Source organism: Periophthalmus magnuspinnatus, chromosome 11 (genome assembly GCF_009829125.3).
Source record: "Periophthalmus magnuspinnatus isolate fPerMag1 chromosome 11, fPerMag1.2.pri, whole genome shotgun sequence".
Classification (NCBI taxonomy): domain Eukaryota; kingdom Metazoa; phylum Chordata; class Actinopteri; order Gobiiformes; family Gobiidae; genus Periophthalmus; species Periophthalmus magnuspinnatus.
In genome coordinates this window covers 6,520,685-6,793,455 of record NC_047136.2, presented here as the reverse complement: position 1 = coordinate 6,793,455, position 272,771 = coordinate 6,520,685, and the positions used below count along the sequence as shown (strand labels likewise).

The window sequence follows — 272,771 nt, the reverse complement described above, 5'->3', positions numbered from 1 at the left end:
GGCAGTGTCTGGGTTAGTGGCCGGGCTGTTGCTAGGCGAAAGACAGAGGGAGAGAGGGAGGAAAGAGAGAGAGAGGGAGAAAGAGGAGGGGATGGAGCACAATGTCAAATAACAGTTCAGATTAAAATAAAAATCCATGGGTTGATTGTGCTCTAAGTATATTTTAAGTTTTAAAATATAGTAAACTTCTACTTTAAGTGGGTCGATCACCAGTTAGGATTCATAATGCAGTGTGGTTTTTGCACATGGCCTGACCTAAGCACACACAAATCTCTCCCCCAGAGTTTTTATGCTCTGAGTATTTATACCAAAGTGACAAAATGAAAATAGGGTCATATTTGTTCAGTCATATGTCAGTCAATTTTTACACTTGAAGACTTGAGCACTTGTGTTCAGATCAGTTTGTTCTTGTAATGCTGTTTTAGCATGATGGTGGCGCTGTGCAGCTGAACCCTTCCTATCTGATCCACTTGCCTGTCTTCTGTCCTCTGTCCTTTTGTCCTCCCTTTGACCACACATGGCTGTAGTCTCCGTCCGCATGCAGCTTGGTCTCTTTGTGGGTCACAGCTCATCTCTGGAGTCATCTTTGACCCATGTGTCCATCTTCAGGGCTGTGTTTGGGGGCACAAGGAACAGGTCGAGGGTCTTCTAGGTCTGTTCTGCATCAAGCCACACACTTACACTACACTACATTATCTCTGCCTGTGTGCTGTTTTCAAAAACACTTATTTTACAGGAGGAGCTGTAGGTTTTCTTTCCTTAGTTGCACTTTTTGTATATAAAAAAAGAAGTGAATGGCTGGGCTTTCCTCCAAACAGATAGTTTTAAGATGCACGCCTGGACTGTGATCCTTCTCAGATGCTTTTGGTTTGGTCCAGGTGGAAACTTATCTTCAGACCTTTCACCGTTGTGTTTGGTTCTCGTCTTTGTCAGGTTGATGTGTTCCCTGGACAGCACTCTACAGTCACTCTCAGGCTGAGCTTCACCGACATGAGCGTTGCTTTAACTGTTTTTTTTACACCGTTGGATCTTGTAATTAATGGAAACCATTTTCTAAAAGATAACACCAACTCACAATCCAATTTTGTAAAACTAAAACTAATTTTCTAATATTTCCCCAGTTTCGTCCTGAGCAGACATCTGTGCTGGCTTAGGTGTCTTATGCTGTAAAAGAACACTATGGTTAAATTGCAGTTCTGTATAGCAAACATTTTCTTATTGGAGTCTGGACCCTTGTGATCACAACCAGCTTTGACAAGTCCTTCATTTTATTTATCGAGAGCCAAAATTTAGGGAATCTTTGGAAGGACTTGATTTCTTCCTCCCTGTTACAATTGAGGAGGGTTTCTGGTACCAGCTGGACTTTTCTTAGGACATGCATGTCATTAAAGTTACTGCAGTGATGAGACAAAAACACTAAACAAAACAAAATGAAAAGGGCAGAATTAGTCATCTTCTTGTTGACTGCTGTTTACGAAAGGCTCAAAACACATTTTTTCTGATAGTGCACATCCCAGGACACACATGTAGAGCTGACTTCTGTGGTTTCACACACTGCACCTAAGCAGTACTTAAGCAATTTTCTTATTTTTTGCAAATCAGAAAAAACTTTTTTTTTTACACCTTCTTAATACCTAAATTTTTCCTCTTTTGAATTTACTCTCTATCAAGAGACAGTTTCAGGCCAGCTTTACACAACTACACCCATTTGTCTGTTTACAGTTTGTTATATAACTAGAGGTGAATTTCACTCAGTGAATAGAAGTTAGCTGTAGTAGGACTGAAGCGCAGTCAGCACAGCTGGGGACATCACAGAGAAGGGAAAGGGTGTTGTTATTTTGTAGTTTCATAATGGCTTTCAACTGCTTTACTCTTCCTCTGATGATTGGCTCTTCAGTTAGAATCCATTTCTCTCCAGAACCCCTCCAACCGTTGTCAGTCTGATGTGTCCCAGAAGATGGTGTAAATGTAGATGGCTCATGGCGTAGAGAGCTCTCCCATCTCCAATGTTTCCTGTTCTCCATGTTCTCCTATTCGATTGGGTCTCCTCCCATGTTTACTCATTTCATTTCTATCAAGTATGTCCCAAAGGAGAGGAAATTATGAGTGGGGGACGAGCATTATTGATGGCATTGTATGTTTCAGCATGTGTTAGAGTGGCATGGTGCGGCACATATCAGATTTTGATGCAATTTTGTAATTAATAGGCCATTAGGCATGTATAGAGACCTCCATTCAAACTTTAGTGTTTGCTAAATAACACTAAGACCAATAGTAGGCACATTGCCCTTTGAGCATTTACAAGTCTTTTTAAATATATGTTTGATTGTTTTTTATGAACTCAAATGAAACAAAGTATGTGCTGAAAAAACAGGCATGTTTCAAAGTGAAAGTAAAAGTGAGTACCGGTATGTTGACTTCAAGTGTCGGTAGATCCAGAAACCAGCTCACCCTTCTGACAAAAGCATTGTCCAGAAAGACCCCTTAGGGGCCTAAATAATTATGCACAATATAACTCACAATATAACGCACAGTTCACACAGTGTAGTTCAGTAGACGTAGCCAACAAACAGAATCTAACAACATGTTTGTTAGTTTCAGTGTAGTTATATGGGTCCTTCCTTCAGACAGACATATGGCAGTGTCCACCAGTAAGCCGACCAGAACTGAAGCTGCTTGGATGAGCAGCAAAATGTCTTCACTCCAAAACGTTTTGTCCAGTTGACAAAATGTAATTTTTATTACCTATTTCTGGAAATAGTCGTATTTGTCCTGGATGAAATCCAAATTGAAGGTCCTCTGAGACCATTATTGTTGTGTATCTACATATCTTGATGATAAGAATAATCCATCGGTGAAGCTTGGTGAGCTATGAAAAGGTTACCTGGCTATTGACTGGCAGTCTCACAGCTCGCTACTCAAGTCTCTGCTCTAGTATTTATCTAGTATTTATACCAGAATGACAGAACATCTTACATTACAAAAGTAAATATAAACGTAGGTTCTGTTGTCATATAAAAGTAGGGTCTGTCATGTTTTACACCTGAGGACAGGTAAAACTACACAGTGTTTCCTGGAGACTGGGCACAGTTGTGTGCAGAGTTTCACATATGTTAATGACTGGTTTGGGTCTCACATTCATTTACACAGAGACAGACTATGACAGAACTCTTTCCTTCATAAACATTATAACAGCATAAATACTCACACATTCCCATCACACACATCCTCTGCACAGTATGAGAATATGTCAGATTGAACTGATTTGTCTGTAGCAGGTTTTATACTGCCGCTCATAAAAACACTTTCTGTCTGTGGCTGACCCGAGCCACAAGTTGCCTGTGGCTTCTGTGCCGGAGTCTGGATGTGTTTGAACAATTCAAGGATAAGTGACTTCCACGCCCTTCATCTAAAATTACTAAATGCCAACTGAAAGGAATTCACAGCATACTTTTTCTGTGTCTTTATGAAGTATTCCTATGGCCACAAAACCTCTCTGTTTGAAAGTAATTGAATGTTTTTCCTCAGACAGCTCCAGAGTTTTTGCTGTAACACTGTAGCTGCAGCAGTTGTTGTCATCTCTGCCATAATAAGCAGTAGCTAAATGCAGATTCTATGAAGCCTCTGATCTGCTACAAACTGCATAAGCAACAGGGACATATTTCTGTTTAGTTTATGTGGTCTCAGGCCAATAGATTATCAAGATGATAGTCTCTGTTAGTACAGAAGATCATCACTGTCACCTATCTTATGATCATATGAAGTGGTTGCCATATTGATGTAATGGCAACTCCGAATGCAAAGTATTTTTTGGTTTGTTTTGATAAACGCTGTTTCAGTCGGTAATTTTATGTAATATAATTACACAGGAATGGAACAGAGCTGACCCTCAATCAAACATTCAAGTTATTTATCTATAAATATTTTGTATTTGCACAAGGCCCTTCATTAATCAAGGGCAAACAATGATAAGAGCAGAAAAGTATTCTTGTTTCATTTGTTCCAGTCTGTTGAAATAAATAAAACCAAGGCTTAGTGGATTATAAGTGTCCGAAGGAAAGAATTACTCATGCTAATGACATACCAAACATCACACTGAACCTCAGGGGTTACCAAAGAGAAAATTAAAGTGTATGTGATGCCTCTTTAATGGCCTAACGTCATATCAGGTTAAACCTTTATTTGTAAAAAACAAAAAAAACAAAAAAACAAAATGAATCTTTGTCTTTTTATTTTATGTCTTCTTTTTGGTTAATATGATCAATTCTAGTCATAACTCTAACCCTAACCTATTATGAAGACCATAATAATGTGGAAACTGGGATGTAAAATGCATTATCTTCATCTCCATGCAATTTCCACCCTATTAAATAGAATACTTATTCTATCTTCTGTTACTGTGGTACTGTCAAAAACTACTGGAGCACTTTTTTAATACAATGTAATTTCATGTTTTACATTGTTTGTAAAGGGACAATATATATTAATGAACTTAATGGAATGGTATATGTGAGATTACAGCCACCTGAGACATCCACTGGATTAAAAACTGTACATAGTATTAATAATAATCCCTGCTCAGCACTAGTGAAAGTGTCTGGCCAATATCATTAGTCCAGGAGGGCCACACTACCTGCCCATGCACACACACGCACACTCACATACACACACACACACACACACACAAGAGATAATGTCAACCTTCACATTCAGGGCAGGGTAACTATCATTTGTGTTGCCAGGCGGTCCTGCCAAGCCCATAATGACAGTGGATCCAGTGGCTCTCCTCAGAGATCCAGATGGCCTTTCAACTCTATCAGTGAGTCATCAGTTATTACTCATTAATTACCGGCCACTGAGCTATTTTGAAGATGCATGTTTTTCACCGTTGGCCTGTAAAACCCCCACATGTCTTTTTAAGTCCCCCTATGTGAACTAAGCCTATGTGTGCAAGCATATGTTTTGTGACTGCTGATAAGTAGTGTGTGCTTGTGGTATGTAATAAGACAATGCACTATGCTGACACATCTCACCTTATGTGAACAGCAGGTTGTAGTGGTTTGTAGCATACACCCACATAAACAGTTATGGGAACGAAAATCTGTTTAGTTATAGTTAACACTTGCATTTGTAATAAGATCTCTTTTCTAAAGAACAAATTTTCTTAAAGGTTTAGGCCTGGATAATTTACTGCAATGAAGCATGAAGGATAGACTAACATATTCTCTCATGATCCAAAAAATATCCACTGAATTCCTGGTTTCCCAATCTAAACACATCTTCTTCCTTGGAACACTTCTCGCTAACGATCTGGTCAGAAAAGTATTGCTGTTATTTGCACTCTGCAGTCATTAAGTTCAGTGAAGTCTGTGCCTTATGAGGGACATGTTGGGGTGGTCACCCAACCATGTGATTCCTATCATTTTCCTCGTTCCTCAAATGTTTCTAACTGTGGAATTTACCTTGTCATCCTCGTCTGGTATGAGGCCACAATGAACCATTTACATTTCATCATCAGAATGATGGCCAAATATACAACTCTCGGGATGACCAGTCTACTTCTCTCAAGTCAAGGTTATACTGATAATAAAAGTTGAAGACAGGCAGGAGTTTCCTTTACTGCCTGGAACCGGATTAAATAGGAAAGATATGATCTTTTAGCAGCTTGAACCTGACACAGGGTTAATAATAGTCATACTGGAGCATTTTACACGTCCATTTGTGTTATGTTCTGTATGTCATATTTAATTTGATCATATAATGTATCAGCAGTTTCAAGCCGACATAGTTTTCCAGTCGATAAAAATACGACAGATTGTAGACAATATGATTGGCTGGGATGGATCCATGTTAGGAGTTCATGACTCAGTCCAGTTTACTGATGGACCTACTATCAACCGAAAGCAATGTGTTTGTTATTTCTAGGCCCAGATTCAATCAAAATGATGGAATTAGACAAAAGATTAGAAATGATTCCTTGTTTTTGAAAATTAATCTCTGATAATGTTAATATTTCTCAGTGCAGTTGTTGTCAATGTGCTTGTTTTGGTGAGAGCTGTGCATTGCTATGACATTTTTCATGATTGTGCGACAGATGAGATCATAAGATTAGTTCAAGCTTTAAAAATGACTTGCAGAAAGATCAGATAAGGCAGCAGGAATTACCTTCCATATTCATGGTGTTAAGCCCTGTCACTCAGAATTTGGGTCTGGCGGGAGTAGCATAAATGCATTGTGAAGTCTAAAAGGCCTGTCCCTCACTATCCTTAAGTCACACAGCACCTCATGTTGATTCTTGGCTGCACACGGACACACATATCCTCAGCCGGGGACGTTTGAGATAGCAGGTCAGCCAGGATAAACAGACAGACAAAGCATTCCTACACTGGGCTGGGAGGCAATCAAGACCCGCCTGGACCTCAACAAGTCATCCATTCATATACAGAGACTTTCCAAAACAAGAATTGGGTCTCAGTCAGGAAATCGATATATTTGACAATGTTACAGACTTTGACATTATTGTATGCATGTAATTTAAAGAATGTTTTTACAGCTGTATGGAAAAAAATTTATCAATTCATCAAACATGACTGCTACCAATTTCTTAAACTGGTTTACAAAGTGTGTAGAGAGGAATGATATTTTAATAAAGCAAGTAATGCAATGTAATGCTGTGTAAAGAAGTGATACACTACTGGAACACAGAATGGAGGAACACACAATTTATCAGTGCCACACACATTAGGGTTAATAGCTGGAGCTTTTGCAGCATCATTTAAAAGGAGTCATTCTTTTTCCAGGTTCCAGGTCCTGTGTCCAAACTCCAAACAAACGGGCCTAATCTTAGCCATCACTTCACACATACCCACATGAGGTTACACAACAGTGTGGTCGACTGGCACGGTACCAGCACGTACAAGCCCCGGCCCGGACATGAGCAGGTTGATGTGAGGTGAGGAATTTCTGCTTAGTTACAATCACTGACTTTTACCAAGATATCACAAGAGTACACCATTGTTGTTTGAATTCTGTAATCATCATTATATACTTTCACTTAAAGGTCAACTGTTCCAGCTGTGGATTGAACCCAGAACATTTTTGGTAAGGAAGTGGGGCTAATCTCTCAGCGATGAAAACCATTTAGTGCTTCAAGCTATAAAACTAGATTTGACTTTAGATATCTCTATATACAGAACTAATCTGCAATACAGATGCAATTCATATAGAACTACATTGACTTGGGTGTCTTCAAAGACACATTTCAAAAAAATATGTTGTTGTTCCCAAAAGGTGGGATTTCTGAGGAGAAAAGCAGTACTTTTTATATGTTTTTTAACTCACTCAAAGAAAGGAAATGTGTGTTCACTCATTAGTTGTTGTGTTTTCCTCAGTCTCATACTGACCTGGAGGAAAAGTAAAAGTTAGTTCTGGCATGGCACTGTTAGTTTGTAATGTTTGTACAGCATGTTCGGATTAACCACGGGACAACTACACTTAATCCATAAAAGAAGAACCATGTGTGTTAATAAAATAAGGAGATTATTGAAATGCAGTTTGCTGTGAAATAATGTAAACGGCTCATAAAGTATGTGTAAATATACTTATGTTCAAAAAACATTTGGACAGTCTTTCAAATGGTACAGTAAGCAGACTGCTAAGTATTTTGGCGTAGTCCAGGATCCTGGTATTTTCAGTCTGCAGCAGATGTTTTCTCCAATCCTCGAGACTCAGACCACAGCTATAGATAGAGTGTAATTACTGCTCTGAGCAGAACCTGCCATGCCCTCCTTATGTCGACACACATTCACAATTCACCAAAGTAAAGCTGCACTTTCAGTTGGATTTTCTTCTCTCTATATTTTCTCCAAAAATACTAGTTTTGGCAACTGTACAGAAGAATCACTTCTCATAACCCTCCCACTGTCAGTTATAGTATGACTATCATTACTAAAACAGCTTAACATTGAACCGTTTATCTAAAGGCAACAGTTTTGTACTTTTTGCAATGATAATAATTACCTGTCTTATAATGTACATATATTTACTTAATTGGATGGTGAATATGGGTGACGTAATTTGACCAGCACTCCAGCTTTGGGCTCACAGTAAATCAGATTTAGGACTTTTAGGTAATACTACTAACACTATACACTTGGCTTTACTGGTGACATCACCTTTCCTTGAAGCTTTTGAACTGTAAGTACAAAAACACTTCTCCAAGTGGGATTTTAGAAACCAGCGACTGGCTGACTAATCCTTTTCCTTTTATCTACAATCTGAATCATTTAACACCCTGGCTTTGAGTCAGCTGACAAACTTGATCCACTCCATGTGAAAAGTGCACTGGTGCCGCAGAGCTGGCTTCCATTGTACCAGACATATCCTTCAAAGGTAATAATAATGTAAGAACAACATAAAATGTGCAGCACTGACTACCGTTCACATATCAAAGCTCAATAGAAGACAGATGCAGACGGATGTAGCATGAATAATCCCATGTGTGGTCTGTTTCTGTTGGCAGAAAAGACTGGAAGAAATGTGAGAGATTAAGTTGAAATGAGACAAAATCTAAAATTATGTTGATTCAACATCATGCGTCTTCATTTTTCTCATACCAAAATGCCTTGGGTTTGCTTTTAAATTTAGATGTCGTCTCTACGTATCACACCCTTATTTAGGCATTTCAGCACCTGTGCCTCATTTGGTTGTCCTGCACAGTCATTTCCCATTTCCCTCATCCCTGTTACTTAGAGAATGTCTCACGTTTTATTGATGCCACATTTACAATTTTATGGAAAGTACAACTGAGCTTTTGTCTCGCAATGAAATCAATATCTTTTGGGTGTAATTGCCTTCAGGGTTGTAATATGTTGGCACTTGTTACTACTCTCTGTGTCCCTGTGTTATGATGGAGAAAAACTGAAAATCATGTGGTGTTTTTGTTAATATAAAGCTAGTGGATTACAAATAAGAGCATTTTTTTTGCATTTCTCACTGTCTCCTCTGCAACCTAAACATGTATACAAGGTGAAAGTCTAAAGGAGTCGATTACATATGTCACAAACTAGTAAAAGTACAACTGATACTTCTATTCTAGTATACATTTAGGTATAAGGAACAGGAACAGAGTGCATTGGGTTGACTCATCCCAGTGTCAGTGCAGGAGGAAGCAGCTCAGATCTCCTGTTGACGTTGACAGCTCTGTGACATGGATTAAAGGGCCACTGTAAATAATATGGCTCAGAATTTCTCCTCTGTCTTTCTTTCCAGACATATTTGCGCAAGTGGACCTGTGAGAATAGAGCCACACAAAGCTGTTTTTCCTTTTTTTTCCCCAATGGAACAGAATTAAGAGCAATTCTTTTGGAAGGAGCAGGTCTCATTACAAAGCATTTCTCATTTTATTTCTGGGTAAATTAAAAGAAAGCCAAGCAGCAGGTTTTTTTTTTTTTTTTATTTATTTCTCTAAAGTGAATAGCTGTGGTAAAGACTATAGGCGCAATCTGTCTACAGGCTACCAATATGAATAAAGTGAATTCATGTAGACCACGTTTGTGACATTTGAAGTACATGTTTTTGTCGTTCTGCGCACAACATCCCCTGGACAAACTAAAACCTCTAAATTCAGATGATGCACCAACAGACCTTACATCATGTGTTTCAAAACTTTCCGAGCAGGTCTAGTGACATGAACTCAAAGAGGCATGTGCACAGTTTTTGGGTTTCCAGACACGCCCTGCCCTAACTATCAGTGCACCAAAAGGAGAGAAGAAAAAAACGTATAAAGCCATCCCTTCAGTGTTAGTAGAAATATGCGAAGCTCGTCCTTTTCAGGCTTTACGTCAGCCAGTGCGCAGGCTAAAGCGGGCCGCTGGATCACTGAGAGGGGCACACGCTGCGGGGAGAGGATGTAGTACACCTGCGTAAAAGCGGCGGGACGCGCGACTATCGGCACAGACGTGTTGGACTTTATTCTGGACTCAATGCATTTGCACCTCCGCACCAGGGATGAGTTGGCTCCTGTGGTGGACCCTAACACTTGCTGTGATTCAACAGGTGTGTGGAGATGCTTTCATAGTTTTTGGTTATTTGTGTTTAAGTCTACAAATTAGCACAGTTATTCTGATCATCCTGTTGGATTTTAGCTGTATGGTAATTGCATTTAATTATCTTATAATAGGACTATATAGGCGCATAACAGGTTTATCCTCCGTGTTCATTCTCACCAGAATGGATACACTACTGTCAATTAACGTTGACACAGTGATGGGCTCAGAGCGCAGGGGGGACGCAGGCGGGACGGGCTGCTCAGGCGCCCGATGAGCTGGAGTCAGTTCAAATGTTAATTGGTCTGTGTAACTAATAATGCGCAGTCACAAACTTTTTAGTCTGAAGTATGGCTAAGTGTAATGTTAGCTCTGCAGACTTATTTTCATTCTTGGAGTCGTTGCGTCATTACTGTTACTGTCACAGTCGTTATCCTCAGTGGCCCTGGCTCTGGGTTTACGTAACATCTGCTAAAACTTTTATCACACAGACCACACGGTGGCAGGATTGCACTACAAAAATGTGGTAAGTGCGCTGTATTTCAAAAGAACCTGGATAATCCTGTCTAAAGCTTTTTGAAAACGCGCTTTCCGATCAATGTGTTTGGTATTTTCACTCTAATGTTTAATCACTTTGAATTAGTATATTTGGATTCCATCAGACTAAAATCTGTCTGCCAACAGCACAATTTCTATAGCGTTTTGACTGCATTTAAAATGATCACATTTTCGTCCTAATCACTCACATTCAATATATTTGCATCTATTGTATCTTTTTACTCCTTTATTTCATAATGTCATGTGATCCCAGCTGAGTCTCACAAATGTAATAGCAGCTGAAGGCATGTTCAAAAGAGCAGTAGTTTGTAGCATTAGTGCCATTTGATACCACAGTAAAATGGAATAAAGATATGGAAGTTCCATTAGCTGCTGTTGTTACCAACCTTTGTGTTTGGTGAGAAGGATGGACAGCTTGTGTATACAATGTTTTTGTCTATTGGCCTGGGACCCCTCTTATCAGCACTGTATCAAAAACAAAAGGGCTGCATTGATCATATTTATATTTAAAGATATACTATTCCCTGTTATAAAAGTAAGCCTAGGCTATTACAAAATGTGCAGTCTGCTTATTTTACAGTAGTCCGTCTGTGTTGGAAAAAAATCTTTTGTTATCACTTATTTTCATCATTTTGGCAAACTACAATAATAAAAATGCTTCTCTGCTGCCATCTCCAGGTCTACACACAGAACTCCACTGCCATGCCACCCACCACTGCTGCTGTGGACTCTTTTAACCGCACACAGTACTGTAAGTGGCCCTGTGAGTGTCCCCAGGAGACCCCACACTGCCCACCCGGGGTCAGTCTGCTGATGGACGGCTGTGACTGCTGCAAGGCCTGTGCCAGACAGGTGGGCGAGGAGTGCAACGAGGCCGACACCTGTGACTACCATAAGGGGCTGTACTGTGACTACAGCGGAGACAAGCCTAGGTACGAAAAGGGAGTGTGTGCATGTAAGTGTCTCACAGTTAAACAACAAATACGCATACATACATATATTGTTGAGTAATATTTAAAATGGAAATAAGATGCTTGTTTTAATGATTAATGTACCAATAATGCGGTCTCTTCAGTTACAACTGTCTTTCATTCAAGCAGTTTGTCCAGTCATAAGTACTTGAATAAACCAGGGTAGACAATTAGAAAAACAATGATTATACCAGTATTTTCTGGTAAATTTAAAGGGCCCATATTACACTCTTTCCTGATCAATGTTGTAATTCTGTTTCATTATCGAAAACAGACCTGGAGTTGGGTTTTGTTTCATTCACATATGTTTAACACACAAACCCTGCATATTTAGGCTGAGTCCTTCCCTCAGTCTCCTTGTGCTGTCATGTGGTAATACAAGAAATTCTCCACTGTGTTTTTAAACTCCATACACCTTCATTAGAATCATTTTGATGATTTCAGCTCTAGAATTGTCCATCTCTACTGAACTAAAGGCAAAAAGGTAGCTGTTACCTTGAAAACTCCCACTTCATGACATCACAATGTGGAACAGAGCATTTTGAGCTTTGAAGATGTAGACAGACTAATAATAAGGGGTTACTCAAACAAGTGTGAATGAAGCAAAACACAACTCTGGATATGTTTTTGAGGAAGTAACAACACACTAATGTGGCTAAAAGCTAACAAGAGTCTTTTTTTATATACATGACCTTTAATTATAACCACAAATGTGTTTATTATACAATTTATGTACGCTGAATACTGTGTGTCTTGCCTAAGTCTCTACCCTTTGCTCCCTTATTTCTGTTAGATATGGTGGGAACAGGCTGTGAGCATGATGGTGTGATCTATCGTAACGGACAGAGCTTCAAGCCCAGTTGTAAATACCAGTGTGTGTGTGTGAATGGAGCGATTGGCTGCGTGTCGCTGTGCACAGAGTCTCAGCCTCCACGGGTTTGGTGCCAGAGTCCCAGACGGGTCAAAGTCCGGGGACAGTGCTGTGAGCAGTGGATCTGCGATGAACCCAAGAGAGGGCGCAAAACAGCCCCGAGACATGCAATAGATGGTAAGCTCCATATATGGTGATACATCCTCCATTGGTCACACTAATAAACTTCCCTTGTGAGGAATTAAAATGATATGAGTGAGTTCAGCAAGTTGAGTTATAGATTCAAAGTTAACATTAATTGTGTCAGTTCACAGCACAGGATGGGCTTATCTTTTCCTGTCACATGGCTTCCATGCAGCTTTTGGATCAGTTCCCTGTTGTTGCTTTACTATTGGCAATGAAAATAGAAAAGCAAATGAACAATTAACATATTACAAAGTAATCACTCAGTATAATCAGTAAAATAATACTTACAGCTCTTCCAGTTGGGACTCAAAGCTGGCACAAAAACTGCATCACCCAAACTACCTCCTGGAGCCCCTGTTCTAAGACATGTGGGCGTGGTGTTTCCTTGAGGATTTCAAATGACAACGACCAGTGTGAGCTGGTGAAAGAATCCCGACTGTGCAACCTGCGTCCCTGTGAGGTGGACATCACCAAACACATCAAGGTACCAAATACTAGATGTAATTATTCATGTGATAGTTTTGTTGTTTATGATTAATATCAAACTTTCTTCCTCTCAGCCAGGTAAAAAGTGTCTGAACATCTACAGGGATGAGCAGCCCTTCAACTTCACTATCTCGGGATGCACCAGTAAGAAGCAGTACAGGCCTAAGTACTGTGGCGTGTGCACAGATGAGCGCTGCTGCATCCCGTATAAGTCCAAGACCATTGATGTGGAGTTTGAATGTCCCAATGGGGCTGGCTTCATCTGGAAAATGTTGTGGGTCCAAGCTTGTTTTTGTAACCTCAGTTGCAAAAACCCAAATGACATCTTCCAAGACCTCGAGAGCTACTACAGCTACCCAGAAGTCATGGACTAAAAGGTGTCACTTGCATGATTATCTTGTAATGTTTTTTCCTATTGGAAAATCTGTAAATAAGAAATGTGTTCATGTATTTAGAATGAATTACTTAAGCATGGTGAGCATTGTACTTGTATTTAATATGCAGTACTGTTAAAATATGCAAACAAAAAAAGTTTAATTTATATTGCATTATATATTTGTTTAATTTATATTGCCTTTTGATAATATACACAAGAACAGACTTATATATTTTGATCACAGGGATTCAGTTGGTAATGTTAAACTGATGCACCAAATATTTCAGTAATAAACCACACAACCAGGAAACATGTTATACAGTTTTATTGTATTTTTTAATAAATACAAACTTGTGTCATTGTAATGCATTTCTACAGCATTAGGCAGATGAATATTGCATCTTTACAAAGCCTTTTTTTGTTGTTTTCTACAAAGCAAATGTTGCTTTAGTGCAAGTAATACATGTGGGAGTACAAGATGTTGGGCAAGTTCTACTGCTATGTTCTTAAACATGTGGACATATCAAGTCCCACGCCCAGAAATCCACAACCAGATCAGAGCAACTCACCTAAAAGTCAACATATCATGGCACATCTTTGTTCCTTTGTGCTTAATTGCATAGAGACAGAGAGAGAGAGATCACCACAAAAGTGAGGAATGTCTGAACCATAATTATCAAAATAATATACTGTTTAATGCAAACGTTTTCTCTAAGAACCTGTAGATTTCTGAAATCATTAAATGTCATCAGGTACAGGATTCATTAAAATAACAGGTGTAGGATGAAATTTGCTGTATACACAAGATATTAGTTTTATCCCTTCAAAAGATATATCTTTAGTATTAATCCATGTGCCTCCAATTCAGTCTCCACATCTATACATCTGCTTCTACATACAAACAATTTAACCTTAGACTTAAAAGTAAAAGATTGGGTAATCAATAGCAAACAGAACAGGACATTTACAGTCATGTGTGGCTGAGAAAGCTGTGCCATTTAAACACATTATGTCAAATGAATATTAGAACTCCAGCCACAGCTTTCTCTGACATTCACTGCTTCAGTTCTGTGTCCCCACATGCCAAGATGCCGCTAACTGCACTGGATCTCAAGAATCACTGATTTAAACTTGTTTTGCCAACAAAATCCCTCTTCTGGAAAATGGCAACTCAAAAAACAGGTATCCAAGGGCAAATCACTTTATATGAGGACAGTTGTGCGTATTAACAGAACTAATCTCTGAAACTCCACGTCTTGTGAACCATTGTGAATGACGATGTGCAGTTAGGGGCAGCGCAGCACCACCTTGGGGAACTTGGGAGAGGTTTCTGAACTTGTCTGGGGAGCGTATGGTTTAACAGGACACTTCGGTGGACTTGGGCACAGATTGGTCCACGCCGTCCACGGCACCGTCTGTTTGAGAACGCCCCCTCTCGGTCGTCTGACTGCGACTGCGGCCCTCGTTGGTGTGAGAACGTGAGCGGTTACCATCATGTGTGTGAGACCGGGACCGGTTTCCTTCCATAGAGGCAACACTTGAGCCCGAGGCAGTGCGGGAGCGGACCAGACGGGTCATACTGGCAGAGGGCACTGTAGGGAGAGAAAAACAATTTATCAGGTCACAAAATGATGGTGAAAGAACTTTAATGCAATAAATAAATCAACAAATATAAAAAATAAAAAAAAATCTAAAATGCTTTAAAGTGGTCACTCGATATTGAAATTGCCCTTTGGTATAAGGAATTATAAACAATTCGTTTTATGTACATGTCCTTGAAGACTTTTCACCATGTTACCTAGTATGACCTTGAAGTTGAACTGCAATGATTATAGGAGTTACTCAACAATTAAAAAAAAAAAAAAAAAAAAAAATTTTACCACAAGGGGGCAAAAATTCCCTTTTTGTCCCATTCATCAAGCTTTTCCTCTCTTCATTTAGTAAATATAACAATACTCACTGTATCCCATTCCTTGGATAAAGTACTTGAATGCTTCAGTCAGCTTGGCAGGCTGCAACAAAGTACAGACAATTATTAGCTGGACTGACATAAATTAAAACCATGTGTGTGCACAACAGTGACCGTTCCCCAGTCTCATCCAAAGTGTATTGCTCAGGTTTGTGATATGACAGCTGTCATGAACAGGTGTGAAGTGCAGAACAGAGGATTACAACTACTTGTTAATGCTCTTAACAAGTAGTTGTAATCCTGCAACCTCTTTACACTATCCATCCCTTTAGTGATTACACAGGTCTAGCTCAATGTCTTGAAAATAAAATGCCTTGAGATTTGTTCATACACACCTGATCAACCTGGGGCATGCCTCCACAGTCGGCCATCTGGGTTAAAAGGGAGAAAAATGGTTGTCATTAGGATTAGTCCAGTTTTACATTTATGCGACAGCAGACACATCATTACATTCAACCAGTCTCCCTGAACATGCCAAACACCTTCTCCCGCTTAGCTCCAATCAGTGTTCATCTACAACATTGACTGTTAACCCCAATAAAGCACGCCCGCCGAGCACAAACTGCTACTTGGACGAAGATGTGCATCATAAAAGGCAGCCATAGGGCAACACAAGTAGGTCACTTGCAACAGATTGTGTCCCGAACAGCAACATGCATACGCACACTGCCTCTGAGGACACATCAACGGTCCTATCTGTGGTTAATTAGTGACCAGGTAAATGCTGAGCCATTGGAAACTTATCAATGCGTGCTTTTCCACCAAGGCCATTTTAAAATAAATGAGAATATGAGACAAATGGGAGTGAAGGGGGCTCACCTTAAGCAAGGTAGTCTTGGTAGGGTCCAGCTTGGTGTTACACTCAACCTGTAGTTACAAATGCCCATTACAAAATGTTCAAAAGTTTATTTTGTAACAGATGTATCGGGGTTATGTGAATATCAAATCATTTGTGGTACTGGAAATAAGATACACAATAATTTAATTCATTGTAGCTAATTAGGTTAGACTGCCTTGATGTAAGGGTTTGTGTTTGTTTAACAATTTGATTTTCCTTATCCTTGAAAAGGTTTCAATGAAAAATGTGCTCAACCAAAAAAAAGTATTTTTTACTTACAACAGCCTCAACAGCAGGAGAGTTATCACCAACCACCAGAAGAGAAGGACATCTGGAAAACACACAACATTAATCTTCATGTAAATGTATCAGCAAACTGCTCTCCTCAAACTGCTTTTTGTCAGTGAAAACTTACTTGAGAGTTCTAAAATTGATTCCAGGGACAGGTCTCTCAATTTCCAGATCTCTACGACTGTAAACAAACAGATTTTGCTCACAAATTGAGCTATTTTTACAGTCAAACTTGTTTGTGACTCACCTTTCGTATGACTTGACAAAAAGATGTAGGTTAAACTGGTTCATGTCATTGAGAATATGGTGGCGGTACGTAGCAATCAGATCCTGGTTGTTATGGATCTCCTCCTATGGTGACAATTATAATCAGCACTTTTGACCAAAACACTGGGAATATATTTACAAATGTAGAAAAGCACTATGTAATACGAGGCAGATCAGCTGACCTTTCCAAAGAGATGGGTGATGATCATGTCAGGCTCAGCATGAGTCCAGCCACTGATCTAAATATAGTTACACAAATTAGATGCATCATAAATATTTATCTGTGAAGACAATTGTTACAGTTGACAGACCTTGTGGGCAGCCCAGTCCATCCAACCCTCAGCACATGGGTTGATGTTGATGAGCAACAAACCCTCCACCATATTTGGATAGTCAAGCTAAAAAAACAAAGCAAAGGTTTGAATGTGTTATGGAAATCTTTACCTACAGTGTCTTTCTTAATTTGACCAGTTTGTACATTTGAGATTTTGTAATAGGTTACATTTCACTAATGACTATAAATAGTTTTGTGTTAATAGTATTTTTTGGCTTCATCAACAAAAGGGACTCCCTATAGATCACAATGTTAGTCCTGCATTGGGACATTCCTCAGCAGGCAAAAGCAATAGGAAGTGCAACTTCGCCAAGATCCACAGTAACAGCAATGCATTAGGTGCCTGTGCTAATCCCAAATTGATTAAACCCAAAGACGAATTATGAAGTCTGGCTAAAATGTCAAGTGTGGAGGCAACTTACAGCAAATCGAGTCAAAATGTAGGCCCCTGCTCCAATGCCCATTCCAATGACAGTCTTGAGCCTAGAGTGCACAGACATACAAGGATACTGTTAGAAAACGGATTAGAAGACATCTTTAACAGTGAAAAGAACAAGTGGACACTAAAAAGTCAAGTTACCCAAAATGCTTGAGCACCAGGGGGAGGGTCTCTGCCAGCTGGTCCATTGAGGGGTACTCATATCTGTTGGTAATTTCAATAAGTTATTGAATGACAGTAAATATTGTGAGTATCACTCTAAGTGGGTCCAGGTTCAGTGACATGAAGCAATGGAGAGATTAGAGTCAACAGGACAAACACCACAAGTGCCCTTGATAAATTAAGTCGCCTTAAGTATATCCGCTGTGATCTTCAAGCTTTAGGTCAAAAGCCAGGGACTACCTGACACACATCAGGTTTGTGCGTTTGTGTGAGTCTGGCTCACCCAGTGGAAAAGGTGTTTGCTCCTTCATGTTGCCCAGGAGCATCCACGTGACACACAGCGAAGTGCTGCATAATCTCTGACATGTCCTCATGGTTAAAAAGTGTGTCCCAGCAGGTTTTGTCTGGGAAACAAAACACAATTGTTCATGAATAAAAAAAGATACTCACTATGTAGATTAACAGTGTGAATAGAGAGGAACCAGAAAAGGCTGTTTTCCTTTCTCTTGTTTCAGGTTTTGCACGTCATAAAATCTGCCCTAGCCCCTGTTTTACATATTGAGCATTTCAACTAGAAAACATTAGCTGTGGTATCTAAGATACCAATTTGCTTGGATTTAGTAAAACCTGGGGGGAAATGAGTAGAATAAAAAGCTGGACTTACGGTTGAGTCCAACATCATGGTAGGTGAGAATAATTGGCCTGTCACCCTTGGGAACCCCCTTCATTGTACAATGAATCCTTCCATATGGAGTCTCCACATCATGCTCCTGTTGGAAAACACAGTTTCATGTGAATAGTAATTAAATGCAATAATCAAACCATATGAAATGTAGCTTTTTTGTTGTTTTGATTAACACATTTTATTTCTTGTTAACAGAAAAGTATCCCACACAACTTTCTTTTGGTGCATCATCAAGCAGACATTCATCTCTGAACCACAATAATTTACTCACAGACACTTCAATTTCTGCCACAATCATCTCCACATCAGAATCCTCCAGAACCATGTTTGCGGCTATCAATCCCAACAAAAAATGACAGAAACACAAATTCAAGTAGCCGTTAAGCCTATAAAGTTACTGAGCCCAACTGTGAGAGCTGCATTTTATACCCCTGTTGCTTACCAGGTGGCCTAAGCTCTTTGCCTCCCATGGTGCATTGCAGGCTGGTCAAAACAAGCTAATTCTGGATGAATAGATCCTTAAATTGGATCAGCCAATGTCAGACAGAGATGCACTGCCTAACGAGCGGACAACATAAGCGCAAATAATAATTATTCAGCTATATATAACAGCTATAACAGTCATTAGAATAATGAGTATAATATAATTTATGTTTATGATGTAGAAAACTGTATTTGAACAAAATTATGAATGTATTAATAATAATCTTCAATAATTAATAATAAAGGATTGCCTAATGCATATTTTTCACCACTATGTTAAATTAATATGTTAAATTTCATAAACGCTGTTTTGTTGACAGCGCTGCAAAACTTTGGCCTTCTCTCAATGAGCTTCATTTTAGTTTCCTGAAATGGTTTTCACTTCACAGCTGTGCCGCATCAGGATCAAGAAATTAGTGCAAAGCAGTGACAAAAGCAAAGAGGGGTGACTCTGAAGAAGAAAAACAAAGACCTATTTTTAGGGGTTTTTTTGTTTGTCACATTCTGCATGTGTAATTCATAGCTTTGATGCTTTCAGTGATAATCTACAATGGAAATACAGAAGAAACAAATAAAGTGTATATTTTAACTGGCAGTATATGCATTTTAATTAGCTGCAATGGTGAAAATCCTATTTGATCTGAATCAGATCATCACAGATTATGACAATAATGAGATTAGTAGCTAGTCAAAATATGACTAAACCAAGACAAACAAGTCATGGGTCAAGAGTGACATGACCTGTTGGGCGTTTCCTAAACCAATTTCAATGGAAAGGGATCATCACTAGGGACAACCTAGAAGTTCATTTCCAGGACACACAAACAACTTTCCACTGCTGCTGTGATTCAAAACAAACATTGTAAAAATACACTGGCACGTGTTCAGTCATACAACTCAAAAAAGTAGTGTTTTTATAATATATACAGGCTTTGTTAGCAGTTTGTCTGCTGGTATATGGTCAGTTGGCACTGGCAGCAGATCAGCTCAAGGGCACATAAGGCGACTTGATGACACTGTGATGCCAAACTGGCAGACAGTGCAAGACATCCTGCAGAGACTGTGACTGCGCAAACTGTCCTTAAAATGCAATCACCAAACAAACATGTTAATACTTGTGTTCAAAAGTACTCTGTCCAAGGTACTGATATGTCCTAATCAAACACAGAACAAATCATACTGAGAAATTTAAGTTTGACAGAGTATTTCATCACTTTTAACTGAATTAGCATGATCCAATTTAGATCATTGCTTTTATGACATCAGTGACACGGCCATCAGTGTGATACATGAGCCTCAGCTCCTAGTGCATGGATCAGTGTGTTAGCATCGACCACTAGGTGGTACTAAAAATTAACTTTGACTGGATAAACGTTTTCAGACTAAACCAAAATCTTAGCAGTTTAATTGTAGCTTATAGAGACTCACCTTAATAACTAGCTGCATTACAGCCTCTCTCAGGCCCTGTGAAAGGAAGAACAGTGATGAAAACACAAATCTAATGCAATTGTAACATGCTCTAATCCAATAACCAACAGGCTTCATCCTGTCCACATCTACTGAATGACCAAACATGTCTTGTACAGTTAAATAATGCACAAATACTAGAAATATAGTTAACAAACAGAAAAATGTACTACAAATATACATAAAATAATATTTTGATCTGTTATTACTAATAAACTCATTTTCAAATTCACCTTTTATTATTTAAGGCAGCACTTACCGGGAGCTCCCTGTCGACCAGGAGAGGTTTAGACTCAACAGTCTGAATATCATCCATGTTTGTTGATGAGAATCTGTGGAAATAAAGTAAGCAACGATTACTTTGACTTGACAAAGTTTAAATATGCACTTGAGGTTGGCTGAATGAAAAGAAAATGACGAATGCCTTCAAGCTGGGTGTGTGTCTTATCTAACAAAGTGTGTTAAATTTACGGCATGGGAGCATGTAGCAACTGGCACAGTTACCTGCAGTTACAGGAGAAAAACACACCCCAACATGGAAAACTTCACTTGCCCCACCCCATCTCTTACACACTCAAACTTATCCAGGGGCCAGAGCATAAAACAAGATAATGTGAAAACACTGCTGCAACAAAAATGCCTGCAAAAAAAAACTTTGACATAATAAAGAATGATTTCAATGGGTTTCTTTTCTGGGAAAGTGAACTAGTAAATACAGGGGACACAAATACAAAAGGGACGCCAAGGGGCTAAGAGTAAAAGAAAAATGGTCTTGTGTGGAGATGCCAGGCATTAGTTTGTTCTGCTGATCCTGATGCTAAGTTGGAAGAGTGTGAGCTAGCAGTGGCTATGCATGTAAATGGAACCAGCCAGTCAACAGAGGTCTTTGTACTATGGTCCCTGCACCATCCTGAGAGCCAGAAGCGGGTTTAGGTTCTAGACTGACCAATAGAAATACAAAGTGCACTTCCCCATCAATACACCCAAACATCTTTTCAATACCCCTCTAGATTAGCACCTATAGCTTTTCACAGTTTGTCCCTTCTTACTGCTTAGTTGCAGTGTTGCCATGTTTGCCGTTGCCCCATTTCAAGCTTTCTATTCATGCTTTGCACATAGGACCAAGCCAAACCTGTCAGGATTGCAAGGTATTTAAAGGCCAAAGATTTGTAACTTGTTCAAATTTGTGCCCATATGACAGAAGGGTGGAGTATACGCCCTAGACACACATTGGCCCTGTATGCACATGCTTGTAGACAGCACAGACCAGATTAAGCTGGCTCTGACAATAGCACAGGGAAGAGGAGTATCACACAAGTTCATTTTTCTGCAGAGATCTCCAAATGCATGGTCATTTCAGCACTGTGGGATCTTTGTTAGAGAACAAGGGATCAGCCCCCACACAGATTCCAAAGACATGTGATCACTTTATGACAACCAACATAAAAGGACGACATATTGAGGGAAATGCCTGTTACTAAATAAAAAAAAGTCCCAAAGCAAATGTCACAAGAGAGATGCAAACTAGGGATGGGATGATAAACAATAATATCATTTATTGTGATAAAAGTGAGATTTTATATAATTGTAATCATTGTCAACAAACATAAATCAGCATTGTATCACCACAATGTGCAGAAAAAAGCAACTTAACCACAGGGGAGTCGCCGTGGGGGCACAGGGTCTTAGGGGCCCAGAGTTGTGAGGCTTCTAGACCCGGGCCACCAAATTTCTGTCGAGGGCCCTGCTTATCTATAATGTTCTCCACTAGATCGTAGTTGTTGTCATCGATAACAAAGTACAATTAAATAAAGGCTGTTTAAACATGGAACTTATTCATAACAAAATTTAAATTAAAATTATTAATATCTATACAATTCAAGATATAATCATTAATCACTCTTATTCTGGCCGTGATAATTGCAACACAAAATGTCAATATCGTCCCATGCCATGTGCAGACTAGTAAAGTTATAATATATTTGACATCCACTTGGCCTCCATGGTGTACTAGCACAGTGCCAGATAGGCTCTCCACAAACTAGGTCACATGATAACCTAGAGATGTTCCTGAGCTAATGTTTAACTTGTGTGAAGTTCAGTGGAGGTGGAATCAACAGGTGATCAGCCAAACCTTATGACCCCTGTTTCCCCTGAGTGTTTCTGCCACTGTCTAGTCATTACGGGTGAAAGTGCACAGGTGCAGAGATGTTTGGGTTGCTTTTTTTTTACTTGAAACCAGTCCAAATGGTGTTATAAACATTGTCAAAAACGAGTCTTCTGAGTTTTCTATGAACTAGCACCAATCACACTTCAAATCGATATCACTGCGCTCACAGATGCAGGTCCAACCACTTTTAGCATGATCAGGATAACAATTTGTTGTTTAGTATAAATTTAAAAAATGAAAAAAGTAGGCAAAAGAGGCAGTAGCTGAACATTTTGACCCAGGCAGAAATGAAACTATGTTGTGCAATGATTAACAGGAAATAGTGGGAGGATATCTGGGATCATCCAAAAAGAATGACTGAGAATTAACTGGAATTTTTAAACCAAATTAGCAATCACATTCATATATTAATACTACAAATGCCAATAGTACATGTAGCAAATACGAATACAATACTTGCCTTATTTACTCAACTTTTGTGCACAATTCCTCAAATGCAAAAGGGTTTGTTTACACTATGCAGAATCCTAATATGATTTAAGCCATGGACCACTGGCTGATGCTTTGCTCATGTGTTTTGCATGAGCCCTTGTTTTTCACACTAAGCCCTGACACACTGCTTTAAGCCAGAGCATCACAGTTACAAAAGAGTGAGGAGAAAACTGTGAGAGTGAAGAGAAAACTGTGTGAGAGTAGGTTGGCATACTGTGAGATTAGATTTGTAAAGCAACTCAACTATTTTAGGGGAGGGGTAGAATCAAGTCCAGGCCATGCACATGGTGTCTATACAGTTTTAAATCCACAAGCCTGCATCCATCTGTAAAAACAATGATTGCTTCCCTAATCTTTGGGAACTTGTTTAATCTGTCAAATCAGCGTGGCAGCAGCAGCAGAGCAAGCTCGCTGCAGTAAGCCGGCCTACATTTGGAACTGAAAAACATATCAAAATGTTGTAGAGCTCTGTAACACAGTCTCACTCAGAGGGGGGGTCTGTCTGTCGGATAAAAAAAACAAACACTTTCAAACAACATCCATGCTGCCGGTGTTCCCACTCAACCTGGCTCTTCTAGTCTAGTCAGGTTTTACAGCAGGCTATAATGTTTACAGGACTTGGGGTTTAGGGCATGTCTGAACACTTTCTGTAGTTGAACAGAATATGCAAGTGCAATAAATAATGTAAAATGCATTTCACTCATTAAATGTATGAATGTATTTATTCAGTGTGTTTATGTTGCACTTTTTCACCGAAGCAAGTTCCTAGTTTGTGAACTGTGTTCACAGACTATGGCAATAAAAGTCTTCTGATTCTGAAATAGATAGGCCTACATAATACAACCTACAACTTGCTGAATTAATTTGTTCGAGTCAATTCCCAACTTAAAAAGTCAGTGTATGATGCTCTGTTCTGAGTGTATATGTGTCTGAGTGTATATGTGAGTGTATATGTGAGTATATGTACACCCATACACATATGTGTCTGAGTGTATATGTGAGTGTATAGGCACATATAGACTCATACACACATATATGTGCCTGAGTGTACATGTATCTGAGTGTACATGTATCTGAGTGTACATGTATCTGAGTGTACATGTATCCGAGTGTATATGTGTCTGAGTGTATATATACACTTATCCATATGCATGTCGTCCTGATCTGATAAAATGTGATGCGCGTGCCCTACAATAACATGCACGTAATGCAGCTTGTAAAATGTGTTTTGATCACATGCAAACTACACTAGGTTTAAAGAACACAGTATTTCCTTAAAAGTCCAATTTAGATGATTGAAATGGAAACGTACCTGTGAAACTTGATTGTCCTGAGTAAACACTTCCTCAAACAGCCTCGAACTAAACTTTCCCTTGTGTCAGATCGCACACTCTGAAAACGCCTTACTTTGTTTATAAGGTGAAATGCGGATGTATGGGGGGAATTTTATAAAGCTTGGGGGCGTATGGCCACGCCCACTCTCCTCTCCATTGGCCCGCTGCTCGACCCGGGACTGGGTACGCCCGCAGGACGAGGACACTCTGGGACTTGTACTTCTCCAATCTTGAACAGTTTAACTAACAATCATTTGTTTGATATTAGCAACAAGATAAGACTGAGAGAGAAAAATCACGTTAAACCCTAAAAATATCCTCTGGCAATTACAAACTCTCTTTTCCACACAGATGATGTCAGTTCTGTGGTTCTAGGCGCATATTCTCGTAGGCTCTGTTTAGGTGTGGAGCGCATTTTTTGCCTTTGTTGCAAGTTGTTGCTCTGCAAGACATAAGGGGACTGGAACGCTGCCAGGTTTGTAACCTTGATTTTAGGCCAAGTGAAGATAAGTATGTACAAAGGGTAGCCCTTCCCTGCTCTGTAAATCATACTATTCCCCCAATAACACAGTAGTGTTTCATCAGAGTTACTTTGACCATAGATTCTTCATTATGAACTTCGTTTCAGAATAGTGATGGGCAAGTACTTTTACCAATCTCACAGACAGAATGTACCTTTAACATCTCATCAGAAATACTGTATTCAGTAAAATGCAGAATGAAAACTAGGCCAGTAGTGTTTAGTTTCAATCAAGAGCTAAGGATGTGAGATTCATTGTTTCATTTGAACTGAAATGTATTTCCCCAAAAAGCTCCCCATTAGTACAGAAGGGACTTTAAATCAAGATTGGGCCATTACGGTTCACTAACAGGACAAAGTGACACGCACCAGAGTTTGGATCAACTTGTTCTTTTGCAAGTCCCACATAAGTCTCAAGTCTTTGGCCTCAAGTCAAATCCCAAGTCAACGTCCTAGTTGAGTCCACGTTCATTGCTTTGAGCTTCAAGTCATTTTAAGTCTTTCAAAAAACCAAAGTACTGAATACAGCTTGTATTTTTCCAATACATAAGCTTTTTAGACTAAATTGTGCTACTTTTTAAAAGTCATGGTAACAGTATCCAATGCTGCTTTTTCCTTTTTCCTTTTTAAATGAAAGGAAAAGTATTCAGATTTCCCAAGTATTCGGATTTAATTTAAAAGATCTTAATAACAGTTATTTCTTCATGTAGTGTCAGTGAAATGGAGTGAAGGATCATGGTCTATAGGAGCTTGTAATGCAATTTATTGTGATATATCCAAATGTTATTATGAGATATTTGATGATATAATATCACAATATTTTAGCTACTGTCATATCCTTAGTAATAAACAGATAAGGGGAGAGGGGCATGTTCCAGTTTCTTCAAGTTATAAGTCTTAGTCCATTTTATCAAGTCAAATCTCAAGTCCTCAAAACAGTGACTCAAATCTAACTCGAGTCTGCCCCTCTGACATGCACACATCTGTGTGTTGTTCATAGAACAGTTCTTTTGCTCATACTTTATAATACAAATTTCTCAATGGAATTTTCCAACATGCTGCTGCCTGGCTCAAACAGCGTGAATCTGACCAGAAGTGCCAGAGCATGGTGAGTGAAGACCTTGTCCGGATACAATAGACACTCTGTGAAAGCGTAATGTGAAGCCGTCAAAAGGAACCCGCTACAGACAATAGTCTCATTTGAGGGGAAATACAAAAATTGAATGTCACTTGAGCTCCCTATAATAAAATAATTCATGATATCTTAAATAATACTTCACAAAGGGAATGTAAACTCTTAAAGGTGCATTTATCAAGTATTTATTCAACTACAGGTGTTTCTATCACTAAAAACCCTTTGAAAAACATTTTGAATTGAACAAGATTGCCTCGCCACAGATCAGACCTGTAACATGGCCTATTGGTGCCACCTACTTATTTCCATGTAAATATTCAGGAAAATCTCCATGGATACAAACATGGCTGATACTCCAACAAAAAAGTTACATATAGTATAAGATTTCATTTTAAAGTTCAGATTTGCTTTTATTTATTCTAATCAACTTAATTCATTCTTCTCATTGTAATATGATCACTGATTGAGTTTTTTTTTTTTTTTTTTTTTTTTTTTACATGTTATTCTGACTAAATGTTATAATTACTTTCATTATGTCCGTTTTTTTTGCTCTATAGTATTACTCAGGACACACTCACATCTCCGATTTCTTGTTAGCTGAAGCGTGACACAGCTGGATAAAACCAGTACTCACCACACATAATAGTGTTGTAACGGTGTATGGTGATTCATACACACATGACATGGAGTGTATCTGTATGGTCACGTAGCTGGATGTGAGTAGTAAATCTGTTACTACTGTCACAACAAGTCAAAACAAATATCAGGTAATGACAGACAGCTGACACCGTGTAACAACATAAGTTAAGTTTGTGTTATTTGGTGTGCAAAGCAGGGGCGGCGCCAGACATTTTTGTTTGGAGGAGCTATGGGGGTACTAAGTTCTTTAATGAGGTGCTCACTTAACATGTCGATTTAGAACCTTTTATCGTTGTGAGCACACATTTTTAGTCAAGATTTAATGTGATATGAAAATGGAGCAAAAATCTTTGGGGGAGCTATGGAGGTGCATTGACCATTCTAGGGGAGACTAGTGTCCCCCTCAAGATCCAGCCTGGTGCAAAGGCAATGAAGGCAGGATTAATTTCTTTTTTAATTATTGCATAGGCCTGTCATGATCATACGTTTGAAGTGTGATGTATTGCTACTAAAAATATGACAATAAACAAAATAAAAATGAACCTACTTTATGCCACTAATATAAAGACCCCAAAGCCAGATATATGGAACAGTACTTAGTATCTATAATTAGCCAGTGAATTTACTTATTGGAATTTACAGCTAAAACGTATGATACTACAAACATAACATACATTTCCCCACTATAGTTCAAAGAAAAGGCAGACACAATAAATACTATGACCTCCAATATATAGTTTCAGCTATAATTTATTAAACACTGATATAGTTATTATAGCTTATGTTTTTATAGCACAATAAGAAGAATCATTATATTTAATTAGCTATAACATGTTTATTGCAGTTGTTTGAGTGTAACATTTTCATGTCTGACCTCTATTATCGCACTGCTATGATAAGGGCGCTCTATTTACCTTGATGTTGATAAGGTTAGTTATAGAGTGACCAACTAGGCTAAGCAAATAGTTAATGATAAAATACAAGAGAGTGGCTAAATGAAGATTCCTTGCTTGTTGTAACACAGGTCAAAGGTTAAACTATTTGGGCAACCTACATCCCCTCTAATTTAAAGCCCCACTGTATAACTTTTTAGACACTTTTTTTAAAACCATTTTTGAATTTTGTAAACGTTTTTTATTGCACAGAAAAACATTTAAAAACATGTGTCTGTAAGCAGACTTACATCTCCACAAATGTTTCTCCTGCTCGTTCAAGGTTTTGTCTGTTTCCACAGAATCATTCAGGTGATGTGGCAGCTTCAGAAAGTTACATGATGTCACTTTAATAAAGATTACTTGGAAATTGAGAATAGATACAGTAAATAAGACCATGGGTTAAATCCAACTATCTGTCACAAGGTTTCTTATAAAAATGATGAAAGTCAAAACCACACTAAACATCAGCTGACATTTTATCAAAAGAAAGGAAAAAAAAGATTCTCAAATTATTGAGTGCAATATAAAGCTTTTTTTTGGTTCAAAGCAACAAATCGTATTAAGACATAGATGGAGCATACAGCCATGGCTGTGTGCACCAGATTCTGACTGTTACATAAGTTTACAGGGTAAACAGACACAAGCTTACCTAATCCTCTCAGATCCATGGCCACTGTTCATGAGGTTAATCACAGAACTAATATGGGAGGCCTCTCAGTAATGCAACACTCATGTGAAACAAATTATTATCTCACTAAATTCTCTCTTTTTTTTTTTTTTTTTTTTACCCAGCAGCAGGTATATTTCATTCCAGCAGCAATTGTCCCTGCACACACAAGGTCAGGATGATATGATGATGGACAAGACAGCTCAACACATTAAGCCTTTTTATGTCATTGTTTTATAGGGCTATTGTAATCATTTTTCCCCCTGATCTATTTCCTATTTAAGATAAATGTATTTAGTGTCCTTATTGCTTATATTTCCTTTTGTCATTCAATTCAAAACCATGTATTTCTTTCAAAGGGGCCATTTTCCACTCATTGTACAATGTTTTATTTTGGAGTAGAGACATTTTTCCCCTATCATTCTATTTTTCTGTGGCTTATAGTAATATGTACTACTGTATTTCAACTCTGGCTGTGCTGCAGGAAGGCCCTTGTTTTCACTCGTTCTTATTCAGGAACAAATTGCACTAAAAACAACAAACGCCTCAAACAGGGGAAACAGCTGTTGAGTGCTTGGGATGGGGAGTCCCAATAGAAAAAAAATATTCCAAAGTTAACTGAGAATAAAAATAGGAGTGAGGTAAACACCTTATATAAACATAAAACTGCTTTGAAGAATGGCAGATTTCTGGAAAATGTTTTGACCACACAGTGTAACATATTAAAATCAATTATTGAAAGTCTGTGTGAAAAGTGGGACATAAAAATAGTACCCCGTGATAGTGACCGGTTAATTTATAGGGTGGCTGTTAATGATCAATAGACCAGGCCTATTGGTGGTGGCCTGGATATTGCTTCAGTTAATAACCTCCTTTGTGAAGCAGACAAACAAACTTATCGAGCAATAAAATGCAATAACACTACTATGAAAAGCAAAGGTCATTTACACAGTGTAGATTAAGGAAGCTTTTTTGTCTATTTGTTTTTTAATCAACCTCACTTATCTTTTCAATACTGAGAAATGCGTGTTGAATCCAAAATAATAAGTCAAATATACGAAAAGAATAATAAATAAATAAATATATAAGGTTGAACTCTGAGGATGATCTAAACATGGGTGGGCGTGGTCACGACGCAGCGGACGAGCGAGACGTGACTAGCGTACACCGGAAGTAAACATGACAACGCAAACAACACGTAGGCCACACCTTTAGGACGCGCGTGAGACCACATGCAGCTTACACATCTAAACTGACACTACTGAAAAATGCCTCTAGGTAGTTGGGTTGGGTTTTTCTGCCTTTGTGGCGCAGGTATATTAGGATCAGGGTGTGCCTTAACCGTATGGGCGTCTGAATTGCTAGCTGCACTGTACAAAGTATCTCCCAAGTGTCTCTTAACCTCGAATAAACACGTGTCTGGGGATTTGACTGCCACAAGTTCAATAGTGAAAGTGTTCCCAAGTTGTTAAAGATAAAACGGGGGAATGTGGGCCATCTGTAGGCTATTTCTGAACCAGATACTAGAGTACACACAAAAGTTTGACTGTTGTGTCTGGAGAATACACTGTGTGTGACTCAAAGATTATGAACTTCCTTAGTGACTTGGCCATTACAGCCCTACTAATCCCGTCTTGCATTATCATCTCCCAACAAAAGTCAATGGAGCTACTATGCAACTAGAGAAGCACAGAATCAAGGGGGTACTGTAACACACAGGAATCTAAGAAACAAGCGATAAATGCTTTTGTGTCTTCCCCCAGTGTGTCACATGCTCTGCAGCTGTGTGGCCGTTTGCTCAGTGTGTAATCTGTTGACTATCTGATAGAGGGAGGGGACCAGAGGGAAAAATACAGGGCAGGAGGGCTGGAATAGCAATCTAGGTCGTCCAGCAGTAATCCCACACAGGGAGAGAGTGGGCATCTGATGTCAAAGGCTCAACAGCTCATTTTAGTTTGGAGTCTACAAAGGAAGACACAAATCACTTGAAAGAGTCACATATGAAAACAGTGAGACAGTTGGCTTGTTAACTGCAATTCTGGCAGTAAGTGTGCTCATAATTATTGATCAAGTAGGACGTGCATTGCAAAACTGCTAATTTATGCAGTAATCTGAGTCTGGGGTGAAGGTGAAGGCAGTGGACATTGTAGCTCTGGAGAAGAGTCAACATATGTAATCTGCTACAGTGGTCAGTGAACTCTGCAGTCTGGATTTAGGTGTTTTACAAAAAGAGCATGGATACCATACATTGCATCATTTCACACTTTTATGCTAGTCTTTGAACTCACAGATTGTCTAAAAACAACTGAAACTAAAAATATGTAAGACAAATACAATGCAAAAAACATATATAAATGCTACTGCCCTAGACCTATGGCCCACAACAAGCAGGGTTCAAACAAACAAAAATAAAAACTATTTTGGGAGTGGCCTTTTTGAGGCTTGATTATCTCTTGATTATCTCACTTGCATTCCCAATCACCAGTTGGGCCAGTTCCACACAAAAAACTGGTGAGACAGTCTAAATTATAGACTAAAATGCTGCTTGGCGTTTTAAGTACTGTCATAGTCTGTATCGGTGGGCATCGTGACACAGAACTGGTGCAGAGTAAGTGTTGTAACTGCTCTGTGGGCTGCTGAAACAGGGTCCAGAGCTGGATCTGCTGGTGTTCATGGGGAATGAGGGCTCACTGCTCACGCGCTTTTGCTGCTCCAGGTAAACAGAGTCCGTGGTGTGTGCTGCCCTCTACCGGCCACATGGGGGACGGGTCAAATGAACTGTCAGGCTCCTCTGTGTCCCAGTTGAAGGTACTTTTTACCCTCCCGTGAGAGAATCCAGACTGCTGCTCTGCTCTGATCAGGACAGTGGATAGGGGAGAGGGTGTGGGGGTATAGATTCAATTGGAAAATAACTGCTACTTAACTTAACTTCACATTTGACTTTGCAGGCAGCTTCAGGTGAACAGATAGAATTCCTCTTCACTGATGGTCGAAATCGAGTTTGGTGTTTTGGGGCCAACTCAGGGAAGAACTCCAGGATCCTTTTGAAGTGGAACCGCACCATCTTCTCTGTGATCTGCTGTATGTCCAGTTTCCAGTAGTTCTTTTTACTGTTCTGGGACCCAGGGATGAGTGGAACCTGTACAACAAAACACATATGACTCCCTCTGTCCACAAGTCACTATAGTGTACAAATGATTACCTTAAAAACACACTTGTTGCTGGAGAGACAGACTCTGATGTTGCCTTCAACAAATTTTCTATCTTCAGTGGTCAATCAGTGGTCAAATCTGTAACTCAACTGACCACATAAAACATGTTTTATCTAAATGTAAATGCAAAGAGACACTTATTTAATGTGAAAGTTCACCAAATCATTACCTGACTAAATGTGAGCATTTTGTCTGGGGCATCTTGCAGAGTGACTGTGATCTTTGCCAGATAAGTTGTGCATTTTGAAAACAGAACATGTTGAATGTGAGAAACCGAGAAACCAGCTTCACTGCTCTCCATCTCACACCTTTGTTTCTTAAAGGGGTCAAATAGTCCTGTGTGAAGGCCTGAATAACAGAATGTTAAGAGATATTAGATTTCCATATAAATGAACATGAATTCTGTCATGTTTTAATGTACCAAAGTTTCTTTAGTACAATAAGCCATATGCCAATGCCCCCGTCATGTCAGAAACAGACCATCATGATTCAATTTGTGGTTTAGCTGAAAACATTTAACAATATATATGAAAGTTGTTAGTAGGTACATTTTAAGTAAGGTAATCTGAGGCTGACTGCAACAAAATAAGTCTAACGAGATCAATCACATTCCAACAGTTAACACCTACTCAGTACTCACCTATTTGAATTGTAATTGCCTTTGCTGTACAGTTCCCACTGCATACATTTACATGTTGAATTCAGAATCCACGTCACTGTGATTGAGGGAGTGCCCTTCACTTTTGGCCTGTCTGTGTTGTTAAAGTGACAATAATGTGCACATATAAATAGTTTTGTTTGTGTAATTCCTCAGTCTTCCAGGTTTGATCCATAGCAAAGGTCAATTTTTCATTTCGCTTCTTTTGTCCAGTTGAGAGAATAACATTTTTTCTTTGCTGTATCTATAGTTTTATTCTTCTCTTGGTTTGCATACGTTGACTCTGTTGAGTTAAAATAATAACAACTCTCTAATGCAAACTGGGTAATTACGCTTATGATTTTGTGAAAAACTTATAGTATTTGTGTAGAGTAAAATGTTATGAAAAATGTTACTTTGAAGCAAAGGCTTGAATTCGGTTAAAAGGAGCTAATATGTTGTCTGTATTCGTGGTTACAATGTTTAGTTTAAAATGCAAAATAATTCACTGCTAAAATTTGAATCATTTGTTTTGATCAAATACATTAGAAAATAAAATAATATCCTGAAAAAACTTTATGTTTGCCTTCATTATCCTGTTTGGTCCAGGGCTTTATATACACGATCAAACTGTATTGTGTGTATTGTTGTAAAATCTACACTTATACAAATAACCAAGGAAAATACCTTAGCCTATAATTCAAGTAACTTCTCTTTGGTGAAGTTTGTTTGCCTGTATTGAAGGGAATCCTTATTTACAGGGTTAAGTTAAACCTAATGATCCTGCTAATCTAATGCAAATGGATCTGACTGCTCAAACCACTGACCCCACCTTTGCATTTATGGCCCATCAACTTCTGAAGAGAGTGCTATTACACAGATAAACACACCCCAAAATCTATTGTCCCGACCAGGTATAAGAGCAGAGCGGTCTTAGGGTACACAGGACTCAGACCCCATCAGCCTTCATTCTACAAACAACAAGCAGGAAGATGGTGAACTTGGGATGCCAGCTGCCCATCCTTGTCCCACCTGGTGGCACTGAACACCAAGGTTTTCTAAAAAGCACGACTTACCTGGCGAAGATTGCTCTTATTCTTCAAGGCGCTCCAGACAAAATGCTTACTTTCAACCAGGTAAGAGAATGAGAAAGGAACGTTTACATATTTATTGTTTAATTACTTGTATAATACTAACTTGACTGTTTCAGTTGATGTACAGGCTGGCCCCACTGATCCCTGATAGAAAATCTGTGGAGGTCAACATCAGAGTCTGTCTCTCCAGCAGCAAGTGCTTTGTTAAGGTAATGTATTTTTCTAATAATTTTGTGCTATTGTAGCCTTGTGCTTGTAGACAGAGGGAGTCATATGTGTTTTGTTGTACAGGTTCCACTCATCCCTGGGTCCCAGAACAGTAAAAAAAACTACTGGAAACTGGACACGCAGCAGATCACAGAGAAGATGGTGCGGCGCCACTTCAGAGGGATCCTGGAGTTCTTCCCTGAGTTGGCCCCAAAACTCCAAACTCAAATTCAACCACCAGAGCAGAGGAATTCTGTCTGCTCACCTGAAGCTGCCTGCAAAGTCAAATGTGAAGTTAAATTTAGCAGTCCTTTTTCAATTGAATCTATTCTAAGGAGGGACAGTCCATGTGTCAGGACCCCCACACCCTCTACTCTGTCCACTGTCCTGATCAGAGCAGAGCAGCAGTCTGGATTCTCTCACGGGAGGGTAAAAAGGACCTTCAACTGGGACACAGAGGAGCCTGACAGTTCATTTGAACCGTCCCCCATGTGGCCGGTAGAGGGCAGCACACACCACGGACTCTGTTCACCTGGAGCAGCAAAAGTCATCAAGAGGAAGCGCGTGAGCAGTGAGCCCTCATTCCCCATGAACACCAGCAGATCCAGCTCTGGACCCTGTTTCAGCAGCCCACAGAGCAGTTACAACACTTACTCTGCACCAGTTCTGTGCCATAGCATTTTTAGATCTTGGGTGTAAAATTAATTGCAAAATTTCTGCAGCACTTTTTTTTGAATAAAATGTTTCAAAAAGCGTTACAGCCTATTGTTACTGTACATTTCTAATGTTAGCCTCAACTGTACGTAGCTAAAGCTAAATAAATAGCCAATGCAAGTAAATCCAGATGTCACAGATTTACAGCCTGTATCCCAGCCTAAATCCTCCCCAAATAACTTAAATCTACTGTTTACACTGTTTCACATTATAGTGACAAACATCATACATTAGAGTTGGAATAAAAGTTGAGACAATTGAAATAAAATGCCTTTTTATTATTCAGCCGTGTCATAACCTCGTCTCCAGAACAATCACAGCAGGACTACAACTGGTTCATCAACCTAGCTATCCTCAATAGCACATAAAACTGTTTTATTTGACCACCAGTGATAGCATTTAAGATTTTTCTATCAGACATCCAATGAGCATACAAAATAGTTAACCTACAAGTGATACTGTATATAAAACACTTGTCTCTAGATTTATCCCTGACCCACCCCCAATTTCACCCGCATCCCCTTTAGAACATTTGTGACACTGACATTTTTATGCTTAAACAAGCACATATTAAGAATGCATAATTCTCCATTTTCAGGATTATAAAAAAACTACACAATGTTACACTTTAAGTCAAGAGTACATTTAACTGATTATTAGTGTTCTACACATTCTGCCATAGACCAAAAGAACTGTATAATATCACTATAACTTAATACTAAATGCCATCTACGTAAAAAAAAAAAAAAAAAAAAAATACAAATGTTTTTGATTAAAAAGATAAAATGAAGATGGCGAGAGCAAAGGCAAGCTGGGTCGGTACCAAAACAAAGTGAGTAATACAAAAAGAAATAAAAAAGTATAAGAAACAAAAACTGATAATACAGGCAAGGCTAAACGTATGTATGTTTCCAACTTAAAACCACCTTGTGTGCATCAAATTTGAACCTGCTTTAAGCCTTCTACAGCAATTCCTCTTCTTGGTACTCTTTTCTTGTACAATAATACAACTTCCTTAAACATTCCAGTGGCAACCATCTTTGTCATGTTTCAGGCACTTTCCAAGACCCCTCATCTCTTCATACCTTCAACAACTCTTCAGGCCATTTCTAATGCTCTTTTAGATAATATGGGCCAACCACAATGCAGGTTTTACTGAATAAAACTGAAAGAAAGGATAAAAGATTTGATTAGTATAATATAACTAAAGGATGATTTGAAGAGTCACTGGTGTAAGTTTTACCAATTCTACAGGTCGGTGTCAAACCAGGCCAGCTGGTTGCTGTCCATTAGGTCCTGGGTGTGTCCCAGATCTGGCAATGGATCAGTGTGGTGGCCCAGGTCTGGCAGAGTCTCAGCGTGATAGTCCGCACCTTCCATCATAGGGTCCAACAGGGCGTCCTGACCATAGGGGGCTGGATAGGCCCGGTATGCACCATCTAACACAACAATTAATGGTCAGCATGATAAACAGTAAAGACAATGTTGGGTATAAATAAACTGATGCGTACCATCTTGTCTGTAGGCCAGTGGATCTCCTTGAGCTCCAATGTCCAGTCCCAAGTCTCCAGTCTGCCAAAATGTCTCAATGTTAGCATGACGTGTACACAATGGCTTAATACTAATAAAGGCCCTGTACCCATAAGACTGTAATAAGTTTTATTTTGAGGGGAAAGAACATGAAGACATTTCTTGGTAATTGATAAGCCAATTAGGGAACTGGAATGAGAAGAGAAATTCACAATAGCAATAATAATGCAGACCCATTTTTACCACAAACCCAGAATGGAGTTGTTGTGCTGTGTTGATGACGAAGGTTAACCCTACTTGTCAGGTCACAGTGAATAGTATGCCTTTTAAGTCACACTGTGATGTTGAAGGACATGCTGTGATTTACTTTTCTCTTTTCAGAGCTGTAATCCCCCCCTGCCTGAAAGCTGTAAAATGTGCAAATTAATTTATGCACTTAAAGAATCAGGTTGTGTGAAAGGACTTGTGGCAGCAGCTGTCACCATATTTGATTAGTTTATCGAGGTAAAGTTATTAAAAACTTAAAATTAAACATACCTCATTCCACGCCATTGGTTCGGTTCTGAACAAAGAGCTTGTCAGTTCAACTGACAGTCGTTTCTTATAATCCTGTGGCTTGTCTTCAGACATACGGAATAGGACAGCTGCAGCATATGTTGCTAAAAGGAAAAAAAACAAAACTACTTTATAGCTGCAATTGAATAAAAATTAAATTGTCAGTGATATACAGTACATGAACTTACCAACACCCTCGTTTCTTGAGTGAAGCAGCTCGGTAAGTGGAGCAGTCGCTCCTTCAGCTTCTATCGCCTCTGCTGCTTCTTTGTCCTGAGCCAGTTCACAGAGCACACCTGCCGCCACACGCTGAATGTTCTCCACTGGAGAGTAGAGCAGCTTCAGAGGGAAAACAGGTCAGAAAATTAACTTTTATAAAAGATGTAACCCTTAAGCATTAAAACCAAACTGCTCACCTGGACAAAGAGTGGAATGGTGTTAAGTCCTCTGATGACAATTCTGTTATGGACATCCCGAGCCAGAATGTGCAGGGCACCTGTGCACCCCTCCACTATTTCCTCCATACGCACTCCCTCCTGTGTAGGAACAAAAAAATAAGCAAAAGCACATGCACATAGATCAGAGGTACAAAACCTTGAGACATTGAAGTTTAGAAACAGACCACAAACTGCTGTTGGTTGCCTCCCATGCTTGTGCGCCTCTGGGTGTCCTGGTGTGCCCTCACCAGCAGCTGCACGAGTCTGGGGATTGCTCCCTGCTCACGCAGTGCACTGTGATTGGCGGGACAAAGAGCGAGATTGCGAATAAGTCCAACAGTGGCCTACAAGGAAAGAGTGAATGTTTTGTTAGAAGTACAAATTAAAACTCAAGATTAATTATAGTTGCATACATGACTGTGACAGTGACCTTGATGAGAGGCCAATGGGATGGAGGGTGCAGTAGTTTGACCACAACTGGCAGCCCATAGTGAAGGCGTACAGCGTTCTGGGCCATTTCAGCGTCCTGGTGGCGTGAAGTGAGGTGGCGCAGGGCACACACAGCAGGCTCTGTTATGTCCTCCCTGTCACCAGCACGAAGCACTGTTCTCACCAGGGCCTCAATACCTCCAACCTTTACATTACAAGAGAAGTTTCAACTACAAATCTGAAATTCACATCTTCATACATTTTTTGTGTTTTCCAAAGCCTACCTGGCACACCATGAGTTTGTTGCTGTAGTTGTTGCATGTGAGGTTAGACAGGATGCCCGCAGCACAAGTCACAACATTGATGTCATCGCTGCCCAAAAGCTGTACCAGCGTTCCCAAGAGACCTTCCATTCCCTCCTGTGCATAAAGGGATTAAATCAAGAATGGAATATTGTGTATTCACTACATGCCATCAGCACACTGCCTGTACCTGTTTAGTGGCAGCATCAGAGAGATTCCTCAGAGTCCAGAGGCAGTTCTGAACTAAACGCTGACTGGGATCTGTCAGGTGGAGCCCCAAGGCCTGCATACCCCCTACACAACAAAACATCAAATAGTAAAATATACAGTATGCATAAGAAACATTTTAAAGGGATGGGTACAGAATCCTAGAATCATTGTGGCTACTGAATTGACAATCTCTATTCGGTGCGGAGAACTCACAAAATGTCACACATTTCTGCACTTTAGCTGATGTGCCTTAAACCTAGTGTAAAAGCTTTTAAACTCAATTTCAATAAGTGAAAAGGCTTCAAAACAGGCCCATTTTCATTAAAAAAGTGGGAATAAATTCCATCTAAAAGTATCAGAAATTTAATTATAATTGTAAACGTTTACATTTTATAAATGTTTTGGTTTACGTACTGATAAAAGTACTATTAAAAGACTGGATAATCAATACAGAATATGAGTAAGACTAGTACAATCAATATAACCTTGTTACCCACCCCTAATTAATTCATATTAAATATGCCATTGTACATACCAGCCTCTACGATAGCAGGCTTGTTGCTGGAGCATACAGACAACACTTTGAGCACTCGACTGGTGGTCCACAGCAGTTTCTCATATGTAAATGTCCTCATGATGTTGACCAGAGCCTGAGGCCCACCACTGGCCAGAATGATCAGCTAAAGTTAAATCAGATTTTATAATAAGTTTCTTGAATCATTTATGAAAGTCATAACCAAAACAAAAAAATAACGTGGGTAGGGTACCTTGCTTTCCTGATTGCCATAAGCCAGAATCTGGAGGCAGTCAGTGGTAATAGCCAGGAATTTGACATTTGTATTGGACAATAATGCAACCATTTTCTGCAGTCCTCCAGCCAAACGAACTGCCATTTTTGCTCCTTCTTGGTGCAGTAACAGGTTGTGAAGGGTGGTGATAGCATAGAAAAGCACACTGTCTACAGGAGAACTGAACACATGGTAAATGCATTAGAGATCAAGTTGTCAAGCTGTCATTGCTAATTGAGGACATAATCACTTACCCGAGCATCTTGACTAAGGCCGGAATGCCTCCAGATTTGAAGATCGCCAGCAGCCCCTCGCGATGATGAGAGAGATTGTGCAGGGTTCCAGCCGAGCAGCGAGCGGTCTCCACATCACCAGTGTTTTGCATGGCACGGACCACCGCAGACACCATCTGTGGAGAGCGCATCAGGGCATGGCGGGATGCCTCCTTCTTTGATAACTGGTGTACCATCACAGCCGCTTTGTTCACAACCACCTGTAATACATAACATTTTAGGGATTCTATATATGGCAAATGGTTAGAGACAACTCTGTTACCAAAACATTTTATGATTTTCACCTGATCTTCGTCATTGAGGAGTTTAGTGAGCTCAGGTATGGCACGAGTTGCCAGTTCTGCATCATCTTGGTAGTTAATGAGATTGACAACAGCATGTTTTAACATCTGTGAAGGCTCAGCCAAGCGCTGCACTGCAGTGGGGTGGGCAGCATCCAGCTGAGTAGGAGGGATCTGAAGGCCCTCCTCCAGAGTCTCTGGGAACATGGCGGCCCTCACACGCTGAGCCCGAGTCATGGCGAAACCCTCAATATCTGAAAATGCAGAAGAGCTTTAATTGTGAGTCCCTCAGATCTCCTCTCAGTCTGTGAAGCACCCACCTGTGGCCTCTGGGGTGAAAGGCTGATTAAACTCCCAGTCGTACAAAGTTGGGTCGTCCTCTTCAGCATCTGGGTTCCCCTTCCCACTCAGAGAGGGGGCCGTGGTCGTCACCCCAGACTGGATGCCTGAGTCCAGATAGGACTGCTGCTGCCACTGGCTCACAGCCACCTTACTGTCTCCCATGGCCATGTCCAACTCCATCAAATCAGCTGGAGTAAAGTCAAAAGATTATGGGAACATTATTAATACAAGTACTTCAACAGTGTATTTGTAAATGTAATAGCTGAATTTCAAGTATCACACTAAACAATCAAAGAGTAAGTATAGTAGTGTAGAAATATCACTTTAAACTACGCCCGTGTAATCAACTTATAATAATTCAATCAAGATCATTAATTGTCAATCATCGGCCCGGGACTTTTAATCTGAGAGATCTACAGTCAAATCTTGTAAGCAGTGTAAGCAGTCGGGAGCAGGGGGATGTGACTTTTTTTTTTAAGTTAACTAGCATTGATTAAAGGCCTTTGTTTACATTGATTAAATTGTTATTTTTTCATATTGCCCAGCCCACCTTTATCCCCTCCAAAGAATTTTTCTTTCTTTATTTAATCAATTTTTATTACTGCCCTTTATAATAGATGATAAAATACATAAAAGCCAGATTATCACATTTTCACTAGATATTTCCCACCCCTATCCATGTCTGTCATGATCTATGTCACTACCAGATAAAGTGCTTTTATTGTGGATTCAATCAAACCTCAAAGTTGCAATATAATCTCCTTGGATAATGAAGCGCTAACTTACACTGGGTAGCCATTGTTCTTGCTGACCCTCAGCCCGTACAGCAGATTAAACTGGAAAAAGAAACAAAGAGAAAAGTTGAACACTTTTTTTTCTCCAATGATTGATTTGCATTTGAAAACTGTCAAGTGTCTCCACCACTACCTGGCTTGCAAACGTACAAGTGAGGGGAAATGCCACCACCTCCAGTCGAGAGCAAAGCAGTGGGTATTTCCAGGCCAGCATGAACACAATTCACCATTCAGCAGCAACCAACATCAAAGGCATATTTCTGTCCCTCCCCCCACACGGCCAAGGCCCGACCTCAAAGATTGGGTTTCCAATGAGAGAAACTACTTTCTTCGCCTAAATCTTTTCTCATCAGAAGGAGTCCATCGTTTCACAACATCAGTGAAGACGACAACTACTTACTTTAGTCATATAACTGTAATTAAACATTAGCTCCATATGAATTATGTGATCATTATTTCACAGACTGCTGCTATATGAATGCTCAAACTGCGATACATTTATCAAATTTATGTCTGTATGTTTGTTTAGTAAAGCTTTTCTATTTATTTAAGTACATTACTTAAGAAACTCCTGTTTTTATATTAAATTATTGTTTAAAAAAAATGCACATTAAAGCCATTTGAATATTTTATAACTACTTTTAACAGTACTAACAAGTGTTATGATTTTTACTAAATTTGACTAAGGTGAAGCTAAAGTGATGCCCCCTTGAGGACATTTCTTGAGTGCAAGAAATAATTTACAAAACACCACATTTAGCCATGGTTCCTGCCTCATACTGATGTAATTTCTTTATATTACTAAATAATTGTAAGCTTATTTTACTAATCAATTTGTTACGATGAATTTGAATAGTTACCACTCAAGAACTGTAAGTTACTCATATTTGTTTTATTCTACAGCTGCTGTTTTTTGTCAGTTTACTGTTGCAACACTGAAATGTCACAATTGAGGTACAAAGGTTCTCTCATCATACAAAAAGTTACTTTTTAAGGCTAAGTGGAAAGTCCCCACTTCCCACTATATTCCATCTTAATCATGTCACCGTTGTATTATTATTTTTATAAGATTTGTTCTTGTAAGTCGAGCACTTGGATACACTTTTATGTTTAGTATTGTTATTGTGGCATAAATTCAAGGGACACAAGTAGTACAATACACGTATACAGATGTCATCTATCGATGTGTAAATGTGGAAGAAATAGTTCAACTGAGCTATATTATTCGTTTTGCCGTGGGTTTTGTTAAGGACTCCAGGAGTAAAGGCATGCCATGTTAAAAAACGGGATCTTATTGGGTAGCTAGGTGTTCTCACATAACATGAATGTTACTTCTTGCCATGCATTCATCGTGGGATTATCAGGGATGTGAAGCTACACTTATGAAGCTACACTTATTCTCAGCTACTTCAACTTCAATTAACGGGACTGTGCTTTAGCCTTCAGCCTACCTTCTTCAACGTAAGCTAACCTTGCGTGCGTAGCTAAGCACTAGCTTTAAGTTGCTAACTAGCTAACATAAACAAACCTAGATTCGAGGTTCGTAAACACTACAAAAGCAGGACGACATTTGTCATATGACTTAGTGTAAAGTATAGCGTTTAAATGATGCATGCAAAGGAAAGACAGTGACGATACATCCACATTTACACTGACTCGGTTAGCTTAGCCAGGACGTATGAAAAGTAGATCCAACAAGCCACCAGCCAAATCAGAAAACCCCACCGGAGCCCACTCCCTCGCCAAAGATGATTTTCCTTCGTGAACCAGACATTGACGTGTTCCAAGCACAATCGAGCGTTAGTTTAAAACACCGTATCTTTACCAGTATTGAGTGGTTCCTCCGTGGCTCTTGCTGGGATTTTTTCCTCTTTTACTCGACTGAAATGGAAAAGGACTGCTGTGAGGTGAACCACCCGTGTCGAGTCCTAACCACACCCGCCGTAGCTCCACCGAAGATGCTGCTTCCGCCTGTAAAATCTAACGACAAGATGGCGGAAGGAGACATTACAATATTCCGCCGCACTTGATAAAATAGGGCTATATTTTAAACTAGTTGTTTAACTATTGAATGAACTAAGACACAATAAAAGAATAATCTGAAACATTTAGGATTAGGAGTAATAACAACAATCTAATCAGAGGACAAAGGATAGTGTGGTAGTTTACTGTAGTGTATGCAAAAGTACACTGGATTCATTAGTGAGGAATGTGCTTCATGAGCTGGTACAGTAATGGGAATTTGGGGGTGGGGGATTTGAGAAAAAATAAGGTACAGTTGACTCCGAACCACAGATGCTCATATTCTGACGTAACAATGGACACATAGTTATTCTCTTGATCTAACTTGATAATTATAATACAATAAATATAATTGCACAGTAAAGGAAGTAAAAGGTCTCAAAGGATATCAGGTTGTGAACAATGTAGGTACCACTGCCTTTTGCAAAAAAAAACATAAGTCCGACCCCTCATCATTCTTGTTAGCTACAATATAATGGCAACTATTTGTATGTGTTTTGCAATGGCACAAATAATGGTCATTACTTTAAATAAAGTCTAGAAGATACAGAAAAGCACTTCAAGGCTGGCTTTTAAGGCAACCGCTTTTAATAATAAAAGCAAAAATTGGAAGGTGGGTTGATTAAACAAAAGTCAGGCAAAGCAATCCGAATAAATACACCTTTTATTTGACTGATTAACAGATTTGATTATACAAACGCCAACACAGAGCTCTGAAATAACAGGACCAATCAGCATGACAATGACTGTACATTCTTGAGGTGACACTCCCATATTCTGAACCCCTAAACGCCGGTATTTACTACAGAATCACTAGTGTGTCTTTCTGTACAAATAAAGCTTAGCTATTCAGATGCAGCACAACCGTTGCAGTGCATTGTCTGTTTTTACCAGTATGGATAATAATGGATACAAGTGGTGGTTTGCCCAATATAAAACAACATTGTAAGGGGTGTTCTGCATGGATTAGTGTATGAATACATTTATTGGCTTTTGTAGTCAAACAGGCAACCTGTTACAATTAGTGTATTGGCTCCAGTAATGTTCTGTAATTTGGTTACAACTGAAAATCTCATATCAACATATTAGGTCTACAATGAATCAATTCCTTCATATTATCTACATGTGCCACATTCTCTCTTGGACTCACACAAAAGAACACACACACACACATACACACATAAAATACTGGTTTGCTTGTCCCTTTATCTTGCATTTCCAATTACAAACATTTAAAGTCTGTAAGCAATTTAGTTGTAGGCATTTTTGTTCTGTTTATCCAAAGAATACTGACCAAATGTGACCCATTTCATACGTAACATATACATTCACACAACCTGGTCCTATAGTACCTAAGTGCATTTTTTTCAACATGCGCACTTAAACCCTAGAGTAAAAAACAGTAACAAGTCCATCACGATGATGGATCTCTCCACTCCAATCAAGTTCAGATATAATCTATCCAAAGAGGCTTCACACTCCAACATTTCCCTCTACAATGGCCCCAAATGCTTGTTTTTGAGAAACAGACAGCCTTGAATGTAACAGTGGCAAATCACCATCCTCCGCATAACAGACAGGAAGATAAAATGGAGCAAGAAGAATGTTTCTGTAAGGTTTTAAAGGAGGACATCAACTTCTTCTCATTTAGGACAAAGTGAAAAATGTTGTGAATAAATCTGTCCACTCTGACCCCATTTCCTTGCCCATATTTCTCTATTCTCACATCTTTACAATGAACAGAGGAAAATGGGAGGTGAGGTTGAAGAGCCAGGAGGTGACTCAGAGGGAAGGAGTGACAAAGAGGGAGGAGTTTGATGTGTGTTGGTCTTCATGTGTCTTGTCCGTCATTGGCGGGGGTTTCGTTGGCATTGGACAAGTCTACTTCAGTGTCGCGACTGGATATGCGGTCCAATTCTGCCTGTACATCACTAATTCCAAGCTTTGAACCTGTATCAAAACATATCAATTTACAAACATTAGACCAAATGCTTTTTTTTATTTGCATGATTGGAAAAAAAATATATATATATTTTTTTTGTGAATTTAATATGGTGCAAAAATGCAACTTGCAAACAAGCATGGTTTTAATTAAGGCTGAACTCAAAAGAAGTATAAGCTTATGCATAAGATGCACTTTTGTCACTGTAGTGAATATAACAAATGTACAACTGTGTAGTGTTTGATAAGAGATAAAGCAATATCTCAAGCAGATTTTTGGAGCTTAAATGTCCAGCCTAGGCTGATACTTTGTTTTGGCCGACCACCGGACAAAGTAAAATACAAGTTTGCTTGAGGAACACCAGTTGATCAAAAACCGGCGCTGAACTTGTACACTTCTGTGGTAGAGGTTTATAGGGGCAGTAGTGGATAGAATACAGATATTATTCCTTATTGTATTTTTCTTAGCATTGCAAGTAAAGACAGTAATTTAGTCCATAGTGATAATTTGGCTAAAATTGTGAAAATAAAATACAAAAAAAAATTATAAAAAGAGAATGACGCCTTCTCCTGGTCCACGTTCTCAAAATGAATACAATCCATCAGAATATATAAAGCCTCTCCCTCATCTGCCCATCACCAAAACAAAGCAGGAGTTGGTTGTTGACCATTAAAGTTAAGAATAAAAACAATCCCAAAAAGTACCATGTATGCAAATGATCTTCAAAATACTAAATATTGCAAGTTTACAAGTGTATACTACAATATTCAGCCTTATTTAGACCCACATGCTGTGTGTTGATTGCGGGCTTTAGCCATTGCAGATGTAAATAACATGCAAAAAAAAAATAAAAATAAAAAATAAAAAACAGGGCAAATTAACAGTAGTGGGTGGGCCAAAGTGTCTTGCCAGATTTTTCCCATGTTGGCACAATAACTAATCCAGTTGACTAAATTCATATTAGCTAGTACTTATGCTTCAAGCATTCTTTATTGCCTCAAAGCAAACAAAAAATACATAGAAAACATTGTTTTGCAATGCAAGAATATTAACAGCTTGTACAAAGGGTAAACAGAAGGGTGATAAAATGATGGATGCTTCTGATTCAAGACTCAAGTAGCAGTGACTGTGATGTTACTCTCACACACCTCAACGTGGCCAGCATCCTCTGGCTAGTGCATACACATACACACACATGTGAACGGTGGTTATAGTGAGACTGTACAACAAATGTTATGAGTGTTATGAAGAAAAAGTGTGACACATTTTACAACACAAGCACTGGTGTGTATGAGGGGGAAGAAAATAAGCTAAAATCTGACTTTCTATTCCTAGGTTCTCTGTGGTTTATTTTACAGTAGAATTTGGAATGTGGTAAAAATATTAAAGTGTTGGCAAATATACTGAGCATATTCATGTTTTATGTAAAACAATAAATCAGAGGAACTGAAGGTCCACCCTCGGAAAAACTAAACATAACAGATATAATTCCAATCTACTATATTTTAGATCATCAGTCCGTTTCCTCCAATCTTTCATAATACAAACAGCAATAAACATAGGAACATGCATTATGCACTATATATTTATAATGTAATTTTACTTTTCTCCAAGATTCAATGATCAAGATTAAGCCATTGTTCATATATTTTTATTGTCCTGTTAAATAGTGGCATGGCATTAATATAAATGGGTATATTCTGAGTTCAACTATTGTCAGTGGTTGCCAGTGGAACCCCAGCCTTGAGCTGCCTCCCTGGGCTCCACCCCTGCTGTCCAGCTCCAGTTCACATTGGAGCGGGTGATTGGAAGTTTCTGTCCACAATCCATAGAACACTTGACAGGAAATCTGATCTAGAATTTAATGTTGATCAATGGTAACAAAAATCAGCAGACATTTTGTGCTAAATACAGAATGCAAATTAGAGTTTTTTTCTTTTTAATGGAAATGATTAAAGGTGTAGAACACTTTTATAAATTGTTTCTACATTCATTCCATTAAATTCCTTGATTTCCTACTTTTATTGTCCACGCTCATTAAGCATGCATCATATGCATCATTTGCACCGCATCGTAGATGGGTACACATTGTGCTGCATTGCACAGGAAACCTCCCATCTGGACACTAGTTTCTTGCAGATCATCACTAACAAATAACTGTTTGTTAGTGGTGTTAATTAGCTGTGTCTATGGACACAAAATCCAACCTTTTTGAAAGCTGTAGGTACCCTGTAAGCCAAACATCTGTTGTTTGTTTTTACATTACATTACATGGCAAAATGTTTTCTGGGTTGCACAGAATTTTTTCCAATGGACTGGCAACTAGTCCAACTTCTGACAAGTTTAAGCTTAAAAAAAATAACCAGATATTTTAAAACATCCATGAGTAAGGGTTAAGTTAAATGTTATTACAATGTTGTTACATTGTACTTAGTGAGCTATGTGCACGGTATTACGGATATTGAGGAACAACACTGTTACAGAAAATGATTATATCGTTAGCTATCCAGCGTCATTGAAGTAGAATGGAAACACTTTATTATTACCAAAATAAATGTGTTGAAGAACTACACAAACCTGATTTCCGTACTGTTCCAGGAGTATTGTTGCCACCTGTCCCAGGAGGCCCACTTCCAGCTTTTTTTGTCAGTAGACTGTTAAAGAAGTTTGCCAAAACACCCTCACTAGTCTGACCTGAAGCATAAAGTGAAAGTTAAACATATAAGTCTTTTCAGTAAAATTAATTATTTTGAAATGGCGTACAAATAAAAACTTTTTACCTGCTTGAGGCATGGCATTAGCAACATTGGCTGCTGCTGAGCGGTTACTCGTCCTTGGAGAACCTGTGGGTGCTCTGCTGGTTGTGTCCTATAAACATACACAGTATATTTTAAGGTCTTTGAAATTGAAGATAAGACATTTAAACAGGTCACATCCAACATAAAAAAGTCACTTACCACTGGCCGCCCTGTGGTCACAGCAGGTTGCTTGGCTAATAGTGACTGCAGATTTCAGAATAAGATACATTACAAACAAACTGGTACATAATAAAACCAAAGCCTAAACATTTAGTAAAAATAGTTGCCAGACCTGAAGTTTTACCAGAAAGACCTGGTCATCTTCAGCTTGGATCTCCTTTTCATGGACGATCTGGTTGGGAAAATACAATTACATAAATACAGTTAATTCATTTAAAAATAAGGTAATGTAAAACAAAGCCATGTTAGATTTAATGTAAATTTAAAGTCTAGCACATATTTTATATAAGACTGACGCAATACCTTTCTGACAGGAGGCTTAACTATTACATCTTCAAAGCTGTCATCTGCTTTTACTGTCTGAAAATTCTCATGGAGGATTGCAATCTTTTTCTCATTGTCCCAACCTGAAGGACTAAAGTTGGCAAAAAATTATTAGATTCATTAGCATAATTCACTCAAAGCTATTTTCTTAAACTTACATGAAAACAGCATCTCTTTCCACCACCTGAGCAGGACAGTGGAAAGGAAAGCCATAAAGACGGTGAACCAAGTATTTATAAAGCACATCCAAATTCTTCATCTCCTTTACTGATGTATACACAAGAGAAGCCCCATCTGATAGGCAGTCAAAGATAAGTATATCCAACCACTTCATAGAAACTGAAGCATTTATGTACTCAGTTTACACTAGTATCAAGAAAAATATATTTTCACAATGAAAAAAATAGAGTAGAATATTACTCTAAATACATTTAGAAAATAAAGTTTTGTGCTGTTAAACACATTTAACAGAAAAGTATTTCCAGTGAAGGATACACTGTAGACAGAAGTGTCTGACATGGGACTGAATAAAGTCAAGGTGTTCGTCTCTGTAGTCGTGCTCTTTCTCCAATGTGCTGATGGCATCACACTGGGGAAGGACAAGACACAGTCAGAGATAATTGATTGTGAATGCAAATAGCACTCATATTTCTCATCTTATCGTATAGTACACAGCTTCCTAAACAATAATATAAACTAATAAAATGCTACCAATGTAAAACAAACCTTGGTGCAGACCACCATTACTGGTATTCCCAGGTTATGTGTGAGTGTGTTGTCCCCCAAGGGTAGAAGAATACTTTCTTCATCTTCATTCCTTCTTTGTGGTGTACCATCCTCTCCACTGCCTGGTTCTGTGTATTCCTGAAACTGCTTAACAACTATCATAGGAAAAAAAAAAGTTTTGTAAAATGTACTGCTAGCTAGTATAAACTTAGTTGTGAAAAGTATTAAGAGGCACATTCTTATAAATTAGTCTACCCACTTTTGTGTTCTAGCTCTCTTAGTGTTTCTGGGGGGACCCGTAGTTTGTCAATGTGTTCCCTTGCAACAGCCGCCCATTTCTGCAAAGAGTCCAAAGCATTCCACGGCCGTGACATGTCAACTGTTATCAGCAACAGTGTGTCACTAAGCGCATCCACAGGTATTGCTACTCCCTGCAGACCTTTGTGATAGAGGTCTCCATCTAGAACCCAAGCATTACATCTTGTGTGGTCTGAAGACAAACAAAATAAAATTAGAACATATTCAGGTGTCTCATCAGCATAACAATATAATTTTACCATCGATGTCGTCGTCATGAACACTGAAGTAGAGGTATTCAAGGCCACGCCCCTTCATATACTCTTCAACTCCTTGCAGCTTGGCAACTAAGGTGGTTTTTCCTGAGCCCACCTCACCTAAAAGATTAAATATAATTTAAGTCCTTGGCTTGAACATAACAAACAAGTGCATCTCATTAATGAAGAATATCCCCACCCACCCACCCACACCCACACCAACACACACACCCACTTCATTAATGAACAATACAAACACAAAATGTTACAGGTGCTTTTAAAGGTATAAAATTGTATCATTCAATGAGTTTTTAAACACAGTGAAACATTACCCTACATAATTTTTCAAAAGAATCATTCTGTCCTATCTTATGTAATCCATGTGAGTTTGTTGAACTTGAATATAAAATTATATATTTTATGTATATATGCCATATTAGACCATGCCGACAGGGGGACTCGTCGCATTAAAAACAAAGCTGTGTGGATGTTGTGTATCCACTACAACTCAGCTGGTGTGGTATCCACGGTTTTGCCATGTACACGAACAGGATGTACAATGTGTTTTATTCTGGGCCAAGCGAGACAGGGGGCATCACTCTGCATTATAAAACAACCTGTGCCCGTTTACACACCCTGATGAGTCGGCATCAGCATCCTTCTGTCGCTGCTGCTAGCATCCCTCAAAGCTAGAATGACTTGCACTGCATTGTATCGTGTGGCGACGCGTGCCTATATGCCAAAGTAAAACACCATGCATCATAACATAACTAGATCTGCCTATTCTTATGAAGAAACGAGTAAACATGTGCCAATATAGCGCATCATTAAGCCATGCTGCATTACAAGACTAAAGATGCTGCAGATTCTTGACTCCTCAAGCTAACGATGTCCATTGGTTAGCTAGAGCATGCAGACACAACACAGATACCCACCCATGACCAGGACATTTTTGCCAGCCGGTAGTTTAGATCTTGAATGGGTTGACACTTCACTCAGGATAGTGGACCTAAAACACACACCATACGTGAAATTTAATCCCTAATTAGCCCGTTTTGTAAACAAAAAGTAACGACTGACAGCGTGAGGCTAATACAAGCTAGTGCTGCTGTATCTATTGGCCAGTGCCTGGTCCTGATGCTAGCTAGCTTTATTAGCAGGCTAGCTGTCAAACCAGCATCATCTTTGTAACAATGGCCACTCCATCTCCGTTAACTCAAATTACAAGATCCAATCTTGGGTATTCCCACGCTCACCATAGATTTTGTCCATCATCCTCCTCTGGGTTGGAGTTTTCCAATGTAGTCTTAGGTCCAGTGGATGAGGAGGATAATAATGCACTCCTCCCTGAAGTCGCCATCTTCGCAGGGTTGATAAACCGAGCAGGTCGCCCGGATGTAGCAGCGCTGCGCTAAACCAAAGCTAGCCCCGTGTGTGTGTTTGTGTGTGTGTGTGTGTGTGTGTGTGTGTGTGTGTGTGTGTGTGTGTGTGTCTGTATGTGTGTGTGCTCCACGGGCCGGGGCGTGGTCCACCGGGTCCATCGCACACACCACTGTCTCTGCGTCCAGTTCACGCTCAGTTAAGTAGCACAACAACTGTTCATTTGATTTGTCCCGAATCAAACCCACTTAATGTTTTTTTATTGCAATGTATCGCAAGAAACATTTAGGGTTTAAGACCTCTGGGGTGATGACAATAACGCTGTAATTGTCTGATAATTAGGTGAAGAGGAGAGGCCTACATGGGACTAAAGTGGTTAATTAGCTAGTTAATTCTCTAGCTAATTAATTGTAGTCCCCACAGTTATTTCCAATTTCTCCCAATCAGCTGATCGATATGTCTAATGTGATGTGCAAAGTTAGTTTTAAATAGGATAATGAAGTCTAAGCAAATTGGCTAGTTTGTGGCATGAATTGTCTCTGGTGAATCTTGTTGACTCTGACTGGCACAGCGTGAACTTTAAATTAACTGCTGTTTGGTCTCAGGTGTGCGGTCAGCGCTTATTATAAAACAACTGAAGCGTATCTTGGCCAATCAACATCGAGAAGCGGGTAAATAACTGTGAGCTCTGTTCACAGGTGCGGACACAAGATGGCGCTGACACACTGTGCGCACTGGACACTGGTCCCTCGGCTCGGCGCGCTCTCAGCGGCCCCCGATGGAGCGAGAGGATTACAAACTCCTGTTAAGTGGTGCACCGTCTTCCTCCTCCCCATCTTTTATCCAGAGTAGCCAAGCGCACGGAGCTCATCCTGATCGTAGGAACTAGATCCAGCTGGAGACAGCGCGCAAGCAAGCTGCCATCTGCAGTGTTGTAGATTAGGAAAAACAGTTAGACAAAGAGAGTGAGGGAAGGGAGATGGGTCCGGAGGCGGTGAGGTATCCGTGATTTTCAAGTAGCCTATACCGGCGGTGAAGTTCTTTGCGCTGCTTGTCTTCAGGTCGTTGAGGTGAGTTTTTTCCCCTAAGGGTTAAGGAGCCTCCAAAGCATGCACACCTTTTATCATGGTCTTAACTGACTGTGGTATTGCAATATTTTGCCAATTCAGGAGCTTTACATTTTGTCTTGGGTTGTTAAGGACCTATAGATCTAATGCAAGGGGGAAATGTGCTATTTAAAACAAATTGACAGGAGTTTTCATTCTTTTTTTTAAAATACCAGACCATGTGTGATAATTTCACATGTTCATAAATTTTCACTCACCTTTTCCTCCAACACCATCTCCCACAACCTCTAATTCCTTTTCTATAATAATCAGACTGTTTCACATCTCCCTTCTCTTCCAACCCAACTGCCTTTCTGTGTCCACCCGTTTAGCTCAACATGCCACTGTCACCTGTCATTAATACTACCTTGTTTGGTGTTGTGTGTACTGTACCATGCATGACCAAACATACCTTTACCTGCCTCCTTTACTGTTTTTCTGATAATCAATATGTGAATGGCAATTACAGTAGGGGTACTTGTAGACATCATTAATGTCACACCTGGCTGTGTCAATTTACATCTCCAAATGTAGGAGAAATTCATGATACACTCTATAAGGTACTACTGTGGATTTGCTCTTTGAGGGGTGATTTATTCCCTGTTTATATAAACTGAACTGTTGACAACTAGAAGCCCTGGAGTGGGCTAGATATGTCTGACATTGCCCCCAATCAATCACTGGAATTGTGGGGTTATGTTGGTACATTATTTTGATTTACACAACAATTTCAGAGCAAAGCGCCTGTTTAGTTTAAAAGCAATCGGCTTGTTGTTCAGTTGTTAATCTTCTCTTAGCTTTGCCATCTAAATTATCCATAAATGTTTAAGGAAAACGTGCATATCCATCATATCCAAATTGATATGAACTCAATTTGTGTTTGACAGTAGCACAGATTTTACATACAATATGTATGCAATGTTAAAAAGGGCCATCAACTGTTACAAGTGATTGCCATGGAAGTTGCAAAAATCACAAAAATATATTTTTATTTTCACACGACAGCATAATTGGTAATAGGTATGTCAGCACAACAGTTCCTTTGAGACTGCAAACCTTGGTAAAATACTGCAACACAAGGCCTGGGGGCATTTAAATTTGCAGCTCAGATCATTATAACATATAACTATTTTTGCTAACCATAATTATTTTTAATGAAGACGTGGCCTGTTTGATCTAAGTTAGTCTAGAAATAAGGCATGGCAACACCCTGTGACAAGGTGTAATCTGAAATGTCATCGTTAACAAAGTGCGACCCACGTGCCGTCTGATCTGATCTTAAGTTCCAAGATGGATTCTGCAACAGCTCTCATACAGTTGCTCAGGCCGTAGAAATCTTCCATAGCCCCCGTCACTACCACTGTCATCTGCTGTCAACCGGAACAGACAGGCATCTGCGGCTGCTTGCACACACACGCAGTCATACACAGGAACAGGGCAACAGAATCTCTACACCTCCAAACAGGCTCATTGTATGTTGCACACCTGCTCTGTGTTCACCAGTCAGCTCTACAATCATTCAGGGTACTTCTCTAAAAATAATCACCGTGAAGCAACACACACACACGTTGGGCATGAATTATGGAAGAAAGAGGAGAGAGAGAGACATTCAGGTCAGAGTCAGACCCAGTTCTAAGAGCTCTGTTCCCTAAGGATGATACTACTAGACCGCTGCATTAATATTCAGTTTGTACCATCCAGCACATCAGACCTGTGGTTATCCATTAGTTTGAATTTACTGAACTTGAGGATTCCCAACCAATTGTTATGATACTGTGTTATAGAAAATGAAAGAAAGGATAAAGATTAAAGAATGTATTTTCATATTACACTTGTTTGGCTTGACAGTGTCTCTGAGCGAAATAGCAGTTGTTAAAGAAATGATACTGATAAATATTGCAATCTGTTATTGTTTTACTAATGGTAGGATCTGCATACACATCTCTATGATTTATGACATTTTATAGTTTTCAGGGTTCGCTCAGCAGTCACAGGCTAAGCCTTGCATGGTAATAACAACAACAACAACGTTCTGGCAACAAACAAAAAAAAGCGTGCAACATTCTCTGAGGCAATTAATTAGGCAAAATAATTATAATGGACCTTTGTGGGCAGATGACGGTGACATTTACATATTTTGCTCGCTTTTTGTCCAGAAGTAATATGAGTGTAATGTGATGAGTTACAGGGACTATAAATATAATCAGGGAAAGTTACATAAGTAGATAGGGTTTCTTTTGAACAGTCTCTTTCTTTTTGTGACCATTCTGTAAAACAATCTGTTCTGTGGAAACCTGAGCAGAAAGACTGCGATTTGTTCATTACTCAGCACAGTACACTTGGCCTCTGTGGATACGCCTGTTTGTTTCTTGTGTACAAACATGCATGCGTGCACAGATTACGAATTTGATCGTTAATCCTAAAATCCATATTTGTGCACATAATAGAGTATAGTGTTTTGTTGCTATGTATTTGTGCGTATGTGAGGACCTTCTCCAATATTCCCTGGCTCCAGAGACCTGACCTTGGAGTGTTGTCTGCTTAGTCAGGGCCACTGCATCTGCCCAAGTCTGTGCAAGTCACTGCAGTGCTCTCTGCTCTTACCTGGGCATTGCAAGGTACATGATCCAGCAGCACAACCTATATATAACCCTGTGTTTCATGTCTTTCGTTCTTTCAGTGGTGATTGTGTGTTCAGCATGAGTAACATCTACGAGTCGGCAGAGGCCACGCTGGGCTTCATCAGCTCGCCGTGTCTGACCAAAGTCGAGCTCAGAGTGGCATGCCGGGGAATCTCGGACCGCGATGCCCTCTCCAAACCAGACCCCTGTGTAGTGCTAAAGATGCAGTCACACGGCCAGTGGTTTGAGGTACGATAATGCTAATGGTTTTACATAAGGGCACAGTGTGCTCTTCACAGGTCACACAAGCAGAAAGGAAGATCCAATTACACGTGAGTGGGAGTGTTAATTGTGTGGAAATATCCCGCTGACCCTCATGAAATTGAGTGAATTTATTTTAACAACTGAAATAAACCATGTTCTACTACAATATTATATTTCAAGTCAAATCTACCCACTGGACACTAATGGTTTCTCATTTCTGGCATTTTACAGTTTATTTTAAATAGCACTGTATTGCAAGCAGGCTGTTCGGTTCAGCCGTCATTGTTTAGTTTTGCATCAATTATTACATATTTTTAAGTGCTGGTCTATATAAATGACAGCTTGTAGATTGTATTTGATTTCCCTCTGAGTCTGTCCATGACCCAATAATATACTTGTCACACTGGAAAGGTTGCTGCATTGACTTTTACAACCCAGTTTCAAATGATATTCTCAAAGACAAGCTCTTACACATTTCCCTGCTGAGAGCGCCCAAAATGATTCAAGAACATAACTTCATTCACGTCTAACGCAACAGTGAGCGACTGTAATCAACGACCTGTTGTCATGCAGAGGTGTGATTGTGTCATTTCTCACCTGCGCCCCTTTTCTCTGTTTACATAATGGATGCTCATTGTTTTAATTGGAAAAGCAGACTGATTTTTGAAATTAGATTTTTCAAATGCATATTGAAGCCTGTCCTTTTGCTCTCCAATCCAACAATCCAAAGTATATTTAAGTGAGAAATTTACTATGTGGAACAATTACTCTGCATGGTTTGTTACTGTAACCTCTGCAGAGTACTCAGAAAACTGCAGGATTATTCACTCTTTGAACAACTCTAAACTCCTGAACTGTGCTGATCTAGGCTCTGTGGGCATGTTGATGATAAGCCTTTGTACGAATGTGGAGAGGGATAAATGCTATCAATGTTCATCAGATTGTGATACTTTTAATGGGATAATTGTTGTGTGTTTGTGTGTGCTTCTTTGTGTGTTTAATGAGGAGAGATGTGTGTTATTGATGTGACTGGCTTGTGGAGTTATGTGGCACTTGCTGGTGTCTTAGAGTGAACGGCTTATCAACAATGAACTCGGACTGTTGTTTGTGTTGGATTTGTTTTGATGGCGCCGCTGACAAAGACATTTTTGTAGCCTGGATTTTCTGTGAAGCAGTTAGCAAAATCTGAATCAATGTTGCAATTATAGTTTCTTTTTGTGTAGTCAAACAGCTTATGCGATTTTTGCCATCAAGGAAAATCTATATTCTCGATACTCAGATTGAGAAGTGTAAACAATGTGGTAATGCCATTTAGGGTAATTGCGCCGATGCTATTGAGATCTGCAATCAATGCACACTGGCAGTGAGTGAGATGTTTATACTTTATTATTCCACTTTTGAAGAATTGAACAATTGATTGAAAGTCAAACTGTGAAAATAACAACCACTTTGGCTGTGAAATTGTTTGTGAAATGTATTTTTGTTTTGTAGGTGGACCGAACAGAGGTGATCCGCAGCAGCAGTGGTCCTGTCTTTTCCAAAATCTTTCTTGTGGATTATTACTTTGAGGAAGTCCAGCGCCTTCGGTTTGAACTTCACGACATCAGTTCTGGAAACAATGGCCTTCGTGATGCTGACTTCCTGGGATCCATGGAGTGCACACTGGGACAGGTTAGTGCTCTCCGGAAACAGTCAGCACTTGGCCTGATGGGAAAATGTATGTGATGGAGCCTGCTGGAAATAGCTTCTCCATTTGGTGTTACTCAATCCGTTCAAGGTAACCGTGTGTAAGTGGTGCATGCAAGTACATCTGTACTTCCTATTTATATGCTATATATAATTTAGAGAATAGAGAAGTGAAATGTTTACGTTTCATGTCCATCATATTTAGTTGTCTCTGCTGGGGGTTAGACATGACTGAGTTCTCCTTCTCACCATAGAAAATAGAAATCTGATCATAGCAAAAGCATTAACCAAAGTGCTGGATCCATTTTATGTTCATTATGTTCTTGTAGTTCCTATAATGGGTTTAATGTAAACAATTGGATTACAGGTGCATTATGTTGCTTTTCTGGCACAGGATACAACAGCTGTTTATCTCCATGGATATGTTATTGGTGTGGTCCTGGAGTGTCCCACACTATAGCATTAAACTTACAAACAGGTGACCACCAGGCCAATATACACATCAGATCAGTGAAGGCATGCCCACTAGCCATAAGAATGCATGTTAATTGAATAAATGCATAATAGCTCAGTTTAATGCCATACTTTTGAACTTCCATGCAAATCAATTGCATCTCAATTGATGTAAGCCGGTAGAGGACGCTACACCAGAAATGTTACATAGTACATACCTTTAGAATAATCTATATAGGATATAAAAATGTCTTGGGTTCTAGGTGTTGAGAGCAGTACAAAATCTACCCAGACCATCAAAAGGGCTTTGAAAAGTAAGTATATTTAATCAGTTGTAGAAATATAGGCAGAGGGTTCATCCAGAGGGGTGGTTTGACATTTTGACAGCAAAGGACAACTTCACATGGAATGCTTATTTGATCAAATATCATCTGCTTTGAGTTCCGTAGCTGCTTTATATTCAGTGTTGAGATAACTCAGACAAATAACCTTAATGAGCACCACATTAAAATGCAAGTGTGACTTGTTAATTAGCATATAGTCATAAAAATCACATTTCAATTCACAACTAATCATTTCAGTGGATCATTTTTACACAGAAAAACAAACATATTTGACCCAGTGCTATCTTTACATAAAAATAAAATTATCTTTTTATCCTACATCTGCGTTATTACTCACAAATCACAGTTTCTTCAGTGCTCCCATTTCATTTATTTTAAGACTGAGACAAAAGATAGGTGTAAAGTCAAACAACCAAAACAAGTGACTCACAGTATCTCAGATTCTTTGTTCATTTGCTGACATTTCTAAGATTGAGTTTTCAGTTTGTCAATACAACAGAACTAAAGACCAAAAAACAATTACTGCATGCTCCAAACCATTCCCCTCTCCAGGAAGATGACTGAAAAAGGGCTCGATGTTTTAGAGGCTGACAGGATGTACTTGTGATGAAAGGAAATAAGAATAAAATTTGACAGGTGCTGAGAAAGGTGATTGCATGGTTTAGTTTTTTTCTGTTTTATGTCAGGTGTTGGGCGAGGAAAAGAGCTGTTATACCAGTTATTTTCTTGTCTTTTCTTGTTTTTTTTTTGTTTTAGATTGTCTCGCAACGGAAACTGACCAAAGCCCTACTCAAACAAGGCAACACAACCGGAAAGTCTTCCATAACGGTAACATTCTGACGCCCCCTGGCACTTCATAATTATTTGACGGTGTTGCCTGTTCAATTTGCTCTGTTCCTAATTTCCATCTCATTTTCTTCTTCCTTCCTTTTGACTTCTGCCACACTGTGCCCCACCTCCACCTTTCCCTCTGTGAAGGTGACAGCCGAAGAGTTGTCTGGTAACGATGATTATGTTGAGCTCTCCTTCAGCGCTCGCAAGCTAGATGACAAGGTCTGTGCGCTTATGAATGAGCGGGAGCTGTAGTTCCTGGTTTAGACACAAAAGACAAATTAATATTTAGAGATAGGCGTTTTATGTGCGTCCCATGAGTGTCCGTCAAAGAGCGGGGGTGGAGGGCTTTGGGATTTAGTGATGAAGTAACTTGCACACTATTCTCCAGTACAAGGTTGCTTATAGAGATAGGTGGGCACTCCCTGTCTCCCATTTCTAAGTCCTATCACAGACCCCTCGACCCCCCCCCGGCCCACCCCCACACAGATAACTTTATTAATTTTCTTCCTCCATGCACACACACATGCACACACGCAGCTACGGATGACTAATCTCAACACAATGTGCCGTCGGGGGGAAAGATGGTAGAGAGAAAGACAGCAAAAGTGGAGTGGAGCATGTGGAGAGGTGGAAATAGAAGAATAGAGGAGGGACGTAATAATTTTGTTAGTGCATGAATGATTTATCGCCATCAAAGAAAGTTCTGAGGCACTGGGTTACTTGCATGTTTCTCCTCCTCCAAAGGACTTCTTCAGCAAGTCAGACCCCTTCCTGGAGATTTTTAGAATAAACAATGACGGCACAGAGTCACTTGTACACAGAACTGAGGTAATCCAGAGTAAATTCACTAACTATTAGACACTGCTTTGTATGTACTTTACTTATGTGTGTTGTATATGTGCACAGACGGTGATGAACAACTTGAGTCCAGTCTGGAAATCCTTCAAAGTTTCCTTGAACACATTGTGCAGTGGAGACCAAGAAAGAGCACTAAAGGTGAGTGAAAATAGCATCTTATTACTGATTACACAGTCATTTTAAAATTTTGTCTAAGAACAGTTTGTTAACTTCTCTCTGTGGAAATCCTGCGTCATAATTTCGTTTTTTCTCAGAGATGTACGTCTTCAAAAGAGGGTGAAAGCAGTACACTACTACTGACGTGTGTTTGGGTTTGATCCAGAATATAACGTAGAGAAATGACATAACAGCACTTACTCTCAAACTATGTTATGGTCCTTTTGCGGTCCGTGTTGGTCACCTATTTGGGTTATTTCTAGTTTAATTTGATTTAGCTCTAGTTGAGACCTGGCATAGTCCTCTTGAAGACCTAGTTTAGATATGGTGGTACTCGGAAAGCCAAATATCTTCTTACATACCAACTTGGGGTGAAAAAGTTTAAGAACCACTGAGTCAGCGAGTGCATTGCATGTGCACTTTGTGTATGCATATAACATGAGCTTAAATGGTAAGCTTTGCCTACTCACAGTTGATCTGAGGTCAGGCGCTGCTCTATCGGAAGACAGTGTGATATTTAAAGAGCCAAGCACACGTGAAAGGGCTCAGTGGTTGTCCTAAAGGCCCACCTTTACTCTGCAGAAAAGATTTGTGTGTAACGCGTTAAAGCTGTGACCGCACGTCAGATCTCGACAGTTATTCTTTTCATGAATAAACATGAGCTTGTTCATTAAATATTCAGAGGCGTCTTAACTCGGCATGGCTCCTGACAGCAGGAGAAAGGGCTCACACACACACACACACTCATGCCAGTGGCTATGGTTTCCAGGGCTACCTGTTTGAAGGATCAGAGCTATAGTGTGAAATGGCAGAGCTGAGATTTCTATTCAGACCAGAGCTTCCTCTTCACCAGGCTCTTAGCTGGCCAATGCATAAATGCATTACCCCTTTCTGCTGTGTCTGGCTGTCTCTCCTTTGTATCGCCCTTATCAGTATCAACCCTTCACTACTTTTCTCTTCGGCCACGTGTCCATCTGTCCATCTACTCCAGCTCTTAGTATTCAATGAATGAAAGCTTCTTCATTAGACTCACTCACCCTGCTACTTGGAGTGTGCAGGGCTGTGAGAGGGGGACTGCCCTTCACTCGGCAGCTGAAATTACTGTCCAGAAACAAAGCCCAAGTGATGAGAATGTGTACACTTCAGGTGAAGCCTCTTGGAGCCTGAAGAGGAAGTAGCAGGATTACAGTCTATTGAGATTTTTAATCAAGGCCCAGTTCAGATCATTGGTCCCTGCCATGACCTCATAAGAGAAGGTCACAGAGCTCTACAGTGTAATGACTCATTGACTGCCATTAAAACCTCAGTTCCAGAGCATTTTTCTATTTATTCATGTGTTTCTCAAGATGACATTATTGACTAGTATTGATTGTAGAGGCTCTGTGGAGCCGCTTTCAATATTTGTGCCTTGTGTCACTTTTTGAAATTTATAGTTTTTATGCTCCCATCAGCCTTGGCCTTTTGACCAGTGAATTTTATCAATGATTGAGACAATTTATCTTGTTTGTTGCTCTCAGAGGAGATACCAAACTATTGTACATAAACTGGGACCGCCTCCTCCTTCACACACAAAGCTGTCGCTTAAGCTGCGTTTCACTCAGCATCCTCAGATTAATATTTCACCGCTCTATTGCCCCCCCACTAACACCTCTTTATCAATCATTCAGCATGGCATTTCCCTGCATGCCTTCAAGTTCATGTATGTGTGTCGAGGTGACAGTGTTGTAGCTGCTCTAACTCTAATAATGGTTGGAATATGCACATGTATAACTCTTGTTCCAGTGCACCGTGTGGGACTGGGATTCAAATGGGAAACATGATTTTATAGGTGAATTTCAGACCACTTTCAAAGAAATGAGGGCAGAACAGGAGGGCAAACAGGCAAGTAGACCAGTGCTGGACACAGGAATGACTCAAATGCATATTTACATTTTTAAAAACATCTAATCTAATAGATCCAATGGGAGTGCATCAATCCAAAGTACCAGGTGAAGAAGAAGAATTACAGAAACTCTGGCATGGTCATCCTCAATCACTGTAAGGTAAAAAAACCAGATCATCTTTTCTTTCAAGAACACTCCACAAGAAGAAGCTACTATGAATTTAAAATCATGCTTAGATAGATAGATAGATAGATAGATAGATGGATAGATATTAATGATGTGTTTATCTCATAGACTTCAGAATAAATCGTCTTTACATCTGCATATTTAGGTAGTATTAGTCTGTCAGGGAGTAGGGCTATGCAGCTCAGCTCCTCTTTTCTCCGCTCATGTTAAGCAGCAGTTCACCTTCACTATGTGCGTCCTATGGGATCTTCTACACACATGAAACATTTCTTACTCATCAAAGGTGGAATAACAGTTAAATGACACACTGTGAATAATGCATGAATGTATTGGAGTGCATTTTGATTTCACCTGCATTAATTGTTCACTGATTTGTGAGCCCTATGTATGCACCTTTATTGCCCCATGTTAAATTTAAGATTTGATTCTAAATAATCCATGTGCTATTTGGATATTATTTTGACAGCAAAGCTCCAAAGAACAAAGACAATGTTATGTTTTGCCTTTGGGATTATGAGTGACTAATTAAAGCATATAATGGATCTCATAATTTTCACTGTTATACATGACTGCACATTGTTTAACTATGACACATTTCTGATTTCCATGCTTCTCCCAACAGATCATCAAAATGTACTCTTTCCTGGATTATATCATGGGAGGCTGTCAAATTCAGTTCACGGTATGTTCCCTCCAATGCAATCCCAGCACATGTACATGTTTTTTTCTATGCTCACCCATGCTGCGTGACTACATGTGTGTGTGCGGCTATGTGCTCTCCATCCCAGGTGGCCATAGACTTTACAGCGTCCAATGGGGATCCCAGAAACAGCTGCTCCCTCCACTACATCCACCCATACCAGCCCAACGAATACCTCAAAGCGTTGGTGGCTGTAGGGGAGATCTGCCAAGACTATGACAGGTTTGAAAGTGCTCCCATCAATCATAATCCACATTCACACATTTCCAACCTAGATATCCTCAGAAGAGTGTCCCTTTGATGGAAAGTCGTGATAAATCACTCAGTTTATCTAATAAAGTCATAAATATTGCAACTTTGGTTTAGCCCTCCTTTTGTGTCTTTCCAGTGATAAAATGTTCCCAGCATTTGGTTTTGGAGCGCTGATTCCACCTGACTTCAAGGTAGGACATTGGCAGTATGACAGGCTGTCCACTTGTTTGTGAAGTAACCGCAAGAGCTTGAGCTGGAGTGTAATTCAATATTTTAAGTTTTATTTTGAATGAAGCCACAGCTTGCTTTTGATCCAGATGAAAGGCAAATGCATCTGTCTACCTGTAAATTGGACTGAATGTGTTCTTGATGTATTGTAGGTTTCGCATGACTTTGCTGTGAACTTTGACGAGGACAATCCCGAATGTGCTGGTAAGGTCCACGCACATTCATTCATTTTCACTATTGTAGACAGCCGCCTGTGCCATTTTTCTCCTTCTATACATCTTCCCCCACTCACAGTTTGTTGCTGTCTGGCTTCCAATCCACACATACAAACACGCTGCTCTGTGATCGTCACTAAGCTGCAGGAGGCATTTGGGGCGGCTCTGAGATACACTGAAACATAACACTAATCTCTATGTGTGAAATGGGCTTCTATGCTCTTTTCCCAACATAGCTGCATAGTGTGTTTTTTTTGTAACTGCCCAGTCACCTTGGAGTAACATCACATGCAGCAGATGCTATTTATTTTTGCATGTAGTTTTGCACGTACAGGAGCCTTGACAGTGCGAGGTCAGCATTTCGGTTGTACAGTACATAAACAAATGACTCACAAATAAAGCTTACTGTGTCTTCTCATAGGAATCCAGGGCGTCGTGGAGGCCTATCAGAATTGCCTTCCTAAGATCCAACTGTATGGACCCACCAATATTGCCCCAATCATACAGAAAGTGGCCTCTTCTGCCTCTGAGGAGATGCACACCAAGGAGGCTATGGTAAAGCAGACATAGGGAATACAGGAAAAATCACATGGCATCATTATTGAAGGCTTTCAACTGACACAGAATATAATTGCTACGCTCAATGAATACAATGCCACCAAAATAAAATGTTATACAATGGAAGCTATTGGATGCGACAGAAAAGATTGTTCGCCAATAGATATTAATTAAATTTCAGTCACCAAATTTGTCTGTCTCTTTTAATACCTTCCGCTTCCCCCCAGTTCTCCAGTGGATTAGAATGAGTTTTATTCAAATTAGCTTCTCATAGTCGCTCAAAAAAATCGAACCCCATCAAAAATCCAACAAGTTTCCTTTTCCCTCCTCTCCCTCCAGGAATACTTTATCCTATTGATCCTGACAGACGGAGTGATCACAGATATGGCGGATACACGGGAAGCCATTGTGCATGCCTCCCACCTGCCCATGTCCGTCATCATTGTGGGTGTGGGCAACGCGGACTTCACCGACATGCAAATCCTGGACGGAGACGACGGCATCCTGCGCTCACCCAAAGGAGAGCCGGTCCTGAGAGACATCGTCCAGTTTGTCCCCTTTAAAGACTTCAAACATGTGGGTGTTAGCAATATGACTGGGTTCTATGGGAGATTTTGTGTGGAGCTAATTTCACAAGGAAATAATGTTGAGAAATAGGACAAGCTAAAAATACTGGCAATTTAGCAAAATGTGTCAGCGCTGTAGAGGATTTTTGTATGTAGCTATTTTTCACTGTCGACATGCACAACAAGTGTACCAACTATAAGCAAAACACTAGATTTATCACTTTTACTCCATGAACTGGAGTATGAGAGATATATTCTGTAAAATGTACCTAAAGTAGGTCACAAGTTTTGTTTTGTTTTTTACTAAATCGTTTACGGCTCTCACAACTATTACACATTGATGACTAAATGAGGCTAAACACTAAAATGTTGTATTTGCTGTAGTGTTTCACATAGCCATGACTGTAGTATGTACTGACATAACATTAACGTTGCTTTCTCTTATTATATTAGACAAAAGATATTTTCTTTTGCCTCATGAAATATGTAACACCATGAAGGAATTTGGAGAGCTATATTCACTTTCAAATTTGTGTGAAGTTACTGGCACAGACAAACTAGCCCAAAATACGGACAGGCTACCAGCTTTAGAAGTGCTTCCGCTGTGGATTTGAGCTGGTGTGTGGGCGTATGTAGGTGTCTGAGACATATTTTGTCTTTAAGGAGCGAGTATGTGGGTGTAATATGTTGGATGTGCTCATCAAAAGAGATCAACTATCAGGCAGATGCCTGCGTGTGTCATTATGTGTGTCGCATGGCTTTAATTCAGTCTGTATTTGACAGCCTGTTTGGCTGAATTTGTTATGGTGCGTTTGGTTTGTGACAAGTTGAGAAATCAACCAATTACAGCGGGGCTAAACAGGACGCAAGTGTGAATTTCCTAACTAAATGTCATCTAAAGTACAAGCAGGGTGTAGTGAACAAAAAGGATGAGTTCAGGAAGACAGAATAGAGCCTGTGTGTGGCTTGGAGTGGTCAACAAGAGAGCTGAGCTAAAGACAAAAGGGAGAGGGGGAGTGTGTGACAGAGGTGGAGAGGTGATTTTCTGCTCTGTCGTTTCTTTTCAGAAGGGATTAGCAGGACGACGCTACTGTGTGACAGGCAGAGAGGGGGATAACAGGTAGATTGAACTGAAGAAGGAAAGGAAAGAAGACTAGGAGAGAGGAGAGGGGGGCTGAGGGGGCACACGATGCATTGTTTCTGAGAATAAGTAGAAGAGTACAACAGGCTGTGGCTATTTTAATATTCATTTGTAGCCTACATTTATGTAGTTGGGGTTGTACATAATGTTATAGAATATTATTGCCAGTGTAGGACATATGTTGGATAGGTAACTTGCATTTACTACCAACTTTATATATCAAAGGTTCAAGCAAGCAAGATGTTACTTTGTAAAGCAAAGAGTCTCCAATTTCAGGCACTTTAAATGTTGCTTAAAGGAGTTAACTTGTTAGTTCATTAAATCTCATCAAAGTTGATGTGATGCATGACAAATGCATAGTAGTAGTGCAACTCTCCGTAATCAGAATGATGTTCCAATCACATTTTGTCATTTGATAAGCACCTATAGGAACCAGCCATGCTTCTAGAGGACAAAAGGGTGAAAGAAGGGATGTTCTTAGGATTTATCAAATAAGTGTGTCCAATTACATCACTCTGGTCCCATCGCATCAGAGGATGAGGCTCAACAGATGTGTTATGAAGCTCTGTGTGACCCCAGTCTTTCTCACCATGTCTTTCTCTGTCTAGGCCTCCCCGGCTGCTCTGGCTAAAAGTGTTCTGGCAGAAGTCCCAAACCAGGTGGTGGATTACTACAATGCTAAGGGCATCAAACCCAAGTGTGTCTCAGACTATGAGACTACAAGAACCTTCAGCCCATGACAATGGACTGCTTTCACACACACAAATATAATATCATATATATACTGTACATTGATGTACTGTATAAGGAATATACAAAGCACAAACATACTACATACAGTAGTCTAGCTCAGAGATTAGTTTGTTCTGGTGAAACAGTTTGAATTATTCCATTGATGACTATTGCATGCTTGGCCTCAATGGCATCACATGGGAAATATTAAATACTAATTACTGTTTATCTGAGAAATGTTTATAGAACCAGGGGCAGTATCCTGGACCAGCATGCACTCAGACTATTAGCCCACCCAAAGAAATGACGCTGCTACCTTATTTAGATAACTAGCAAGTACATAGAGCTAAAGTTGTGTAAGTAGGCAAACCCAAATAACTGCATCCAGACTGCTTGGAATTAGCATTGCAAATGTTATTTATGGGAATAGTAGTGTTCCTAATAGTGTACTGCATAACTGCATGCATAATTTAGTTTGGCTAATATCCAATCTCCTGTTGCAGCTTGCTAGTTATAAAATAAAGTAATGCTGTCATTCGACATTCAAGATTGTCTTGGATGTTTGGGTTCTTTTCTACAGATCCAGTTCAGATGAATTATAATCTGAGCAACATGATAATTGTAATAATTTCTTAATCTTCTTATATTGTAAAGAGTTTTGAGAGGTTAGATATGCGTGTGTGGTAGACACTCAAAAGTGAGCTGAAAACTGTTTTATGTATTATGCATGTTTATTATAATAAAGGCTACTTGATTTTCACATCTGGTGTTGTATGTATTTTGATGTATATTTATTGAAAAATATGTAAATTGCTTCAAATTTCATTTGACACATAAAGCTACTGCAAATATTTGTTTGCATATTGCTTTATGGAGATGAGCACATGGATAAAGAAAATGGAGGAGGCAGGTGGCAGCCTTACAACTAGATTTATTTCTCTCTGAGCCCCAATGGATACAATTTGTACATGCAGATCCCCACTGAGGACAAATCCAGGCAATCTCTGACTCGCATGGACGGCTTTCTTATTTAAAAACAAAAAACAAAAAAAACGCTAAGAAAACATTTCCTTGGTGTGGTTTGTGGTTGTGCACTTGGTTACATCATCATAATAATTGTATTTAAAAAGTGTTTTTTGGCAAATTGAATAATTGCAATGCCAACATTAAGCTTTTGTCTTTTTAGTTATAGTTTTCAGACTTTTAGCTGATCACGTTTTAAGGATGTTTGGCCATTGAAAAGATGCTATCTTTCTTGCATTTGTGTTACTGCTGAAAAGCAAAATTGCATTCTTGATGTGGCCGACGTGGCCTCTCCACAGGCCTCCCCACAGGCCTCCTGCTTGTCCCCATGTCCGGAGATAGATATGCTATAGTTTAATGCCATACCGTGGAACATTCCAGGCAAAGCAACAGCACTACCCCTGAGAAAGCATGCCAAATGATTTTTTTAAAAAGTACATTTTATTGAAAAAGTTACCCAAGAAGGCTTGACTGTAGAAATGATATTACCCACCTCTAAAATGTCTAATCGCCAGGGTTAAAATTTACTAATACAGTTTGTGAAACAAGTCCAGGTCTTATATGGTATTTCTTTGTGCGGAACCTTAGGAGGCAAGCTCTGAAACAGTGCGGACATTATTTTAATACGTACCGGAAATAGCCAATGTGACATTTGTAAACGAAGGCATGGGTATCAGAGGTTGTTTATATTTTGTTTAATTTGTGTGAAGATTTCTGACCACAATGGCTGGATGGACCTGTCGCTTTCTTCTTCAGAGAGGAGCTCGACTTCTTTCTCCCAGAACTGAAAGGTGCTAATGCTACACACAGCTAGCCCTGATTCCCCTTAATAGCTAAGCGCGATGAGGCTCGTTTTTGTATTTGACAAGTTGTATTTGATTATAATAATTTTGCTTGCACGTAGACTTGATATTAAACAATTAAACATGTAGTCCGTACTAAGCTTTACAACACAGCCAGCATACAAACATGTGTCGTGTAACTACAGACAGGAAAAAACATGAGTTGTCCTATGTGTTGTTTATTTCATGTCAACATGTCTTTTATTCGCCCATACAAAATTATAGCATAGTATATATTAGTAACTGTTCAAGTGTTAGTAGCCTATATTCAGTCATTTTCAAATACTAAAATCTATCCTTGCTTTTCAGTTCCTTGTTTATAGCTTGTAGACGGACAGTAAAAACTACAACATGGTTTGAAGAGCACCTCACAGAGGATAATCAAGAATATATGAGAAAGATTGTTGGAGAAGATTATAGAAAACTGACCGCTGAAAGGCTCAATCCTCTCAAAGATGAACCTTGGCCTCGACATGAGTGGACAGAAGGTAGAGGTCGTCCTAAATTCACTTCACTATTACATGCAGTGGCTTGACTTTTTTATCTGTGTCTGGCTCAGGAAGCAGAAGAGTTGGTCTTATTGCTGTGAAGTTGGGCATGATTCCTGTTTGGACAAAAACAGGAGAAAGACATGTGGCCACAATGTTACAGGTAACTAGTGTATTTTATTTTGTATTGCTTAAGTTTAGCTAGGGGATAAACGTATTAAATGCTGAAGTAGAAAAAGGCTATTTTAATTGCAAATCAAGTCTTAAAGTAAAATTAACGGTATATAAAACCACATTTATAGTGGAAAGCAAGCTAAATGACCACATATCAAACTCAGTGTTTTTGTTTATTTCTTTTTTAGTCAAGACAAGGCTCAACGTCTTTCTTGTGTTCTATTTGTGCCACTCCAGCTTCAGGTGTTCCCTAGAAATGCCAGTGTGTATCTACCATCAATATTGCAGATAAAATATGCAGTTTGCAAAATTAGATCGTTCTATGGTGCATGTGCTGAGAATAATAAATATTAAACACTTAATAATGGCTTACACTTGTAATGCGCTTTACAGCCTCTCAAAGCTACACTATAGTCATTATTCAATCATTTCCACACTTGGTGATGGTAAGCTGTTATTGTAGCCACAGCTGCCCTGAGACAGACTGACGGAAGCGAGACTGCCAATCTGCACCAATCTGCACCTCGGACCACCACCAATCATTCGCACACACACACCACTTTCATAGTAGGCAATGTGGGTGAAGTGTCTTGCCTAAGGACACAACAATAGAGCTCGATCCTCTGACCTTCGGGTTGGGGGACCAATACTCTAACCACTGAGCCACCTTAAAGTCTCCCTTCACAGGTAATTCGCTTATTGCTCAGCCCCAAGGCAAGGTGCAAACAGAAGATACCTCAGTAGTTGTGATTTAATCTCTGTCTAATCTCCCCATGAATAATTTGTAACCAGACAGTGTTCACCAAGTATTCGCTCTCCTCTTATTGATGGTGACATAATGTGGTGGATAGAATAATAAATGTTAGGGTAAGATGTGCTAAAAACCCAGGCAGTTTGTCAATGGGTGTCATCTTGTGATAAGATTCAAGGCCAGACTAAATGTGTTTAGAAAGTCATATCAACTCCTCGTTAATCAATTCCACTTTTCCCTTCAGGTCCAAGACTGTCATGTATTAAAGTACCTCACCAAAGACGAATATGACGGACGCACAGCTGCCTTGTTGGTTGGTGGAAAAAATGTATCACCCTTCCATGTAAGAGTCTTTTTTTATTTTGATGTCCTAAATATACTTTTCAGAAAGATTTGTTATAAAGTTCAAAAGGAAATTATAAGTAAGTGAGTAATTAACCTGAGGTCGTGTTGTGTACCTTCTGAATCTTGATGAGGACACAAGCCAAAATATCTCGGCCTCTGCAGTGCCAACTTATCGCCTCTGAGTGCCCTGGTGTTATGCAAAAACTGCACTGAATCACCAGAATACTAATTGATGAATAAATGTTTTGCCTCAGGTCTAAGTTTAAAAAGAAATGAAGAAATCCACAGTAGCAGAAATACTTGCAAACAGCTAACTGTTGCTCTGTTTGTTTCTAGATCTCTGGATGCATGCCCTCAATTACTAAATGTTAAATCGTTTGCACTCCCTTTCTTTAAACTCTACAAGTATCTGGAGTCTGAAAACCACCAATAGCAAACAGTTATGTGAAAAAAGAAAAAAGACAGCATTTTGTAAAATCTTTCAATTGTTTGTGAATGTTTGGATTTTTTGTTTAATTTGAGTTGAACATTATTATGATGTAGTGTAGTGGTCCTTATAAAGTAGTAGGTTAGTCTTGTAAACTATGCCTTACAACCAATACCCACTCAGACAGCTTTCATACAATTACTTAAATTGTTTGCACCCCCTTTCTTTGAGCTCTATAAATATCTGGGGTCTGGAAAATAATATGATGTGGTTTAGTCGTCCTGATCAAGTCGTTAGTCTTGTAAAGTACGATTTACAACCTGCCCCAGATTAGAGCAAGTAAACAAATACTAACAGCAATCACACAAAACTTTTTAAAGTCGTCATACAAAACAACTTTTCCATTTTACATGACTAATTTCATTTATATTATAATTTTGTAATCGTAGCTACAAATCATAGATGTGCCCATCCGCCTGTGCATGATTAGATTTACATTACTTCTACTCATCAGGAAATGATGCTTGCCCACAAACCTCCAGTGACTTTTATTTTCTCTCTGCTGTCTAAACAAATGCATCAATGAGATCTTTATTGCTGCTGTGTTTCTCTAGCGGTGACAACCCCACTTCATCTGAAAGTAACTGTGATGGCCGTAATCAACTCGAGCTCCCTATTCCTGACTACACTGTCTATTGGTGGAGACAGGGAATGCATCAGCTTGTTTAGTCACTCTATCAGCAGAAGACAATACACTTTTGCTATTCATCTCCAACCATCAATTGTTATAGATTAAGGTTTGATTTATTCATTAGTACTGGACAGATATTTAATGCCTGTGTTGAGATTTCACCCTGAATGCCTCTCAAAGCGCACTTCAGTGGGAGTTTGTCAGAGTGAGGCTCTTTGGCAGGCAGCGTTACAGTCAGCAGAAGGGGGAGAGAGAAGAGTTGGAGGGGGCTGAGATGAGAAGGAGCTGAGTGAAGGCAAATGTCAGACGTTAGCTGCCAAGTGTGCGTGCGCACTGTTCTAGCGTGTGTGCTCCTAACAGACCTTTGGCAAATTTTAAAATGGTTTAGTCCTAGTGGTGCCAGATGCTTGCTTGTGTGTTTTTAAATTCCCATCCATAACTTGCCTTTATTGCTTTTGACTGACAGAGGTCGGAGTCGGAAATGGAGATGTTTAGGAATGCAGGAGTGCCGCCAAAACAAAAAGTCAGCACCTTTAAAGTCTCTGATAATGCCATCATCAAGCCAGGTATTTACACAACCTGACAGCATCAAGCATGGCTGTCCAATGTCAAACAGTGACTTACAATGCCCTTTATGTACACAGGCACCCCTCTGTATGCAGCACACTTTCGTCCAGGCCAATATGTGGATGTTACAGCAAAAACGTAAGTAAGTGGCCTTGTGCCAGCTTGCCTTCTGGGCTGTCAGATTTTCTTAGTGTTCTTTGACATTATAATGGGACTTCACTGTGTTCGTGCAGACCTCTGTAACTTAATGAAAAACTAGACAGTTTCGCCTAGACCACCATAAAGGTGATTTTTCTTTTGTTCAACTCAGTTCTTATTTAGTTCACTTAAAACCATATTTCAATAATCAATCACAATAATCCATTGAGGTAATTATTGGTTATGGCAACCCATTATGTCCGAAGTTGGTATTGTTGACCTATCCTGCAATCATAAATTTTATTTCCATAATATAATATAATATTACAGCTTACTTAAATTATGCCCACAAACAAGCGATGCAGAACCAATTATGAAGTATTTTGTGTCTAGGATTGGCAAAGGTTTTCAAGGTGTGATGAAAAGATGGGGGTTCAAAGGCCAGCCTGCGACCCACGGACAAACCAAGACTCACCGAAGGCCGGGAGCATCAGGACCAGGAGGGGTGAGACACACACATATTTGTTCATGTTCTTGTAAAGAGCTTATCCCAGCCTGATATGAACAGTTGGCTTCCACTAATCCACAAATTTGTGTGTTCGTCATCTGTGTCCAGGATCCAGCCAGAGTTTGGAAAGGGAAAAAGATGCCTGGGAAGATGGGCAACATCATTAGAACAGCCCACGGGCTGAAGGTACGTGCGCCTGTGCTTTTGAACTTGTGGTGTCCTTGATTGTAATTACTATTCAATATTCCCACATGTGTCTTCTTTTAACTCTCCCTACAGATATGGAGGGTCAATACCAAGTATAATGTGCTTTATGTAAACGGCTCCGTCCCTGGACACAGAAATTGCTTAGTGAAGGTAAAACAATAATTATGCAAACTCCAATTGAAGTTAAATGTCGAAGGCCAATCCATGTGCTTAGTGTTACAGTGGAGACAGGTGACCTTGCACCCCTTTAGTGCCATCCCACCTAAGGCAGTGTGATCCATCTTTATCTGCACTGTGCTGGATCAGCAGCGTGTGTGGACAGTAATGATCTCAGTAATATCCCAGCATCCATCTCCATACTTCCCATGTGGGCCTGGACCTTTATGCACGTGCCAACAAAGTTACTCCAACTATGATTTGTTTTCTGGACAACTGATAATGAATACAAATGTGTATTGCCTTTCACCCACTCGGCTTTTCTAAACATGTCATTTTAGTTTTGTCAGTGTGCGGGACTTCAACCTTGATATTGTATTAAATTTTGTTGAGTCACCCCTAGCCACAAATGACTAACCTTAGCGTAACCTCGAAACTCTTAACGCTCAAATTGAATGATTTATTACATGAGGACGTACCATTGTTCCCATAAGAGAGTCCAGCTCCAGAAGTCATCAATAAATAAACACTGCTTCAACATATGTGCTATGTATGACCAGTACCCATTATCCATGCATTTGTATAAAAATATATATTTTTTATGTTTGTATGTAATGCATTTTTTATGTGTAGCCCATATTATTTAAGTGTATTTGAAATAATAGGTTTGGTAAAACTATTTTCCTTTTTTTAAGGCTCAAAATCTTTCTTCTTCTGCTCCTACGTTTTTCTATGGTGTGCTTCAGTTAACTGTGTTATGTGTAGTTACGTGCAAGAAAATCACATTTGCGCCCTTCCGCTCAGAATTGCTTCATAAATCATCATTTTAAAGTTGAGTTGTATATTTATATGGTATATGTGAAAATATGACTAGTGCAGGCTCTAATGGGTTTTTATTTGCTTCCACAACTTGGTTTCAGCAGTCTTGCATTCTATCACATACAGTCATGCTACATTAGTAAAGCAGTGGAAGGGTTATAAGCATTTTGCAGATGAGTGCCATTAAAATAGTAATTTAATTTTGAACATTTGTGTTTCAGATACGGGACACGACTTTACCACTCCGCAGTGCCAGTATTCTGAACCCACCATTCCCCACATACTTCACAGAGGAGGAAGAGGATCTCGCCGAAGACCTGTATGATGAAAGCTTGTTCGTTCACACAGAGCCATCGTTAGCGCTCACATAGCCACACACACACACTGGCCATCTGTTTTATAGCTCCAAGTGTCTCTGTCTCATGTAATTAAAGTAGTAAAGTAAGTCTTTGTCACGTTTTGACTCTTCTCTGTGTGTGATGAAACGGTGCCGCTTCTCTCATCCAAGTGGTTATCCAGTTATTATAGCCCCCACTTTTGCCGAAACCATGGTAACTGAAGGAGTGATGATGTCACTAGAGGATCCCCAAGCACAAAGAGAAAGGCAGAAAGACATTGAATCAAAACAAGGGAGTGCCTGATGTGTTGTAAAAATGTGCAATATCTATGCAGGACACAGGCTTGGAGTTGGTTGCAGGGAGTTGTAGTGCGCTGTGTAAAAAAGCTGTGAAGGTTGGGGTGCGGTCATGAAGGACCAGGGGGTACAGGGCATGAAAGCAAAAAAGAGCTTGTGAAGGTTAGGGGGGCAACTAAAGGGGAAAGGAAGGATGGAGGCAGACAAAAGGTTGACATTTGTGCATAAGAGGATGAATAAGGACATTAAAGTTGCAGCAGGAACCACTGGGCCGCTAAGTCTGTTTGTGTTGAGCAGTTGCATGGAAAAAAAATCTGTCTCTAGGGTGGGAGTAGAGAGAAATGGCAATAATGTTAATATTAATGGGCAGCGCTTAATCAAAGTTGAATCGTGTACAACTTGGCTATAGATATGCCAAGTAACTGACAGAGAAAACAGGAGTACCGTTTGAGACAAGCTGTGCGGATGCCTCACAGCAAATCCACCCCACCAACACGCGCACACATCGATGCCTTTTCACTAATTACAACAACACAGCACAGGAGGAGATGCTCATAATGTAGTTTTGTGGTTTAGATAAAGATACATAAGATAATGCACTTTGCCTCATTCATACATGCCACAGCTCAGGGGTCCATGAGGCAGGAGCAGCTTGTTTGAAATGGTAATGATATCTTTTGAAAGTCCTGCTCGCCGGAGTCTGTACATCATCAGGCAGTTGGGGGGGGGGGTGGGCGAGGGGAGAGCAGAGAGCCAAGAAGAGGGGGGTAAGGGTGGACGCCGCCTGTTAAAGCAGCAGAGCAAAAATACAAGACGATGAGGGCAGCCTGTTCCTCATAGTACTACTTTTATTAGACTCACACTTCAGATGGGAGTCTAATGGTGTGAAGAGAGAACAGTGGACTGCTTATGCAAAGAGACACACCCAGAGATTGAACCAGTTTTATGGAACACATAAAAAACAAAATATAAAATAATATATAATATTAACTGGCCTATTGTGTCTTGGTCAACGAAAATGTTAGTCGACAAATTGTTTTGGGGGAGGGGTTTAATGTATTTATATTCACAACAGCAGAAGGGAGAGAAGAGAGTTGTCTTGAGATTTGAAAGTGAATTATGAATTTAATTTGCTTTTGTACACAGCTTTCTAGTTAGTTTTTGTGAATTTTTCATAGAGATGCTTAATAAGTTTGAGTGCTTTTGCCAGCACCAGCCACACCCCCTTTTAGTCAATGCAAGGCAAGTTTATTTGTATTGCACAATTCGTACACAAAGTAATTCAAAGTGTTTTATAGAATAAGATAGACATTAAAATCACAATATAAACAAATCAAAACGTAAGTAATCATCATTAAATGAACACTAAAAGAGAAGAGTGCAGAATAAAAATCTTTCAGTCATATGTACAGGTAAACAATACTGTTTGGGCCTGGATTTAAATATTGTCAAAGTAGAGGCCTGTCTCACATCTTCAGGAACACTGTTCCAGGTTTTAGCTGCATAAAATTGAAACGCTGATTCCTCCTGTTTATTCCTGACTCTGGGCACCAGCAGGAGGCCGGTCCTCAAATTGTGAGATGGTTCATATGGCACTAATATGTCGGAGATGTACTTTGGTGCTAGGCCATGGAGAGTTGTACACAAGCAGAGCTGCTTTAAAGTCAGCTGATCAATTGACAGTATTTAGTCCTACTCATCATAGTATTTAACATTGACAAATAAGCTTAAGTGATATGCTGAAATAAACAACACCAGTATTTCATGATTTCATATTTTTTTTATCACAGTTCATGCTAGATAGTATTTATGCCATTAGTAAGTAACTTAAGCCATCTGCTGTTTCTGAGAGGTCTTACCTCACTGTGATTAATTAAATTCACCTGTCACTCACTCAAATCAAGAGGTTGACCAATAGAAAAAGTGGGGAAAAGGCTGTGTTTGAGCATAGAGCTGCATTAAACAGAACCACCGTGATCATCAAATCAATTAGACAACTTGATTTCATTTGGATGGGTTCATGAGATTGGCATAAAATCATTTTGTTTTCTTGGGGCTGACAAAACAAATAAGTGCCTAAAATACAACATGCGTAAACATAGGCTACTTCTATACTGAGTGTGATTATTCCTATAGCAAGACGGGGTTAGTTTCTTCTTGATAAAATGATAAAATGATGACCTTGGATGTTGAGTCACAGCTTGCATTTGATGAAAGAACTCACTGTTGGTACAGACAAATAATCTATAGCCATTGAGGCTGGATATATGAAAGATGTGCTCAGATAACAGAGCCGGTTTAGTGAGTGATTTTAATGAGCTCTGTCTTCAAACAAAGTTCTGATTCATTCACAGCATTTCAAACTGATGCCATATGCGCAAAAAAAATTCAATATGGGTTACTTATCGCCTCAATAGTGTCAGCCTTCGCTGATATTCTGTGTCCACACTGTCAGGTCCTTTTGCTCAACAGGGAATAAGACACTATTGCCTTTGGCTTTATTTATAATGTCTATAATGTAAACTGTACCCTGCAAGAGTTAAAGGTCCTACATTACACAAAATGAACACTTGCATGCCTTAAGCCATGTTATAATGTTTTTACCTCCTCAGAAACATATCTGGAGTTGTATTTTTTTTTATTAGTCTGTCTACATCTCCAAAGCTCATAATGCTCTGTTCCAACGTGTGATGTCATCAAGTGGTAGTTTTCAAGTTAACAGCTACTTTTTACCTTTAGTTCAGTAAAGATTGGAAATTCCAGGGCTGAAATCATCCATTTTATTCTAGTGAAGGTGTATGGAGTTTAAAAACACAGTGGAGCACTTCCTGTCTTACCACATGACATCACAAGGTGGAACAGAGTGTTTTTCTGTTTGAGAGAACGACACAGCCTAAATATGCAGGATTTGTGTGTTAAGTGTGTGTGAATGAAACAAAACACAACTCTAGATATGTTTGTGATGAGGAAACAACATTATAACTTAGATCAGAAAATGGTGTAATATGAGCCTTTTAAAAGAGAATGTAAGTGTGGAACTTATTCATAACGTTGAAATTATAATTATCCACATGATTATTCATATAGGAAATGTCTGAGGCGAGTGAAGTCTGTGAATCCCTGCTTAGACAGCTAATCGTGACACCAAATTTCAACATCTTCTTATGCCTGCAGCATAGTAAAAAACCCTGCTTCATCCTATGCACAGTATAAATTAGGTGGTTTATAGCTAGCCAATGTTCTGGTGGTGTGTTCTTGTGGTCAGGAGGCTTTAAGTCTTCTTGTCGTATACTGTTGTTACTCTTGATTAGTGGTCTATCTGCTTTCCCTAGTGAATTACTGACCTAATTTTAATTAGCAAAAAACTCAAAAGAACTTCCACCCACATTTGTGTTCCATTCTTGGCGAATTGTCCTTTTGCTGATCATCACACGCTTTGCATTTCTGATTAAAGAGCTGGCTACGGTTCAGCTGAATCTAAACATTTGAAAGAGAAAATTACTTAAGGACCCCGCGTTCGTGCGAAGTTGGGCCTTCTCCACTGACCCCGGACTTGACATGATGGATCTACTGCAATTCAACTTCTGCTGGCTCAACACACAGAGATCTGATTTCCATTAGTGGAGAGGACACACGTAAAGCTATATTGGCTTCCACATACACATGCACACACATACAAACACACTTCTTTGATACAACTATAGCAAGCAATCACTCTACTCCTGGCTGGCTCTATTTTGTTGTTACTTACTTGTCAAGTTTACACACAAAAAGCTGTTGCCCTGACCTCCATAGAAGCACACATAGATGAGAATGTGCGTGTGTGTGTGTTGTGTTATGAATTATTGAGTGTGTTATTTGAGGGACAGCTGGCTCTTGAGCACATTAACTGCTTCAGTCAGACTTGTAGTTATAAGTGTGTAATGAAAGTGTGTAGTAAAGAAATCTAACATTGATTCATTTGACTAGATAGAGCTATTTCCAAACAGCTCATTGGTTCTAATCGTAGACAATATAAAGAAGTAGAAGAACAAAACTGTAAAAGAAGAAGACTGTGTAAAGATTCATATATACAGTCCATGCTTCTATTAAATAAATTACTGCATTTTGCATTGGAACAGATATAATTCACAAACAGAAGAACTAGGATTGACACTTGTCATTTCAGCATCTTCAGTAAACTAAATAACCTTGAAACAGACTGAATTTGAGTCTTTAAAAAAATCTTAACCAGGACTAAACAACAAAACCAGATTAACTATGAGGCCCAAAAATAAGTTTAAAATGCTATATAAAATGTTAAAACACACACACACAAAGTCTCAAAACCAAGAAGAATGAACCATGTGTCACAACTAAGCAAAGTAACAATCAAAAAGAACATTTCAAGAACGAAACCTGGGATTAAATTTGCTCTGTTTATGTTAAATCGGAAGTTGATCTGCTAAACTAGTATATGTTCCACAAATGACTTCAACAGCTCCACCAGTTAGCCCTTCAGTCAGTGCAGAGTGATCTTTGAATGTGCTCCTGTTGGATCACAGCACAAATCTCTAAGCCATGCTGCCGGTGGTCCTGCCGCGGTGAGCCCCTCCCGGCCTTGAGCACCTGCGTCTCCCGAGTGTCTATTTTCATATGTGATGCCCCCCACCCCCAGATATGCACACACACCACACTAGGGTAAATTTGGGCTCCTTCCTCCCAGCACCACTGAGTGAGAGCAGGGTGCAACGTTAGGCCCCTACCTCCCTCTCCACATGTGGCCCTATGCCCTCTGCCAATGCCACTCTTTTTAACTGACTATTCTGACATTATAAAGACCCCATTCCTGCAGGTTATTTTTCACCTTTTTCATGAATGGACAGCATTTCTGGGCACCTTCTGCTACAACCTGGTGCTGTGTATTTTTCCTTTTGTTCAGTGTTTAGTGTACACTGTGCCTGTATAAATAAAAAAAAAAAAAAACATGCCATACCATTCCAAGGGGACTTCGAATCCTGCTTCTATCTTTATCTGTACCTGGAACCTATTCTCACTGAAATGCAGACTTCTGATGAGAGGTGAGGTGATGTAAATGTACAAAATAACAAAAGTTCAGGTTAAAAATAGACAGTAAAGGTGCACTGTAACTTTTCTGGTGGAATTTACGTCACTTACTCTCCATGGAGATGTGAATGCTTGCTCTAGACTTTTCCAGTGGAGACAAACATGTGGTGCCATCAGGCCAAGTCACAGGTCAGATCTGCTGAGAGGTGACCCATCTCACATTAAAAACCTACGCTTTTCAAGACATTTTTGGTACATTAAAAACATACGACGGATACTGCAGTCACCCAACCGCTGCCTCTGATGCAGTTCATCACCTTACCAGTGAATACCCAGTGCTTTTTTGTAAAGTTTAAATGAAGCAGTGATAACTAGGGGGTAAATGTCAGTGGTTTTTCAAGCCGGAAACCTTCGCCACAAGAATGTGACCGCAGGATATCGAGTAAATCAATATGGAAGCAGAGGGAGGATGAGAGGTGGGTGGTGGGCGAGAGGGAGAGCAGGGAACCAAACTGAGACTCTAGAGGTGAAAAACTAAATTGGCAAAGTGTGGCTATGAGCATGAAAGAATGACAAAGACAGCTGGGTGAATGAATGAAATGAAGTCATCTTTCGACCTTTTACTTTAACAAGACAATAACACTGTGAAAAGCATGAGTCAATATTTTTACATAATCAATTTACTCTGAATGAATGAGGTTACTATGGTGGCAACTATTAAGAGAAAATAAATTAGGCCTAGTGCTCTGTGCAGAACTAGAAATGGAATAATGGGCTTCAAATGGTTGAGGTTTTGACCCTAATGCCTTTTCCTGTACAAAAACACAAAACATGGTGACATTTCTCACTTGTGAATTGACGGCAATGTGAGGAGCAGACACAAAGGCAACAAGAGGAGAGAGAGAGAGATGGAAAGATGCTTTTTATGAAATTGTGAAGAATAATGCGCAACATTTTAAACCTTTCCCCAAAAAACTCAAATAAATAGTTGAATTATGTATGGGAGCTTTTATTCTGCATCAGAGGTAAATCTAATACTTTCGATCTATTATCAGATTTATAGCAGTAAACAAACCTGAATCACATTTGTCACAAATGACTTGAAGTTAAATTGAGTTCTGTGTGAAAAGAGACAGTCACTTGCCTGCACTGTGTGGGTATGGCACTAATTATAAAAACCTTCATAAGCGAAGAAGGCATCTCTAGAGAGGAGGTGTTGGAGGGGTTGGGGAGGGGGTGTTGTGTGGGCATATTAGACACAGAAGGAGGGAGAGAGTGCAGGGGAAACAAGCAGAGAATTACATCTGTTTTGGGTCAGCAAAAATCCTTGAACATCTTCACAAAAAACAGAAATAAAAGATTTTTCTGTACTGTGGAACTAGCAAGTTAACTGTATAACCCGTGTTTTAGCTTCCTTAGCTCATCTTGGTCTCATATCAACCAAGACAAGCTCTTGGATCTGGAAATGGATATACAGTACATAGCTTAACCCTGGCTTGTACCTAAACACTATATAAAGAATATCATGTTCACATAGCTGTATTTTTATTAATTATCAAAACACAATCCCATATCAGCACATGTTTCTGTGGATCTTCTGTGGATCTTCTGTGGATCTTCCCTGACTGAATGCAAATGCACACTCCGATCAGCATTTTAAGTGAACTGTCTTCTGTACACCAGTATACAGCAGGGTAAGTCTAGTGCTGCTGCCTTTTAGACTGTGGAGCAACACTGACACACTGTGGTAAACTGTGCTATGACTGATTAGTACTCACTTGAAAGAGGGTTGAACAAGGTAATGTCTCAAAGGATTACAGGGGGAGCCGACTGTGAAATTACTGTCTTACAAACAAAACACGTGCAACAACAATAATGTGGACTGTAATGGCAACTTCTCTGTTTCCCTCCCCTAAACTTTGACCAGTATGAACTAATGAACTGTTGAAACTCTTACATAGGCCTAACTGAGGCTGTGACTGACCATTTCTTCTTGGCCATGTCGAAAATGCAATATGCTCTGTCTATTAACTGGAATTTAATCTATAATCAGACTGTACGCAGACGTTTTTTCTTCTAATAATGGTTTCAATAGTGCAATGGCCTTCATGAATGCTCAATAACATCACAGGAGTCGTGACTACATCTAAAACTTCTTCACCAAAGTCTCACTGTGTTTTATCAGATTCATTTAGTGACAACAGAAACCTTTTTTTGAATTCCCTTTGAAAACAACCAAACCCACTCACCCCCATTTTACGTTCCTGTCTGCCTATTTTGTTGCATAATCAGTGAATAAAAACATTTCACTGTAGTGTTCAAAAAGCCTTTTACATTATTGTCTGTTATGGGGGCTCTGTAAAATATGAATGTTTTTAGTTAAAGAGAATAAAATGGAAGCATGTTTAACTGAATGTTATGTTCAGTGGCAAAGAATGTCGCCCTTTCAGTGGCATTTTATGTTTCTGTCTTGCATAATTTGATTATTCATCCTAAAAGCAGCTGTTGTTTTAAAATGCAATATGTAGCTTTTCTGGTGGCGGGTTTGGCACTAGCTTTTTCTCTATTGACATGCTGTCTGCAATGTTCTACAGTGTGGAAATAAACATATTGTAGTCTGTTGTTAGGAAACATGTAGAATTTCTTGTTTTTGTTTATTTTTTAAATCTGAACATAAGGGCTACTGTGGGCCTTAACCTACACCAAAACAAGAGCAAAACAACAGCAGTCTCAATCCCTCAGGGGATTGAGAGGGGTCTGAGCAGAGGAACGTGCATTATTAGAGGGAGGGGCAACGTTGTAACTACAGGTGTTCACAGCATTAAGTGGGGTGGGGTCAGAGACAGTGGGTGAGGTTCTCACACCCTTGTAAGGGGCCAGTCTGTCACAGTGCAGTGCCATTTAGCACCTCTAGGTTGCAACTGTACCCTGTACACAACCTTTCCCAGTCTCTCCAAGATTATGCAAGGTCCAACTCAGTTACTGTCCAGTTTGGGTCATCTGCAGCGTCTGGTGGTCTTCCCATCATTTTCTCAGCTCCTTCTCAAGCATGAGGAGAGCAGGGCAGCAGATCTGTAAGCCATGAGGACAAAGGGCAGATGCGTAAGTCTTGTTGGTGGTTGCTTGTGACAATAGCAAGCTGTTGGGCCAGGGTGTGGCTGAATCTTTTGATGATCGCATCACTTTGTGGGTGTAGAGAGGTTGTGCAGGTCTTGTTGGAGCCTAGCTTTTCACACGTAAGATAAGATAAGATAAGATATGCCTTTATTAGTCCCACAGTGGGGAAATTCCAGTATTGCACTGCACAGATTCAAGAACAGCAGGAAAATGGTAACATGCAATAAAACAAGATAATAGATAATAGCTTAAAATAATTTAAAAATAGGCTTAAAAATAAACTAAAAATAGACTCTAATGTAACAATAAACTAAAAATAGACATAACTGCAAGAATGCATGGCTAAAATACTGGCCTTGATCCGTATGTAATTGCCTGTGGGACTCCAAACCTATTGAACATACCTTCCACTAAAGCATTCACCATAGTCTCTGCTTCCTTATCGTGAAGGCTGTATGCTTCTGTTGGAGGAGGGCACAAGACCTGTCTGTGAGCTCTTGTGAGATGTGTATCGGTCACAGTAGTGGAAATCATCCTCCACATTCCTCCTCTGTTAGCTCCAGTAAAATCCTTGCTGTAAATGCAGGAGTGTCTTTATCACCCCAAAATCTTCTGTGCCCACAGCTCCATAGCAGACAGCGAGCACAGTCTCTCGTGGTGACCACAGAACTGCAATCTCACCTCCCTTGTTCTTGGGTCTTTCCATCTTCTTTGTAACACCCCATCACATAAGCATAAGGCTTCCTACATTGACCAAAGTCCCTTAGTAGCTCTGTAGGGGGCAGCAATGTCAGTCCAACTGTGCTGCTGCTAGTTTGTGATCCATGTGAGTACTGAGCTGCACCAAAATCTTAAAATGCACACAAAAAAAAGAACAGGGAGCTAATATGAGCTCTCCTGCTGGTGCAGGTCAGAAGCCTTGTCTCAGAGTTTTGCAGCATCTGCAGCTGGGTAACTTCTTTCTTACTCAGTCAAGAAAACAAACTGTTACAAGTATTCTACTTGAAAAGGCATATAGAACTGACCACAGCCAGGAACGCATGTCTGGTGACACAGTAGTGGAGTCCCGTTCACTCTGCTCTCTTGTGGCCCAAGAAAGATACCTTGTATCTCATAAAACAGAATTTCTGGGGTTGGACTTTGAGTCCAGCTGCCCTAATCCACTAATCCACTCCAGGACCCATTTGAGGGTGTGCCCAGCTCATTACCCTGGGCTGGTCTGACCCTGGAGCAGGCCCGAGTGTTGTGTCCTGGCTGTCAAGCTCCAACAGATCAGATGACATCGTGGCCTGGGTCTTGGTTTCTTCTCTGTGTGACTTCACACACCAGCTGAATAAGCTCACTCCACTCACAGTTCTCTGATAGTTTGGCCTCTGGAACAATTGCCATATTCACCTGCACATTGTCACAGCAGCATCGAGGTGTTCAGCAGCTCCCTCTCTGTAGCCAGGTTCAATGCTTCTTGTGGTCATTGAGGGTGAGCCAGAAGTGTCTGTATCCACAGGTCAGACAGGGGCCTGTAGAAAATGGTCACAGGCCAGCTCAGACTGTATAGCAGGTGGCATGTGATCATATGTGTAATGAACCAGTCCTTCAATGTCATTTACAAATGCCCTGAACTCCTCACCAGATCAATGGCTTCACATGGTTAATTGGAAGGCTCTCTCTTCCATGGACCATCTCACAGCCTGGGCCAATTTTACCAAGGAGGTTTGGCTCGTCAATTCTGGCACCAATGCCTTCTGAATTTCTTCTGGTTGTTTATTTTCTGAACACAAGCGCAACTGTAGGCCGTAACCATAGACTGCATAAAGAAGTGGACTAAGGGAGTGTGTCATCACCCATAGCGATACAGCTAAATGAAGCTCATTGAGGCAGGAGTGACCTCCGGGAAAGAAGGTGCTTGATTCATCTGCTTAATCTTCATATCTTGATTTACGGACACAATAGTGAAATAAAAATTCCAGGATCATGTGGAGAGGATTAATATGAACATTTTAACACCAAAATGACGAGGCTCATTGTAAAAGTTACAGAGGGAGGGGTTACAATTTCTCAAGGTAAAATGAATTGGAGGCCAGAGCCGATGGAGTTGGAAGTGCTCCCATGATCACTTACTACTTGGAATCCAGCTGCTAGCAGGTTAGCTATGTCCATTTATATATACAGTCTATGGCCATAACCCACACGAAAACAAGAGCAAAACAACAACTGACTCCTGACAAACAAAATCTTCACACAAACTTGTCAGCATAGTGTCACATACAAAAGCGGTTAATTAAAAAAGACACATTGTGCTTGTGTCTGCTCTATAGCTACAATCTATGACACCTGTGGATCATTATGTTATGATTTACACATTTTAAATCACAATATTCATCTAAAACATCTCCCCAATAGCAGCTGATGTGGCCGTGAACGTCATCAAAACAAAGAGACAGCAACTTCAATGGATAGCTGCAGATTACACTAGCAAGCAGCAGATTGTTTTTTTCATTTGTACCAAAACGACTAAGCAACGCTGCCGTATCCTGCTTGCATCACTGATTAAGAAAAGAAATTGGAGAACAAAGCTAGTATAGAGCAGTGGACGTATGCTGGTGGCGATGAAAACAGGGATTGATTGGCAATATGGCGTCTTGAAAATAAGCAATAGCTCTAAATACAACTTCGGGTGAGTAAATGGTAAGAGAAAACAACTATAACATGGTTAAAAGCTCTGAAATTTAGATTTTGAAAAATAGGTGTGCTTTAACAGCAACACATTAAGAGTTACAAGAAAAACAAAGCATTACATAATATATATCCTGCCTTTATTAAATTACAGGTGTTTTTACTGCTAAAATATACTCTGAAAAACATGCACTCTTACTATGAGTGGTGTCACATCTCCACAAATTTGACCAGTAACTTGGCCTGGTGGCCACCTCCTTGTTTCCTTGGAAATAGATTGGGTTAATACCTTCCTGTGGAACATTACAGACAAACCAATAACATCTCCATGGAGACAAAAAAGTTACATAGTGCATCTCAAATATTATGTAGAGGATACATAATACATGTAAATTATATGAGCAAAAACATCACAAATGATACAGAATCTCTGACATTTAATTAATTTACACATCACTCATATCCAAGCCAAAAACATACAGGCTATTTTAGTTCTATATCAAAGATATAGAACTAAAAGTTCAATACGAACCCAGTTAACTATGCCTATTATATTGCATATTGAACTCTAACCAATGTTACCGTCAGTCAAATATAGGCATATTTAATTTACCTGGTTCATGTCCCACTTTGGCCGTGTTTTCTTTTCATTTTTAGTCCAATAACTTCCTGTTAACTCTTACATGATGTGCCTCTTACCGACAATCTTCTAGTACCACTCCCTATCAAGGAGAAAAAAACAGCTGGGAGTAAAGTAAGTAATAATGATGTGAAGGTGAATGTTGATTAAGTCCATGGTGTGATGTCCTTGTAGCAGGTAGAGGACAGTGTAGAGGAGTCGTATTCCAGAGAAGAGCCCTACATTTGCACTCAAACTCACTGGAGTGCAGGCACTACTCTAAAAAAGGTACTCTCTGTCCTTTCATGTCGATGCATCCACTTCCACTATACTGAAGAGAAGAGGGACTTAAGCTTCATCTCACCTAGAAAAGGACAAACTTTCAGTATTCTTAAGAAAGGGAGTGAAGAAAAAAATCCATCATCTTAGCTAAAATAATAAGCTGAATATCAAAATCTCAATATAATTGCAGACAGTAAACCTCGCTCTAAGTAAGCAAGAAGTGAAATGTATGATCTTGTTTCACTGACCTTTGTATTGTACACCAGCTGATGCCAGCAGGGATAGGTGTTTATTTTATGAAGAATATGAAGGGCCAAAGCTTGCTAGTTTCCAATTAAAATTAAAAGAAAAGTGAGCCCCAATGTTGGCATTTAAGTTTAGGGGGATGTGATTTGTGATGCAATTTCTTGTTGTAACTGCCTAGATTGCAAATAGCTAATAAGCTCTTTAATAGGTATGCAATTTCATTTTGACTTATCTTATATCATCTTTTTAACACAATGCTAAAAGTGAAAAGCTAATTGAAATGTCATTTGCAAAATGGGATTTTCAAAATTTATGTTGAACATTTTGTCAATTACATTGGATTGCCAAAGTGGTATTATTGACCTACTAACCACAAAAAGTAGCCTACTTTTGTTGGATTATATATTTATTGAGGGTTATAGACACAAAAAATACCCAAAATTCATAAACAGCACAACTACTCAAATTAGAAAACAAAACAAAGTGCAAAACAAAATGCATTTTATCATTTATATAATATATAGTTAAAACTACATTTAAACCTTTTCTGAACATGTAAAGTGACACCTGTGAGTTTGTGCTTATGCCATGTTTTAACTTGTGCTTTCATTTGGGGCAGCAGTAGCTCAGTTGGTAGAGTGGTCGTCCTCTGATCAAAAGGTTGGAAAGCTTGAATCCCACTCTTAACATAAAACATCATTGGTAGAGTGGTCAGATCCACAGACATGCAGGTTGGCAGTGCAGTTCCATCCCTGTTATTGTGTCCTTGGGCAAGACCCTGCTCAACCCCCCTCGCTCCCAGTGTCGGTGTACACTGGTGTATGAATATGTGTGTGAATGGGTAAGTGGTTTCTTGATGTAAAGCGCATTGAGTATATTTAAAGGTAGAAAAGTGCTATATAAATGTGACCATTTACTATTTGTGACATTTACTATTTTAATTTACATTACACCATTTACCACATGTCTGTAGTGCTCTGTCTTATGTCTGCATTTGGAGCATCCTCTTGTGAGCAAATGTTGTGTTTGAGCTGTCCCAGATCCATTTCTGTGGTTCCGTGGGAGACCAGGTGCCATGCAGTCCTCTGGGTACAAGTATCTGGAGGTTGAGAGTAAGCATGAATGTATATAGAGTGACACTGGATTAATGTAAACGTACAGTATATTGTATAAAGATGAGAGGGAAGTGGTGAAATTGTAATGGATGTTTGTGTAGGATACTTCTAAAGGCAGACCAAAATCAAGAGAGTGGAGGCAGGGACCTGGTGCTGACTGGGCTGTACTTGACCCGCGTCGGTGATGGAGGAGGCTGGGTAAGGTGAGGAGATGATGGAGATGGGTGAATGTGTCTTCCCTGCGGGTACTGGGCATCGTGGGCTGAGTGCAGAGATCCAGTCGCCTGGGAACGCCCTCTGGGCCGGCGCAGTTGAGGGGGTGTGGTGGGTGAGGAGCTGGTCATGCATTTGTGCTGTGAAGGTGAGTGGTGGGTCTGATGGCCGGAGGGGAAGGAGCAGCACCCGGGCGCTGAATGACGAGCACTTGGTGATGGGTGCCCAGAGGACAAGTGTTGCTGACCAGGAGACGAATGCCTCTCAATGAGAGGTTCTTTGGAATGAGCAGATTTGTCACTGGGGCGTTTAGGGGACTTGGGAGATTTGTGCTTGTGAGACTTGGAAGACCTTGGAGTTTTGGGTGACTTTGAATTAGGATGGGTAGACCCATAAGCTTCAGTTTGGACAGAGTCTCCGTTGTTGGCAACTTTGTAGAGAAAGACATCATATTGAAGTGGGTTACTGTCCGAATGCCGCTTGGCTTCTTTGGGGAGGAGAACCTCCAGGCCAATAGTGACTCCATCCTGATGTGAAAGGGGAGGTAGGAGTAGGCATGATTGTAAATAAAATGTAAACACAGTTCCTGATAATAATCTATACAGAAGTTGGTCAAGTTGTGTACATGTAAATGGCTGCATATCAAGCCTGCACTGTATCCCTATCTACCACTAGATGGAGATAGAAACAGACTACAAGAGCAATGCAAATAGGCCTTTTAGGTAGTTTATTGTCCTTAGAGAAGTTTGTCCTCTGCATTTGCATATCTTGGGTACCTAGCAGCAGGATTAGTGTGTATGTTTTTGTGTTACTGTGGGAAACAGGAGTGCCCAGAGGAAATAGACCCAGACACAGAAAAGAACATGCAAACCCAAACCTGGAATCTTCTTGTTGTGAGGCGAGACTGCTTATATGGACAGTTTTGACATTGTACTCAGCAACAATCTATTTTTGTTTTATTCTCTTTTATGATTGCACCTATACAGGTCTACTAATATAAAGTCCCTTTTTTACTGTTTCACTTACTGTACTGTACTGTATTACAGACATGAAGGTCTAAGGAAATGCATGGTATGTTGTTTAAATTGGTTGTAGCCTTTCTTATATATTTTATCATGTTGTTTTGCCTATCTATCCATTCCTGGAACTAGTAACAACATAATGGAGCTGTCCATGGTGCTGAACTGGCCTTCATTCAAGTCTATGTAGTGTACCCTGTGTCATGAGAGCAGTCTGTTGTAGCAGGGTTAGCCATGCAGCAAGTTATTATTAGCACAGGAGCATTTTGGCATTAGTAAGCTTCATAAGCAGACATGCAGAGAGTGAGTGAAAGACTGCTAAAAGGAAAGAACAATATAGTATAGCAACACGCAGGAAAAGGCTGGGTAAAATGAAAAAGATTTATTCCAACAACTATGAACTATAAGTCTTCATGTATACCCAAAAGTACAAAAGAACCTCAAGTACATGAAAGTATTATAAATCACATTGAAAACCAAGACACAGCGTGTAATATGTTGATAGATTCAAATATCAATTCCAAGCAATACTTTCACCTCATGAACTCTAGATATATCCACATTAGCAATGTCAAACATGAATATTTTGCAAATACAGACTCACTTGATTTCCACTTAACTTCTTTTGCAATTATCAGGTATTCAGACACTTTTTTGTCGATAACATCAATGCATGCGGGCTGAAATAGACAGTAAGGCGGGGCAAGCAGAGGAGGAAGAACAGGGAATAGGTAGAATAGGAGACAATGAAGGAGCAAGAGTTCATTGGTCAGAGACCAAGGCAGGGCATCAGTATAGAAGAAAGTCTGTCATTTGTGGTCCAAACCAGAGACACAAGTCACGCAGAGAAGAAGAGGACACAGGGCGCCATTGTGCAAAACTTGTTGCTTTGACAGCCTTGTAAACAGGACAGTTGTGCTTCCTATGTTGCATCATAAAATGTGCTTACATATATTTGAAAAAGTTGGCCGAATGTAAAATCTATACATTTGCACTTAAAGGTGTAAACAATCATAACCTTGAATAGACCTGTTTTGTGCACCTAAAGCTCCAGATGTTGGTATTATACCAGGTTGTTCTGGAGCATGTTTACCTCTGTGTTGTCCTCTGCAGTGTGAGGGGCGTGCTCTGGATCCATCGAGGTGGGACGGTTGTTCTCATGTTTCGGAGAGTGAGAGTTGAGGATGTTCATAGAGCCATCTTCCTTGGATTGTGGGGACTTGAGGTCATTGTGCTTCTGGGGCTCATCCTGTAAACAAAGGTTAGTGCACTTAAATGTGAAGCGCTTACACACTGCCCCACAAAAAGGGTTTATGTAAGATCATGCAGCCAACATTAAAATGTGACCCTTACTAGCCTGTCAGACCTCATAATCACGCCTCGGTGTACAAAATGACCAGCATAGACCTGTGGCATTTGGAGCACAGCTCTGCAGACTCTGCACCTGCAGGGGCTTTTAGCCTCCAGCCCTGACATTTACACAAACTCATCCAGCTGCACTGCCGGAAATGCCACAAGCACTCACTGTTATTCACCAAATGACTCTCTTTATTTGCACTTCGTTTGTCAGTGTAAATGTGCTTTTTCATTTTTAAGTTTGTTTTTTAGCATTTAAAAACTTGCATGTGGTGTTGTGATTATTGTCTTTGATCAGTCGATTAGCTCAAAACAAATTCAGGTCAAAGGATTTGCAGATGGTATGTAGGCCAGTATTGATTAGAGAAAATAACCACTGCAGGACACACTATCAGAAACAATAGAGGCCATGAGAGCGTGTTGTAGTTTCATATCCTTAAAAGGATTAAACTCTTGAGCTCAATTAGACTAACTAATCCACTAATATTTTGTTTTTAATTGTTGACATAATTTTTTTTTTACATCAAGACATGCTAATGGCTGATTGTGGGCCTGTGTGTCGGGGAGAGTAAATATAAAATGGAAATTAAGTCTCAACAGCATCTAGTTTCATTTCCAGTACTGTATATGTGTAGTATTTCACAGGTAGATAGAGATATAATATTTCATCACACCAAAAAAGGCATCAACTTTGCTCAAGATTGTAGAACTCATGATGTGGGACATGCACAGGATTTTTTGGCACAACAAATCATCCTAAAACTGGGATTGTATGAAAGTATTCTTGGAGACATTAAATATACATTTGTATTGGCACACAAACTGATACAACAGGTTCAGTCATATGTTAGGGGTTTAACAGAAAAGAACTTTTCAAATAAAGTATTTGATTCAAATTTTCTTGCTAGGCATCACACACGGTATAAAGAGGAACCCTTTATACCCTACACACACACACACACACACACACACACACCCACCCCCCACCCCCCCCCCCCCCACACACACACCCCACACACACACACACACACACACTGACAGACACTGATAAATGACATCATCACACCAAAGCATTGTGGGACAAACATTTATATTCACAGCCTCACTCACACACATGCTGCTAATGATGAACTGTATCTGAGGACAGCTCTACATGCACTTCAGAAATAGTGGATTTTAAATGGACTTAAAATGGCTTCTGTTGGAGCAAAGCAAGCAGAAACAAAATGGAGGCTTCATTTATCAGAGTCTGAGAGAGCGCAGGTATGGGAGCTGGCAATGTGTGATGTTACTAGTATCACCACAGTAGTGAGAGGGGAGCGGATAGGAAGCCTTGCAGGGATGATTAATCACTTTATCTACAACTGTGCACCAGCAAGGAGTAAATGAAGACTCAATATCTGCTATCTACAAGTGTAAAGCAAAGCTGGAGAGAGGGGAGCAGGCAAAGTTCACATTCCCACTGTGCTGCTTACCTGGAAGTGGTTATAAGGATTTCTGGGTTTATATTCCCATGTATAGCTTGTTGTTGCTGGCCTCTAAAGGATTGCGAAAAGCGTTAAACAAAGATAAGGTCCACGTTCTACCAAGGTGAGTTTGCTGGCTTCAGATGTAAATTAGTCTAAAGCAGCTGTTGTTGGCACATTACTGACAGCCATGCACTCAAACAGCAAACAAACTAACTTAGACACCACTTAAGGACACCAAGGAAAAATCATAGAGTATAGAACAAAATTTGACAGAGCAGAGGTTTAAATGAGTGGACAGACAGGTAAAAACAGTAGGAGAGGCAGGGCATACCTGACAGATAATGTTGTCATAGTAAGCCAGGTTGTGGGTGTGAGCTTGGGGAACAGGCGGAGGGGTGTCACACAGTTTCCTTACATTGGGCTGGGAGCCGTCTGCAGTCGTTGAAAGGGAGAGGCCGTCAGTCTGTGGCTCGGTGCTTTGAGGACGGTATTTACTGGAAAAGCAACATTTGAAATATAAGCCTTAAAATTGCTATCGATACGGTCACAATTAGCAAATCATAAATGAAGTAACAAAAGTCTGTATTTTAAACCCCCAAAACATAACATAACAATAATTTAATCATAATATCTAAAAAAAAATCTAAATTTGATTTTCTTCCAAATTTGTAAACTCAGTGGCTATATCACTGGCAATAGTTCACAGACATTCACACTCTTTGCGTTTTCATACATCCACTACGTCCTGTAAGCTCAGACAGAGACACTAGTGTGCACCTGCGTTTGCGAAGGCGCCTGTTCTCACTCTTGAGGCGGTGCAGTCTTTTGCCAAAACATACGATGATCATGAAAAGGAGGAGGAGCACACAGGAGGACACGCCCACAACCACACACATCACTTGAAACTCGGTCACCATTTGGTCACAACGTGTGCCTTTGTTCCAGATGTAGTTTTGCATATTGCACCTGGGTAAAAAAATAAAAATAAAATATAATAACAATATAATAACAATACAATAAATAGATTTCATAGCAAAACTTGATTTTTATTCTGAAGCCAATTAAGACAAACTTGCTTTAAAGAAATACTAAAATTTACTTTAGAAATTGAAGTTGAAGCTAGAGGTAGTTGTACCAAGTAGGATGACATATTACCCTGGATTCAGGCTGCAGCACAGCCCTTAATGAGATCAAAGGATCAGAACATGTGCTCTGTGGGTGAAACTGTGTGTGCTGCATGTGCTATTACTCAGCAGGTACTACAAACTGAGCAACACTTTACAAAGCTCACAGAGCTGCCGGGCTGGACAGATGGTACTATCATGGCCTAGCATATGTGGAGATACTCTCATTCATGTGTTTTAATATTACCATTGAATGCCATATTTGCATCTAAAAGCTGGCACAAGGTTTTGATGGTAATTCTCATTACCACTGGCTTCAAAATGGAGTTAATCCTTGAGCGACCCTGCTGTGATCTTGACAACCCCTCATGACACATTAAGCCAGCCGTCTGTCTTCGCCTGCATGTGTTTGTGCGTGAAATTCTGCGTCAAGTGCCCTCAATCTTGCTTTTGTGTTGAATAGAAAACTTGTAGTGAAAACAAACCACCCCCTGCTGTTTTCCACAAATGCAACTGTGCTGAAGTGGTACATATGTAACCCTGTAGTCACAGTCAATGTGAAACAAAGTGATCTCAGACCACATAAAAAATGAAGAAAATATATTAAACTCAAAAATGTGTATTTCCTGGCTTTTAGTTAGTTGTGAATATTGCATAATTACACAATAATGTAATTGCTATTGCAACGGTTGGAAAAATATTATTCTTACTAAAATTGAATCATTAAAACCAATCTCACCTGCAAAAGGCGCCCATTCCCGGCACCACAGTGCAGACTCCATCATTCAAACAGAAATTTGGTTCCAATTCACATTGGGACACACACACGCCTGTCCCAGAGCGCACAAAGCCCAGGCTGCAGCTGTCTGCTCCAACAGCATTCACCTCCTTTCCTGGTGGGGCAGGAGGCGACGGGGTGGGCTCGGGCTCAGGAGTGGGGTCTGCTGCAGAGAGGTCAGTGTCGGTGTATTCGTAAAAGTCATTAATTGACCATGATCCTTGTTTACTGTCTGTTTTTTGCTTTTGAGCCTGTGGAGCTTTGGCCCAAGCCACATCTTCATCAGTTGGCACTGTGTCAGGTGCTGGGCTGTGAAAGGCTACAACGACATCATCCACCATGGGGTTCCCGGGCTGGTCTGGGCCCGCACCCCCAGCAGTGAACTCCTCTCCCATAGGGGGCTCTTCTTCAATGAAGTCTAGGTATTTGTGCTTGTGAGAGTGGTGGCGTTTGGAGCTGAGTGGTAGTGACGCCCCAAGGCCAATCAGGTGGTCTCTCTCTGCAGAGTCATCACTTATAACCATCTTGGGGGTCAAGGCCTCTTTATGGACTGATGACTGGTTATGGTGACGATGGTGCCTGCCCAGTGCATGCCTCCCTGTTGTTGGACACAAATGAAAATTTGATCTTTAACAAGAAATGAAGGACTTACACAAGCAAGTCATGTTTTGACTGGTATGGTGCTCTACAATGTCCCAAAAACAGCTGATTAGCTAAATATGAAACCTACATGAGACGTGTGATGTGTGTGTTGATTATATTCATGTAATTGACCTTGCCTAAAATATAAAAAAACACTGATATGATTAAAACAATAATAATAATAAGTCTTCTCAGAAAGAGACAAAAACATGGTTAAATATATTTTAGTGTTTTCGGTAAAATGGTGTTAATAATCATTACCAAAAAAGTACATCTTCACAAATCCCAGTGCACTAGTAAAGGTTAAGTAATTGTAATAAGAAATCAGACCAAGAGATGTGTAATCAGACTAGTGAAGCAGGATTAGGCGCACTGACGGACTGCTCTGGTGACCATGACTGGATGAGGATTAGTTCAGTATTTAGAGTTAAAGCAGAGGGGGCTTGGGGGCTCGGGGGCTCGGGGGGGGCTCTGGGGACTCGGGGGCATAGCATGGTCAACCACTTGTTGTGTTGTGGGCAGGAAGTCTCATAGACATACAGGTCACAGGACAAGTAAATCAATACTTCATGCTGCACACAGAGACATAAAATAAGAATCACTCGTAGTAAAATAGGAAAAGCTTTATGAGTGCAATGGTCCTAGTTCACAATATTTGACACTGCAACTGAACCATCCATTTTCCAAAAATGGGTCATTGTTATGTTTTTTAGCCTAAATCCCACCTACCTCACTCACAAAGAGACTAAAACACACACACACAAACACAAACACACACCATTTATTTCTTCTTTAGTCCATTATCAATCTTTATATTACAAATCCGTATTTTAATTCATCTATACTCTGTCAAACAAACAGCTAAATAATAAGCTACAAAGTAATTTATAAGTAACTGCACTGTAGGTTTGATTACAGTATTTCTGTCCCATGAGAAATATTCTCAACTTTTCATGATGATGAACATCTGGAGTGAAGCAAAAGCCAAACCATTCTGACCATTTTCCCAGAGTTTGCTGCAGACTTTCCACTGGCCTAGTAATGTCATTTTGGCCAAACTTTCCTAAATATTGAGCTGCTTCTCATCTCTCCTCCACTGCCACCCAAACGTCACGCTGTCCAATGAGCACACTGCCTTGGATGTCTGGCTCTTCATTCAGGGCTTAACAGAAAAAACATCTGAACGTGCCTCGAGTCACGAAGACTTTTTGGTGTCGGCTCAGGAACCGGGATGCTACCTCTTTGCAGTTGCCATGGTGAGATGTAAAGAGCGGCCATGTTGAAAGGAGCAGCAGAGTCAGGCAACAGAGAATGTAGTGTTCCTACTCCCTCTCTCTTGTTTTTCAATCAGCCAGTCACTCACAGTTACACGCCAAGACTGTCTGGGAAAGCTAAGGGTGGAATCCACTTGGAATGTGAAAGAAAGCAGCTATATTCGCCTTGCTAAAATGATTAGGACCTCTATTGCCTTAAAATGTGAAACAAATAATAATTCTGCTGGTCAATCTTTTAATAAGATGTCAGCCAAAATCTTATAGTTTTTCTGTCTCCAGAGCTTCTAGTATTTCAGAATGGTCTCCAGCTGGTTTTCAGCAACAATAGGAAGGTGTAAAAGATTAAAGCTGAGATACTCAAGCTCTACTGAGGATGATTTCTCTGTAAAAACAGCAAGGTTGTGCCAAATACTCCAGTGCTTCACCTCTGGCATCACACTGAAGAGGTTGCCATGGGAACACATTTTACCTGCAGGTCATTGTGGCCGACTCTAGTCCATATTCCTCCAGCAGCAGCCTCTGGTTTTGCCTCTCTGATGGCATGCAGTGATTAAATATTTTCTGTGTGTTTTTGTAATTGGTGAATCATTGCTTTTCTTTAGAGAGCCTTTACACAGACTGGTCTGGAGAGAGCTCATGAGCTGATTGGTTATGACAGTGTTGGAGCTACAGTGCACACACAGTGGACATGCTGCAGTGCACTCTGGATAGGCGTATCCCAGTGGGATAGATGCATCTCTATGTGTCTGACGGACAGCACTGTTTGAAACATTATTTATTTTTATTTTTAGGATCTGTACACAATTGAACCATTTGCGCCGCGAGCAGCAGCCTTTAGTGACATGGCTGACCTATGAAGTCAAACTGATGAAAAGCTTGTAATATCTTCATTTGCCACAGATTCGAACATGTAAAATTCACTTTGGGGCTCCTCAGCTTCAGCCACGTGGAAGCTTGACAGACAGGACGCGGCTTCACATAGTGCGGTCAATATGTCACAGTGTTCACGGCTGGACAGACATTGAGGGCGGGATGTGGGCCTCGTGTGTGGCGCGGGTCCACGTGAACCTCCGCGACCCTGAACGTGCACGCGCCACCCTGTTGCTGGGCAGCAGCTCTATTCTATTTTCATTTTACGTTTTTCTCTGCAGATGTAGCCAAACGCGCAGAAAATGATGGCTCAAATAAATGTCTTTTCATAGCCTATTGGAATGTCTTTATCATGGGAAGTAGGGGTGATTGTGAAGCGTCCCTTTAACCCATGAAGCCGTGAATAGACCTTCTGCAGCCGAACCATGGTCCACCTTATCCCGCTTTTGTCAGACACGCAGACAGGCTGCCGCAGGAGCCACATGCAGTCTAGTGTAGAAATGTCAAATGACTCGCCTCTGGCCAATGCAAACCTACATACATGTATTGATACATGCAGCAGCCCTAATGGCTGAAATGTGGGGTGACCCTCCTCTGGAACTTTGCATGACTGTGGGATTGACTGGACCTTGGCCTGGATTTAGTGAAAATGGTCACACATGTTAACATAGGCTATACAAATCAGAAAAAAACATTCTGCTTTTAAGGGAATAAAATAATGAACCAAATGTAAGCTTTATGCACAGCAGTAAAGGATTAGGACATTCTGCACCAACAACTTTGTAAAGGCTCGTAGTAATTTCTTTGCGTTGATCTTCATAAGCAGAGCTGCAGGTGCACAGAGCCTCAGGTGTGTGTGCACTCGTTCATGTGCGCGTACAGGTCAGGGTGCGACACGGGCTCTTCAAATAACCATTAAAAGCCTTACCGTGGACGGTCAAAGGGAGGATGAAGATGGAGATGGTCAGCAGCACCTGCCAGGTCCCCAGCCGGCCGTGAACGCGCGCCATTCTACCTTCCGCAGGCGTTTCCTTTTGACTAAGTGTGATAGAAACTGTGCTCTCAGACAGCGGCTGTCTCTGGAAATCCCTCTCGCGGATCCGCTGCACCTCAAACGTCGACCCTTCTCGCCATGTCTTCTCCACGAGCACCGTTAAAGGCTCTGGTTCAGTCTCATTGTCCTCCCGCGGATTTGGCGCGCTCGTTTGTCACTGTGCGCACGGGGACCGTCGGCAGTGCTCGTGGTAGTAATGCGCGTCACCGATGGAGGGTCTGCAGACGTGTTTTAATGAGCCGGTTTTGCCACTGCCTTCTTGCTGCATGCGATCCTATAAGCTATTGCCAATACAAAGCACGGCACGGCACGGCACGGCAGCGCGCACAGTCAAGGTGCAGCACACAGTGACCACCACGCTGTGAATACTGAGGGATTTAGCCAGCGTATGTTGTCACCGCCAATATGCTCCATTTCACAGTCTATGAGCCAATGTGCCAATACTCTGTCCTGTGTGTTTGTGTGTGTCATGTAGCTTGTATCTGACAGAGCTCAATGCATTTCTCCTGTGAAATGTAGGCTCTTTGTACATCTGCTGTACACTATCAACTAACAGCTGATAGTGCTCCAGAAGCTTCCATACAAACAGAGTAGCAGGGGTGACCATAATGTGATGATAAAATGCATTTCTTGGGTGTTTGTTGTTGGGGTTTTTTCCCCAGTAGGCACAGAACTGATTTGGTATTTGAAGAGGTCATAGGGTGTGTTCAACTATTGTGTGAATGTATTCATTATATACCACAGGTTTTATAACTAGTTTTACTTTCAGTTTTTGGTTATTTACTGTAAATCTGTGCCCTTCCAGTCACGACATGTATTCATAAGCAGTGTACACAGGCAGGTAATGTGTCTTGCCCAAGGACACAGTAATAACCTGATGAGAAAGGGTTGAACCGGCAACTTTCAGGTCAGTGGGAGGCCTACTAATGAGCTACTGCTGTCTATGAACAAAATGTGTTTATAGTTAAGTTAACACAGATCATCACAAGCAGATAGTGTAGCATATTTCATAAAGCAAACTGTATAATACCCCATGCAGTAAAGCACCTGACGTTTGTATATTCATAAAAAACAAGTTCATTCTCAGAAAAAAAGAGAAAGAAACGCATTAGAGACTAAGAAATAGGCTAGTAAGGGTAAATTGTTCACTGGTGTGCGACTAACCAGAGCAGAAAAAATAATTACAGCAGCCCTAGTAGCCCCCATAAACAACAACACATCAATCATAAAAATCACTGCAATAACAAACACAATTACATATCTGCCTTTTCCTCACATGGAATTGATTGAGTTACATCCAGTAAAGTACAAGGAGACTGGCTGAAGCAGGGCGGACAGATGGATCTCACTGAGAATGGAAGAATGGTTGTAGTCAATGCCAAAGTTCTGTTGTGTTCAGGCCATGTTTTTCTTTTTTCACATCCTGTTCCCATGTAGAGCAGTGAGAGGTGGCCAGGATGTCCAACTCTCTTCAGGGCATCCCACCTGTGCGACACTGCGTGAGATTTAAATGAAACTGTGCTTATCTTGTCATTTCAATAGCCTATATGTCATAATACTAACAATTTTGAGTTTGATTGTTGTTTGGAGCTGTAAGATTGGTTAGGGTTAGGCATGTATAGCTTAATATCAGTGGGGTAGTAATTTCATAAATATTTAAGAATATGTGATATGGCACATTAAGATTATTATTGTTTTTCTTGTTGCTGTTGTCAAAATGAAAGTGAAAATAAACTTACATAAAACAAGCAGGTGATTCATTCATTATATTCAATTGTTCATATGTCATAGAAAGAATGTTGCCCATAGAAAGAATGTAGTCAGTACAGACTACAGAGGTTTGAGATTTGGGGAGAAGAAATTTTAGGTTGAGCCTTAAAGCAGAAAAGACACAGACACAACCAATTGCTGACTAAAATATGGTAATGCCTTATTGCAAAAGTATGTTAAAGCACTCAACGTTTTTGTTATTCTGGTTTTTGTTATAAAGTTTTTCTGAAGTGTATATCCTTCAAGTGCCTAGAGGTAGTTCATTGTTATAAAAAGAGGGAGGAGCTTAAAGTTATATATATAATGGCTGAAAACCTTCACTTACAAACCTTCACTTCACTTCGCTACTTAAGATTTTCTACTGATTCAAGATGTCCTCTATGTATGTATCTTGATAACATATTTGCTTTATCTCAATCGCTTAAAAATACTGTATTTTCAGAGGGTCAGGTTCACTGGACCTGAAATATGAGAAGACGTCAGTTCATGCTGAAGTCAAAAATGTGTCCGTTAGTGACTTTGCTGTGGGATGTGCAACAGCTGCAATGGTGGCTTATACTGTAAGTGATATTTATTTCTATATCTTTTTAATCTATAAAAGGGCACATTTATAAACACATTTATACTGATGTTATAACTTGTATTTTACATAGGCCTCAAAGATCTGGGGTGGACAACAATCAAACAAGAAGTAAAGTATCACCCAAACTGAGGCTATACATCAGCATGTTTATGCAATGTCCTCATCAATAAAATAAACATGCATTATATGTTGTGTTGTCTGTTTATGCTACCTCTTTACATGTTCTCTAAACTGGATTATATTTAAGCAGGTTCCAGAGGCCTTAAGTGAAATAACTAAAAATAACTACTAAATAATTTGCCATAATATTCAAATGCCTTCAGAAAATGAACCTTCACGTGACAGGACAAGTAGCTGCAGATTGTCATTAATTAATTATACATTAAAAGACAAAACCTGAACCATTTATGATAGACGCTAAATAACTATTAAAATAAACAATGTCAAATATTGCTCTTTCGTCTCGGCCATTTTAGTCACATAGTGTAAACCGACCTGTGCTGTAGCTACGGTCTGATTTTAATGTATGTATTTGTCTGCAGTTTAACAATTATTACGAGGAAGGAAACCAATATTTTCTTGTGCTTTAAAAGTTAAGAGATGGGATACTGGTGGTTTAATCTTAAATAGGTTAAAATAAATAAATCACAACAGAAGCACCATGATTAATATAAAAAACAATTTAATCAGTTGAGAGCACTTTTTTTCACATTCCTCAATTGAGCACAACGCTTACACAGCTTGAAATCTGTGACTGATCCAAACGTATATGACAACTTGTTTTACATTTGATGATCCTTGTAAATTCTATGTGAAGTCTTTTTCCACTTTTGCTAATTTTGATTATTCAGCTTCAAAGTAAAACTCGTAACATACAGGCATTTTCGTAATTACAGACATGTTAAGGAAATGTAACTGATGTGTTGATACATTTAGTTCTGGGTGGATACCGGAGGAGCTATTCCATCTGTCTGTGTAGATGGATCTGAGAGACAAAAAATAATAAATGTTTAAAAAGTAACAGGTATTTAAGATTATTATAATATAAGAACACTCACACATGCCATTCGGAGCCCCAGTGTGTCGAGAGGCCATCCCCTGGGCTGTTCCTCCTCCTGGTATTATCCGGTTTGGCACAGACTGGCCTACAGAAGGTACATTAGTACCTTTAATAAAAGATGTACAATAGCTGTAATGTGATGCAACTATGCTTTTTATAAATAGCTTATACAAACAATGGGTGCTTCAATTCCGTTTATGAGAAATGTCATACCTGAGAGCTGCATTGTGAAACCAGGCTGCCCCTGCTGCTCCCTTTGCTGCCGAACTTTTATTTCTGCTTGCTTTAATTGTTCAGTGTGAAAAGTTTGCCTCTCAGACAGAAGCTGCTGCCGTTGCTGCTCCAACTGAAAAAGTGACAGTTGTAAAACAAATTAGTTGCATTGGGATAAATATTATATGGTTTAGGCAAGGAAATGTATGTGTAAATAAACCAAACAAGGACTAGCACTGACCGCCTCTTTCTCTCGGTCCATGATAGTCTCCAGCTCCTCAAAATGTCTTAACTTGATTTCTAACTTTTTCATCTGGGTCTCCACCAGCAAAGCCACGAGAGACTTAATTTTTCTCTCTTCTACAGCTGCCAAGTGCTACAAATACAATTGAATTAATTAAGAGCACAAACAACTGTATTATTACTGGTGAGTGCATTGTGTGTAAAAGTGTAGTAATCATCACCTTGGCCTTGGTGGCAGCAGAGGATAGAGCTGCAGCCGCTGCAGTAGGTACAGCAACCTCCACCAGATCCTGCTCCATCACTGCTCTGCTAAGCTCACCCTCACCCTCTCGTTGCTCAAAACTGTCATCATCATCTATTCTTCCTGTAAGATAGATATATTTTCAGAGAAACTGAACAACCAAATGGGTAAATAAGGAAATGTACAAATGTAAGCACCATCTCTGTCCTCTGCAAGTAGATTTTCAGCATTTTCACTTTTAACTCTTTCTTCCACAGTTTGGGCTCCACTAGGTTCCATGTTGACACCATCCACCCGTAAAGAAATCTTGATACAAAAACAGCCACCATTAACAACCAGGGAAATACAACAGAAAAAAGATCACAATTTTGTGAGTGTTTTCGTCACCTGGTTTGTGGGATTTGTTTCCATTTTCTCTGCATCTATAGGCTCTGAAAGAGTGAGAAAAGCATCAAGCCGGATTTGAACACGGTCATTAGAAGAATGTATACAACTTATTTTTGGTCTAACCTTTTTTTTCAGTTTGGATGGCCATTTCAGAGATTTTGTCAATAGATTCCTCGTGTGCTCTGGAAAACTCCTCTGATGACAAAAAACAAAGCAAAACTTGTACACAGCCTGAGGACAGATTATAATTGTTAATATTCAGTTTACTAACCAAGTGCTGCTTTGGCGGCTGCAGATGCCACTCGGGGGTCCACTACTGATGCTAGGAAGGCCACAGTGCTCATTACAGGGTTCTCAGATTGGCTGAAAGGAACAGGCTGGTATGCAAGAGGACCAAGAGAGGCCGAGGAGTCTTCAAGATAAGGGTCTTCAATGGGCAAACGAAGAAAGTGCAGAATACAGTCGTCCTGCGTCCTAGATCCAACATGCTCAGAAACCTTATTCCAGTCATCGTTGTACACTTCTAGAGCCTGAAATGGAGACATAGCATGGTGGTTTATGATGCCAAGCAATAACAAAAATCATAGGAACCACCTTACCTCCAGTAATAAAAGTGTCTCTTGTTCAGTCCATTCCCTTCCAGCGCTTGCTCCTTTAGTCTGAAAAATAGATAAATAAATAATGAATAAATAAGGGTTAATACATATTTAAATTAAAATGTATATTATTTAAGGGTTAGGACAGACCTTAGGATGTTTCCTGGCATAAACATCTGTTCGCAAACCAAAGTTTTGGCAATCTGAAGGCTTCTCTCTCCCCCTGTCTGGGAAATACAGCATGTGTTGCGAGGCTGAAACCTAAAGGAATAAGAAGCTTGATTTGATTACATGATTCTAAAAAAATAGCAGAAAGAAATGTAGGTTCTCTAGGCATTACCTGCAAGGGTTTGTGTTGCAGTGGGGCCAGCCCAGAGGGAGTGTCAGCCAGGACATTAAAATGAGGAGTAGGAGGGGGTCCCATGGGAAGGGGTCTGCTTTCTGCATCAACCTGGTAGTTAATCAACCCCCATTGCTCCAAAAATGCATGGACCCTATAACACAAGTTTTATATTACAAATGTAAGTCATTTTGAAGCAGAAACATTAAATCAATTAAAGCCATGAAGGAATATTCATACCTCATGACAGCACAGACATCTCCGGTGAGGTTGCGCCTACAGGAGGTTGAGCTTAGAAATTCTTGAGGGTTCAATCGATATGTGTCAATCATAAAGTTGCGATAAGCAAGGTAGCTGCATTCAGAGGAAATAAACATGTAATGAGTCAGTACTTATTCTGTCATGTTTGGTTTGAGAAAATATCGTCACCACTCACATTTCCGGTGATTTAGATTTATTTTTGCCGTTGAAAAATTCTGGTAGTGAACGTTTCTCAATAGAATGTATGCTAGAAATAAAAAGACAATAGTACTAAATGTATTAATTACTGGTTATTATTCTGGTGTGTATTTTTATTACCTGTTATTATTGAACCAAGATGTATAGCTTGGTATAATAACATGATGAGTTTGTTCTGTAATGTTTTCCTCTCCCTCTAGAAAGCGAGACATTTCAACCCTGCCCTCCTCGTCCTCCTGTGGGCAGATGCATACATGCAAAATAAAGTAAAAGGCTGTTTACGGTTAGCTACTACAAACGGAATTACCCTTCCTGGATAGTCTTCCTCTTGATCATCTAGGAAAAACAAACAAAATGTTTTTAAAGTCACCAAAAATGTGCTTGGTATAAAACTTTCGCTAAAATCATGCATATACATACCAAGATCAGCCATGATGCCTCCTTTAACAGGAGTGTTTTCACTGTCCTTTTTCAAGTTCACTGATTAAAATAATGAATAACATAAATGACTCTGCAGCACAAGTTTGATTACATGCATCGTTCAGAGAATGTGTCTCACCAATCTTGGGTAATATGACCTCTTCCATATTTGGAACAGGGGTTGGATCCTCCATGTCTTTGGTCAAATCCTCCTCCAGCTCTTCTTCCTGTTGTCCACGCTTTCGTCTGTGATACAAGAATTACACATTACATACAATACATTTATAGTGAATCACGTACATTATTACATGCATATTTGGTAGGTAATAAAACACCTCACCCTTTCTTGCCTTTCTTTCGTCCTTCAGAGGATGGAGGAGAGGTTGACCGCCTTCTTTTTTTGGAAGGAGTAGATTGTGAGTCCTGCAAGATGTTCACAGTTAATATGTACTACTTTATTCAACGGTAACAGCAATTAAATAATATAAATTATTGTAGGTATTTTCTAGAAGTATAAATAATAAAAACCTCATTGCGAAGAGGAAGTCGATGCCGAAAGATCACTGGGACATTTCTTTCATCAACACAATAATCTTCTTCATTCATCCATTCGTTGAAACTGTCTGTGTCCAGAACCCAAGTAGCATGGACCTGTGTATTTACAACCAGAAATAAAGGGTATGAGGACACTGTTTGATAGGATGCCAAGTACAGCTCTAATTTATATCATAAAAATGTGCAAACCTTGCAGGGCCTCTCAAGATGAGGTGGTTCTTCAACTGCTCCTTCAACTTCAAGAGATGACAACCAGCTGTCATAGCTATTGATGATAGAACAGAAACCTCTTTTATAGTCAACATATTTGTTTGTCATGAAAATGAATCATGGGACATTTATGAAGCGTATAAAAATGTTAAAAGGTTTAATAATGAATAAGAGGACAAATAATTTGGATTGCCAAGAAACTTTATGTTTAAATTAGGAATTATTTAGGATAAAATAATCATAATGCAGGAATGTTTGTTTTTGTTCATATGCACTTACCTGTCAGGGTGCATGCCCCAGTGCACTAAAACTTGCTTATCTCTCTGCATTACAGGGCGCATCCATTCATCTAAGGAAATATATTACAATATTGTAAAAGATATTACTATAAGACATTTAAATGAGAAGTACAAACAAACAGACCTTCTTCTGGGGACGCAAGTGACGGATATATATGATGGCTAGCAAGTATTCTGTCGTGGGTAAGAGAACCCTGAGAATGGAAAATATTTACAGATGAAAACTAAACGTTAACACTTGGGCACTTTCATCTTCAGTTCAGTTACGTATTTACTTGGTGTTTTGTGACAATGCCAGTCAGTCTTTCAGCCAGATCCTGATCTACCGTGGGGTCCATGTATACAACAGGAAAAGACAGACAGTTGTTCTGAGGACAAAGAATATACACAGGTTTTTAAATATGGTTAAAAAGTGATGTACAGGGAATAAGTATGTAGCTTTTTACCTGGACCAGTGCTCTCTCTATACTGTGAAACATCTCAATATTTCTTTCAGTTCTTGACGGATTTTGTAAGTCAAACCTCCGCCTGAAGAGTAATGTAAGACATACTTATGTGTAACAAAAACACTAAGAATAAACAATAAATAACTTTTAAAACATACCATCCTTGCTCCATCTTGAACTTATATGCTATCCCAAGAATGTGGCATAGTCCTCCCCCTGGACGTAGGTCCATAAAGCACTGGGCCTATAAGTAAGACATATTATTGTATTTCGGTCTTAAAACAGCATCATAATTGATAAGGGCTCATTTCATTCTCCAGTTCTAATAATTTCCTATTAATTTATTAATAGAAGATTTTAAAGAATCCACATTACAATAACAAAAATAACAAATTACAGGGAGCACGTCTGAGGTGTCTGACTGGTCTCTCTGGATTTTGAAAATGACTGCTTACATCCCCGTTTACACCACAGGCCTCCACATATACAAAAGCATTGGCAAATCCATCAATTATTTATTTTTTTAGGAGTGAAAAAAGACTCACTGGGAGTTTGGTGAGGGCTGGATTGGCGGCTTGTTTGCCAAAAACATCCTCTTGAAATTGCAGAAGCTGAAGGGTCACCATAGACAGAGTCTGACATGAAGGAGCATCCACCAACACATACTGAAAGGAACAAAATACACACATTGTACTTGTAATGTTTCATCATTTTAGTAGGCGCGGAAGGACTTCACTGTTGTTGTTTGTTAGCTTATTAGCCAGACCGCTACCTTTTTGTAATGCTTTCCGATCCATTGGCGCACCACTTCCAGCTGCGCTAGAGTCTCCGGACTCTCCCAGAAACATGCAGACGGACTACTTTCTTTTTTCTTGTGTGAGGATATTACTGTGCAGGACGGATTAACCCCCAAAAATGTGGGGTTCGCCCCGCCAGACATTGTGATCAATAATTATTATCAATCTGCACAACAAAACTGGCTAGCCACTCGGCTAGGTGTTGTGTTCCCGATTTGTATCGCGAGATAGCTCATGAATATAGCTTTTCAATTTAAAATATTTTAGGAAAATGCTTTGCTTCTGTGCAAGAACAACATGTATTTATGTTTTTTGACTGTATGAGCCAATATTGTATTAGTATACACTTTTAGCTGACACATTAAATGTTACAGAAATCATCTTCTGATGATTATTATGATTTTATTTTGAAATGTGTTAACAATAAGGAAGTAAAGATGAGGGAATTAGGAGAACTCAACACAAGTGAAAGTAACAGTTATTTTTTTTAATTTTAGATGTTACTTCAGTGATTATCATTTTCTTTGATATTTTGATATGTAAGTTAGTGCCTTTTTAATGTATTAGCTGTCGTGTCTGAGCATGGGAGTTTGGTTCAAAGTCAGTCAACAGAGCAGGTTTTCTTCCAGACATTAGGTTAATAACTGTATTGAAGACCAAATCTTTCAAACTCCCGAAACAGTTTATGACTTCCAAGCTCTTGTGTTTCAATGGGAGTCCAGGGCTTGACCACCTTTGTTGAAGGGAATAGGCATTTTTTACAAGATGTAAAGTTCAGGGACAGTCGGCTGTTGATAGATGGATGTAGTTTGTTTTTCTACCTTTACTTTAACCACGGTTTGGACCAACAGCACGGAGGGGACTATGATGCCTTTCACTGCCTACTTGGACAGTTCCTTTCTGCCTTGGCAGCATGTAATATACACCCATTTGTTGTTCTGGATGGAGGTAAGCTCCCACAATTTCTGTTCATCATGTGTAAATGTTTAAATATTAATATATATATTTTTCTGATATTAGGGATGGACCCCAGTGACAAGAAGTTAAACACTCTTCGTCAACGTCTGGAGTCCAAGATAAAGATGGCAGACAACATATCTCGAAGTCGCCATGGCTCTGTCTTGCCACTCCTCACCAAAGAAGTCTTCATTCAAGTTCTCATTCAAAGTGGAGTTCCCCTGGTTCAGTGCCCTTCTGAGGCTGATAAGGAGATTGCATGTTTAGCACGGCAATGGAACTGTCCTGTCCTCAGCAGGGACAGTGACTTTTATATATTTGACCTCCCAGGTATGACGTGTACACGATTAACTACATTGATGGCTTGTTTTAAACATTTTTTTCCTCATTAGGTGGTTACATTCCATTGAATTACTTTCATTGGACCAACCTCAATGGAAAAGCAAGTCAGCGCTACATTTCAGCTCGATTGTACACCACGAGTGCCCTGTGCCGCTGGTTTGGAGGCCTAAACAAGGATTTGCTTCCTTTGGGTGCGGTCTTAGCTGGTAATGATTATGACACTCCAAAAGAAGCTGAGCTACTATCTTTAATAGATGCAAATATTGCTGCTAGATGTGGTAAGGGAGGAAAAGGTAGGGCACCAGTATCCCGCATTGAAGGGCTGCTGGCCTGGCTGTCATCCTTCTCTGGCCCAACCAAAGCACTGGCAGAAATTAGTCGGCTTGTTGAAGAGGATGCCAGATCTAGTGCCCAAGTTAGGGACAAAAAGGGAGTTGTGCGCTCAAAATTATGGGCATGTATGCAAGAATATAACATCACCACTCATAGTCCTTTAGCTCTCTGGTTTTCTGGAAGAAAGGAAGTGCCTGGAGGCTGGACAAGTGTTGGATTACCAGAGTGCCTTGCCAAAAGTGCAGCACAGGGACTACTGGCTGCTTCTGCTGTAGATGCTTTGGTAATGCAGAGGGTCCTGCTCATGCCTCAAGTAGAAAATGCCAAACTGGCCAGTAGCCACTTTAGTGCTATATGTATACGCCAGTCTATGTATGGGATTTTATTACACAGATTTCAGACAAGGTTGACTGAAGGAAAAAGTAATAGAGTGGGAAAGGGTCAGAGTGCAGTTAGAGGCTATGTGGATGGCTGTGTGAGTGTGGACCAAACGTTGCCTGTTCGGCAAAAGGCAGCTGGTGTTGAAGTTCAGGGGTCACCAGTATTTGTGGAGGAATATGACCGCATGGCTTTGAACTTGAAGAAAAACCAGGTGGAGGCACGTCAGCTCAAAAAGCCCATCTCGCTTGATACTATTGACCAGGTAAACAGCAAAAGAAACTAGTAGTGTTCATCTCACTTTATTGAAAAACATGCTCATCTTTCCCAGGCTTCACTTGCAGATCGACTTGCTGTTCTTTTGGAGACCCTAGGAGTGACTGAATCATCTCTAAGTCTTGTTCCCCTACATCTGAGGCTGGCTGTAGCAGTAACAATTTTTTGGCAGCGAGAATCAAAACCAACTCCCACACAGCCTCAACTCCATGCTTTGCTAATGGGGTTTGTCTATGGAGAGCTGAACTTGCAGCAGTGTGCTGGTTTGTAACAAGCTTTTACAGTCATTTCTTGTAGATCTCAAAATGTATTTGTAAATGTCACATGCCTTATATAGGTTCCAAACAAACTCATGAGCGTGGTTTGAGTGTGGCAGTGGCTCAACAGCGCTTAAGACCAGGGGAGAGAAGAGGCTTAGATCTAGGAGACGCTCACAGTTACAGTCAATGGCAAGCCTGCCTTTGGGCTGCCCTGTGCCTCAATCAAGTACTGCTGCAACCGGTGCCTGACCCCTACTTACCATGGTATGTCAAAGTAAACTGAAAGACAGTCTAGATGAATGAGAAATACCTCTAATACATGAGTATGATACTATGCTATGAATGTAAACGAACTGACTATCCAAAAATCTTTTAGGTTGTTCAGCGGTACTTTGGTACATGGTCTTGCTAAATATTTCAAAGAAGGCCATGCTCCTGAATCTTTGCTGCATAAATACACCTCATGTGAGCAACTTTACTCGTCTCTACTGGACACTGTGAACAGAAGTGTTTTAAAAAGTCACCCAGTTTCTTCAGCATCAGGAAGAAGGAAGAGAAGTGGGCGTGGAAGAAAACGAGGAAGTGCACGTGGCAGAGGGGCTGGACGAGGGAACATAGCAACTGAAGAGGTAAACAACCGTTTTGCAATGCTCATGAGCGAAGAGGATGACGATGACCTATAAAGTAGAGAATGTAACAGAATCTTCTTATTGCACTTAAAAAAGGACCAAAAATGCTCTTTGTTAAATGTACACAATTTATTCTAGGAGTTTACAACAAGAATTATTGCACTAAACTCCATGCCTGGTGCTGTATCTGCTTTTAAAGGATGTAATGCCAACATGCGTTTTCTTAATATTTTAATAGTTTGAGTAGTTCTGTAAAAAATACTAACATTTACTAGTAATTATTTTTGGCAGTCTGTCATATCACATATTCAGAGCTGCAATTTTTAATTGAATAGTAAAATAAATACAATAAAACACTTAACTTACAATCCAATGAAAAATATAAAAATTTTAATTGGCTCCTTTTGCCTCAGTGAATGGAATGTTTCCTGCTTTGCTATGAATTCTTTTTAGCTAATTTTATTGAACATTAGAGTTTTTTCTAAAATATTCACAAAACCTTAAATATTTTTAATTTAGCACAACTAAAATTAGTTCAATTCAAATGGCTTCCCTCGGTTTCTAGAGGTCTATGAGGATGTTGATGCTATTGAAGATGATGCTGCAGAGGTGCTGTGTGTTTGAGGGTCTATTATGTCCATATCCTCATCCTCATTCACTCCACATGTGTCCACCACACAGATTAAACAGCTTGTGACAGGGAATGCTCGCACCTTGCTGCAAGTTACCCACCTGATGAGATATAAAACATATTTTTTGGTGCTCCCAGAAAAACTAAAGGCTATGTCAAAGCAAAAACCTAAGACCAAGCACAAACCTGTCAGTATCAGTGTGATACTCCAGTACATGTCCCAACCGGCCAACTCCCTGAAATCCTGCCAACACGTAGATGACCTCTCCCACAGCTGCACATTTCACAGTGATCCCTCTCCATGGCATAGGTGTAGCTGGCCGCCATTCATTACTTGTGATATCATAGTATTCTACTGAGTCTAGTCCACCTGGAGTTCAAACACAGTAGTACAAAATGGAAAAAAATAAAAATAAAAACACTTAGTACATATATCTATACATTTATTTTATTTTAGTTAATACCTATGGCCCCTTGCCCTCCAACCGCATAGATCCTGTTGTTAACCACAACCAACCCGTGGTTTTTCCTAGCCTCTCTCATTCCACACAGTTCTCTCCATCTAAAGACAACATAAGACATTTTCTTAACAGAGGAAGATAATTTAATCTGCCAAGTAACCTATTGTTAAAATTACACAAAACAATGGGGTATTTTAACAGAATAAACAACACACTGTATTTTCTTCTAATAAGACAAATGAAAAACAAGTTTATTACTACTGTTTGTAGTAATCAGTCTGCAAAGGCTGCAGGTGGCCGACAACAATGCTTTGTGGGTGCTTTTGAGGAGGCCACAATAGATAAGTATGACTGAGTTTGTTATTGAATTAACTCTTCTTATGTACAATTTTATCTGTAGGCTGAATAAGCCAGAAAATGAAACCATGTCATTACTCACAATAAGATTCAGTGCAATAGGCTTTCAGTCTATGATGTGGAGACACTAGTACTAGTTTGGTTTAAATGTTTAAAATCATAATTTAACTTTTTTTTTGTATTTGCACTGTATGTGTCTGTTTTATTAATTGACCATGAATCTAAAATAAAAAATTGAATTTAATTGTAACTCACTGTTGTGTGCTTGGATCAAAGACTTCACAGTTGTTGAGGACTCTGCCTGACACATTGTTGCCCACAGTTCCTCCACAGACATAAATGAGGCCATTTGCCTCCACAGAGCCATGGCCACACCGTGCCATCAGCATACTGGGCTTCACCTGCCATGACTCGGTCCTTGTGTCATAACATTCGAAAAGATCAAGAGCAGAGTTCCCTAAAACCACATTAATTTAGACAACTAATTTTACTCAACAGTTTCCTTTTTGCAATGTTTTCATATTTCTTACCAACTTCTGAACCTCCAGATGTGTAGATCTTTCCTTGGACAGCACAGGCAGCTAGGCTGTCACGGGGCGTGGGTGGCCCGAGCTTTGAGTACCAGCTGTCTTTCAAGACATTGTAACAGTCCATTCTCTTTATAGGAAAAAGCTGTGAGCCGCCCAAAATATAGACAACATTGTCCCAAAAAACTGCTGTGGCATCTCGTCGCTTCTCAAAGGGACAACGAATATCAGTCCAGCTCGACTCCTTGAGAAGATAAATGTCATTAAAGTACTGAATATAATATATTTATTGTAACATATGTCATACCTTGGGGTTGAAATAGCGACAAGACTGTGGCTGGGATCCTCCAAAGAGAGCAATGCGATAGTCATGCTTCTTGCGTCGGGGACGACTGCTTTCCCCCAAATCCTGACGATCTTCAAGGGACAGGAGGTGGTAACACATTCCACCTAAAACATGGCTTAGCTGATTATTACTGCAAAAATTTCAAAATGATGAGTATTCACTCACTGATGACCATCTTCAGACACTCTGGGTTGTCCTGGATAAGAGGTTCAGCCTGTACAGTTTTGGACAGGAAAGTCTTGGAGACCAAAGGAAATCGAACACATCCCAGCACCTCAACCATATACTGCTCTCTATTACAGACATCGTATTTGAGCCAGCGTACTGCAGCATCATAAATCTGAAGAAAATAAAAGTGAACATGATCAGGTTTTTACTATAATGTTGAGCAGCACGGGCATTTACCTGAGCCTCTGATCGGACTGTGAGCTTGTCCTGGTGGAGCAGGTAAGTGAGCCGCTTCACATCAAGTTGCAAAAACTCATCCAGTTTATAAACTTCAGTAAAGTGGAGCTGAAAGAAATCCTCAGCAGCTGACTCCAACTCTGGGCAGTCCATGCAGTCAGCTAATGCTGAAATACCTGAGAAAAACAATCCAAGAGTCAGCAGGCAAATGATTAAAACAAATTTACAATAAGGTTCAAATACAATGAAAAAAATATATATCATTTGACAATTTATTTAACAAATATATCACAACACCTTGGCCTTACCAAGGCAATTAGTAGCGTCAATCTGTCCTTTAAGAAACTCCACACACATTTTCTTCACTGGCTCAATCTGGTATTGGTTAGCTGCATCCAGCAATGACTGGACATTACTGCTATTCACCGAGATCCTTTAACCAAGGACACACGCAGATACAGTATTTATTTATATTTTTCAAAATGGCAGATATTTTATGTATTCGGGTTGGCAGACCAATTACCTCGCTGTGTAGATGAATTCAAGCAACAGATCAATGATGTCAGGCTCTGCACTCCTGAGCTCCACTTCATGGGACATGGACTCCATCATTCTTGCTGCAGGTACGCAGAGCCAATATGAAGTGATGCATTCAGTGTATAACGTGCAGTGCATTATTTAAACTCACTAGTAAACATGAGACTGAAGAAATGACTGGCAGCTGCCAGAACAACTCTGTGAGCAGGAAAGTGTTTCCCCTGGACCAAGAGCGTAACATCACAGAGGGTCCCCTAGTCAAAGAAAACAAGTACATTTTTGTATGCAGCTGTAAAGCACTTATATTATAATTATTATTCTCTGCTATTTACAGCACATACTTGCTTCCTGAGATTGTTCATGACAGCCATGATTCCGGACAGCTGTCTGTACTCCTCCTTTAAAACACATTTTCTCTCACTTTTCTTCTTTGAGCCTGACGCTTTCTCTGGAGAAGCCATTCCGGTCATGACAATATCCCAGTTAAACGTTTAACGTTATGTGGCTAGAAATACTTTTCGATACACGATCAGACCTGAAGCTGCAAAAACCAACAACAAAGACGATGGTGGCTCTTCTTCTGGTGCTGCCACAGTCTGCTCTACAGCGGCCTCTAGTGGTCGAGTGACTGAACAGCGGAAAAACTGTCGCTGGGAACTTGAGGTTCAGAGTAAAGTGTGATGATGACGACTCAAACCAAATCTAAATTGTTATTTAAGTAAGAAGAATCTTAGTTTGTACAGAGTTCACAATAGTTTCATGTTCGGTTGGTTTACTTTAGAGCCATCCACTAAACTGAAAATACCTGAAACGCTGAGGCGCACCTTTGCACCTGTGCGCTTGTCTAGGACTGCACAGATTGGAGAGAACAATCCAGGAAGAATTTGAGAGTCGCGTGACGCTGACGTCATGAGGTAGGCAGAAAAACAATAAAGGACATTGTCAGAAATTAATGATCTGAAAACAAGAGAGGGTCCTAGAGCAGAGATGATCACGTTTCCCTGCTGTTGTTGCTTCTCTTGCGAAAACACTGAAAACGAGGTAGGCCACGTTTAGTTGATATGACTGAGTGGACTATAAAGAGTGCTTATAGTTTGGTGTTGCGCACTTATAGGCTACATTCCTGTGCGCCCATTAGCAGCATGCCTAAATGCACTGAGGACGACGTGAATGGATGAAAAAGTTGAAGTTGAAGCAGTTGTAAAACATGAGATTAAAGCCCACAGCTAGAGATTGGGTTATCGTTATGTTCTGTTGTTCAGTTTTATAATAACTCCATTATTGTGTCACTGTGCCAAAGACTCAACCTCTTCTAGGGTCCAGTGAACAGAATGGAGCAGCTTCAGCCAGACAGACTCTCTCAGCTCAAAGTGGTGAAAAATGCGATTTCTAACTGTTAATCAACATGTCTTTTAGTATGTGATATGTAATATGACCATTGTGTGTTAAAACATTCGTAGATGGGCACAAGAGGAGTGGTAAACTGGTGATGAGGCGAGTGGGTGTGCCTGACCTGGACCAGAGGTTTTCAGATGTCGCTGAGACTTTTAATGAGCAACAGCATCGGTCTGATACGACAGCGCACCTCCTACTAAACCTGCAAAAGAGATATGGCTGCTCACCGGGTGGAACACTGGCTTTAACAGGAATTTTGAGAAAAATTAGAGAGGAGCATGGTAAGTTAAAATATAAAACCATGGAATAAGTAAACAATAAGACATTTGGTTGAATTGTTTCTTCTTCTTTCTTTTTTTTAAACAGAGGCCAAGTATAGGATTTCCATGAAGCTCAAAGGTTATGATTTCTCTCTGTGTGTGATTCAGGCAAAGTCAGATGAAAATGATGCAGAACCACTGCCCTACCATCTGCAGAGGGCTATAGATGAATTTAAGGACATTTCGGAGTCTGCAAAAGTCACTATAGCAAAAGGTACAACACTTCAGGAACTGATGGGCTGGCTCCTACGTAGCAAGGATCACATGGCTGAGCAAGTAAAAGGGGCTGCAGCAACCTTTCAAGAGCAAGGAAGACTATCAGAGAACCTGGAGGAGAACATGAAGGAAGTGATGAGGGCCAAACGGTTATCAATGGAGTATAGACAAAAAGCTGGAGAGCTTTTCATTGAAGCTGCAGACATAGCGGGGCCTCATCTGTAGTATATATTCTAGTGACAAATCAAAATGCACATGCTGCTGTGTAATTCTGATATGAGAAAATGTATTGATAAAGTATACATAAGATTCCTACTGGTGGGCATTATCTAATACCAATACAACTTTTTTTTTTTTTCATTTTACCTCAGGTTCTGCTTTTTGAATAGCATGGGTTTCAACTCCAAGGTCCCAGTTTAAAAATGTTTATTATTGCAAAAACACACTGTACATTACAAATAAAAATATTTTAAATTATAAAAATATTTTGAAATGATACTTTAAGTATACAGATCCATCCACTTCTTTCAAGGTGTAAAACATAGTTTTGGTCTGACATTGGTTACTTGTCTTCATCGTGGTGGGGCAAATTGATCACACATATTAGACAGGTAGGAAGCGAAAAAGCATCAGTCTTGTGGCAAGTTATCCACCTAATTAAAGAAAATGATGATTTGATGGTAGGTGTATAGATAGTAGTCTAAAATGTGCTTTCAGTGTAGACTACTGTACTAACCGATCAGTACGAGTGTTGTACACCAGTACATGCTTTAAGTGTGACAGCCACTGAAATCCTTTCCCGGCGAGCACATAGATTTTCTCTCCCACAGCTGCACATTTTAGACTTACCCCTCGCCATGGTACTGGTGATGCACTATACCATTTGTTATTGTCAATATCATAGTACTCCACTGAGTCCAGTCCCCCTAAAGGCACACATGCATTTTAGACTGTTGTCTCATTTTAAAACATCATTATATTATCAAGAATTCTACCTGTTGCCCCTTGCCCTCCAACAGCATAAATCTTATTGTTTACCACCACTAATCCATGGTTCTTCCTTGCTTCTTTCATTCTACATATCTTACTCCATCTAAGAAAAAAAATAAAATAAAAATACATAAACACACAGAAAGCACTTATTTTGAAAATATGTTACTCACTGCTCTGTGTTTGGATCAAAGACTTCACACTCGTTGAGGATTCTGCTGGATGCATTGTTTGTGTGAGTTCCTCCACAGACGTAAATGAGGCCGCTTACCTCCACAGAGCTGTGGCCACGTCGTGCAATTAACATGCTGGGTTTCACCTGCCAAAACTCTGTCCTTGTGTCAAAACATTCAAAAACAGCCAGAGCAGACTTTCCTTAAAAATAAATAAATAAATAAATAACTCATGCAATTTAAAATTCTAAAAAAGGCATCAATGTTATAGACCAAAAATTATATTTGCTGCACTGACCAACTGCTCCACCAGATGTGTAAATATTTCCCTCGGAGGCACAGGCAGCTAGAAACTCTCGATTTGTTGGTGCAGCAAACTGCCGCCATTGTCGTGTCAGGACATTGTAGGCAGCCATTTGGTAAGCCCTGCGTCCACCCATAAAGTAGACTACATTACTACAGAAAACCACTGTGCCCCCTTGACTCTTAACAGAGGAGCTCCCAACTTCTGTCCAAGTACCCTCCTGAAATTAACAAATGTGTCCAACAGGGTTAAAAGCGCATACAGTTCTTATGTTGTCAGAATCACCTTGGGGTAAAAGTAGTAGCAGTTTGTAGTCTGTAACTGGGGACCTCCAAACACAGCGATTACGTGGTTGCATTTGTTATGTCGAGGTTGAATCTTTTCTCCAGAGGTCTGCTGGTGTTGGTCAGGGTCCAGGTGGTATGTCATGCCACCTTGGTAAGCAATTAAATGCAATTGTGGTCCCACATAAATGCATTTTATGTCATAAATTCCAACATTGTAGTACTATACAGCATATACTCACTGATGACCATCTTCAGACACTCTGGATTGTCCTGGAAGAGAGGTTCAGCCTGTACAGTCTTGGACAGGAAAGTTTTGGAGACCAAAGGAAAACGAACACATCCCAGCACCTGAACCATATACTGCTCTCTATTACAGATGTCATACTTGAGCCAGCGCACTGAAGCATCATAAATCTGAACCCAAAGTGAAGTGCATTGGTAATATTTCAGTATAGCTCACATGAATTTAATTTAGATTTGACCTTTTACCTGAGCCTCAGATAGAACAACAAGCTTGTCCTGGTGGAGAAAATGAACAAGTTGTGTCACATCAAGTTGTAGAAACTCTTCCTGCTTATAAACTTCAGTGAAGTTTAACAGTACAAAGTCTTCTGCCACTGTCTTTAGTTCTTCACAGTTCATATAGTCAGCTAAGGCAGATATTCCTTTGAAAACAAAAATATTATTTATCTTAAAAGTAAGTGCCATAAAAACAATCAACTATGTACGCACTTACCAAGGCAATTTGTAGCATCAATCTGTTCTTTAAGAAACTCCACACACATTGTCTTCACTGGCTCAATCTGGTATTGGTTAGCTGCATCCAGCAATGACTGGACATTATTGCTATTCACTGAGATTCTTTCACCACAGACAGAGGTTTCCACTTAGTACACTCTAGGAACAGTGCATTTGGTGCTGATGAGGTCTTTATCTTTGCTCATTTACTTACTTGGCAGTGTAGATGAATTCAATCAGTAGCTCAATGATGGTAGGTTCGGCACCCCCCAGCTCCACCTCTTGCGATGTATATTCCATCATCTTAGCTGCAAAGAGTTTAAAAAAAGGGTCAGTTAGAGATAAGTAGGTTTTGTGTTTAAAAGACATTGAATTGGCACACCATAAATACATTACTCAATCTGTAACTATATGCTTTTGTCAGGTTGTAACTGTGCACTTTCATGTGAGCAATGTGGCGATAGAACCTACATATGGAATCTATAGCCTACTACAACAATGCGTCACAAATATGAACTCACTGGTGAACATCAGGCTGAAGAAATGGCTTGCAGCTGCAAGTACAGCTCGGTGGGCAGCGAAGAACTTCCCTTGGACCACCAGATTCACATCACAAAGAGTCCCCTGTTGAAACCCCACAACTCATTGCAGGCCACATGTCCACATTAATATGCATGAGTGCACTGCCTAATAGTTCCATGACTACCTGTTTCCTCATGTTGTTCAAGTTATCCATGATGGTGGCTTGCTGTTGTTTGTGCACCTCGGTACCACATTTTGTCTTTAAGGAGGCAACATTCCTCGGAATTGCAGCGGCCATAATTTGCAAAATTTTGTTGCAATACTAGAGATGACAGCTTCAGGGCAAACCACAAGCGCATGTTTCAGGTAAAAATAATGCAACCAATCTCTTGGCCTGTGACCTTTATAAGCACGTGACATAAGTCATATGGTGCTGCATTGCGTATCCAACATCTAACCCATATCACAACAATGGAGACTGTTTTAATATATAACTGGAGCCAATATTTAAAAATGTCCTCGTGAGCCCCAACTGTAAAATTGTGACATCGTAAGTAACTGTAGCATTGTAATAAAACACTAGATGTCGTTGCACCATCACTTATCTCTGCAGGGCAAATATGAACCTCAAGTTAACTTTTAAAACTTTGAGCTGGTTTCTTCTTCTTCTTCTTCTTCTTCTTCTTCTTCTTCTTAATAATAATAATAATAATAATAATAATAATAATAATAATAATAATAATAATAATTATTATTATTATTATTATTATTATTATTATTATTATTACGACAATAATAATAATAATAATAATAATAATAATAATAATAATAATAATAATAATAATAATAATAATAATAATAATAATAATAATAATAATAATAATAATATGTTGTTATTTTTTTCTGAGGAGCAATCTTTTGAGTTTTTGTGACCAGATTAGCAAATCTGTTTAGTTTCAAACTAAATGGAAGCCAGTGACTGTAGGTTTAAACAGATTAAAACACTTCACAATAATTATTTCGAATAATTAATTCTCCATTGGTCCGTGGTTATGTGTTTAGCTGCCCAGTCGACTGCATATTCTAATAATCTTGCAAATTGCTCTTTTAAGGGACTAAATATACACAGAAAAAAGTCTTCACATTCAGTGTCTAGACTGTAAAGTTTAAACTACGAATTCTTAAGTCGTCTAATAATTTTCGTATCTCATTACTGACTATATTGGAATGCGCATTCGTTATAATGCGTAATGGGACTTTTGATACATCATTTGGCTGTCAAAGAGCGCTGACAGCAACAAGCGACAATCTACCATGATCGCGGAAATTATTAACATGCGTCCCAGCGCTGGTATTTCATTGGTTATCTTGGCAGGGGGCGTGACCATTTCTGTTGAGTATCAGCTTTTGATTGGCCCGGGAAACTGTCAATCATTTACATTCGAGCCTCTGTGTTTCAGTAGTTTAACTGGAGAAAGTAATAAAGATAGAAGGAGGTGGCGAATAATTCAGCAGATTTCCGGAGTAGCGGTGTGATAGACGTGTTTTCGCCACATTACTGGAGAATTATACGAGTGAATAGACAGATAGCATGCCAGTAAGTACATTAACTTTTCTAGTTTCCTTGTTGTCGCGCCCTCTTTGAGCTAGCTAACGAGCTAATCTGTAAGCAACAACCGGTGACAGTTCGGAGTCATTCAGTGAGTTAAAGACTTGACTAATTTACGTTCACTCCCTTTTGTCGTGAGCAAACATTGTGAAACCTCTGCCTTCATCTCTAGACCCTTAATATACTTCTGGCTGCACACAAAAAAGCTATGTTTTTATTAGTAGGGTGACACTAGCTGAAGTCCCCTTGCATGGTAAATGTAAGCTTTGCCTAAATTAAAGTGTGTAGCAGACTCTTTGCTCATTTTATAACCCTCTCTTGCATTGTGGCAAAGAAAGTCACGATAACTAACTAACCTCAGCGTTAACATATATGTGATTACATTAAATACACGATAGTGCTGGAAGGGAACCAAAAGAGCCGTCTTTCTTGCCTTGTATGATCTTAAACGTGTATAGGATTGTTGGGACAGGATAAAGCCTGGGAATGCCCCCACAGTGAGACTGGTCAGAGCGCGTTTTCTGTTCGTGCATGTGGCGTTCCCTCACCTTTCCCTTTAGCACCTTGCTCTGTCCGATTATGCTTTGCTGGGATTTCAGAAGTGCTTATCATGTGATGCAGATTTCCTCCATCAGACAGACCTTTCTTGTGTGAGTTTATATTCAGTAAATGCCACATATCCCGAAGGCATGTTGGAACAGCTTTGCACTGCAACCCACATCCTTCTCAAGGACTTCTGCTTCTAAATGACCCGTCAGTCACTATTTGAATTAGATTTGAGGCATGGGTTGTAGACATAGGCATACACAGGATATTTGCAGCAGTTACAAAACTTCTGCCCTTTCACCATTGCTTCAGTATGTCTGGTGAGTCATGGTTCAAAAGTGGTGCCATTAGTATGTTCATGTGAATGTATAGGCGCACAAAAGCATGTATGCCAGCTGAGGCCTTTCCCTTTATTAATGCTTTCTGACAGAAAAGCCTAGCGGCGCTTGGAGCAGGGTTAGGGTCGTGTAGGTTCTGCTGTCATTTACCATCATCGGTCATCCAGCCTGTGGATAACTTTTAGTTACACTTTGTTCAAAGTCATATTTATAAAGAAACAATTCAGAGCTATTGCTACAGTTATTATATAATTATTATGAACTACATTATTTACTTTTTAAAAGTGGGACTAAAATGACACAAAACAGAAATAGATTGATTGAACTCTTAAGGTTCACATATTTATACATTAGGAAAGGCAGTTATGAGAGATGTGAGAGATGGGATGAAAATGCATCAGTGGCTTAAAGGGAACCAGCAGTGTGGATAGGCTGCTTTAAGAGGATTCCTCCCTGTCAGATCGCCTGTCCTCTTAAGCAAAAACCTCACACACTCAGTCATGTGTTGTTTAGTACTGGCACAGAATGCTCCATATATTTTCAGACAACCTGCTGCTGCAGAGAGCCTGGAGGCTGGACCAGGTGGAAGTTGTGAGGCCACAGGGATGATAACAGTTCAGACAGAAACGACAGTTTGAGCAAAGGGCAAACACAAACTAAAGAGATGCTAAGACGTTTTAGCCGTGTGAAGTGCTCCGAGCGGTGCCTGTGAGAGCATATCACTGTGAGCGCTGGCTGCTGCTCAAGGGCCTGTTAGAAGATCTGCATCGTTATGTAAGTCTACCCTAACCACAACAGCTCAAAATAGTTTTCTCAATATTATGTACAAGTAACATATCCTGTAAAATGTTTTGGGTTAATGTCAGAGGAGCTAAACGGTAGTGTTTCCATTCTCATTTTTGAGTCTTCATTGATGGGTATAGGTGTTACTAAAATACTCTGTTGTTGTTTGAACCCTGTACCACAGGAAAAAGCAGCTGGGGCAGCTCTGCCTCTTTCGAAACCTCCCAACTGATCTTTTCTTTCCCTCTCTGGAAGCAGCTACATTTTTCTTGGCCCGAAGAAGCTATCACAATATAGATTTTAACTTTGTATCCAGTTGTCTCATTATTTTGAAGAGTTCCCTTTTTGGTTTTGGCAGGTAGGACATGAAGATGTCATGCTGTTGTAATGCTGCAGAGCATGCTTGTATTACTCTGGTTTGGAGTGTGAGCCTGGGGTGTGACACTGACTTGCCGATACAGTTGCAACAAGGATCAGGAATGTAAACACAAAAGAGACCTGTTGATTGATTAACGCAGCTGTCCGTACAGCTGGTTGCATGATACATCAGTATCATTCCCTCCGATTGGCTTAGATATTTCAGTATATTTATCACCGATAAAGTTGTTGAAATGTTTTATATACACAATGCATGGAATGTGAGTGGTGCTATGTAGGGATGTCCTGATCCAGTTTTTTTGGTTCCCGATTAGATTTTTTAAAAATATTTGAAACCCCCAATACTGACCCCATACTGATCTTATCTTGATTCTAATTTATGTTTTTTATATACACAATTTAGGCTGTGCCTTTTATAAATAATTAAGTATTGCATGGTGAATTTAGCCCCAATTGAATAAAATTATTACAAGATATAAAAAGACCTATTTATTTTGTTATAATATTGTGAAATAATGTCTTGAACTACTCTACAGCAGCTTTAGAACATAGCAATGGAGACATTAGATGATGTTTTAGGTTGCTGTTTTTAAAAGCAGTGTTTTTCACCATATTATTTATGTTTGAGGCCTGTAAAAAGAGAGACCTGCCCTGGAGCACATGGCTACTTAACATATGTAAACAAGTGAAGCCTTTGGCTCTGCTCCTCTCTGCTGATTTGCTCAAAGTTTTGTCTTCATTCTTAAGGCTCCATGAGGACATCGCAGAGATAAAAAAAAACACAACAACTCTCAGTTAATAATGTTTTTAGTGACTTTAGAGTCTCCTCAGTCTTAAGCTGTTGTGGGTGGTAGCAGCGGCGTTCGAGTATATGCTGTTTACCAAATCTGATCCCGAGGTGATACTCTAAAAATAACTCGTGGCCAATACCGATACCAGTATCGGATCAGGACATCGCTAGTGCTATAGTTAGAGTCATACAAGGACATTCTTTCCTTTGTTAAACTTTTAAATCTGCTAGTATTATGTAAATATCGAGTGCAGATCTACAGTGCAGTATCGTGGGTCCTATGAATCAATAGTATACAGTTTCTTGACCAAAACACGTAATTTAAACCCCCGGCAACAATCAAGAAGACAAATGTGGGTGTTATTGGAGGAAAGGGAGCTGTCAAGTTCTCTCACTCACAGGAACACATTGTGAAAAAAAGCAATAATCACATTTACAAATGCACACTTTGCAGATCGTGACACATTCCCAGACACACTGCAGCATCTTCCTTTGCTAGATTGAGCTCCAGCTGGAACACTAAATGTTGTTAAACACAAAAGCATTGTGACAACAGTGGTGTGCGTTTCACGAACTCTACCTGTCTGCTGCTGTTATATTGGCAGTGAGGAGACAGCACATTTGTAAACCTAATGAACTCTTTTATCGACCCTGTGTGCTTCATTCACTCTTGTTATCTGTCCCGTGGGCCATCATACCTTTTATCCTCCAGCCCTGTGCATCCATTTACATCTCGCCATTTCATTTCTCTATTGATCTGTGGTCTTACTCGGGTTTGAAGGCTTGTTATTGTTTGGCAAGGTGACCCGTTGAACCTGCTGGGCCACTTCGTTCTCTATGCTGCTTTATTATGCATGTGTGCCATTGTGTTCATTTAACACTCAAATAGCACTTTTTTTCTCATCGAATACCGTTTTCACTCACTGCTATCTCATAATGGAATGCTTTTAGCAGACCAGAATGTCCAAGACAAACTTTACCAAATGATTATACAAGATATAAGATTAGTTTATTAATTTATGCATATTCAGGCAGTGAGGGCCAAAGAAAATATCGGCCTCTGCCAATAGGTGATACTGTCTCTTTTGGATTATAAAAATACTCACTGTCTGGTTAATAACTATATAGATAAAATAATAATCAAAGAGGCATGAGTTCGTGCTGTCATCTCTTGTAGGGTAAGCTCCGATTCTGACTCCAAGCGCTGTACTTTTATGTTTTTGTCACAGTGTTGGCAGGGCAAAAATGCTGTATTATCAAATTAACTTATAGGTTTTACAAAAGATGGATACACACTGTTGGCCTATGTGAAAGCACATATGCATGTTTAACTATCGCTAGAAAGGCATCAACAATCAAAAGTGACCCACAGGTAGGCTGTAAGAGAAGCAGGAGGCTGGTACCAGCAGAGTTCATAATGGCATTTCAGGAGGTGGTGAATGCAGACAGCACAGACTCCAGAAGCGTACCGTTTGTTGAGCACTTGAAATCTAAAGCCAAGCCGTGTAGGAGGAGGAGAGCCCTGTCTGTTAGTGCACTGACTCATCCACTCAGTAATCACAGTCTTTATTATGCAGTCTGCTTTAAAACGGACATGCTGGGTTAGGATACCGTCCTCCTCGCCCTCCGTGCCAGCTCCGAAGAATAGAACGTCCAGCAGTTACAAAAGACTAATTTCTCTAAATGGTTATTCGGCTCTGTAATCCTTCACTAATTTCATGAGTCATCAGCTCCCCCTCTCCATGTGTCATTTGTGCCTTTGGCATTGTCCATAAAAAGGCACCTGCTTGCCACGAAGGAGCAGAAATCAGAGGTGAAAACCATTACAAGCATTTGCAAAGCATTTGTGATAACATTCAAAAACAGATGTGCTGGGGAAAGAAGGATCACTTTGTTCTATGCTCTGAAAAAAGTGATTAGTGAAAATGGTTCAAATTAATGAGAGGCCAAGTCCATTACAATGGAAATTTAATTAACTCTTTCATAGGATCTTTTGTAGATGTTGATGCCTATTCATTCATCTATCCAGTCATTATTTTTAAATTATATTGTTCATTCATAAACCACTTTAAAGGGCTCGTGCTACATTATATACTGATTTATGTTATGATGTTGTTTCCTCAAAAAAAACGCGTGAACAAAACAAAACACACCTCCAGGTATAACACTCAAACCCTGCATATTTAGGCTGACTCTGTTCCACTGTGTTTTTAAACTCCATGCACATTCACTAGAGTCATTTGAATTGTTTCAGCTCTGGAATTGCCATTCTCTACTGAACAAAAAGTAAAGGTAGCTGTTATCTTGAACACTACCACTACTTGACATCACAAGGTTACTCAAACACATGTGAATGAACCAAAACACAACTCCAGGTATGTTTTTGAGAAGGTAACATTATAACATGGCTTAAAACTCACAAGAGTCCATTTTGTGTAATATGGGCCTTTTTAAGCAAGTGACTCTGGCTTAGGTAATAGTATCCACTCTTCACAGTATATTGCTCAAGATTATGAGGGCACAGTACAAGTTGCCTGAAGTATAATGGCCCTTCATATGTAATGGTACTAACTAATAAAGTTTACTTGTAAATATATTGTCTGTGGGCTGTAGAGTAAATGGGAAGAGGAAATCATGTGTTTCCCAGTGTTACAGAGCCTGAGTGTGTCTAACAGTGTGCACATAGAAGGACTTTTCCGCCCCTGTCCTCGTTCTCCTCCCACTGGCCAGACACACCAAACAAGGATTGTAATTTTACTGCCAATTTAACCATGCAGATGCATAACAATGACAACACAAGACAGTTACTACATACAGAAACCAGGCTGGTCCTGTGTAAAGCCTAATGCAGAAATGATTACCATGTCAAGGGTAGGCAATGCACTATTTTGAATTTTTGGTGTCACGAATATCATGGCCAAAATAACTGCGATTAACGATTGTCATGATAATTATTAAAGCTGCTGACAGTTGACAATGTTATGGATATGAATACTGGCAATTATAATTTTAATATGAATAACTTCTGGAGAATATTCTGGATAAGCAGTTTTTTTCTGCACATTCTGGGGATATAATGGGGATAATCTTTGTTTGCAATTACCACAATTATATAAAATGTCTCACAAACAATTCTTGTCTACCCTTTTCACAATAAACGATTACACTCCCAAGTGCAGACAGACGGACACTAATGGCTCAAAGTGCTGCTGTTTATGAACTGTCCTGTTGCCGTGTGTGGGTTAATACTATGTAACTTTTCATGCATGTTATCAATCTTGTATTATAGTTGGTATAATGAGTATTAAACACCCATAATCCAATAAATTTTCGATGGATGCCATATGGAACATTCCCAGCAAAGCACTAATATTTCTATGGAGAGGAGCAGATGGCAAACCCCCAACCAGAAAAGTTACACGGTGCACCTTTTAATGTTTGATGTAACAGAGGCAGGAAAGGGTTGTGTAAGGGCTGATGGGAATATCTTTTTGAACAGGCATCTAGTTCCTGCAGTTATTTGTCATTATTTTTAGGAGTTATCTTTCCCCCACACAGCAGTCCCTCATCGTTCATTCAGAGCACATCTAAAGTGTTTTTTTTTCAATCTCGCAGGTAGAAGTGCCTCCACTGCAGATGAGGGAACATGTTGGCTATGGATCAAGGAGTGGTGGAGGAATGGCTATCCGAATATAAGGTACCATGATGACTCTTACTGCAGTCTATATGTATCACATGGTTTTACTAAAATTCAAAGCCTCATGCCAACACTAACACCATTTTAGATTTTTTTTGTATCATGTCAGCCTCAAATGAAGGTCACATGGTGAGGACTTGTTTATTCAGCTTCTAGTAACATATGCTTATTATTAGATATTTTCTATAACAAACAAATTTTATCTGCTCGTGTAGAAGTAATGTATCTTTATGTTGGATATTGAAACTTCAAATATAACTGATTTTTAACTCCTCTCCTAATTAGTTGTTTGCCCTTTTGCAGACACTCCCTGACAGTGCTGTGTCCTCCTACGCTGCTTCTCTAAAGGACAAAGGCGCTCTGATCCCTGCACTTTATAAAGTCATCCGAGAGAACTATAGTGATGTATGAGATAACACATTTATAATCTTTTACTTGTTTAACACGATGAAAAGAAATGATCTGGTATGTCAAATGCCAAGCTCAAAGTGTTTTACAGAACTGTCCATTGTGTGCTTGTAATTTTTGTCTTTAGTCAGTTAAACCATGTAACTATGATAAATATTGCTGTGGTAAACATCATTTGGGAGAGACTGCATCATCAGCAGACTGCTCTCCTCCATGGTTTCCTGTCTCTGTTGTAGAAAATAATGCCTAGTTTCAAGACCAACAAATGGATTACAATTTATTTTACAGTCGCTGCATTAGCTATAACTCAATATGGAAAAAGTCTTTGTATGAATGTTAAGGCTCTTACTTTGGTGGGGTCAGAACTTTGCTCCATACCAACCATATTAACACTGTTTAACATTATACCTTATATCTTTTGCTTATAAATTGCATGACTAATTGTAATTTCAGGTCAATTTTAAACCGTATGTTGTGCTTTGCAGTTGCTGGAGCCAGTGTGCCATCAGTTGTTTGAGTTTTACCGGAGTGGTGAGCCACAGCTGCAGCGCTTCACCCTCCAGTTCCTCCCTGAGCTCCTGTGGAGTCTGCTGTCTGTCAGCGCTGCCAGAGACCCCCATACCTCCGGCTGCATAGAGGCCCTGCTGCTGGGCATTTACAACCTGGTAGGGGAGAGGCTAATGAGAGGATGCTCTTTTACCACAAAGAAGCACTCACTGATTTGTGATGCACCTGCTCTGAGTACATGACTTAATATGGATGTTGGCTGTTTTAGTTGTGTTATTTTTTTTTAACATACAACTCCTTTTTGGTTGAACTTTGGTTGTAGCATCATTATTATGTTATTAATAAGGAAAACAGAAACATGCATATTTAATTTAACTTCAATAACTTAATTACTAATATAATCTCTAGAATTTTGTTATTACAAAAGCAATGTTTCACACAGTGTTTTAGCTCTTAGCCTGGCTGCTTACAGCACTTATCTAAATGAACCAGTTTAGTCCCGTTGGGCTATGTCCTCATATTTTATAAGTAGAGCAGAGAAAAGCGGACATATGATTGAAAAGGGGGAAGTGAAATGGCATGACTTTTTTCCAAGTTTTTATCTATAGTCTATCAGCAAAGCACTATTCTCAACAATGTCAACTTTTTGTCAGTAAATACTTTATAACAACAGTGAAGATTGCATAAAAGTCAAGAGGTTTTGAATGGCTTAACCTCAGTAACATGGTTTCCTCTTTCACAGGAAATAGTTGACAAAGATGGACAGAGTAAAGTGTTATCATTCACAGTCCCCTCTCTCTCCAAACCGTCAGTATATCATGAGGTAACAACACAATGGATTGGATATTGATTTAAGTCAATATTTAATTATTGAAACCATACCCTGTTTTTTTGCACAGCCTTCAACAATTGGCTCCCTAGCGCTCACTGAAGGCGCTTTAGCCAATCATGGGTTGACCAGGGTAGTGTACAGTGGGCCACACTTACAAAGAGAAACCTTCACTGCACAGAACAAGTAAGAGGCTTGGCTTGAGTCCTTGTATCCTTGTATACTGCTTGGGCTGTTTAACAAGTAATTCTCCTTCATCAGTTGAACTTTCCTTTTTGTGATTGCAACCAACGGAATCAAAATGCATAACAACATATCTAGATTATCACTGATTTTAACTAAACCAAACAAATTAACCACATTATATTATAACGTAAGAGACCCTTTACTTGTGTCACAGTTTGGAAAATTCAATGTTGAAATGCAAAGTACAAGAACAGGGCTTCAAGTTAAAAAAAAAAAAAAAGATAACAGTTTTAGTCTACTTGCACAACATTACATTTTATGTTCAATAAGTGACTATGACTGTGGTTCTACAGTGCAGCATAAGGAGCAGAATGAATGGCAGACTATTTTATGTTCAATTTATTATCAAGGTTTTATTAGCAACATTTCTGCAATTGTCAATTTTGTGATATTCAGTTGGTGTTTTTTCCTCTTTTAGATTTGAGGTTCTGACCTTTTTGCTGCTGTGCTACAATGCTGCACTGAGCTACATGAGCATGACTTCGCTGCAGTCTCTGTGTCAGCTCAGCTCCAGGTAAAAAACTCCACACAATACACACGTTCTCTTCAGGTAATGAGCTCCATAGACACATAGGCTCATGCAAGCAAACTCTCATACTCTCACTCTCTTCCAAGAACAAGCTTATCTGATCCTCTTATAGCGTTCAGTGCCACAGTAGGCCAAGATGGTTCTGTTGCTGTTGACTTTAAGGGCCACACCCATATAGTTCTTATCCTGATTATATTGTCCTATTATTATATTGTTCATAGCAGAAGTGGTTTATGGTTCACTTAGCCATGCAACACTTCACCACAGGAAGCCGCTTCACTAATGCAAAGATGCTCGCCCTGACTGAAGCTTGTTTGTTTTACTAATTCATATTTTAATGCTCTCTATTGCTTATTTCTACAGAGTATGTATTTGTGGTTACCCACGGCAACAGATGCGACGATATAAAGGCATTAGCATCCGTATGACTGTTACATCAGAGTTTCTGGTTCAGCTCATCGCTGGGATCCACTATGCTTTGTAAGTGCCCACATACACACCACTCTGTCAACACTTGTACGCACTGTTTGATTTGGTGTTCACGTTGATATAAATAAAATATAGACTTTGACTCTTGTTTGTGTATGTCTGTGTAGGTGTAATGGTGAAGTGGAGCTTGGATCCAAAGCCTTGGATGATGTTTTGTACCGAGCCCAGCTAGAGTTGTTCCCTGAAGCACTTTTGGTGGGTGCAAAAATGTTTTCTGCTTCCTTCTCATCTTTTCTACCTTGTGCACTTTTAGATCCGGTGTACACTTTTTTTTTTTTTTTTTCTTCAGAGGGTGAGCGAGTGCATGTGATTTTGATGCACATGCTGGTTTAAGTTTTTGAGGTTTGGTTAGCACACTATGCCGTATTGTTGGTCTGTTTGTGTCCTGGACACGAGAGTGTAATCCCACTAGATTATTTACATGCTTTCTGCTCTGCTAAACCCTAATCCTTGAGGCCTCGGGAGTAGAGGATTGGACCTAAGCACACACTATTACTATGCAAGTCAATGTGTATGGTTGTCCGCAATTAAAAAAACAAAACAAAACTATAAATATACGCTTCATGAACAAATACGCTTTTCTTAATATGATTTTAATAACAACTGACATGATTTACTTAATCAAATCAAATGGATTTAGGACTGTTTTGCAGCAGGTAATTGCATGCCAGTCTTATGACATGTCACTCATGAGATCACCCCAAACAAAGAACCACTTGTTTTAAGATTATGGAGAATGAATCTAATAATTGGATATTTCACAATAAGGTGTGTAATGGATTTAAATTCTTTGAAATGAGATTGAGACACTGCCCCATACAATTGCTACTTACACAAATGTCAAATTAGACGTCTGATCTAATTTCTAAAAAACATCTGTTCCACTGATACTGTTTTGTAATGCTAGACTATGGACAAGGACAACCTCAGCATCTTCAGCTCTGACTTTGACCTCTTTGTTCCTCTGACTTGTGCACTCTCTTTTATTGTTCACTCTTAATCATTCTGTTACTTTGGTAACTTTGTGTAGTTTTATGGGAAACAGGAAAACTACCACATAATGATTGGTGAGATGTAGCACTAACCTAACCCCTTTTAACTATTTTGCGCTCAGGTGGGTAATGCCATCAAGTCATCACTGCATGGAGCTGCTTTGAAAAACAATGCAAAAGATGGTGGCAGGAGTATCCAGGTCGAGATCACGCCGACATCCTCCAGGATCTCACGAAATGCTGTAACGTCCCTCTCCATCAGGGGCCACAGGTGGAAACGACACGGTGAGACACATCACTAAACTTGAAATAATAAAAGCACTTTAAGACTACAAACATGACTACATTTTGATTAAGAGCAACCACCAGACCATCTCTAAAATATCAAAATATGATTACCAGAATATAAAGACTAAGGCAAGGCACCAAGGCATAAAATTTGATATATATGTATATATGCCTCAACATTTCCAGTCAAACTTAAAGGCCCTTGTTACAAATCGATATTAATTCTGTTCTGCATGAAATATAATATAAAATATTTAGCATGCAAGATATGAGGTAAAAGTCTGTGTAGTGTGATCAAGGGGTGCAATTTCAACAAGGGTTCCTGTTGTGAAGCGATGGTGACGCATCCTCAAAGGCATTTACATGGATCTTTCCGGTTGTATTCCCATTGTATACTCTTTGAACATGATTTTGAGTTCTGATTTTAATTTTTTTTTGTGCGTGTGTCTTTCTCCCATTATATTCACCACCTGTGTCTGATTTACAGTTAAAATTTGTTTGTATGCATGACATGTTGTGTTTACCAGTGTTTTTGTAAATGTTTATATTTTATGAACTCCATGCTTGTCAACCAGAGTCCCAGGAAATGAGTATAGACAGTGAGGCTTCGGTTGGGGGCGTGGTCATCCCAGAGATCAATGTGACAAGCGTGAACTGCGAGCGCATGCCCAACGGAGACTCCCTGCGGCCCCGTCTTGATGGTGAAGCGCTGTGTGGCACCTCTGAGGTCAGCGTGGACCCCCGAGGTCATGAGGTTATTGCCATGCGCAATCAGGAAGTCAGGAGGCAGAAGTCTGTGAGGCGAATGGTGGAGAATGAGAGCTCTGGGGCCACAGGGAGGAGCCAGCACTAAGGGCCTGCCCTCTTTCCCCTGCAACAGTCTTGGGGTAACTTAGGTAACCTTGTGTGGGGCATGGTCTGACAACCTGCATGATTATAATTTCCCACTTTACCTTTGGCTGGTCTCCACCTTCTGTTTTTCTCAATCACAATAATCCTTTCATCTGCCATATATAATTTCGAATCATTAATTTTTTTTTGTATAAAATTCTCCTGCTGCAATAACAAACAGTTCAATACCCTGATAAATAAAAATGGTATTTCTAATCAGCAATAATCAACTTTTTACATCAATTAGCCTAAATGTCTCACATCGTATAAACAAAAAATAATATAATATTTACATAAACAAGTTACCATTAAACCAATGTGCCATGTTTCTCTGATGTTCTGTCTCTATTGGGGTCATAGACTATATAAAAAATATTATATATACAATCTATGATTGGGGTGTACAAAGTCACCTAGTGTTGCTTTAGTGATATGAACAAATGTGTTGATTTTCCCAAAATTTAGAGGTGTTTTGATTGTCTAATATAATTTTGGTCAAGAAAATCGTAGGCATTTGAGTTTCTACAACACTGGTGTGCCTTACACATTACTATGGGGTTACGCCAGGACACAGATGACTTCCTTCTGATTAATATTGTTTGGGCTCTGGACAGATATCCAGGTCTGGTATAATTTCTAATCTGGCAACGGGTGCAACACATCGACAATTAATGGGACCTGGACCTGTCTATCTGTCTGTTCACTCAGTTTTCACTGGTGTTGTGTTACAATCTTAGCATCACATCCAAACTATGTTCAAGGATGCCAGCAATCTGCCAGTTTACACATTTGTGGCAGTGGGTACCCAAAAAAGGGCACCACGTACTTTGTGTTTTTAAATTAGTATCAAGTTATTGCTTAGACGTCCTGCGTAATGGATCGGCCTTCCTACACTTGACTATCCCTTGTGGTCTTTCCTAGGCTTTTGCTATCTTCTCCTGCTTTTAAATGTTGCATTCTTTATCTTTACCAATGCTGCTGTCTCTCAGCAAGGATAATCTAAGCCTATAAAATGTGATTCTTTCTTAGCTTGCTGTAAACAATTCAATACTAAGGTGCCACCTGCTGGAAGATGGTGAATTGTGAAGATTTCTCCTCTGGCTTTTAGCCCAACAAAGATCCAATTGAATATCTGAGGCACACATTTTACTGGAAATCACTGGGCTAATTGTCAGTGGAGATTTACTTTATGCTTTATGCTTATGCTGACAAGTAATTTCTCTTTTTTACACACTTTCAGACGCAGTCGATTTGGGTTCCCCGGATGAGCTGATGGATATTTCTGAGGTTGATGAAGGAGTGTGGCCAGGAGGAGTGTGTCCTGAAACAACACCTACCATCACTATTAGCAACAGTGTGACCACTTTGAATCTTGGAGCTAAAGCTATGAAGAAATGTCGGCTTGGTAGTCGTGCTAGCAAAGACAAGGAGACTGCACCTCAAATTACAAACAGAGCAAACGGTGAGAATGTGGAGCTGACCGTGAAGCGGCTGACCCTCACCTCCAGCCAGTCGGTCCCTAAGGGAGGAGCGCTCACCAGTCTGACCCGCACTGCCAGTGCTGTGTTCTCCCGATCCTTTGAGCAGGTGGCCAGTGGCAATTCTCCTAACAGCAACCACACCACTTCTGAAGCAGGCCGCTACTCGTGCAGCCTGCAGGAGGAAGGCCTAGGCTACCTGAGTCCCGGGCCCAACCATACACAGCGTTCTCCCAGCATTAGTGTCCATCTCGGCTCTGATCTTTAAAAATGCTGGGACATTTAACTATCCACCACATGCCTCACAAAGTGTGACCCTGCACCTGTGATCTGGAACTCCAAGCCATGCCAACTGCAACTCCATTTTAAGTGTCTCAATTTACAACCCTGCATCATTTAGACATCTACAGTGTATGTCTTATCTATTGTCTGGTGAGCCTGATAATGCAGGATGTCATATGGTATATTGCAGTACAATTGTGCCACAAAAATTATTCTCAGCTGCAGCTATTGGGTGCCCTTACGACTCCGAACTGTATTTGACAATGTATTTGAAGTCACTGCCCTGCATGGCTTTCCCATATACCCATTTTGACTGTCGTCAGTGGGCAAAATGACTGTGAGAGCATGTTTGTGTGTATGGTTATGTACTGTATGTTTCTATGTCTATTTTTAAAATCAAGGCTGCTGATTGATACATTTACTGTATCATCCTCCTAGTGTTTCTACGATTTTTAGAGAAATAACCCATAGCAATACAAGTCTATTCTAAGTGTTTTCCATCTTTTGGAAAGATTATCTGTGTTTTTCATCAATACTGCTGTGCTTTACTGCTAAATATACAAAGAATAATTACTGCTAACTAATCATCAGAGCAGACATTATTGTGTTTAATGTTTACAATCACAGTTTCATAAAATAAAGCAATATTAGTTTATTCTGGTCTTAGCACTTTTTTCCTGGTTCTGGTTGATGAATGGCAGGATTGGATCTGATTTATAATTTGTTTCTATAAGATGGCTTTTATTTGTGGCTTTCTTATCTTTTTTTACGTTTAGGTTTTTTGAATTGTATAGATGTACCAGCCCTAATATGAATAATAAACCCATTGGTACCTGGCACATAGATTTTTATTTATTTTTATTTTTTTGTTCTAAAAAAAAACCCAAACTGTATTTTAAATTGCAGTATTGAAAAGATGTCCAAGACTAAATTTTTTTTTAACCAGCTGCCACTCCAGATGTTGTAATACTGTAATTTGGTGAGGTGTTCAGTTCTGTTTGTCTACTTGTTGTTCCCTGTATCTTCATTAGTTGATGTTAATTGGTTATATCCATTATGGAAAGTGGATCCAATGTGTACATTTGATGTTGTGAAATCAAAACATTGGTGCAAACTTACCCTTGTTCAAAATGTATACCTGTCAAATGTGCACGAACACTGCTTGTCAATCATAGTGTTTCTGTATGCAGGTTTACAGAATGTACATTTAAGCTCTTGTTCATCAAACCTTTATGTTGTACTAAAGTTGGTTTATATTGGCCTTTCTGTGTCTGATAACAAAACACTGGTGAGTCCTCTTGGAATAAAGTGTTCATACATTCTATATGCTCTTTTTTCATAATCCCAAAGTTCAATCTATATTTTAGTTATTGAAAAACGGCAATATTAACTACTATGACCGAAAAACATTAACAAACTATGACGTGAATATAACCGTTTTAGGAAAATATTCAGTATTGAGACTTGACCGATAGATGGCGCCGTCCGCTAAAGGTCACTCCTCGTTTCCGGTTCGTCACTTCCTCCTCCCGTCCTTGCCTCTACGCTGCTGAGGGTCTACAGAGAACTACACATGGCTAAACTGAGTAAAGAAACTAAACAGCGGCTGCAGCAGCTGTTCCAATGCGGCCAGTTTGTCATCCGATGGGGTTTCATCCCTACTGTGCTCTATCTGGGTTTGTATGACTAAACTGTGTTACTTACGGACTGATCTGCCTGGTGCACCTAGCTTGATGTGTAGTAGTCAGAGGTCTGATTTACACTTATCCCGGGATGGGCCCATCTTTAGTTTATTGTTCAAACTAATATTGACATTCATGACTTTCTTTGTTGGTGTTGGTGTTCATCTTCACATTTTGTCGTTAGTTAAGAGTTTAATCACGCTAATTACGTAGCATGTAGCATTAGTTGAATTAGCGTGTGAGTTGAACAAAGTAACAAACTTAAATTACACCATTTTTAATCTGTTATAATGTTGTTTCCTCATCACTAACATACCTGGACTTTTGTTTTCATTCACACATGTTTAGCACACAAACCTGCATATTTAGGCTTTAGAGTTCTTCTCTCAAACAGAAAACATTCTGTTCCAACTTATGATGTAATGTGGTAATACAGGAAGTGCTCCACTGTGTTTTTAAACTCCATACACCTTCACTAGAATCATTTGGATAATTTCAGCCCTGGAATTGCCCATTTCTACTGAACTAAATGTAAAAGGTAGCTGTTAACTTAAACTATCACTACCTGACATCACAAAGTGGAACAGAGCGTTTTGAGCTTTGGAGATGTGGACAGACTAACAATTAAATTAAACAATTAAACATATAAAGAAGTGGACTAAGTGACTGTGACGTCACCCACAGCGTTCGGCTCCAGTCAAATGAAGCTCATAGAGGCTAGGCAGTTACAGAGGCGAATTTAGAGCCATGCAACCAAAGAGCCAATCTGGAGCGAAGTTGGAGGAACGAAGCCAGCTGATTTGTCTCTTATTAATGTTCATATTTTAAGTTATGAACACAATAGCGGAAAAAAAAAATACCAGGATCACGTACAGTGGGTTAATACAAACATTTTCAGAACAAAATGTCGAGCCTGACAGTGACCTTTATGTAGTGAATTGGAGTCAGAGACGATAGAGCTGGAAGTGCGCCCATGCTCACTTCATATTTGGAATGCATTAGCTGGCAGGCTAGCCATGTCCATTTTTAGATACAGTCTATATCCTTGACACATAATTTGCACATGTCGCAATATTTTATGCTGTGTCATTAATGATGAAATTTTTGTAATGCAACAGATTCTTAAGAACATCCTTTCCCTGAATCTGGCCCCGGAGCAAAAAAGGGAAATATATTTTTCACTTTTATCTGAGAGATTATACCTCATCAGCTTTTGTGTTTCTTATGAATTGTCTTTTGAGAAAGGTAGGTCACAAAAGTTTACATTTTAGTCACACTTTTGAATGTGTTCTATTTTAGGTTTTAAGAGAGGAGCAGACCCTGGAATGCCTGAACCCAACGTGCTGAGGTAACTTCAATTTAAGTTTAAAACATCTTACACTTTTATTCATTATTGAAGTAACTGTCTGCATTAGTTCAGGATTCAGGCCCTGGTTGCATGTACCTGGATATTTTTGTAAACATTAATCAATGGTGGAAGATCACAATTTAAATGGATGCACTTAGCAAGTCACAAACAAAGGCTGCATTTTTTTACGTACCATAGGTTCCTCCACAAACAACAAAACATCCTGTGTCATATATTGTATAAAAATGACTAATGCTGTAGTTTTTGTACAAACATTGTAAAGTATCTGATTAGTTTGTCAGTTTGTATTTTTGTCTTTTAGTCAATTCTTCTAGATGCCAGTAAAATGAATCCTTAACCTTTATTAAAACATAAATTGCAAATCTAATTCCAATCACAATGCTTGTCAGAAAGACAAAATTAAACACTTTTGCCAAAACAATCAAACGATTCTAACATATATTATCTTCACTGATTAAAAAATATATCTGTCCAGACACACCTCTTTTTTCAGTTGTATGATGACACATGACAAATGGTTCTTTTCCTAAGTCATGCTGCTGCCTAGCAATGTCAAGAGGACATTGCTTCCTGTCATTGTCATCACCACCACAGACTGAGACTGCATGTCCACATTGTTTCATGGACCAAAAGAAGCGACATTAGACAGACAGCTGTCCATGGAGTGTCCTGAAGTTCACTCACAGTTCTGAGACTGACCAAGACGCAGACCTCTGTAGAGCAGGAAACTGGCAAAACTGCAAAGCTTCCTCACTTCACTACTACAGCAGCAGCACTAATATTCCACAGCTGATGAAGCTACGTTGCCATAGACATGCTCAGCACAGATATGAAAATGTGTGGCTTGTGTGTCCACATTTTAATATTCTTCCCTTTGGAGGAAGGGAAACCTTTTGGTTTATAGAAAGTATAGACTGTATAAAGAAGTGGACTAAGGGGGTGTGACGGCACCCATAGTGTTCAGCTCCAGCCAAATGAAGCTCATGTTGCAAGTATTAAAGCAACCAAAGATCCAATCCCGAGCAAGATTGTTGAAGGTAATGCCCCTTCCTGCCCACACCACTGGTTTAGCTATCAAACCTGTTGCTAACGCCAACGGGAGCAACCTTGAGGGAAAGAAGGTGCTGATGAACATTTTACAGAGACAGTTGACAATTTTTCAATGTACGGTAATGTGAATAGTAGCCAGACTTGATGGAGCTTCCGGCTTGAGTTGATGAAAAATTGTCATTGCTCACTCCCTATTTGGAATTGCTAATTTCCTATTTAGAACACGGTGATAGTTTAACTGTGTCCACTTATATATACAGCCTATGGTTTTATGATGGAAGCCCAAATGCAGAAAATTTTGTTTATAGAAATATCTGGACCGAGCATGGGCCTTAGTGAGATCTTTTGTTTTTTTGTTTAGAATGTTTTATTTGTGTTGCATTTGGAAACTGTATGGCCAAATCTCTAACCCATTTCCACTGGTTTCATTTCCTAGTTTACTTTGGGGTTGAAGATCACAGCTGCACCAGAACACTTCTTCTGTTCCACTTTGTGATTGTGTGACCATGTGAAGCTTCATAACCCTCCAGCCTGAAAAGTCAGAAGCAAGATGCATCTGTAAAACATACTCTGGACAGAGGACACAGACTGTGAATCAGTGTGATTGGACTGTTATTTTTGGAAGACATCATTCCATTCATTCTTATTATTTTTTAACATTGATAGTATCTTTTCATCTTTAGTCTAAGTTGTTTTGTAAAGACTGAGTACTGTGATCAAAATTGTAATGGCAAACTTTCAGCAATTTGCTCTTCATATGTGGAAGGCCGGAGAGAATCCTATACACATTATACTCAAAGAAACATTGGAAACAAAGTTGAAATCCACAGATGTTGATGTTATAGTTTGGATTTATGACCTATAGTTCTACTCAGCTTCTGTCTGAATATGGGATTTGTTGACTAAACATTGCAGTTACTTTAATTTAGCTAACGTGGTTCATGTCTAATAAGATTTTGTCAAAAGAATGTTTGCCTGTCCTCTATCTCACTTCACAAACAGTGTTGTTCATTAAAAGCAAACACATTTTTTCCTTTTTATTTAATTAATAAAATAATAAATATGCAAATGATGGATTAAACACAAAAATTAAATAAATATTATTGTTTAAATTAAACCTGTTACAAAAATGTTGCCCTTCTTGATGTAAAAATAGAAACTTCATAACAAAGAAAAATTTACATCTCATTTTGACAGTCATAATAAAGTCCCAGGCCTTTTCTCTATGCGCTTGATGCTGACCTGGATGTCTCTGAGAAACTCGTGCAGTTTTCGTAGGATGTTGTGCGCAAACATTTTTCTATTGAACATGTCAAAGTGATCCACTTCCTTCAGGAGACTATCCTCTTGAGTTCTGCTCAGGGCTTTGACAGCATCTGGTTTTCTCATCTGTGGGGTAGAAATGACTTATGTTACAACATTATAACAAGATCTTCTACACTTAAAAGTGTTTACAAACCTTTTGACGTGTTGCACTGATCAAGAGGCTGCTAAAATACTTGATATTTGGCAAGACTTGACTGTTTGGGTACTCTCTCTCCACATGTTTGAGAAGAACTTGATAAACAAGCAGACCACGGACAAGCCTCCTCAGACACCCCTCCTGAATAGAGGATAGGTGAATTCATACAGTATTAGAATGAGTCAAATTCATTGAGTTTAGGAAAGTTTGACCCACCATGTTTATTGAGGTGTTACGACAGTCCTCTGGAAAAGATACAATGTTGAAGTTGTCCAAATGTAGATATTCAATTGAGCCTGTGAATTCTCTGTTAAACTAAAAAAAGAAAAATGTCTGACTCGAAATGACCTTAAAATTCTCTCTCTTTAATTTAATTCTGTAAAAGATCATGGTGGTGAGGGCATGTGTTAGTTCAGTTGAATGTGCTTACCTCTTGTTTGTGTTGGTGAGTGGCGTCGAGCAGTGTCCTCCACATCGGGCTGTCACTCAGGAGGTCCGTGGCCCCCGTGTCTCCTTCTCCTGAGGGGGCTTCTGTGGGTAGGTCTAGGGGTGCCACAGCAACAGGGTCCATCAGAGCAGCCACCATCAGCAGCACAGAGAGCAGAGCAGCATCTGTCAATGAGAGTGTTTCTAATGAATGAAAGAAAGAGGAAATGACCGCAGAACACAGTGAGTGGATTTACTGACTCATTTCAGGGACAATGGTCTTTGACAGGACACACTCTATGTTGTCTGAAGTCAGGAGGGGCACTGTTCAAGCAGTTTCTTGACATTTTATACTCTCCACTGGAGGAATTTCCCAATAGCCAGTGCACATCTTATGGTGAGTTTTAATTCAGACTTGGACAAGCAAATGCAAATCATGGAAATGCCACCCACCACCCACACACAAAGATTAAGATTAGAGTAGATTCAGTGTTTTTCTATAAAATAATACAGAATCCCCAATCTAAATACAAGCAAGTAAAACAAGGGTTGTTCATGTCGTTTAGTCATTTGCATTGCAAAATACTTTTTTTTTTCTATTCTGAGAATTAACTTCCACGAGTAAATTTTTAGGGTAATTGTACTTGAATACTTGAGTAGATTTTTAAACATATACTTGTGATTGAGTATCATTCTAGCCATGTAAGTGTACTTCTTTGCTTTTAAAATCATAGAAATAAGAATAATACATGTCCTAAACATTTATATTGGTCTGTCTCACCGCTGTCTCTCTACAGCCTCAAACACATAGAACAGCCCCGCCTCACATGAGTGTGGACTGTGGCTTCAAATAAGAAGTAAAAACACTCCTTTTTATTTTAAAATCCATGCAATTATATCCATCACAATTCACCTTATACTAATCACTGATATGTCCAGAATTCAAAATTAGTTTTTGTGAATTTTTATTATAAACAATTTTATCACTGTCCCACCAATAGCCCATTGATAAAGGGTTACAGTGTTTATTCGGTCAAATTTAACCAAATTTAACTTTGTACATATACTTTACGTTGCATTATTCACGCATTCTACATCAAAACACAAAACAGCTGCCCTGGGTGAGACTGGCAGAGCTACCTTTACCTCTCTGACCACCACAAATCATGCAGCCACATATTTATACAGAGGTTAGTTGGTGGCATACTAACCAGCATAACTGGCATAATAGGTCAGCGCCTAATGCCTATAAGGTACACATGAGTAAAATAAAAAGGTCCATGCTAAACATGCTTTACATGGTTTAATGTGTCTAATGCAGATTCAAACATCACATAGACACAGGCCCATTATGGCTCTATACCACACTTGAGTGGTTCAAATAAAATGAATTTAGCCTCTTTAATTAAATAATAAATGTATGTTTTTTGGTGTTTTCCCTTCATAAAATGAAGAAATTGTGGTGTCCCACTTTGCCAACAGTGTGTTTGAGAAGGAATAAAAACTTGAATGTGTAATTTGTGTGTATTTTCTTTCTCTAATATAAGAAGAATAGAAGAAGAAACAGAGGAATTTTCAGAAAAAGTCTCACTTTTTACCCATATTGACCCTAGTATTTGTCAGGCATATTTTGTACTTTGACTTAGGCTACAGTTCTGGCAGCAGCGTTTATGCTTGAACTTCAATAGTAATTTTTAGCCATGTCAAATTGTGAGTCAAATTGTGAGTTTATATCTTCAAAATTTTCTCAAGATTCTTTTTTTGAAACTTCAGAGAATTTCCAGATTGTCTCAAGTAGAGACTAAGAGTTTTATATTTGCTATTTTGGGACTGATGAAAGAATGGGAAGTTGAGGGGGGTTGTTTAAAATTGTTTTCACAAATTGTGCTTCCTACCAAGATTGACGTGGATAGTTTCTTCTTAGTACAAGTCGAGTTTTACCTTTTTGCAGCCAGGACTATACTGAGCTAACAGCTTAATAATATGACATTTGAGGAAGGAAGCTGTTTGTCAATAGTTAACAAATACTATCTCCAAGTAATGAGTGACTCTGAGTCCTGACACACAATTCAAAAGCATGATGACTTTTCAGAAAGATTATGTTTTCTTTCTTTTCTTTTTTCTTTTTTGTACCTGAGAAGACACTAAAAAGTTTATATTTGTATCAAATGGAGAAACAAACAGTAGTCACCCATACATCCCTGTAATCAAAAGAACCTCACTAAAAAAATGAAACCATCATTTCAAAAAGTATTTTTAACAACTGACAAATATGTTCACAAATCACAAATTCACAAAAATGTATCTCTATATATCTGCAGAAAGCTTAAACTAATCAGAATCCAACCACCAAACTTGTTATTCTAGAGCCAGAACCAAAATCCACCAAACCAATTACTCGAAGACCAAAACTAAAAGACAGATATCAGTCCAAATATGTTTGAAACGTTCATATATATTCACATTAATCAGGCCTCTCTGTAACATTAGAAAGCTTATTTACAGTGAAAATTCTGTACAAAACGACTGTCAACAAAGGAGTCTTGATGTATGAATGAAAAAATACACACTTTCAATTCATTGCAAAATAACACTGTCATCATTATGTAATAAATGGCACATCAATGATTCAGAGACATTACTTAATAACTACTACTAAACTGCTGAATAAACCTGCAGTTTCTCCCCAACACACTTTTATTGTGAGAGGATTTTTGAAAAAGCCTTAAACGTTCCCTACTCATTTCTGGAGCTTTTCAGAAGTAGGTCATTTTATTTGTAAATATGGAATCCCTCTGCGGTGCTCAATGACATCCCCATCACAGCCACATGCAAAACCTCCACAGCACATCCTCTTTCCCTTTCAACAAACCACAGTCATTTTTAGCGGAAATATAGATCATTTAAATGTTTGCTGCCTTATGATGAGGTGCTAATTCATAAGATGATTTCATAACATGGTTTTATTATGTCACCGCACCACATAGTAGGGCACCAGTATCTGAAGAAGAGTAGAACAAAAGAAGCCAAGAAGAAGAAAAAATGTGTATCTCTTAATGAAAAAAGTCATTCTTGGACACACAATATTAATAAAACAAACTGATGAAGGCTCAACTTTAGATAGGCTAACTGCAATTGATTTGGGCAGGCCTATGGAGTATGAAAACACCCAAATATAATGACTCTTAATTGTTGTTTTGCAGATACTACAATGTGATGATGGGGGCAAGAGACAGTTTTCTCTGTTGATTTCATTGTACTTTTGTAAATTCACAAATGTTGAATCAGATCATTCCTATGAATGACTACGCCCAAGAAAAATTCAATTCTCTCAACTGGATGAGATCAGATTGCTGGTGGACACTGGGAGGAGCGAACTACACTCACAGAATTGAATATTTCTTTTGCTATAGATCATACCTGGATAACTGAGGGATTACACAGACACCTTTCTTAGACCCAATAACTGTATTACAATGCAAATCTGCATTTTAACAATATTAAGTTTAATTTTCCCATCTGTATCAAATATTGTTGGACTATAGATTGGTGTGATGTCATCTGAAACCCAGAAATAACCTACAGGACGCCAAAGCCACATCCATGTTTCTCATTCTTACAGTTGCATTTCAGCTGATTTTCCACTGGGTGGCAGCAAAAACACATCAGAGACAGAGACTAACAGCATACAGGGTTAGCTGCAAATTCAACCTGTTCCACAAGCTTAACTCAAAACATCGGAGACTTTTTTGTAAGATACTGGCATTGGTAATTTATATAAATTGTCTTTAGCCTACTCTCCACATGAGTCACTTGTTTTTGTTTTCTTTCTAGATTTCTCCAAATGGGAGTAGACTCCTCTTTATTTCTGCAGTACCCACATAATTTTGAAGTGTATTGAATGGATTGTTTGTATATATTTTATTTTTTGCTTTTTTTTTTTTTTAGTTTGGTCTTTTTTGTGTTATTGTGTTGTTTTTTTGTTTTTTTTGTTTTGTTTTGGGTTTTTTTTTTTTTTTTTTGGGGGGGGGGGGGGGGTGCTTGATCTTATTGGATTTTTTTTTTTTAGTTTTTGTGTTTTTTGTTTGGGTTTTTTTTCGTGTTTTTTTTTTTGTTTGTTTGTTTTTGTTTTTTTGTTGTTTTTTGTGTGTATGTTTTGTTTATTGAAATATTGAAAGAAATGATTCCCCGTGCCTTGCCTGTATTCTGACTTTAAATGTTCCAGCCCTTTCCTCCAGTCCTCCACACAACAGCTGTAACCTCCTCATGTAAACTGAGCACATATTCCGCAGAGCTGGTGCGGTTCATTCAAATACAGTGTGCTCAAGTTTGTTTGATTTTGCTGTGTGCGCAGATGCAGACCTGGGAGTGTTGATCAGTGGCTGGACTCAGTGTGGTCCCCCTGGGAGCAGCAGAGGAGCATATTTCATCACACAGTGAGAGTAGTGTAAGAAAAACCCAGTCTCCCTCTCCACTTTTGCTTCTTCAGCAATCCCCCAGCCCCCACTTTCATTTATTGTTGCTGTCAATGGACCACAATAGATGCATCCTACAACATATTAAATGTATACTTTTTATGATAGTTGTCTATATGTAGATACGCCACGTCTACCAAAAAATAGACATAGCCATAACCTGTTTATATGGCTGTGTATAATGAATCGAATTTACAATCAGGATTTCAGTTATTGCTCAATTTAAAATGTTGCCATTAAAAATCAATGAATTCTGTTTGGATTTGTGCTCATTTACCCTGTAAAACCACGAGGCCACTCCTCTACTCTTTCTCTCTCTACACTGGGTTTGAAAACAAAGTGTCGCAAAATGAATACATTATATTTTGTCTACCGGTTCATTTTGACAGTTCAGAAGTCATGGTTTGAATAAAATAATTTTCAATTATGAGCCCCACACATTCAGCCTGAATCCAAATGAGCTCTAGGCTTAAAATTATCTTTTGAGATAAGTGCACTTTTGCAGACAGTCTCCTCCATTCATCTGGGTCAATCTATGAGGACCCTGTGAACTGTGTGTGCACCAGATTATCACATTTTACAACTGGTCAGCGAGTCTCGTTACATCATGTGTGCCTGAACAGACTATGGTGGGTGTTGGATTTAGCAGAGCCTATGGGAACTCATTTCTGCAAAAAAGACCCACATTAGTTAATTGCTTATCTCCTTCATTTTATGAGTCTACTTAATGAGTAAATGAATCCGATGTTGCAGCAGAAAGTGTTGAAACTAACTGGAGTCCTCGGTTCAGCAGTGCACAGTTCATCTGCTGCACTGGCTCCTCAGTGTCACTGTTGGTATAATCTGAGTCCCTGAAAAGGCCAATTATCTGAAATAACATCAGTGAGGCAGACTCACATCTACACAACTAGTCACCACACTCCTCTTGAACAAGGCACCAAACTTCAACTTTTTCTCAAATCTCATGTTTTCATCCAGGCTTGTCAAATGGGTTTCTTGGAAAACTGATTTGTTCTTGTCGTATGACTGTCATTCTGCACCAAGTAAGTCACACTCAAGATCTGAATGCAAAACCAATTTCATTATGAGACTGTTAATCGTCTCTCTGGACACTAGACTGTCAGTGTAACAAAGAATTAGACAACTATACTGTTACTTATGTTTGTGCTGTAGAACTGCTCTGGATGCCCTTCCACCATATGCAGTTTACCAAGGCTGAGGACAAACAGTAAGGGCTGCACTGGCAGATGAGGAGAGTATGGAAACTGTTTTTGTAGTTTCCTGATGTTTGATTTGTTGAACGCCTCAGAATGTTTGATCAACAGTTACAGTTTATGAACTTTTACACTGGAAATAAGTCCTGATAGTCTGAGTGAAGAGTTGGATTAGCACGACAAAGTCTATGTCTTGCTAATCCAATAACCTATACAAGGCTAAATTCAACCCATTATTTGAGCCAACGTCTGATATTTGCCACATAATGAGTCTACATTGACTAAACAAATGGGACTAGTTTCTGGTATTTCAACCCCCAGAAATTTAAAGATGCATATTTTTTCAAAGAATCCTCACTTCAAAAGTCAAAAGCCTTATCATGTGAAACCTCGAGGTTTGCAGAGAAGGCTACCCACCCCCACGCACACTCTTTGTTTACCTATGGAAATGTGAGCCAGGTAAAGCGATGACGTAGCCAAAAGCAGAGCGTGCCCTTGCGCTTGTCTTTATCAATATCAAGAGCCCACCAATTACAGGATAAAGTGAAATGTGAATGTAAACTAGTGATAGGTGCTCAGTGGAAGTGATGCAACCAGCGTGTGTATAGCGCACCTGTGACCCGCACACGCGCACACCCACGGCACACGAGAGGGGGGCCGTAGGGTGGAGCAGGAGGAGCAGGAGGGAGCTGGCGTGGCGCGCGGAGCTGCTGCGGAACACATTTCACGACTCGGTTGCAGATGCACGTTGCTGAGAGTGAGAGCGAGGCGGGGGGTAATGGCGACTTGTGAGGAACATTCAGTGGTAGTGGCAGTAGTTGAATCAGCGGGAGAAGAAGAAGGAGAAGACAAGGGAGACAGACAAGCTGCGGACGGACAGTAGGAGAAGCAGGAGGTATGGAGGACTCGGAGCCCGCAGAGGACGGTTTGCTCGCGGGTTTACGCTGGAACAGGACCGCGAGGGACCAGGCTCAACTCAAACATAAAATCCGGGATTTGCCGGGGTTACTCAAGCACGGACTGCACCTGCGGAAGAAAAGCGTGAGTGTTTTCCCCTTGTTGACTTCATCTTTTACTCATTCAGGGTTTGACACTAGACACGGATCTTTTTTTTTTACCTTCACACTTGTCTGTCGTGTGGGGTTTGTTTGTCACGACCCAGGTGTGTTCATTTTGGCGGCTTTACGCAGCGCACTGCCGCAGTCTGTCTCTGCGCACCGCGCGTCCTTTCAGTGTATTTTTGGATGTGTTCGTGTGGGATACATCCACGGTCACAGCAATTTCTCCTGGCCACTGTCGTACCTTCACATTACCGTTGTCAAGGCAACACTGCCCCCACACTCGTGCGTCCACGCACACGCACACACACGCACACACGCGCACACACCGTGGGCTGCAAAAAAAAAAAAAAAAAAAAAAAAAATACCCACACCTGCATTTAGGAAATGGATGTTCCATCTTCACTTCACAACAGCTAGTTCAAAGTTTTAATTGAACTTAACAATATAGGATTTCCACTCTATCTGACAGTTTCCCCCAATGTTTAGGACTCAAACAACCTCCATGAAAAAAGGCTAATTTCTTCTTTAGGTTAAACATTGTAGTGGAAGCTGTATGGCTTAAATTGGGCTCAGTTATTTGTTTTTAGTTATAATGCCATCCTCTGTGTTGCTTGATCCATACGTTATTTCTGCCTGTTCCAAAAGTACTCTTGCCACATGGGTTTGTTTTCATTGTTTGCACCTGTCCTGAAGACATGAAGATACCGCACAAGTGTAACACAGATAAATAAAGATAAGGGATAATAAAGCACTGCTTTCAGCTGCATTTTGCACTGCGTAGGCAATCAACATGGGAATCTAGCAATGTGTATCTTTTGCAGCTTTTTATGACTTTAGCTTTAAATAATGCAATCATTTTTGAGTGCTGTCCTTGCTGTACCACAGGAATGCTCTTACGTCTCTATAGACATTATACTTCCCAGGTGAGACTGTGAGGGGGTTTGTCTGGTTGCTGTCGCCTCCCTGGTCCCTTGTTGAGTCAGAATGAGGTGCTCTGGTGTGGAAATGGTACACCTGATGACTGCTCGCTGTCATCTCTGCTCATCTTCATCCAGGCTGAAAGCTTGTAAAAAAGCAATACCAGACTTGTCTGTGAGCGCAGCTCTGCCCAGTGGGACTAAAATATGCAGTGTCTGTAGTGTAATGTCAGTTTGTACTGAGAAGTCGAGCTGCGTGTGCAATGGTACCTGTTGTTATAGTAATTGACATTTATATCTGTCACAGCAGATGCAGCGTTGTGTTTGAAAACATTTTGTTCATTCTGATTCAACACATGCACTTTGGAGCTAATCCTTTGTGAAAAAAGCACTGCTTATTATTATTGAAGAAAAAAACTTTCCTTTTGGCTCTTATCTCCTGAGATGGATTCAGAAGATTGTTACCCCTCTTTATATGATTTACATGTTGATTTGTTTTTGATTGCCCTTCTTGAAACAAACTTGTCATATATCCAGCACTAACAGTTTAACTAAACAAAATAAATTCAGTCTTTTACTCTATTTTACCAAGTTGTGAGTCAGTACTCTTAACCGGTATTAATTCGGTTCAGGCTGTTGCTACAAAAGACAGCTGTCTCTTACTGTAACAAAACACCGCCCTTACATCTCTCTGGGGCTTGTGGCACTTCTGACCTGTAGGGATGGGACAATAAACAATAATATCATTTTTCGTGATAAAAAGGGTTAACAATAATCGTTTGTGGATCATTTTATATAATCGTGATAACCGTCATTTATATCAGGAGAGTGTGCAGAAAAAACAACTTATCCACAGGGGAGTCAACAGAGGGGACAAGGGGTACTGTTGTTTGGGGCCCCAGGGTCTTAGGGGCTCAGAATTGAACCCTTTTTCTATTAATTTGTATTACAGGTGGCCCATGTGAGGCTTATTGCCCTGGGCCCCCCAAATTTCAGCGGACAGTCTTGCTAATCCATAATATTCTCTGATAAAAATGTAATTATTCATATCCATAACAACTTAGATCAGTATCGTAATATAATCGTTAATCACATTTATTTTGGCCATGATAATCGTCACATAAAATTTCAGTATCGTCCCAGGCCTACTGACCAGTTTATTATAGAATCAAGTATGAGTTGAATCGCTACGGAGGACATCCCCAAGTCTAAATGAGAGCAGAGTGGAGTCTCCTCTGTGGCAAGGCCCAGATCTGCTGAGTTAATAAACCGTTAAGCTCATGATAAAGAAGCAAGAATCATTATCAGGGAGTGAAACTAAACAGAATGCTTTTTTTTTTTTTTTGTATTTTATGGCTGTTTGATCATGTTATTTTCCATATAGTATTTGTTTACCCAGTGTGCAGCCTACACAGCATATGAACCTCAAACTGTATAAATATACAGCTATATAAATACATTTAACACTGAGCTTGTACTTGCCTGTTGTTCCTTGTTCGACTCCCATATGAACATATCCATAAAATTTCCGCTTCTTCAAAGTGATTTCGAGTGTGGGTGAGTGCGACAAGGCGTGGGTTCGTTGTGAGAAGGTACAAAGTGCTGTGCCAACTAGCTTTTCCCTTCTACTTTCTAAACACTGTCATTGAGTCTCACTATTGACAGCCTTGTAGCGAAGGCAACATTAAAGCAGAAAACCTATGTCCAAAGTCTCACTGCCATATTAGCATGTTACTGAGGTTTTCCCATGACTTTGCACATCTCAGCCCTATTTGATGTCTGCTAACAGGTTTGGAGCAGCCGTACAAAGCTGTTGTACTTGAGCCATCTGCCGCCTTTGATTCCTGCCTGGAGCAGCCTCACCTTAAAGATCACATTATTGGCTGTTGTGACTTGCTTTGGTATTTAATTAATAGTCCAATGTTTACTTTCACTCGCTAAAGAGCTGCCAACCCTTCGTAGTAAATTTCTATAAGTAAATCCAAGCATTTTGTACTCCAGTGACTCTTTTACTTAAGTAGTTGCAGGCCCGTCACGATAATTACTATATCGACTTCAGCGTTCAGTATATGAGAGCTGGAACCATATGTTTTTGGTCTCCATATTTACCATGTACCATAAAATATCTTTACAGTAGTAGGGACATTTAAGCCATTTATATCTATTAAGGTAATATTTGAGCTGTTGGGAGTTGAATAAATAACTTATATGGCTTGAATAACTGGTTTACTGGGATTATCCTGCTTTGTGCACGTGCAATAAAGTAGCTTCTTTTTAGGAATAATGTTGCAATCATAGACTGTATATAAAAATGGACATAGCTAATGTGCTAAGTGATCATGGGCTGGGCCTCCGGCTCCATCGACTCTGCACTTTACATTAGCAAACTGTCACCCTTCTCTCCATAACTGCTGCTGTCAGGCTCATCATTTTGGTCTTTTAAAAAAAAAAACACACAGGATCTTGTAGCGCGAGTCAATATGAACATTTTTTTCACTATTGTGTCCATAACTCAAGATATGAACATTAATAAAAGACAAATCAGCTGCCTTCTTTCCCAGACGTCGCTTCCGCTGGCGTTCGCAACAGGTTTGATTAACAGTGTTGCTAAGTGTCCACCCCCTGCTAAACCAGCGGTGTGGATGGGAAGGGGCGTCATCGTCTTTGCTGCAGATTGGCTCTTTGGTTGCTTTGATACTCACAATCAGAGTTCCAAATATGGATCCTGGCTCCAAATTCGCCCTGTAAGTGCTAGCGTCACTGAGATTCATTTGACTGAAGCTGAATTCTATGGGTGACATCACACTCACTTAGTCAACTTCTTTATACAGTCTTTGATCTCACTTCAAAATGTGTTATTGTGACAGGCCTAACTAGTTCTGTGATTTTATTATTAGTATTAATTACCAGCACGACAGAGTAATCGCTAATTTAACTCGCTGCTACTGTACAAGAATGCGCCGTGCTCTTCTAAAAACATCGTTTATTGCAAACGTGATTACAAAGTCTCCCAGCTCATATCTAGGAGCACAGCTGACGATATTCCCCTGGAGATGATCTCATTTCTGCTTCCTAAGTGCAACAGAATGTGCAGCTAGTGATGTGTTTTATGTCTGCCAGCAACATTTCGCCTCCATAACGGCATTATATATTGAAAGAAGTGGGATGAAAGCGAAGGGGCGGCGAGACCGTGATGCGTTTTAGGCTGGAGCTGCCATGCATGCTAACGAGGAGTCAACACTTAAAAATCAGAACACATTTTAGCAACATTTTGGTTTGCTTAAAGAGTTACCACCACGGCTATTACACATAAAATGGCTGCGTTAGCCTTTGCCCTATGGGGTAGCCAACACATTCTCTGCCTATTTGCATTCAGGTTGAATATTTGTCAGATAAATTGATCCCTCCATCAAAACTAATATTGATGTAAGATATTCATTTGACAAGTATTGATACTGATAGAATTAGACTTTTCCTGAATATTTTTTAAACTGGTATAAGACCACATGGTAATATTTAAGAAACTATTACACACTGTTCAACATTACATAATTTTCTATAAAAATATGACAGAAATGTGTTAGATTATGTCCCATTACCATTCTTTGTAGCAGCCCGTTCAATCTAATAATCATCTCCTCATTGCACAAGACTAGACCTGTCACCGTAACACATTTTGAAGTTTGATATATCGCTGAAGATGACAAATGATAATACTGAAATAAATTTATGCCACTGACACAATAACCCAAGCACAGATTTATACCACAAAAACTATTCTAAATCTAAAATATTGTTTTAAAAAAAACGACCGAATACATAAGCAATAGTCGTACTTACAGTTTGCATCTGTAATGAGTCCTTCTATGGCTCAAATCTTATTATATACTCAAAAAATAGCTAAAATAAGACTCTAAGAGCACTATGAAAAAAGAAACTGTACACACGATAAATATTGACCCCCAAAATATTGTTTTATCAAGTACTGAACGATAGGTTGATATAGTGATTATCATGACAGGCCTGCACATAACAAGAATTGCTTTACCGTGTATTTTAAGGAAAGGAAAGTTTATTTGTATTGCACAATTTGTACATAAAGTAATTCAAAGTGCTTTAAAGAATAAGACAATGCAATCACAATACAACAAATCAAAACATAAATAATCATCATAAAATTAACACTAGAAGAGAAGAGGTAGAATAAAAACCTTTCAGTCATATGCACAGAACCATTTGGAGCTTGGATTTCAACATTGCCAAAGTAAAGGCCTGTCTCACATCTTCAGTATGACTGTTTCAGGTTGTAGCTGCTTAAAACTGAAACACCGATTCCCCATGTTTATTCTTAACTCTGGACACCAGCTGTAGGCTGGTCCCTGAAGTCCTCAGAGTGCGAAAAGGTTCAAATGGCACAAACATGTCAGAGATGTACTTTGGTGCTAGGCCATGGAGAGACTTTTAAACTCTCATTGTTTCAGAGTCGAAAAGGGCTCGCTTTTGTTTCAGTGATTGTGGAATTTCCAACTTAAAATCTGGCGTTTCACTGTAGTTAATCCTAAGAAAAACATCTATTTTGATTATAACGCATATTTCACATGTTACCTGAAGAAGTCTTTGTTGTTTTGGTTCGGGGAGACTGTTCAAAAGGTGAATGTTCGCTCGGGTCAGGGTCCACCCCATTCTTCTTCTGATGTCAGCTGAGACGGCCCCAGCCCAAGACGATAGAGGAGCATGAATAAAACATGAACAGGTATTTAATGATCACAGACAGACAGGACAAAGTGCAAGCGGCCCAGAGGTCATTGTGGGGACGATTTAGCCTTTTCACTACATCGGTTATTTGGATGGTGTGAGATTTTATGGAGGTCTTTCAATTACAGTTGATTTTCTTATTAATACCATTACGTCATCTTATCATATAGGTGCCTCTTTGTACTTAAGTTAAAACAGAAGTGTAATGACTAAAAATGAAGGGTGTGAAATTCTGTTTTAGCCTGGACATCCAGACTGACTCTCTCCATACACTCTGTACAAAGGATCCATTGGTAATAGAGGATAATTCAGAACAAAATTAACAAAAAACAAACCAGTTCCTTTGTGTTATTTTTTTCCCATTTCTTATTTCCTCATGTTGGATTTGATATGGACGAACCATGCGTGTCTCTGATTGACTGAGTTTAAGTTGTGATGATTCAGATCAGAGAGACCTTTTTAGGTTTAAGCTAATTATTTTTCATTATTGAACCTGGCAACACAAATGGGACTCCTGTGGGGCTCATTCTGCTTTATGATTGAACTATGAGAACTAAAACACACAATTATAACATAAACAACTTGACCATCATGTCCAATGTTTTTGTAATTAACAAAACATATGGTTCCTTTAACTGCAACTGGTTTGCAAAAGGTTTCAAATTTGTTAACTGGACAAAAAGTTGTAGGAGCCAAGACGTTTTGTTGCTCCTCCAAGCTGCTTTTCAGTTCTGGTCAGATCACTGGTGGACACTGCCTTATATTTATCTGAAAGGAGGAACTAACTACACTGAAACTAACACACCTTTTGTTTTGAATTTTTCTTTTATTATGGATCATACCTGGACGACTGAGGGATTACACAAAGTCTGAGTAAAACAATCTCTCCGAAATGTCACAGGGCTGGATCACAATGCCACATTATATTGTATCGCTCATGCCTACAAAAATAAGTTCAAATCTCTCAGCAGCAGCAGCAGCAGTTATAACGACAAATGGAGCAGCCCTAAAACGAGCCGTGACATTTTTATATCTAGCTGTGGTTCAATTCACTAAAACGACAGTGTGGCTGGGGGCATTGAGTTCGTCTATTAAAGAGCTGATATCCGCTTCTCCGTGACTCACATTCATTGGTCCGTAGCTGGTTTTTCACGTCCTTGTTTTGACTTCCTTGTATATGACATATCTGTCTAGGAGCCGACAGGAGCTTAGCGTGAATTTGTAAGTGTTACGTGGGGCTTGCCAAGACTGTGCGCAGCTATCTAATGTGAGAGTAATCCATTTCTTGTAGATAATGACCCCATCTCCATCTTCCACCCTCTCTGTCTCTCCCCCTGCGCACACTTTGAAGTCATCACATATATAAAGCGCGTCAGCATGCAGGCTTTCTCTATGGCAGATAGCTATACGTCTAACCCCCCTCCACTCCCTATCTCTCTCTCTTTTGTCTATCAAATTTAGCCTTTGGTGCAACAGCCGCTGTGCTCCAAAAAGAGGAAGGAGACAGATTTGTGATACAGTATAATGCAACACCTGTAGCGCTGGCTTCAGCGAGAGGAGAAACAAAAGGCTTCCTCCAAAGATCTGCACTCGCCAGACACACACAGAGATGAACGGATAAGATAAGAAAACACTCGCAAGAAGAACAAAAGGGAAAGCTGCTGTTTATTTAGTCTATGTGCCCGGCTCTGAATCAACCTAGCTTTTACACTGTATCCCCCACTACATAAATGTGTAGTGTTATTTGTTAGAAAGTGTCTGATCAAATCACAGTTTGGATCAGGTTTGTACCTTAGTGTTTTCTACCATATTTTGTGGCTCTTCAGTTGGCCTGTCAAGATAACACATTTTGAAGCATGATGTATTGTTGTAGAGACGTACTGCAATAAATGATAGTATTGAAACTACTTTATGCCACTGATACAATAACAATAATGCAAGATAATCCCAAATAAACCAATTTTAAATAGACAGCTTCACTAAGTGGCATAAGCTGCAACAAATTAATAGCAGAATGAAGCAATAATTAGCCATCTACAGCTCAAATCTTATCGTACTGCAACAAAAAATACCCCAAAGTCTCCCCACTTTTACAAAGAAATTGTACACACGATCCATTTTGAGCCCCAAATTCTATTGTTCCAGCTTTCACATACTGAATGATAAATCAATGTAGTAATTACCATCTTCAGCATTTTAAAAGAAACATCTTGGCACTAGGGGGCACTGTGTTAATCCAGGGACTTTAGTGCAGTCATTGAAATAATGTGTAAACTGTACACATGATGGTCACGTTTGATGTCAGCACTGATTTAACAGAAATGATTGTCAAATATTGTCTGAATCAAGAAGGAAGCTGCAAGGTAACATGATGACTAAATGTTGCGAGCAGGACCCGCCTCTTCACAGATCTGACCTGTAACTTGAGCGAGTGGTGTCATTTACTTGCTTCTACAGAGATAGTTAAGTTTATCTGCCAATAACGTCTCCATGGAAACAAATAGGTGGCGGACCGTCCGTCAAAGAAGTTACATAGTGCATCTTTTAAATATAAAAAAAAATAAATTAAAAAATCATGTAGGCTGCTAGGCTATGTGAGAGGGAAGGAATATTGATATTTGTGTGAGGAATAGAAAACATTTGAGTACGTTAGTTTGATTCAAGCGCTGTTGCTCCATTTGTCTTTGGTGTGAAAATCCTCGTTGCTTGTAAAGGTGATTAAAAGTACATGACTCTGGGGTTGCGTATCTGGAGTATATATATCGTCTTAATCATGAGCTCGGCGTCTCCTCGGACTGATCCTAGACAGTATCATGGCTCTAATGAGGATCCCACGCGCTCCTCTCTAATTATTTCTCTTATTCCATTTTCCATTTCTCCATGCTCCATTCTATCGTTCCTCATCACAATTAAAATAATCTGTCTCCGTCTCACGCCTCATCTCGTCCCTTCTCCATCTGTCATCCTCATATCCCACTGCGCTACATTCAAACTCTTTATTACCCTCCTTTCGAGAATTGTACTGCTAATCTGATTTCTATATATCTTCGCTGTCATTGTGAATCAAGCCTTTCATTCATGAAGCAGGTCCCTGGACTGCGGTTGCTCTGCTATTGCAATAGAAGCGACTGCAGCACTGGTCTGGTGTCATTTTAATGATTTGACGTGATTCTCATGCTAATTTAACAGTTTATTACCGGAGCTCATTTTTCGACGAACCTTACTGTGAAATGCTGTTGTTGAGGCAAGAATATATGAAAAACATTAATTTGCAGGAGTCCGTTCTGTGCTAAAAGCTTGTGTAATGTGTAATGTGACACACTTGCTTTAGTTACTGATTCCAAATTCTCTGAGCTTTGCCCGTATCTACACCAAAGACTTCTATCTCTGCCAATTTGTGTCAGTGCCGCCTTTTAGAGACCAGTGATTCAGGGCTGTAAAACAATAAAAAAACTATAAAACAACATGGTGTGTGGTCTGGATAGTGCCAGACAGTGGTGGAAGAGGAGTACAGATACTGGAGCAAAAAATACTCACGTAAAAGTATCACATGAAACAATCTACTTAAGTAAAAGCATTAAAGAACCAGATTAAAATTGTACTTAAAATCAACGTAAAATACTTTTACTTTTTACTCTTTGAGATCTAATAAAGCTTTAAATGTAGTGACTTTGATACAGATTTGTGCTGCAGTTTATTCAATAGAAACCACTGAATCAATAGCTGCTTTATTTGTAGATTTGTTTGGTCAAATTATGAATGCATTAAAATTAAACCCCTCAGCCTTTTCAGCAGGTGTCAGAAAATAATGAAAAATATTTTTACTTTTCAGTCCAGTTCACTACATTTGAGAGCAGGTATCTGTACTTTCTACTCCACTACATTTTTGAAGTAAAAGTAAAAAATATCCACTTTAAAATGTTCTTAAAGTAAGTAAAGGAAGTACAGATACCTACATTTTTGACTTAAGCACAGTACTTTACTACTTTTACTTGGTTATGTTCCAACACTGGTCCCAACTAAATACAACATTCAGATAAAAGATAATTATAATGCATTCACTTCATCTATAGCTCCAAATATGGTTGTTAATATTGCAATGTGACCGTAGCATTTTGTAACTTTCTGCCTTCACTCGATCAAGCCACTTACTTTCAGTTTTTAATCTATTTTATGAGCCGTGTGTCGCCAATGTCAGCGCTTAGTCATCCGGCTCCTCTGGCACCTATTTGCTAATGCAGAAAGATTAGGAGTGTGTTCTTTTTCTGTTGGGTGAATGGGAGGTGGGGCAAACCCGCTTAGAGCTGTAAACTAGCACAGTAATCGTAAACAGAAAGATATCAACGCTTTGTATTGTTTATTTGTGACACTGGCACTGTTTTATTTCCTTGTGGTTTTGGCTGTTCCTCTTTTCAGTGAATCATGTTTGTTGTCTTGCTTTTTCAAACTGATTTCTAGAGATAAGAAAACTGTATGTTCAGAGTTCAAGATATGACTTTTGATATGACTTATGATTTTTTTTTTTTTTGAGTGACCTTGGCTCAGTTGGTAGAGTGTTTGTCCACTGATCTGAAGGTTGGTAGTTCGAATCCTGCTTTTGATTTAAACATTGTTGGCTGAGAAGTCAGATACACTGACCCACAGGCTGGTGGTGTGATTCTAGCTACTACAGATGAATACTGTCATTGTGAATTTGGGCAAGACGCTTAACCCACCTCGCCCCCAGTGTCTGTGTACACTTGTGTATAAATGTGTGTGTGAATGGGTGAGTGGTTCCTTGATGTAAAGCACTTTTAAGTGCCTTGAAGGTGGAAAAGCGACCACTTACCATTTTAATTCTAGTTCATTCTAGTTCACTATTCTCATTGTCATTTTTCTGACATCATTTGTTTTGTTTTAACAGCAATCACCTGACACCATCCCAGGGCCAAGCAGCGGACCCACTCTACACAAGGTGAGCATACAGATGAAGTCATGTTTTGTTTGTTTAGTCAATACAGATGACACCATTGATGATATTGTGTACGTTTTTAAGTGCGTACATAAGCTTAAAGGTCTACACTTCTGACCCTGATACCTCAAAACATTATGGCATAAAATATGAACTAAAAATGTCTATTTAAGTATTACTTAAACGTATTTAAGGTAAACATTATCTCTTTTGTCATTATCTCGTTTCTATTTTGAGCAGCCACAGATCTATTGCTGTGCACCAACCAAATATAAGGTTGTATTATGTTATTCATAATAAATATGCAAATGTAAGGTTGTAATTCATAATAAATATGTAAATATAAGCTTATGTTATTCATAATAAATATTCCCGTGTAGACCTGGCACGATAGCAAAGTGTGAAACCTGATTATATTGGTACAGAGATATACAGCAGTAAACGATAATATTCAAACTACTTTATGCCAATAGTTCAATAACAATAAAGCAGATAAACCATTTTTAAATAGACTGTATCAAAAAAAGGCCTGAGCTACTATCATTTGTCAAAAATTAACCTTAGAAGTTAGTTACATTTCTGTTGTAAAATGGTGAAAAAGTATTACAACAAAAATAACCAAAATCTCCCAACTTCAATATACATAATAGGTGGAATATGTATATATATCTGGATTGATCAATCCAGCTATTATGCATATTGAATGATAAGGCGTTACAGTAATTATTGTGACAGGCCTATGCCAGTGACTTCTCTGTAATTAAGTGACCATTATCTCTGCTGTTACAATGGCCCATCCCAAAGTAGTGATTTGAATAAAAGTGATGTTCAAGTGGAATAATACAGGTCCCCCAAGCCCAATGCTACATAACAATTCAAGAGGATATATTATGTGAAACTGACTTTTGAGAGCTTTTAACCACATTATGACAATGTTTCTTCATCATTGGCTTACTCAAAGTTTTATCTTGATTTTTATTTTCATCTACTCCCTATCCCCATTGATTATATGTGCAAAAGTCCATGGTTCAGCTTACATGTTACATATAATATTTGGTAGGGAAGTGATAGGAATCTTGAATATTAATTGTGTTCCATGTCTGTGTCAGTCCTGCTCCCAAAGTTTCCCCTGCGCTGGACGAGCCGTACGGAACGCCTTCCTCTCTCACGGACCGTACCCGGCCAAAGACAAGATCCACCTGGCCAGAATCATACGGTAACCTCGTCTGTGTGTTCTCAGAGCCCAGGGTTAAATCAATGCGTCTGCTGAAGCGTGTACTGTGACTCATCCTCCTGAATCCATGTCTGATTGGACTATCCAGATGTTAATACTATGGGAAGGGAGCCGTGTAAGGCTGTGTTATTTTGTGCAATGTAACATGTTCAAAATGAAGAGTTATAGAAAAGCCTTGAACATATAGCCAAAAATATAAATGGAAGTAATATTTGCCTTAAAGCAGACCTATTCTGCAAAACTGTCTTTTCAGAGCTTTTAACCATGTTATAGCTCAAAGTTATTTTTGGAGTGATTCGTGCATGATTGAGCAATCTTTAATCACTCACCATATTGCTGATGAATCCCAGTTTTGACCGCGACAGATACGCGTAGGATTCGGCGGCGTTATGGAGTCATTTTAGAAGAATATATGTGATTTAAAATGTGCAAATGATAACATGATGATCCACCGGTGTCGTAGATTAGAACTATAGAGCAGACACAAGTGCAATTAGTCTTCTTAAAGGTACACTAACCTAGGTTTTCTGGTTGAGGCTCTATCATCTGCTTGTCTCGTGATAATATTCAACAGTTATTTGGTATAAACTTGTCAAACTCTGTCATCTTTAATTTATTCAATTACACGTGCTGGTTTGATGGTGTTTCTTGCTTGTCTCCATGGAGATAGCTCATTTTTGATGGAATCTTTTGGGAATATTCCAGGCAAAAATATCATCTCCATGGACCCTTTATCACAGGGGCAAGGTTAAAGCAAGTACTGGTTCCAAAAAAAAAATAAAAATTACCGGTTTGTTAATTAGAGTTATACCACGGTTAGTGAGAATTCCACTGGCCAACTGCCGTGAATTAATGCAGCACAGTGCGCAAGTAGTCTGGCAACGGTTAAATCACATTCTATATCACTGCTCTGCTGCCGTCACCATGACATCACCATAGCAACAGGTAAATAAATGCTCAACTGCTCTGAGTCGAATGAAGGAACTAGCTTTATGTAAAACACTGAAATAATTAGATATCTGAGACACTTATAGACAGCGAACAGGCTTTTCTGATTCACAGTTGAGACATTTCAGTCTGTAGCCGTGGTAACAGCACATTAAACAACTCGGAGCCATGTGTTATGCAGTTTTAAGCATAGACTGTATAAAGAAGTGGACTAAGGGAGTGCGATGTCGCCGATAGCATTCTGCTCCAGTCAAATTAAGCTCGTTGAGGATGGCAGTTACAGGGGGGAATTTTGAGTCGATTTCCATATTAGGAATTTCAACCGTGAGCAACCAAAGAGCCAATCTGGAGCGAACCTGTAACACCTCTTCGCACTCGCACTGTTGCTAACGCTAGCGGGAACGACCTCGAGGAAAGAAGCCACCTGATTGGGCTGTTATTAATGTTCCCATTTTGATTTACGGACCAAATAGTGAAATAAAAATATCAGGATCATGTAGAGCGGGTCAATGCGAACATTTTAAGACTATGACCAAGTGACAGCAGCAGTTATGAAGAGAAGGGTGACAGTATTCTAATTTTCTTCCTATTTGGCGGCTAGCAGGTTGGCTATGTCCATTTATATATCCAGTCTATGGTTTTAACGCATGACAAGCAAAGTTCCTCCTTGTTGTTTAATACTTACTTTACCAATACTAAATCTGTTACCAAAAGCAAACGGAGCTCAGGAGTTCATAAGCTGCACTGGAGCTCTCTGTAATTACGTTAAGTCCTGACCAAAAGTATTAAGTGATTCCAAAGAAAAGGCTTGCGAAGCACAATCGATACAATTGAATGAAGAAGTCAAGCGTGATGCCAAGGGAAAAGGAGAGAGTGTATCCTGCATCCGTCTGTCCAATCATGTCCAATGAGGGGGCGCGTTCTGAGGGGCTCCATGTGTGCTTTTGTGTGCAGGCGCAGCTATGTGGGTGTGGAGCTGGTGCAGTGGCTGTGTGAGCAGTGTGTATATGTGCGCTGCCGGACCACCGCAGCGCGCGTCTGGCAGGTGCTGCTGGAGCTGGGGGTCCTGCTGTCTGGTAAAAACACCACTCTCACTCTTGCGAATCCATATATCAATGCCTTGCAAAGTACATTTCTCTCCTGAAAATGTAAGCATCCAACCGTTTTATATGGCCAAAAGTAAGTGCCTAGTTGACGGCTTTCAATTGATAGGCTTTAGTATAATTTCTCCTTCTGTACTGTATTCCTTGAGTTGTTTTCGTCAATGAATCAGTCGATTCTCTTCTACGAATTTGAGCTTGTTTGAATGCTGTTACCTCCAAAAAACATACCTGGAGTTGTGTTGTATTTTAGTCAACACCTGTTTGATTAACCCTTTATTATTGTCTGTCTGCATCTCTAAAACCTAAAACTCTCTGTTCCACCTTGTGATGTCATGAAGCGGGACTTTTTAAGTTAACAGTTACCATTTGCCTTTAGTTCAATAGAGAGCAGTAATTCCAGGGCTGAAATCATCCAAATGATTCTATTGAAGGTGCATGGAGTTGAATGAAACAAAACTCCAGGAATGTTTGGTATGAGGAAACAGCATAACATAGATCAAAAAATAGTGTAATATGGGCCCTTCGAGCTGGACTTTTGAGAGTGACTGGGCAGTTTAATCAAATTTCTACAATAGTTCGAAACTGCAATAACTTCTGCCTGGGTAATGAGGCAGTGATAATAATAATAATAATAATAATAATAATAATAATTAATAATAATAATAGTAATAAGGAAGTCAATATGTCTAGTTTGCAGTTTCACTTCTAAATTATCCCATTTACCACGAAAATCTTATGTTCAAACTCTTCTTTGTGTCTCCACAGTGGATCATCGTGTGGTGTTTTCTGACTCCAACACTTACTACCAGTTCAGTTTTGAAGAGTGCGACTCTTCGTCCTGTGAATTTCGCTCCAATGAGGCGGAGTGGCCAGAGGCGGTTCGGCTGCTCCTACAACTCGCTCCATATGTCCAGTTCCGATCAGGGGGCGGGACAAACAGCCCGTGAGTACTGCTGTTATCCATATCAATATTTCTATAATGCGTGAAAAATACCAAAGACCCCAGAGAACATTGTGACATTTAGATCTGCCCTTTATAAAAAATGAATTCAGTTTTTTACAACTTGCAAACAATCTATAATTTTCTTAGTAAATAAGAAATTTTACCGTGTGCCTTTTGTATAAATTTCCAATAGTGGATGAAGTATGCAGTTTTGTTAAGTAAAAGTACAGATGCAGAGGTAAAAAGTTACTCAAACTCATTAACAACATGTGTGAAATACTTTTAAGTGTATATTTTGGTCAACAGCAATGCAAATCACTTTTCTAATTTTGTGTATTTATTTTTCTTTGCTCAAAGCTGAAGGTTGAACTCAAAAACTTTAGCCGCGATGTTTCCACAAACATAGTAAAAATAACCCCTCAAATCATATGAAAAGTACTTTTTACTTTTCAGTCCAGTAAAAAAAATGTAGTGGAGTAGAATAGCTGCTCTCAAATGTAATGAAGTAAAAGTAAAAAACATCTATTGTGAAGTACAGATACCTACAAATTCTCCTCAAGTACAGTACTTTACTATTTTTACTTTGTTACCTTCCACTACTGTAAATGGCATACCGTACAATTACTCATTTCTAATCATCAAATGAGTGGGAGATTTTTATCAAGAGGTTTACATCCAAGTTTTTGTCAGTGAAAGCTTTCGGTTTAAAGCAGAGTTCAGACTTTGGAGGAAGAAACATGACTTTTTGTGTGAAATGGCAATGAACCAAATTGAAAAGCCGTGTTATTAATAAGACAAAATAAAATGAATGTCAAAACTTAGGGCAAGAATGTGACAAATTCATTAATAATTCACCCAGACTTATACACTTCATGTCATGTCAGTAAAATAGTGCAGTAGAATATTTTTTCATTCTTTTGCGTTGTAGACTCAGTTGAAGGCTCTTTTTTCCTATTCAAATCAGCGTGTCATGAGCTGGTGAGTTTGGCCTAGTTGTCGGACGCTGCCTCGCTTTCTTTGACCTGGAATAAGACGCCCATCGCACTGGAGAAATACTGTATCAGAGCTGAAGTGACAGTGCCCCATTTAGGTTTGTGATTGAGGTCATTTGTCTGATTTTTTTTTTTTTTTTTTTTAAATCCTGACTTGTAGCGATTGTGTCTGATTGGTTTTGGGTGAACATTTCCAACTGTCTTCTAGATATCCCTCTCAAATCCCTAGAAAAAAAACCTAATCTCTAGTCTCTTAAATCCTCAATTTGCTTACATAAGAGACTTGCATCCACGACACCTCCATATCCATACCAAACTGAACAGACTGTCAGGATGTGTACATGTAGAGGTGTCAGCCAAAGTTCGTCATCTGTGTGGGACTCCCGCTGAGGCTGTCACTGGACTCAATCTGCCACTCAAACAAAGGCGGGAAGGTGCTAGAGCATTTTTTAAAAAGAGCATCCAGAATGTCGTATAGTGTGAAATCCGTTGACATCACCATCTGTGAACTTCAAAGCACGTATCTACAGAAAGCAAGCAGAGAGCACGACAGCTTGGCTCCTTCATATGGTTCATGCATGCTAATAGACATGTCATGCGTTTTGTTCCATTCTTCCATTCTCAATCTGATCTTAGTTTTTTATGACATCTGCACACTGCCAAAATCACTTTTTACACACGGTACATTAGTTTTTATATTCGTTGGCGTTTTGGGGATATGCTTTTGTATCTGACTGTTTATGTCACATCGATGTTCATTCATTCATAAATGCGTTTTGTAAAGTTGTTCACAAACAAGAGGAATGTAACGTAGACTATCATCAGCTCTCTTCTTATAAGATTTGCATTTCCTTCACATGGAAAGGTAAAACGTATTATCAAGTATGCAACACTTGACTCAGTGCTGGAACGCAACGAGATAGAAGTACTAAAGAACTGTACTTGCATATGAATTTTAGGTATAGGCACTTAAGTAGACTTTACAGTGGATACTTTTTACTTTTACTTAACTACATTTGAGAGCAGGTATCTGTGCTTTCTACTCCACTGCGTTTTTAACTGGACTGAAAAATAGAAGTATTTTCATTATTCTTTGTTTGCAAAACTGTATCAAAATCAGTACATTTGAAAACCCCAAAATCTGCATGAAATACTTTTACTTTTTACTCTTAAAGTGCATTTGTAAACTCCCAGATAAAAGAAGTTGATCCGTAGTAAAAGAAGCGGCTTCGATGTGCAGCCAAACGTCTTCACTCCTACAACTTTTTGTTCAGTTGACAGATTCACATTTGTCTTTTACTATAGAATACGTTAATACTTTCACCTAAGTAGATTTCTTCATGTGATACTTTTACTTGAGTATTTTGTTTTGCTCCAGTATGATGTTATTTTCCTCCACTGTTGACTCTAATATTATAATGTCACAGTTGTTCAACATGGCAGTGTACGGCAGCAAATCCTACTGAAATTATAATGCGTGTTTTCCTTTAGAGTTCGTTAGAAAACATCTCAAATTTGGGAAAACGGAACAAGTCATGAATCTTTTAGTGTACACTCCGCTGACTGTTTGCAATAATTCTATCAAAAAAAATCTTGTCTTGTATTTGCTACTTGAAGTTCTACTCTCTCACCATGTTTATTAGAGGGACACACAGATAAAATCCTATCATGGGCTGGGGGCTTGGGGCCTGTCACTTTCACTGTGGTGCTGCTGCCTGTGTCTCTGTTCCTCTATCACACCATTAGTCCCCTGAAGGCACCATCTCGCTCTCTCCCACTCGCACTCCACCCGCTCTTGTTCTTGGTGTAGAAATGATGCTGGCAAGTCTAGCTCTAGTCTTGCACAACCCATTGGTACATTACTTATACAGTTAGTTGATAGTACCGGCTCTAAACCACGCACCATTTAATTATGTCTGCATTGTTATGTGTTTTGACAGCAGTGTTGTTGTAGAGGTTTGCAGTAGAGGCAGCATCTGAGCACAAAGTTGTGTTCTTATATTGCACTCTTAATTTTCCCTTTTTTATGCTGCAAGAATTTAAATTGTCACATGGAAATTTTGAGGATATTTATTGTGAATTATTTAACTTTATGCATTTAAAACTACAGTGCATTTAATTTTTAAAGGGCAGACTGGGACAAAAGCATTACTTGGGTAATTTATTTTCTCTATGCATGTTCTATGTAGCACTATTAAATATACAATTTGTCATCCCTATGCTGCAACCTCTTTGGTTACAAGAACTTTTTGTGCTCAGCCCTGCACGATTTCAAATTAATATTTAAAAATCACAGAGGCTGTTGTTAATTTACACCTTGAAGTGCTAGTTAAATGTTAACACTGCAGACTTTGTTTTTTTTCTTGTAAATTTAACCAATACTTTACTAATCTGAGAGACACAGATATGTTACTTCTTGGCTACAAAAGTCAGAGTCTGGGGAGTCAATTTATAATGCATGAAATGGTGAAACTACTGTCTTGAGAAGTGCTCTGTGAAACGAATGCACTATTATTACCAACCTGTTCCATTTGGACGGGTTGGTCTACCTTTGTGTCAAACAGGATTGCTTTCACAGAGAGTCTCATTTTATCAAGATCTCCACAGCTACTTTTATCAGATTACACTGTACTCACTCAGATACAGCCATCTGGCTATAGCACTCTTTCATCCTCTCCTCCTCACAACTATTACTTGTACCAGTGGGAGCTGTTGATAAAATCCAAATTATATGCAAAGTGTGTTATGTGTGCGCTGGAGAGGAAGGAAGATTGTGTCTCCTTTTTGTGCATGAGGGGGTATGTAGAAAACCAAGCACTTCTAAGCGAAACATATTAGATCAGTGGCCCTGGGGTGCAGTCTACTGCTAGTGGAGGCAACCTTGTGTTATTGCTGTGGGAATAATGCAGCGTTTACCCCAAAACAACCACTGGTTTATACAACAAATAGTATATAAGTCACAAATCTGTTAGAGAGAGAAGCTCTCAGGCTCCAAATCTATCACAAGATTAACATGTCTCTCTACATGAAGAACACATGTACACACAAGCGCCACACACACAGCCCCAACATCAATACAAGGGTGTGTCTGCGAGCTATTTTAAATGAAGCCACATAAAAGAGCAGAGAGAGCGGGGGGTAGAGAGGGAGGTGCACAAAGACTGGAGAACTTGAAAGATGGAGTAGAAGGAAAAGCTGCCACTACTATTGATTATTAATATAGTAACACCATAGTATTACTAAATATGTGAATCATGTTTTAGAAAAGCTATCGGTAAGTATTAACATAGTTTGACTTCTATAGAAGTTTAACATGAAAGTGGCCACACATCAGCTCTTTGACTGCAGAGTTGTTTTTTTTATTTAACCAGGGGGCAGTGTAGAGAAGGATAAACAGACCACTGCTGCACCATTTATTGAAATGTTTCATTATAAATGTACATGTGCATGTGTTTATCAGGTCAGAGGAAGACTCTGAGGGCAACAGGGACATCTGTGGTGAGATTCTTCAGATGAAAGCTCTAGAGAGACTTACATCTACGGTAAGTTTTTCATTAGCATTATTTTTTTCAGTTTTGCCCTGATAATACCAATAAGAATTGTGTTTGTTGTAATTAAATAGGTACAAAGTGAATTGGCTGCAGCTCTGGCTCGAAAGACTCGTAAAGCATGTGCGTAAACCTTTAACATGGTGTTATTTCCCTTAGACCTGAGATTTATTAAAGGCACTTTTTATATTTGGCTGTTTTCAGTATCAGAGCAGGACTCTGACACGACCGAGACGAGCCACCAGGAGGCGCGGACTCCCAGTGAAGAGAGCAGCCCTGTACGTAGCACAAACTGCAATGAACATTTACCCTTTCATCACACCATCACTTTCTCTACTAATACACTGTTTATGTACAAAATATACATTCATTTTATGAATCTGATCAGAATGATGGACGTTTTAAAAACTAAACTGAAAGACCAGTACGCCTCAGAGAGACTGCAGGTCTCAGGTCACTCTGTTCAAACGCGTGTGTCTCCGTGGTGACTAAATGTAGAAAGCAGGACCAGCGTGTTCTCTTCGGGTGCTGTAGAAATGTCTTTTTCTACATCTATTATTTATCCTCTGTTCCCAGCAGCGCTCTGTTGTCTCTGGTGTACACAGAGCAAAAATATTTTTAACATAGCTGCCCACACAGAAGGCATGTTAAATTCTCAGATTAAATGTCTGACAGAAACACTCACGCTCAAATTATGTACAAATAAAACATGCGGTTAATCGACAGTTGGTCAAAAAGGGTTTTAAAAAGACTGATATTAATATAGTAGTCATTATTGCAGGTCAGCGTTGGAGCAATCAAGAACATTTTTCATTTGACAACATAAGTGTTCCACTGTGAAAATAAGAGGGAGTGAGTTAAGGATCATGTATGAGGGGCCACAACATTTCAACAATTTATATAAATGTTTCTCTTGAGTTTTGTGTCTGTAAAAGGAAACAGACATGAAACTCTGCAGCTCCAGTCTCACATTAAAGCACAGACTGAGCCCACCAAGCTAAAAGAATGTGTGAATCAGTCAGTGCTTGAGTTCAGTGAATCGTATGAGCAAATTTAATTCTTTAATATTTACAAAACCAATGGACAGTTTTTGTTTGGTTTATATTTGGCATGTTGACATTTTGCATTAATGGCATGTGCACATCTCTCCCCAAAACTACTCACATAATTGACATTTTGCAAGAGTACAGAATTGCTTTTTTATTTACTTAATATCATGGTGTGGAAACTCCCCTCACAATATTTTAATTATTTATGTTTATGCACCACCTTTGTTTGTGTCTGAAAACGAAATCACACCATCACTGTGTATATGCTGTTGTTGTTAAGGGGATTTTGCAGGAACACATTACCTCGCTTTGAGCTAAATGAAAGCACCAATTCCTCTGTTGAAAGTAAAATAAACAGACCAAGCTACCTGCCACTGGCCATAAACATCACTCCAGCAGCTCCCCAGAGAGCCACCTCTGCTGCCTGTGTCGCCTGCTCTGGTCAAGGATAAACCCATTAAGTGCTTTACTACTCTTTATTTCTCCATCATTGTTGTAAAGGTGTAGTCTTTTTCACGCCACCGGCTGCTGTGTTTAATTTAGAGATCAGCGCTGATACCCTCCTATTGTACAAATTGTTTTGAGGAGGAGACATAGATCTTACTACACACCCCTTCATGCACCCATCCCACACCAACTCCCGCCTACTTCTCTACCTCTAATCTGTCTCCAGCACTTGTTCTGACACAGCAGTCCACAATGAGAGGTGTCCAGATATGGAGCTAGTGTAACAGATACCCTCTCCAAATGAAAAGAACACAAAAGACCTAAGATTTCTGACAAAAAAAAACCAAAAACTTTTCCTGGATCTAACTTTCAGACTATGTCTTGGGACTGCGGGTTAAGGTTTGTGTTCATGCCCCCTGTGTTGCAGCTGGGGGGCGTGTGCGCGTTACGGGACGGTGGCGGCGGCAGTGGTATGGGGTCGATGTGCGGGCGAGAGGAGTTGACGAGTCGCCTTGGACTGGAGGCTGTTCAACGCTTGGCCAAAGATGGATGTAGGCTGCTGCAGAACCACAACTACAAGCTGCCGGAGCGAAACCCAACAGTGAGTTTTCTTTCACACTAGTCATTCTGTGAAAACTGTTATATCATAGCGTCTCATGCCACAGACTGTAATGAGTTGTGGTTCCATGGTTTGGGTGAGTGTTGAGTCCTGGACGTCACAGTAGGGTTAAATGTGTAATTATCATTGTAGTTTTGTAAGTACACGCATAGCACTCTCACACCTCTGGGTTGGCTTACTCAGTTTTGGGTCAAGTATCATGTGTCATCAGGTCACACAGGTAGCGAGAAGAGGGTGATCTTGTTGCCTTTGCCTTGAAATTCTATTATCAAAACATTATTACAAAGATGTTTTATTAAATGTTTCTTTAAAGCTGCAATATGTGACTTTTCTGGTGGGAATGGTCCACTACCTGCTTATCTCCTTGGAGATTTTATCGCTTTCCCTGAAATGTACCTCAGTGGCATTTAACCTCAAATTTTAGCTGTTGCTTCTATGTATTGTTCCTTTTGTAAATATTCCTGACATGTGTGACCTCTGACCTTTTGGCCAGGTTCCTCCTTGAAAAAGATAATTTGATTTCAGTGGGTGCTTTCCTGGCATAAAGGTGAAATAAAAATAATTTAAATCTATCTTGAACTTATAAGCATTTTATTTATATTTTTGCTGTAACGTACCATTAAAAAACATGCATTCTTAGCAAAATACAAAATTAAATCTGCATTTTTAGCGTGAGCAGGTTTGCCTCTCTGCAGATCTGACATGTAATTTGGTCTTGTCTATTTCTATGGAGACAAGCAAGTGATGCAACAAGTTTAATGCAATTCAGTGGAATATTCTAGGCAAAGCAATACCATCTCACTCTGGTAGCTGACATTCCACTAGAAAACTTCCACGGGGCATGTTTTAAGTTTGTTTTTATCTGTGGTTTGGCCTCCCATGCCGCCTGTGTCTAGTGGGACTGACATGATTTGCGTCACTTGTCTTTCAACATCACCCAAACCCCAGTTACCCACTCACTTTTACACATAATCTGGCTGTGAAAACACACCACTGCCAGTACTTATCAACCCTGAAGCAGCCGGGAATCTTGCTTGAATTAGATCTGTAGACCACCTCTTCTCATGTGGGCATTAATTATAGTTTAGTGCAATGCGATACTCCTTTTATAGACTGTGGAGGCGCAGGCTTTGCTAATGTCTAGGGCTGTTTCTGTACGTTTGCTGGCTCTGGTCATTCATGTGCGGGTGTCCTCAAGGTTCGCTGATGTGAACACGTAATGAGGTGTGTTGGAGAAGCGCTGTACTGTAAAATCCTACTACACCTGAAGGCAGGATGTCAGCCAAACATATTTGGATCCATGTGTAGAATAATGTTTTTATCATACTTTGGAATGCTGCCGTTTGTTAATCTGTCACACAACTTGGTTATACAATGTTGTTTTGCCTCATGCCGACCTGAAAGGAATGACAAAGTACTAGGGGTGGGACAAGATCTCATACCACAAGATTTCACGAGACAAAATTGCCACAAGATTGTGCACACATTTTTTTTTTTATATAGGGATTGAGCAAAAAAGGGTTAAGTGCTGACAAGTTGCATTTTTTTGAGAAGTTGTAGTTGCAAAAAACAGTGTTACAAAGACAGCAAAAAGATGACATAACATCAATCATAACTGGTGAGTCCAAAATGCTGAACAGAATCAGTTCATTTATTTATGATGAATTATGTTAAAATCTCATCTCCAAATTGGATCTCGTCCCATCCCGACAAATTACTGATTAAAATCTTGAATTTTGGTAATCAAACTTGTAGTAGTATAAACAAAATGGTTGTAATTCATATTGTAAACATAACAATATGTCCACAGCGTGTTGGTCATACTGACATGAAATTAATAAGTGGCCAGAGGACTGATGATGTAGATAAAATGCATTTCTAGACATCAGAATTCTGTACCCGTTTAGGTTCAAGTAATAAATCATAAAGACCTGTCTCTCTGTATGAAGTCACCTCCTCTCTTCATTCCTCTCTTTCTCCCTGACAGACATCTTGGCTGTTTCCATAGTGATACAGTTGACCAGTGTGGCACATTTTTACTTGCTTTTTGTCCTCTACTGTTAATTCTGTTATAGCAGGCTGCAGATGGTACGTGGGTCATCCAGGACACGAGATTAGACAAGGGCATATGTGAGGCCTATGTAATTTCATAATAGCTGTGAATTTTAGCCACCACTCCTAAAAGTGTTGGGTTTTACATGTAATTTCCAAGAATGGCCTAGAGCTATCACAACAGAGATAGACGGAGAAACAGGACTGAAGCAGGAAGGAAACAGAAAGTGCTTCCTCTGTGCTTAGGACCCACCTTTTCCTCTGTACAATATGTCATTCTGTGTGGGAACAAGTGCAAGGCCAAAGCAGAGGAGAGGCCAAGTAAGATGGAGCTGTTACATAACAGTACATAACAGTACAGGGGACCACCACAAAATGAACTCTCTTGTGTAACAGAAGTGTGTAATCTGAAGGATGGTCGATATGGCACATATCAAATACCATATATCTATCTGTCTGAGCATTCCCACTTGACTCACCTGTCACCATTGGTGGAAAATAATGAAGTAAATGTAGTAAAGTACTGTACTTAAGTATACTAATTTCGGTATCTGTACTTTACTTAAAAGCATTTTAAAGTCAATACTTTTATTTTATTATTGTCTGAGACCTGCTGAAAAGACTGACAGTTTATTTTTAACACTTTCATAAATTGAGCAAACACAAATATACAAATAAAAACACCTAGAAAAAAAGAATCAAATCAATTGTTTCTGTTGAACAACATTCAACACAAATCTTTATCAAAATCACTACGTTTGAAGCTTTATAAGACCTCAAAGTCTACGCAAAATACTTTACTCTTGAAGTAAATTTTTAAACAAACTTTAATACTTAAGTATATTTTTTCATGTGATACTTTTTTTGCTCTGGTATCTGTACTTTTACTTAAGTAACAAAGTTGAGTACTTGTTCCACCACTGCCTGCCACATAGAGCATGAAGAATAGAGAGAACAGTATGTCTACCAGATATTTGCACTTTTTAAATCATATCTGCTGTCAGCCTTAGCTTCAGGAAAGTCCAGTATTTTGTTTAGGTCGACCAGCTGACACTGACACATTGTGATAAAAGGACACTGCATGAAACCAGGGAAACTTCGACATACATATATACATATGTACATAGGTAATAGATGGATAATGGGTTAGTATAATAGTAATGTCCTCTGCGGGTCAGCGTGTTGATGCTAAATTTGAGACTCATACTGGGCGATATTTGGTGAGAGGCTGACCAATAGGAGTGGATGACATGTGTCTGAGAGTGGAGCTACACTAAAGAGGGAAGCATTGATTACCTCTCTCAACAGATTGGCAAATTGCTCTACAATTATTGCTGCGTAGTTATTCCATTTTACACATATACAGTCCTCACTTTTGGGCAATGGACATAGTTTACCTTTTGTCTGGTTCCAAACTTTGTTTAAAGGTCCTACATTACGCAAAATTGACAACTGTGAGCTTTTAGCCACAAAAGGCATACCTGGAGTTGTATTTTGTTTCACTCACACCCGTTTGAGTACCGGTAACCCTTTATTATCAGTCTGTCTATGTCTCCAAATGCTCTGTTCCACCTTGTGATGTCATGAAGAGTTAGTTTTCAAGTTAACAGCTACATTTTACCTTTAGTTCGGTATTGATATTTGATTTGCAATTCCAGGGCTGAAATCATCCAAATGATTCTAGTAAAAGTGTTTGAAGTGTGGTTTCAGCTTGAGAGAAGAGCACAGCCTAAGTATGCAGGATTTGTGTGTTAAACATGTGTGAAAGAAACAAAACACAACTCCTTTTTGATGAGGAAACAACATTATAATATCAGAAAATAGCATTATATGGGCCTTTTTAAACGTGAAAGATTTAAGTAAATTCACTCCACACAAAACCACAGATTGCACAGGCACATTTTACACATTGACGTCCAAACTGGTTTCTGTATAGCTTTACGCCTGTCTGCTTTGTGCTGTATTGCTGCTTACGAAACACACTATTTTTACACATTCTTTCCACAGACTGCTGGTCACTGCTCCTTGTATTATCTTGTTTTCATGTTCCTGTCTCCCTCCTCTCTGTTTTTGTTTCTCCCTTTCCCGCGCCATCACTGTTGCATAACCGCATGACCCTTCGTCCTAATTCTTTTGGTATCTTTTTTTTGTGTGAGTTGCATTCTTTCTCAGGGTAAAGCACCATTATTTCTGCATTTACACTATCTTCTGAATAGATCCTCTCTTAAGATCTATATCAACACACACTATTTGACTGTTGGCTCATTGTTTGGCTTGGCAAGTGTCTTATCTCAAGCAATAATAGTTTGCTACTGTAACACTTTTTCTTGTGTATTTTGGTTGCATAACACCTCAATTTTAATATACGTGTAAACAGTGTAATTACACAGGAAGTAAAGTCTTAGATAAGGGAGTCTTGTGACAACATGTTCCTGCTGGATTTTTATTCAACGCTCCATGACGTGGTCTTCAGGTTGCGGTTTACTTTGAACCACTTAAAGGTATCTTAGCAGCGTATTTGGACGTTGGGGGATGATTCAAATTATAATGGTTACTTCTGTGTTGGCTTCTTTCCCAAATGTACACATCATAACAATCAACTCAATTTGAATATTTTTCACAAGTCACAAAGGTTGAAATTATTTAATACAGCAAAGTACCCTATTTCAGTCCAAACAGACACTAGTTTGTTTGTTATCTTGTGCCTTTAAAGGTCTTATTTTTTGCAAAATTTACTCTTATGAGCTTTTAGCCATGTTATAATGTTGTCGCCTCATCAAAAACATACCTGGAGTTATCATTCGCACATGTTTGAGCAACATTTTATTTTTATCTACATCTCCAAAGATCAAAATGCTCTGTTCCACCTTGTGATGTCACGGAGTAGTAGTTTTCCAAGTTAAGCTGCCTTTTACCTTTTGTTCAGTAGAGTTTGCCGATTCCAGGACTGAAATTAACCAAATGATTCTAGTGAAGCTGTATGGGGGCTAAAAACACAGTGGAGCACTTCCTGTATTACCACATGACATCACAAGGTAGAACAGAGTGTTTCCTAAATTTGCAGAGTTTGTGCGTTAAATGTGTGAATGAAACAAAACATAACTCCAGGTCTGCTTGTGATGAGGAAACATTATAACATAGATCAGAAAATAGCATAATGTGAGCCCTTTAAGCCCATCATTCACTTGTCACAAACTTTTACGCATTTTCGCAATAGACATCATTGTCTATTCTTTTTCATCTGCCAATCACAGACAAAGATCTGACCTGTTTGCTGAAGCTACCGTAAAGCACCGCTGTCTTAAAACAAATAGTACCGGAGGACTCCTGAGAGAGTGGTGTCTTTCTTCATTACTACTTCTTCATAACATAAAGTCTGTACAGCACATCTGGTGAAGACTGTCGCTCGTGTCCCTCCCGTCGCGCGCCTTTTCTTTCACTTTGATCTAGCGCTCTGTTCTCCTCGGGCTGTTCCCATTGTGTTGCTTTGTCCATCTGGGGCCTCGTTCCCATTGTACCATCGCTGCAACTGTTCGCTAAAGTCACAGATCATATTGCCATTCTTTTTTCTGAGACGGGATATCATTTCAGCTTGTATTCAATTCGCCCCCATTATCTGTGACATAATAAGAGTGTAATTATGATGTGAAAAATCAAACCTCCCATGATGGTGTACCAAGATTGTCTTTTGAGCTTGGCACTAAACAAACAAAACATTCATCTACCAAAGTCTGGTGCTGAGACAGTGCTGCTGGCCTGCTTCTTTTTTTTTTTTTTTATTGGTGGTTCCTTGGTCAATTGGCAACAACACTCACCCCAAATGTATTGAAGTGTATGTATTTAGGGCAGGGGTGTCCAAACTTTTCTCATTAAGGGCCACATATAAAAACACAGACAAAGCTGAGGGCCGATTGAGGGCCATAGACTGGTCGCCAATACAGTGAATACTTCAAATCTGTGTTATTATTACAAGTTAGACTGAACCACTAGACCTTTTATTCATGCTTACATCCTCAATGGGACACATTAAATATTTGATATGGGCTTGTTAAAGTAGATTTTCAGAAATGTACAGTAAAAAGTACTGTTTAAGGAAACATGGGCCAATTCAAATGGAAGCTTGAGGGCCAAGAAAAATTGGTCTGAGGGCTGCATTTAGCCCCCGGGCCACAGTTTGGACATGCCTGATGTCTGGGAGTCCCTGCTTAAACTGCTGTCCCCCTGACCCGGCCCTCGATAAGTGGAATAAAATGGATGCTATTTGTAGTTATTGTGGACTGAAACGTTAATGTGGGAGAGAGGATGTATCATTTTGTTGTTTTAACTTTAATCAAACACAGGCAGGTTTCAGACATGGGCAGGATTCAGGTTTGAGTTCAGTCTACACTGCCCAAATTATGTAATCTCATAGGACACTGCACGGGGGCTTAGTCTGCAGGCATTCTTCACCATTGTGCTGTGATAAATGTCTTAAGCAAGTAGGCCAATACAGTGCTATCTGTTGAATCCCTTGGTGACAGCTGTACCTCCCCCCCTCACTTTCTCTCTCCCCCTCTCCTCAGGACAATGTGGGCCGGGTGTGTCTGAAGGAAAGGGGTCGTGACGTGCTGGTTTTGCGGCGCGTGACGTCATCGGTGACATCACCATCGGACCGGCCCTCGCCCACCTCCACAGGCAACGGCTCCCGAGAAGACGACAGCAACAAGAGGTCAGTTCCCAGCTTTAATAAGACCCGTTAACACCCTGCTTCTGCTGCTGAGGTATAATTATGGGGCTCCTCCCAGCTTGTTGTTGGATCCTGTCTCTTTTGCTGAGTAGCAATCGCCAACGTGTACCGTGCAAGTCTCTGGTGTTAAGCTTGGGGGAAGTAGGGAATATAGTGGGCTGCAGTGATTCATCTGAATAATCATGACTAGTTGGCTGCTAAAATAATCATTGTTTACTCTGCAGATAACAAATTAATGTTTTTAAATAGTCAGACTGTAAGACATACTTAACTTCAAATATATTTACTTAATACACTTAGTACAATTCTCTATGGCATATTAGGAATTATTGTTTGACTTTGTTTGAATCAACTCAAAATAATCATTAAAAAGTTGATAGTTGCAAAGTTGATAGTTTAGTTCAGTTCATGTGACATTTGCAAACGAGCCGGCTCTTTTGAACGGCTCCTTAACATGAACAGTTGAAGCCGAATCTCATTTTTTTAAAAGAATAACCTAATCTTTCTAATCTTCTAATCTTTTTTTTTTTTTAATGCATTTTATGCTGATTAACAATGAACCCACACAAAAATCAGCACAGAAGCAGAGCAGGCAACACAAGTGTGAGCTTTGTGCAAAAAAACATATTTGGCATCATAAAAACTGTTATTATTATTGTAGTGCAATGGTTTATTTAGATTATGCATCATTTGAAAGAGTAAATGTGCACCCACTCTCAGTTTGAACCATTTAAACAGATCTGAGACTTGGTCATTTCTCTCTGTGATTAGTTTATAGATGAAATGAGTTCTTACATTGGCTTCTGTGATATGACAATGTCTAAATCCAGGCTCAAAATAGTTCTTTTTAGCCATGCATATGACTGAAAGGTTTATTCTGTATTCTTCTCTTTTTAATCTTCTCTTTTAATGTTAGTTTTATAATGATTATTTGTGATTATTAATGTTTTGATTTGTTGTATTCTGATTTTAATGTCTTTCTTATTCTGTAAAGCACTGAATTACTTTGTGTACCACGTGTGCTATACAAATAAAGTTGCCTTGCCTCTAAACACATATAAAAAAGAGCCAGTCATGTGAACGACTCTTTGACATGGACAGATCCAAAAGATTCAGATCCCATTAAAGAGCTGAAAATCACATCATTATTAATGCAGTTAGTGAAAAATGTTTTGCAAATGATCATGTGCAGTGTAGTTTCCAGTGTGCACTTTGTTTGAGCCAAGACCTAAGGCACAATGTAGTGGGGAGTGTCCGTGACAGGCAGGTTAAGTGGGTGTGTGGTTGTCTATTCTCTATCTTCAGTGAAAATCAGTTGAGTCTTGCAGCAGAGCTACTGTAAGAGCAGCCACAAAGCAGGACTCGTCCCTGAGGAGTTATTTTTTTTTACATTTACAAGGAACACAGCAGGCGTTTTTAACAGTTACACCTTCCTTTTATTGAAACTGAAATCTTAAACGAGGTCTGCCATGTCACACTGTCAAAATGAAGCTGGCTGAGCGTGTCACCCTGGCCGAAGCAGAGGAGGACTTAGATGAAGAAGGCAGCGACGACAGTTTTGATGTTCCTACTTTTAACGTGCCGCATTTACGTTACATTGATGATGAGGGGAAGGAGGAGGATAGAGCGGGAGCTTGGGGCAGCGACTGGAGAGATGGAGATGGTTGGTGTTTGAAGGAAGGCTGTTCTGATGATGACCTGCTGTCCCTCAGGTATGTGGTGGTGTCAGGAACGCCGCTCAAAATCCTGGAGCATCTTCTCAGCGACCTGCGGCTGGACGACCAGAGAGGAGCCCCGGAGAATAGAGAGAGCGGTGAGTAAACTGTGTTGGGAAATGTATTTGGAAAATATATTTAGTTGCAGTACACTGAATACCTGCTTTAAAATGTGTCATGTAACATATTCAGTTGGTCCAATCAGAGTGTTGTATTCTGAATATTAGATTACTTTCACTTAAAGTTGAATTATATTGTAGTGTAAAAAACAAACAAAAACGCTTTGTTTGTTTAACTGTTTGTTGTTAGTATGTATTTACCACAGATTAGAGCAGGAAAAAACACACATGGGAGAGCTGCATGGCATTAGAGAGAAACAGAAAAACAATCAGAAGCTAAATTTGCATTGTCAAATACTATTAGATCCGAACACTGGTTGTATGTTATATCTTTGCTTATGTGTTTAACAAAATCATTCACTATGTTATGTTGTAAGACAAGTTCCATCATGGCTTAAGAGACCTTTTTTTTATATTGTTTATATGGTGTTGCTATAAACCCAGCAATAATAACTTTGTGAGTCAACCACTGAGGCATGCACTTCTACTACGAGTCTATGCCTGTAAATATGAGGATCACACAAGAGGTAAAATTATTGACCCCAGGCCTTTTGCGCCTTCCACTGGTATCTTTGGAATCAATAGGTCAAACATGGTGTGTGGCCCTGCTCTAATTGTTTATCATCATTATGTAATCAGTGTGTGTCACACATGAGCACATCTGACATTAAAATCAAACCTGTTTGTTTGAACTTCTCCCTAAGGTAAATGTGGTAATTATATGATTAGCTAGGTGGATTTTCTTATCATAATGGCGTAGGGAAATATTATCGGAGGGTTTTAGCATATAAAAGTGTGCATATTATGTTTATGGGACTCTAGAGACGTCTGTCATCAAAGAACTGGACATTACAACAAGTAAATATATTTTAAATGTTTCCTGATAGGATGTAGTTTTACTGAACACTGCTCTTGCCTGTGTACATAATTTTAAGACAAGGAGTCTTTATGCATCAACTGCTCAGTGCCACCGGTTCCCAGATCTCCACTGGGAGCCATTCCACTGAATTGCAGGAAAGGAAGGAAGAGAGAGGAAGAATTGTAAGGAGAGCGAGAACTGAGGAGGTCTTTGTAAAGAAAATGTGCAAGAAAGAAGTGTTTTGTCAAATTGTAAATTGGAAAAATGCTTTACTTGTTATTGTTTTGTTGGTTATGAAAACATGTTTGCTTGTGTCTAGGGTTGTGCTTTACATCAGTGTGCCTTTTGAGCTGGCCCTAGCTCTTCTACACGTTTAACAGGCGCCAACATGCTCCTGAATAGAAGGCGATTACCCCAGCCACCCCTCCCCACATAAATGCAAAACAGTGCCAACATAAAACACAACAGTAGATTACAACGATTACTTTAGCACATACACAATTTTTCTTATTTCCTCTCTCCTCTCAAGAGATCACGTCCCGAAGGTCAAACCACAATGAGTTATTCAGCGGGGAACACGTGTGTGCCGGACTGAGTGTGTGTACAGCTCAGCGGGCAGATGCAGAGGGCATATGCTGTAGATGAAAATGGATATTTATCATCGCACTACACCGCGAAGGGGACAGGCATAGTGGGGGATTGGAACCGCCTGGAAAGAGAAAATGAGTTAGGGGGGTTTCCTTGTAGGAGGTGCAACCAATGATTGTTTCGTATGGAGAGAAAGATGAGAGGTAAAGGATGTTTACCTGAGACCTGGACCACAAAAAACGACCCAAAATATTTCTCCATAAATATTTTTTATTTCTTTAGAGGAGACAGTTGATCAAACTTTAATGCACCGGCCTGTGCTCAGTCTTCTATAATTGATTTCTTTGCTCTGTGCCCAACAGAACCATATTTGGGTCACACATTTTCCTGGGGAATGACTTTGACTCCCCACGCGCGCACACATCAGAGTGCCTTCACATCTCTGACAATGGCTCATTACCCATCTGCCACTGGGGCTGTTTGTGCTCGCATTTCTCCCATTCAACACCTGCTGGGTCACTCCTGCTGGTGCTGCCATGCATTAGCGTGTTGCACTCAGAGGGTTTTTTTTTTGCTCTGTTTTGGAAGTTTAAACTCTGTGGCCAAGTGCATTAGGTCTTCCTAAATCCTGCCAATATTGTATTTTCTAATGTTTGGCTGGGGGATAATTCATTCTGGACTATCTATTACATACTTTCTTGCATGTAAATCTTGTGCATTGCAAATATTTCAGTGGATAAGTGGCCATAAATGGTATTTTTGTGGAACATATTTATAAATAATAATGTGTTTGTATTGTATTTATACCAGAATGACACAACATCAAACATTACAAAAACAGGGTCACATCTGTTCAGTCATTTGTTAATCATCTTTTACACTTGAGGACAGGTAGAACTACGAAGTGTTTCCTGGAGGCTGGAGATGGTTATGTCTGCTGAGCTTCACATATGTTGATGACTGTGTAAATTAATGTGATTTCTACCAGACCAAACACTATGACAGAAATCTTTTCTTCATAACATAAATACTCACATTTTCCTCCCCATCTCAATTTCAGCCTTTGTCTGCTTAACAGCCCAAGGTCCTTTGCTAATCCTTTCCTTTCCTGTGTTGCAGAGATGCTGCTGGATGACTTCCTGTTGACTTACCTTGTGTTCATGTCCACACCGGACCTCTGCCAAGCACTATTGGGACAATATCCTTTCACCATCATAAATGCAGCGCTCTTCCTTTAGCCTTTAGTTGACTCTGCTTTACCTGGTTATGTCCTTGACCCCCTCCACCTACAGCAGTGCCCGCTGCAGGGGACAGGAGGAGGGCAAGGACGCCCTCTTCAGGAAGCGCAAAGTGCTACAGCTGGTCTCGCACTGGAGCAGGCTTTATAAGGACTTCCTCAAAGAGGAGGAGCATGTCCGCAGCTTCTTGAAGGTAATGCCACTAATTCTGCAAAATCCTGTCTACTCCAGTAGAGTCATGAAAATTAACATGATTGGTGGGAATTGTTAATTATACAAAATGTTTTCAAATAATCAAATTTATAACCCTTGTAAACTTTCGTTATAATTCCCTCTCTATATGACATTTTTATAATGTATTTTTTATAGCATTACATTAGCTCCATCAACACTGATATTAGTCATTGTCTTTTTCTTTGCCCTTTAATTGTTTATGACCTAAAAGCTATTGGTAGTTTTAAGCCGAATCAAGCAAATATTAGAATGTAAACATGCACAAACACCTCCATTGTGTAAAATGTTAATAGAGAAAATGAAATATGAAATGAAATGGTCAAAATGTTAAAATAGTTGCAATATACATTTACTTTGAACCCCTGCAAATTTCACATCATATAAAAGCAAACACGGGGCCTGCTCTCTGGGAACAAGCACAAAGCAAGCCATCACTTGTTTCTATGTAAAATGACAGCTCTAGTTTTATGATGCCGAGTTTCCATGGTAACTGGATGTGAGGGTTGGCATAGAGATTATCTGGTATGGAGTGCGTAACCCAGGTGATGGTTGCCTAGTAACAAGAGGAAGGATGATGGGGGAATGTGTTGTATTACCTTCTGATGTCAAAAACTCAGCTGGAAGGTGCCAAGTGTTACTGTAGAACTGTATATACATATGAATACAGTAAGAAGGATGGGCCAAAATCTAGAGTTTTGCCTGTTTTTTTTTTTTTGTTTTTTTTTATGTCACCATGTATTCTGTAAGCTGCAAGAACATTGACACATACTCACACTGAGATGCACATAACAGTGAACATTATATCAGTGAATGCAGAATCTGAATGAATCAATCTGACTAAGTACATTGACGGTCATCAACCATGTTTTGTGCCTCTTCTACAAAAACATGTGGAAAATTGTTGATTTTACTTAAAGACCCCATATTATGCCATTTTCTGATCTATGTTATAACATTGTTTCCTCATTAAAACATACCTGGAGTTGTGTTTTGTTTCATGTGATTATTCCATTGCTGGAATTTCTACTACAATCTCTACTAAACTAAAGATAAAAGTAGCGAGTCAATTTTGTGTATTAAAGGATCTTTAAATATATACCTTCTCTCTTCCCACTATAGACACTGTACAGATGTGTTTTGGAAGACTTGTACGAGTTTCCCACTCTGGAGAAAGACCTGAAAGAGTTCCAGAAGCTTCTCCGCCGAAGACAGTACGTGTTCCACCGAGTATCATTTACATTACAGTCTGCTCCTGCTAAACTAATGCTCTCTTCAATCTTTTGTTCAATACAGCACAGTAGACGATTGTCCTCCAAACCAAAAGGTAAGAAAATATTAAATTAATATGGTTCTATGTCGTAATGGCCTCTGTACAGTATGTATGAATGTGTGTGCCCACAGAACCCTGGATTATATAGTTATATAAGTATTTAAAGGGCCTATATTGCGCTATTTATATATATGTTATATATGTTTTTTCATCACAAACAGACCTGGAGTGCGTTTTGTTTCATTCACAGATGTTTCACACATAAACCCTGCATAGTTGGGCATTAGCAGTTCTTCTCTCGAACAGGAAACACTCTGTTCCACCTTGTGATGTCATGTGGTAATACAGGAAGTCCTCCACTGTGTTTTTAAACTCTATACACCTTCACTAGAATCATTTGGACCATTTCAGACCTGGAATTACCAATCTCAGGGATCTGTAAATTTGAGAAGTACAGCTTCATGACATCACAAGGTGGAACAGGGCATTTTCAGCTTAGGAGATGTAGATAAACTAATAATAAATGGTTACTGTGAATGAAACAAAACACAACTCCAAGTATGTTTGTGAGGACAACATTTGAACATGACTTAAAGCTCACAAGAGTCAGTTTTGCGCAATATAGGACCTTTAAGACCTAACACAATGCAATACTCCCATAACACAAATAAGTGGAAGAAAATGTATGATTTGTGCCTAAAGTCTACATATAATGAAGTATTTATGTTTATGTTCTCGCCTTCATCCAGAGTAAACAAATGTACCAACAACTGAGTTTAAAAGAAAACAGTTTGCATCACCGAAGTCCTCCGATCGAAAACAGAGAGGGTGAGTAATGAGCATTCATACAGACTCTGCCTAGAATTGCATAAAATTGTTGATGACAGCGTGTGCATAATTTGAATAAGCATATGCAGATTTGCTAAATAGCTCTCTTGTCTCAGCACTTGAGAAATCCTGTTTTTTTTCTTCTCCTCTGTTGTAGTGATTTGCTGTGTGTATGTGAGCCCCGACTCCTACTTAAGCATCCAAACACACCCTTTGCTTGAGGCTCACGAGCTGCTGAGGATCGTCTCATTGAAGCTGGACCGCGCAGACGAGGAGATGGTGCTGGCGGTGGTGTCACACAGTGGAGGTACACACTCAGTAATGGTTCAGACTCCCTGTTGTGAAAGCTCATTTTCTACACTTTTGACTTCCATTACGACTGCCATTTGTCTGTGTGCATCTGCAGAGCGAAGAGTGTTACAGCCCAGTGACTGCGTCTACTCAGAGTCCTTAACCCCACAGGGGAAACTGGTGGCCTGCCGCAGGAGTCTCACTGAAATACTGGTGTGTACCTTTTGTCTGTCTCTGTCCCAAACTGCAAAGGCTTCAGTTGTGTGTCTCTATCAAGAATTGAAATGCAGCGGTGGAAGAAGTACTCAATGTTGTTACTGATGTAAAAGTACAGATACTGGAACAAAAAATATTAAATAAAAAGGTATCACATGAAAAAAATCTACTTAAAAATATTAAAGTACCAATTTAAAAACATACTTAAAGAATAAAAAAGTAAAAGTATTGCATTTTGATCTTTTTTCTGTTTTTATTTGTATATTTTTGTTAACTCAAAGTATGAACGTATTAAAGATAAATCCCTCAGCGTTTTCAGCAGGTCTCAAACAATAATAAAAAAAATACTTTTACTTTTCAGTTCTGTTCAAAAATGTACTTCAGTAGAAAGTCCAGACACCTGCTCACAGATGTAGAGAAGTAAAAGTTAAAAGTATCCACCTTAAAATGTGCTTAAGTAAAGTACAGATACCTAATTTTTTTTTATTTTTAAATGTACCGTACAATAGAGCTGCACAATGGCATGCAAAAACATCACAAATATTGGCAGAATGCAATAAGAAATATGGAGAAAATAAAAGTTGCGATAACAGAAAATTCTACATCTGACAAAAATGTACTGTTTACTGCTTATTTACTGTTTAGGTAAAAAAATTGAAAAGTCAGATTTTAGTCAAGATTTTTCCTAATTTAGCCCTGACATCAGCATGGTTTAGTCTGTGTTAATTTTTTTTTAGACTAGAAAGTTACATATTTTTACCATATCATGCAGATACTGTGCAAGCCAATTTTGTGTGGTTTTAATGCTCAAAGGTGTATAAAATCTTAAGTATTAAGTTCTGTTGCACTTGCCCCGATTAAAGTGTAACTGATATTTTATACAATTGCGGTAAATAATACGCCGCACCTCCCCACCCTCCAGTCTTTCCATTGTATTTGCTTGTATCTTGCCAAAAGTGCTTCCTACTGTATGCTATAATCTTTCTAGTGTGGTGTGCGAGTGTACTGACTTTGCCAATAAAAGGCCAGATAAAGTTGCACGTTTGAACCCTATTCTCTGTAAACGCTTTTGGTTAGTGTTGCACATGTATTTATAACTATGTGTTTTGTGTGTGTGTGTGTTTAGCCTCCACTGACAGACTGCACTGAGCTCAGCAGGAGGCCCGTGCGTCTCTTGGGTATCAATACATGGGACGTGGCAACTGCTCTAACTCACCTAGACTGGACCCTCTTCAAATCTATTCATGAGGTACTACTTAAGACGTCAGCGCACACACAGCATCATAAGAAATTCATAGATACAAGACGTCGCTGGAACAGGCATTAAATATGGAAACACTATAAGATTTGCTAGATCATGAATACAGAGAGTGTGCCCATAGATAAGTGGCTGTCAGGAAGAGCAGTCCTTATATAAGTAGAAAAAGTAATTGAATTTTTATTGTTTGATTAACCTTACCATAGCGTTGTCAAACCTATCTACAACGTGACCTACATTTTATTAAGATTTCAATATATTTTAACAGTGTGTTGTTTGCTCTCCTCTTGTAGCAGGAGCTGGTGTACTACACTCTACGTCGCGGTCCTGGTTCTGGCCACACGGCAGCGCTGTCCGTCTTGCTGCAGCGCTGTAATGAGGTTCAGCAGTGGGTCATGTCTGAAGTCTTGATGTGTGTGTCACTCAATAAGAGAGTCCAGCTGCTCAAGAAGTTTATAAAAATCGCCGCTCAGTAAGTTTTCTTCTTATGTGTGCAATTATAAAACATAAGCAACCGATATCTATAGAGGTGTTCAATGTTTTTACAGCTGTAAAGCCCAAAGAAACCTAAACTCTGCGTTTGCCATCATTATGGGACTGAACACAGCAGCTGTCAGTCGACTCAACCAAACCTGGGAGGTAGGCATGTAGTCGCATTTTAAAGAGTTACTGAAATGGAAAAAAATAACTTTCAAATTCAAATTTCAATACTGATTTCAACACCACAGTGAACATAAAAAATAAAAAATAGATGGCCATTTTCAGTAGTAATATCTTTGTCTCATACTAGTTCTGATATTGTTCAAGCGTTTCCAGTGTCAATACTGAAATGAGTATCCAATTTTGATACTAGTTTTAATATTGATTAATACCTGGGTATCAGTACTGCCCTCCAGTAAACATGTATGACTGTATATTTCCAGAAATGTCCTGGGAAGTTTAAGAAGCTTTTCTCTGAGTTGGAGCTTATTACGGTAGGTCTTTCATTGTTGCAGCATTTATAAGATATTATACTACTAATAATTTCTAATTCTAATATTTTCTGCTCACTTTTTGATTGGGACTCAGGATCCATCCCTTAACCACAAAGCCTATCGAGATTCCTTCAAGAGGATGAAACCTCCGAAGATTCCCTTCATGCCACTTCTTTTAAAAGGTATTACCAGACGTATAATGTAATCAAATAATATACTTTTATAATGTGCCTTACCTTTTACTAAGAATGTGAACTTTCTACTTGTAGACATCACCTTTATCCATGAGGGGAATAAAACCTTTCATGACAACCTGGTCAACTTTGAGAAACTGGTTTGTTGATTCACTTGCACTTTCCCTCATTCACCTATGTGCATTTTTTTGTGTCTTATTGAAAATACAATTTGTCTTGCAGCATATGATTGCAGACACGGTGAGAATGATACGCCACTGTCAAAGCGACCAGCCAGGTTAGTCATTATCATGCACAATGTTCATTTTTAAGAATTCTACTGCCATCTGCTGTTCGGTTAGAGAAATGTGTTTTAACAGTTTCCAAGCAACCGTTTTCAGGTGATCTCCAGCGTTTTCTAATCTCTGAGGCCATTGTTTTAATGGTGTTTTCCTTGTGTATCTTGTCTCTTTAGGTAATGAGGTCATCGGCATGGACAGCCCAGAGGTGAGGGCCAGCGTTCAGTATCTACACATTATTGACAATCAACAGACGCTATTCGAGCTCTCGCACAAACTGGAGCCTCGTGCCTGATCGCCCCTTATAAAAAAGCAAGGGCGCCGCATTACCGGCCGCCTGTGGGTGTGACAAAGGACGCTTCACGGGGCAATATGGAAAGTCCCACTACCAGCAGAGTTGCCAAGCAGACAATGGGAAGACTATTGTTGTATCTGAAGGCTTAATAACACTAGAAGAAAATAGACTGAAAAATATAAATATGCTGTGTCTATTGTCAACAAAAAGAAATTCTGCACAGCCACAGATTTTTGCCAAAAAGAAGAAAAAAAAATCTAAAATCGTGTAATTCCTTTGTACAGTATCTTTTTGACTGAATAGGCCATTGTTTTGTGCATTTGTGACTTATTTATTTAGTCTGTTCTGCAGCTGAATACTTTTTTGTTTTTCTTTTTTTTTAAGTGTCGTCACTGTTCAAAGGCCCAGCCATTTTTCAATTGTAAATGCTTAACTCCTGCCAGTCGGGATTTTGATGTTTGTGTTAGTTGAGATCACCATATCTGCAGTGCACCAAATCTACTATTCTTAGGGTCAGTTTATACCACGAACGATCCCTTTTACCACTATTTTGAATACTAGTTTACAACATTGTTGAAACACACGCTGATAATCTGTAATCCCTCAGTCATCCAGGTATGATCCATAGCTTCTCCCTTCAGATAGATATAAAGTAGTGTCCACCAGCAATCTGACCTGAAATGAAGAGCAGCGAAACATCTTCACCCCAAAACTTGTCCAGTTTACAGAATTTACTTTTTCTTTTGCAACATGCTGATAATCTAACCAAAAGAACAATTACACATTTTGCTACTATAGACATGCTTGCTATCAAAGAATAAAAAAAACAAAACAAGTTATAGTGATTATGATCTGTTCTCCTTTTTACTTCTTTGCATTATTTCTTCGCAGTGGTTCAAGAGTTTATGCAGTAATTTACAGTTTTGGGCATAATATGAACCTGAAAAATGTCAGTTTTGCTTGGTTTCTGTTCACTAACCTAATCCCCACCCCGTATTGTGCCAATGTTCTGCTGCTTCAACATATGTAGCTACTATGTTTTAGTTTTTTATATTTTTCCTTTTTACAACACAGTCTGTCTCAAGACGATATGAAGAGTGAATGTGCAATACAGGAATATGTTTTATGATCACTACTATTTTCGTAAACCGTTCAAAACGTAGAGCCATTTTCTTTGTAAATTATGTTGACAGTTGAGATATTTCATTGGTGCCGAAAACGTTGCGTTTTACAGTGTTATGAGCAAGATTTCATTTATGGGCTCAATACAGTAGCTTCTGTTTACTTTTCACAGGCCAATTACTCCATTAAGTTACAAACCTACATAACAAAGTAAAGACACTCAAGTAACTTAAAGTACATGACCGTACATTTGTATTCAGAGCTTCATGAACGCATTTGTAACTTTTTATTTATTGTAATATGTTTATTTAAGTGGCAAGTTGTCTAGATTTCTATGCCATGTTTGATGCTTTTTATCATGCAGGAGTGAACCAGCCAAAAGGTCCATCTTGTAGAAGCCATTGTCATGTGTAAAGTTACTTTTTTTAATGCAATGTTGTTTTAAAGCTGTTCGCATGATAAAGAAAACACAGTGTCTACTGATTGAGAGAGGACATAATGAAGGCTTTGTACTACTGTAATATTCATGTGTAAATAAACCCTCAGTTATGTTATTTATCTGTTGTACACGGAAAAATGTTGACGACAAAGCAATATGTTCCCCTTGTGTCCCTCCACCTGGTTTTCTAAATGCAGCATTTTACTATGTGAAAATTTTACTGAAAATTAATAAATTATAGGTTTTATGTGACAATGGCAGAAAGTTGCTCTTGTTTTTTCTCTCTTGTGATCAAAAGGTTAGGGACTAGGGTTGGGGTTTAGGGTTGGGGTAGGGTTTAAGGTCAGGGGCTGTGGACAATATACAAATGTAATACATTTCTTACTTACAAAGGTGCAAAACGTTCTGTTCTCCATGCAGCAGTGGCCATATATCACACTAACTAAGGGAAGATAACAGCTATGTTCTGGTAAATTTGGTTAAGGCTACATTTCTTATCTGTAGCCCCTTTTATCTCAGGAATGTGTGACCCCCACCCCCCCACACTCTGGGAGGCTTATCAAACACTCACCTTGTTTGACTTTGCTTTAAATTTCTTATCGATAGAATGTGTAACCCCCAATCTGGGAGGGGTAAAAAACAGTGGTCCAATCTCACCTTGTTTAGACTCCACTTTAGTCACTACTCACTTGACTCTGCTCTAGACTTTGTTTTGAATTTTGCTGGACACTAATCTGATTGTATTGCTGTAACCGACAATGAAGATCTATAGAATGATCCCTGTGCCTCTGTGTCAATTCTTCATGCAACAGAACAGAAACCGACAGGGCTAGAGTTGGGCTTTAGGGTTAGGGAGTAGGGTTGGGGGTGGTGTAGGGGTTTAGGATTGGGGTTTAGGGTTAAGGGCCATGAATGTCCTGATGGTTGTGTAAAATAAGACCATGGTAAACAAACATTACATTTGAAACGTATTAAATGAGTGTGTTTCAGAACTTTGACAACTGGGCAAACAAATGTAGGTCACTAAATTTAGCAGTGTGTGCTCACCTGCTTAACCTCACATCCACATCTTCCACTCGCTCTGTTGCATTAAAAACAAGTCCAAAAGTCATTATTGGTACACAGACTACAGACTACAGAACACTTTCGGGATACTCCATTCATTGAACCATCTTCGTCTAGATTGTTATCAATGTGTCAAGCTTCACTGAGATAATCCTGAGACGAGTAAAGAAAATGCTTGAATTATTGTTAATATTGTCACACCTGTTTCTGATTAAACAACTGCTGCTTCTTATCTTAGTTAATTTGTCTTGGCACAAAATAACAGCACACAGCCCATTTCATGTTCAGTATAAAAATAACCACTTTTACCCTTTCTGCTCCTCTTGCTCTGCTCACCATGCAGTTGTCCAGTGTCTCCCTGCTGCTCCTGGGGGTGTCCCTGGGTCTGGCCTCTCCTTCAGAGCTCTGTGAAGTGAAGCTGGAGCGTGGGGACTGTCCCATGTTCTGGTTCAGCTTCAACGGTCGCTGTTATAAGTATGTGGCAGCTCATATGACCTGGGCCGACGCGGAGCTGCAATGTGTGTCCCAAAAATCCAACCTGGCATCGATCCACAGCCTGGAAGAGAACAACTTTATTCAAACTATGATTCAAAGTTACCATCCAATGCAAAGCAACACCTGGATTGGACTCAGCGACCTCCACAAGGAAGCTGCTTGGATGTGGTCTGATGGGTCACCGGTGGACTTTGAGCTGTGGGGTAGTGGACAACCTGACAATGCAGGAGCCCTTGAAGATTGTGTTGCACTTAACTTGGAAGACGAAGCAAAGTGGAATGACAGCAGATGTTTCAATACATTTCCGTTCATCTGTGCATCACACAAACTGTGTGTCAGTAACATTTAATTCCCAAATCTATTACACATGTGAAAAAAAATAAAATAATCTTTGAATGATATGCATGTGTATTTGTTGTCTTATAGTTTATTTAGTGAACAGTCATTTTTCTGAAATAGCATTTTCATTAAAAGTATACCTGCAATATCAGTGTCATTTTCTTGTCTTTGGGTGAATTAACTTATAAACATTCAATTATTCCACTGCTCTGAGCAGTAGTACTTCAGAGCTTCATGAAGTGAAGCTGGAGTGTGGGGACTGTCATGTTCAGCCCATGTTCTGGTTATGGCTATAACGGACTGTGTTACAAGTACGTGGCCCCTCCTTTGACTTGGGCTGATGCAAAGCTGCAATGTGTGTCCCAGGACGCCAACCTGGTGCCCATCCACAGCGTGGAAGAGAACAACTTTGTGAAGACTTTGATCCAGAATTTTGACCAGAATCAGGGAGAAACTTGGATTGGACTCGGTGCCATCCACAAGGAAGGGACGTAAAACTCTGAGCTGACCTCTTTTCAGGTTTAACAAAGTCTGAGTTTGGACTAAAGATGCTTCTTGAAACAGGGCCATAAAAATGAAAAAGTGCATTGACTATCACTGTCTGTTAGATGAGAACTGCACTGTATGAAATGTATCTATAAGGGACTATTTCAAAAACTGCCAGAACACCTCACCTGCATGTCAGTCATTGATACCTAAACATTTAATACCAGATCACATGACTGTATAAGGTTAAGGACAAGCCGCACCAAAACTGAGACGGGAAAGAGGCTTTTAACTGTTTTGCTTCACAAAAATGGAATACACTCCAAGGAAAAGCAAAACTCGATAAATTGATGACACAAATGTAATTTAATAATCTGGTCACAAACTTGTATACACACACCTGCTCCTGTTTTTAATGTTTTATATGGACTTGTTTGTTTTGTTATTTTTTCTGTTTGTATTGTATTGTAAATTGGGTGTCCATGAAAAAGAAAGTCCAGGTGCTCTCACTGGGTTCCCTGTATAAATAAAGATAAATAAAAATAAATTAATCTGCCAATTATACAGCATGTATCAACATTGTAAATACACAAAAACACATGGGCCATAGTAAATATTATGAACCGTAATGAACTACGTTTATGCTTAAGTGACAGGTTACTGAAGCTCAATTACAACTTCCTCATGACTTATCAGAAATTGATTCAAAGTTAGCTCATAAACATCAGTGCTTGATTACATGTTTTTCAACCTTTTATTATTTGTGTTGGCACAAATTAGGTCAAAGTCTACTACATACTCAGCCTATAAAATACCTCTCACAGTTTGGCTAACCATTATCATTTGAGATGAACACCATGCAGTTCTTCAGCGTCTTCCTGCTGCTCTTGGGTGTGTCCCTGGGTTTGGCCGCTCCTTCAGAGCTCCAAGAAGTGAAACTGGAGCGCGGGGGCTGTCCCATGTTCTGGTACAGCTATAACGGTCGCTGTTACAAGTACGTGGCCACTCATACGAACTGGGCTGATGCAGAGCTGCAATGTGTGTCCCAGGGCGCCAACCTGGTGTCCATCCACAGCGTGGAAGAGAACAACTTTGTGAAGAATTTGATCAAAAATTTTGATCACAAACAGGGAGAAACTTGGATTGGACTCAGTGACATCCACAAGGAACAATACTGGATGTGGTCTGATGGTTGGCCACTGCGTTTTCAGTTGTGGAATAGCGGAGAGCCTAACAATGTTGCTGGAAATGAACACTGTGTGGTGATCAACTGGTCTGCAGAAAAAAACTGGAATGATTTCCGTTGCTCAGAAAATGCTCCGTCTGTTTGTGCAACACGTAAACCTGTGTGTTAACATCCTGTTTTCAGTTCTGTGATTTAAGTGTGTTCCAAGAAAAAACAATCATGATAAATAGAAAGAAAATAAAACATATGTTGGTCTATATTACAACTGTTGCTGCTGTTTATTTTTACATGCTGTTATCAATTGCAACTACAGTACTCACAGGCCATGTTTCAGGAAGCCCAATTACCTCTGGGTTTAAGAGTTAACTCAGGGTTAATCTCTCCTGAGATACAAACACAAACTCAGTGTTTTCTGTTTCACTAAAAAGGCTAGAAGACTTTGAGATCGTAAACCTTGAGGTTAACAGAAGACACAAGGCTTTAGTCCTATTTCACAAAGTGGGTTGAACCACCAATGAGTTTATTTCTTGACTCGAGGTTATCCAACTCAGACAAGTCCCACTCAGCATTTCCTGTTTCAGAAAACAGGTTTGGAGTAGATTTAGACCACTCCAAGTTTGTTCACTTGAAGTTTAGCTAAGGACAGAAGCCGTTATCAGTGGATTCCAGAAGAGAGGATTCACGATGGCAACAATAAACCAGAGAAGAATTAGAGAGACAGAGGGACCAGGAAGTCATCTGACTGTGGACAGGTTAAATTCAGGTTTGATTTTAAAATGGGGCGTTAAGTAATACTTCAATAAATAATTTGGATGATGCATTAAAACACATTATTTATTTATTTTTCACAAATCTCAATAAATGTTTTAAACTTAAATTTTTAAACTTAAAATCACTTTACACACCATCACTTTGCGTATGCTGCAGTAAAAGGTCTGATATTTACTTCAGCATTTGGAGTGTAGTAATGTACTTTTATATGTGACATTAAATGCATCAACAACCAGTAAGTACATTTATTGATTTATTGTTTTTCCTAATATCAAGCTCCTAAACCATCCATCCATCCATTTTCTTCCGCTTATCCAGAGCCGGGTCGCGGGAGCAGCAGTCTAAGCAGGGACTCCCAAACTTCCCTCACCCCAGACACGTCCTCCAGCTTCTCCGGTGGGATCCCAAGGCGTTCCCAGGCCAGCCGAGAGACATAGTCCCTCCAGCATGTCCTGGGTCTTCCCCGGGGCCTCCTTCCGGTGGGACATGCCCAGAACACCTCCCTAGGGAGGCGTCCAGGAGGCATCCTGAGCAGATGCCCGAGCCAACTCAGCTGGCTCCTCGCAACATGTAGGAGCAGCGGCTCTACTCCGAGCTCCTCCCGTGTGACTGAGCTCCTCACCCTATCCCTAAGGGTGCGCCCAGCCACTCTGCGGAGGAAACCCATTTCAGCCACTTGCATCCGCAACCTTGTCCTTTCAGTCATTACCCAGAGCTCATGACCATAGCTCCTAAACCTGACCAAACTAATTTAACAAGTTATCATAAGCAGGGATTTGTGTTGTATAATAAATTACAAATTGAAAAACAAGACAACAGGGAATCTAAACCCAGCACCCACAACGGGTGTGTCTGAAAAACTACAGAGAATTTTCAGACAGTATGAGATTCCTGTCTTTTTCAAACCCACAAACACTTTAAGACAAAAACTGGTTCACCCAAAGGACAAAGCGGCTTGGATGAGCAGTTAAATGTCTTCACTCTTACAACGATTTGTCCATTTGACAGATTTAAACTTTGTCTTTTTACATTTTTTTTGTTTGAACTACTATGATATTGTTGTAGTCTTATTCAAAGTCTGGATTAACCCTAATAGTGGTCAAAATTTAATTGATTCTATATAATTCTATATAATGTGTTGTATGTTGCTTAATTGTTTAATTGCAGTTTTACAACAATTAAACAATCTAATGCTAACTTACATACATTCAAGGGCATCTTGTGACGTTGAGAGGACCCAACACAAAGCCTTGAGGCACACCATTTTCAAGGATTTTTAAATACTTCTATAAAATTGCATAGTAATGTAGCCATTAGTACTTACTGCCTCTTCCCACATGCTCCATTGGTCAGTCAGGGTCAAACACTTCTATAGATCATGGCTAGAGGAATAATAATTTTCTTTAAAAGACTTAAAAACCAGGTTAAAACATTTATTGCCGAGAAAAGATCTAGAGACATTGTGGAGAGTGATTGTCAATCTAAATGTGGAGGAAGATCGTGACAGCGCCCATAAAACTTTCTTGAGGACCTTTTCAGAAGTGACTTATTTAGAATTGCTGTGCACACAACTTGGTATAAGATATAAAAATTCTATCCAATTCATTTTGATGAGGCACCAAAATGAAAAAAACAACAACACATTTTCTTGTTTGGAAGACAGTGCAGATAAGGTTCTTGTTCATATGTTTATTATATTTGGCAATGAGTAGTAAGCTAAGCAATATCTAACCTCCCTCTCCATTTTATAAAGTTCCCAAATGTTAGGGTTAGAGCAGTATTTGTGGTACAACTGTACAACTGATCACTACATTAAACTACACTAAGCAATTCTACACTAAAATAATTGGTATCATCATAATCATTAGCCTTAAACAAGAATATTTGATTTGTTTGTATTTTTATTCAGTCTAGTCTCTTATTCATTTCCTAATTTGTGAATTTTGTTTACTGACAATAAAACTTTTATTCTGATTCTGAAGAAGAGGTGTTGGAACCCCCGACCTCAGGTTTTAACTTTATTTCCCATAATCCTGTCCATGCACCTCTTTATATAAATTGCATTGAGAGCAAACAAATCATATCCCGACATCTTTTAATAAAAAAAAAAAAAATGTCTTTAAAATGATAGCTAAAATTACGATTAACTGCCTATGACACAAAATTTACCAGAGCTCAGTACAATGTAAAAGTAAATGCTCCATAAGTCTTGTCGCCCACGCATTGTTCACGCTGATGTAGTGCAGAGAGCTGTAATAAATTATGCTTGTAGTGAAAACACAAGCTCTCAAAGATAGTTCAGACCTAAATTACAATGACAATTACATGACTGAACACAGCACACAGGACTGCAATATTTTAAAACATTACAGCCCCCCAGGTTAGGGGCTAGGGTTGGGGGGTGGGGTTAAGGGTTAGGGGCTAGTGTTGGGGTTTAGGGTCAGGGACTGGAGTTGGAGTTTAGGGTTAAGGGCTAGGGTTGGGGTTGAAGTTGGAGTTTAAGGTTAGGGGCTAGAGTTGTGATTGGGGTTTAAAGTTAGGGGCTTGGGTTGGGGTTTAGGGTTAGGGGAGAAAAGTGGAATGACAGCAGATGTTTCAATACATTTCCGTTCATCTGTGCATCACACAAACCTGTCTGTCAGTAACATTTAACTCCCAAATTTATTACACAAGCAAAAAACAATAAAATAGTCTTTGAATGACATGTATGAGTATTTGTTGTCTTATAGGTTATCTAACATACAGTCATTTTTCTGAAATAGCATGAGCATAGCATACTCATTAAAAGTATGTCTGCAATGTCAATGTCATTTTCTTGGGGTGAATTAAATTATAAACATTAAATTATTCCATTTATGTGAGCAGTGGTACTAAAGAGCTCCATGAAGTGAAGCTGGAGCTGGATAAATAAAAGAAAAAAAAAAGAAAAAGAAAGAAAGAATCAAATCTACCAATTATACAGTGTGTATCAACATTGTAAAATACACAAAAACACATGGGCCATAGTAAATATTATGAACCATAATGAACTACGTTTATGCTTCAGTGACAGGTGACTGAAGCTCAATTACAACTTCCTCATGATTTATTGGAAATTGATTCAAAGTTAGCTCATAAACATCAGTGTTTGATTACATGTTTTCTAACCTTTGATCATTTGTGTTGGCATAAATTAGGTCAAAGTCTACTGTATACAAAGCCTATAAAATACCTCTCACAGTTTGGCAAATCATCATCAATCTGCTTTTGAGATGAACACCATGCAGTTCTTCAGCGTCTTCCTGCTGCTCCTGGGTGTGTCCCTGGGTTTGGCCGCTCCTTCAGAGCTCCAACAAGTGAAGCTTGAGCGCGGGGACTGTCCCATGTTCTGGTACAGCTATAACGGTCGCTGTTACAAGTACGTGGCCACTCTTATGACCTGGGCTGATGCAGAGCTGCAATGTGTGTCCCAGGGCGCCAACCTGGTGTCCATCCACAGCGTGGAAGAGAACAACTTTGTGAAGAATTTGATCCAGAATTTTGATCACACTCTGGGACAAACTTGGATTGGACTCAGTGACATCCACTTGGAAGGGGCGTGGATGTGGTCTGATGGTTGTCCACTGCGTTTTCAGTTGTGGAATAGCGAAGAGCCTAACAACAAGCTAGGAACAGAACACTGTGTGTTAATTGTCAAAAATTGGAATGATTACTTTTGCTCACAATATGCTCCTTCTATTTGTGCAACACGTAAAGCTGTGTGTTAACATTCTGTTCTCAGTTCTGTGATTCAAGTCTGTTCCAAGACAAAAACAATGATGATGAACAGAAAGAAAATAAAACATATGTTGATCTATGATAAAACTGTTGTTGCTGTTTATTTTCACATGCTGTTTTATGACTGTGTCCCTTGTGATGCCCTTACGGGGGTGATCCAGGTTGTATGGGGTCCGGGGCCCTTTGCTAAGGTCTGTCCGGTCCCTATATGATCGGAGCAGGAGCTGTGCTTGCATTGCCGGCAGTAAGTCAGACCGGTTCTGGATGCATGTTGGACTCTACCAGGGTTGCCGTTTGTCACTGATTCTGTTCATTGTATTTATGGACAGAATTTCTAGGTGCAGCCAGGGTCCAGGGGGGGTACGGTTCAGGGACCAAGGGATCTCATCTCTGCTGTTTGCGGATAATGATGTCCTGATGGCTTCATCAAGGTAAGGACCTGCAGCAGGCACTGGGGCCTGCTGCAGCTCCTGTCTCGATGAAGCCATCTATCAAGCCGAGTGTGAAGCGGCTGGGATGAGAATCAGCTCCTCCAAATCTGAGGCTGTGCTTCTCGACTGGAAAAAGGTGGCTTGCCATCTCTGGGTGGGTGGAATGTCTTTGCCTCAAGGACAAGATTGGGGATAAAAGGGGCTGAAATTAGTTTCCTCCACAGGGTGGCTGGGTGCTCCCTTAGAGATAGGGTGAGGAGCTCAGTCACATGGGAGGAGCTTGGAGTAGAGCCGCTGCTACTCCACATCGAGAAGAGGAGCCAGCTGAGGTGGTTCGGGCTTCTGTTCAGGATGCCTCCCCGACGCCTCCCTAGGGAGGTGTTTCGGGCATGTCCCGCTGGGAGGAGGCCCCGGGGAAGACCCAGGACATGCTAGAGAGACTATGTCTCTCGGCTGGCCTGGGAACGCCTTGGGGTCACACCGAAGGAGTTGGGGGCATGTCTGGGGTGAGGGAAATCTGGGAGTCACTGTTGAGACTGCTGCCCCCACAACCCGGCCCCGGATAAGTGGAAGAAAATGAATGGATGTAAATATCTATTAGTTTAGTTATAGCCATCATTTAACTCCAAATACTATGTAATTTGACAGCTCTGCCCCCTCCTCACCCGAGAGTCCAAGACACGCAGTCAGAGGTCAGATGACATGGCAAAAATGTTATGGTGAATAGAATTTTATTTATTTATTTGATTGGGACAGTGCATGGTAATGAACAGAAATGATGCAACATGAATGTAAATACACCGGATTACAGCCAAACGCTAATTTCCATCTGTCATCCCAAGGGCTGGGGTCACAAAAGGGCCAAAATAAAAACTGCACACTACACTTCCCACAATTGCACATTCCACTCATTGCACAGTTCCCTTAATTACACATTCCACTCATTGCACAGTTTCCATTATTTCAGTCAGTTCTGCCAGCCATTCAAAACAATTACATTTTATACCCCCTTCATATTTTGCCCATACTTGCAAATATGCATGTTAAAATCCTATTGACACTATAGATGAGTGCATGTTTGATTTGACCATAACCAATTTTTCATTTGAGCTTTAAAAGAATTGTACGTGGGACATTCTTTCAGGGTTACCGGGAAGCTTTTCCACAGGTTTCCACCTTGGATAGATAACACATTCTGACCAAAGGTGGTCCGTCTGTGGGGGTCACAGGTCACATCTGGTGATGGCTTGTGTGGTCTTTGCAAAATTGTTTTTATGTATAATGTAGTTCTTTAACGGTGGTGTGAGGGAGTGTAGGACCTTATAAATTAGGTAAGCTCTTTTAAGTTTGACCATGTTGTTAAAGACCAATAGCATATGCTTTTTCAGAACATGACAGTGGTGATGGGAAATGGATTTTTAGGCCTTTTTTTTAAATAAAGGTTATCAATAGTTTTAAGTGATGTGGGGAGGCAAGAGGTCAAGTAGTTAAACAATAGTCCATGTGAGAGATAATCATAGAGTAGAAATAAGTTTTAGCAGTACTCCTGTTTAAGTTATTCTGGATGTGACAAAAATCCTGATTATTGAATTGAATTACCCTGAAAACGTTTTTATGTGACAATGTTGGGTCTAGGATAACCCCAGTGACCAGATCAAGTTCTGTTCCGTTAAGAAAGACATTTGATTGCTTTAGTTCAGTATGACATTTTGAGAAGTGCATACATGCTGTTTTTGTGGTGTTTAACAAGAGGCACGAGTCCTTAAACCAGTTATGCACAGATGATAAAGCATCTGTGAGGTCATCAGCAGCTTGCTGAACATTTTTTGCTTGAGTGTAGATGATTGCATCATCTGCATACATCTGTGAGAATACATTTGGACAAGCATTTGGTGAGTTATTGATAAAGAGGGAGAACAGAGGGGTTTCTGTCATGATCCTTCAGCTCTTTCCCTTCACACCTCCCTCCTTGTGTCTTTCACTCAAAAAAAGCTGTTCCCACCTACCTGGAAGGAGCCATGGTTTAACACCAACTGCAGCCTGTCAATAATCACCTGTGGTTCATCTCCAATCAACCCATATACCTTGCTCTGCCGCCACTCCCAGCTAGTTTGTCTGTATACATTCAGTGGTAACTATTCTTCGTGGCACTTTTCCGATTACACTTTTTGAAAACTTTTACCTCTGGACCTTTTGTAATTTGAATTTTTCACTGTTCCCAGTTTCTTGTCTGGCCCTCCTTCCATCTCCAGCACCGACCTGCACCTGTGGGCACCCCAGCCCAGCTCCTAACACCCCGCTAATAAACCATGTTAATCTATATTATAGCGGATGCTATGGTCACCATTACTCTGCTCTATTCAGGATTTGATTTTTCACTGTTGGTTGAACTTGATCTCTGTAACGGATAACTATTAATTATCAACATTTCTACATGTGGCATGTAGAGTGTGAGCTCATTTGGATTACAAACCTAGGACTAGTTTCATGTAAACATATGTCCAAGTGGTGGCAGAAATGCCATCCATTATGGCTAACGTCCTGTTTGATATAAACTATTGCTCCACTTAGGGTAGTCTTCATGTGTCCCATCACTCCTATAAATTTCATTGGCCTAAGACAAAGTACAAGTATCCCATAGGGGATCCTTAAAAGGTGACGCCGTAGAGCTAATTTGTGCATGTAAAATAATGTTAGGAGAATTAATTTTTGCACCAAGCCAGTTCACTGTCAACTCTGTTGCATGAGTTGAGAGTGCAATTCACTTATGGGAGTTTTGGAGGACCCTATAGGCAAAACTGTACAAAATAAGGCATGGGTCTCACTGGCTTTTCTGATCAGGAGCAACAGAATTTTCTACAAAGTTACACTAATTAATGTCAAAGTAATTTTTTTCTCCCCATTGTAAACTCTGCCATCCTATAGGTGGCTCTCTAGCACTGATCATCAGTGTTATCTGAAATATCAATATCATTTTAATTATGCATGAGATCAACACAATTTTCTTGTCTTGGGGTGCATTGACTTATAAATGTTCAATGGTTTCATTTATGTGAGTAATATATGTTTTTTAAAATGTAAAAAAACTTATATGACCTCTGCTGATGCAGAGCTGCGATGTGTGTCCCAGGACGCCAACCTGTTGTCCATCCACAGCCTGGAAAAGAACAACTTTGTGAAGACTTTGATCCAGAATTTTGACCAGAATCAGGGAGAAACTTGGATTGGACTCAGTGACATCCACAAGAAACAACACTGGATGTGGTCTGATGGTTGTCGACTGCTCTATGCCCTGAAGAACGAGGGGCAGCCTCATAATGCATATAGAAGAGAGCATTGTGGGGTGATCAACTGGGCGATGGAATGATCTCCCTTGTTGGGAATCATTTCCCTTTGTCACCTGTGTGTTAGCTGTGATGATCAGCTCTCAGATTCAAGTTTGTTCCCAGACATTTGTCCTAACACACAACTCCAACCACTGGCTTTTTGAGGGGAGGGTTCACTCAGGGGTCCCTGATTTTGTTTTGTCTTGACTATATAATCCACTACTTACAAGTTGTGGGTCTTCAGCCACTCTTTCTTTCAAAAACATTACATTTCTCAACTGCCATGTAAATTTAGGCCCATAATCATTGTTTCCATTTCTGTGCTATACTGAGGGCCCTCACTGCCAGCTCAGTACAGCACAGATATGGAAGTTTTCTAACAATACTTTATTTTGTTAATACATTATTTCCCAGCAGTTGCCATCATTGTTAATTTATTTTACTGCCCATAAATGGCCAGTCAATGATTATATGATGATACATTTGTCTGTTGGAGTTTTATCTCTGGACCTGAGTTTCACTTTCACCTGCCTCTGTGATACATTTAAATAGTGTGCTATAAAACATAATTATAATAAAACTCTTAAGCTATAAACTTGCTGTGAACTTCCTTATGTGTCTGTGAAACGAGACAGAAGCTTGATTGCTCGGAGAGGTAAGGGGGTGATAAGGTTTTGATAGGAGTGCTCACATAACATGTGGTGGCGTGCTCTCCTGCTCATGAATAACAGTGTTTGATGAAATGTTTTTTAACCTTTGTTGATTTGTGTAGGTCAAAGTCTACTGCATACACAGCCTATACAAAACCCCTCACAGTTTGGTAAATCATTATCATTGTGCTTTTGAGATGAACACCATACATTTGTCCAGTGTTGATATTACAGTATTTTAGTTATTGTTCCTGGTAACCCTAATTATCCAAAATTATCAACTGAGGAGAATCAGCAAGTCATCTCAAGTTACAGGGTACAAGTCAAGTCAAGTTCCAAGTCACTGGCCTTCAAGTCCAAATCAAGTCTCAAGTCTTAGTCCATTTTATCCAATTTAAGTGTCAAGTCCTCAAAATAGTGACTCAAGTCCAAGTCACGACTTACGAGTCCCCACCTCTGCAATAACTGTTCTCACTGATGTTCTTTCTGTATATAAAAAATGGTAGCAATAAAAAGAAACATCATGTGAAAGGTGTTTTTTCACATAACCATTTTGTACAATATAAGTTACAATGTTTCAGATTTGGTCAGTTCTTATATTAGTTGATTTTAAACTGGCATCATGAATTATTCTACTGGTTAGGCCCATAAACATTGTTAGAGAATTTCCATTTCTGTGCTGTACTGAGGGCTCTCACTGCCAGCTCAGTGCAGCACAGGTATGGAATTTTACTAACAATAATTAATTTAGTTAATACAACATTTCCCGGCATACAACAATTGCTATCATGGTTAATTTATTTACTGCTCATACATGGCCAGTTAATTATTATATGATGATACATTTGCCTGTTTGAGTTTTATCTCTGGACCTGGGTTTCACTTTCTTTTTATGGTAGCAATAAAAAAGAAACATTATGTAAAAGGTGTTTTTTTTTTTTTTACATAAACATTTTCTATAATATAAGATACAATATTTCAGATTTGGCCAGTTCTTATATTAGTTGATTTTAAGTTGGCATCGTGAATTAGCCTACTGATTATCATATAAACTATTGTGTAAATGTATAGTCTACCAAAAGAGGGTGAAAGTTAGGCCAGAACCAGGGTAATCTTAGTCAGCAGAACTGGAATAGGCCGACTAGAGGTGAACAGTGAAAGTCCAACATAGGCTATTGAAGGACATAATAAAGAAACCTATACACTGGACGTTAGATCTACTTTTTTTAGCAAGTATTGTGCCGTAATACCTGTTTGGGCTGTAATACCTGTTGGAGCATTGTGGCATGTGCATTTATTTATCTTTATTTATACAAAACTAAATAATAATAATAAAGCATACAAGTCCATATAAAGCATTAAAAACAGGTGCATATGTGTGTATAAAAGTTTGTTATCAGATTATTAAATTGCGATTGTGTCCCCAACATATCCAGTTTTGCATTTCTTTGGAGTTTATTCAATTTTTGTGAAGCTAAACAACTAAAAGCCTCTTTCCCGTCTCAGTATTGGTGCAGCTTGTCCTTAGCTTTATACAGTCACGTGATCTGGTATTACATGTTCAGGTATCAATGACTAACAAGTAGGTGAGGTATTCAGGCAGTTTTTGAAGTAGTCCCTTATAGATACATTTCACACAGTGCAGTTCTCATCTAATGGACAGTCATGGCCAATGCACTTTTTCATAGAGAAAACAGTGATGGGTTTTAAATCCATCACCTGTAATAAAGTGAAGGGCAGAGTGAAAGAGTGGATCCAACGGTTTCAAAGTAGAGGCTGGAGTCTGCATGTACCACATCCCCATAATTCAGTACAGAGAGGAAGGATACTTGCACTATTTCTTTTCTGTCATTTACTGGCATACACTTTTTGTTTCTGTAATAAAATGAGCATTTAGATTTTAAGCTGTTACATAATTCTGAGATATGTTTCTTAAAGGATACATTTCCACCAGTTTTAGTTTTATTTCCATTCTAAGACACTTTAAGATTTATGAGAGAATTTAGATTTTCATTAAAATCTTGTTGCGGTTTTGAAAGCGCCTGATCGGCAGAGGGCGCACTTCTGCCGCCGTCTCTGCGTGAACCATAAAAAGAAGAAACGCCCAATCGACTCATTTCGCGGGAAAGTTTGGACTGTACCATTGTTGATAAGAGGGGTATTTAAACTCTAAAAGTGTCTATAATAAAATAAAATAAAACAAATTGTCTTGAAGTCACCATCTTATTATCACAACATACTGTACTATACAAATACGTGAACCTTATAGTTAAAGTAAATGGAATTAGTTTACACGAAACATTTGTACTAATGTGGCACGGCCCGTCTGTGGTAGAGTCCAAACTACAATCGCTGTTGGTTTTTAAACTCTTCTCCGCTGCTTTCCATTGTTTTTTTCTAAGCACATATCTGGATTCATTAATAGATAACATGGTTCTTGTATCAAAGGTAAGCGCGTTATCGGCGGTGTCATCGTGTTTAAGCCTCATGTTTGCGCTTTATTGCTCGATAATTCTTTTATCACAGTTCCTCTGTTTTATGTATCTAGCCAGGTCTATGTGTCTAGGTAATAAACATACTTGATTTGGCTAAAACTTCTGCACATGAAAGAAAGTGCAGTAACTTGGACTATATGACCATTATGTGACTCGAGTATATAGTTATTTGTATTTATTTTTTAGTAATACAAACTCTACAAACTTTTTTTTATTATTACAAGACAATGCTTTAATCTTGCACCAAGGGATTTGTCGTACTGTACTTATTTTTGCATAAAGTTATGATAGTAGTTCATTCAATTTGGGCCAGTCAACCTTGCAACATGTTGTGGTTGTTCTACAGTCAATGATATTTGCAAGTGATGGGGAAATGGCTCCCTCTGCTGGCAAAAGTCTGCAAACACACAACACATCTGAAATCTTTGTATTACTCAATACTGCATAGCTCACCACTACTAGTACTACTATCTGGTATGTAAGCCTAATTGCTAGAAAGATTAGTAGACTAATCATTAATTATATTTCATTTTAATTATATTGTACAAGTTAGACATTGGTAATTGCCACATGACAATACATAACAAAATATCAACAATACCTGACTGCCCACTGTGCCCAATCTTCTATATCATTATGGTCTCCTGCCCATTTGCCATAGACTCCCCTCAATTTCCGGTCCAGATTTATAACTCCTGAGCTTACCCAGTTGTTCAGCCAATCTGACAGTGAGGAGGAGTTTGAAGGCTTCAGTGAAAATGAAGACGACGTGATGGAGGTACAAATGACTTTAATGATGATAATAATAGGATATGTGATCAAGTATTTTAATTCACAGTCGGTTCTCATTGCTTTTCAGATGGTGGAGTCTGAGGAAGAGGACAGTGACACCAACTTTTATTCTGATGGAGAAGAGTCATCATCTCCAAAGAGTAAAAGTCTGTTAGTGGCTTTAAGGTATGCATATGCCTAGAAATAGACTTACCCATTTAAATTCAACTTCATTCAATGTGCAATGTTTTAAGTGAAAAAGTTCTTGTAGGTTTCCATTTAAAAGACCATCTGCCTCTAAACAACAAGCACTAAAGAAAGAAGGAGATAATGGTAAAGAACATTGTCCTCCATGCAATGAACAGAAGGATCATTCAGTGGATGAAGATGTCTTGTCACAAAGCCTGAAAAAGCGGAATAAAAACATTCAGGAAAACAAAGCCATGGTAGGCTAACATTCTTGTTTTTCAAAAAAAACAACAACAACATGTCACTGTCAAATTTTAAGACTACAGTTGTAAATTATTTTTTACAATGACTAACCTTTTTTGACACAAATCTTTATTTACATTGATTCACTCAACAATTTCCACTCCTACTAATGTAAGAGTGTTTTATCATTCAGAAAGTGTAAATTAGTTTACAAAGTTATTGTGTCACTTGATGTACATGATGGGTTAGGTTACACATTTCACTAAAACATAGTTGACATCATTTATTATTTATCTCCTTTAAAAGTCACATTATTGGAAATTAATTATCTACTTCTTATGAAAGTTCACACTTCACTGTGATCAATTAAATCCACCTGTCACTCACTCAGAGCCTTAAAGAGGCTTACCAGTAGTAGAAGTGGGTGAGGAAAAATTCTATTTGAGCACAGAGCAGCATTAAACAGAGAAATATTGAATCACAATATGACAATACCAGTACCAGTTACATTTTTTGTCATGTTGCCCAGACCTTCTGTAAAATCATGATTAAATCATGATAAGCAGAATAATCTTGGCATATATACTGTGAATAAAATACTATTCTTCCCTTTTAAGAGCTGCAAATTTTCTTCTCACAGTTCTGTTGTTTGTTTTAGCTGGCAAAGCTGTTTGCTGATTTGAGTTATATGGCTGTTTTGACACCACCCCCGACCCCCCAAGTGAGATCTTATATTTACTTTGTCATCTTCAAAGTACTTTTATGCATAGTTCTGTCATTTATTTATTTATATCATCTTTTATAACTACTTTAGAAGAAAAAAAGCACACTGGAAAAAGAAAAGCCTAAGAAACGCAAGTTTGCACCAGATACCGGATCTGAGAGGAGGAACCCATCACGCAAGGCACGTCCTCCGGAAAAAATAACTGTTGAAGAGGATCTTGAACCTGTTATCCGCAAACGGCATAGGAGAGTGGACCTCAGGGCACTGGTGGAGGTATGTTTCACCCTTTACTGATTATTCAAATATGTACACATGTTGTAATCCGCTGACTAAGGCTGTATGTGGTTATCTATTGAAATGTCATGCATGATTGTTCAATATGTTTGGGTAGGTTGATGAGGAAAGAGCCACTGAGAAAGTCAAGAGAAGAAAGAGCTCCAAAAGGTGCCAGTATTATGTTAGGTCAGTGGATGAAATCACAGAAGAAGAACTTGACAACATAGCATACCGCTCCAAGGACAAGATCTGGGACAAGGAAAATGTATGTGGCTCATTTCAGTTCTTATCCTGCACAGAGAAAACTGTTTATATACAGTGTTCTTCTTGTTTAGGGTAGTTCCTGTCACCAGTGCAGACAGAAGACGCTGGACACCAAATCAGTCTGCCGCAGTGGTTTTTGCACTGGTGTCAAAGGTCAGTTTTGTGGGCCATGCCTAAATAACCGCTATGGAGAAGATGTACGCACCGCACTGCTTGATCCGGTGAGATCCATAACAAACCAACAACACTCTTGATTCCTCCTCAGAGGTTTGAATGAATGTGCCTTTGTTGGTGTAGACATGGTCCTGCCCCATTTGCAGAGGCATGTGCAACTGCAGTCTGTGTCGCAAAAAGGAGGGACGCTGTGCCACAGGGATTCTGGTGCAACAGGCTCGTTTCAACGGTCATGGCAATGTTCATGAGTATCTGGAGAGGTAGGTAGTGTGAGGCTATGCTTTTAAATGTGATTTTAATTATGAATAGAATAAATAAAGGCCTATTCTTACTTGAATTTCTTATTTTTGGCAGCATTAAGAGGGAGCTGCAGTAGATTGAGATACACAAACCAGTGTTGATTAATGTGGGGAAAGAAGAAATCCTCATTTAATTTGACTTCAGAACAAGGCACATAAACTGAAAATGTTCTTTTCAGATTTTATTGTTGCATGATGCGTTGATGTGGGAAAAAGATTAATCTAAGTTACGTTCTCTTTTTACTTGTGCGACACTGGCTTTTTATTTTATATTTTTATATCAACATTTGGACAAAGTATGTAGTCCTTCATATTGTGCATTTTATGGTTAACCACTTTGTACTCAAATAAATGGTATAGTTGTGATTTTCTGAGCTTAGAAATGTCAGCTAGTTTTATACTGCAGGTGTTGTACTGTGGTATTAAAATATATAATTGTGTTTCTAATATTCCAAGAAAAATACTAATTTTAACCAGTTTATTGTTGTGTTATGCAGGCAAAGCAACCATTTATATTGAAGTTGTCCTTTTTTAATCAACATAACACGTTTTTACAAACCAGCATTAAAAATATCAATAAACTGGAGCCTTTAAGGCTAACCATTATCAAATGTCATGAAGACAAACAAACATCTTTAGAAAAAGATTTACAAATGAGATTTCACTACAAAATATCAAAGAAAAGTTGGTCGACACACAAAATTTTACCAAAACATCTAAATCTGTTTGGTTAACAATTGTAGCTTTTTGCATTCTTTTTATATGTATTTTGTAAAAACATATTATGGTGCAAAGAGAACAAGAAAAGAAAAGCAATTATCAGACGCTGAAAAGAAATATATAGCACAAGTAGAATAAAAAGCAGCACTGCGCAAAAAAAACCAAACATGCTGTACACAAACTCACAATAGAAGTCCAGCAAAAGGCAAATCTTACAAATCAAGGATAAATAAGTTAGTGTACACAGATAGCCCTGTGTGCTAATAGAATGCAAGGGGACATTAAAAAGAATCATAAACTCTGAAATAAAATTTAAAATAATGTACGCACAGAATAATACAGAGCAACATCACTAGAAAACATTTCATTATATGCACATAAATAGCCTTTCTCACACCCACCTCTGACACGCCATCTTTGACATTAACCACCTTTTCAGTGGCTCCCAGTGTACAACTAGCCTGGCAGGCAGACTGGTGCGCTCTACATTCTACAGGAAAAGCACGTTGTCTTGGCTGGCTAGGCTAGTGTACAACTACTTTTGTTAAGGCAATTGTCCTATATGGGTCGCACTCCAGAGAGAAAGGCGGGATAAACCACTTGAAAGCAACAGTTGTAAGTGCTGTTGTCAAACGACCCACCAGATTGTAGTGGTACCTTGTGTTTTTAAGACAGCGTCACTCCTATCTGATGAGTCCCTTTTTCAGAGTGAATAGACTTGCTTATAAACAGAAAAAAAATCCCCTGACAATGTAAACATGACTTCAATAGGATTGTCGCAGAAGTATTGCTTTCACTGAACAAAGTTGTAGAAAGCTAGATTGTTTTTCATTATAGAAACATTTTACTTCGAATGGCCACTGTGCCTCATAATAGGAATGCATTTTTTAAAATAAATCTTTCATATGTGCTTACATATTTTTCTTCAATCTCCAGCTTGACTGCCAAAGATTTGTCAGTCAATTCATCACAAAAACACAAACACCTGAATTAAACTTGAGGACTACAAGCTGATCCATTACGACATATATTTAGGTAGATCTTCATCCACGGTCACTCATACCGACATGCACAAAAATACCCTCTCCATCTCAGGACTGCAACTGCTCTTTCACAGCTTTAAACAGTCTTAAAGTATGATTGACCCTCAGCATTGCGGGAAATGTACATAAGAAACAGAACGCAACCTTGTGCATAGAGATTCTGCCATGATTAGGAAAGGTCTCTTTTTAGTGATGTTTTTTGTCATCGGGTCTTGTGCTAATCTCATTTTACTTTCCCCACTGCAGATGGAATGATAGATTAATTTTATAAAAGCCAACTATTTTTACACAAAGGTATTTTATCTACTATCTTCATATCTTTTTCAAATTCCTTTAAATTGTATATATCGTGACACGGCCATCATTTAGAATCTGCAGGTTTCAGAAACAGGAAATTATCCTTCTGTGTACAAGCAAGAGTCAGCTGCCTCCTCATCTTCCTCCTCCTCCATGTGATTGGAGGTTGTGGGTGTGGCTGGGTCAGAGTCTCGATTCAGAGTTCCCACGGCAACAATCTGTGGAGACGAGCCCAAGCCCTCGGCTACATCCTCCTCCAGGTCGTCAGTAGTGATGATGGCCACTGCCGCTCCGCCTTTCTTGTTCTGATGAGTCTTGATGTGCTTGGACAGGTGGTCACTTCGCATGAAGCGCTTAGAGCACTCTGGGCACTCAAATCGCTTTTCCCCTAAATGAACATACAGAGTGCCCAAAAGTTATAACTACAATATTTCGGTTGTTGTTTTTTACCTGTTTAGTCATCTTACCTGTGTGTGTTCTCCTGTGTCTTTGTAACTCATCACTTCTTGTGAACCGCTTTCCACAAAAAATCCAGTTACAAACAAATGGCCTCTCGCCTGTGTGCCAGCGTAAATGCGCTCGCAGGTGAGATGTCTTCCCATACACCTTCCCACAGCCCTCCATGTGACAGATGTGCTGCTTTTTCTTTGAGGGATCTCCACTATTTCTAACACAAAGACTGTTAGGGTTGTGACTGTATGGAATACATGAAAACATACAAGCGTAAGACTATGTTAAGTACCTTCCCTCCCCATCCCTGCAGTTGGGACAGGAGCAGGCCACACGACGTAGCCTCTTACTGGGCACTCCTTCCTGGTCTGAGGAGCTTTGAACAGAGCCCAACTGGTCTGGACTCAGAGATGAGCTTGATGCCATGTTGCCAACAGTGACGGTCACTTGAGATGGTTGAACTTTGACTCCCTCCTGGCTTTGTGGTTGACCTTGAACAGAAGAATATTCTAGGATATCTGACTGATACAAACTATAAAATGTAAATGTAATGATGCCTTACTCTGTAGACCAGTAATGGTGAGAGGAACACCCTGCACCTGGACCCCAGCAGCACCTAGTCCCGCAATGCTGACGGTCTGAACTCCAGACCCTGGGTTAATCTGGGCCGCACTCAAAGTCAGTGGTGCTCCACTGAGGGACACCAGGCCTCCACCCCCAACTGTAGCACCACTGGCCACTGGAGCCAGTGTGAGCTGCTGAGGCACAGCAGTGCCCAACCCCCCCTGCAGGGACACTCCTCCGGGTAGCTGCAGGGTCTGCCAGGTGATCTGTCCTGAGGGCGACAGTGTGGGTGTGCGGATGAGGACCTGTGCGGGGTTTTGGAAAGCCTGAATGGGCTGCAGCGTTTGTCCTGGGGCCAGCTGAACTGTCTGAATATGCTGGGCCTGTGACTGCTGGCCTTGGGCCTGACCCTGAGTCTGGGGCTGCAGTTGGATCTGCTGAACCAACTGGTGTCCGACCTGGCCCACGATCACCTGCTGGATGCTTCCAGTGGAGTCGCTCTGGTTCTGTATTCCATTGGCCTGGCTCTGAGAGTCCACTTCACCTCCTTGTGCTTGGATGTCAGCCCCTCCCTCTGATCCCGCAGACACTACTTGCGTCCCCTCTGATGTGCCATCACCCTCACTCACAGCCCCTGCTGGGGCAGCTGGAGCTGGAGCCGCCCCTGACACGGCTGTTGCCACCAACTGGTTACTGTTAGCAACAGATAATGTGCCATCTGCAGATTGAATTAACTGCACAGCTCCAGTGGTACCAACATTATTAATGACAGGTAAAGCTAGGGTCATGCCTCCAAGGTTTATAGGTACAGTGGTCATCATGGGGGTCTGGGAGCCTTGAATAGTCTGGAGCTGGATTGGGAAAGACTGGGCAGGGCGAATCTGGAGTGGGACAGTTTGATTGGCTGTACTTGTTAAGATGGCCTGCTGGGTAGAAGGCTGCAGAATGGTCTGGGTCTGGCCAGGACTTTGAGTTGGTATGAGTTGAACTTGTTCTGCTAAAGCCCCAATGGACGTGGGCTGGGCTGAGCTGATGTGAATCTGCTGTCCATCTGCAGTCTGGAGGTGTGGGATGACCTGGTACTGGACCCCGCTGCCAGCATTGGGCAGATTCTGAACCTGAATGATCTGGAACTGCTGCTGCCCGGCTGCTACACTATTGGTCCCACCAACTGCCTTCACCTGTTTAATAGAAGAAATGGCATTAAAGCAACAGGCCGTATTTACAGGACATCACAACATTCTAGTCTCCCTTAAATTTAAAACATGAGCTGAGGACAGGACATAACTGTGATGTGTGTTTAACTCCACAGTTGTGGATATTTTGTAATGTTCATTAAACTTTTGATTCACAAATGTTCAGATACGTCTTTCAAAAATGGAGATCACCCATAGGGGGACTGTACAATGTGAACACACCTATTCATGAGTTCCAGGCATATGATTCCTTCCTGGTTTGCAGGATTTGCAGGACCTTTGTCCAGTAAAAAGACATTTTTAATTTGAACTGCGTTCTTGCTATAACAATAGCAGAGGACGACTGCCATGCCAAATCCTTCAAATCAGGAAGGAATCCCGTTGCCTGAAACTCATGAATTAACCTTATTTCAGAATACACAAAGCATGAATGAAAGTCTATAATTTATGTTTTCAATTAGAAAACAGTTTAGTTTATGAGCAAGTGCTTGTGTAATAAAGCTGTAATGCACAACAAAGGCATTTTGGATCATGATGATGCAATGTTGACAGTACCATGACCCCATACAATAGGACTTCACCTTGCGTCCACCAGGAGAGCTGTCATTGACCAAGGTGGGGGCCAGTGTGACAGCTACAGGCTGATTGTTGTTCTCCTTGGCCATAGTTGGAGCCGCTGCAATGATCTGCCAGCCGTTGCCCGTGAATTGAGCTGGAACCAGTTCCAGCTGTTGGGGCACCAGTGTTTGAGCCCCGGCTGCGTCCAACACTATTTGCCCCTGGAGCTGACCAGCCTGCAGCTGGATCTGACCAGTCTGGACCTGGGTCTGAGCCCCCTCTGTTCCCCCTTGTCCCCCGATCTTACTGCAGGTGGCAGCTAGCAGAGCCAACGGGGAGGGCTGGGAGGAATCCTGGATCAGAGAGAGTCAGGAAATGAGATGGAAGAGGAGGGGCAGAGGGGGGTTAAAGAGTGACAGGGAAAAGAGGGATAGCATGTGATTGTTAGAGTGGTGCAGATAATAAGCTTAAATAAACAATTAAATCAATAGCAACAGGAAAGGTAAGACCATCATTATACTCTCAAACATCTTAGAATGAAACTGTACAACGTGAGGGGGGAATTGTTCAAACACAAAGCAGAAAGAGAGCTGTCAGTGGAAGTGGGCGGTGATACAGGAAGCGAGTGGGTGGGCGTGTGAGAAGCACATTTCTCTTTTCTTCGAATAGTGGAAGAAAAATGCCGCCCTTTCTCCTCCCTTTCAAAAGAAGTAGGTCGCAAGCAAATATTTTATGCTATACCCTTGTCAACGGGATAGTTTGTGAAATCCATATAGATAACACCCAGTCAATGCCTGTTAACAGAAGGTGCACTAACTAAATGGCTTAAATATAAAAACACCCATAACAGATAGGGATCTCAGTTCTACAGTCATGCTGCCTCATATCAGTGCAGTTGCTCCCTGCAATGACTCCATTATGTGCAGATTATTTTGAACTAAATTCAAACAGACAAGCCAAAATAGCGGTGGCTGAAAGTGTGACAGCCGTATAAGCCTATTCATGAGGCAGGACAGAAGCAGGAAGTGGAATCCACCAGAGAAACGCCCCCAGAGGTGTTTGGCTGGCTGCTGAGAGGGAAGGAGGAGAGAGAATTTTTGACCCACAAACAAACTCAAATAATTTCTTTACATACCTGAGATCCAGTGCTTTTGCCCTTTTTAGATGCTTTCCCTCCTTCTGTTCCAGATGAGTCTTTCTTAGAGTCTATGGGGACAGCACAGAGTAGTACAATGTTACAATGAGGCTCTGCTGTAGGCTACTTCTCAATAGAGTGACAATTACAAAGTCACAGGACAAGGCGCAAGCAGGAAGCTCAAAACACCCCTGGTATCGCACACAAAATATAACAAAGCTAGTCAATAAAACACTTGAAAGGTAACCTCATCACCAATATGAAAGAGGCGCGTAGCCTCCTCTGTCAGACAGAGCAGGGGCAGCAGAGGGGAGGAGAGACCAACAGGGGGAGGGTACCTACCACTCATAACGCATTAATATACCGAGAGGGAGAGGGTGTAGTTCACGGTAGAAGGCCGGCCGGGTACACAGGCGGAGGACGGCCTATATGTTCGGCGCTGAGCCGTGGCGGATCTGTCCCTTTGACGAAACCACCCACCGGCCAGGAAGGGCGGTGCCAAGCGCCAGTACAATCAAGCACACATCGAGTACTGAAGAAAAGATAGAGCAGAGTCCGGAACAGACGCTTTACGCAGCTCTCACAACCTCTGTCTTACCGTGAGGACAGTCCATAAACGAACAAATAACAAAGTGTCAGGGTGATATCCACAGAGAACTTGGCAGTGTGTGACCGCGGAGGCCCTCCCACTTCCATTTAAGCATCAGGACAACACCCTCTCCGCGTCGCCGCTGTTCTTCCCTCCGCACGACGCAGGGACGCCTTGTCGCTCCTGGCTGTGCATTCAAATAAACGCACAACCTGTGTTTTTATTTTAGGCCTAAACAGCCTTTTTCGTGCACAATTGATTTTTAAAGAGGGAGATTCGAGCAGATAGCAGAGGCTTTTGTGGGCGGACGCGCTCCTCCCACATATTCAGATTGGACGACGAGGCTCGGCGTGCGAGGGTCGAGATGGGAGTTGTATTTTAGCGAAGCCTCGCCTTCTCCAAAGCGATTGGGCAGACAGCACTACAGGTCCCACAATGCACCGGGGTTTCGGTCGGTTCAAGCTCTTAAAGTCATGTTAGTGTGAGAGCGCGAGGGCAGGGCGGTGACGTGTGTGATGTGGGGGTTGGGCAAACGGGAAAGAGAGGCGTAGTTTCAGATCAGTGAGGGCCTGTTTCCAAGAGCCCCTGTCACAAGACCACAGTCCAACACCAAGCACAAGTAGAATAGGCTCTGTGTTGTGTCATAATTGTGTTTAATCTGTGTTACCTGTCTCTCCACATGGATCCAAACCCTACTGACCGCAAATGGACACTCAAACTTTAACCTCCAATTTTGTAAAACATGCTTTGAATGCATTATACAGTGTTGAATATGAAGTTATATATTGTGCTTACAGGAACTGGACCCGTTAGGCTTTAAGTAGTCTATAAATGCTATACCACAATTAGGATTATTGAGGAAAGAGGGACGTTTGTCAAGATTTAGCCCTAACTGCTGCATGAATAGGCCTATGTGAAGAATACAGAGGACTTAAATATTTATCTCTGAAATTTTGCCAACTTTTCAACATTAAAAACATATATTTTGTTTTGAACTTGTGGTGTTGCAGCCATCTGAAACCCATAGCCTGTTTAAATTGCTTATACTTAATCAACAAAAGCCTAATATTGGCCAACTGTAAATGTAATTATGCACAAGCCTGGGACATGGGACAGCAAGACTAGTTAACAAACCTTCAAAAGCCTGCTCATTACACATTGTTAATACATTTAAAATAGATTTCCAGTTGCAGTTTTGTAACACCTTTTTCAGGAGATTATTGCTGGAACAAAATACCGAGTTTATACTTGTACCCTGTAAGTCCAGAGGAGGGTGGAGCTACAAGTTCCCCAAGCAAAAAATACCATTAACTAGTCCACAGCATGATCTCAGCAACTGTCACATGTACACTCCCCTACAGGGCACTAGATGCATATAGAAAACTGCTTGGCCAAGTCATGACTGTAGAAATGTCTGTGGTCAGGGTTGAACACAAAAGTTGATCCTAAATGCAGACCTCTGCTTTCTTGAGATCCTTTTGTTTGTCACAGAGACCTAGAAGCCTTGTTTTCACATCTAAACCACACAAACACCTGGGCTGGCCCAGAAACACAGACATACATGCAATTACTGCGGAAGCCCGGAATCTTGTCTCCGCCCCCTGGGCCATGGTAGGCCGTTGCTAAGCGACCAGGTCTGTCTGAAGAGGGGTGTTGTGTGCAGCGGGAGCTCTAAGAACATAGGACTGTAACACAAACCAAGTGGCCTAGAGCAGCAACATTAATTGCAATTAAATCGAAATTGCAGTTTGAATGGCCGCAATTAGCAAATTGCAAAGGCTGCAATTTTTTTGAAGTACCAAAATGTCCTCTACAAACAACAAAATATCCTTACTTCTTCTGCATAAAAGCCACTAACTAGTTTATACCTGTACAAACATGTTCTGAAACACATTCTCCTGGGCAAGTTTAAAATGTGAATCAAATCTAATTGCAATTAGATATTTACCCCCAAATCCTTCAGCCCTAGCACAGCCTTTACCATTAGGCCTGTTGTACTGTGCACTTGTTGTTTTGACAAATTAAATGTTGTTGTCAAATGCCACACACTGTGAACCAGTGTTCATTAAAGGTCCTATATTATGCAAAATTGATTCTTGTGAGTTTTAAACCATGTTATAATGTTATTTCCTCAAAAACATATCCAGAGTTGTGTTTTGTTTCATTTGCACGTTTGAGTAATTCTGCATTATTAGTCTGTCTACATCTCCAAAGCTCAAAATGCTCTGCTCCTCTGTTTTCATGTTTCTAAACAGAGGAACAGTACACCAACCCTTTACCTTATTTTCAGTAGAGATTGGAAATTCCTGGGCTGAAATGATCCAAATGATTCTAGTAAAGGTGTATGGAGTTTAAAAACACAGTGGAGCACTTCTTATATTGCCACATGACATCACAAGGTGGAACAGGATATTTTCTGTTAACTCCTAAATATGCAGGGCTTGTGTTTTTGTTTTATTCACACATGGTCAACACACAACTCTAGGTATGTTTGTGATGAAGAAACAAGATTATAACAGATCAGAAAACAGAGTCCTATGGGCCTTTTAAATATACATGTAGCCTTTTCTGCTCTTTATTTGGCTAACAGTAAAAATACATCAGGCTATCAGGGGCCCATCTATAGTAACGCAGAGTATGTAGAATATTAGCACATGCTTTATCTGTTCTGGTATTATGCAAAACCCACCCTTTATTCAGCCATATCAATATTAGTTTAAAGCCACTAGAGGGAGGCACCGAGTCACAGCTACTCTGACCCCATGTCCAGCCTCATCCTTCTACTTAAGTCTTTTTTTCCCCTGCACAAATAAATAAATAAATTAAAGAACAGGTCTTGCAACATAAATCATCTGAAAAAAAATAAATAAATAAATAAAACCCACATTTAGATAATTTAAATATGATTTTTCCCACATTCAGAGGAAGTAGTTATTGCAATTTCAAAAAAAAGTCCTAAAAGATTATATGCAACTGTATAAAGTAGTACACAGGTACATATCAGTCTGTGAGTCAGTGTGCATTGCGTGTGGATGTATTTTTGCGTGATGTAGGTGTGCGTTCGTCACATGCGTCCTCGGCGTCAGGATGTCTAACGTCTCTTTAAGGTGAGATTGTAAAGACAAACAGATTTATGACTTTGAGTATGACTTAATGTTTTGGCAGATGTCCACGTTGGATGAGTGTGTGTGACATAGAGACTGTAGCTAGATGACAAGTAATAACATACAAATTAAAAAGAATCAGTAGTCAGTGTAGCCCTACCAAAGTAATAGTGTAACCTGATGTGACTATGTAATCTGATCTCTTAGAAAAAAAGGGCTTTAAAATACTGTATAGCAAAATATAAGAGGGATCGTAATAAAATCCATGATGGAAAAACAAAATTATTGAACTAAATTAATAAAAAAAAACTGTACAAATGGAACCAGAATGTTTTAGAAAATAGGGTTTTCTGCTGCTTCCAAGCTGGATTCTAGTTCTAGGTCTAAGAATTTACCTATGACTGAAAGAAAAAAATGAGAAATGAGTAAATCCAAAACTCGGGAGAACTCTAACGGGTGTTTAAAAGGTGAGTTCAGACTTGCACCACATCAAAATTGGGACGAAACTGGGATTAAACCAGGAACTAAACCCGAAGTAGACCAGGACTAAACCAAATCTACATTAGGACTCAAACTGATCTTAAACCAGGACTAAACCAGGACAAATATAAACCCTAAGTCAAGAGAATTAGGAGAATTATACGGCAGTTTGACAGTAAAAAAGGGGAACACATACTTTTAAATAAAGGGTCAGGAAACCACAGAAATGGATGACTGGCTGACTGCAAAATATTTATGACTAATCTGTTAACATCGACTCATAGAGAAGCCATTTGTTCCTCTTCAGTCACTTCATCACTTGAAAATGTTGTCAAAATAAATCACATTTTGCACCAGCTGACGTAACGCAAACTTACAGTTAGACTCTGCAGCACTTTGTTTAAACATCATTTAGCAGAGTTTTAAAAGGATGTAATTACAGACCCCAAAATCTCTTCAAAAAATGTCCAGAATGTCTTTTTTCCTACTCAAAGTATTTTTTTTAGTTAATATATTTATTCCTGTTACACATTTATGCACACTGGCGAGATGAGAGACTACAGATGCAAACAGACACAGGGTCAGCTATGGGTCAGCTGTAGCTACCTGACATCCCAGGGTCAAAGGTCAGACCAAAAGACAAAAGGTTAAAACATGTACCTTGTTACAGAAGGGATGAAACCCAGACTTTGAACTGAGACTGAACCCACAGCAAAGTCTCCTATACCAAAAAGTTGAGCCAAATTTAGCACAAAAGAGTTATACTTTAGCTTTTTCATCTTTTACATCATCACAAAACGGTTCTGAAAATGGAGAATACCTGTGATAGGCACAATTTAAGCAATTACTGACTCAAAATATTTAATTGTTTATAGCTTGTACTGGCAAATGAAATTGAATTACCGGTAATATCGAGATTCAGTCATTTCTCATCACCGATTAAATACGTTTTAATCAAGAGGTCAACAGCCAACCCTCCGTCAGAAAAAACATGCGATTTGGAGCAATGACTGGTTTTAAATATAAATCGGTCTTGTACATGGGGATTTCTTTAATCATATATCAGATAATTATATTGAAAGTAATTTTTTTTATTTGTTTTATTGGCAAAATTAATAATTGTGATTGAAATGCCTAGGTTAAGGTCGCAAAAATAAATACGTATTATATAAAAATGTATTCAAAACCTGTCAAGGCAATTTCATGAAGTGTTTTGTGGCTCTCACTCGACATAAAGAGGCAGAATTAACTTGAATAGATACACAGCTAAAGAGGACAGAAGCCCTGCTGAGCTTCCAGATAGTGAGCAAGCGTCTATTTAGGCAGTCTCTTTGAAGCTAAACGTGAAACGATTAAGACTTGCTTAGAAGTCTGCAGTGCTCGGTGTGTGTGAGCGGCTCGGGACTGTTTGAAGATGCTCCTATAATACTAGCCGGGGAAGGCCTTTACAGCAGTAGCAGTAGTACTCTTAAGTGGAGGGTGCAGCTGGCCATAAAGATCCAAGATAAGTTTCCAAATTTGTGTGAGTTAGTGGAGGAACCTGACAGGACTTGCGAGCCCTGGTTGTGCTGACGCCAACCACTTGTTCCTGGCTGTCTGTGTATGTCCTGTGTGAGGGCCCCGGGGCAGTGCATGTGTCTGTGGTGAGGAGGGAGAGAGCAGCGTTTCATGTTTGACGGGAACCATCAATAAAACAAGCAGCCATGAAATCATCACCGAAGCGACCTCAAGGAAGTTAGAGAAAGTGCAGATTCTGTGTAGGAAAAATAAAATGGCCGATACGTTTTGGTTAGGTTAAAGAGTAATGTTTTTTGTTTTCTTTCTAACAATTAAAAGAACCAATTTATGCTGACGTAAGTAGAAACTTTAAAATTGCATTGTTCAGTTATTCACATTTTACGCTGTTTTCTGATCTATGTTATAATGTTGTTTCCTCATCACAAACAGACCTGGAGTTTTGTTTTGTTTCATTCACACATGTTTAACACACAAACACACCTGCAGATTTAAGCTGAGTTCTTCTCTCAAACTGAAAACACTCTGTTCCACCTTGTGATGTCATGTGGCAATACAGAAAGTGCTCCACTGTGTTTCTAAACTCCACACAGCTTCACTCGAATCATTAGGTTAATTTCAGCTCTGAAATTGCCAGACGCTACTGAAAAAAAAGGTAAAATGTAGTGGTTAACTTCAAAACTACCACTTCATGACATCACAAGGTGGAACGGAGCATTTTGAGCTTTGGAGATGTTACAGACAAATAATGAATTGTTACTCAAACATGTGAATGAAACAAAACACACCTCCAGGTCTGTTTTTGAAGAGGTAACAGCATTATAACATGACTTAAAGCTCACAAAAGTTCATTTTGTGTAATATATGACCTTTAAGAAAATTGCAACAATGAACACCTTTATCTTGTATTTCAACATAGGGGCCATCTGAAGAGTTAATTTGCAAAAAGAGATAAGTGCCATTTGAAAAAGTCATAGGAGGCTTGTACTTTACTCTTAATATAGTAATAGTTCCTAAAGCCAGATGTATTTTACTGCAATCAAGATATAATTCAATCCCTTCTTGATTTCTCACCTGCTTGTTAATTATTGATACTTGAACATTTAACACCAGATCACATGACTGTATAAGGCTGAGGATGAGCTGCACCAAAACTGAGATGGGAAAGAGGCTTTTAGCTGTTTCCCTTCACAAATATGGAATAAACTTCAAGGAAAAGCAAAACTTGATACGTTGCTGACACAATCGCAATTTAATAATCTGATAACAAACTTTTATCCACACACCTGCTCCTACTTTTAATGTTTTATATGGACTTGTTTGTTTTGTTTGTTTTTTTTCCATTTGTATGGTATTTTAAACAGGGCACCCATGAGAAAGAGACCCTAAGTGTTCTCATTGGGTTCCCCTGTGTAAATAAAGCTTAAAAAAGATAAAATCCACTGTGCATTATTGCCATTGCTAATATCTGTAGAAGATGATAACAAAAAGAAAAACACTTGAAAGAACATTTGGAGATATCGGTTTTTGCTACTGAACTCTTTATCTTTATTCCAATAAAGTAGCAAACCGCCAAAATTAAAATATACCACAAGATTTATTTCAGAAACTGCAAAAAAATCTCTCAAAGTGGAGCATTTTAGCTTTTCATTGTGGAATAAATTAACAATCTGAGGTGCAGCAATTAGCATGAAAAAGCAAGCAGGTTTTTTCCAGTCAATTTAACGTCAAGCTGCTTCTTGGGGCTTTTTAACCCCTTCTCTTCTCCAGCTCCTGAGCCCCCCACATTTTATGGCAGTCATTGTGGTGAGGTTGTGCACAATGGCAGTGGGAGGAGCGATAGGTAACTATAACATTTAGTGGCTTTAGATATGCTTCTCTCTGCGCACACTGGCCTGCGCGCGGTTTAGGCCGAAATAAAAAGCTCATTGACTTTTAGACAAGCACATAGACATGATGTATTTGAAGGAGGTTGAGGGCCCCAGTATTCAACAGTGTTTAAAACGTTGTAACAAATGAGATTTAAATCACAATAATCTTCATTTAAAGGGCCCATATTACACTATTCTCTGATATGTTATAATGTTATTTCCTCATCACAAATGTACCTGGAGTTGTGTTTTTTTTTTCATCTTCTCTCGAACAGAAAACATTCTGTTCCACCTTGTGATGTCATGTGGTGATACAGGAAGTGCTCTACTGTGTTGCATTAGACCTTCTCTAGAATAATTTGGATATTTTCAAACCACGAATTGCCAATCTGTAGTGAACAAAAGCTAAAAGGTAGCTTGAAAACTGCAACGTCATGACATCGCAAGGTGGAACAGAGCATTTAGAGTTTTGGAGATGTTACAGACTAATAATAAAGTGTTACTCAAACATGTGTGAATGAAACAAAACACAAATCCAGGTCTGTTTTTGAGGAGGGTTAACAACATTAGAACATGGCTTAAAGGTCACAAGAGTCAGTTTTGCGTAATATAGCACCTTTAAGTAAAAATGAAAAGTAAAAAACTACAAAAATATTACATATTTATATATTTCTATACCTATATTCAGAAAACTATTTAGGAGCTGTTAAATACAACAATAATAATGAAATGTTATATCAGTAGTCCTATACCTGACTAAAAAAATGACAAGTGTGGTTCATATGAGATTAGAGTGGCATTGTAATTATGTTTAAAATTACAAATGTAACAGGGGAAATATTGGAGAGCCATAGTGCAGTGTTTGGTTGGTTATATAAAGTACTATATTTTTTTTTTTGCAAGATGGGAAGGCGAAGTTTACACTGAGCCAAAGAACTAAACCTTTCCAGTTTTAATCACCTTATTCTGGAAGTTGCTGTGAACACTGCCATCGTCATTGGGGTTGTATTATTTTGCATGTAGTACATATATAATTTCTATATGTACTACAGAGCCGTTTTAACGCCTCCAGAGACTCGGTGCAGTGTTGACTTGTTGGTCACATAAACATAGAACATTTTACACAAATGAACCAGCTTTATATCAGATTTTAGCAGCAAAAATTTTCCCAAATTATCCATAGAAATGAATGGGATTCTCACTTAACCGGAAGAGCCACCACAAAGAAGTGGTCACATTTAGGGCAAAAATGGGTCAGTAGAATATTGACTAAACATACAGACCCCTCATGTATTTTTCATGTTCTTTGTGAAATTTATACTGAAAGTAATTTTTTGTGTGTTTTTATTAAGACAAAATAAAATCAAATTGAGGAAAATAGTTCTGCTTCATGTTTTCTGATATCACCAGACCCAACTAAATGGAAACTTTTCTTTATCTTGGGTTAAAGGCTAATGGTAAGGTAGCAAAAATAAATATGAAACATTATTATACGTTTAAATCTGTGAACAAAAATCTGTCATGGAAATTTCAAGATTCGCTAGCAAACTAAATCTTGTGTTTTTGTGGCTCTCACTCCACATAAAGAGGCAGAGTTAACCTGAATAGAGTCTAAGTTAAAGAGGACAGGAGCCACGCCAGTAGTGCAGAGCATATCCAAATAAAAAAGGTTTTGCATCAGTCACTATAGGAATAATTATTTCGCCTGCACTACTGGAGAGCGATACATTACATTAATCAGACGTGTCCTATTGTACGCAGTGGTTTCCAAAGTGTTTTAACTCATTTAATACAGCTCCATATGGGCACTATTAGTCACACAAAGCACATCAAGATGGGACTGGATTTCTTGCCATGTTCGCTGTAGCAGAGCCTCATCAATGGTTCAATCACATCTGTATCTTTTGCTTTAGTTCAGTAATGTCCCGTATCTTTGTTTGATTCACAATATCTTTAACACATAGAAAGAAATCCAGAGGTGTGAAATCTGGTGAACATGGAGGCCACAAAATTTGTCCTTTCGTTCCAATCCAACAATCTGGAAATGTTTGATTGAGGAACTTACAAAAAGACACCAATGTGATCCATGTTGCTGGAAAATAGTTGGGTGAAAGTCGTCATGTTGTAGTGCCACATATTCAGGCAAATGGTCAAGCTCAACATTTGCAGTAATTCATCTTTCGTGGAAGAAAAACTGACCAAAAATTGAACAAAAATGCAATGTGATTAAAAACTTTTATAACCACTGAGCACGATAGAACAAATTGAATTAATATATCGTATCAATTGTCTTTGTAATTACATTTTAAAGTTATAAAGAGCCATCTGTATATTTTGTTTGCAAGACAGGAAGGCTAAGTTCACACTGAGCCTAAGGATATTCACTAAACACACAGTTAGACAGTCAGAGGAGGGACACTAGAAGACCCCACACATATTCCTCATGTTCTCCTCCTTTACTTGTAGCAGAGCTTTGCCAGACTCTTAAGCACACCTCTAAAATGACCTAGACCCCCCGTGCGGACGTAGAGCTCTGATCAGAGACATCAAGTCCATCCCTCACCACCCATAGTGAAAAATGACGTCTGGAAGTGTATGATTATGCCGGAGGGCTCGTGGGCATCCATCACAGGACAAATTGAACATGCAGAGCCACGCACACACACTTGACCACACATTAGAACGGGAGCAGAGGAAAGAGGGTGATGAATGAACGCGGGTAAATTAATCTTCGTGTCCTGGAGGCATGTGTGTAGAGAGAGGGATGAGCCGGGTTATTGGTGACGAGAAGAAAGATCGTGGACAGAGCCAGGATTTAATCAAGGAGAAGGTGAAGGAAGTTTGGAGATTCACGCCGCTGTTGGCCGCTGAGTTTAGATTTCGCACAATTGTCCAAATATACCCAATTGGACAGTGATGGAAGAAGTACTCAATTTTGTTACTTAAAGGTCCTACATTACGCAAAATTGACTCTTGTGAGATTTAAGTCATGTTAAAATTCTGTTAGGTCATCAAAAAAGTCAGGAGAGATTGGCAATTCGTAGGCTGAAAATATCCAAATGATTCTAGTGAAGGTGTGTGGAGTTTAAAAACACAGTGGAGCACTTCCTGTATCACCGAATGACATCACAAGGTGGAACGGAGTGTTTCTGCTTGAGAGAAGAGCTCAGCTTAAATATGTTTTCATTTGTGATAAAGAAACAACATTATAACACAGATCAGAAAATAGCGTAAGTAAAAGTAAAGATACAAGAGTAAAAGTTAAAATATCACATGAAAAAACCTACTGAAGTAAAATTATTAAAGCACCTGTTTAAAATGTACTTAAAGATTAAAAAGTAAAAGTATTTCATGCATATTTTCAGATCTAATAAAGCTTCGAATGTAGTGATTTTGACACAGATTTGTCCTGAATTTTGTTCAACAGAAACAACTGAATCTGAAGTTTTTCTTTTTTTCCTAGCTGTTTTTAATTGTACATTTTTGTTTGCTCAAATTATGAAGTTGACAAAAATAAACCTCTCAGTCTTTTCAGCGGGTCTCAGACAATAACAAAAATACTTTCACTTTTCAGCCCAGGTCAAAAACGTAGTCGAGTAGAAAGTACAGAGACCTGTTATGTTACGTTTCATCGCTGCTATTGGAGTTTGTTGATGTTGTAAATCAAATATGACAAATAGTCAACTGAGGAATAAAAAAAAACATTTGTTAAAGAGCCACTAACCACTAAACGGGTTCACAGTTAACACACACGAGCATTCACACAGACAGCAGCTCCTTCTTTTCTGCAGCACTCGAGGAAAAACAAAAACTAAATCAAACTTCTGCTTTTTATTGATTTGTGATTTTTATATTTATTTTTATCTAGGCTCCAAAATTTCAATGCAAATGTAACAAATCAGGTCAGTTAATTAAATGTGTCAAAGGCAAAGACTGTCCTACAAATACAACACCAGCCCAAAATGCTAAATATGGTGGGTAAATATCTAAATAATATAGAACCTACTGAACTCACTTTTCCTCATTTAATTCTTGACTTTCAAATGTCAATACAGGCGATAATTTAAAACATTATTAGAACATTTTAAACAAAGCCATCTCACAAAACTGGGGTTTATTTAGAGCGGCTCATTTTAAACCTGGCTTCTCTTCGGCCGACACAGCATAAACCTGTAACTTTTCTGTTGGTAGTTACGAGTGGCAGAACAAAAGTTGATATGGGAGAAACCCATAAGGCGAGCAGCTTCAGGGCAGACGCTTGTTAAAAGAGACACCACACAGAGAGTCACGGCTGTAGACATGAGCATTTCATCTGCTGCACTTACTAATCTTATCCCCTTTCACGGCGCGTAATTCTTCCCGTTGCCTTTATAAATCTCTCTCCTCTCCACACCTCTTCCCCTCTTTCAGGAGCAGAGACAGCAGATGTGTTGGCAGCCAAAATGACCTCTGTGATGTATGGCTTAACAAACTATAGGCATCCATCAACTGCAACCTATGTCCATCTATCTGTGCATGAGAGACAAAGGGTCTAGGAAGAGAAAATGCTTGATTTTGTATTCACTAGAGCCCAAACACGCAGGCAATACACTAACCACAGGAATAGATCCTCCTTTGACATGTTCTGTATTCATGAATGAATGTGGCCACAATAGAAGTTACTGTCCAGTGAGAATGAGCTTCGGTAATAATGCAATAGACTGGGGTGACTTACAAATGAGTTCTACTTGACCCATTAAATACAAAGCCAAATGTACCACTTAGTAGAAGAAAATAAAGTCTAGTGTTTTGAGAATAATTGTTACCTGACTGTTGTACAACTCTGACTGGTTATGTATTGCCGTCTCTGTGGTTGTGGATCAGGCCAATGCTGACAGACAGAAGACATGCCCTCTCTCAGGTAATTACAGGAAGCAGAGAGGAGCTGCTCCAGGCACATCCTGGCACACGCCTCACCTGGACGACTTCAATGTACAAGTAGAGGTTGTTTTAGTCAAATGACACATTTATCTTCAGCTGAAACCTCCATTGCAACACGAGCAATATTGATAAAATGATCTCTTTATTTCAGTTTGATTGATGGGCCTTCTTGCTATTTGTAATGTATTTTTGTGCCATGTTTAGCAGCATGCCTTTTGACTGTCTAATTCTTCTGCTAATTGTCTCAGCAGGGCAGCTGACCAAGATGGCCGCTCAGTGACCGTGCTCCATTGACCAGAGCGAAGCAGAGGAAAACACCAAGGAGAAGTTAAATACTCCACCCATCCCTCTCCCCGAGAAGTGCCAGATCTTTATTTCGCTCCTTTCTAAAGGCCTTTTCTGTCTCAGTGCCCACCAATTGATTGGAAAGCACACGACAGTCCTGTTTTGTTAGACTTCAATGGAGCGTGATAATTTGGTCATTATCATCGCTGAAGGAACAGGTTGGGGCTCAGACAGGGTTTCATTGGGGGCCTTTAAAGCACATGCACACACACTTTCAGTGTGGGAAAAGAAAGCTTCTAAAAGAGGGACAGCTGTTTGGGTGGCTCTGGGAGGTGATCAGGTTAAAGGGAAGAAGGCCTACTGTAAAGTCCACCTGTGCATTTGGCCAGGCCCAGGGCAAAGCAACAGCCAGCGTGGGACCCTATAATTTTGTCAGACCCTTTGAGAAGTTGGCATTAGAGTCAGCAGACTCTCCCTTATAGAGGCAGTTGAGAAAAAAAACAAGCACACTTTTAAAACTTTCTGGTAAAATATTATATTTCAAATCTAGCATTTATTCTATAATTGTATGGCTGTTAAATTCTGCTACATCCACAATACCTTTCTTTTCCTAATGTACATACACAGCACTACAACAGTCACTCCAGCCTACGTCTTTGCATACTGCTGTCAATATGAATCCTGAGCACTTTCAATCACCATGTGTAATCAGGGGGCTGGTGTGTTGCTGGTTTAAGCAAATGAAAGACTTGATTAACTTTTCTTCTGTCATGTGTGTCCAGCTGACTTTATTTGGACCAGAGAACAAAGGAGATGAGGGGATGGAAAGGAAGCAGTTAATACCACACAAATGAAGCAAATGGATTAAAGCCTTCCATTTTATTAAATCTGAATTTCAAATGAATTGCAGCCCCTACATCTCATATGGGTGTTCATTTATTATAGAGCCTGACATGATTTCTAACTTTGCATTTCCTGATTCTGACCGTCTCTAAAAAACAGAGAAGTCATAATGCTCCATGAGGTGATTTTGCTTTTTAGTTTTGAGATAAGCACAAACATGGGTGGTTTCCCAAAAGCTTACATTTGTTTTGTGTCCATTGAGATGAAATTGCAGAGGCAGTGGTGGTGTCCTCCTCTCCCTCCCCCAGGGCTGACTCCATACGCCCCAAGGACAGGATGGGACGGTCCGGTACAGCCTCTCATTCATCAGCTTCTCCTCCTGCAGGCCCACCATATCAGCAAAACACCGTAAAGGAGACGAAACAACACTGTGGTTTAAATTTCACAGTCATAGTTCCATAATAAAATCCGAGCTTTAAAATTAACGTTTGAGTTGTTTTGGTTTATCTCTGCGACAGTCCATAACTTCGGGCATTTTACGCGCGCTTGTTTAGAGATAAATTAAAAGGCCAATAAAACTATAGTAAATATGTAAATATGGAGGAGCCTATGATTTAGTCATAGTGAATAGTTCAGACTGAATCCAGTCAGTCTGGCTACTTCTCTGATTAATCAGCTTGTATGTTGAAATCGCTTTTACCTGTTGTCGTCCCGTGCGCCTCGAGGCTACGACGTCACGTTTTGATTTACGACCCTCTCGGGCACTGTCGTGAGGCGTTCAAAGCTGGATTGTGATTGGACAAAGGGCTGTCCGCGGCTCTTCAAAGCCACACAGCCTTTACTTCTAAGCGCCAGAGAGCCAACTACCAGAGAGCTGTTCAAACTCAGGGCAAACACGCACCGACTTCAGGAACACAAACTCAGAGCGCACGATGGCAGCGACTGTGCTTGGGGTAAGTTCACTATTTATATTTTGTCAGATTTAATTTGTCTCCAAATGATAGATGTCTACCTAGTTTTCAGTTGATCAATCTAAGTCTAAGTTTGATCATAATAAAACAATGCGCCTTTTTCTCAGTTTACGCACAAACGGAGAGCCCCGGACACAGTCCTAATGTGTCTATATCTGTCCCACAGGAGGAGCCCCGGCTCGGTAGCACCCCTCTGGCCATGCTGGCTGCAACCTGCAGCAGAATCGGGGAACCTAGTCCGTCATGTTCACCCACTTTGTCCGATGGAGCCCCCGGATTGGCCAAGGGGTTTCAGCCGTGGAAACTGAGCGCCCCTGGCAGCAGCAATTTAGGCACCTGCCTAACCTCAATTGGTGTCACACATGGGATTCACAAAAGTAGCAATACGGGGCTGGTGAATAGTTGTAGTGCCTTTTCTACTACCAGCACAACAGTTGGAAATGATTACAACGGGTACCACAGCCCCGTGGCTTCTGGGGGCAGTGTTCCAGACGCATCTCACGCACAGAGGCCCCTGTTTTGGACTAAGTTCCCGCAGGCTGTTGAAAGTCTTGGGAGCGTTTATCCAAGGGTGCACGCGCATCCTTATGAATCATGGTTCAAGACTGTGGGAGAGGTGGGTAATGGGCATGCTTCCTGGTGGGAGATGGGCCCTGGTTGGATGGACGCGCAAAGCCCAACCGGTATAGGTGCTCCTCATAACGGCTTCAGCTCCGAGTACAACCCGCTGACTCACCCCACCTTCAACTCCGGCGCTTCTCAGTCGATTATTCCCACACAACCTCTGTTTGACGGTCTCAGACCCGGCCCCACATTTACAGAGTCAGGTTCTACTTCTCTCACTCTGAGCGCGGGCCCTGTGTTGCCGGCACCTGCTGCGCCCCGTTCATCCTCTCGGCGGTACGCCGGACGTGCCACGTGCGACTGTCCCAACTGCCAGGAAGCAGAGAGCCTGGGACAAGGGGGCACCAGCCCAAGGCGCAGAGGGCTCCACAGCTGCCACATCCCGGGCTGCGGGAAAGTTTACGGCAAGACGTCCCACCTGAAGGCTCACCTGCGCTGGCACACCGGGGAGCGCCCCTTCGTCTGTAACTGGCTCTTCTGTGGAAAGAGGTTCACGCGCTCAGACGAACTCCAGCGGCACCTCCGCACTCACACGGGCGAGAAGCGCTTCGAGTGCACTGTGTGCCACAAGCGCTTCATGCGCTCCGACCACCTGAGCAAGCACGCGAAGACGCACAGCGCGGAGGAAGGCGCAGAGCAGGGATTCGGTAAAAGCACCAGTGACACCGAGAACAGCGCGTGCGGCAGCCCCGGACTATCTCCTGAACAGCGCGTGCGTGACTTAAATCAGAGCACAGGGTCTGAGAGCACTGTGGAGTGAGCACTGTGGAGTGAGCTCTGTGGAGTGAGCTCTGTGGAGTGAGCTCTGTGGAGTGAGCACTGTGGAGTGAGCACTGTGGAGTGAGCACTGTGGAGTGAGCTCTGTGGAGTGAGCTCTGTGGAGTGAGCTCTGTGGAGTGAGCTCTGTGGAGTGAGCTCTGTGGAGTGAGCTCTGTGGAGTGAGCTCTGTGGAGTGAGCTCTGTGGAGTGAGCCTGGTTCTGTTCAGGACAGGTGTGTGGTGGAACTGCAGTAAACTGTGAGAGCTTTGAACTCAGGCACTTTATCATGAACTTTGTGTCTTTACCTCAACTGTTTCTAAATAAAACATATGCAAAATCCTAAAGTCTTTAGTCGTGACATGTTCATGTTTTATAGGTATATTTTCACAGGTGTAGGTGTATTTTGACACTATATTGACATCTTGCGCCTATAAGGAAAAAGAGAACAAAACAAGCACAAACAAACGCACATACTACATCAAAAATAACATTATAGCTTACGTCATGTAAAAATCTTGCTTTATTGGAATGAGTCGTTGGAATTCAAGCCTACCAGATGAGATGATTATTGCTGGATTGTTATGATTAAAGTAGGCTACAATAACAGGCAACTTATAATGTAACTCAAGCTGTTTCTTGGACTAACAAAAGAAATATAAAAAATAAATAATTAGTGTTTATCACTTAACAAGAGCAATCACAATAGCTATAAATTACTCATTATTGCTGTAAACAATAAAAGTTCAAAAAAGTATACCAAAAATGTCTCTAACAAGCCTGTGTATGGCTTTAGTGCACACGTTAGCAGCATTTTAGATGTGAAGAGTTCTGAGATGTCTTATACTGTCCATATTCACTTTTTAAAACTTCCAGTGTTTGACTGTCTAATGCCCATAAAACGTTTGTCCGTGTAACACCCAGTACCCAGTAGTACAATGCAATCATTGTTCAAGTGCAAGTCTAACCAACAAAACTAAAATCCACAAAAAATAAAAGAAAAAAAGAAAAATAATTGTGCTGAGCTAAGTCGATTAAAGAAATACAGTACAAGATAGCATAATCAAAACTACAATGCTGCCCAAATGTATACCGTCAGTTTTTAAGCTACTCAGAGGTCAATGAAGTATGGGAGGTGTTTTAAAACAGTGTACTTCTCTGAAGCAGCCACATGGGGGCAGACTAAGCTAAAGAGAGGCTTTGGCCGTTCTAAAATGATTCATAAATAAATGCCCTGAAATTCCTGCCCACAGATGTATGCATTAAATGTAAAGCCACATATGATGCTTTTGTGCTTTCTAGTCTGTAAGTGTGTTATGAAATCATTACATCATTAGACTCCATCTTAATGCCAGGGGTCATTAAAGGGCATTTTGGGGACCTGAATGTTCATTTCCACTGGGCGATCTGGTGGTCTGTCCCTTCTGTAGGTTACTGTCTTCTCATTGGTTGTAGGAATGTATGAGAGATCCTGAAAGCAAATCAAAATATTCTATTACTTTAATATTAATTACAAAATGTATTCAAAAATGATCTCAAAGAATTTAATTTACAACTGTTCAATCAAAGGTTTTGTAGTGATGGACCAAAATGTAATTTTAAAAGTCAGTTTTTAGCAAGAGGCAATTTAGCTGTAGTCTAACACAAGTTGTGTTATAGTTACCCAATTGTAACTATAACACATTTGTTGTACACTACTTGTGAGCCTCTAAGTAAAAGACACATTCACTTCTTATTGTTTAATCATATTTTCAATTCCAAAAATTTTGTGTGCAGTATCAGTTTATTAGAAAAGTTCTTAAAAACTTATGCAGAGCACACCTTCTCTGTGCAATTATAGACGCCATCTGCAACAGTGCCCCCTGGTGGTTGATGCCTTCTCTGAAGCAGTAGCCTAGACACAGCTACCACCACCAATCCACACAAAACAGTCAGAGCACAGACACTCAGGAAGGTTCCCACCCGACTACTGCTGGGACACTCTGTGAATATCAAGAACAAAAACATGAGTATGCAAGATAAAACAAACTACGAAAATATGAAGTTTTGTGGTTATCTGATATATCAGGGATCCCAAGGGTGTAAAACTGTATGAAATTGTGACTAAACTAAACTTTTAATTGACTAAACTAAGTATAAAGTATTTGAGCTTCGATAAGCAGCACATTCAGATGTATGTAGGTGTCTTATTGGCAACGGTGTAAATAGTGCTGCTGTGTCCCGTTATCGGCAGTGAGTCTGCCGGGGAGCATGTGTGGATGACAGGCCCAGTGCTGAGCACAAAGAGCCCAAAGAGAGCTCTGACATTTGGTAACAGTAACCATGGAGACCTGGCTCTGGCTGCGCCCGGGAGGAGTGGGTGTGAGCAGGAGGCTGTCCTGCTGGTGAAGGGGGTATCAGGATCAGGGCGATGGAGGAATGTACAATGAATAGAACTGGCCCAAAAACCCAAGGCATGAACACTGTAATGTGCTCAACCCGAGACATGGTGTGATTGGAGTTTTGTATGGCTGCAGTAAAGTGAGCTGGGATCTGAGAGGAAATGTAAAACACAGCTGTAACACTGACAGCAGGCTGCTGAGTCAAAGTCTCCAGGGTGCACTGGAGACACAGTGGTAGCAGCGGAAGTGACCTGGATGAAGTGCTCGAGTGTGTTTATACCTGCCCTTGTGTTAATGTGGAGCTCAGCCTGTCCAACCTCTGTCGTTATTTGAAATGGATAGCGACAGTTGTTATTACTGACGTACATGCACTGGACCCACTTATCCCCTATTTGACCTGGAAGGAGAGAGGGAGAAATTGAGAATGTTAACCCTGGGAATACAACAGAATAAAACAGCCTACTAAAACAAAAATGCTGAGAACAGTTTGTCATTGTTACAGGCACTGATTGGTAAAGTATGTGCAATGCCACGAGGCTAATATGTACCACAAATCAACATCCATTTCACCTTGTTTTTTTAGGCCATTCTTGTGCCCCTGCTGAATTATAACTTTAGAAAAATGAATGTTTTGCTAATTAAAAGACAGCACCATACCATTGTCAGAGTAGTTGACTGATGTTGTACATGTCTTATTGCAGAAGCCTCTTTCTTCTTTACTAAGGCCGTAGGCAACATGGCAGACCACACAGTTCCTAGATAGACAGACAGATGGATACATTTTAGTTTTAAAAACACTGGACACCCAACACTGAATGTAAATGAGCACAGACTCACATGTTTGACTGACAGGTGCTTTGGCAGGCAGGGCATCTCTCACAGAAGCTTCCAGAGCGCCTGGAGTCGCTGCACACACACCTGCCACAAACGCACTCGCCGTGGCCACTACACAGCAAACCGTCGGCTGATTGGCAACTTGTGGAGGAAGCAGGGCATTCACAGCTCTCGCCTGTCCATTCATTTTTACACACACACTCACCAAGTACACAGTCACCATGCCCTGAGAAAGGACAAGAAGACAAATGGAATGCAAAAAACATTGATTGAATTACGTTTTTGCTGTTCATTGTGGGTATATTACAACATACTCTTAATTACTACATGAACATCAGCCTCATTCACAGCAATCTTTACAACTACTAGTTTTGATAGTTGGGGACCAGTGCAGACCAGACAACAAACAACAACGCGCTGCTATTTTGGAGATGCTCTGAACTAATTGTCCAACCACCACCAATTTCACTGTTCAACCCATCAGCAAAAACTCATTATTAACCCTCTGCTAAATCATATCTGGGTGACAGCAGCGTAGGGGTGTAATGTTGGATCTGTCTAGGAAATAAAAGACCAGAGAACCAAGTTGCAGTCCGATTTCCCACTCCAATTACTGTAAAATTGACTAGTCGCGACAGGTAGGGCATCCTGTGTAAACATCTGACAAATCATCATGCGACTGGTCTGCTGTGGCAACCCCTGAGAAAAAAGCAGCAACCAAATGTGTAGTCTATCCTACCCCACTAACTGGTACCATGATTATGTTTGGATGAGTGGTCATACTGTTAGTCCTTATGAGTGTTTGTCGATTGCTGGGTTTCACATAACATCGCATCGTTCTATAGGACAATAATATATAAGATAGAGGGGACTGTAGAAATGAATGTCGTTAAAATGCTAGAAATGATCGGGTTCAACATTTGTGAATTTACCTTTTGGATATTTCATGGGAAAGTACAATGTTATCAATAAGCAGATCTGGCTATTGACATAATGACATGGAAGAATTTGAAAATCACTATTTACCTCCACACATCAGGCCTCTGAAGTACGGGCATGAGAAGTCGTCTTTCTCACAGTACTTCCCGTAGATGGTGCCCAGTCGGTTCTGGTCGCACACACATCTCCCACATTCACAAACTCCTCGCCCGCTGCACATCAGGTCTGACCCGGCAGATTGGCAGCTCTGGTTCAGGCTTGAGTCCCTCTGTTCCTGGCCTGTTTCTTCACAGGCCTGACCACTGTTATGGCAGAGTCCGGCCGATTCACAGCGGCAGCCACACTTGGAGTGGATCCTTATCACACTGGACTCATTGTAACCCACAGGGCGAACTGTCACTGATATGTCTTCATCTTCACCATTGTCGGGGCAGCTGCGCATTCCAACAGTGATGTTAAAGTAAACCTGCAATGGAAAATAATCTAATCATTAATCATAAAAATACTGCTACTGCTACTACTGCTAACAATAATAATAATCATCATCATAATTATAATAATAATACCTTATGTCTTATATAGCGCTTTTCCAGACGCTCAAAATCGCTTTACAATTTTGTGCATTATTCATTTACTTTACTTTACTTTATTTACATTCACTTAGTGGTGGTAAGCTAGCCACAGCTGCTCTGGACTAATGAAAGCAAGGCTGCCAATATGTGCCATCAGCCCCTCACCAACCATCAAGACCACTCACACACACCACATTCATACTAGGCAACGTGGGTGAAGTTCCTTGCTTAAGGACATAATGACAATTTTTGCCACTGGTGCCCAACTGTGGCACCTGGAACTCCCAGTGGTCTCCCATCCAAGCACTAACCAGGCTCAGCCCTGCTTAACATCTGAGATTGATGACAACAGGCTTTGACAAGAGGTTCGGCCAGTAAAACAGGTACATTATTGAACATAAAAATGGTTACCTGAACTCCAACTAAACATTTCACTATTTTCTTCTTTTCAGACACTATACTGTGATTATGTTTCTGTTGATATTGAAATAGTAATAAACCATAATCAAGTTACAAGAGTGGTAAAAAATACCCTTTACATTCATTGGTTCTTAATTACAGACTTTATTTCAGTTTTGTAAAATAGAAATATACACGCACCTGAAGGATTATTAGGAACACCATAATAATACGGTGTTTGACCCCCTTTCGCCTTCAGAACTGCCTTAATTCTACGTGGCATTGATTCAACAAGGTGCTGAAAGCATTCTTTAGAAATGTTGGCCCATATTGATAGGAGCATCTTGCAGTTGATGGAGATTTGTGGGATGCACATCCAGGGCACGAAGCTCCCGTTCCACCACATCCCAAAGATGCTCTATCAGGTTGAGATCTGGTGACTGTGGGGGCCATTGTAGTACAGTGAACTCATTGTCATGTTCAAGAAACCAATTTGAAATTATTCGAGCTTTATGACATGGTGCATTATTCTGCTGGAAGTAGCCATCAGAGGATGGGTACATGGTGGTCATGAAGGGATGGCCATGGTCAGAAACAATGTTCAGATAGCCCGTGGCATTCAAACGATGCCCAATTGGCACTAAGGGACCTAAAGTGTGCCAAGAAAACATCCCCCACACCATTACACCACCACCAGCCTGCACAGGCAACAAGGCATGTTCTCATTCTGTTTACGCCAAATTCTGACTCTACCATTTGAATGTCTCAACAGAAATCGAGACTCATCAGACCAGGCAACATTTTTCCAGTCTTCAACTGTCCAATTTTGGTGAGCTCGTGCAAATTGTAGCCTCTTTTTCCTATTTGTAGTGGAGATGAGTGGTACCCGGTGGGGTCTTCTGCTGTTGTAGCCCATCCGCCTCAAGGTTGTGAGTGTTGTGGCTTCACAAATGCTTTGCTGCATTCCTCGGTTGTAACAAGTGGTTATTTCAGTCAACGTTGCTCTTCTATCAGCTTGAATCACTCGACCCATTCTCCTCTGACCTCTAGCATCAACAAGGCATTTTCGCCCACAGGACTCAAAATTGCTTAAATCTCCTTTCTTTCCCATTCTGACATTCAGTTTGGAGTTCAGGAGATTGTCTTGATCAGGACCACACCCCTAAATGCATTGAAGCAACTGCCATGTGATTGGTTGATTAGATAATTGCATTAAGGAGAAATTGAACAGGTGTTCCTAATAATCCTTTAGGTGAGTGTATTTACAATGCAGATCAGATGAAACAGGAACATGTTTACCGTCTGGCCTGGCTGCACTCCAGAGCAGCTCCGTTGGTTTGCAGTGGAGCCGTTGGGACAGAGGGGAGCCACAGACACCCAGAACCTGCTGGACGCTCTGTCGTCAAAGGACACTGCCACCGCGACCTCTGACAGCAGCTCCTATGGACACAGGACAGTTCAATAAACCATTTTGTATTTTTAAAACTACCAACACAGAAGGCCAGTGAGATGGTGTGGCACTTAGAGATGCCTCTTTTAACTTGTTGCACATGTGTGACCTTTTAAATGGACTTATGTACTTATGTTTGTATTTTTCTGTATTTGAACAGGGCTCCCATGAAAAGGAGAGTCTGAGTACTCTCTCATCGGGCTCTCCCTGTATAACTAAAGATAAATAAACAAAAAGAGTATGTGAAGGATGAATTTTTAATCCCATCTAACCTCCATTAGGTTATGAATAACGACCTTATGGCAGTTTTATGACTGATTAAGGAAACAGGAGAATAAAAGAATATATCTGACAAATGTCGATCTTGTTTATATTCATGAAATGAATATTGAAAGCTATTTTTATTTCTTTCCAAACCAAATCAAATCGAAATATGTGATTGATCTACATAAGAAAAGAAAATCATGTGGAAGGTTGTGCCATATCCCTCAGTTTATCAACTTTTGAAGAAGAAGAAGAAGAAGACCTTGACTTCACCTGTAGACTCACTCACATCTATGCCACTCTCCAGTGGTGGAATGAAATGAGGTAAAAGTAGTAAAGCACTGTACTTAAGTAATTTTTTTAGGAAGCTGTACTTTACTTAAGGACATTTTAAAGTGGTTACTTTTTTCTACTCCACTACATTTTTGAACAAAACTGAAAAGGATGGATGGAAATAGCTAGAAAAAACTATTGATTCATTTGCTTCTGTTGAACAAAATTCAGCACAAATCTTTATCAACTCACTACACTTCACTACATTTGAAGCTTTATTAGATATGACAATCTATGAACAATACTTACTTTTTACTCTTTAAGTACATTTTTAAACGAGTACTTTAACACTTCCACTTGAATATTTTTTGCTCTTTTGTCTGTCCTTTTACTTAAGTAACAAAATGGAGTACTTGTTCCACCGCTGCTACTGTCACAAGAAGCAACACAACAAACAATGGGAAAAGGATAAATTATTTGACATAGAAGATCCAAAAAAAAAGCTGTGTGATTAATTCTGGTTGCCCCCTGGAAAGTTCTTTTGTTGCTCTTCCTTTCTGCAGTACCAGAGAGGCTTATGGGAAAAAGAAGGTGGGGCCCAAAATAGCATCATTGTATTCATTCATTCACACAGTTTTCAGCAGGGATCAGATTGTCGTTATAAAGGCCTGCTCTGTCCGGGACATCCAGCTTGTGTGTGTGTGCCTGGATCTGTGTATTCTGCAGATTCTCTCCAAAAACAATGCGTTACTGTGCCTGGGGCAGATTATAGCCCAGCCTTCTGCCAAGTGAACAAGCACATAGTCACAACATCTACCCTTACTCATCTCTTATATTGGTGGAACAGTAAACATTATAAGCTTTATAATTTAGCAAACATCCAGGTTTCCACACATAGGATTACCTCTGCCAATAAAAGTCTGTTGACTCAGCAAATCGTTACATCTCTAAATTGCTGTGGAAGTTCATTGATTTTGACCTGTCTCTAACCTCTGCTTTTCCTTTCTTCTTTGCCCAGAGTCAAAAACATGGGGTACTCTAAAAATGAGTCATTCCTCCAGGGTAAAGAAGGTAAAGGATGAGTAAGTGCTGTACCTTATATGCTTCCACCACCAACTCTATGAGACTGGAAGCCTGAAATAGTCCCAGCTTTCGCAGATACGTCGCTGGCAGCAAGCGTACCAATTTCTGAAAAAAAAAAGGTAATAAAATTCGAATTTAGAGGTAAAAAAACACACAAAACTGAGATAACTAAATGTCCCATGCCTCACCTCGTACCACTGATATTGCTGCTTCTCCACAGCAAATATAGAATAAATGTGATTTTCAAGCAGCTTGTCGGACAGCTGGCCCAAACTGGGGTGGTCCTATGAGGAATATTATAGTTTTATTTGTATAGATTTTTCTATTTTGTAAGCTTTTGCAAATCATTACTCTGCACTCACCATTACTGTACTTGCGGTGTAGATGTTGTCCTCGAGATGACACAGTCCATCATTTGGTATCACTATCCCGGCCAGCCTGCTGTCCAGAGCCAGGTGTGAGGGTTGGTCCGTCATAAACAGCAGCAAACGCTTTGCTTCAGGTCGCCAGCCCACAGCTTTCTAAGACACAAAGACACACATATATTAGATAACAGATTACTCTTAATTTTTTATTTCACTAAATACTAATTATGTCAATGAAACTATCCTGATTCATTTTTGGCTACGTGGCATATGCTGTAAAAGCAGAAACCACTGAACATTTTTAATCAGTCTATTTGTACAAAGAATAGCTTTAGTGATGTCACCAATAAGCTATGCAACCAGCAGCACTGTTTATGTTTTAATCGGGTACATATGTGGTAAGGAATGTACCATTCGTCATTTAAATGGAACTAGTTCCCACGCTAATCTGTTTGTGTGGCACTCAATTAGAGAGAAGCAGCAAATTCTTCCAATGACTGAGGCTATTTTTGTCTGTGACTCGTCAAACAAGGAGAGGAGAATAGTGTCTAGAGCGGGAGTGTGTATTTAAGGAAACCTGGCACGCTTTTATTCTCCATGTGAGATAATGGAGAAGCTATTTTTAGAGTCATGACCACAGCGGTGCTCCCGGCTTGGACCGTAGAGGCTCTGAATCATTGACCTCCTGCAGTCCTCTGTGTCATGGTCTAGATTCCTGGGAGACTCTCTAATGCTGCGTCACCCGTCACTATACTATAACTATGGATCTTTATCTAAGTAATATCAACTTTAATTGTGAGATGACCCCTGTAACACACTGTGATCCCATGCTCATGACACAGCTGTTTGTTCAAATACTAGTATAAATCAGCCTCTTTCTTGTTCTAAATCAAGGACACAAAAATGTAACCAATTTACAGTGACATATAAACTCTCAGCGGAAGCATGTACATCTAGGGATTTAAGATCTTAAACAATAACATCTTAAAAAAATTTGAACTTTTTACCATATTGGCCATATTGATGGATTTTACCAACCAGATACACACCCCTTATACATAAAATTAAAATACAAGTAGTTGACAGACACAAAATCAAAATTATGATTCAGATTAAGTCCAGGAAATAATTCTCTTTATCGACTCAATCAACAATTATTGCAATTAGATGGAAAACCCAAATTTCCAGCTGCAAAAACATTACATGTTTAATTAGACCCAGTGCTAGACTGACTCATCATACTTAGTCTACACTTTTTTTCCAACAAAAGAGAAATCCTTTACAGATTCCTTGTGTTCAGCTATTCACATTTTAACTTGGCAAGGCATTTTTTAATCAAATACAACCTTTTTTTCTGGACAAAATGTGATAATATATGTGAAAAACTATACTCATGGGATTCAGTTTCCTGTTGGTTAAAGTAGTTCTTTTCTCAAGCAAAGTTATTCAAAGTTTAAACATATTTATACCTGACAGACAACAGCTTGTAGCATTGCATCCAGTCCTCCTTCTGGCGTGTCCATGTTGCCAGAGATGCGCTGCCGTTTGATCACACGTGTGAATTCACTCATATTTCCGGTCATGCTTAGAACGTGGTGGAAGCCGTGAGCCGGCCGACAGCGGACCTCATAATCACTGTGGTAAATATTCAAAAGTTGTATTAGGGCTGTAACTGATGCTGCAGTTCATTTTTTTTAAAGTTGTGACAATTTTTCTTAAGAATAAGAGGAACTGGAAAGGTAAACTTTTTCTTTAAGTTATCAGATTTTAAAATATTCTATAAATAAATATTCTAAAGTGGAGACAGATGTATGAATGAACCAAAACACAACTCTGGTAATGACATGAGGTAACAACATTATAACATGGCTTAAAACTCAAGAATCAATTTTGTGTAACATAGGACCTTTAAGGGTGCAAGTGACGATGCAGACTTGGTTTGATCCTGGCCTAGTACAGGTTTAGTTCCAGGTTTAGTTCTGTTTTAGTCCAAATTCTGATGTGGTATCTATGGAGGTGTGACCGCACCCTAAATGTGTCTACTCAGTGCTAAATAAGGAATAAGCCATGTGACTATAGACCACAGCCTCGCCACATTAAGCCTGTAACTGCTGCCACTTAAGTGAAATCAATATTATCTATTGTTGTCACTGAGCATCTTACCTGCAGGGGTTATTTATTTTAGAGGGATGAACGCTGATGTAAGGGGAGACTGGTTTATCTACAAATGAGCCAAAGCCGAGCCAAAGGTCTGAAGAGTGCTGCGTCATCCGAAGAGAAAGAGCTACACCGACTGTTTTCAACTTGAGACAAAATAGATGGCAGCATATGTGAGGTCTTGTTCACTAAAGCTAATAGTCTTACGTAATGCTTGAACTTTTTAACTAAACAACACATACATGATCCAGGTTTTCCTGCATTGATGCTGACACATCCACCAGAGAGTAAAGATCTACAGGGTAGCGCTCAAGCTGCTTCACAGCCACAACGACGCTGGCCTGTGAGCCTAAGACAAAACATATTAGTCCCAAATACAGTTTTAAACATCATATACCGTGTAAAAATGCAGACAGAGCCAAAACCTGGGCCCAGATGGACGCTGATGTCTTGAGGTGACACTTGTGTACTGCTGATGGTGGTGTCCACTTCTACTTTGGTCTCTGTCTGCTCCAGAAACTCAGATTCACAGCCTTTCAAAAGCAGGTTTTCAGCCAGATCACAGCGATAGTTGGATGCCGCCCCTTCTAAAAAGTTCTAAATGTTGCAAAAAAGAAAAAAAAAAACTTTATAAATGTTATAACTCTGGACTAAATAAAAAGGTCATTTTGATTTCAATGTTCTTCTAAGCTTGGGTGACCAGATTTTCAAAATTCAAAACTGTCGCTTCATTATTTTTTTTTGCCTTATGCTCACTCTCAAGCATGGTTTTATGTATTTTCACTAAGCAAATGACAATATATTCCCCTCTTTACCATTAGCTGGTATCAAATAGGTTAAACATAGGGATACCTGAGACATTTCTTAAATAAAACTGGGACAAACCACTGGTTTTCGATAAATCTGCTGAAACAGGGGACACAAGGCTCAAAACTGGGACTGTCCCGGGTCAATAGGGATGTCTGGTCACCCTACACAAATCAGCATTCTCACCCACTGCTAGGCTTCTATCACAATGCTAAAATGTTAGCAGAGTGCTAGCAGGTTAGCTTAATGGAGTTTTTATATTCATTTATTTTGAACATTGCATTGTTTGAGACATTTGCCATGACATGATGTCATCTGCTTTGATTTCTGTCTGTGCTCTGTAGTCACGCTCAATGAATCTCAAAGTATCAACTCTGTGAATCATTATTAACGATGTCCTATTGAGATTTTTGTTTTGTTTCTTTTAAGGGTTTATAAATAGCATAGCCAGTGTAAGATTGTTATAGGAAACAATCAAACGCTATTATGAAAGACTTTGGGCAAAATCTCTTTTCCTGAAAACAGCTCCCACGTCACACTTGACAGCTTTAGACTGGATTAGTGACCTTTGATAAGTCTAGGACATGAGCAAAAATACAACAGCAACAAAAGTCCAGTTTTATCAATTTCAGAGAAAGTAATAAGGTTATTGTAAGAAGATTCCATTACTTTGAAAAAACATAAACAAATCAGGCTGACAGTGTACATACCTGTAGGAATAAACTGACTTCCTGGTACTTTCCTTACATAATCGAGCCTTACAGTTCACAGCACATTGGGGCAAGAATGTGCACATGAATATTCACAGCTCTGATTTCATTATTAAACCAAGCTCAGCCAGGTCAGTGGATTACAACAAAGCTACGACTACGAATTTTAAACACAAAAGTGAATGTACAGATTTTACAGCTTCTCGAGGGTGTTGTTAAAGTCATTTGTTGTTTGGCAGTAAGGAGACAAATCCCGTGATCTAGTGAGCAGACTAAACACACTGGATCTAAGTGCTGGGGCTTTTGTTGGCATTTGGCACATGAGAAAAAAGAGACTGAGATATTCACACACACACACAGACAGAGGCGTTCAAGGTCAAAGGGCACACCACTGGGATCAGTCACAGCCATTATCATATCCCATCAACAATATAGTGTATGTTTTGACAAGAGTTGAAATCTATCGCCCTTGTAACTGTGTATACAACCAGAGACACTCCATAAATCCACTGGTCTCTCTCAAAGTGAGCAGAAGCAGAAGCAGGCGTCTTTGGAGTTTATACATCCTATGTGCACAGGTAACACCCCAGTATCCCTCTGTAGTTTGAACGGGGGGAGCGACCCCTTGCTTGTCTGCATGCAGATGTAAAGACTGGAATGTTCCACAATATGACATTTAACTTATGTATCTCCATGGAGAAGACCAGGTGCCACAGGGCCAAGTTACAGGTTAGATCTCATAGTAAGAAAGCATGTTTTTAAAGGGATTTTTGAGCAATAACAGCACTTGTAATGAAATAAATGAAAGATAAGATGAATTTCAAACTGTGGAGATGTACATGGAGAAAAGCATGTAGTGGACCCCCCTCACGCTAACCCAGAAAAGTTACATAGTGGACCCTTATGTCACTTGGAAACTGTTGCTAAAAGTTCTTCTCATATGTTTTTACTTAACTATAGGGTCTGGAATAAAGATCATCTATCCAAACACATATTCATACCTCCTTGAAGCACCAGGCGCACTGTGGTCCACGTTTGAGGCATTCAGTACAAGAAGTGAGGTTTGAAGACCGACACACGTTTTCACCTGGAGAAAGAAAAAATAACAAGAAAAACAAATCTGCCATTAGTATGTGTACGATCAGTGCTCTTCATTTATGTAGAGTGCCCAAGTCTGTGCCAAGACCTCATACAAGCACTTGTGAAGATGAGAAGCACCACTTACACTTTCATTATGGCCCATTGAAAACTTTTAGCCAAGCCGTTACTGGGAGCGTGGACAGGTTCTTAACATATTTGTGCTTTAGACCACTACAACTGCTTACTTTGTATTGTAAATCTACTTTAAAACTACAAAAGTACAATACATTTGCAAACAACCCCTAGTATTCAAACCAGGAAATTAAAAAGTAGGCTATAACTATTTGCGTTACATTATACAAACGCACCAGACCATGTTTTGTGTACGCTGTTTATCCACTAAAATCACATTTTCCAGTGAATTTGAGTGAGATGGTTGGAATGTAGGACATGCTGCAGGTCTGAGCATCACTAACAACCCACTAACAAGCTGCAGTGACCCAATTACAGCTCAGTGGCCTCTGGCAGGAGCACACTGAACAGATGAAGCCTTTAACTACCAATTACAACTCATCAATACAACTGAGAGAGAGGTGTGGTGAGGATCGCACAGCACTGGACTGTCCCAGACCCTGAGAAATAGCAAATTCATTTTATGAGTAGCTGTTTTTGAGCAGTAGAGCTGTGAAAAATGGCAACCAGTGCAATGTTAAAATAGAGGCAGAGGCGAAATCAGGAAGAGGGTAAATTTTATCCATCCCACACAGTCACACAGACCAAAGCACAGTCTGTATTCAAACGTTTTTCCTATTGCCTCTATTGCTTTGTCATCTAAATAAAAAAAAAGACTCCCACAGGGGCCCGAAAAATACATATGGACCTATGCCAAATAATATGCTAAGTACTGCATATTGTAGAGACAGATTAACTGCTGTGGTAACCACAGTCTGGAAGAGCCATAAGGCTTAGTTTTAGTTAATTATTCACCGTGAGACTGACATGATTCAGTGAAAGTGAAAGTAGCCCATTCTTTATACAGTCTTTATAAATGAGCAGAGATTTGTAAAGAACAGCATCAGGCCAGATTTGTCTCTTTTCTAAATCAGTGCTCACTAGAAAAAAACAAATAATTTCCTCTGGATAGGCTATAGCACATTTGAGCCCACATTCTCGTTTGGCTCTAAAAAACTTTCCCAGTCCGTGGAGCGTGAAGACCTCCTCAGTGGGGACTGGAAGATGAGAGATGAAGTGCAGTGATGGTTTGACACCAGACGGTCTCAGGAAGGGGTCATTGTCCGCGGATATGATGTCATTAGTCCAGATGAGTCCACTTACCGGGTCTGGGGACTCGAGTGCACAAAGCGACCACCAGCAAGAAACACAAGAGGAGAGGATGGAAGCTGCGCAGCCAAGGATTCATCTTATCCTCTCCACATCGGGCAGAAGAAGGCAGGAGACCGGAGAGCGGGATACGGCTACTGCTGCTGGGGGTGCGATGGAGCACCGGCCGTGAACAAAAGCCACGAGTGAAGGCGCATGGTCCAGTAACCTCGTCTAATCCCACAGAGGCATTCACATCCCCGGTGAAATCAGCTTAAACCACGACAAGACGTGGAATAATCGGCTGAGAGAGGCGGCAGAGGCTCGAGTCCCTCCGTGGATTTCCATTCAGCCGCAGGTGCGTGTCCCTGGTGCGCGGAGTCAGAGCGGAGTTTGGGCCACACGTGAACGCACGCGCTCCACAGCCCGGTCTGCGCCAACAAGAGAAGTGAACATCTCTCAATAAAAGCAGCGGAGTGACCGAGTGCCATGGAAACGACGCGTGAGTTATCAGGCAAAGAGGGAGGGCACGAGGGAGGGACGAAGTAAGGAAACAACCGGTGAGAGAGGAGCACAGACATGAGAGAGGAGTCTGTGGGAGCGCTCCAAAACGCACCAGAACGTGGCCTTGAATTCAAGTCACTTGTTTATATTGCTACTTCAGGGAGCCATTCAGCGAGATGAGAAGTCTTAGTGAGGGAGTACTACTTGCCCTCACTGTCAGGACTGAATCTGTCTGTCATTTATAACATAGGTCCTACAGTCCACTCAGCTGTCTGTTAGGATCAAATGAAAACGATCAAACCTATTTTCATTTTTTCCCCCAATAAAAGTAAAGTAGTAAAGGAATGACTACCCTACACACAAATGTAGGATAGTCATTTCATTCTTAATCTGAACTAAAAACAATTAAACTGTGCAAGTATCCGGCAGCTGCAGTTTGCCTATAGACCATCTGTGCAATTCTAAGCTCAAGTAGGTGGACAAAAGCCCCTATGCGTAATGGCAATAAACAGTTTTTATCCAGATGTAGTTCTCATTACAGAGTGATGCAAACGCAGCTTGAGACTGATAGCACCAGGCCTATATGTTTGCACCAGTGTTTTTGGATTATGGTCAGTTGATGATGTGAGTGAAAAAAGGTCACAAAAGCCTGGCTCTCTCAGAAGGGGCTCTCAAGCTGGTGCTCAGGAGACGAAGGAGGAGGTAGTCTATTGTGCAGATTCCAATGACACAGAGTAACCTCGCCCTGCTGACTGTTCCGCTGAAAAAGTTTTGCCAAACAACTGAAGAAAGTTGAGCCGGGGATAAAAGTCTACGTTTTATCTGGATTTTGGCAGAATCACAGAAAAAAGATGTTTGAGTTGGCAGAGGCCCAACTGAGTTCGCCAATAATGCATACATTTGGACAAGTCTCCTTTCTGCTCTGTTTGACCTCACTGTGGCGCTTGGACTGTGGCCAGCCAAGCCTCTTCATTCTGATGATTTGGGAATTTCGCAGGGGGAGTGCCAAACCCTCCCCAAACACCCACCCCATGCCCCCCTCTTACAATTATGGTAATGATGCAAACACAAGCGGCTGCCTTTTATGAAGTGTGTGAAAAATCTGCATTTGGGCAAAACTTAACTGAAGTACTTACATAAAAGTACTTTAAATGCAAAAACATTTATGGTCGGCTATTTTCTTCAGCTGTTATACTGCAGTGTCGATGCTTTTAGGATGAAACTTAACTTCTAAAGGACCACAGACAATAAAAATGCACTTTGGTCAACTCCAGTGGTGTAACAAAGTACAAGTAGTAAAGTACTATACTTAAGTAAAGTACAGATACCTAAAAATTATTCTTAAGAGAGTTTTACAGTGGATACTATTTACTTTCATTTTTGTTATATTTGAGAGCAGGTATACTTCTGTACACCTGTACTCCACTATATTTTTGAACTGGACTGAAAAGTAAAAAGTACTTTTCATATGACTTGAGGGGTTATTTTTACCATGTTTGTGATAACTGACGTTTTCGAGTTCAAGCTTCGGCTTTGAGCGAACAAAAATAAATACACACAATTCTAAAGAAAAATTTAGAAATTGATTTGTATTGCTACTGCTGACAATTCCAATATGAAATTAGCAACACTTTTTTACTTTTTACTCTTAAAGGACATTTTTAAAGGGGTACTTAAATACTTCTACTTTTTCTGTGATACTTTTACTTGAGTAACTTTTCACCTCTGTATCTGTACTTTTACTTAAGTAACAAAATTGAGTACTTTATCCATCACTGGTTAACTCTGACAGATTTAGTTTACAGGCATTTGCTTTTATGTATTTGAGAATGTAGGCCACTATATAATACAGTAACATTGTAACTGCTCCATTGTTACCGTCATAACTGACTGCTGACGTTTACAGATCTTTTTATACAATATGAAATTGAGTTACTTAAACACAGTTCCTCAGATTTCAAGCACTTTCCAGTTTACCCGGGCCAGTAAGCAGAAGATATGGCCGTGTTTCCTTTTGGGGCTAATGGACTCTTCTGTAAACATCGCCGGCCTTATCAATACTGTTTAGCATCAAGATTCAGGTGAGAGCTGTCAGAGAGCAGATCGTTCCAAAGTTAACACAAAACACTCCAGTCCATTTTCGGTCTCCACCACCCGTCTCCCCTCCTCCACCTTCCTCTTTCCTCCTCCGCCTTCCTCTCCCCTCCTGCCTCTTTACCCCTCCTCTCCCCCTTCTCGCGCCTCCTCTCCCCTTCTCCTGCCTTTTCCCCCTTCCCTCCTCTCCACTTTACGTGCCTCCTCTCCCCCTCCTCTCTCCTCCTCTCCCCTCCTTTCTTTCCCTCACCCCTCCTCTCTTTTCCTCTTCCCTTGTCTCCTCCTCTCATTCCTGTCCATTCCTCCCTACTCTCCTCTTCTCTTGCCTTTTCTCTCCTCTCCGTCCTCTCTCCTCCTCTTTCCTCCATCTCTCACCCCTCCTCTCATCTCCTCTAATTTCCCCTCCTCTCCTCTGCCCTCATCTCCCTTCTCCCTCCTCTCCCTCTCCTCCCTTCCTCTCCCCTCCTGTGTTTATATTAGCAGTCCACTGAGCTTCTCATCACGCTGGTCTGGTCTCATCACTCTCTGGACACAAACACTTTTTTCCAGCCCCCTGTGTCACCTGTCTGCTGGCACTTCCCACCCAATAATCACTTGAACGTTGTCTCCTCTTGGTCAGTCTCGCCCACGCGTTTCATTTAGATGCACATTCTTTGGTTCGCGCACTTGAGCACAGGATAAAGTAAGGGTCAAAGGTCACATAGGAGCTAAATGAGTTAGATGTGACCGTCCGTGGAACCAGAAGACCATCAGCTTTGAATCAGGCCTGGTACTGAATACTTTCCATAACTTTTTTGAAGGACTCCTTTTAACTTTAACCCCACTATTTAAAATTTACAGACTAGAGTTTCCTCCCACCTACATAAATGAATGGTACTGTTTGATTTAAATGTCATTTTGGGGGTTTTGACTAACTAATTTACCTTGTGACTTCATCAGAAGTTAAAAGGCAACCCGACTTCCTGTTTTGTGCATGTCACCTAAATAAAAACCATAAAACCCAATAGTGCAGAGATCACATGAAACCAAACAATGTAGATCATGACATTTGCATTTTGAGATCTGAAAACAAGCTTGTTGGTTATAAAGGTGCACTACATAACCTTTGTCCCCATGGAGATGTTATCGCTCTTTGCATTGTCCCACAGTATATGACATTAAACTTATCCATCTTTCATTATTCAGCCAATTGTTTTTTTGTTTTGTTTTTTTGGAACTTGGCCTAGTGCTGGTATCACCTGCTTGTCTCCATGGTGATAGACAATCTTAATGCTACACTGTGTAAAATTCTAGGCAAAGCCATCACAAAACATCTCTGTGGTGACAGGCAGCTGAACCCAGCACCAGAAAAATGACATAGTGCAGCTTTAGGAAATGACTGTGACTGATTTCTATCTGAAAAACACTATTTTGAAACCGGTTAAATTCATAAAGTGTTCCATTGTTGACCCCCTTGAGGCTGGAGTTAGTGACGATGCCTTGGCTGCATGGGTTAAACTGAGAAATCCCCCACCTGTGAGAATTTTACTCTATGCAAAGTCTTACCATATGAAGACCACAGTACCCATACACCTCTGCTTTTGTGATGAAACTGCACAACTTCCTCCTATGACCTATTTTCAAATTAACCAGTGAGAGTAGGTGCTCTACGTAGGAATTTCAGTGTGTACTTTCTGTGGACGTGCTTAACCTTGAATCACGGTAGTTTGGGTTGGCTCTTGGACAAAATAGAGAAGCGAGAAATGACTTTGAGTAAAATACCTCTGGAAAGGGAACAAGGATAAAACATTGTATGTGGTATCATGACTGGACTCAAAAGAAAACATCCGTTAGCTTCCTCCTGGATAAGACCGAGGAAAGCCCGTGGTTTGTACTATGTAGACGCAGACATTTGTGTGGCCTTGTGGTCCAGCTGGAACATAACATTTATAAGTACATCTACATTTCACTAAGCCACCAGAATGACTCTAGACACTATGGCATAACAACAATAAGACTGTGGTCACAACATCCAATTACAAGTCCACTACATTTGGGAGGGATAAGTGTGTACTCTGTTTATGTCTATCCAACTTAGATATTGTTTTCCAAATATTCCAAATTACTCCATGTTTATACAGTACAAACATGTGTTAGTAAGTATATTTTTATATATTTTTAACCATGTGAAAGCATTTAGTAGGTAGTATTCTCTCATTTACAGTGGTGGACTGAGTACTCAGTCTTAGGCAATATTACTACAGATACCAGAGCAAAATAAACACTTAAGTAAAAGTAAAAGCATCACATGAAAAAGTAGTTGTTTATGTACTTCAAGAATAAAAAGTAAAAGTATTTTTTTGAAAACTTCAAATATAATGACTTTGATACAGATTTATGCTGCATTTAGTTCAAGAGAAACAACTCAATCAATCTTTTTATTCTAGCTGTTTTTATTTGTATATTTGTGGTTACTTTTTTTCTTTTTTTTTTGCTCAAATTATAAAGGTCTCCAATAATAATAAAAAAAACCTTTTACTTTTCAGTCCAATTCAAAAATATAGTGGAGTAGAAAGTACAGATACCTGCTCTCACATGTAGTGAAGTAAAAGTACAGTACTTTACTACTTTTACTAATAGAGTTACTTAATAGAGTTGATAGAAAAATGTTATAGCTCATAGTTATATCTGAAGTTACAGTTTATAGCATATTGATGTATTATTATGTAGTTGTTGTCGTTAGTAGAAGTACACAAAGTTGAGTTTTGTTATACTTCAGTGCAGTAAAAATGACATATCATATCTCAAATTTCCCTAACACACAAAGTGTGAAACATTTATAGTTTGATTTATAGGCACAAAAAAAGGCTTGTGTTCTGGACACAAAGGGGCACTTGTCCTCGAAATACGAAAGTGAATGCCACGATTCCCAAACAAATCTACTCATAATTTCTCTCTAATTTCACCTTTTCCTCTGAGGCAGGGGTCAGACAGTCCCACTCTAACCCCCTGTAATCCTGTTATAGTCCACACAGCAAGAGAGAGTGAGACAGGCACAGTGCCAGCTCCGCAACAAGAATGAGAGAAGAAAGTGAAAAGAAAGAAGAGAGGGGTCGCACTCAAGTCTCAAGGACTTTTAGCCGCTGTGCTGGTATCTTCAGGGAAATAGCACATTTTAAATTCAGGGAGGGGTGACAATGATATACCCTGGTGCGGTTCGGTATCCAGTCCAATCTATATATGCATACACCCTCACACCACTGGCACCACCCAGCTCAGATTCCTCTTACACAACCTCAGCTCAGTCATGTGAGCCATGTGCATCCTATTCGCGTAATTTTTTATAGTTTGTTCAACTTCCGAGAGATTATGAATGGGTAAGAATTAAGAAGAATTGAGGACTAGCCACTAGATGGAGGTAGAGATACTAACCTAAATGAAATTACTTCATAATTGGCCTGTATGTATTTTACAATACGGATTCATTATCATGTTTTTTTTGTTTGTTTGTTTTTTCAGAAGAAGAATCTATGTAGCCAAAACATTGCTTCTTGTGAGTCAAAGATTTCTGGGAAAGAAGGAAGTTACTTGGACCTAAAAGAAAGGCAAAAGAGTGGTCCTGACGTAAGGCAGGTTTAATTAAAGAAGAATAGTCACTCAGTCATTTTAAATAATACACTGCCCACTACTTCTATTGTTAAGCAAATTCCTCAAGTCCAAAGCAGTTAATTTCAGAAGAAAATCTAAAAAATGAAGGTTATTGTTTTATCTTCCCGACATTGCAGACACGGTCATTCCTTAGATATCAAGCTCATACCAAGGACACACTGAAGCATTACTGTATCAGGAGAGATAAGATTTATTATTATATCAAACAGAAGTTTAACCAGCTGAGTCACAGGCGTGGATTCCACTTCTTAAAAAGGAGCTATAGAAGTGAATATGAATGGTCTTTCTGAATTACACGATGAGCTAAATATAATTCATTCAGGAACAGGAAATCACAAACTTGTCACAGGATCAGTTAAAAAAGATGTAATTGCACAGTAAAATGTAATGTAAAACGTAAGCACAAAAGACAACCACTGCTTATTTACTGAACAATCACTTTCAAATAAATATTGTAATATTCAAATAAATACGTTGAGTAGGCTACGACAACTGCAGTCCGCTTTGTGAACATGTTTTATTTGATTACTATTTACTTGGCTGATAAACATAATCTAAGCCTACATGCTGTAAACATGGTGAATTGTGGCCACAGGCTCATTTCCATCCACTGTCCCGTATTCGCTCTCACAAACACACATTCAGACACCAGCATGGACACTGGAGCCAAGGTGGGTGAAGTGTCTTGCCCAAGGACACAAGCAGCACCGGCCTGAGCAGGAAAGTGCTCTAACCACGAAGCCACTGCTGCCCCACTATGGCACTTGATATTCCCTGTGGTCTCCAATCCTGCTCTAACCAGGCTAAACCGTGCTTAACGTCTGAGATCAGGTGAGATGGGGTATTGAGTAAGGTGGTATGGTAAATAACTGCCTATTGCTAAGTACCTCACCCCCATAACCTTCGCCCACCTGCACACTCTATTTCTATCTTCTATTAAAATGAGACAAAACAGGAAAGCGCAGGCTGCAGAGGGGATGGTTTGTTTACATAACAAATCAGATGAAAATTAGAAGACAGAAGAAACCTTCACAAAAGATTACAAAATATTGTGTAATACTTGTTTTGTATATGTCATAGGGGTGGGTCTGTCCAGTGTGTGCAACGGTAATACTGGTCCAATTCTACACAATGTTTTTATAACTCCACACTGTGTTCTGTGTCCACTTTCTTACATTTGGTGCTGCTCGGAAAAATCGTTCATGGCAATCAGCACAACAGTGTGTGTGTGTGTGTGTGTGTGTGTGTGTGGGTGTGGGTGTGTGTGTGTGGGGGGGGTGTGTGCGTGCGTGTGTGTGGTGTGTCTATAGACTGTATGATGTCTACGCACAAATGCATTTTGTCCCTCAAATAACGCCTTCTAGTATACGTCATTCACAGATATGTCACTCTGCTCGCCTCATTTCATGTTTCAGTTTTGCTAACTGCCCTAACAGGGAAAGATGTTGTTTTATTGCATGAATGTGTGCTTTGATGCTGCTCATAAATGTGTGTTGACATGGTCCCCGGGTCCACACACAGCTGCATGTGTTGGTGGACATTTGGAAAAGCAGGGAGTTTCCTTCCTGGGTGAAGCACTGTCATTTAGGTGTGACAGAGGTGGGGCATGAAAACACCAACTCAAAATTTTGCTTTCACAATACTGGGCTTAACTACTGTTCTGTAAAATCTGAAGAGATTATGGGGATAAAGGGACTTTCTCTTGTTTAACAGATGATGTGCCAGATTAAACTGCCCCTATGAAGTGAAAGAGAAACTAAGTAAAGGTTGTCCCAAGGCAGCATCATCATTTCAGTTGAAATGGTACCAAATTTAGATACAAAAATATCTCAGCTGAGATGAATGAAATGAATGAATGAAAAGCAGCAATGCCAGGATCCACTGACCCACGCAATACAAGTGCCACCATTCAAATGTGACCATTTATGGCAGTGACAGAAACACCTCAATGATGAAGCAGAGTCAGTGCAATGCAAACAAGCAGCAGATAAAATCAGCTCTCTGCAAACTGTGCATACTGTGCATACTAATGTAATCTGTGTTTGCCATCATGGTGAAGTATCATATTTAAATGTAAATATTAGGCAAGGCAAGTTTATTTGTGTAACACAATTCATACACAAAGTAATTCAAAGTGCTTAAAGGATAAGAAAGACATAATTATTATTCATGCTTAGGTTTGTTTAATTTTAAAGAATAAAAAATGTTCAGTCATATGCACAGCTAAACAGAATCTGAGCTTGGATTTAAACATTGTCAGAGTAGAGGCCTGTCTCACATCTTCAGGAAGACTGTTCCAGGTTTTATCTGCATAAAGTGAAACACTGAGTCCCCTGGTTTAGTCCTGGTTTAGTCCTGGTTTAGTCCTGGTTTAGTCCTGGTTTAGTCCTGGTTTAGTCCTGGTTTAGTCCTGGTTTAGTCCTGGTTTAGTCCTGGTTTAGTCCTGGTTTAGTCCTGGTTTAGTCCTGGTTTAGTCCTGGTTTAGTCCTGGTTTAGTCCTGGTTTAGTCCTGGTTTAGTCCTGGTTTAGTCATGACTCTGGGCTGGTCCCTGAAGTCCTCAGAGTGTGAGATGGTTCAAATGGCACTAACATGTGGGAGATGTAATTTGGTGCTAGGCCATGGAGAGACATGTACACAAGCAGAGCTCCTTTACTACATTTTTGTACAGGAGTATACATTTTAGTACATGCTGTGTAATGTGGCCCTCTAGTGGCCATTCAATAAAATACTATCTAAAAATGAGACATTAAACATTAACCAAACAAGAGCGTGGAATACACTGAAATCGTTTTTCTTACAAGAACATGGGATGGGTAGTTTAAGGTCTTATTTGAGCTGAATCAGTTAGACTGAAATCCGGTCCAGGATCAGGTTCTCCTCCTGTCTGCTCCAGAGGTGCACTGTTTAGGTGCAGCACCTCTGTCCTATGGAGGATGGGTCCAATTTCACTGTGAGAGGAGAACATGACTCTGCTATGGGACTGTCTTGGATCAGACCCACTTTGCCTTTGAGCATCACTAATAATGTGTGTGTATGTGCTAGCTGTGGTCCCTAATGTCAACTGTTTAATACTTAATAAGTCTTGTTTACTTGGCAGAGTGGTTGCCCACACAGCAAGTGCAGATCCAGAAAAAGTCCACAAAGGAACAACAGACTAGCTGCATTTATGGTGAGTAGTACAAGGACGTGTCTGAAAAAAACTCTAGATTGACTGTTAAACATGCTTAAAATGAATTGTGAGACATGCACTGATTCACTGTGGAAATTACATCATATCAAATAGTAAAAATAGCTGCACTACTAACTCAGGAGGCAAGGCCAAAACTGGCAGGTTTGGCAAAAGTCCCTGGCATCTGTACTGAAGGAGGGGTAAAACACAGATAAACTTCATGTGTGGAAGTTCTATTTTTTTTTTTTTATTCCTATGTTTTTATTTTATTATTATTGTTTACATTTAAAAAGTACATCAACATAGTGTGACATGAACAAAGTTAATGATGCCTTATCTGCCCCTACAAGTGAACACTACAAGAAGATGAATCCTGCTGATCAATTAGCCTTTTGATCAATACGTCTCTCTCAGGACTGGTCTTCTGGGAGCTTACAAATTGAACCTGTCATCATTCACTTGTATTATTTATAGCACTCAGATCTTAAGTCACACAAGGGTTGTGTGTAAACCCTGTTTAACCACTAAAAATAATAGAATTGACTCCAGTGGTGTTGACTTGAAATGACCTGGGAGCGCCCCAAGCCTGTCAGAGCTTTATTATTGCCATATATAATGTATGAGTCGGTGTTTACATTTTCAAAAAGTCAATATATAGACATCCAAACATTTAAGTGTGACCACTATTTTCTGACAGGTTAACCACAATGAGACACCAGACCAGTACTGCCAGCAGAACCAAGGGGATCCCCAAGACAAGTGACAATGACCAGCATTATACTGTATTAGAAGCAGCGTCACAAATGAGAATGTGAAATAACCATATTAATAAACAAAAACAAAATACCTCATTGATTTGTATTAAGTAGCAATTGTTATAATACACTCAAGATCCAATTCTTCATCTCCAAACTTAAGACTGGGCTGAAAACCCACCTCTTCTCCCTGGCATTTAATACCAACTAGACAGGATCTTGATTGTCAGGATCCTCCCTTCTGCTGTTTTCCCTGTTGTCTGTCTCTCCTCCCACCTGGGTGTGGGCTTACCTGATCTGACAGCTGGCACACCTAGATCCAATTTTCCTCTTTACCTGCAGTAAAAGAAGCCTCTTTTTCATCCACTCCTTGCCAGTTTGTTGTTGATACTTCAGTTAGTAGATGTGTTTGATGCCAGAGTTTTTGTAAGCTGCTTTCCTGCCTGTCCCCTACCTGTCTGTTTGTCTACCTGCCTGCCTCCAACCTGTCTACGGGTCTACCTGCTAGCCAGCTCAATACCTACCTGCATCGCTGGACCCTCCCAGCCTGATACTTACCATTTACCTGATTACTAGCCTGGACAATAAACAGTTGAACTACGGTACTTACCAGTTATGTGCTGCTTTTGGGTCCTAAGTAAAACTGTGACACCTATGCATTGTGTTATCTCTATACTTGTTTTTATGTGAAGCACTTTGGTCATCTGAAGCTGTTTTAAATCTGCTATATAAATAAACTTGAACTGAGAAGGAGCCTTAGATCAGATTTAAACATTATTTCACTGACCTTAACATACAGTAGCTGGTCTGAACTTTGAAGGTGAATGACTTCACCTTAGAGACTCATGTATTTGTCTCGAGTAGGTTAGACTGATCACCAGCCTCTCCAAACGAACGTTACAACAGCTGCAGTATATCCAGAATGCTGCTGCTCCGGTCCTGACTAGAACTAGAACTACAAGCACATGCATCCGGTGCTCAGGTCTCTTCACTGGTTCCTGTGAATCAAAGAATAGATTTTAAAGCAGTTCTGCTTGTGTACAAGTCACGGCCTAGCACCAAAAAATATCTTCCACATGTTAGTGCCATATGAACCATCTCACACTGGTGCCCAGAGTCAGGACTGAACCAGGGCTAAACCAGACGTAAACATGGGGAATCATCGTTTCATTTTTATGTAGCTAAAACCTGGAGCAGTCTTCCTGAAGATGTGAGACAGGCCTCTACTTTAGCAATGTTCAACTCCAGGCTCCAAAAAGTTCTGTTTAGCTGTGCATATGACTGAAAGGTTTTTATTCTGCACTCTTCTCTTTTAATGTTAATTTTATCATGATTATTTGTGATTATTTATGTTTTGAGTTGCTATATTGTGATTTTAATGTCTTTCTTATTCTGTAAAGCACTTTGAATTACTTTGAGTACAAATTGTGCTGAAATAAATACAAATAAACTTGCCTTGCCTATTTAAATAATGAAAACAACATGAAATTTGCAAAAATGAAACTGGTTAATAACAAAAAATCTCTAACAAAACATAAGGTATAGTAATTAAATAATAATTAAATAGAGTGTCAAAATATACTATTTATTCTTACCACTTACTAACTCTACTGTCTGACCATTACCCACTGCAAGCCTCCAGTTCTATAACAGGCTTGACACTCCACTAAAGAACTTGACTAAAGACAGGATATTTTAAAATGCAGATTAATATATTCAAGATAATATGCTTTAAATGCATACCTCATACAGTCACCACACTCTCCTTGATCTCTGTGTTGCTAAAGCGGCATTTAAGAGTTCAAGGACAACCCTGCAAAAACATCTACGTCCCACAGCTGCACAAACTGACTGCAGTCTCCACACAGCATAGAACCATACTTACTGGCCTTATGCATTAAATAACTTTAACACAAAAACAAACCACTAATTAGCCTGTATATTCAGATGGGAAATGGCATTCTTCTCACAGGCCGAATTCACCGTTTGTGGTGACCTTTCACATTTCCATAATATTAATTAAGCAAACAGCATGTGACCTTTGACCTTGCACATCCAATCTTTTCTCATCCTATGCTCAGCAGGCTCCTGTTGGGTGCTGCTGACAAAGGGAGCACTGGCGCTGACTTGCTTTGGCTCTGCCGCACTGGAGAGCAGCTGTTTATGTACACGATGCCACATGAATCATCTTACCTCCTATGTATGTGTACAATTTTATAGAGCGCTTTTCCATCTTCAAGGCACTCAAAGCACTTTACATCAAGGAACCACTAGCCTATTCACACATACATTCATATACCAGTGTACGCAGACACTGGGGGTGAAGTGGGTTAAGTGTGGGAGGTAGAATCACACCGCCAATGGGTACAATTTCAAGATTCAAAATTTTATTATCATCATAGAAGAAACAAAAATGACCTTTAGAGCATCAAACAATGCAGAGTTTTGATGTAAAGTGCAATATAAAATTTGCAAAAGCCCATCCAATGATCGCATAAAAACCCCAGTGTAAACATTAACACAATAAAGACATCACCGCAGCACATGTGTAATAAACAGGAAGTGCCTCCCATGAGACACACAGTCATATATGTGGAGTATTTTATATCAGTATGCAACAATACAAATATAAATGCTAAACCCACATAGAAAGTGGTAGAAATGAGCTGTGTATGTTAGGCCTTGATGCTTCTGCTATTTATTTGTTGCTGCTCAGGCCTTTTAATGATGCTGTATATATAAACATTTGCTTACAGGGATTATCTTGCATTATTGTTGTATAGGTACATCTTTGTAGCAATATATCATGCTTCCAGATGTGTTCTTGTGACAGGCCTTGTGTATGTTAGTTGATTGTGACTGTATATGTTCCAACAATCAAAGACAATCCAACAAAGTATTGATCGATAATTCCTCTCTGGTCCTTGTGTTGCCACTGAGCTCTGCGAGGAATCACGTAATTCCAATGCAGCTTATTGCCTTCCCTTCTACACATCCATTGTTCTAATGCTTTAACACTTTAAACTCAAAATACAGCCACTTTTCAAGTTCAGTCAGACCTGAAATACAACCTCTTTGAAAGCGCGATTTTAATTGGAGGCTGGTACATCTGCAGCTCACCAGGGGCTTGGTAGATTATGCACAGACTGACTGTGCTCTTCTAAAAATACACCTTACATTGTGCTTATTTGTGAGTTCATTTGAGTTAAATATATCTGCTTAATTGTGCCTGCAGGAGAGTTTGTGATAGAGTTCATGTGTGCACTTAGCATTATGCTCTTGCATCACTGGAAAAGCCACCAAACAAGTGGGGATGCTACATTTTATTGGCTTTAACTCCTGTACTGTTGTAGGCAGATTAACTCCAGTACTGTATTTTAGGCCGATTAAAACGACAGCACTACTCTCTCACAGTCTTATAGGAGAGCAGGAATGTAGTGGAGACAAAAAAGCATTGATAATATTTTTCTCATTATTCTTTTCTAATGTAAAGCAGTGCCCTGTATAAACACTGAGTTATTTATAGTTACTTATATGTAGTATAAAATGTCAGAATTGGCTCTACATCAACAACCCAAAAAGATTGGTAGAGCTTATCAGCCACATGCTACTAAAAAAAATGCATATTGATTGCTCATCAGTCAATCTCTAAACCTTATTAACAAATAAAAACTGTACTTATACTTTCCCACATGCATGGATCATGTGATTTCAGTTTGACTTACTTGAAGTTTACATGATGTAGTTTTCATTCATAAATATTTATTGGACTGCCTTTGTTAAAACTTCGGATTTTAGTGGAACAGGCAATACGTCAATAGGAGCCTATAGCTGACATGCAGATACTTCAGTAATGTCACTCAGCTGACACACTCTCCCCACCTGTTCACCCACAGTGAAGTACAGCCTCAAAGACAGCCTCTCCTCCTGTCCTCTCTCTCCTCCTGCCCTTTTTCTCCTCCTGCTGTCCCTTCACTTTCCTTACTCCTTCTCTCCTCTTGACCCTTTTCTCCTCCTGTTGTCTCTTCACTCTTCTGCCCATTCAAACCTCCTGCTCCCTCTCTCCTCTAGTTCCCTCTCTCCTCCTGCCCCTTCACCTCTCTTGCTCCTTCTCTCCTCCTGCTCCTTCATTTCCTTTGCCTCTTCTCTTCTCTTGCTCCCTCTCTCCTCCTGTCTCTTCACACATCAGTTTACTTCTCTTGCCCCTTCTCTCCTCCTGCCCCCTCTCTCCTCCTGCTCCCTCTCTGCTCCTGCCCCTTCTCTCCTCCTGCCCCCTCTCTCCTCCTGCCCCCTCTCTCCTCCTGCTCCCTCTCTCCTCCTGCTCCCTCTCTCCTCCTGCTCCCTCTCTCCTCCTGCTCCCTCTCTCCTCCTGCTCCCTCTCTGCTCTTGCCCCTTCTCTCCTCCTGCCCCCTTCTCTTCTCCTGCTCCTTCTCTCCTCCTGCTCCTTCTCCCCACCTGTCCCTTCTCTCCTCCTGTCTCTAGGGTCTACCAGCAGATTGACATATGCCTGGCGCTCCAGTCATTACAAACCAGCACCATATATGTCCTAATGATTCAGGGGCCCACAAATGGCCAAGGGGACCACTGAGGAGCTTATAATGAGCCTCTGGGGACAACGAACTTCCAGGCACCTCCTGTCTTTATCCACTTAGCTAAATAGAACTCCATACATCTCCAGCCCCGGGTCACTAATATGAGTGAGTGAGGTCTATCCTAGCAATATGTCATCGTATTCCTCAGGGGTTGTCCTCCTTCTGTCTAATAATGCCACCAACCGGACAATGAAAGATTTAACTGTGAGTCAATGCCAGGACTGTTACGCTGAAAATGTAAGTTTCCAAATGTGATTCACTTCTAAGATCTGAGCCATGCTGCAGTGGCAAATCTGTATGTGTCTTTACTCCTAATAAAAACAATTGCTCACTGCACAATATCAACACTAACTACATTATATATGCCCCGTGAAATGATCGCAACCCACCAGTCAAGCATAGCAGATAAAATTGCAAAGTAAATGGCCCCATGATGTGATCCGAGAGTCAGTGAGAAAGACAAGCAAATTCACTGCTATTGATCAGCTCCTGCTACAGTTTAGGCTCTAGGCCAATGGCTGCATCTTATTCCAGACCAATAAAAACCGATTGGATCCTACCACGTGCAGCTCAGTCCCTGCTTTATAACAAATAAACACTGGTCTGCTCACGTGGGATATGCTGTTATAGCTCTCATCATTATTTAAATGTTGTAGTTTGAGAAGAAGTAGAAGAAAACTAGACAACACTCGAACAAAGTATTATCAGTAGGAGAGGAAGCATGTAAACAGTTAAGTGCATCGAGATAAACCAATAAAATAAAACACTCCGAGTCATTAATTCTGCATGTTCCAATCAGGACACAACACTAGAGAATGTTTCCACACAAAGCAGAGCAGAGTGCTGTGTCCAGTGTTTACCTCAGCACTTTCAGCACAATTTAACAGCAGCGCTCTTTAAAATAAGTGGATTTGATTAAAATAACGATACAAAGTCATGAAACATGCAGGAGCCCACATGAAGCCCTGCAGCTTTGTTTTAGTCAAATGGTCAGTAATGTCTTAGCAGTGCTCAAATGAAACACAAGGAAATTGGCCTAATCCTAAAAAGCAAGTAACATGTAGCCTGTCCACGCTGCATTTAGACTTCAGTCAAGGAAGGACACGTGAGATCATTCAATACTGAGGCTCGATCCGGTTAAATGGCTCACACAAGGGTGAGATAAAGGGGTGAGCTCAAGGTAGCTCAAGTTATTTTGCAAAAAGAAGAAAAAAAATAAAAACCTAACATAAATTATAGGATAATCGTGGCCTACTAATGAGCTCTAGACTGGACAGTTTTCGTGCGCAGTTGAAGAGTGACTGGTTTCGTTCTGCGCCTGTTCCATTCTTTTTATGCCAAACATAAACAGTCAAAAGCCTGTTCAAAATCCTTTCCTCTTTGACAGCTGTCTTATGAGCTCCTCAAAAGTCGTACTTGCTTTAGCTTGACGTAACAGTGAACAAGGAGCGGGGTAGACACAGAGCGACCCCCTCTCAGCGCAGATGGGGCAGAGCGCACGTGTGGAGGAGATGACCCCCGCTCCAGAGCTGAGCGCGTGTGTGGCGCGCACACTCACAACCTGGACAGCGATGGAGAACGGAGCATCTGTTCTGCGGACCGCATTTTACTTTTAATTTTCATCGAGGCAGTTTTTCACTTCCTTCGTACCTGATTAATCCTGCGCAGGCTGTGAGATGTAAGCGCACTTGGAGCGCACTGAGCTGGACTCACCGGTTGTCTGTTCGCCGCCTCTGCCGTTGCAGCTGGAGCAATGCGCGGGGCACGATGTGCTCCAGTCGGAAGATCCTATGGAGCCTGCTGTTGCTGTCCGTGCTGGAGGTGGGCCTGGGTGTGGCTAGCATCGTCCTGGGGGCCGTGGGAATCAGCGCTGTCCGGGGAGAGCACAAGCCGCAACAGGGTGACGCTTCCCCGGTCTGGAGCGGGCTCTGTGTAAGTCCTGAAACAAGCAGACTTGTTAGAGTTCCAAAAAGGCTAAGTTTGATGTTTTTAAAGCTACTTCAAACACTGGATTTTATAACAAAGAATAGAATGTTTTGGGTTTGTTTTTTTTTATAATTGTAAAGATGGGTCAATAAGAATGGCTCATAAAGCTTGTTGGACTTTTCTGACATGTGCCTATTGTTCCAGAACTCCAGGGCTTGGACAGATACTGGAAAGTTTTGGCCAATATTTTGTATCCAGCTGTGATGTAGTTCATATACTTTAATATTCCACAGTCAATGGCAGCATGTGCTCTGCATGTTCAACCAACTGCTGAATCAGCCACTTCTGACCATGGTCATGTAAAGGTGACATCTCCTGATGTAAACTGCTTCTTTGTAGAGATGCAGAAGACAGCATTTGAATTTATATAGTGACATATTTAAGTCACAATTTTAGTTTTAAATGCCCCCCTGCAGTTTACAGCTTTGTTCTTCTAGTTTAGTCAGAATCAGCCCAAGGGTCCACCACACTCACATTTATTTCACTTTGCACCAAGACAATGCATCAAATGAGCGGCTTATGAAGAATGACTTCAGCTGTTTCCTCCAAGTTTCTCACTAACTTGTGCACTTGTTTTTGTCTGTACAGTTTCTCGTCTGTGGGATGTGTGGAGTGCTGTGTGCTCGCAAGAGGACAGGGCTTATTGTAAGTATACTGTAGACCATGTCTTAAGCTTGCTCAACAAATATCTTGTTCAAACATACACAGTCTACTTCAATTATTCTTAACCTGAGTTTCTTTTTTTATTATTGAAATGAAATAGAAAAAATATCCAATCCATATTTTGGTGTTTCTTTAGAAAACATTACTGTTACTGTTGCATCATCATATTTTCCTGGTAGCACAAGAACTGTTTAAGGAGAACAGACGTGCTTAAAAATAAGTTAAAAACATATTATTCATCTCTTCCATATCTTACGTTCATGACCCAAAAGGCCTTTAGTCCAGCCTGAGTAAGTCTGTAGAGCAGTTTCTGTGTGAATTGAGTACAAGAGACAACCAGTCACCTCTCTGGCTTTTTCTGTCACTCTTTTTTTTGCTTAGCTTCACTCCCCCTTCCGAGTCCTCATGTTTCTCCCTCACTGTCTGTCTATGTGTCTTTGTCTGCTATAAATCAATGTCAACACCATCTCCTGCAACATCCACCATTACTATTACACTTCACAAAACTAACACTGTCTGTTTAACTATCCCATTCATTTTGATCCCTGTTATTTACCAACATTCTTCTAGTCAAGTGCGTATCAGAAAGCTTTCCTTGCATTGTCCTGTCTGCCTCTGGGACAGTGATTGCATTAGGTTGGTTAGGCTCCGGACTCCTGCCAGCCGATCTCAACACTTCAGCAGGTAATGACTGAAACCAGAGATGCCCTTTTCCATGCGGTTAGAGCCATCTACGCTGAAACCAATGAAAAAAAAAACGTTGGCCTTCAAAACAAAACACAACACACACATGCACCAAAAGCAGTTGGTGGTAAAACTCATGCAGACATCAATTAATCATGTTGCTAAGAAACCAAAACTTCAATCCAGTTGATGTTTATTTATAAAGCACATTTAAAACAAGCAAAAGCTGACCAAAGTGCTTTATATAAAAGTCAACAAAAACACTAACACGACACATAGGCAAAGAATAATAAAACTACTACCGGTAGATACCCTGTCTAGCTAGTATTAAATGCCAAGGGGAAGAGGTGGATTTTCAGTCTAGTCTTAAACTGCGTTAAAGACTGAGAGAATTTGCCAGGCAGAGGGCGCTGTCCCATAGTCTGAGGTTGCCACAAAAAAGGCTCTGTCACCTCTGGGCACAGCCAGCAAGAGCTGGTTAGCTGGCCTCTGGGCTCTAGGGGGAGTATAGGACTGCAGTAACTCCCTCAAATAAAGAGGACCCATAGAGTGCAGATATTTATCACAATCAATAACAGTTTGAACTGCACTTGATATGAAACAGGAGCCAGTGCAGGTTGCACAGCACAGACGTGATGTGTCTTGTCTCTTAGTTTTTGTCAGAAGCTGCAGCGTTCTGAACATTCTGTTAGCGCTGCAGGGAGCCCTGATCCAGCCCCACATGCACAGAATTACAATAATCCACATGAGGCAAGATGAAAACATTATAATTTATAATGAATTATAGGAAATTAGATTTATTTTGACTGTCATTCATCCATCATCACTGCAGCCTTCACTCCTTAACAGGAAAATGATAATGATGGAAGTTCAATTGTAAATTCCCACTTCTTCTTATCACATTTTGCCTGTTTGTTTACAGTTTGGGGACTGACAGTATAAATCTATGTCAATGGAGATTTTTTTTTTTTTATAATTATACATGTTACACATTATACATATCACCAGATTATGAAATTGCATTTGTGGCCCCTACGTATCCAGTTTTGCATTCCCTTGAAATATATAACATTTTTGGTAAGCAAAATAACCACAAGCGCTCCCTCTCTCCTTTTGTCTGACTCATAGATGATCCTGTTTTCAGCCTGCTGTATCTGTGGTCTGATCGGTGGAATCCTCAACTTCCAGTTTGTCCGTGCGCTCAGCAAAAAACCCAGCTCCATGCATTCAGTCCACCTGGCGGCAATGACACTTGCATGCCTGGGTGAAATAACTCATTATTATATGTACCGGTAGATGTTTACATGTCCCAACACCTTCAACTGCACAGTAGTTAAAGGCTAAATTACAAAGGCTAAAATGGTGCTTTACTGATCTCTTGTGGCTGAAATGGGTATAGCTCAGTATGGCAGTTATTTAGAATGTACTTGACAGATGGGGATCCAATAAAAATGTTGTTCTTATCTCATCATTAATATTCATTACTTTAGTAGTTCTTTAGTACTAATTTAGTAGTAACCTCCAAACTATTAACTTCAAGACCGCTATAGTAATTCAAGATGTCTGTGTAATCCCTTAGTTATCCTGGTATGGCCTAAAGCAATAGTTCAATTGTGTAAACTAGACAAAAGTTTTAGAGTGAAGACGTTTCGCTGCTCATCCAAACTGCTTCTTCAGTTCTGGTCAGATCGCTGGTGGACACTGCTTTATATGTATCTGAAGGGAGGAGTTAACTACACTGAAACTAACATACCTGTTGTTTACAGTTTTTGTTTCTTAGCTAGGTTTACTGAACTATACTAAGTGTGAGCTGTGCCTGGGTCAATTTTGCATAATGGTTCAGTCCCCTAATATAATAATATAATATACTGGCTATCACTGTTGTTTTCCTTGTTTTGATTTAGGAGGATGGTGTTATAAATAGGAGATAAATTATGTCTAAGCCCCCCATTCCTGTTCAAAGATGGACTGTGTTTCCTAACAAAAATGGCTTCTTTAACTCCCCTCTCAAACCATTTTTCTTTGGCTAAGATCTGTACCTCACTATGTTCAGAGGAGTGGTTAGTGGCTTTGAGATGGAGATTCACGGCGAACTGGAGTCCCAAACTGCTATCACAACAATGTTGGTACATTCTCTTATGAAGAAAGGACAAAACCCCGAGCCACAAACAAAGCAATGGGGTCTACTCCATTCAGTGTAGTGAAGACTGCAGTGAACATTATATTGGAGAGACTAAATAGCCACTCCATAAGAGAATGTACCAACACTGTCCCGAGAGCAGCACGGGACCCCAGTCTGGTGAAGCATCATCACTCATAAACTCTGCCCAGTTGACAGAATAGAATTTTTCTTTTTACTAACAACTCAAGACTAAATATTATAGCTTTTGAATTGTGAAAAGTCCTCAAAATGTCACCTATAAACAGGAAACTGAAATCTATTGATTGCATTTACTTATTTTATGAAAATGAATATGAAAAAGGGTACACAAAATAATAGAAAATACAATAGCTGTGCAGATATGTATTGTGTAGTCCACTGTTTTGTCTCTCTTTTACCCTCTGTGTTTTCTTCAGGGATATCGTCTTGCACATTGTCGACGTGGCTCACCTGTCGACTGGCCAGCTCCGAACAGCAGAGGATGTTTTTGGAAAGGGAACACTCGCTGCATCACTCTCATGAGATGACCGACAAGGTGGCACATGTAAAGAGGAAAAAGTCTTTCTAGTATTATACAATAGTGTGGATGTTCACCTGTTTTTTCTTTTAACAGGAGACCCTGGACAATTCTAGTAGTAATGGAATTCCACAAATCTCCTACAACGGACACACTGCAACATCACCGTGACAACATGGTGATATTACTGATATTAATACAGCTCTCACCAATAGGGAAATAGCATGTGATTCTTTCTTTATATCTTCAGACATTATCGTTGTGACTGCAGGGATGCATCAGACATATTATCTTATCTGGTTTGTGGCTGAAGTGAAACCACTTTTGGCTGATCAACCACAGTATTAAATATGCAATGTTTTTTTATGCTCAGTTAAACCAAAGTGAGGCTAAAGACCTCTTAATGGTAACCTCTAAACTCTTAACCTGTAAGGGTCAACTTTATCCAATCAGATTCAACAAAGTGATGAGCACAAAGAAGCATGCGTCTGTTTGAAGAGCTATTTCCTCGTGCTATGGATTTATTGAATGCAGATCTTACATCAGAACACAGTATATATACATAGTCTCATAATGGAATGATTTAACACAAAATGATACTTATTACTGTATATCCATGCTTGTATATGTATAACTGTATATTGTTATGTCTATAAATTAAAATTATTTTTATAAATGCTTCTTATAAAAAGGTACTCGATTAAAGTAACAAATCTGCCTCACAGTCTTTTCTGTCTGGGTTCATTTTTACCTCAGTGTGTTATGGTTTCTATGATAAGCTTTTATTTCTTTGTATAATGATGCCGTTTGTTGCTTATATTATTTTGTTAAAAAGCATAGCCTGCACAGAGTTTCCATGTGTCCTGGAAAACCTGAAAAATAATTTGCTGTTTTCTAGACATGGAAAATTAGAAGAAATGCCAAATGTCCTGGAAAATATGTTGTCCTTGAAAATTTCTCCACACTTTGCTTTACTGTATAATTGCATCAAATTAGTAGAGACATTTACTGACACCTATTACTGTCACCTATGAGAGCTAAAATCCACTAAAATGCATGAAATTATACCTATTTTGTACAAAATTTTAACATCCTCACATCTCTTTCACCTTAACTGCTTTGCAGGATCTTGGTGTCACAAATAGGTTTCCCTTGCTTTCCTGTGTTATAAGTACAACACTACACTCAAAGTACTGTTTGAATGCAGAGAAAGAGTTATAATTAATTTGCAGTAATTGTGGACTTCAGTGGTCTGTTTGTAGATACTCTGACTATGTAAGTCAACAACATGCACACCATATTGTCAATCAAATCAATAAAATGAAGGATTTACGGACTCATTTGGTTCCTTTGGGCCAATAACAACACAGTAACTCCTACAGCTGCGCTATAAGCTCACAGTCTGGCAGTAAAGGTAAGCAAAGGTAGTAAATCTATTTAACAGCACCTTCCATTCAAACATTAAATGCATCACCGGGCAAAACGTTGACAGTAATAAAATAGGATTGCATTCAAATACATAAGCAGAGTTGCAAAGTCATGTGATACAGCTTTGGCAACACCTACTGTTCAATACCTCATTATAGTGCTCATTATTGTTGTGAACTGTGTATGGGGAAGAACTACAGTAGTGTGTGTGCGTGTGTAAGGGTGAGTATGCTGCTGAGGGTTGTTGCTGACTAAGAACCCATGTCACTATTTGTCACAACAGACAGGAGTGAGCCATGGTGCCTCTGAGTCCACAATGTCCCTTTCTCATTTTTTTAAGGAATAAGTAATCAGTTATAGGCCTACTACATCAACATTTGATTCTATTTATTTTACTTTGCCATTTTAATGCCATTGTTTGTGCAGTACAAATTCATAAATCCATAAACATCCTCTCTGTAAATTAGATTTCTATTTTCTCTGTCCAGGGCCGGCCCTAAGCTGAATTAGCCCTTGGAGGCTCTCACCATTTCAGTGCCACATAGTCATATTTGACAACATTAAGACATCATCACAACCACTTATAAAAAAAACCCTGCAAATTCTAGAGGGTCGCTACAGCAATAACCACAAGGACAACAGTATTAAAACATGTAAGAAAGGGGGGTCTGCCAAAGAAATAAAAAAAAATCTGGACATTTTTTATCTTGGTTTCTGGTGCATTTTAATGTGTTCCAATAGCATTTTATGACATGAAGAAGCCAAAAGATGTACTTAGGCAAGGGTACACTTCAAAATCATATCACTCAATAAGTACAAAGTAGTGATCCAAGTTAGTACTCGTACTTGTTAATGGGCTGCTGAGACGAAGAGCGAACTGCGCTGGCTCTTTGAGCTCACAGCTCATCTCTCACAGAGCAGTGGATCTGAGCAGAGCACTGTGCAGAGGTGACCATAAACATGCACATTGTGTTGCACATTAAGCGCAGAACAATGACGGTCACATGAAATATACAAATATTTAGGACTCTAAAGGTTTTTTTTTATCGTTCACAGACGAAACCAGTCCCAGGGTTTGTGTTTGCGATAGTAGCATGCTAACGTTGCTAAATCGCGCTGGCGATTACTTGCTTGTGCTGCATTGTAACTTATTATAATTAAGAAACAGTTTAGCGACTGAATAGAGCAAATTTAGAGCTTTTAAAAGAGGTACAGCGTGTCCATATATGTGAAAGTGTGGCCCTGGTGAAAGTAAGACAACCCTCACTGTTAGGCTAACAGTGGCTCTTTAGCAGTTAGCGTATTAGCAGTTAGCTCGTTAGTGTTAGAGGAAGTGGTAAATATTAAAGTCATATGCTAACTACAATGATTTCAGTAGATACAAAAGAATTCTAAGATGAAAAAGTAGACTATACTATAAAAATCATCTGAAATTAATTAGTTTTACTACTGTAATCAAACACCTGAAAAAATAATGTCTGGAAACGGTATTTTAAGTCGATATCGGCGAGTATCGGCGTCCCTATATGAGCATTCACAACGCATTCAGGAGTCGTTCACAGGTCATTCTTTCATCCAGCAGATGTAACAGACAGGTTTCTGATATAATCAACGTTGTTAATCTGACACAGGAGCAGTGACATGCTTTAGCTACACTCACATCATCTGATGTTTAGAGACAAAAAGATGAACCACAACCAAAAACAGCCAGTGTAATAAACGGGCTCACCTGCTGTCCTCTGTCCCTCTTAGGTGTGTCCTTTCGGCAGAATAATATACGTCCAGCCTCACTGTTTTATCCTGCAGATCCAACAGTGTAAAATGGTGGCTTATTTCTTTCTGAAAAGTCCTTCTTTCCCCAAAACGATCTTCCTCTCGGGCTCATACATTGATAAACTGAGTTTCACTAACTTTTAGTCTTTTAATCTGTAAAACACCCATTCAAATGTCCCTGTGCCTCAGCGCACCCAGAGCGCACCTGGAGGGGAGGGGTCCTTCATACCGGTGTAAACATCTAGCTGTCCACACCAATGCCTGATTCAAAAACAAATGTAGGCAGCACATATCTAGTTACTGGACATAAAACACATCTAATCGTTTAAGAGGGATATGTAGACTAGTATAAACACCCGAGTGCCATTTAGTTTTTCACTTGCCAATCATTATTTTCAATATAAATGCATGGGTTCTTGGGGGCCCTCTGGTGGTCTCGGAGCCCTAAGCAGTTGCTTAGTCAGCTTGTTGGCAGGGCTGGCACTGTCTCAACCTAAAATACTTGTCTTTTCGCCCATTCCCTAATTGCAATACTCACTTCAGACCAGTAGGTGGCAGTACGTCTGGAACTCTGGCACCTTTCCAAAGCGGAACATCTCTTTTGTTGCTCTTCCGGTTTCTCTATGCAGCATGGCGAATTCGCAGCATGCTGAAGACAACCCAAAACACGTGAAAATGTCCGGTGATGTAGTTGTTACCTCCACCCCGGCCCCTGTCTCCTCTGCCGCGGCAATCGGTGCGGGGGTTGGGTCCTCGGTGCCTTCGTTCGCCGCGGCCTCGGAGCTGCTGTCGGCTCCCTACTCCTGTTTAGTCATGAACACGCACCGCAGACACATAGCTCTCCCTCCTCTGTACCTCAACAAGAAGAAAACAGGAATCAGAGAAGAACTAGACACAGAGCTGCTCAAGTTTTCACAGAGGTAAAACGATTTTATTATGTTGACATTATTGTGAGCCTGGTCAATTACCCGAACCCACACGTGACCCCCGGAGTTTCCCATTAGCCAATACAGGAGCCACAGTGGCCACCCATATTTATCCCCCCAAAACTTAGTCAGTAAAATTATACAGTCACCCAAGTCGTGCCCAAAGTTTTATGATGATTAGTTGTGATTATTTATGGCTTGATTTGTTGTATTGTGATTTTAATGCCTTTCTTGTTCTGTAAAGAACTTTGAATTACTTTGTGAACGACTGGTGCTATATAAATAAACTTGCCTTGCCAGATCTCAGAGGTTAGGCAAGGCTCAGTCTGGTTAGTACTTGGATGGGAGACTGCTGGGAATTCCAGGTGCTACAGTGGGGCAACAGTGTCCTTAGGCAAGACACTTCACCCACATTGTCTAGGTGAATGTGGTGTATGCGTGAGTGTTGATGGTGGTCAGTATGCCCCAGGGCAGCTGTAGTTACAGTAGTAGCTTACCACCACAGTGAATGAGTAGTGCACGAAATTGTAAAGCACCTTTTATTATTATTATTATAAGGTCTCAGTTATGAACCAGTACGAAACACTGACCCTGTACTTGTCCTGTTCCCATATCGTTGCTTAGTGCTTCCTCTTTGTGTTGCAGTCTGAGCGGAGTGCCCTTAGCATATGACAACATAAGAATAGTGGGGCATCAGGGGGACATCTATGATGACAGTGGCTATATCCACCTGAACATAGAAGCCAACTTCATTTTGTTTCAGCCCAAGAAAGGACAGACGTTGTTGGTAAGTGATGTGCTGTGGTGAACTCATTGTTTATAATGAACGATTTGAACTGCAGTCCTCTAATTAGTTTTACTAATGGAAGTCTTTGCTTCAAGGGAATGGTAAACAAGCTGGGTGTAAATCATGTGGGTTGCCTGGTTCATGGCTGCTTCAATGCCAGTATCCCCAAGCCAAACCTCGTCTCTATGGAAACATGGAGGGATGCCGGACCCCAGATTGGCTCAGAGCTGGAGTTTGATGTAACAACCCTGGATGCAGACACAGCAGGAGTGCTGCTCATTAGAGGAAGGCTGAAGAGAACAAGGCAAGTAAACATTGAGTTATTGCTTAAAAAAAACTGCTTGGTTCGTGGTAGTGGACATTACAGAGAACATGTCATATTAAATAATCGTAATATGACTGCTAGTTATTTTTAGTTGTGCTCTTGCATTACAAAAACTTTAACAAGTTGGAGGCAATCCTAATAATGTATGTGTAATAAAATTACATAAAGCCTCTAATTTTTGGTCTCCTTCCCATGTTTAGGGTGCAGGAGTTGCTGGCTATAGGCGAAAGCACGGTGTCTACTGTACAGTCCACTGCACAGTCCAGTGTACAGCATCCAGATGAACTTGATGCATCCAATACAGATGAGACCACAGAACCTATGGAACTACCCCCTGAAGAGACTCCAAAAAAGAAGAAAAAGAAAAAGCATAAAATCAAACAGGAGATTTTGACCCCAGAGAAAGACACAGCACTGGATTCATCACCACAGCTCAACGAGACAATAAACGAGATGGGAGAAGAGAGCAGTGGTACCACAGAGAAAAAGAAGAAGAAAAAGAAAAAGAAAAAAGACAGATACAAAGAAGAAGAGCAAGAGGAGCCACTGACCCTCCCCTTTTCCCCGGACACTACATTGGACACAACAGCTGAGTTAAATGGGACAATGGATGAAACAAATGGGAATGTGGAGAAAAAGAAGAAGAAAAAGAAAGACAAACATATTAAGGATGAACCACAGGAGGTGGATATTATGTCTATGATGGTCCACAGCTGTGACTCCAGTGGATACCTCAGTGACAAGCCCAGCAAAAAGAGGAAACACCAAACTAAAACTGAAGACTTAACTGGTTTTAGTCTAGAGATTGGAATGCCATGTATGAAAAAAATCAAGCCGCTGGTTGAGCTGAAAAGAGAGTTTGAATAACATTTTACAGATACTAGATTATGGTATTAAAACATTGATATGTTCCTTTACTTAGACGGGATCTTTCTATCATTGAAAGCTAACACAAGGTGGAGCCATTGAACAGATCCTATTGTGCCGAATGGATTACCCAGCACTGCCTAAAGAGGGAGCTGAATGCTTGTTTTCCTGCCATCTTTCGGCCCAAAGTAAAGCCAGGAACAATACTCAAAATGTAGTGTCTGTCTGATGAATGTATTTTCTGTGATAATACAAAATGGACATTTATTTTCTCTTTCTCTTGTATAGACAAAATAATGGAATGGTAGAAGCAAAGATGACCTGCTAAACCTAATAAAGAGCTCTATATTTTGACACAGTTTAGTGCATGGTTGTTTCTTTTATCTGAAATGACAACACAATCAAAACAGAAAACTAAAACATCTGTAAAGGGAATTAAAAGAACAAATCCTTTGGTATTCTAGTTAACTTAAGCAGTTTAAATAGGATATACACTAAAAGTTAAAAGTTTGGACACACCATCTCATTCAATATTTTTATTATTTACATTTTATATTCATATAGATGTCAAATATTTGAAGCAAGATACCACTATATGGAATCATGTTGCTCTGTCGAAAATATTTAGTAGACAAACTTTTTTCTTTACTACATAATTCCATATATCTCATTTAATATATTTGAAGTCTTACGTATGCATATAAAATGTAAGTAGAAAACATAAAGAAAAAAAAACAAAAACAATGAGATGGTGTGTCCAAACGTTTGACTGATAGTGTATATACAGTAATAATGAGTTGGATCATCTTTAAATTTGGACAAGAGACAAGATTTACTCTGGTGTCTTCCACTTAACCATTATACAATTTACATTATACATTTACAATTGTGTATTTTTGTATTGATCTTTATTTAACCAAGATTGTCCCACAGAGATTAGGGCATTTGTCATCATCACAAGTTCACAACAGAGCTATATCAAACTAAAATAGATTTAATTTCGACAAAGATGTAAACAGATTATGTGATTTTAGGATGCACTTCTTTCAAATACTTTCAATTGCAGTTACGTCTATAACTGATAAAGAACATGCTGTGGTGCTATAGTACCAAGACCTTTGCTAGTTTGTGGATAAAGCTTGATTTTAATCTAAACATGTAAGTGATGTGCAAGCTACAAATCTTTATACACTAAATGGTACATTGATTGAAAGAGTCACCACCTAGAAATATCTTGGGTTTTGGGTTGATGAAAACTTATCCTTTGAAATAATATCTCAGAATTATGTAGCAGTTTAAAATCTAAAATATAATTTTATTATAGAATTAAATCTTGTATCCCATTGAATTACAGAAAAGAAATTGTTCAAGCAGCCTTTCTTTCTGTACTTTATTATGGAGATATAATAAACATGCTTACTTCAGCCTCTGCTTTAAACCTTTAGATCCACTCTTTCACTCACCCCTTCGTTTCATAACAGGTAATGAATTTAAAACCCCATCACTGTTCACTCTGTGAAAAAGTAGGTTGGCCATTGCTGTCTGTCAGAAGAGACCAACACTATATAAACTGTATTTACAAGGACTACTTGATAGACTGCCTGAATATCTCACTTGCTTGATGAACATTGATACGGGAACTTTTAATACAAGACCTCGTGATTGTCTACGCCTAAAAACTGGCTGCACTAGAACAGAAATGGGGAAAAAAAGCTTTTGGTTATTAAGTTTGCCACAAATGGAATGCATTTCAAGAACATGCAAAACTGGATACACTGGTGCCACTAGTGCACTTTAATAATCTGGTGAAAAAACATTTATCACACCTGCTCCTGTTTTAAGTGTCATTTGTTTAGTTTTTGTATCTATTTGTCTGTATTTTTACTGAACGCTCATGACAAAGAGTCTGGGAGCTCTCATCGGGCTCTCCCTATATTAGTAAAGATAAATGAAATCCGTTGAACTGCAAAAGAAAACTAAAACTCATATGTTCCATTATGTTTTGATAGCAGTGAGATTTAATACCTGATTGTAGCATCCTGCCAAACAGAGTAATTAACATATATGAAAAGTATGACATAAACATTACTCTTACACCAATTGCATAGTCATTCCAGTTTCATTGCACCTGTACGTAAGCCCCATTTATCGATTTGTCTATTCTATCCCATCACTCCTTCACAGTCACACCCCTCCTCTGCCCCCACCTTCAAGTCTCTTCTTCCACTTGTCTGCCTGATTTATTTGATGCAGTGTGCAGTTCACACACATTCCACTACAGGATCCCCCTCTCCACCTCCCTGTCCTGCCACTGGACTCTCATATCATAGGCCCGGTCGTTTATCTTCATAATCCTCTGATGGAGAGAGCAAAGAAAGGCTGGCGGAGGAGATGAGACAATAGGAGGAGGCCTGTTTTTGTAGAGCGAGTGTTCTTAAGGCGGAACAACATCAGAATTGCCATAGAAGTCGATATCGCTCCAACATTATGAGCATTTTAAGAGTCAATAGTCCACTTCACTTCTAAGACCATTGCCACACATTAACTGACAATATGTTACTAAAAAAATGTTATTTCTTTGTGATTTTAATAGGACTAAAGGTTTTTGTACAATTTAAGAGCATTGTGACACGGTTATTAAACGAAATTGTACAACTCCATCTGCCAAAAACTTAAAATAAAACTATCTGGTTATAGATCATAGACACAAAGCCCTAATTTTGAGTGTCATCAACACATCCTCAGTATATTGTGCAACTCTGGCAGACTTGCAAAATAGCCTTTACCAAGTTTCTTCTCAAAATTTCCAACTTGTTCATGAAAGACCTTGTGGAGTCATTCAAACTGACGCAATCGCATCATGTCCAGGACACTGTTGCCACACATTTAGAGCAGACTTGCCGCATTCGCAAAAAACGCTATCCACAAATCCCCCTGCTTTGCAACCCCCTCCGGCCAAGCCTAATTAGTTATGTGGTCGGCGCTGGTCCGTCCCATAGCCCCAAATGGCAGCAGGTCATAAAAACTTAAGTGTTCCACCAGTCTGTGTAACCGTGGCTATATATCGTCCAGCGCGCCTGAGTAATATCAAAGCCCATCTCTCACAGGCCTACTGGCATCCATGAAATCACTTTATGGCATTTTCAAAGGAATTTCTGGGTCATTTTTTGGCAGTTTTGCTTTCCTTCACACATCTAGTTCCATCCCACAGGTAGAGAAAAGCACAAGACTTCCCAAGAGGTCCCAGACTTGTATACAAGCTTAAATGCACACAAACTTTTAACCCCAAAAGCAAATGTTACTTTAGGTTAGCAAAGCCTATTCCCACAGTTAGTTGTGTTTCCAGGGCACCCGACACCCATGGTCCTGCCCTCTGTAACCCTGGCGACGACTGACGGGTGTTTCCTGTCACAATATTATGCCCAGGAGAGAAGTAAAACTGTTTTTTGCACTAGGTCATTACCTTGAATACCTCAGGGAGCATGTCACAGGCCATCTATCTAAATACATAATATTTGACATTTACCCAAGGCAGTGGTGGAAGAAAAATCTACTTGAGTCAAAGTCTTAAAGTATCTGTTTAAAAATGTACTTAAAGAGTAAAAAGTAAAAGTATTTCGTGCAGCTTTTGAGATCTAATAAAGCTTCAAATGTAGTGATTTTGATAAAGATTTGTGCTGAGTTTTGATCAGCAGAAACAATTTAATAGATAGTTTTTTTTCCTCGATATCTTTACTAAAGATTAAACAGCCTTTTCAGCAGGTCTCAAGCTATAATAAAAAATACTCCCACTTTTCAGTCCAGTTCCACAAGGTAGTAGAGTAGAAAATTCCAAAATCTGTTCTCAAATGTAGTAAAGTAAAAGTAAAAAGTATTCATGTTACAGATACTTAAGATGTTTACTTAAGAACAGTACTTTACTACTTGTATTTGTTTACGTTCCACCACTGAACAAAGGTATGTCACTATTTCAGAGTGTTTCAAATTGATCAAAAGTTAAAAGTAATTATGGTGTTTTACTCATACAAATACCATTTAGAGTTTTCTTTCACTTTGTCTATTGCAGAGTCAAGTTGAACGTACTTACCCCTGCGCTCTTATCTCATCTCTCTTTCACCCTCTCCTGATTCTATACTTCCAAACTGCTTCACTGAATTGCGTCTACTGTCTGATCTTTAAATATTTATTCATTCTAGTGTGACTCTGTAAAAACCTCATAGAGATACAATTGGATGGGAAGTAGTGACGCTAACGGTGCGGTTGCTGGAAGCTGTTGTGCACAGAGCTTCATGACAAATATGATCAACATGTGCAAAAGAGCAAAGCAGCTATGGGCCAGAGGCAGGTACACACTGAAGAATGGACATTTAGTTGGGAGCTGCAGGTGGATGTCACTGACAGCTGTTAAAAACTACACAAATAAATTGAATACTTCTTGTGTGCAATGCTAACACTGAAACTATGCTATGCTGTTAGAACAATTTCATTTAGAGGCAAAACTTACAGAAGCTTACAGATTGCGACCAAATATGAGCATACCCAGATTGACGCAAATACTGTGATTTAATAGCGGAACAACAAGCTAAGCTAGTTTAAAAATGTACTTTTATTCCCCCTCATACCTTATGAGATGAGACCGGATCAGTGGCGGAGAGACTAGGGGAACTACCCGTAACACATCAACACGGCTTCAGTCACAGTCCCCCAAACCACAGCATGACAAATGAGCCCCTAGCAACACAGAAAAATGCAAGACTTTGGAAAATATGATCTCATTTTTAGTTGTGTTATAATACACATGACATGCAGTAAATTACTGAGTTTTTTTTAAACTTTTATGACAACTACTTCAAAGGTTGTAACAAGGGTGGCCGATACCGATGACGATGTACAATGTTGAGCTTATTGGTGGAAAAACACTTAAATAGACATTAGAAGATGGAACTCCCTTGATCAGTGAACCGTTGGGCTCTGGCACACAGCTCTGCTTCACTTTTACAGAGCACATTAGTCAAAAGTGTTCAGAAAGAAAAACAACGCAAGAGTTTCCCTTAGATCATAGCTCTTCTTGTCTGATATTCAGAGCTGCTACCATGGCTTTACACAAACTCAAGGTTAAATGTGTTCTATATGGAAATGCCTGTATAAACTCTCAGCTGTCCAGGTATGATTCATAGGAAAAGAAAAATTCAATCCTGTCAGCTGGACAAAAAGTTTCGCTGCTCATCCAAGTTGCTTCTTCAGTTCTGGTCAGACTGCTGGTGGTTTTATATATGGACATTTCAATTTGTAATACAACCCACTCACACATTGTTTTTTATAGATCTGGACATAATAGGGTAACAAATCACATATAAAGTATATATAAAACAACGAACGCGGTATAAAGAAACCCTGTCTAGTCAAAAAGCAGATGCACTATTGTCTAATTACAATTCATTGTGGCGTTTACAGTTGAGTCCAAGGAAAACTTGCCCTTTGACCCTAATGACAAGACATTCCACTGAAAGGCTAGGCAACCAAGTCAGTTACACACAACTCCAACACGTCAGAAAATATTACAAATAGTTATGAAGAACTCTGTTAACTCAATGGTAAAGTATAGAATGTGCAATTACTACTTACAATTACTGCTGACGTGGCTGCTTTTTTGCTGTATAGACTAGTTGACGAGTAGACAAGAGCCTGTACAATTTAGTCATGATATAAGTTTGGACACACCATCTCATTAATTTTTTTCTTTATTTTTACTACTTTCTACATTTTATATATGCAAAGAAGACATCAGATATTTGAAGTAAGATATATGGAATTATATAGCAAAGAAAAACGTTACAATTTCTATAGTTTATATTGAAATCCTCAAAGTAGCTACCTATTGCTTTGTTGTTTTCTACATAATTCCATATATTTTAACTCATATATTTGGTGTCTTCTTCTGTAAGTATCTAAAATGTAGAAAGTAGTAAAAATAAAGGAAAAACACACTGAATGAGAGAGTGTGTCCAAACTTTTGACGTAGTGTATGTTTAAACAACACCAGTCAAAAGTTTGGACACACCCTCTCATTCAGTGTTTTTTTCTTTATTGTTACTACTTTCTACGTTTTATACATATGGAAGACATCAAATATATATAAAAATAAGAATAAATAAGTCTACTAAATATTTTTCGACAAAGCAAACTGTGGACACTTGGATTTGAACATAAAATTCATATTATTTTTTTTATTTTATGTACCAATCCGATTACCCAAAATGACTATTCTCAGATGTGATTTTATGTAAACATTTTCTATGCAAAATTTCATGACACGAGATAATACTGTATGTTACTGTACTTACTTACTGCAATACTGTATGTTCCAGCCAATATATGATTTTTGGCCAGTCTCCAGTTGTTTTCTGCATTATAGACAAGAGTAATCCCATTATCCTCCTCAATATCATTTAAGCTGTAAACACCACTCCTATAGTCAATGAAACATGGCACCCTCAAATGCACAGTGAAGAGTGATTGTAAGGCTTTTGCAGTGAAAATAAACATAGAACAAAGTGCTGACATGAGCAAAGGTGGGTGGGGAACCGCATTGTGACATTTTTGTGCAGAGCTGGGGGAGGAAAGAAGTTTGGATTAAGGAGGGAAGTGAGGAAAGGAGGAGCCGAGGGCATTTTGCAGAATTTTTTGGTTTAAAATGGGGGGTGCGTTGAGATATATGATGTGGTTTGGGGGTTTATCCAAGTTTTGAAGCACATGCAGGGCTCTTACCTTTCACTGGCCGCCCAGCTGTGTAAACAATACACGAGTGGCTGGTGTTTTCAAACGCTCGACCAATCCGAGAAGAGGATTCAAGGAGAGGGCGGGACTTGTGACTCAGCTTCTGTGTGGAAGCAGAAGTGACATAATGAAGGAGAGTTAGATGGGTCAGAAGTTAAACTCATCTCCTCTACTCCCACTGTCTTCTATTGTTGTTCAGATGAAGATTCAAAAAACAGACTGACATTATTTAAATTACCGTGATGCAGGGGGCAATGTTCTTTTACAAAACAGGGGAAATGGTATAGTAATGCTGATAAATCCTATCGCACATATAGGGAAGAAAAGATGCTGTAAAGAAGAGAGAAGAAGTGTCTAGTTTCAGATTTGTAGTGGTGGGAGAGAGTTGGCGGTGTTTTGTAGCACACAGTGGACAGAGCCAAAGCTGGAGGAAGGAAGACAGATTTACATAGTGAGAACAGATCTGGCAGTGTCTGACGTGTACCCTGGACACAAGTGTTCTCCAGTGAACTCTATATTAACTACAGTTAACTGCAATAGTGAAAACTGCACTGGCGAAATTATGTTTCCACATTCTAGAGTTCACCCATCCCAAGCCACCTACAGACATACTGTCCTGTACCAATGATGGATGGGCCCAGTATGGATCTATGGCAAAGACCCTACTGTTTAGTGCAGTGTGTAAATCAGTGGGTGTTTGTGTGTGTCTGTGTGTGTGCATGTGAGTGTGTATGTGCATGTGTGAGTGTTTGTGCGTGTGTGTGCGAGCATGTATAGAAATTTTATACAGGTAGAAATGTTGCCTTCAATCAAATCCCTATAATAAACAGAAATTTTGATACTTTCAGACAGAAAATATGAAAAATAACAGATTGTGGATAAATCAAAACATCTTGTGGTCTAAAGTGATTTAATTATTTTTTTTCTTTTAATAAAATCCCAACAGCAGTTATCGTGCATCAGGGCTTCATTAAAATAAGTTGAGCACCACTGTTTGTTTGGCTTGTGCATGCTCATAATTTTCTAAGACTATTCTGTTACTAGATAAGTGTCAATATTGGGCGACAGTGGCT

The 272,771-nt window shown here is 39.8% G+C and overlaps 26 protein-coding genes and 1 long non-coding RNA gene across 36 annotated transcripts; 17 read left to right on the top strand and 10 right to left on the bottom strand.

Annotated features, from left to right (window-relative positions):
• Positions 1-9,762: 9,762 nt before the first annotated feature.
• ccn4a (cellular communication network factor 4a) lies at positions 9,763-13,773 on the top strand. The gene is made up of 5 exons (XM_033975532.2): positions 9,763-10,056; positions 11,283-11,559; positions 12,369-12,623; positions 12,923-13,116; positions 13,193-13,773. Exons 1-5 carry the CDS (start codon positions 10,009-10,011, stop codon positions 13,490-13,492), a joined length of 1,074 nt encoding a protein of 357 aa, XP_033831423.1. The 5' UTR covers positions 9,763-10,008; the 3' UTR covers positions 13,493-13,773.
• Positions 13,774-13,804: 31 nt separating this feature from the next.
• On the bottom strand, positions 13,805-24,506 carry ndrg1a (N-myc downstream regulated 1a). 2 transcript variants are annotated; one of them, XM_033975529.2, is made up of 16 exons: positions 24,404-24,506; positions 20,689-20,761; positions 20,391-20,426; positions 18,459-18,564; positions 18,078-18,198; positions 17,774-17,836; positions 17,616-17,676; positions 17,171-17,257; positions 17,042-17,098; positions 16,840-16,943; positions 16,717-16,773; positions 16,581-16,632; positions 16,283-16,330; positions 15,799-15,834; positions 15,455-15,506; positions 13,805-15,086 (listed from the first exon to the last, which is right to left on the bottom strand). In XM_033975529.2, exons 2-16 carry the CDS (start codon positions 20,743-20,745, stop codon positions 14,851-14,853), a joined length of 1,173 nt encoding a protein of 390 aa, XP_033831420.1. In that variant the 5' UTR covers positions 20,746-20,761; positions 24,404-24,506; the 3' UTR covers positions 13,805-14,850. The 2 variants fall into 2 exon arrangements, with proteins under 2 accessions (XP_033831420.1, XP_033831421.1); XM_033975530.2 differs by lacking the exons at positions 20,391-20,426; positions 20,689-20,761; positions 24,404-24,506 and adding an exon at positions 18,751-19,036.
• Positions 24,507-32,924: 8,418 nt separating this feature from the next.
• On the top strand, positions 32,925-34,170 carry si:rp71-45k5.2 (uncharacterized protein LOC560783 homolog). The gene is made up of 3 exons (XM_033975768.2): positions 32,925-33,306; positions 33,381-33,473; positions 33,556-34,170. The coding sequence occupies exons 1-3, from the start codon at positions 33,163-33,165 to the stop codon at positions 34,168-34,170; spliced, it is 852 nt and encodes a 283-aa protein (XP_033831659.1). The 5' UTR covers positions 32,925-33,162.
• Positions 34,171-34,442: 272 nt separating this feature from the next.
• Positions 34,443-42,129, bottom strand: LOC117378811 (catenin beta-1-like). The gene is made up of 17 exons (XM_033975486.1): positions 41,972-42,129; positions 40,139-40,188; positions 39,331-39,540; positions 39,014-39,264; positions 38,691-38,929; positions 38,416-38,617; positions 38,184-38,328; positions 37,629-37,732; positions 37,421-37,555; positions 37,138-37,341; positions 36,893-37,051; positions 36,687-36,806; positions 36,459-36,609; positions 36,253-36,374; positions 35,697-35,757; positions 35,429-35,624; positions 34,443-35,350 (listed from the first exon to the last, which is right to left on the bottom strand). Exons 2-16 carry the CDS (start codon positions 40,149-40,151, stop codon positions 35,434-35,436), a joined length of 2,307 nt encoding a protein of 768 aa, XP_033831377.1. The 5' UTR covers positions 40,152-40,188; positions 41,972-42,129; the 3' UTR covers positions 34,443-35,350; positions 35,429-35,433.
• Positions 42,130-42,814: 685 nt separating this feature from the next.
• dync1li1 (dynein, cytoplasmic 1, light intermediate chain 1) lies at positions 42,815-50,168 on the bottom strand. The gene is made up of 13 exons (XM_033975521.2): positions 49,949-50,168; positions 49,628-49,701; positions 48,696-48,812; positions 48,398-48,628; positions 48,139-48,293; positions 47,908-48,001; positions 47,571-47,706; positions 47,392-47,503; positions 47,201-47,260; positions 47,068-47,112; positions 46,891-46,978; positions 46,688-46,804; positions 42,815-44,118 (listed from the first exon to the last, which is right to left on the bottom strand). Exons 1-13 carry the CDS (start codon positions 50,050-50,052, stop codon positions 44,000-44,002), a joined length of 1,452 nt encoding a protein of 483 aa, XP_033831412.1. The 5' UTR covers positions 50,053-50,168; the 3' UTR covers positions 42,815-43,999.
• Positions 50,169-53,719: 3,551 nt separating this feature from the next.
• On the top strand, positions 53,720-64,866 carry cpne4b (copine IVb). Its single transcript, XM_055225222.1, has 16 exons — positions 53,720-53,796; positions 53,877-54,048; positions 55,555-55,734; positions 57,303-57,374; positions 57,525-57,599; positions 58,125-58,208; positions 58,287-58,376; positions 60,177-60,275; positions 60,350-60,436; positions 61,086-61,145; positions 61,252-61,385; positions 61,552-61,606; positions 61,796-61,847; positions 62,280-62,413; positions 62,756-62,992; positions 64,732-64,866. The coding sequence occupies exons 2-16, from the start codon at positions 53,878-53,880 to the stop codon at positions 64,861-64,863; spliced, it is 1,662 nt and encodes a 553-aa protein (XP_055081197.1). The 5' UTR covers positions 53,720-53,796; position 53,877; the 3' UTR covers positions 64,864-64,866.
• A 1,621-nt stretch (positions 64,867-66,487) lies between these two features.
• On the top strand, positions 66,488-72,436 carry mrpl3 (mitochondrial ribosomal protein L3). The gene is made up of 10 exons (XM_033975534.2): positions 66,488-66,669; positions 67,030-67,208; positions 67,280-67,371; positions 68,378-68,476; positions 70,063-70,162; positions 70,241-70,301; positions 70,695-70,806; positions 70,918-70,995; positions 71,089-71,166; positions 72,213-72,436. Exons 1-10 carry the CDS (start codon positions 66,602-66,604, stop codon positions 72,360-72,362), a joined length of 1,017 nt encoding a protein of 338 aa, XP_033831425.1. The 5' UTR covers positions 66,488-66,601; the 3' UTR covers positions 72,363-72,436.
• Positions 72,437-84,100: 11,664 nt separating this feature from the next.
• LOC117378834 (chondroitin sulfate proteoglycan 5-like) lies at positions 84,101-95,866 on the bottom strand. Of its 3 annotated transcripts, XM_055225219.1 has the most exons (9): positions 95,397-95,860; positions 91,644-92,280; positions 90,558-90,746; positions 90,112-90,274; positions 89,787-89,849; positions 88,049-88,204; positions 85,871-86,463; positions 85,569-85,707; positions 84,101-84,183 (listed from the first exon to the last, which is right to left on the bottom strand). In XM_055225219.1, the coding sequence occupies exons 1-9, from the start codon at positions 95,476-95,478 to the stop codon at positions 84,157-84,159; spliced, it is 2,049 nt and encodes a 682-aa protein (XP_055081194.1). In that variant the 5' UTR covers positions 95,479-95,860; the 3' UTR covers positions 84,101-84,156. The 3 variants fall into 3 exon arrangements, with proteins under 3 accessions (XP_055081194.1, XP_055081195.1, XP_033831416.1); XM_055225220.1 differs by lacking the exon at positions 89,787-89,849; XM_033975525.2 differs by lacking the exons at positions 84,101-84,183; positions 85,569-85,707; positions 85,871-86,463; positions 89,787-89,849 and having other exon boundaries at positions 87,316-88,204; positions 95,397-95,866.
• A 1,760-nt stretch (positions 95,867-97,626) lies between these two features.
• LOC117378864 (uncharacterized) lies at positions 97,627-98,060 on the top strand. The gene is made up of 3 exons (XR_008648883.1): positions 97,627-97,674; positions 97,735-97,852; positions 97,946-98,060. It is a non-coding gene; the product is annotated as an uncharacterized LOC117378864 (long non-coding RNA).
• A 481-nt stretch (positions 98,061-98,541) lies between these two features.
• smarcc1b (SWI/SNF related, matrix associated, actin dependent regulator of chromatin, subfamily c, member 1b) lies at positions 98,542-104,366 on the bottom strand. Of its 2 annotated transcripts, none has more exons than XM_033975475.2 (28): positions 104,117-104,365; positions 103,890-104,009; positions 103,503-103,588; positions 103,345-103,426; positions 103,174-103,266; positions 103,023-103,092; positions 102,879-102,948; positions 102,579-102,654; positions 102,363-102,485; positions 102,175-102,257; positions 101,974-102,080; positions 101,835-101,894; positions 101,722-101,750; positions 101,535-101,650; positions 101,392-101,463; positions 101,196-101,309; positions 100,956-101,109; positions 100,766-100,876; positions 100,619-100,678; positions 100,291-100,549; positions 100,143-100,214; positions 100,020-100,063; positions 99,830-99,938; positions 99,613-99,755; positions 99,390-99,524; positions 99,149-99,281; positions 98,934-99,020; positions 98,542-98,860 (listed from the first exon to the last, which is right to left on the bottom strand). In XM_033975475.2, exons 1-28 carry the CDS (start codon positions 104,282-104,284, stop codon positions 98,808-98,810), a joined length of 2,829 nt encoding a protein of 942 aa, XP_033831366.1. In that variant the 5' UTR covers positions 104,285-104,365; the 3' UTR covers positions 98,542-98,807. The 2 variants fall into 2 exon arrangements, with proteins under 2 accessions (XP_033831366.1, XP_055081189.1); XM_055225214.1 differs by having other exon boundaries at positions 98,543-98,860; positions 98,934-99,041; positions 104,117-104,366.
• A 200-nt stretch (positions 104,367-104,566) lies between these two features.
• Positions 104,567-108,052, top strand: aste1b (asteroid homolog 1b). The gene is made up of 6 exons (XM_033975495.2): positions 104,567-105,089; positions 105,162-105,428; positions 105,491-106,416; positions 106,483-106,690; positions 106,765-106,951; positions 107,064-108,052. Exons 1-6 carry the CDS (start codon positions 104,852-104,854, stop codon positions 107,368-107,370), a joined length of 2,133 nt encoding a protein of 710 aa, XP_033831386.1. The 5' UTR covers positions 104,567-104,851; the 3' UTR covers positions 107,371-108,052.
• Positions 107,423-111,461, bottom strand: klhl7 (kelch-like family member 7). Its single transcript, XM_033975499.2, has 12 exons — positions 110,922-111,461; positions 110,732-110,834; positions 110,567-110,660; positions 110,352-110,476; positions 110,044-110,219; positions 109,804-109,978; positions 109,600-109,742; positions 109,296-109,536; positions 109,021-109,222; positions 108,412-108,509; positions 108,134-108,317; positions 107,423-108,048 (listed from the first exon to the last, which is right to left on the bottom strand). The coding sequence occupies exons 1-12, from the start codon at positions 111,048-111,050 to the stop codon at positions 107,886-107,888; spliced, it is 1,833 nt and encodes a 610-aa protein (XP_033831390.1). The 5' UTR covers positions 111,051-111,461; the 3' UTR covers positions 107,423-107,885.
• Positions 111,429-112,736, top strand: si:ch73-345f18.3 (uncharacterized). Its single transcript, XM_033975540.2, has 4 exons — positions 111,429-111,621; positions 111,881-111,953; positions 112,041-112,256; positions 112,342-112,736. Exons 1-4 carry the CDS (start codon positions 111,568-111,570, stop codon positions 112,734-112,736), a joined length of 738 nt encoding a protein of 245 aa, XP_033831431.1. The 5' UTR covers positions 111,429-111,567.
• A 190-nt stretch (positions 112,737-112,926) lies between these two features.
• Positions 112,927-115,904, bottom strand: LOC129456142 (kelch-like protein 7). Its single transcript, XM_055225221.1, has 12 exons — positions 115,710-115,904; positions 115,525-115,627; positions 115,218-115,311; positions 115,002-115,126; positions 114,755-114,930; positions 114,505-114,679; positions 114,264-114,412; positions 113,973-114,198; positions 113,675-113,876; positions 113,507-113,604; positions 113,248-113,437; positions 112,927-113,164 (listed from the first exon to the last, which is right to left on the bottom strand). The coding sequence occupies exons 1-12, from the start codon at positions 115,821-115,823 to the stop codon at positions 113,074-113,076; spliced, it is 1,743 nt and encodes a 580-aa protein (XP_055081196.1). The 5' UTR covers positions 115,824-115,904; the 3' UTR covers positions 112,927-113,073.
• A 1,067-nt stretch (positions 115,905-116,971) lies between these two features.
• On the top strand, positions 116,972-131,926 carry hycc1 (hyccin PI4KA lipid kinase complex subunit 1). 3 transcript variants are annotated; one of them, XM_033975518.2, is made up of 12 exons: positions 116,972-117,122; positions 123,585-123,666; positions 123,970-124,071; positions 124,560-124,739; positions 125,324-125,404; positions 125,481-125,596; positions 126,075-126,170; positions 126,549-126,665; positions 126,782-126,869; positions 127,789-127,951; positions 128,530-128,841; positions 130,086-130,221. In XM_033975518.2, the coding sequence occupies exons 2-11, from the start codon at positions 123,616-123,618 to the stop codon at positions 128,805-128,807; spliced, it is 1,272 nt and encodes a 423-aa protein (XP_033831409.1). In that variant the 5' UTR covers positions 116,972-117,122; positions 123,585-123,615; the 3' UTR covers positions 128,808-128,841; positions 130,086-130,221. The 3 variants fall into 3 exon arrangements, with proteins under 3 accessions (XP_033831409.1, XP_033831408.1, XP_033831407.1); XM_033975517.2 differs by having other exon boundaries at positions 128,530-128,850; positions 130,086-130,211; XM_033975516.2 differs by lacking the exon at positions 128,530-128,841 and having other exon boundaries at positions 130,086-131,926.
• Positions 131,927-132,118: 192 nt separating this feature from the next.
• Positions 132,119-135,720, top strand: tomm7 (translocase of outer mitochondrial membrane 7 homolog (yeast)). Its single transcript, XM_033975552.2, has 3 exons — positions 132,119-132,281; positions 133,587-133,635; positions 135,143-135,720. The coding sequence occupies exons 1-3, from the start codon at positions 132,179-132,181 to the stop codon at positions 135,156-135,158; spliced, it is 168 nt and encodes a 55-aa protein (XP_033831443.1). The 5' UTR covers positions 132,119-132,178; the 3' UTR covers positions 135,159-135,720.
• Positions 135,721-135,903: 183 nt separating this feature from the next.
• Positions 135,904-136,769, bottom strand: LOC117379052 (interleukin-6-like). Its single transcript, XM_033975767.2, has 4 exons — positions 136,599-136,769; positions 136,385-136,483; positions 136,166-136,309; positions 135,904-136,095 (listed from the first exon to the last, which is right to left on the bottom strand). Exons 1-4 carry the CDS (start codon positions 136,752-136,754, stop codon positions 135,904-135,906), a joined length of 591 nt encoding a protein of 196 aa, XP_033831658.1. The 5' UTR covers positions 136,755-136,769.
• A 6,066-nt stretch (positions 136,770-142,835) lies between these two features.
• rapgef5a (Rap guanine nucleotide exchange factor (GEF) 5a) lies at positions 142,836-183,810 on the top strand. The gene is made up of 26 exons (XM_033975478.2): positions 142,836-143,324; positions 153,920-153,970; positions 155,077-155,183; positions 157,104-157,225; positions 158,018-158,195; positions 162,648-162,729; positions 162,810-162,858; positions 162,940-163,013; positions 164,659-164,832; positions 171,465-171,610; positions 173,341-173,441; positions 176,029-176,107; positions 176,196-176,340; positions 177,501-177,592; positions 177,675-177,705; positions 178,401-178,479; positions 178,637-178,786; positions 178,886-178,983; positions 180,113-180,235; positions 180,538-180,716; positions 180,793-180,883; positions 181,168-181,218; positions 181,313-181,400; positions 181,488-181,552; positions 181,635-181,689; positions 181,867-183,810. The coding sequence occupies exons 1-26, from the start codon at positions 143,181-143,183 to the stop codon at positions 181,983-181,985; spliced, it is 2,673 nt and encodes an 890-aa protein (XP_033831369.1). The 5' UTR covers positions 142,836-143,180; the 3' UTR covers positions 181,986-183,810.
• A 1,126-nt stretch (positions 183,811-184,936) lies between these two features.
• Positions 184,937-185,470, top strand: LOC117378855 (ladderlectin-like). Its single transcript, XM_033975547.2, has one exon. The coding sequence runs from the start codon at positions 184,949-184,951 to the stop codon at positions 185,453-185,455; it is 507 nt and encodes a 168-aa protein (XP_033831438.1). The 5' UTR covers positions 184,937-184,948; the 3' UTR covers positions 185,456-185,470.
• Positions 185,471-186,788: 1,318 nt separating this feature from the next.
• LOC117378856 (lactose-binding lectin l-2-like) lies at positions 186,789-187,286 on the top strand. The gene has a single exon (XM_033975548.2). It carries the CDS (start codon positions 186,789-186,791, stop codon positions 187,284-187,286), a length of 498 nt encoding a protein of 165 aa, XP_033831439.2.
• Positions 187,287-191,139: 3,853 nt separating this feature from the next.
• LOC117378857 (lactose-binding lectin l-2-like) lies at positions 191,140-191,731 on the top strand. The gene has a single exon (XM_033975550.2). It carries the CDS (start codon positions 191,140-191,142, stop codon positions 191,632-191,634), a length of 495 nt encoding a protein of 164 aa, XP_033831441.1. The 3' UTR covers positions 191,635-191,731.
• A 6,662-nt stretch (positions 191,732-198,393) lies between these two features.
• cdca7b (cell division cycle associated 7b) lies at positions 198,394-201,996 on the top strand. Its single transcript, XM_033975531.2, has 10 exons — positions 198,394-198,499; positions 199,208-199,324; positions 199,406-199,503; positions 199,589-199,763; positions 200,408-200,470; positions 200,564-200,746; positions 200,865-201,014; positions 201,085-201,234; positions 201,311-201,447; positions 201,542-201,996. Exons 1-10 carry the CDS (start codon positions 198,482-198,484, stop codon positions 201,561-201,563), a joined length of 1,113 nt encoding a protein of 370 aa, XP_033831422.1. The 5' UTR covers positions 198,394-198,481; the 3' UTR covers positions 201,564-201,996.
• A 1,256-nt stretch (positions 201,997-203,252) lies between these two features.
• sp4 (sp4 transcription factor) lies at positions 203,253-208,340 on the bottom strand. Of its 4 annotated transcripts, none has more exons than XM_055225215.1 (7): positions 208,048-208,340; positions 207,450-207,520; positions 206,338-206,667; positions 204,559-205,741; positions 204,289-204,487; positions 204,014-204,207; positions 203,253-203,934 (listed from the first exon to the last, which is right to left on the bottom strand). In XM_055225215.1, exons 1-7 carry the CDS (start codon positions 208,061-208,063, stop codon positions 203,645-203,647), a joined length of 2,283 nt encoding a protein of 760 aa, XP_055081190.1. In that variant the 5' UTR covers positions 208,064-208,340; the 3' UTR covers positions 203,253-203,644. The 4 variants fall into 4 exon arrangements, with proteins under 4 accessions (XP_055081190.1, XP_033831379.1, XP_033831378.1 ...); XM_033975488.2 differs by having other exon boundaries at positions 204,014-204,213; positions 207,792-208,337; XM_033975487.2 differs by having other exon boundaries at positions 204,014-204,213; positions 208,048-208,337.
• Positions 208,341-221,981: 13,641 nt separating this feature from the next.
• Positions 221,982-223,754, top strand: sp8a (sp8 transcription factor a). The gene is made up of 2 exons (XM_033975765.2): positions 221,982-222,009; positions 222,194-223,754. The coding sequence occupies exons 1-2, from the start codon at positions 221,989-221,991 to the stop codon at positions 223,409-223,411; spliced, it is 1,239 nt and encodes a 412-aa protein (XP_033831656.2). The 5' UTR covers positions 221,982-221,988; the 3' UTR covers positions 223,412-223,754.
• Positions 223,755-223,913: 159 nt separating this feature from the next.
• On the bottom strand, positions 223,914-238,523 carry itgb8 (integrin, beta 8). The gene is made up of 16 exons (XM_033975485.2): positions 238,057-238,523; positions 236,643-236,728; positions 234,550-234,721; positions 234,367-234,473; positions 234,131-234,270; positions 233,437-233,602; positions 231,965-232,123; positions 231,791-231,886; positions 231,615-231,707; positions 229,832-229,972; positions 227,649-228,027; positions 226,626-226,848; positions 226,446-226,543; positions 226,069-226,185; positions 225,229-225,389; positions 223,914-224,878 (listed from the first exon to the last, which is right to left on the bottom strand). Exons 1-16 carry the CDS (start codon positions 238,139-238,141, stop codon positions 224,753-224,755), a joined length of 2,349 nt encoding a protein of 782 aa, XP_033831376.1. The 5' UTR covers positions 238,142-238,523; the 3' UTR covers positions 223,914-224,752.
• A 16,000-nt stretch (positions 238,524-254,523) lies between these two features.
• Positions 254,524-259,537, top strand: LOC117378862 (transmembrane protein 196). The gene is made up of 5 exons (XM_033975554.2): positions 254,524-254,736; positions 255,379-255,435; positions 257,266-257,401; positions 258,715-258,833; positions 258,912-259,537. Exons 1-5 carry the CDS (start codon positions 254,572-254,574, stop codon positions 258,984-258,986), a joined length of 552 nt encoding a protein of 183 aa, XP_033831445.1. The 5' UTR covers positions 254,524-254,571; the 3' UTR covers positions 258,987-259,537.
• A 3,063-nt stretch (positions 259,538-262,600) lies between these two features.
• Positions 262,601-265,204, top strand: polr1f (RNA polymerase I subunit F). Its single transcript, XM_033975524.2, has 4 exons — positions 262,601-262,936; positions 263,588-263,729; positions 263,825-264,033; positions 264,255-265,204. The coding sequence occupies exons 1-4, from the start codon at positions 262,647-262,649 to the stop codon at positions 264,919-264,921; spliced, it is 1,308 nt and encodes a 435-aa protein (XP_033831415.1). The 5' UTR covers positions 262,601-262,646; the 3' UTR covers positions 264,922-265,204.
• Positions 265,205-272,771: the final 7,567 nt, after the last annotated feature.

What these genes read in the sequence shown, in the direction of transcription:
- dync1li1 (XM_033975521.2), bottom strand. Translation starts at nt 50,052, where the DNA reads ATGGCGACTTCAGGGAGGAGTGCATTATTATCCTCCTCATCCACTGGA. An exon ending in TAATGGTGGTCTGCACCAAG is followed by an intron (nt 48,002 to 48,138) that starts GTTTGTTTTACA and finishes GTCCTTCCCCAG; the next exon opens with TGTGATGCCATCAGCACATT. An exon ending in TAATGCCATGCCTCAAGCAG is followed by an intron (nt 46,805 to 46,890) that starts GTAAAAAGTTTT and finishes TTTATGCTTCAG; the next exon opens with GTCAGACTAGTGAGGGTGTT.
- cpne4b (XM_055225222.1), top strand. Translation starts at nt 53,878, where the DNA reads ATGAGTAACATCTACGAGTCGGCAGAGGCCACGCTGGGCTTCATCAGC. An exon ending in CACACGGCCAGTGGTTTGAG is followed by an intron (nt 54,049 to 55,554) that starts GTACGATAATGC and finishes TTTGTTTTGTAG; the next exon opens with GTGGACCGAACAGAGGTGAT. An exon ending in CCGGAAAGTCTTCCATAACG is followed by an intron (nt 57,375 to 57,524) that starts GTAACATTCTGA and finishes CCCTCTGTGAAG; the next exon opens with GTGACAGCCGAAGAGTTGTC.
- sp4 (XM_033975487.2), bottom strand. An exon ending in CACCATTACTGGTCTACAGA is followed by an intron (nt 204,488 to 204,558) that starts GTAAGGCATCAT and finishes CTTCTGTTCAAG; the next exon opens with GTCAACCACAAAGCCAGGAG. An exon ending in ACACAGGAGAACACACACAG is followed by an intron (nt 203,935 to 204,013) that starts GTAAGATGACTA and finishes ATGTTCATTTAG; the next exon opens with GGGAAAAGCGATTTGAGTGC.
- LOC117378857 (XM_033975550.2), top strand. Translation starts at nt 191,140, where the DNA reads ATGAACACCATGCAGTTCTTCAGCGTCTTCCTGCTGCTCCTGGGTGTG.
- LOC129456142 (XM_055225221.1), bottom strand. Translation starts at nt 115,823, where the DNA reads ATGGCCGCTGCAATTCCGAGGAATGTTGCCTCCTTAAAGACAAAATGT. An exon ending in TTGTTCTATCTGAGGCTCAG is followed by an intron (nt 114,680 to 114,754) that starts GTAAAAGGTCAA and finishes CTTTGGGTTCAG; the next exon opens with ATTTATGATGCTTCAGTGCG. An exon ending in TTTGATCCAAACACAGAGCA is followed by an intron (nt 113,605 to 113,674) that starts GTGAGTAACATA and finishes TTTTTTTCTTAG; the next exon opens with ATGGAGTAAGATATGTAGAA.
- hycc1 (XM_033975516.2), top strand. Translation starts at nt 123,616, where the DNA reads ATGTTGGCTATGGATCAAGGAGTGGTGGAGGAATGGCTATCCGAATAT. An exon ending in TGCTGGGCATTTACAACCTG is followed by an intron (nt 124,740 to 125,323) that starts GTAGGGGAGAGG and finishes CCTCTTTCACAG; the next exon opens with GAAATAGTTGACAAAGATGG. An exon ending in CTGTGTCAGCTCAGCTCCAG is followed by an intron (nt 126,171 to 126,548) that starts GTAAAAAACTCC and finishes TTATTTCTACAG; the next exon opens with AGTATGTATTTGTGGTTACC.
- LOC117378856 (XM_033975548.2), top strand. Translation starts at nt 186,789, where the DNA reads ATGCAGTTCTTCAGCGTCTTCCTGCTGCTCTTGGGTGTGTCCCTGGGT.
- sp8a (XM_033975765.2), top strand. Translation starts at nt 221,989, where the DNA reads ATGGCAGCGACTGTGCTTGGG. An exon ending in TGGCAGCGACTGTGCTTGGG is followed by an intron (nt 222,010 to 222,193) that starts GTAAGTTCACTA and finishes TCTGTCCCACAG; the next exon opens with GAGGAGCCCCGGCTCGGTAG.
- ccn4a (XM_033975532.2), top strand. Translation starts at nt 10,009, where the DNA reads ATGAGTTGGCTCCTGTGGTGGACCCTAACACTTGCTGTGATTCAACAG. An exon ending in CGAAAAGGGAGTGTGTGCAT is followed by an intron (nt 11,560 to 12,368) that starts GTAAGTGTCTCA and finishes TATTTCTGTTAG; the next exon opens with ATATGGTGGGAACAGGCTGT. An exon ending in ACATCACCAAACACATCAAG is followed by an intron (nt 13,117 to 13,192) that starts GTACCAAATACT and finishes TCTTCCTCTCAG; the next exon opens with CCAGGTAAAAAGTGTCTGAA.
- LOC117378862 (XM_033975554.2), top strand. Translation starts at nt 254,572, where the DNA reads ATGTGCTCCAGTCGGAAGATCCTATGGAGCCTGCTGTTGCTGTCCGTG. An exon ending in GCAAGAGGACAGGGCTTATT is followed by an intron (nt 255,436 to 257,265) that starts GTAAGTATACTG and finishes TCTGACTCATAG; the next exon opens with ATGATCCTGTTTTCAGCCTG. An exon ending in CTCATGAGATGACCGACAAG is followed by an intron (nt 258,834 to 258,911) that starts GTGGCACATGTA and finishes TTCTTTTAACAG; the next exon opens with GAGACCCTGGACAATTCTAG.
- klhl7 (XM_033975499.2), bottom strand. Translation starts at nt 111,050, where the DNA reads ATGACCGGAATGGCTTCTCCAGAGAAAGCGTCAGGCTCAAAGAAGAAA. An exon ending in ATCTGGAGGTTCAGAAGTTG is followed by an intron (nt 109,223 to 109,295) that starts GTAAGAAATATG and finishes ATGTGGTTTTAG; the next exon opens with GGAACTCTGCTCTTGATCTT. An exon ending in TGGAGGGCAAGGGGCCATAG is followed by an intron (nt 108,318 to 108,411) that starts GTATTAACTAAA and finishes TTTGAACTCCAG; the next exon opens with GTGGACTAGACTCAGTAGAA.
- polr1f (XM_033975524.2), top strand. Translation starts at nt 262,647, where the DNA reads ATGGCGAATTCGCAGCATGCTGAAGACAACCCAAAACACGTGAAAATG. An exon ending in AGAAAGGACAGACGTTGTTG is followed by an intron (nt 263,730 to 263,824) that starts GTAAGTGATGTG and finishes CTTTGCTTCAAG; the next exon opens with GGAATGGTAAACAAGCTGGG. An exon ending in GGAAGGCTGAAGAGAACAAG is followed by an intron (nt 264,034 to 264,254) that starts GCAAGTAAACAT and finishes TCCCATGTTTAG; the next exon opens with GGTGCAGGAGTTGCTGGCTA.
- LOC117379052 (XM_033975767.2), bottom strand. Translation starts at nt 136,754, where the DNA reads ATGGTGGCTGCTCTGATGGACCCTGTTGCTGTGGCACCCCTAGACCTA. An exon ending in GTAACACCTCAATAAACATG is followed by an intron (nt 136,310 to 136,384) that starts GTGGGTCAAACT and finishes TCCTCTATTCAG; the next exon opens with GAGGGGTGTCTGAGGAGGCT. An exon ending in TCAGTGCAACACGTCAAAAG is followed by an intron (nt 136,096 to 136,165) that starts GTTTGTAAACAC and finishes TCTACCCCACAG; the next exon opens with ATGAGAAAACCAGATGCTGT.
- LOC117378855 (XM_033975547.2), top strand. Translation starts at nt 184,949, where the DNA reads ATGCAGTTGTCCAGTGTCTCCCTGCTGCTCCTGGGGGTGTCCCTGGGT.
- smarcc1b (XM_055225214.1), bottom strand. Translation starts at nt 104,284, where the DNA reads ATGTCTGGCGGGGCGAACCCCACATTTTTGGGGGTTAATCCGTCCTGC. An exon ending in ACTTGCGTCCCCAGAAGAAG is followed by an intron (nt 102,949 to 103,022) that starts GTCTGTTTGTTT and finishes ATATTTCCTTAG; the next exon opens with ATGAATGGATGCGCCCTGTA. An exon ending in TGGGGCTCCGAATGGCATGT is followed by an intron (nt 98,861 to 98,933) that starts GTGAGTGTTCTT and finishes TTTGTCTCTCAG; the next exon opens with ATCCATCTACACAGACAGAT.
- rapgef5a (XM_033975478.2), top strand. Translation starts at nt 143,181, where the DNA reads ATGGAGGACTCGGAGCCCGCAGAGGACGGTTTGCTCGCGGGTTTACGC. An exon ending in TCCGATCGAAAACAGAGAGG is followed by an intron (nt 178,480 to 178,636) that starts GTGAGTAATGAG and finishes CCTCTGTTGTAG; the next exon opens with TGATTTGCTGTGTGTATGTG. An exon ending in CATGCCACTTCTTTTAAAAG is followed by an intron (nt 181,401 to 181,487) that starts GTATTACCAGAC and finishes TTCTACTTGTAG; the next exon opens with ACATCACCTTTATCCATGAG.
- aste1b (XM_033975495.2), top strand. Translation starts at nt 104,852, where the DNA reads ATGGGAGTCCAGGGCTTGACCACCTTTGTTGAAGGGAATAGGCATTTT. An exon ending in CGCTTGATACTATTGACCAG is followed by an intron (nt 106,417 to 106,482) that starts GTAAACAGCAAA and finishes CATCTTTCCCAG; the next exon opens with GCTTCACTTGCAGATCGACT. An exon ending in CCTGACCCCTACTTACCATG is followed by an intron (nt 106,952 to 107,063) that starts GTATGTCAAAGT and finishes AAAATCTTTTAG; the next exon opens with GTTGTTCAGCGGTACTTTGG.
- ndrg1a (XM_033975529.2), bottom strand. Translation starts at nt 20,745, where the DNA reads ATGGATGATATTCAGACTGTTGAGTCTAAACCTCTCCTGGTCGACAGG. An exon ending in CCATGATGTTGGACTCAACC is followed by an intron (nt 18,199 to 18,458) that starts GTAAGTCCAGCT and finishes TTTGTTTCCCAG; the next exon opens with ACAAAACCTGCTGGGACACA. An exon ending in CTGGTGCTCAAGCATTTTGG is followed by an intron (nt 17,677 to 17,773) that starts GTAACTTGACTT and finishes TGTGCACTCTAG; the next exon opens with GCTCAAGACTGTCATTGGAA.
- mrpl3 (XM_033975534.2), top strand. Translation starts at nt 66,602, where the DNA reads ATGGCTGGATGGACCTGTCGCTTTCTTCTTCAGAGAGGAGCTCGACTT. An exon ending in GAGCATCAGGACCAGGAGGG is followed by an intron (nt 70,807 to 70,917) that starts GTGAGACACACA and finishes ATCTGTGTCCAG; the next exon opens with GATCCAGCCAGAGTTTGGAA. An exon ending in ACAGAAATTGCTTAGTGAAG is followed by an intron (nt 71,167 to 72,212) that starts GTAAAACAATAA and finishes TTTGTGTTTCAG; the next exon opens with ATACGGGACACGACTTTACC.
- tomm7 (XM_033975552.2), top strand. Translation starts at nt 132,179, where the DNA reads ATGGCTAAACTGAGTAAAGAAACTAAACAGCGGCTGCAGCAGCTGTTC. An exon ending in CCCTACTGTGCTCTATCTGG is followed by an intron (nt 132,282 to 133,586) that starts GTTTGTATGACT and finishes GTTCTATTTTAG; the next exon opens with GTTTTAAGAGAGGAGCAGAC.
- LOC117378811 (XM_033975486.1), bottom strand. An exon ending in TTTCACCCCAGAGGCCACAG is followed by an intron (nt 39,265 to 39,330) that starts GTGGGTGCTTCA and finishes CTGCATTTTCAG; the next exon opens with ATATTGAGGGTTTCGCCATG. An exon ending in TCCTCAATGACGAAGATCAG is followed by an intron (nt 38,930 to 39,013) that starts GTGAAAATCATA and finishes TATGTATTACAG; the next exon opens with GTGGTTGTGAACAAAGCGGC.
- si:rp71-45k5.2 (XM_033975768.2), top strand. Translation starts at nt 33,163, where the DNA reads ATGGTGAACTTGGGATGCCAGCTGCCCATCCTTGTCCCACCTGGTGGC. An exon ending in AAATGCTTACTTTCAACCAG is followed by an intron (nt 33,307 to 33,380) that starts GTAAGAGAATGA and finishes TGACTGTTTCAG; the next exon opens with TTGATGTACAGGCTGGCCCC. An exon ending in GCAGCAAGTGCTTTGTTAAG is followed by an intron (nt 33,474 to 33,555) that starts GTAATGTATTTT and finishes TTTGTTGTACAG; the next exon opens with GTTCCACTCATCCCTGGGTC.
- cdca7b (XM_033975531.2), top strand. An exon ending in TTCAGGAAAACAAAGCCATG is followed by an intron (nt 199,764 to 200,407) that starts GTAGGCTAACAT and finishes TGTTTGTTTTAG; the next exon opens with CTGGCAAAGCTGTTTGCTGA. An exon ending in GTTCATGAGTATCTGGAGAG is followed by an intron (nt 201,448 to 201,541) that starts GTAGGTAGTGTG and finishes TATTTTTGGCAG; the next exon opens with CATTAAGAGGGAGCTGCAGT.
- itgb8 (XM_033975485.2), bottom strand. Translation starts at nt 238,141, where the DNA reads ATGAATCCTTGGCTGCGCAGCTTCCATCCTCTCCTCTTGTGTTTCTTG. An exon ending in CACTCGAGTCCCCAGACCCG is followed by an intron (nt 236,729 to 238,056) that starts GTAAGTGGACTC and finishes TTCTTTCTCCAG; the next exon opens with GTGAAAACGTGTGTCGGTCT. An exon ending in CCACATTAACACAAGGGCAG is followed by an intron (nt 225,390 to 226,068) that starts GTATAAACACAC and finishes TGATATTCACAG; the next exon opens with AGTGTCCCAGCAGTAGTCGG.
- si:ch73-345f18.3 (XM_033975540.2), top strand. Translation starts at nt 111,568, where the DNA reads ATGATCACGTTTCCCTGCTGTTGTTGCTTCTCTTGCGAAAACACTGAA. An exon ending in GACTCTCTCAGCTCAAAGTG is followed by an intron (nt 111,954 to 112,040) that starts GTGAAAAATGCG and finishes AAACATTCGTAG; the next exon opens with ATGGGCACAAGAGGAGTGGT. An exon ending in AAAAATTAGAGAGGAGCATG is followed by an intron (nt 112,257 to 112,341) that starts GTAAGTTAAAAT and finishes TTTTTTAAACAG; the next exon opens with AGGCCAAGTATAGGATTTCC.
- LOC117378834 (XM_055225219.1), bottom strand. Translation starts at nt 95,478, where the DNA reads ATGGCGCGCGTTCACGGCCGGCTGGGGACCTGGCAGGTGCTGCTGACC. An exon ending in AGGCGCCTTCGCAAACGCAG is followed by an intron (nt 90,275 to 90,557) that starts GTGCACACTAGT and finishes TTGCTTTTCCAG; the next exon opens with TAAATACCGTCCTCAAAGCA. An exon ending in TACAGCCCAGTCAGCACCAG is followed by an intron (nt 85,708 to 85,870) that starts GTCCCTGCCTCC and finishes CTCAACCTCCAG; the next exon opens with ATACTTGTACCCAGAGGACT.